Source organism: Macaca fascicularis, chromosome 19 (genome assembly GCF_037993035.2).
Source record: "Macaca fascicularis isolate 582-1 chromosome 19, T2T-MFA8v1.1".
Taxonomy (NCBI): Eukaryota; Metazoa; Chordata; class Mammalia; order Primates; family Cercopithecidae; genus Macaca; species Macaca fascicularis.
Genome location: NC_088393.1, coordinates 40,900,849 through 41,157,500, shown reverse-complemented (window position 1 = coordinate 41,157,500; position 256,652 = coordinate 40,900,849). Strand labels below are relative to the sequence as shown.

At 50.0% G+C, this 256,652-nt stretch overlaps 2 protein-coding genes and 1 long non-coding RNA gene across 12 annotated transcripts; 1 reads left to right on the top strand and 2 right to left on the bottom strand.

Moving 5' to 3' along the window:
- Positions 1 to 47,032: 47,032 nt before the first annotated feature.
- On the bottom strand, positions 47,033 to 66,607 carry KCTD15 (potassium channel tetramerization domain containing 15). 6 transcript variants are annotated; one of them, XM_045381067.3, is made up of 7 exons: positions 65,880 to 66,607; positions 64,119 to 64,217; positions 62,359 to 62,451; positions 61,558 to 61,733; positions 55,860 to 56,004; positions 51,246 to 51,551; positions 47,033 to 50,006 (listed from the first exon to the last, which is right to left on the bottom strand). In XM_045381067.3, exons 3-7 carry the CDS (start codon positions 62,422 to 62,424, stop codon positions 49,848 to 49,850), a joined length of 852 nt encoding a protein of 283 aa, XP_045237002.1. In that variant the 5' UTR covers positions 62,425 to 62,451; positions 64,119 to 64,217; positions 65,880 to 66,607; the 3' UTR covers positions 47,033 to 49,847. The 6 variants fall into 6 exon arrangements, with proteins under 6 accessions (XP_045237002.1, XP_045237003.1, XP_015296408.1 ...); XM_045381068.3 differs by having other exon boundaries at positions 64,119 to 64,214; XM_015440922.4 differs by having other exon boundaries at positions 66,341 to 66,607.
- A 437-nt stretch (positions 66,608 to 67,044) lies between these two features.
- LOC135968661 (uncharacterized) lies at positions 67,045 to 85,601 on the top strand. Of its 3 annotated transcripts, none has more exons than XR_012427421.1 (5): positions 67,045 to 67,100; positions 70,790 to 70,878; positions 80,320 to 81,165; positions 82,081 to 82,230; positions 82,499 to 85,601. It is a non-coding gene; the product is annotated as an uncharacterized lncRNA (long non-coding RNA). The 3 variants fall into 3 exon arrangements; XR_010583585.2 differs by having other exon boundaries at positions 67,045 to 67,126; XR_012427422.1 differs by lacking the exon at positions 80,320 to 81,165 and having other exon boundaries at positions 67,045 to 67,126.
- A 17,666-nt stretch (positions 85,602 to 103,267) lies between these two features.
- On the bottom strand, positions 103,268 to 256,352 carry CHST8 (carbohydrate sulfotransferase 8). 3 transcript variants are annotated; one of them, XM_065536418.2, is made up of 4 exons: positions 256,004 to 256,352; positions 189,519 to 189,734; positions 105,333 to 105,370; positions 103,268 to 104,827 (listed from the first exon to the last, which is right to left on the bottom strand). In XM_065536418.2, the coding sequence occupies exons 2-4, from the start codon at positions 189,646 to 189,648 to the stop codon at positions 103,721 to 103,723; spliced, it is 1,275 nt and encodes a 424-aa protein (XP_065392490.1). In that variant the 5' UTR covers positions 189,649 to 189,734; positions 256,004 to 256,352; the 3' UTR covers positions 103,268 to 103,720. The 3 variants fall into 3 exon arrangements, with proteins under 3 accessions (XP_065392490.1, XP_005588828.3, XP_073879184.1); XM_005588771.5 differs by lacking the exon at positions 256,004 to 256,352 and adding an exon at positions 193,715 to 194,282; XM_074023083.1 differs by lacking the exons at positions 189,519 to 189,734; positions 256,004 to 256,352 and adding an exon at positions 180,862 to 180,968.
- Between the last annotated feature and the right edge of the window lie 300 nt (positions 256,353 to 256,652).

Here is a 256,652-nt window from a genome sequence, read left to right as displayed (position 1 = left end):
AGGAGGTGTGGGATCGCAGCGCTTGCGAGCGCCTGTTCATAGCTTATTGCCACGGGGGAGGCGTGCGGGCAGCAGCAGCCCAGGCGTTCAAAAGACCTGCATCGCTGTCAGAGAGCTGGGGATTGGATCTCTGCAGAGACACCCCAGAGTCTGGGAAACTCCTTATTTGTAGGCAGTTTTCAGTTGTCCACTTGCTCCAACACTGCCCCCTTTTATGGGGCTGCAGTGGGAACCCTTTCTTAGGGTCCTGCTGAGCACCTCTCTTTCTGGGCGGTATATATCCTTCTGTAGCACATTCTCTCTCTTGCTATCTGGCTCTCTCATATATATGAGCTCACCATGTTGATACATATAGATCTAGATCTAGTTTATTCATTTTGATTCTTCAATAGTATTGCATTGTATTATCCATACTTTTTTTTTTTAACCTATTGCTCAATTATTAGAAATTCAGCATATTCCTTCCGGGCTAACAACGCAAGCGCAAGCCTGGGCAACACCGTGAAACCCCGTCTGTACAAAAAATATCCAGGCGTGGTAGATCATGCCTGTAGTCCCAGCTACTCAGGATGCTGAGGTGGGAGGATCCCTGGGCCCAGGAGGTCAAGACTGCAGTGAGCCGTGATCATGCCCCTGCACTGTAGCCCTGGGTGGCAGAGCGAGATCCCGTGTCAAAAAAAAAAAAAAAAAAAAAAAAGCGAAGCAAAAAAACCAGTGCAGTGCTCAACACATTTTGAGCACCTAACCTAGTGCACATAACCTTGAGCATTGCAGGGCAGATAGCTAAATGAAGAAATGTCAGGTGATGTGGGGAAGTGCATCTTCAAATTCCCTAGCTCTTGCCAAATTCCTCATCAATTTGTTCTCTGAAGATACACTCCCATTAGGAACACAGAACGGTTCCCATTTCCCCACATCCTTGCCAACAGTCTGTTATCTGACAATCACATTTTGCCATTCTAATTTCTATTTTCCTGGTTGAGAGTGAGTTGACATCTTCTCACATGCTTGTGGATGATTTGATGTTTTTTCACTCATGATTCGCCATTCACTAGTGATATCCCAGCCATTTTTCATTAGGTTGTGTTTTTCTGATTGCTTTATAATCGTTTATGAAATATTCTGGATACTAATCTTTTTTGTTGCTGTTGTTATATGGGTTGTAAATATCCTCTCCCAGTCTGTCGGAGTGTTGTTGTTGTTGTTGTTGTTGTTTAAGACAAAGCCTCACTCTGTCACCCAGGCTGCAGTGCAGTGGCGCGATCTGGACTCATTGCAACCTCCGCCTCCCAGGTTCAAGCAATTCTCCTGCCTCAGCCTCCGGAGTAGCTGGGATTACAGGCACCCACCACCACGCCTGGCTAATTTTTGTATTTTTAGTAGAGACAGGGTTTCACCATGTTGGCCAGGCTGGTCTTGAACTCCTGACCTGAGGTGATCCACCCTCCTCAACCTCCCAAAGTGTGGAGATTATAGGCGTGAGCCACTGTGCCCAGCCTGTCAGTTGTTTTTTAATATTGAGGTTGGTGTCTTCTGATATGTAGAAGTTGTGAATTTTAATGTAGTAGAATTCTTTTTGTCCTTTGTGGTTTATAGTTTTTATATATTATTCAAAAAGAACTTTCTCTACCCCCAATGGCATAAAAATATTTTTCTTTCTTTTTTTCTTTAATTCCAACTTATTGAGGCATAATTTTTACAAAATAAAATGCACCCATGCATTCTGACAAATGTATACAACCATGTAACCACCCTCCACTCAAAAAAGGTATAGAACATTTCCATCCCTATAGCTGCTTCCCAGCTCCTGCCTAGTAGGTAATCTTCCTTCCTAGCCCCTGCTCTAGGCAGTGGCCAATCTGCTTTTTGTCAGTATTTCTATTTCATATCAACAGAATAGTACAGCACATACTCTTTTGTATCTGGCTTCTTGTGCCTGGCAACATGCTTTTTTTTTTTTTTTTAGTTCTGGGGTACATGTGCAGGTTTGTTACATAGGTAACCTTGTACTGTGTTTACCTAGGAGGTTTGCCATGGTGGTTTGCTGCACCCAGCATCATACTTTTGAGGCATCGTTTTGTTTTGTTTTTTGTTTTTTGAGATGGAGAGATGGAGTCTTGTTCTGTTGCCCAGGCTGGAGTGCAGTGGCATGATCTCAGCTCACTGCAACCTCCGCTTCTTGGGTTCAAGCAATTCTCCTGCCTCAGCCTCCCGAGTAGCTAGGGTTATAAGCATGTGCCACCATGCCTGGCTAATGTTTTTTTTTTTTTTTTTTTTCTTTTTTTTTTTCTAGTAGAGATGGGGTTTTTGCCATGTTGGCCAGGCTGGTCTCGAACTCCTGATCTCAAGTGATCCGCCCTCCCCGGCCTCCCAAAGTGCTGGGATTACAGGCGTGAGCCACCTCTCCCTGCCGAGGCATCTTTTGAGAGATCACTTACGCTTTTGAGAATCAGCCATGCCATTGCACATACCAGCAGTTTATCCTCTTTTGTGCTGAATAGTGTTCTGTTGTATGGATGTACCGCAGTTTGTGTTTTCACTTATCTGTCGTTTGGATTGTTTCCAGTTTTTGGTTTTTATGAGTAAAGCTGCTATGAACATTTGTGTACAAGTCTCAGTACACCTAACTAATGGGTGTATGTTTTTCTTTCCCTTGGGTAAATATCTAAGTGTGGAATCTCTGGGTCATGTGATGAGCGTATTTTTTTCCCCTGTTCAACTTCGTTTTTATTTTTTTATTTCAATAGGTTTTGTGGGGAACAGGTGGTGTTTGGTTACAGGCATAAGTTCTTCAGTGGTGATTTCTAAGACTTTGGTGCACACATCACCCGAGCAATGTACACATAGATACAGTGTATATATACTATACACTGTATGTTTAGTCTTTTATCCCTCACCCCCCAACCCTTTCCTCTGAGTCCCTAAAGGCCCTTGTATCATTTTTATGCCTTTGCATCCTCATATCTTAGCTCCCACTTATGAGCGAGAACATATGATGTTTGGTTTTCCATTCCTGAGTGATTTCACTTAGAATAACCGTCTCCAATTCCATCCAGGTTGCTGCAAATGCCATTATTCATTCCTTTTTATTGCTAAGTAGCATTCCATGGTATTTCTATATCACATTTTCTTTATCGAGTGTATGTTTAATGTTATAACAACTGCTAAACTGTTTGCAAAGTAACTGAGTGATTTTACACTTCCTCCAGCCAGGGATTCGAGCTCTAGCTCCTCCACCAGAGCTCAGAATTATCTGTGTTTTTCATTTTAGCCCATTTTAGTAGGGATGCTTATTGATATCTTATTGTAGTTTTAATTAATATTTTCCTAATGACTAATAATATTGAGCATTTTTCATGTGCTGCTTAGCCTGTGAAATGTTTGTTCAAATCTTTCACCCATTTTAAAATGCAATTGTCTTCTTCTTATTGAATCTTTTGTAAGATATTATTATACAAGTCTTTCTGTAAGATCTGTGTATTGACAATATTGTCTTATACCTTTTGTCTTGACTTTATTTATTTATTGAGACAGGGCCTCTCTCTGTCACCCGGGCTGGAGTGCAGTGGTGTGATCCTGGCTCACTGCAACCTCCACCACCCCCCAAGGCTCAAGCAATTCTCCCACCTCGGCCCCCCAAGTAGCTGGGATGGCAGGCATGCACCACCAAACCTGGGTAATTTTTTGCATTTTTAGTAGAGACAGTGTCTTACCATGTTGCCCATGCTGATCTCAAACTCCTGACTTCAAGACTTTATTTTTAAAGTGCCTTTCAGAAAGCAGTTTTTTCTATTTTGATGAAGGAAAAATATTGTCAAGTTTTTCCTTTATGATTAGTGCTTTTATGTCTTGTTTAAGACATCTTTGCCAATCCCAAGCTCACAAAGATTGTCGCCTCTATTCATTTATAGAAGTTTCTTAATGTTATATTTTGCATTTTAGTCTACTACTCTATTTCAAGTTAATTTTTGTGTAAGGTGAGACATAAAGGTTTTGCCTATGGATGTCCAAGTGTCTGGGACCATTTTCTGTGAACACTGTCATTTTCCTGATGCTAAATAACCTTAGCACCACCTGTGTCAAAAATCAAGCAACCTTGCCAGGCACGGTGGCTCACGTAATCCTAGCACTTTGGGAGGCTGAGGCGGGTGGATCACTTGAGGTCAGGAGTTCGAGACCAGCTTGGTCAACATGGTGAAACCCCGTCTCTATTGAAAATTTTAAAAAATAGCTGGGCATGGTGGCACACGCCTGTAATCCCAGCTACTCAGGAGGCTGAGGCATGAGAATCTCTTGATCCCGGGAGGCGGACGTTGCAGTGAGCCAAGATCACAGCACTGCACTCCAGCCTGGGCAACAGAGTGAGACTCCGTCTCAACAAAATACAAATAAAATAAAAATCAAGTAACGAGAGAAGGGTGGGTTTATTTCTGGACCTCTATTCCGATCTATATTTCAGAATCTATATTCACTGATCTATCTGTCTACCCTGACATCAGCACCATACTGTCTTAATTGCTATTATTTTTATTGAAAGTCTTGAAGTTAACTGTAAGTCCTCCAACCTTGCTTTTCTTTTATAAAAACTGTTTTGGATATACTAGGATTTTACATTTCCACGTAAATGTTACAACTAACTTGTTAATTTTGACCCCCCCCCCCAAAAAAAGAAAGGCCTGCTGATATTTTGTTGATTGGAATTATTTTGATTCCATAGATCCACTACAAGAAAAGAGACATTTAGTAACACTGAACGTGAACATGAACTGTCTTTGCTTATTTAGGTCTTCTCTCGTTTATCTCGTTTTGTAGTTTTAAGTGCAAAGGTCTTACCTATCTTTTATTGAATGTATTTCTATATAATTTCATTGTTTTAGACACTATAGCAAATGTTTTAAAATTTCATTTTTCAGTTGTTTCGTGCTAGTATGCAGAGATAAAGCTGGATATATATATTTATGCATATTATATACATTATTTATGTATTATATACCTATACAGATACATACAACATATACATATTATATACATACATTATATACATATATTATATATAATACACATATATTATACACATAATATATTATATATACATATCTTTAGTATATAATATATACCATACATATAAAAGCTTGTATCCTGAGACTTTACCAAATTCACTTATTTCTAGCAGGCTTTCAGACATTCTTTAGGATTTTCTATGTATAGTATTACATCATCTTTGAAGAAAGAAAATTTTACCTCTTTCTATAGGGTCCGCATATTTTTTATTCCATTTTCTTGCCTTATTGCATTAGCTAGGATGTAAAGTACAATGTTGACTAGAAGTGGTGAGAGTAGATGTTTTGTTATTCCTAACTTTAGGATGAAAACATTAACTCTTTCATGACTGTGATGTTAACTGTAGATCTTTCACAGATTCCCTTCACTGGGTTGAAGAAGTTCCTTTCTAATCCAAAACCAAGTTTTTGCTGAACTTGTTTTTACATGAATGAATGATGAATTTTGTCAAATGCTTCTTCTTGAATCTATTGAGACAATCATATGAATTTTTCTTCTTTATTCTGTTAATGTAGTAAATTATGTTGATTGATTTGAAAATGTTAAGCCAGCTTTTTGTTCCTGAGATAAACCCTATTTGGTCATATGTTATTGAACTTAATTTGCTAATGTTTTGTTGACGACTTATACACCTAATTTAATAAGCATATTGGTCTGGAGTTTTTTTTTTTTTTTTTTTTTTTTTTTTTTTTTTTTTTTTTTTTTGGTAATGTCTCTGTCTGGTTTTGTTGTTAGAGTTATGCTTGCCTCATAGAATGAGTTGGGAAATGTTCTCTCCTTCTCTACTTTCTGAAATAATTTATGAATGCTTATGAATGACTTACTCTTTCAGTGTTTGATAGAAGTCCCCAGTGAAATCATCTTGGCCTAAAATTTTCTGGTTGGGCACGGTGGCTTATGCCTATAATTTCAGCACTTTGGGAGGCCAAGGCAGGCAGATCACCTAAGGTCAGGAGTTCGAGACCAGACTGGCTAACATGGTGAAACCCCGTCTCTACTAAAAATACAAAAAAATTAGCCAGGTATGGTGGTGCACACCTGTAATTCCAGCTACTCGGGAGGCTGAAGCAAGAGAATCACTTGAACCAGGGAGGTGGAGGTTGCAGTGAGCCCATATCATGCCACTGTACTCCAGCCTGGGTGACAAAGGGAGACTCTGTCTCAACAAAAGAAAATAAATTAAAATAAATACATAAAATTTGCCAGAAATTTTAGAAATTATGAATTAATTAAAATTTAAAAAACAGATGATGGATTATTAATACTTTGTATTTCTTCCTGAGCCAGTTTTTTGAGTTTTTAAAAAAAATACTACATAATATTTTACATATTTATGGGGTACATATGATATTTTATTGCATGTGTAGAACGTGTAATGATCACGTCAAGGTATTTGTGATATCCATCACCTTGAGTTTTTATCATTTCTTTGTGTTGGGAACATTTCCAGTTCTCTCTTCCAGCTACTTTGAAACATACAATACAGCCAGGTGTGGTGGCTCACACCTGTAATCCCAGCACTTTGGGAGGCCGAGATGGGCAGATCACCTGAGGTCAGGAGTTTGAGACCAGCCAGGCCAAGATGGTGAAACCCCATCTCTACTAAAAATACAAAAATTAGCTGGGCGTGGTGGCAGGTGCCTGTAATCCCAACTACTCGGGAGGCTGAGGGGGGAGAATCGCTTGAACCTGAAAGGCGCAGGTTGCAGTGAGCTGAGATTGTGCCATTGCACTCCAGCCTGGGAGACAAGAGCAAGACTTCATCTCAAAAAAAAAAAAAAAAAAGAGAAGAAAAAAGAAACATAGAATACATTGTTGTTAACTATGGTCACCCTACTTTGTTATTAGAGTATTGTTATTAGAATGTATACCTCCTATCTACCTGTATGTTTGTAGAATGGACCAACCTGTCTTCATTTCCCTCTCCTCCCTACCCTTTCCAGCCTGTGGTAACCACCACGATGGCTCATGCCTGTAATCCCAGCATTTTGGGAGGCCAAGGCAGGTAGATCACTTGAACTCAGCCTGAGCAACATGGCAAGACCCCATCGCTACCAAAAATACAAAATATTAGCCAGGCATGGTGGTGTGTGCCTGTGGTCCCAGCTACTCAGGGGTTGAGGCGGGAGGATCGCTTAAGCCTGGGGGGCGGAGGATTCAGTGAGCCAAGATTGCACCACTGCACTCAAGCCTGGGTGACAGAGCAAGACCCTGTTTATATATATATGGAAAGAGCAGCAATTTGACTTCTTATTTTCCAATTTGGATGCCTTTTGCTTCTTTCTCTTGTCTGATTACTCTGGCTAGGACTTCTGATACTATGTTGAGTAGGAGTGGTGAAAAAAGGCATCCTTGTGTTGTTTCAGTTCTTAGGGGAAAGGCTTTTACCTTTTCCCCATTCATTATGATGTTAGCTGTGGTTTTGTCATATATGGCCTTTATTATATTGAGCTATATTCCTTCTATGACTGGTTTATTCAGTGTTTTTATCAAATGCTTTTTCTGTATCTATTGAGATGATCATATGTTTTTGTCTCTCATTCTGTTGATGTGATGTATCACATTTATTGATTTGTGTGTGTTGGATGATCCTTGCATCCCTGGGATTAATTTTGATGTATTTGTATAGTTTTCAAAGTTCCACTTGATTATGGTGTTTTTTGTTTGTTTGTTTTTGTTTTTGTTTTTTTAAGGCAAAATCTCACTCTGTCACCCAGACTGGAGTGCAGTGATGCAATCTCAGCTCACTGCAACCTCCGCCTCCTGGGTTCAAGTGATTCTCCTGCCTCAGCCTGCCAAGTAGCTGGGACTACAGGTGCCCACACCATGCCCAGCTAATTTTTCATGGTGTATTTTTTTGTTTGTTTGTTTGAGATGGAGTCTCGCTCTGTCACCCAGGCTGGAGTGCAGTGGTATGATCTCAGCTTACTGCAACCCCCGCCTCCCGGATTCAAGCTATTCTGCCTCAGCCTCCCGAGTAGCTGGGATTACAGGGGCCTGCCACCACGCCCAGCTGATGTTTGTATTTTTGGTAGAGATGGAGGGTTTCACCATCTTGGCCAGGCTGGTCTTGAACTCCTGACCTCAGGTGATCCTCCTGCCTCGGCCTCCCAAAGTGCTGAGATTACAAGCATGAGTCACTTCACAGGCCCTTTTTGTTTGTTTGTTTTTATTTTTTATTTATTTTTTTTGTGTGTGTGCTGCTAGATTTGGTTTGCTAGTATTTTGTTCAGAATTTTTGCAATCGTGTTCATCAGGGATATTGGCCTGTAGTTTTCTTTTGTTGTTGTGTCTTTGTCTGGTATCAAGGTAATTTTGGTCTCATAGAATGAGTAGGGAGAATTCCTTACTCTTCAATTTTTTTTATTAGTTTGAGGAGAATTGATATTAGCCCTTCTTTGGAATCTTGGTAGAATTTGGCAGTGAAGCCATCCTGTCTTGGACTTTTAATTACCGATTCCATCTCATTACTCATTATTGGCCTGTTCAGGTTTTATATTGCTTCCTGATTCCATCTTGGTTGGTTGTATGTGTCCTTGATTTATGCATTTACTCTAGGTTTTCTAGTTTGTAAGTGTATAAATGCTCATTATAGTCTCTCATGATCTTTTGTATTTCTGTAGTATCAGTTGTAATGTCTCCTTTTTTGTTTTTGATTTTGTTTATTTGGGCCTTCTCTCTTTTTTCCCCAGTTAGTCTAGCAAGTGGTTTATCAATTTTGTTTATCTTTTCAAAAAACCAACTTTTCATTTATTTATCCCTTGTATTTTTAAAGTCTGTATTTCATTTAGTTCTGTTCTGATCTTTATTATTTATTTTCTTATACTAATTTGGGTTTGGTTTGTTCTTGATTTTCTAGTTCCTTGAAGTACATCATTAAATTATTTATTTTAAATTTCTCTACTTTTTGATGTAGGCATTTATTGCTATAAACTTCTCTCTTAGAACTGCTTTTGCTATATCTCATAGGTTTTGATATGTTCTGTTTTGATTTTCATTTATTTCAATAAATTTTTAAAATCTCCTCTTTCTTTCTTGACCCAATGGTCTTTCAAGAGTATGTCATTTAATTTCCATGTATTTGTACAGTTTTCAAGGTTTCTCTGGTTATTGATTTCTAGTTTTATTTCATTGTGGTCTGAGAAGATACTTGATATAATGTTAATTTTGAAAAATTTTTTGAGACTTGTTTTGTGTTCTAACATATGGTCTATCCTGGAGAATGTTTCATGTGCTGATGAGAAGAATGTGTATTCTGCAGCTGTTAGATGAAATGTTCTGTAAATTTCTGTTATGTCCATTTGGCCTAATGTGCAGTTTAAATCCAATGTTTCTTCTTAATTTTCTATCTAGATGATCAGTGTAATGCTGAGATTTGGGTGTTGAAGTCTCCAACTATTTCTGTGTTGAAGTCTATCTCTTCTTTTAGATCTAACAATATTTGCTTTATATATGTAGGTGCTCCAGTGTTGGGTGCATATATGTTTAGAGTTGCTATATCCTCTTGCTGAATTGATCCCTTTTTCATTATACAGTGACCTTTTTTGTCTCCTTTATACAATTTTCGACACACAGTCTGACTTATATAAGCATAGTTACTCCTGCTCACTTTTGGTTTCTATTGGCATAAAATATATTCTTCCATTCCTTTGTTTTCAGTCTTGTAGGCAGCATATTGTTAGGTCATGTTTTGTTGTTGTTGTTGTTTTTCCATTCAGTCAGTCTATATAAGTGGAAATGTAGGCCATTTTTATTTATTTATTTTTATTTTATTTTACTGTTGTTATAATTTTGGGGGAGATGAAGTCTCTCTCTGTTGCCCAGGCTGGAATGCAATGGCACTATCTTGGCTCACTGCAACCTCCGTATTCCAGGTTCAAGCAATTCTCCTGCCTCAGCTTCCCGAATAGCTGGGATTACAGGTGCAGGCCACCATACCTGGCTAATTTTTTTGTATTTTTAGTAGAGATGGGGTTTCACCATGTTGGCCAGGCTGGTCTCAAACTCCTGACCTCAGGTGATCCATCCGTCTCAGCCTCCCAAAGTGCTGGGATTACAGGTATGAGCCACCACACCTGGCTGAAATTTAATTCATTTATATTCAGGGTTATTATTGATATGTAAGGGCTTATTCTTGTCATTCTATTTCTTGATTTCTGCTTGTTTTCTATACCCTTTGTTCTTTTCTTTCTCTCTTTTTGTTTATCACTATGGTTTTGTGATATTCTATACTCATAACATTTGAGGTTTTTTTCCTCTTTCTTGTTTGTGTGTTTGCTCCTCCAGTGGTTTTTATATTTTTGTGTATTTTCATGATGCTAGTATTGATCTTTTACTTCCAGGTGTAGGATTCCCTTATGCATTTCTTGTAGGACTGGTCTAACGGTGATGAATTCTCCAGCTTTTGCTTGTCTGGGAAAGATTTTATTTCTCCTTCATTTGTGAATGAAAATTCTGCCAGGTAGAGTATCCTGGGCTGGCAGGTTTTTGTTTTTGTTTTTGTTTTCCATCACTTAAAATATATCATTCCATTCTCTGCTAGCCTGTAAGTTTTCCCCTAAGAAATCTGCTGTAAGTCTGATGGGGGTTCCTTTCTAGGTGACTAGATGCTTTCTCTTGCTGTTTTTAGAATTTTCTCTTTGTTTTTGACTTTGACAGTTTGACTGTAATGGTACGTGGAGAAGATCTTTTTGAATTGTATCTATTTGGGGATCTTTGAGCCTGTGTATCTGGATGTCTAAATCTCTTGCTAGTCTTGGGAAATATTCATCTGTTATTTCATTAAATAGGGTTTCTAACCCTTTCATTTTTCCTTCACCTTTTGATACACCAAAAATGTGAATATTTGCTCACTTTATAGTGTCCCACATGTCATGAAGGTTTGGCTCATTCTTTTTCTTCTTTATTTTTATCTGACTGGGTTATTTCAAAAGATCTGTCTTCAAATTCTAAGATTCTTTCCCTCTCTCTTTCTTTCCTCTTTTTTTTTTTTTTTTAAATTTTATTTTCTGAGACAGAGATTCACTCTTGTCACCCAGGCTGGAATGCAATGGTGCAGTCTCAGCTCACTACAACCTCTGCCTCCTGGATTCAAGTGATTCTCCTGCCTCGGCCTCCCAAGTAACTGGGATTACAGGCATGTGCCACCATACCCAGCTAATTTTGTATTTTTAGTAGAGATGGGATTTCACCATGTTGACCAGGCTGGTCTCAAACTCCTGACCTCAGATGATCTGCCCACCTTGGCCTCCCAAAGTGCTGGGATTACAGGCATGAGTCACCTCACCCAGCCAAATTTTAAGATTCTTCTTCTGCTTGGTCTAGTTTATTGTTGAAGTTTTCAAATATATCTTGTATTTCATTGAATAAATTATTCAGTTCCTGAATTTCTGCTTGGTTATTTTTTCTGCTTGGCTTTTTGGTAAATTTCTCATTCATATCCTGAATTGTTTTTCTGATTTGTGTTGTTTTACAGAATTCTCTTGTTTCTCATTGAACTTCTTTAGTATCAATATTTTCAATTCTTTTTCTGGGATTTCATTAATTTATTTTTGAGATCTGTTGCTAGAGATTTCTTGGGTTCCTTTGGCGGTGTCACATTCATTTTTCATTTTTCTTGTGTCCTTACATTGATATGTGCACATCTGGTGTAACAATTGCTTCTTCATTTTTATTTTTTTGAATTTGCTTTCATGGGGGAGGACTTTTTCCTTAAGAGGTATCTATGGTGTTGGTAAGTAGGGCACTTTGGTTTAAATTCTGGGTGTGTACAGTAGTGTAGTCTCTGTATGATTTCTTTGGCTGTAGACATTGCCAGCGGTGTCTGCAATTTCTTCAGTGGCTGAGGGTGTGGTTGTTAATGGAGGCTGTGATGAAATTTTGTTGAGGACTGGGGTGCTAAATGGGCCAGTCTTCAGTCCCCAGTGGTGACATTAATGGGCTGAACATGCCTGTCCTTGGGCCTCAGGGTGGCATACACTGGTACTTGTGTTAGCAAGCCTATTCTTGGGTCTCCTGCTGGCTTTCTTGGGTGCTAGGAATGACAGCAGTCAGACGGGTGGGCAGGCTCTTGAGCTCCTGAGCAATGGAGGTAGCAGTGGTGAGACAACCCTCTGGGACCCAAGCAGTCCACATTGGAATTGGTAATGGCTGTGACAGGTTGGGCAGGCTGGTCCCCAGACCCACAGATGGCACATGCAGATGAATACCAGCTGTGGCAGTAGTGGGAGCTTGAGTGGACATGACCTCAGACCCCAGGGGGAGGGCTCAGGTGCCACTAGTGATGGACTAGGCTGGGCAATCCCCGGGACCTTGGACCGTGTGCACAGGTGATCTCCAGGCCCCTGGATGGCATGCTTGGATACTTTAAGGTGGGTGAAGCCAGGCCAGGTGGACCTGTCCTCAGGCCCCCCCAGTGCTGCATGCAATCTCTGGCTGGTAGGCAGAGGTGGGGTGAACCCCAGGCTGCTCATAGAAAGCTCAGGTCGGGCCATCAGCTGCTGCACTGTGGCCTTGCCACTGGGGAGGACGAAGTTGGTTTCCCTGGCAGCAGCCATAGACAGGCAGCTGTGGGGCAGTGTACAGGCTTTGCTCACACTCATGCCTTGGCCCCCGGCAGCCCTCGGTGGCAGTGGTGTAAGCAGTGGAATTTGTCCTTGGGGTGCATGAAGATGTGCAACCGTCCCTCTGCTGGGGGTAAGGGGGTGGGATTGCTGCCTGTGGCTCCTGCCTCAGTACAGTGCCAGGGCAGACTTAGTCTAGTAGGGGCCTGTACTCTCAAAATGGTGCCATGTTGCAGCTGCTCAGGACCCAGGAGTTTGTGGGACCCAGCATGAATTATCTTTCTGGATTTATACCTTTGCATAGCCTCTAGGCAGCTCCCTATGCTCCTCTTGGGACTTGAGAGGGTCGACAGGCTCTCCCTTGGCTAGGATTATAGGAGTCCATGGCAGGAATGTGGATCTAGGGTCCTTCACTTACCTTTCCCTACATTAGAGGGCTACTCCAGACTTGTAGCCAATCTCAGCTGAATAGGCTGCCTCATTTCTTTCTCCTTCCTTGCTTTCAGTGCTTCTCTGTTGAATTCAGTGTTCTCTCTTAGATGATCTATTCAAAGTGTGATTACCTGTGGGCTGTTTTGGTTCATCTCCATGGAAGAGATGAATACCAGATGCATCCAGTCAACCGTCTTTCTGAGTCAGTTTTGATACTTTGTATCTTTCAAGAAGCTTGTCCAGTTCATCTGTTTATCGATTTATTGGCATACATTTGTTTATAATATTTCTTTATTATTCTTTAATGTCTATAGGATCTTTAGTGATGACTTCTCTTTCATACCTTATGTTGGTTATTCATGTCTTCATTCCTTTTTGTGATCATTTTAATTAGATATTTATAATTTTGATTGATCTTTTCAAAGAACCAGGTTTTTATTTCATTGGTTGTTCTATTATTTGTACATTTTTAATTTTATTGATTTCCACCCTGATTTATATTATTTCCTTCAATTTCTTTCTTTTTTTTTTTTTTTTTTTTTTGAGACGGAATCTCGCTCTGTTGCCAGGCTAGAGTGCAGTGGCGCAATCTCAGCTCACTGCAACTTCCGCCTCCTGGGTTCAAGCGATTCTTCTGCTTCAGCCACCCAAGTAGCTGAGGCTACAGGTATGTACCACCACGCCCAGCTAATTTTTGTATTTTTAGTAGAGATGGGGCTTCACCATGTTGGCCAGGCTGGTCTCAATCTCTTGACCTTGTGATTTCCCCTCCTCGGCCTCCCAAAGTGTTGGGATTACAGGCATGAGCCACCGCGCCCAACCGATTTTCTTCTACTTCTTTTAGGTTTAATTTGCTCTTCTTTTTCTAGCTTCTTATGATGGAAGCTTAGATCAGCTTAGATCAGGACCCAGTGGTGATAGTCACTTGAAACTTTGCTTCTTTTCTAAATGCTTTTAAGTTTTCCTTTAAGCATTGTTTTGGTGCTCTCAACTCCACTTTAACTGTGTACTAATAACTTAGTGTGTTGCAGTTCCATTTACTCAGTTCAAGATATTTTCTAATTTTCTGAGTGATTTCTTCTTGACTCATAGATTATTTGAGACGGTATTGTTTAATTTCTAAATATTTGGGGATTTAATAGCTATCTTACTGATTTTTAAGTTAACATTTTATGGTTAGAAAACATACTCTATGATTTCAATCCTTTTAAATGTATTGAGACTTGTTGATACTACAGTATACAATCTATGTAGCAAATGATTCATGTGCACTTGAAAAAAATGTGTTTTTCACCATTATTATGTGTAGTGTTCTATAAATGTCAGTTACGACAAGTTAGCTGATAATATTGTTCATGTCTTCGGTTGGGCATGGTGGCTCACACCTGTCATCCCAGCACTTTGGGAGACAGAGGCGAGTGGATCACCTGAGGTCAGGAGTTCAAGACCAGCCTGGCCAACATGCTGAAACCCTGTCTTTACTAAAAATACAAAAATGAGCCAGGTGTGGTGGCACGTGCCTGTAGTCCCAGTTATTGGAGAAGCTAAGGCAGGAGAATTGGTCAAATGTGGGAAGTGGAGGTTGCAGTGAGCCCAGATCGTGCCCCTGCACTCCAGCCTGGGTGACAGAGTAAGACTCCATCTCAAAAAAGAAATTGTTCATGTCTTCTATATTCTTACTTGATACTCTGTCTACTTATTTGATCAATTAATAAAGAGGATTCTGGAAATCTCCAACCATAATTGTAATTGTATCTGTTTCTGCTTTTTAATTATGTTATTATTTCCTTTGCACATTTTGCAACTCTGTTATTAAGTGCATGAAATTTTAGGTTTTTAATGTCTTCTTGATGAATTGAGCTTTTCATCATTATGTAATGCTCTTGTTTATTTCCAATAATACTCTATCCTGATGTCTACAGTGTAACATTTTAATATAGCTACTTCAGTTTTCTTGTATTTGCATGATATCCCATGTTTCCGTTTTTCACATTTATCTGTGTTTTTTATTTAAAATTAATTAATTAATTAATTAATTAATTTATTTATTTATTTATTTTCTTGAGAAAGGATCGTGCTCTGTGGGCTGGAGTACAGGGACACAGTCATGGCTCACTGCAGGCTCAACCTCCTGGGCTCAAGTGATCCTTCTTCCTTAGCCTCCCAAGTGGCTAGGATTACAGGTGTGTGCCACTATACCTAGCTAATTTTAAACATCTTTTTGCAAACATGGGGTCCCACTATGTTGCTCAGGCTTGTCTCAAACTGCTTGGGCTCCAGCAATCTTCCTGCCTTGGCCTCCCAAAGTGTTGGGATTACAGGCCTGAGCCATTGTGCTCTACCTTAAAGTGTTTCTTAAACAGCATATAATTTCATCTTACTTTTTTATCCAGTTTGACAATTTCCACCTTTTAGCGGTTAGACCATTTACGTTTAAATTAATTATTGGTATGGTTGAGTGTTGGTGCACTGTCTTGTTTGTTTCTTTTTGTTCCATCTTCATGGTTCTTTTGCTCCTCTTTCCTGCCTTCTTTTAGATACATATTTTTTTTCTTTATTCCACTTCTATGTTGGCTGATTAGTAATACTTTTCATTTTACTTTTAGTCATGCTGTAAGGTTTACTTTATGTAATGCCTCCAAGTAACATTATATTACTTCATGTATAGTATAATAACTGTACAATAGTATACCTCTATTTACGTCCTGCTCTCTGTACACTTGTCACCATATAGTTTACTTCCGCATATGTTATAAACCTCAAAATGAATTTTTACTGTTTTTCTTTAAATAATCAAATATATTTTTAAAGTTAAAAAGAAGAGAAAAGGAAAGGCTTAAATTTATTTACCTATCTACCATTTCCACCTCTCTTCCCTTATTTGATTTTTATTTTGGGGGAGTAGGGGTAGGGCAGCAGGGCAGAGTCTCAATTTGTTGCCCAGGCTGGAGTGCAGTGGTGTGATCTCGGCTCACTGCAAACTCCGCCTCCCAGGCTCAAGCAATTTTCCTGCCTCAGCCTCCCGAGTAGCTGGGACTACAGGGGCCCGCCACCATGCCCGGCTAATTTTTATGTTTTCAGTAGAGACGGGATTTCACCATGTTGGCCAGGCTGGTATCAAACTCTTGACCTCAGGTGATCCCCCCACCTCGGCCTCCCAAAGTGCTGGGATTATAGGCATGAGCCACTGCAGCTAGCCCTTTATTTGATTTGATCCAAGTTTCCTTATTTGATTTGATCCAAGGTGTCATATTCCTTCAGCCTGAAGAACTTTTTTTGCTATTCCTTGAGGTGAAGGTCACTAGTGATATATTTTCTCAAATGGTAAAAGGAAAAAAAAAGTCAACCAATAATTCTATATCCAGCAAAAGTGATCTTTTTTTTCCTTTTAGCACCTGAAGATGTTATTTCATTTTCTTTTTGATTGCATTGTTTCTGACAAGTCAGCATTAACTCTTATCTTTGTAAGCCCTGTATGTAATGTACCTTTAAAATATTTTAATATAACTGCTTTGAAGTTTATTTTTATTACCTGTTTTCAAGCATTTAATTACGATTTATTTGTGATTATCCTGCTTTGGGATGTCAACATTCTTTGATCTATGAGTGTAAATATTTCATCAACTCTGGGAAATCTTGGACCATTATTTCTTGAGAAAAATCTCCCCCACTTCCTTGTGTATCTCCTTTTTTACATATTTTAGACTATTTCATATTGTCTCATGTGTCACTGCGACTGTTTATTTGTTAAAGTCTTTTATCTTTCTTCTTCACTTTGCCTCTATTCTATGTTTTCTGTTGCTATGTCTTCAAGTTTGCTAATTTTGTATGTTTAAAAGTATGCTCTTTGGCCTGGAGCAGTGGCTCACGCCTGTAATCCCAGCACTTTGGGAGGCTGAGGCAGACAGATCACCTGAGGTCAGAAGTTTGAGACCAGCCTGGCCAACATGGCGAAACCCATCTCTACTAAACACACAAAAATCATGGGCATGGTGGCACGTTCCTGTAATCCCAGCTACTTGGGAGGCTGAAGCAGGAGAATCGTTTGGATCTGGGAGGTGGAGGTTGCAGTGAGCCAAAATCGTGCCACTGCACTCCAGCCTGGGCAACGGAGTGAGACTCTGTCTAAAAATAAAATAAAATCCCATCCTGGCTAACATGATGAAACCCCATCCTGGCTAACATGATGAAACCCCATCTCTACTAAAAATACAAAAAACTAGCCGGGCGTGGTGGCGGGCGCCTGTAGTCCCAGCTACTCGGAGGCTGAGGCGGGAGAATGGCGTGAACCCGGGAGGTGGAGCTTGCAGTGAGCCGATATCGCGCCACTGCACTCCAGCCTGGGCGACAGAGCGAGACTCCGTCTCAAAAAAAAATAAATAAAATAAAATAAAATAAAATAAAATAAAATAAAATAATGAAATAAAATAAAATACAAAATTACTCTCTTTTTCAAACTTGCTGGGTTTTTTTTCCTTGTAGACTCTAATTACTTTATTGTAAGTCCCAGTACTTTTATCTCTTATCATCTTACACCCTTGGAGCCCTTTCAAATTGTTCTTTTACAACACTATTTTACAGTCTCTTTTAATTTGTCCTTTTGCCTTGAATTCTCGGGGTGATACTCCTTTGTATGTTGTGTCTGCTGACTCTACTTCAAGATGAATTATTTCTTCACACATGTACATTTTAAAGCTGTGAGCTCATCTTCAGTGGAGATTGTCTTTGTCGATGGAAGAAGCTCTGTGTACTTGGAGTCATAGGAGTGTTGCCACGGAACAGAACTAGGATTTTTTTTTTTTTTTTTTTTTTTTTGAGACGGATTCTCGCTCTGTCGCCCAGGCTGGAGTGCAGTGGCGCCATCTCGGCTTACTGCAAGCTCCGCCTCTGGGTTCCCGCCATTCTCCTGCCTCAGCCTCCCGAGTAGCTGGGACTACAGGTGCCCACCACCACGCCCAGCTAAGTTTTTGTATTTTTAGTAGAGAGGGGGTTTCACTGTGTTAATGTTAGCCGGGATGATCTCTATTTCCTGATCTCGTGGTCCGCCCGCCTCGGCCTCCCAAAGTGCTAGGCTGGTCTTGAACTCCCGACCTCAAGTGGTCCTCCTGCTTCAGCCTCCTCAAGTGCTGGCATTACAGGCACGAGCCACCACACCCGGCCTGAACTATGCATTTTAATGCCAAGAAAGTCCAGAAGTTTCACTACTCTGGGCTGGGTTTTGAATTTCCTCACCTTGGGGCTTATAGAATGTGAGTAGTATGAATTTGGATCCGGTACCCACACATATATATTCTCGGTTTTTATTTTCTCATGAGAGGTTGTCGGGGGTTTGTTCTTTTGTTTGCTTTGTTTTTTTTTTGTTTGTTTGTTTGTTTGTTTGTTTTTACCATCTAGAGGTTCAGGCAAAGAGATTTTCTTGTTGCCTCCCTCCCGTGGTGTTTCTCTAGTTTCTTCTCACATTGGGGAACAGCCTTTCCAGAGCCCCAGCTTTACACACATACTGTGGTTCCAGCTCCCCCCCTGGAGTTATCTGTGTCCTCGTCCTTTATTTTCAGCAGATGTTACCCCCCAGTCCCTGGCCCCTGGCTTGGCATCTAGTCTGATAGGCTCACGGCTGCTTCAGCTTCTGCCATGAACTCACTTCTCTGGCCTTGAGTTGTTGCTCCATTTCTGGTACTCAGGGATTTAAATTTCTTTTGCTCTTTCATGATCCGCCATGCATTTTTTTTTTTTTTTTTTTTTTTTTTTTTTTTGAGACAGAGTCTCATTCTGTCTCCCAGGCTGGAGTGCAGTGGTGCAATCATAGCTCACTGCAGCCTCGACCTCCTGGGCTCAAGAAATCCTCCCACATCTGCCTCCCAACTAGCTGGGACCACAGACACATGCTACCATGCCTAGCTAACTTCTTGTATTTTTTGTAGAGATGGGGTTTTGCCATGCTGCCCAGGCTGGTCTCGAACTCCCAGGCTCCAGCAATCCACCTGCCTTGGCCTCCCAAAGTGCTGGGATTACAGGTGCGAGTCACCATGCCCAGCTGGCATGCATTTTAAAATGCTTTATTAATTATTATTAACTACAGACTGAATATCCTTAATCTAAACATCTGAAATTCAAAATGCTCCCAATTTTTTGAGCGCTGACATGACACTCAAAGGAAATACTCAATGAAGCATTCTAGACTTCAGATTTTTGGATTAGGGATGCTGAATCCATAAGTACAATGCAAACATTCCAAACTCTGAAAAAAAAAAATCTGAAATTCAAAACATTTCTGGTCCTAAGCATTTCAGATAAGGGATACTCAGTCTATATTATTACATTTCACCAAATGTTTCTGTTTGTGTGTGTTGGGCAGGGGTTTCTGTTAGCTCAGCCCACCATGGTGCTGGGATTGAAGGCTCTATATTGGTTTTTTGACGATCATTTCTCTTCCAGTGATTCTGCTTTGTCTAGCTGAGAGCTATCTTCAGTCAAACTTCATATGTATTATTTAGTCTTTTTTATGTCTTGGATTTTCCCTGGGAGAATTTTTTGATCCTGTGTTCTAATTCACTGCCTCAGTTTTCTTTTTTCATTATCTAGTCTGTTGTTCACTGCCTCCTGCCTCTTTTGCATTTTATTTTTTTATTTGACATTCAGGCTCTCTTGCATGTGAAAATTGAGTGATCAGCTTTTTCATCTCCGAGAACATTTCTGTCCCTAGATTGTTCCATTTTCGTGTTTTTTTTTTTTTACTCTTATGTTTTAGATGCAATGACCTCTGAAAATTGTGAATATGAATTAGATTCTTTACAAATTTTACTCTTTCTTGCATATCTCTGTTGGACCACTGTGGGGGTCATCCCAAATCCTAAATTTGGGGGTTCCAGAGTCCAATATACTTCTTAGAACTTTTAATAACTGCCCTATAGCTCACCCTCATCCCCAGCCCCTGAAGTTCTGAGGTCTTAGCATCGTTCTGCTAGACTCTGCTATCCATCGGCTTCTCAGATGAGATTTCCCTTTGCAGGAATTGTGGGCTAGTCTCGTGCCATTTCCTAGTTTCTCATAGCGATGGGGAGTTTTCCCTATCATGTTAAAAAGCAGATGTGATGCTGAAAATCCACATTAGGCCTGTGACAATGTGAGGATAGCTCATCCTTTTATCATCCCCACTGTCCCTACCTCCCTGCCTCCTTTCCTGCCCCGCTAACTCTGAATGTCCTCTCTTACCCACACCTCCTGACACACGTGTTTTTGCCCTCACCTGGTTTCTAATGCACTTCAACAACCAAAACAACCTCTATTCAATGTGCCCTGTAGAAAGATGGGGAATGGCCCCTCCACATCCAATATGGTGAGGACTCCGTATTGCAAGGGAGAGAAAACCCAGTTCAAACTGACATAAGCCATTAAAGGAAACGTATTTGCTCACATAAACTGAAAAAGCTCAGGCTGTTTCAGCTGTGGCTGGAGGGCCCAGTCTCCTGCCCCAGCCCTGAGCTCTGTTTGCCTCTCCTGGGCATCTGTTTCCTTCTTGGTCTTTCCCAGAGGTAAGAAAGTAGCTGTCGGCTCCAGCAGAAGCAGGAGACCCCATGCACACAGTAAAGTTCCCTCTGGAGCTGCCTGGGTAACACTTCCATCTCTGAAACAGTCATTGTGGATGGGGAGGGTGGTGACATGCTCCTAGTCACTGTCCTCAGCCAGAGACAGGCCCACATTGGGTGCCAAGAACTGAGATGAGAGCACAGGGTCCTCGGAACAGGTCCGATTTATCGTTTGGGAGGCACTGTGTGCTGGGCCCATGCAAAATGTTCACTCAGATTGACGCAGGACAGGCAAGCCACAAAGTGGAGCTTAGCCCGTTAGGGTTCTTGGCTTTGCCCAGGAAATAATTGAAAGGCAAGCCAGAGGCTGGGTGCCGTGATTTACACCTGTAATCCCAGCACTTTGGGAGGCCAAGGCAGGCGGATGGCCTGAGGTCAGGAGTTCGAGACCAGCCTGGCCAACATGGTGAAACCTCGTCTCTACTAAAAATACAAAAATTAGCCAGGTGTGGTGGCGGGCACCTGTAGTGCCAGCTACTAGGGAGGCTGAGGCAGGATAGTTGCTTGAACCTGGGAGGCAAAGGTTGCAGTGAGCCGAAATCGTGCCACTGTACTCCAGCCTGTGGGACAGAGTGAGACTCTGTCTAAATAAAAAACAAAACAAAGGCAAGCCAGAGGTAGAAGAAAACAGCTTTCCTGAAGCAGCAGTGTTGCAGCTCAAACCCTGTTGCAGCTCTGCCACTGCTCCTGCAGAGCAGGGCAACCCCTAGGCAGAGAGTAGCAGCTCAGGGCAGTTTTGCAGTCAGATTTATACCCACTCTTATCTGCAAGCAGATTAAGGGGTGTTTTATGCTGAAATTTCTAGAAAAGAGATAGTAACTTTTGGGTCACTGGTTCATTGCCATGAAAAGGCAGGGGGTATCCTCCGGGGGTTGCCGTGGCAAGATAAACCGACATGGCACACTGGTGGGTGTGTCTTATGGAAAGCTGCTTCCACCTCATCCCTGTTTTAGCTAGTCCTCAATCTGGTCCGGCATCTGAGCCCCACCTCTGGAGTTGAATCCCGCCTCCTACCTCAACACCCTCTACTCCTACCTCCTCAATACTACTCACATCCATTGTGACATAATGGAGCTTGTGTTACCCAAGTGAGAGAAGAGAGTTCAGGAGGTGATACCATCATGAGGAAGAAAGAGAACAGAGAGAAGGCAGAAAATACTTCCCTGCCACCCACAGACTGGGTGTAAACCCTAAGGCTTAGGGGATGGGGACTGGAGACACGAGGGCTGCCCCACCTGGGGCTGTGCCTGTGGCTCAGAGATGTGAACAACCACACCCGCCAGGGCTGTGACTTCTCTCGTGGCCATGCTGGGACAGACCCCACCATCCCTACCTCCCTGCCTCCTCTCCTGCCCAGCTAATTCTGAATGCCCCTCTCTTAGCCACACCTCCTCACACCCTTGTGTTTTTGCCCTCAGCTGGTTTCTAATGCACTTCAACAACCAAAACAACCTGTATTCAATGTGCCCTGCAGAAAGATGGGGAATGGGCCCTCCACATCCCCAGCACCTTAGCTGTACGGTCCTTTCACCTCCTGCCTTTACTGAAGATACTGAAGGAATAAACAAACTCTAGCTTGGTGTCATTTCATATACCCATTGCTGGAATAATGCAAGCTCTCTTCCGTACCTAGAGCTTATTCAGGTGACCCCGGTATAGATACACATTAAGGCCAACAAAGGCTGGGGAGCTGGGCATCCTGGGCCCTCACTTCTCCCTGAGGAGTCCCAGTGTCCTTATTCCTTACCATTCTCGTTGGGCAAATATTCATTGAGCACCCCACAGGAGTCAGGCACTGTGTGAGGACATAGACTAAAACTGATATCCTGTTCCAGAGGGGCAGCAGAGCACAGAGACAGGTCTCTCAGAGTCCAAAGTGAAGTCCTCCGTGGACTCAAACTCTGAAACTTTATTTACTTATTTATTTATTTGAGATGGAGTTTTGCTTTTGTTGGAGTGCAAAACAACTGGAGTTGTTGTTTTGCAGGCTGGAGTGCAATGGTGCGATCTCGGCTCACTGCAACCTCTGCCTCCCGGGTTCAAGGGATTCTCCTGCCTCAGCCTCCCGAGTAGCTGGGATTACAGGCATGCGCCACCATGCCTGGCTAATTTTGTATTTTTAGTAGACATGGGGTTTCTCCATGTTGGTCAGGCTGGTCTCGAACTCCCAACCTCAGGTGATCCGCCCATCTCAGCCTCCCAAAGTGCTGGGATTACAGGTGTGAGCCACCATGCCAGGCCTCAAGCTTTATTTTTTAAAACTGCTTATTTTGAAATAGTTATAGATTAACAGGAAATTGCAAATAAATGTATAGGGATGTCCTGTGTACACTTCACCTGATTCCCTGCTATGGTAACATCTTATATAAATCTAATACAATGTCAACACTAGGAAATGGACATTGGTGCCATGCACAGCTTATTTACATTTTACTGATTATCCATGCCTTTGTGTGTGTGCATGCATGTGTGCGTGCAGGTAGCTCTATGCAATTTTGTCACACGTGTAGCTTTGTGTGACCATCACCCCAATCGAGATATTTAATTGGGCTGGGCACGGTGGCTCACACCTGTAATCCCAGCACTTTGGGTGGCCAAGGTAGGTGAATCACTTGAAGTCAGGAGTTCGAGACCAGACTGGCCAACATGGTGAAACCCCATCTCTACTAAAATATAAAAACTAGCCAGGCGTGGTGGCAGGTGCCTGTAATCCCAGCCACTTGGGAGGCTGAGGCAGGAGAATCACTTGAACCTGGGAGGCGGATGTTGTGGTGAGCTGGGATCACGTCACTACGCTCCAGCCTGGGCAACAGAGCAAGACTCTGTCTCAAAACAAACAAACAAATGAACAAAAAAACTTAACTATGCCGTCACAAGATTCGTAGTGTTGCTCTTTTATACAAATACCCATTCCTTCTTCTCCATCCTCCCTTAACCCTAACCCCTGGCAACGACGAATCTATTCTCAATGTCTATAATTATATTATTTTACAAATGTTATACCAGCAGATTCATGCAGTATTATTCTTTTGAGACTGGCTTTTTTCAACATAATTTTCTGCAGGTTCATTCATGTTGTTGTGTGCATCAGTAGATCATTCCTTTTTATTGCCAGTAGCACTCCATGGTATGAATCTATCACAGTTTGTTTAACCATCACCCACTGAAGGATATTTGGGTAGTTTTCAAGTTGGAGCTATTATGAATAAAGCGTCTATGAACATTTATGTACATGCTTCCACATAAAAATAAGTTTTCATTTATCTGGAAAAAAAATGCCCAAGAGTATAATTGCTGGGTCATATGATAAGTTCACTTTTAGTTTTCAAAGGAACTACCAAACTATTTTCCAGAGTGGCGGAACGATTTTACGTGCTCCCATCAGCAGTGTATAAGTGATCCAGTTTTTCTACACACCCACCAGCATTTGGTGTTATCACCACTTTTTTATTTTAGCCATTCTGATAGGTGTGCTGTAGTATCTCGATAAGTTTTAATTTGCATTTCTCTACCAGCTAATGATGTTGAGCATCTTTATTTGCCATCTGTATACCCACTTCAGCAAAATGTCTGTGCAGATTTTATGCCTATTTTCTAATTTGGATTGTTGGAGAGTTTTGTTTTGTTTCATTTTTTACTATTGAATTCTGAGGGTTTTTCTTACAGTCTAGATACTAGTCCTTGGTCATATATGTGATTTGCAAATAGTATCCATTTTGCCTCTTCATCCTGAGCCTTATGCAAAGCAAAAGTTTTTCCTTTTAATGTTAATAAGGTCTGGTTTATCAGATTTTCCTTTCATGGATCATGTTTTTATAGATAATACTCAGTCTTAGATCCGGAACATCTCCATAAATATATACACACACATATACACATATATGTGTATATGTACATATGTATATGTATATATGTATACATGTTTGTATATGTGTGTATATGTATACATGTATACATATATACATATATGTATACATGTATATACATATATGTGTGTATATGTATATACATATGTGTGTATATGTGTATATACATATGTATGTATACGTGTATATGTATATGTATATATGTGTATATGTATATGTGTGTGTTTGTATATATGTATATATATGTGTGTGTGTGTATATATATATTTTTTGAGACAGAGTCTCGCTCTGTCACCCAGGCTGGAGTGCAGTGGCATGATCTCGGCTCACTGCAACCTCTGCCTCCCGGGTCCAGGCAATTCTCCTGCCTCAGCCTCCCAAGTAGCTGGGATTACAGGCACCTGCCACCACGCCTAGCTAATTTTTTGTATTTTTAGTAGAGACGGGTTTTCCATGTTGGCCAGGCTGGTCTTGAATTCCTAACCTCAAGTGATCTGCCCGCCTCAGCCTCCCAAAGTGCTGGGATTACAGGTGTGAACCACTGTGCTCTGCCTCCTCTTATATTTTCTCCTAGATGTTTGATAAGTTTACATTTTACATTTTAGTCCATGATCCATTTTTAGTTAATTTTTGTATGAGGTGTGAGACAAGTTGAAGTTCACTTTTCTGCCTATGAATGTCCAATTGCTCCAGCAAATTTAGTGAAAAGTCTCTTTCTCCTCCATTAAATTCCTTTTGCTCCTTTGTCAACTGTTAGTCAGGCATCTTTATGTGAATCTACCTCTGTATTCCCTATTCTGTTCCATTGATCCATATGTCTATCCCTAGGCAGTACCACATTGTCTTACTCACTGTAGCTATGTAGTAAAATCTTAAAATCTTAACACCAGTAGAATGTTTCCTCCCATTATATTCTTTTTTTTTTTTTCAACATTGTTTTGGTCAAGCTAGGTCTTGTGTCTTTTCCTATAAATTTTATTATTTTATTTTATTTATTTATTTATTTTTGAGACAAAGTCTCGCTGCGACGTCCAGGCTGCAGTGCAGTGGTGCGATCTTGGCTTACTGCAACCTCCACTTCCTGGGTTCAAGCAATTCTCCTGCCTCAGCCTCCCAGGGGCTACAGGCACCTGCCACCATGCCCGGCTAATTTATGTATTTTCAGTAAAGACTAAAATTAGTTTCACCATGCTGGCCAGGCTGGTCTCAAACTCCTGACTTCAAGTGATCCGCCTGCCTCGGCCTCCCAAAGTGCTGGAATTACAGGCTTGAGCCACCATGAGCAGCCTAAATTTTAGCATAAGCTTGTTTATGTCTACAAAATTCTTGCTGAGAATTTGGTAAGAATTGCATTAAACCTATAGATCATTTAGAGAGACTTGACATTTTTACTATGTTAAGTCTTTCAATCCATGAACTTAGTATGTCTCTCCAACTATTTAGGTTTTCTTTGATTTCTTTCATTACCATGTTGTAATTTTCGTCATACAGATTCTGTACATGTTTTGTTAGGTTTATAGCTAAGGATTTTGTTTTCTTTGGAGCAGTTTTACGTGGTATTGTGTTTTTTATTTTGATTTCCACTTGTTTGCTGTCAGTATATAGAAATGCAATTGATTTTGTATGTTAATCTTGTGTCCTGCAACCTTACTGAACTCACTGAACTTTTTAATTAGTTCTAGGAGTTTTTTATAGATTCCTTGGGATTTTTCTTGTAGACAACATGTCATCTGCAAATAGAGACAGTTTTATTTTTTTCCATTCCAACTTGTATCCTTCTTCTTTCTTTTCCTTGCCTTGTTACAGTGGCTAGAACTTCCAATATTATGTTCAATAGAATGATAAGAGTGAACATTCTTATCTTGTTTCTGACCATAGGGGAAACCATGCAGTCTTTTGCTATGAAGTATGATGTAAGCTTTAGACTTTTTTGTTAGATGCCCTTTATGAGGTTGAAGACATCCCCTTTAATTCCTAGCGTACCAAGAGTTGTTATCACAAATGGGTGCTGAATTTTTCAAATGCTTTGTCCAATGCATCAATTGACATAATCATATGATTTTTCTTCTTTAGCCTGTTAATCTGGTGGATGACATTAATTGATTTTTGAATAGTGAACCGACCTTGCGTACCTGTAAGAAATTCCACTTGGTTGTTGTGTATTATTCTTTTCATACATCGTTGAATTCAATTGCTAAAATTTTGTCGAGAATGTCTCTAAGTTCATAAGACATGTTAGTCTGTAGTTTTCTTTTTTTCTTTTCTTTTGAGACAGAGTCTCGCTCTGTTGCCCAGGCTGGAGTGCAGTGGTGTGATTTTGGCTCACTATAACCTCCGCCTCCTGGGCTCAAGCAATTCTCCTGCCTCAGCCTCCCGAGTAGCCGGGGTTACAGGCACAAGGCACCACGCCTGGCTGATTTTTGTATTTTTTGTAGAGACAGGGTTTCACCATGTTGGCCAGGCTGGTCTCAAACTCCCGACCTCAGGTGATCTGCCCACCTTGGCCTCCCACAGTGCAGGGATTACAGGTGTGAGCCACCGTGCCCAGCTTTGTAGTTTTCTTTTTTTATCAAAATTTGGTATCAGGGTAATACTGGCCTCAATAAAATGAGTTTGAAAGTGTTCACTCCTCTTCTGCTTTCTGAAAGACATTGTGCAAAATTGATGTTTATGAATCTTTTAAAACATTAATTTTTGAATGTTTGGCACAAGTCTCTAATGAAACATTCTGGCTGTAGAGATTCCTTTTTCAGGAGTTTTATAATTACAAATTCAATTTCTTTAACAGTTATGGAAAAATTCAGGTTATCTATTTCGTCTTGGCCCAGTTTTATGGTTTTTGAGGAATAGTCTTATTTCTTCTAAGTTGTTGAATTTATGAGTGTAAAGTTATTTATAGTATCCCATTAGTATCCATTTAATGGCTGCAGGATCGATTGCAATATCATCTGTTTCACTCTTGATATTGATGATGTGTGTCTTCTCCATTTTTCTCTTTGTCAGTCTTGCTAGAGTTTTATATATTTTGTTGATCTTTATGAAGAGCCAGATTTTGGTTTAATTTTCTCTATTGCTTTCTTTTTTTAATTTTGTTGATTTCTGCTCTTGTATTTATTATTTCCTTCCTTCTGCTTGCTTCGGGATTAATTTGCTCTTCTTTTTCTAGGTTATTGAGAAGGAAGCTTAAATGATTGATTTGAGACTTTTCCTTTTTTCTAACATAAGACTTAAATGCTCCAACCTCCTTCTGTTACCATTTTCTTTCTGTCTGGGGAGATTCCTCTAAGGATAGATCCACTAACAACAATTCTCTTAGTTTTCCTTTGTGTGCGAATGACTTTATTTTCCCTTTATTCCTGAAGGATGGTTTCATTGGATAGAGGATTTGCAGTGGGAGGTTCTTTTCCTTCAACAGTTAAAAAATGTTGGGCTGGCCAGGCACAGTGGCTCATGCCTGTAATCCCAGCACTTTGGGAGACCAAGGCAGGAGGATCGCTTGAGCCCAGGAGTTTGAGACCAGCCTGGGCAATATTGTGAGACTCTGTCTCTATAAAAACCTTAAAAAATTAGCAAAGCCTGGTGGCATGCGCCTGTAGTCCCAGCTACTTGGGAGGTTGAGGTAGGAGGATCACTTGACCCCAGAAGGCAGAGGTTGCAGTAAGCAAGATCACACAACTGCACTCCAGCCTGGGTGACAAAGTGAGACCCTGTCTCAAAAAAAAAAAAAAAAAAAAAAAAAAACAGTTGGGCCACTTCCTTCTGGCCTCCATGGTTTCCAGTGGAAAATTCATTATCATTTGAATTGGTATGCATTTATAGGGAACACATTGTTTGCCTGGCTATTTTTAAGATTTTTGTCTTTGTTTTTAGTTTTCAGAACTTGATTATGATATATCTTGGGGTGGATTTCTTTTCATATTTCTTTAAATACTTTGTTAGTCCACACTCTCTTTTCTCATTCTGGGATTCTGATTGTATATAAAAGCATTATGTCTTTTGTTACTGCCCCACAGAACACCAAAGCGCTTTCTCCTTTTTTTCAGTCTGTTTTCTTTCTGTTGTTTAGATGGAGCACATCCCATTGATCTGTTGCAAGTTTATCGTTCCTATCTTGTGTCCTCTCCTTTATACTATTGAGTCCATCTAATACATTTTTTCAAATTTCAGTTATTGTATTTTTCAGTTTTATAATATCCATTGGGTTTTTTATTTAAATTACTGCTCTTTCTTTGCTGAGAGTTTTAAACTTTTTTTTTCATTTATTTCATTTATTTCAAGAGAATTATTTCATTTATTTCAAGAGAATGTATAAGTGTTTGTTGAGGCATTTTTATGAGGCTGCTTTAAAATTCTTGTCAGGTAATTCCAACATCAGATTTATCTAGGTTTTGGAGACAGTTTGTCTTTTCTCATTCAAATGGTGGTTCTTTGGTATGATGAGTGTTTTGCAAGTGTATTCTGGACACTGGATATTATGTTAACACACTCTTGATCCTATTTAAATCTGTTTTAGGGCTGTGTATGTTGTCTCACACTTATAATCCCAGTACTTTGGGAGGCTGAGGTGGGAGGATCGCTTGAGCCCAGGAGTTTGAGACCAGCCTGGGCAACATAGCAAGACCCTGTCTCTACAAATAATAATAGGATAAAAATTAGCCAAGCATGGTGGTGTGCACCTGTGGTCTCAGCTATTTGAGAGGCTGAGGCAGGAGGATTACTTGAGCCCAGAGGATTGAGGCTGCAGTGAGCTGTGATTGCACCACTGCACTGCAGTCTAGCGACAGAACAAAAGACTGCCTCTTAAAAAAAAAATGGTTTCTTAATGTGTTTTAGCAGGCAGTCACTCTATTTAGTTTTAGTATATAGGTTCTGACATACATTTGTAGGCATTAGTTCCAGGGACAGTTTGGTCATCAGAACACTTTCTTTCTGGTTTGTTGTTGTTGTTGTTGTTGTTTTGAGATGGAGTTTCACTCTTGTTGCCCAGCCTAGAGTGCAATGGTGCAATCTCAGCTCACTATAACCTTTGCCTCCCAGGTGCAAGCGATTCTCCTGCCTCAGCCTCCCAAGTAGCTGGGATTACAGTCATGCCGCACCATGCCCGGATAATTTTGTATTTTTAGTAGAGACGGGATTTCTCCATGTTGGTTAGGCTGGTCTCGAACCCCCAACCTCAGGTGATCCACCCACCTCAGCCTCCCAAAGTGCTGGGATTACAGATGTGAGCCACCGCGCCCCGCCCATCAGAACGCTTTCAATGTGATTTGGAATTGCTTGATTCTTCTAGCACTGCTAGGGCTACTTCTAGCCCTGCCCCATCTCTGTTGATGTCATCACTTAAGGCAGAAGGCACTTCCCTGAGCTGCTTGGTGTTTGTGAGCTACATCCTTCTGCTAAATGGTTTAGAGGGCCTGGGTCTTCTTCTGCCAGTGCATGGAGGGCAAATAGACACAGGGCTGAGCTGACACTGCCCCTGCAGGTTGTGATTACAGGTGGGTCAGGTGAGGCTGCCTGCCAGTGCTTCTGTTGTGGAGGGGGCATGGGGACTCCCCACTAGGCGTCTTTTGGGTTTTCCTTAAGTTGTTCTTTGTCCATTTGTCCAGAAAGAGCAAGATTTTCTTATCTTTTTTTTTTTTTTTTTTTTTAAGTGCTTAATGGAATTTCTAGGTTGTGGGAATCTTCAGCACCTGGTCTAGGGTATATGGAAGATTAAAAAAAAGAAGACACGGACAAGGATGGTGGCTCATGCCTGTAATCTCAGTACTTTGAGAGGCCGAGGCAGGTGGATCACTTAAGGTCAGGAGTTCAAGACCAGCCTGGCCAACAAGGTGAAACCCCGTCTCTACTAAAAATAAAAAGAAATTAGCCGGGTATGGTGGTGTGCGCCTGTAATCCCAGCTACCCGGGAGGCTGAGGCAGGAGAATCACTTGAGCCCAGGAGGTGGAGGTTGCGGGGAGCCGAGATTACACCACTGCACTCCTGCCTGGGTGACAGGGTGAGACCCTGTCTCAAAAAAATAAAAAGAAAAAAAAAATTTCGGGGAACTCACTACATTATTTTTCCGTAGCTAGCTCACCTTTCTCTTTGCAGCTTTAAGTCATTTTTATGGCTGTTAAATAATTCCCAGGATATTTAGTTCTATTTAGAGGGGAGTGTTTTAATTGCCTCCTCTTCACTCCCTTGGGGCGGGGGAGGAATTCCTGCCCTGGGGTTGTGGGGATAGTCAAATATACAACTGGTGAGACTGGACAGATGACATCCACAGTTAGTTACATATACTCATGGCCTGGGGGTGGAGAGCACCACACGCCACACAGGGTCACGTGGGTGTTGGGGACAGAAGGAGCAGCCAGGGTCTGTGGGAGGCAGGCTTTGCAATATCAAGAGAATGGGGTGCTCCCTGGTTTCCAAGGGAGGTTGTGATGGTCCTTCTGGACAATTCCATGGGCTAATGGGAACCAAAAGCCAATACTCAGGGACAAACAAGAACTGCTTTTAGTGTCCCTGATGAGGAGGGCTGCTTAGCTAAAGGACCCTATCAATGAGAGCAGAGTGAGGACGGAATGTTGCAGTTAGGCCACTCGAGGCTCTCCTGGTTTTACCAGATGTAAGGTAGCATATGGGAGTGAGCCTTTATACCAAACGGAGGAGCAAGGAAAGGTACCATCTTGTTCCAGAACCAGAACTCAAGTTTTAGTTTTAAAATCCAGAAGAACTTTGTATTCTGATCCAGGTTTATTTTTATCTTTGTTTTTTTGAGACAGAGTCCTGCTCTGTCACCTAGGCTGAAGTATAGTGGCCTGATCTCGACTCACTGCAACCTCTGCCTCCCGGGTTCAGGTGATTCTCCTGCCTCAGCCTCCCAAGTAGCTGGGATTACAGGCACCCACCACCACGCCCGGCTAATTTTTGTATTTTTAGTAGAGACGGGGTTTCGCCATTTTGGCCAGACTGGTCTTGAACTCCCAACCTTAGGTGATCCACCCAAAAGTGTTGGGATTACAGGTGTGAGTCACTGCACCTGGCCACACAATGTTTTCGAAGTTTGTCCATTTTGTAGTGTGTGTTAGCACTTCATCCCTTTTCATAGCTGAATTAAATATTTCATTGTGTGGATATACCTTACGTTGTTTATCCATTCATCTTTTGATGGGGATTTGGGTTGTTCCACCTTTTGGCTATGGTGAATAACGCTGCCATAAACATTTGTGTGGAAGTATTTGAGGCCAGGTGTGGTGGCTCACACCTGTAATCCCAGCACTTTGGGAGGCTGAGATAGGCAGATCACTTGAAGTCAGGAGTTTGAGATCAGCCTGGCCAACATGGTGAAAACCCGTCTCTACTAACAATACAAAAATTAGCCAGGCGCAGTGATGTACACTTGTAATCCCAGCTACTCGGGAGGCTGAGGCAGGAGAATCGCTTGAACCTGGGAGGTGGAGGTTGCAGTAAGCTGAGATTGTGCCACTGCGCTCCAGCCTGGGAGACAGAGTGACACCTGGCCTCAAAAAGAAAAAAATTTGTTTCGGCACCTGTTTTCAGTTATTTTGTATGTATCTAAGAATGGAATTGCTGGGTCACATAATATGACTTTATCACTAGAAAATACCAGCCCAGCCCAAATTGAGGGACATTCTACAAAATAAGTGACTTGTAATAATCAAAAGTGTCAAGGTCATGAAAGTCAGGGAAAGATGGAGGAACTGAAGAGATGCGACCACTAAATGTGTTGATCCTGGGGTGGATGCTTTGCTACGAAGGATGCTACCAGGACAATTGGTAAAACCTGTGTGGGTTGGAAGAGCAGGTGTTAGTAATGCAGCTGTATGATTTCCTGGTATTGATGACTGTTTGTGGTTATGGAGGGGGAATATCCTTGTTTATAGAAAACACATGGTATTTTGGGGGTGAAGGGGCATCATGTCCGCAACAATATGAAATGGTTCATCAAAAAATAGTATTGGGCTGGGTGCAGTGGCTCATGCCTGTAGTCTTAGCACTTTAGGAGGCCAAGGCAGGTGGCTTGCTTGAGCCCAGGAGTTCAACACCAGCCTGGGTGAAAGAATGAGACTCAAAAAAAAAAAAAAAAAGTTTTGCTTCTTCCAATATCAATAATTTAAAAATCACAATTTTGGATCAACCACTCTAGAGGAAATACAAAATTGCTTTTCTGTTCTCTCAATAAAAACATATATTATTGTAGCTATTTGAAGAAGTGATCAGGGTAGATAGCTAAATTATGTAGGAAGAATGTTACATCAGCCAGTTGATTAATAATATAGGAATGAAATACTAATATGGTATTCTTCTGAATTTTGTGATGTTCATAGTATTTTATTTTTATTTTTATTTTTATTTTAGAGATAGAGTCCTACTATGTCACCCAGGCTTGAGTGCAGTGGCATGATCAACAGCTCACTGCAGCCTGGAACTTCTGGGCTCAAGGGATCTTCCCTACTCGGCCTCCAGAATAGCTGGGACTACGGGCATGCACCACCATGCCCAGCTAAATTTTGCTATGTTGCCCAGGCTGGTCTCGAACTCCTGGGCTCAAGCAATCCTCCTGCCTTGGCCTCCCAAAGTGCTGGGATTACAGGCATGAGCCACCATACCTGGCCATTTTGTGGTATCTTAAATTTGTAATATGTTTTGACTTTTCTCATTCTAAATAAATATTTTTGTTCATGGTAAAACAAAACAAAACAGTTTTGTACTGTCCTTGCAATTTTTTTTGGTAAATTTGTGATTGGTTCAAAGTACAACAAAATTAATTAAAAATAATTTATTGGCCGGGCACGGTGGCTCACACCTGTAATCCCAGCACTTTGGGAGGCCGAGGCGGGCGGATTGCGAGGTCGGGAGATCGAGATTCATCCTCCCAAAGTGCTGGGATTACAGGCGTGAGCCACCGTGCCTGGCCAGTCTCTTCTCTTCTTTTGACACTTACTGCCTTGGAGACCTTATCCAGTCTTGGCTTTGAATGCTGTCTAACATGTGAGGGGACCCTCCAACATACACCTGCAGCCTGGACTCCCTCCTGAGTTCTGGAGTACCTGCCTGTCTCCCAGCCCAGCTTTGCCAGTCCTGTACTTAACAGGCGTCTCAACAGCCCACCCCATCTGCCCAACACCGTCAATCTTCTCATCCCAGCAAAAGGCAGCTCCATCTTTCCTTTGCTTGGGCCCAAGCCCTTGTAGCCACCCTAGATACCTCACTGCCTCCCACATTTCATATCTAATCAGGCATCAAGTCGTGTTGCTCCTCCTTCCAAGTGTACCCAGGATGGAACTGCCTCTCCCTACCCCCACATCTCTCACCCTGCTCCAGGCCACCTTCAGCTCGCTCTGAAGGATCACGGTCGCATCCAACTGGTTTCCCTGCTCCTCCCCAGTCCCCTTCAGTCTATGTCCCTCCTCTGCTCACCACTGGGCAGTGGCCACTGCTCTCACACTCAGGAAAAGCCCAAGTCCCAGTCAGGCGCAGTGGCTCACACCTCTAATCCCAGCACTTTGGGAGGCCAGGAGTTCGAGACCATCCTGGCTAACATGGTGAAACCCCGTCTCTACTAAAAATACAAAAAATTAGCCAGGCATGGTGGCATATGCCTGTAGTCCCAGCTAGTTGGGAGGCTGAGGCAGGAGAATCAATTTAACCTGGGAGGCAGAGGTTGTGGTGAGCTGAGATCGCACCACTGCACTCTAGTCTGGGAGACAGAGCGAGACTGTCTCAAAATAAAAACAAAAATAGAAGCCCAAGTCCAAGTCATGGCTCATTGCAGTGTCTTAGATTGGGATGCTCTGGAAGTCGATGCCAAGACAAGACCTTGAACACAGTATTCACTGGGAGGTGATTCCTAGTATATAGGAAGAGAGAGAGGGAAGTAAGACAGGGCAAGGAAGGAAGCCAAGAAAGGGAGGGCTAATAAGGGAGCTACTTGTCTGGGCACGGCAGCTCATGCCTGTAATCCCAGCACTTTGGGAAGCTGAAGTGGAAGGATCACTTGAGGCCAGGAGTTTGAGACCAGCCTGGGCGACACAGAAAGGCCCCTCTACCTGTACAAAACTAAAAATTGGCTGGGCATAGTGGCTCACACCTGTAATTCCAGCACTTTGGGAGGCTGAGGCGGACAGATCACTTGAGGTCAGGAGTTTGAGACCAGCCTGGTCAATGAATAGAAATGGCAAAACCCCGTCTCTACTAAAAATACAAAAATTAGCTGGGTGTGGTGCTGCACATGTGTAATCCCAGCTACTTGAGAAGCTGAGACACGAGTTTGAACCCAGGAGGTGGAGGTTGCAGTGAGCTGAGATCGCGCCACTGTACTCCAGCCTGGGCAACAGAGCAAGACTAGGTCTCAATAAATAAATAAATAAATAAATAAATAAATAAATAAAATTAGCCAGGCACTGTGGCATGTGCCTGCACTTCTAGCTACTAGGGAAACTGAGGTGGGAGGATTGCTTGAGGCCAGTAGTTCAGCTTTACAGTGTGCTATGATCTACCACTGCACCCCAGCCTGGGCAACAGAGCAAGACCCTGGCTCTTAAGAAATAACAAATGAGGCCGGGAGTGGTGGCTGATGCCTCTAATCCCAGCACTTTGGAGGCTGAGGCGGATGGATCACCTGAGGTTAGGAGTTTGAGACCAGCCTGGCCAACATGGTGAAACCCCGTCTTTATTAAAAATACAAAAATCAGCCAGACATGGTGGCACATGCCTGTAATCACAGCTACCTGGGAGGCTGAGGCAGGAGAATCGTTTACACCTGGGAAGCAGGGTTTGCAGTGAGCCAAGATCGTGCCATTGCACACCAGCCCCACTGGAGAGCCCTGAGAGAGCCTAGAGCAGACCTCCCCATTGTCAGACGCAAAAGGCAAGACACCTGGGTGTTTATTCGCCATCTCCACAATAGTAGAGAGCTAAGGGGGCATTAACTTCCTGACCTGCCCCACGAGTGAGGAGCTGTTGCACTCCTGGCCAACAAAGACCCTCAGGCGGAGAGCTACAGGAGCAAGCCATAGGGTCTGTGTGCACCTGAAGGCAAGTGCTGAGGGGAAATGGGTGGAGTACTGGCAGCACCTGTTTCAAAGACCCTACACCATCTGACTTCCCTCCTACCCCAAGCACCCCTGCGACCTCACCTTCTGCAACTCCCCAGCCCCTCACACACTCCAGCCACATAACCTCCTTCTTGCTGTTTCTCAGACACATCCTGCACAATCCTACCTCAAAGCCTTTGAACTTGCAGCCCTTCTGCCCCAAATGCTCTTCTGCCAGGAATCTACATGTCTCCCACCTTACCTTCTTCTTTTTTGCCGGGGGCGGTGATAGAGTCTCACTCCAGCCTAGTCACCCAGGCTGGAGTGCAGTGACGCCATCTCGGCTCACTGCAACCTCCGCCTCCGGGGCTCAAATGATTCTCCTGCCTCAGCCTCCGGAGCAGCTGGGACTACAGGCGCAAGCCACCATGCCTGGCTAATTTTTGTATTTTTATTTTATTTTGTTTTGCGATGGACTCTCGCTCTGTCACCCAGGCTGGAGTGCAGTGGTGCCATCTCGGCTCACTGCAACCTCCGCCTCACAGGTTCAAGCAATTCTCCTGTCTGAGCCTCCCAAGTAGCTGGGACTACAGGCGCAGGCCACCACGCCCAGCTAATTTTTGTATTTTTAGTAGAGATGGGTTTTCACTATATTGGTCAGGCTGGTCTCAAACTTCTGACCTCGGGTGATTTACTTGCCTCGGCCTCCCAAAGTGCTGGATTACAGGCGTGAGTCATCCCGCCCAGTCTCCTGCCTTACCTTCTTTGGGGCTTTATTTAAATTTTGCATATGGCTTAGCGAGGCCTTCCTGGTAAAAACAGATAGCACTCGCCAATTAATAAAGTACTATCGGCTGAGCATCCCTAAACTGAACATCTGAAATCCCAAATGCTTCAAAATCTGAAACTTTTTGGGTGCCACCCTGATGTCACAAGTAGGAAATTCCACAGTTGACTTCATGTAATGGTTTGGAGCCAAAACATGAGCACACAACACACAGTTTATTCAGTGTCTCCAAGGAATAAAAGACTTCCCAGCTCCCTTTAGTGGCAATATATCTTTTCCACACTCACCCAGATCCCCACATAAGCACACCCACAAAGTGTAATAAAACAGCACGTGTTCAGGCTGGACGCGCCAACGGCAGGTTCCCCACAACGTCTCACGTGGGGCCAAGACCTACTTGCATTACTCACTGTGTTCTTTTGCTCATTCTCTGCTCTGTAGTATAAAGATATGGTTAAAAAGTTCAAAAAGCCCTGCAGACACCCCTCAGGGTAACAGCGATAAGAAAAAGAGGAGTGTTTATGTATATCTGTAGCACAGAAAGCCAAGCTGTTGGAGAAACTGGAGGGAGATCCAAGTATGAAACATTTTACAGAAGAATGTGGTGTTGGAATGACCACCATGTATAGTTGCTATATATGCATATATATATATGCACCATGCATACATATATGGCTGGGCACAGTGGTTCACATCTGTAATCCCAGCACTTTGGGAGGCTGAGGTGGGTGGATCACCTTAGGTCAGGAGTTCGAGACCAGCCTGGCCAACATGGTGAAACCCCGTCTCTACTAAAAATGTAATAATTAGCCAAGCATGGTGGTGCGTGCCTGTAATCCCAGCTACTCTGGAGGCTGAGGCAGAAGAATCACTTGAACCCAGGAGGCGGAGGTTGCAGTGAGCCGAAATTGCGCCATTGCACTCCAGCCTGGGCAACAAGAGCGAAACTCCGTCTCAAAATAATAATAATAATAATAAAGATTTAAAAAATACAATGTATAGTAACCTTTTAAAATTTACTTTTGTAAAATCAAGTTATATTTCATCTTTTTTTTTTCTTTACCCCATTCCTGCTGAATGCAAATACAGTAACCTTTGAATCAAAACAGAGCATCGGAGGTAAGAGATTGAAAGCTTTGCCATTGTTTGTCTCTGCTGTTTAACCACTGATGCAGTATTCCTGTGATGCTACCATGCTGCTTAGGTACCCTAAATACATTAGTTTTTTCAGTTTATGAATGATATACCAAAGTTTTTACTGTTAAGTACTTATGTGTAAATAGGTGCAAGAAACGGATTACTTATTGGCAGCATACAAATTCAGTCAGGAATGGCCGGGCATGGTGTCTCACACCTGTAATCCCAGCACTTTGGGAGGCCGAGGCGGGTGGATCACTTGAGACCAGGAGTTCGAGACCAACTTGGCCAACATGGTGAAACCCTGTCTCTACTAAAAATACAAAAATTAGCTGGGCGTGGTGGCACAGCCTGTAATCCCAGCTACCCGGGAGGCTGAGGCAGGAGAATCGCTTGAACCCAGGAGGTGGAGGCTGCAGTGAGCCAAGATGGCGCCACTGCACTCCAGCCTGGGTGACAGAGTGAGACTTAGTCTAAAAAAAAAAAAAAAGGAATGGTGTTGATGCCAACCCACCACAGATTGTCCACCCAAGTGGCTGAGATAGTGACACCTTTGCTTTCTGCTGCTCCGTGTGCACAAACTTTGTTTCATGCACAAAATTATTTAGACTATTCTATACAATTACCTTCCAGCTATGTGTATAAGATGTATATAAAAGAGATAAATTTTGTGTTCAGACTTGGGTCCTATTCCCAAGAAATCTCATTACATATATGCAAATATTCCAACATTTTAAAAAAGCAAAATCCAAAACATTTCTGGTCCCAAGCATTTCCAGATGAGGGATACTCAACCTGTATTTACAAAGGTGAGGGCAGGGTATAGAGAAATCAGGCGTAATGAGTCCTTCCCGGGGTAGTATAGCCAACCATCGTTACCATCCCTAGGCTGGAAGGGGAGAATGGAGAGAGGTATTCTCAGAGCCAGGTGGGCTGTGTGAGATGTGAGAAAAGCCTTTGGCAGGGGCTGAAGTCTTTGTTATTTATTTATTTTATTTAGGTTCTTTTTTTCTTTCTTTTTTTTTTTTTTTTTAGAACCAGAGTCTTGCTCTGTTGCCCAGGCAGTGGCATGATCATAGCTCACTGCAGCATCAAATTCCTGGGCTCAAGGGATCCTCCTGCCTCAGCCTTCTGAGTAGCTGGGACTACAGGTGTATGTCACCATAACCGTAAAAAAATTATTTATTTATTTTTTTATAGAGACAGGTTCTTACTGTATTGTCCATGATGGTCTCCAACTTCTAGACTCAAGCAATCCTCCCATCTTGGCCTCCCAAGGTGCTGGGATTACAGGCAATAAGCCACTGGGCCTGGCCCAGGGCTGAGCTCTTTAGTGGAGTGATGAGAGAGGCTGACTTGCCTTCTGCCCTCCAGTCTCCTGAAGATGCTTCCCATCAGCCATGCCCAACAGGAAGCCAGAGGATAAGGGAGCCCCTTCACACTGTTTACAATGTCAGCTTCCAGGCCCAGGGCAGGGGGCGGGGTAAATGGGAGATGTCCAGCACACTGTCCAAAATAGCAACACACACACTCCTATGCCCCTTCCTTGCTTTATTTTTGGCATTATTTAACCTATGACACATTTTACTTATTTTTGTTATTGGGTTTTTGTTGTTTTTGTTTTTCTTTTTTGAGACAAGGTCTTGCTCTGTCACCCAGGCTGAAGTGCAATGGTGGGTTGACTTCAACAGGCTCAAGCAATCCTCCCACCTCAGCCTCTGGATTAGCTGAGACCACAGGTGCATGCTACCACACCTGGCTAATTTTTTTTTTTTTTTTTTTGGAGAGATGAGGTTTCCCTATGTTGCCCAGGCTGGTCTCAAACTCCTGGGCTCAAGCAATCCTCCCACCTGGGCCCCCCAAAGTGTGTGTGACCCAAATAGGTGTGACCCACCGCACCCGGCCTTATTTTTGTTTCTTGTCCATCTCTCTTCACTGGAGTGTAAGCTCCACAAGACTGGGGCTGTTCTGTATTCATTCACTACTATATCCTAGTGCCCGAAAGAGGGCATGTGTTCAATAACAATTGTTTGAGTAGATAAAGTTGCTACCTAGATGTGGTAGGCAGAATAATGCCACCAAATATGTCCACATCCTAAACCTGAGTATCTTGGGTTATGTGGCAAAGGGGAATTAAGATTGCCTATGGAATTAAGGTGAATGAGTAGACCTTAAAAATAGGGAGATTATCCGCAGGGTAAGGGTGGAGGGTGAGCAATGGAATCACTAGAGTCCAGAAAAACAAGGGTGAGGGGATCTAAAGATGCTACACTGCTGGTTTTGGGGATGAAGGAAGGGACCACAACCTATGGAATGCAGGTGGCCTCTAGAACCTGGAAAGGACAAGGAAACAGATTCTCCCCTAGAGCTCCAGAAAGGAACGCAGCTCTGTTGACAGCTTGATTTTAACCTAGTGTGACCCATGTCAGACTTCTGACATTTAGAACTGTACGATGAAAATGTATCATATTAAAATCAGTGTTGGACTAGGCATGGTGGCTCACACCTATTATCCCAGCACTTTGGGAGGCCGAGGAGGGAGGATCGCTTGAGTCCAGGAGTTCAAGACCAGCCTGGGCAACACAAGAAGACCCTGTCTCTACAAAAAGAAAAAAAAAAAATAGTGTTGTTCTAAGCCACATTTGTGGTAACTTGGCATAGCCACAAGAGGAAACCAACATACTAATCTCTGTTTTTAATCCAGGAGTACAGGCTCCGGAGCCAGTTGAGGCTGCATTTTGGCTCTTCCTTAGGGAGAGAGCTTGCACCTTCTTTTTCTGTGTAAATGAAACTATTAAATATTGTTTCTTCCTGGGGGAGGTGGGAAATGGGTGGTGTTAGTTGTCAGGGTTTGGAGAGCTGGTGATGCATGGGACACTCACGACTCCAGTAACCAGGCTGATTATAGACACTCAGTAGATATTTGTGGAAGGACACATGTATTTCTTCAACTGATATTCCATAATCGATTTCATCTCTCCTGGTTTTAGGACACTAAGGGATCCCCTTCCTTTCTATGACTATTGTAAATACAATTTGAGAATCTGTGCATACAGGGGTGCTTTTCTTTTTGTTTTGAAATTAGCCTTCTGGCCGGGTGCAGTGGTTCACACCTGTAACCTCAGCACTTTGGGAAGCCAAGGAGGGTGGATCACTTGAGGTCAGGAGTTTAAGACCAGCCTGGCCAACATGGTGAAACGCCATCGCTACTAAAAACACAAAAATTCATGCTCGCTTCAGCAGCACATATACTAAAAACACAAAAATTAGCTAGGTGTGGTGGTGGGCACCTGTAATCCCAGCTACTCTGGAGGCTGAGGCAGGAGAATCACTTGAACCTGGGAGGCACAGGTTGCAGTGAGCCAAGATCACACCAATGCACTCCAGCCTGGGTGGCAGAGCCAGACTCTGTCTCTAAATAAATAAATAAATAAATAAATAAATAAATAAATGAATGAATTAGCCTTCTATTTCTTCAAAGCAAGAGCCTTGCCAGGCTGCAAGGCTGGTGCTCTCCATACATGTAATGTGTATGGTAGTCAGCTGCCTTCTCTGCAGGGCTGCTCACTCACCCGGCAGCTTGGCACTGCTTGGCACAGGAGCCCCCCCACGTGGCCAGCAAGGCTGGGGCTGGAAGGTGGGAGTGGAGAGGAGGCAAACTACAGGCTGTGTGGGAAGGTGCTTTGATGAATTCCCTTCCTGGGCTGGGCTTCTACATGGGTTCCTCCACCTGGACATGGGAACTGGGGGAGGCTAAATGGAGGGGGAAGGAGGAGTGCCAGTGGTGGTGCTGGAAGCCTCTCCGTGATGCAAGAGAAGCCTTCAGGCCAGTTCAGCAGCTCAGGGCGGTGCTGGCCAGGGCGAGAGCATCCAAACCTCCCTCCCTCATGATGCGCGTCCAGGATCTGCAGTCCAGAGGCTGCACACCACAACCTATGCAGGGCAGTGGCGGCTTCCCCAGATATCTGGGGAGGTGGGAGAGCCTGGGCCTTGAGAGGGCAGGGAACTGAGGAAGCAAGAAAGCAGCTGCAGCCTTCTGCGGGGTGAGCCCACTCTCCAGGTGGCACCCATGCCCACCTCTGTGAGCCTCGGAGCTTGGCGTACCTAAAACCCAGAGGGTTGCAACTCAGAGAGGGTTGGGAAGCAAAGCCAGCAGGAGAACAAAGGATGCTTTGCCGGAAAGGGAGGCACCTTCCACGAAGGCCTCGGGGGCCTGGGGAAGTGACTCACTGGGCCCGGGGATGGACCCACCCATGGGGGCTCTGCGGGCCCACAATAGACCCACAGGATAGGAAAGGGACTATCAGCCTCCCGCCTCCGGCGGGCGCCTCCCAGCCCAATCCCGCGGGATCTGGTCTGCGTCCAGCCCGGGGCCCCTTGGTGATAGGCCCTGTTCTCGTTAGGCTCTGCCAGTCGGGGCCGCCACCGCCGCTGCTGCCACCTGGGGCTGTGGGCGTGGCCCCTTCCGCCAGCCCTCCCTCCCCTTGGCCCTGCAGGGACCCGGGCTCCCCAGTTCTCGGCAGAGCCACACTACTCCTCTGCCAGAGCGAGGCCATCGGTGCCACCCGAAGGTGGCGTCAGGCTCTGTCCCGAGGCTCCCCGGAGGCCTGTGATGGGGACTTGGAGACAGCCCTCGCTGCGCGCCCAGGCTTCCCGGGCAGTTGCACAACCCCCCCAGTTATGCTCCGTGCAGAGTGTGGCAACCGGGCGAGAATTCCAGGACTTTGTACCTACTCGTACCAATCTGCCTTCCTGCTGTTTAGCTGCAGGGCCAGGCGTGGCTCTGTGGGCCCCGGGAAATGGGGGTGTGTCCGCGTCCAGGAGGGCGTGGCCCGCGTCAGGCCCGGGAGCAGCAGCCCGGCCCTGCCGGTGCAATCGGCTCGCCCCAAACCGCAGCTTCCTCGGGGGCCCTGAACCAAGTCCAGAACACAGAAAAGGAAGCTCTGGTGACATTCTAGACACGGGCTTCGAGCAGCAGGCCTGGCCCAGCTACCGCTGGTGGCGCACCTCGGGCCCGGTCCAGCCAGGGATGCGCGGCCTGGGTTCTCCCGCGGGCAGGGCGGGCGTCCTCCCGGGCCCTAGCGTGGCTTGGGCGTCCCCGCCCCTCCCAGGCTCTGCTTTTTAAGCCTTTGGCCTGGTTTGTGATTTCTATGTTAAGAAGGATCCTAGGAGGAGGCCCTAATGACCTAGCTCTTATTCCAGGGCCATGGCTCTGGGTCCAGGAACAGCATTGTCCTGTGGGGCCTGGGCTCTGTCGGGACTGGCTGTTCTGTGTAATGGAAAAAAAGACAAAATCCCAAATGCAGCTGACCCCTAACCCCTCTCCTTTGTGTGTCCCCGGGAGTGTGCCTGCCTCTTTCTCTGGGTCTCTCATTAGAATTTCAGAGAAGCTTCCTTTGCTATGGAGACGCTAGTCTTGAGGCCTGAGAGGTGGTTCTGTCTACATGCAGATCAATGCATTTGGGGTAATCCATGTTCCGTGTCATGACGAAGTGGAAAACTGCAATGTGGTCTCTCTTCCTGATAAATTTACAGCGCCTCAAGTACACAATTGAAAGTAAACACTTCCTGGCTGGGCACAATGGCTCACACCTGTAATCCCAGCACTTTGGGAGGCCAAGGTGGGAGGATCACTTGAGGCCAGGAGTTCAAGACCAGCCCGGCCAACATGGTAAAACCTTGCCTCTACTAAAAATACAGTAATTAGCTGGGCATGGTGGTGCACACCTGTAATCCCAGCTACTCAGGAGACTGAGGCACAAGAATCGCTTGAAGCCAGGAGGTAGAGGTTGCAGTAAGCCAAGATTGCACCATTGCACTCCAGCCTGGGCAACAGAGTGAGACCCCGTCTCACGGGAAAAAAAAAAAAAAAAAGGAGAAGAAAAAAAGTAAACAATTCCTGTGCATATAAACAAATGTCTGCTCGTAGCCTTGTGAGCTATCTTGCCCTCCCAAGCACCTGCAGTGCTTGGCACATGCTGGCCACCAATAAATGGTGCTCTTGGGTGGTTGGGAAGATAAGGATCTTTGCAGGGCAGCAGGGACCCTTTGATAATCAACATCCAAAGCCTCAATAGATACATCAGCACCCCTTTCCAAAGCATGACTTTTCCTCAAAAAGCAAAAACTCTACTCAACATATCCTTCCACTGGGGGGTGGAGATAAAAACACAGAAGGTTCTCTTTCCCTGTGGGTAAACAGTTACCAACAGGCAGTCGTGCCTGGATGCACAACCTCAGGGGTGGGCCCATCCCCAGGAACGAGCCCCCAACTCTGCCTGCAGCTTCTAGGTCTGTGGAGCTGACCGTGGGCCCGGCAGGGCTCTGCTTGTCTAGCTTTGGGGCTTGCGGAAAGAGAGCTCCTGAACCAGATCCAGGGATTAGCCTGGGATGCGGCAGGGTAGGCTTCTCTGGGGCTGGGGTTTCCCTGCCACTGAAAGCTCACAGAGAAATGTCCCTGGGCTAACAGAAGCCATGTCTGCGAGAACTCACTGGTTGTGAGATCCGGAAAGAGCAGGGACACGCTCTTCTTTTCTGACCTTCAACCTTCCCTGGGGTTGTGTTCCATTTGGGTCACCTTAGAAAACTCTGGTGCTTCTAAGAGAACATCAGCGCTAGTCTTGGTGCTGGCAGGAAGCTGTCCTTAGCTGTCACCAACACTTTTTTCTGGCCAACATGGTAAAACCCTGCCTCTACTAAAAATAGAGGAATTAGCTGGGCGTGGTGGTGCACACCTGTAATCCCAGCTACTCAGTAGCTGGGATTACAGCTACTGTAATCTTGGTCCACAAAGCATCACCTTACCTCAACCAGTCCTCCAGAGAACATCGGGGCTGCCTAGAATGTGGTGACAGGAGTAAACTCTTTTTTTTTTTTTTTTTTGAGACGGAGTCTCGCTTTGTCACCCAGGCTGGAGTGCAGTGGCGCGATCTCGGCTCACTGCAAGCTCCACCTCCTGGGTTCACGCCATTCTCCTGCCTCAGCCTCCGAGTAGCTGGGACTACAGGCGCCCGCCACCACGCCCAGCTAATTTTTTGTATTTTTAGTAGAGACAGGGTTTCACCGTGTTAGCCAGGATGGTCTCGATCTCCTGACCTTGTGATCCGCCCGCCTCGGCCTCCCAAAGTGCTGGGATTACAGGCGTGAGGCACCACGCCCGGCGTGACAGGAGTGAACTCTTAATGGAAAGGGGTTCTGGAGGGAATGTTTCAGTGCCTCTCTGCCCTAGTTAGTGAATTTAGCAGTTTAACCTAAATACCGTTGTTTCTGGATAGACTTCCTCCAAGCAGGTGCCCTAGACCATCTTTTGTCTCGGGCTTTAAGTTGGACATTAGAGCTTTATCTTTGTGATGACTTTGTAGGTTTCTCTGGATACTGACAAGAAAGTTCATTTGATCTAATGAGAAATCTCTCACTAATAAAGGCAGGAGCTGCTTTTGACACATATGCATCAACATCATCCTTCTATTCTTACCATTTTTTTCCCCTGTTTTTTGAGAAGGAGTCTCACTCTGTCACCCAGGCTGGAGTGCAGTGGTGAGATCTCGGCTCACTGCAACCTCCGCCTCCCAGGTTCAAGCAATTCTCCTGCCTCAGGCTCCCAAGTAGCTGGAACTACAGGTGCGCACCACCATGCCTGGCTAATTTTTCCATTTTTAGTAGAGACGAGGTTTCACCATGTTGGCCTGGCTGGTCTCGAACTCCTGACCTAAAATGATCCACCCACCTCGGCCTCCCAAAGTGCTGGGATTACAGGTGTGTGCCACCGCCCTGACCCTATTCTTACCATTTGTTCTAAGCATATCCATTTGTAGATAATTTTAAAATTTGTGGCAGTTAACGATGTGGGTTTTTACCTTATACAGTGACCCAGACTCTTCAGTGCAGGTAACTCCACATCAAATCTCCCATCAGAGATAAGATGGCTGCCAGCCGCTGATCTCCAGGTGAGGGCAAGCCTTCTCTCTACAATGAGTCTTCTCCTTTGGGCGGGGTTGGGGTGAGCAAAGAGAGCCACCCACATTCTCGTCACACATGTGACAAGACCAATATTACCTGACTGACTTGCGCCTCGTGGCTAAACACATTTGCCAACCCCCCTTGAGATGTCCATCAAACTGTGACATCCTACTTCCTACAACAGCTACATCAGCCCAGAGGCAAGACTCCATCCAGGCCAGCGGCCGCCTTCTCTGGCCATCAGTTGTCCCTCTAGCTCTGTCGAGACCTCCCTATTGTTTTGAACTGAGGCAGTTTTCCTGCCTCCAACTGAATATCCCCTGGCAGTTCCCATTTTTGTATTTTCCACCTGGTCATCTACTTAGGAGAAACAGTATCTTCCAGGGCCAATGCAGCCATTTTCCTGTCTCTGGAGAATCAGGAGGGAAGGCAGGGCTGAGATGGGATGGGGCTATCTTGGCAGACAGCATTCCCCCAAGAACGTGGGTTGGCCTCCAGGGAGGGGAAGAGAGCAGGCTCTGATGGGCTTAGTCAAGTTAAATATTCTCTTGGTCAGTGGCTTAATGGATACAGTTTCCCCATTTCTCACATCTGTGCTTTCCCTTTTTTTTTTTTTTTTTTTAGATGAAGCCTCGCTCTGTCACCAGGCTAGAGTACAGTGGTGAGATCTCGGCTCACTGCAATCTATGCCTCCCGGATTCAAGCGATTCTCGTGTCTCAGCCTCCCAAGTAGCTGGGACTACAGGCACATGCCACCATGTCTGGCTTTTTTTTTTTTTTCTGTAATTTTAGTAGAGACGGGGTTTCACCATGTTGGCCAAAGCTGGTCTTGAACTCATGACCTCAGGGGATCCACTCACCTCGGCCTCCCAAAGAGCTGGGATTACAGGCATGAGCCACCACACTCGGCTGTGCTTTCTCTTTTTAATTTTATTTTGAGACAGGGGCTTGCTCTGTTGCCTAGGCTGGAGTGCAGTGATGCGAACATGGCTCACCGCAGCCTCAACCTCCTGGACTCAAGTGATCCTCCCACCTCAGTCTCCTGAGTAGCTGGGACTATAGGCACAGGACACCATGCCTGGTTCATTTTTAAATTCTTTTGTAGAGATGGGGTCTCACCAAATTGCCCAGGCTTGTTTTGAACTCCTGTGCTCGAGCAATTCTCCCGCCTCGGCCTCCCAAAGTGTTGGGATTACAGGCATGAGTCACTGTGACCCGCTCACTTTCCTTTTTTCAAATGTGTTAGTGGTTTGGTTCACAGATATATACATAAGCAAAACCAACATAGTGCAACACGCTCATCACAGCCTGAACACTTGAGTCCAGGCTTGGGGGTCTGGAGAGGTGAAGGGAGGCCATGCCTGTACCACCTTCCCCACCAGATCTGCCAACAGCATATGCACCGAGCACATAGAGACCACACTGCTGCTCTCTGGTCGGTCCTCAAATCAGGAAGCTTTGGGATTTGGGACTTGGGATGTTAAGGTCCTATTCAGTAGCCACACCAGGTCCCAAGTGTGGGGAGTGGTGGTTCCCGAGGACTCATGCCGGAGTACCTGATTGTGGCTGCTTCCGTGAATTACAAACCAAGGGCTAGAGCTGTAATTTATAAAATATCCTTTATTTATTCTAAGGAACAGTCAAGCAGTAGCTTTAAAAAAAAAAAAAAAGACACATTTTTTGAAAGATATTATTAGTGTTGTGACCTGGCATTGGGCCCCCAGTGAGTGGGACAGTGGCTGGGGCCACCTGCTGTGGCTTTGGGAGTTCTCTGTACTCACTGGCAGGGGTTTGGTGGGAAACTGGGAAGCTTTGGCACGGTTCTGTCCAGTTGCTTATAATCAAGAATAATGAGTTTTGAGGTTTACAAAGAGCAGAAGTAACATTTATACTGCTGGCATTTGACAAAAGATTGCTTATAATATACTCATTCCAGGAAGTGTAAAAATGCTTTAAAGGAATGATAATTTGTACTTACTGTTTATGGGGACTAGATATATTAGAATTATAGCATCATTATGGGAACATAGTATTTCTCTATAAATTCAGAAATTCTCTGGTTGATGTAAAATCATACTTCCTGGTTTTACTTAGTTAGTAAAGAAATAAATAAATTAGAGTAACATTTAGTCAGGTAGTTACTCCTTTTTCCCCTTCTTTATTAATAAATTTTATTTTTAGCACAATGATTTACCCAAAAAGAGAGTTTGAGAATGTTCGAGAATCTCTACCACTTGGTAACCATGCTGGCTGTTATATCAGAAAAATCCATAAACACACACAGCAGCGAGCTGTTTTCACAAGACTTCCTTGCTAATAAACACAACACTTTCTCCTCCACTCAGATGGGAGCCTCAGATGCCAAAACGCAGATGTGCCAACTATAGGCTCGTTGCTAAGCAAAGAAACCTATCAAGTTTGTCCAGCAAATTCGATTGTACAATGGAATGGCGTCTGCTCTGCGGCCTTGGACAGGGAGTGGCTGGTCTGTGCGGCTGTCCCGAGGCAAGTCGAAGCTGGTGGCCCTTAGGGGGCAGGTAAAATGGTTCTCATGGGTTAGAACATAAGGGCTTTGAGAAAAAAATGCAAAAAAGTCTCATTAAAATTGGAGGCCTATGTGAATCTGTTTACATAGAGGCATACTGAGATCTCATTCTGTGCTCAGGTGAACTGCAGGTCTCACGCTGGCAGCACGACTCGGCCCCCCCCAGCTGGCCTGAGCCACCGCCTGCCACCTCCTCATACCATTACGTGGGGGTCTAAAGAGGACATCATCCCCAACCAAGGAACAGTGAGAGAGAAAATCCCAAACATTTAAGACAGGGTTCAAAAGCACCCAGACGCCTTCTGTCTCTTTCCCAGTTCCCATCTGGCTAGGGGCTGTGAATCAGGATTCAGAATCTGTGCTGCCCGGAGGGGACAGGCACCCAAATGCAATAAATAACACCAAGCTCAAGACCCAGCGACTGACCTTCCCCCACCACCGCTGCGGGTTATTCCTCGATGTGAACTGAAGATCCAAGGGAGGAATCCATTCCGCCCCCAAACCTCCCTGCACAACATCGAATGCGGGAGTCCGGCTGCTTCTTCTGCACAGGACAGAGCCTCCAGTCTTTTGCTTGAGAGCATCATTTATGGCATGGACTGGGAACGCAATGTGTTCACACAAACGCACGACAATTGTACATCAGCATCTTTACAATATTAAAGGAGCCATATACAAGTCTACAGCCATTGTACACAGGATGGTGATGGCTGGGGAGCCCCGCCCACCAGTCCTCTGTGGTTTCTCCACTGGAGAACACTCCGGGAGCTGTCACAAGGCCGGGGGGGGCAGTGTCCATCTTTGGGCCTGTCGTGGTGGGGGCAGCAGGGCTGCAAGGACTCCTCAGGGCCAGTCCTCACTGGAATCGGGGTTCAAGAGCGCCAGGTCTGCCTGTGTCCAGGTCTCGTCGGCAGGCTAGTGTAACAAGTTTAATTAAAACTCTGTGCATATTCGCATGAGAAAACTGGAGCTGGGGATGGCTCCCTGAGCTGGGGACCTAGAAGACGCTGCTGACAGATGGGCCCCTTTGTGGTGGGGCCCATTCCTGAGGTAAGGTGCAGCCCTGAGCCTGGTCCGAATGGGAGGAGACTTCTCCAGCAGCCCAGGTGCCGGTCCACACAGACAGAACCAGAAGCCCCCGGGCAGTAGGAGGTCAGGTGACCTGGGGAGTGCAGCCTGAGCCCCCAACGGCGGCAAAGGTGAAGGTCTCAGGTGGTTACAGAGTCACTCAGCCCTCAGGCCCCCACCACTCTCCTCCCAGCAGCCCTGCAGCACACATCCCTGCATCTGTCCCGAGAGCCCCAGCCCTGCAGGCATCTGGGCCTGAATGCCAGGCAGCTGGTCCACCCTGTGGCCATGCTGCACGTCCGACTGAGAACTGAGCACCAGATAAAGAAGCGTTGGTCCTTGTCAGCCTCTCTGACTTTTGCAGTTAGGGTTGCATCCATTTTAAATACTGTAGAAAAATAAGCCATCTCGGACGCTAGGAGACCCGCCAGAGTCTGCCCTGCGTGGAGAGGGATAAACAGCTCCTCTGAAGTAGCTGCAGACGACTCTTCCAAACCCACCCCAGCAGGCCCTGGGGCCTCAGAGGATGCTGCGCCAGGCTGGGAAGCTGAGGGGCTGGGAGAGCTGGCAGCCGAGTTCCCACTGCTGCATCTTTGGGTCACATCAACAGTCCTTCTGCAGGCATGCCTCCAGCATCCTACATTCTGTTGCCATGACACCTGGGGCCCTGGTGCTTGCTGGGCCAGCTTTGGACCCTCTAGCCTCACCCTCAGTCTCATGCCCATGGCAAAGCATACACAGGCAGAACTCCCCAGCACTGTTTCCAGGTTCCTGGGGGGGCCCAGGTAGGCACTGAAGCAGGGCCTAGTCCAGGGGTTCCTGCTTGATCCGAACAGCAGTGGGGGCGGGCTGCGGCCGCCGCTCTTCCCGGCAAAGCACGTACTCGCTGAACTGGGAGGAGTCCACGCCGCCCCCACAGGACGCGGCCACGCTGAAACCCCTCTGGAACAGCCGCTCCAGGACCTGCCCAGGAAGAAACAGAGGTCATCAAGGCCAAGCTGCAAGAGGACACCTGGCTTGGCCTGGCAGGCAGGTGGGTGCCTGCTGGAGCAGCCAGCCAGAGCACCTTCTGTGATGGTATCAGTCTCGCTCACCGACAAAGGTCCCTACAGAACCACGTGCTGGGTTCCACCATCAGAGGGACAGAAGTTGCCAGGCCCAGTGACCCCTCAGGTTACCAAACCCAGTTGGATGACCTCACCCAGGTCACCATTCTGCTGCCCTCAGGGCCTTGATTCCAGGAGGCAAAAAGAGCCTTTGGGTCCCTTCTTTCTTCTGTAGGGTGTAACCTGTGCCCTTTCTCCAGACACATGGCCCCAAGCATCCTGCCTAACTGAGTCCTGCCCCAATAATGGAGAGTTCCCTGTCCTTCAGCCTCTAGGCATCCAGTGGCTTCCCTGAGCTGTGCATTCCAGGTAGTTTGAGGCCTGGGGGCACATCAGCTAGTGGGAGCTCTGGAGGGAGAGAAAAAGGAGAAATCTTCTCAATATTTGAGTCTCTGCAGGCATCCACAACTATGTGGGTTTGTGTCTCTGTGAGGGTGAGGTCTGATGACTGTGTGTAACACCTGTCTCCTGCAACTAGCAAGTTCTGACCAACAGGCTGTGGAATGCATGCATGGGGGGACCTCTTCCCTGCAAAGCCCATTCTACCCTAAACCGGAAATGTGCCAAGCTCTTGGGTCTGCGAAGATCTGTTGGAAAATAGGCCCTCACTCCATCTGAGCTGTCCAATTCTTGGACCCATCCAGGAAGAGCCGGTCCAGGGATTCTCTTGGCAGCTGGTGGGTGCCTGCGGCTCCCAGGTCAGCAGGCAGAGGGAAGGGGCTCCAGGCCACCTTTCCATTCAGCCTCTGTCCTGCCTCGCCTGTTGCCTGGGTTTAATTCGAATCCAAAGTCAGAATGTGGGTGTCAAATGAAGCACACTTTGTTGAAAATACTCTGGGCCATTTTTATAGAACATCCTTTTGGAGGGAAAAAAAAAAAAGTTCAGATCGATTTTTTTAAGTCCATCCCCCAGGCACCATCATTTAATTATGAGAGGGACATAAATTATGCATCCACACATTGTTGCCTTTTTTGTAGGATGGCACGGAGGGCTTCACCATTTCAGGGATCGCGCCTCCCTCCAGCTCACTCTGCCCCTGGAGGGCTCCGCGGACACCGGGGGTGCGGCGGGGAGGGGGCAGCGCGCAGCCCTCACCTGTACCGAGTTGAGCCGGCAGTAGCCGTTGAGCGGGAAGCGGATGACGTGCGTGGGGTCCTGGTTCCAGCCGGCGTTGACCGAATTGCACATGACGTCTCCGGTCTCAGGGAAGACCTCCTCGATAAGGGCCTTCTCGCCGCTGAGTGCGATCCGCTCGCCCAAGTCGGGCGTGACGCGCACCACCAGGCAGTCACAGGCCCGGCTGCGGCGTCGCTGCTCCTGCTCCTGCTGCCAGCGCTCCAGCTCGCGCACCATGGGCTGGAGCTGATAGTAGCGCGCCTCCTCGTACAGCAGGCTGAAGTCCTGGGGACAGGCGCACAGGGTGTTGATGTAGGTGTCGGGGTAGGGGTGGGTGGGGGGAGCGGGGGAAGGGGGAGGTGGGAGGCGGCCTGCCGGTTCCAACCAATTCTGCAGGAACTGCGACTCCCAGGGCATCGTGTGGACTGGGCCGGTTGCACCCATTGTACAGATGGGGCAACTGAGTGTTTGCAAGTATAAGGAACCTAGCTTGTCCCAAGGGCAGCCGCTGATGTGCACCTGTGCCAGCCCCCCTGAACTCTTCCATCTGGCCCCAGGGACTGGGCAGTGAAGCCTCCCCATGGAAAGACCGGAAGCTCCACTAAAGGAGGAGGCTGTGCCTATGCCTGGGGACCTGCTGCTGCCTTAGAATCCCACCGAGAGAAGAGATCATGCTGGGCACAAGGCAGCCGGCCTGTGCCCATCCTGGAGAAGCTCACAGCCCACCTGGAAGCAAAAACAGTTCTTCTCCAGCCAGGCCTGCCTGGGTCAGATTTTCACCTTTATCATCAACCAGCCCTGAGACCTCTAAACCTCTATACCTCACTCACTGAACGTCTCAGTTCCTTTTTTTTTTTTTTTTTAAAGACAGACTCTCTCTGTCACCCAGGCTAGAGTGCAGTGGCTCGATCTTGGCTCAAAGCAAACTCCACGATTCTCATGCCTCAGCCTCCCAAGTAGCTGGGACCTACGGGCGCCTGCCACCACACCCAGCTAACTTTTATATTTAGTAGAGACGGGGTTTTTCCATGCTGGCCAGGCTGGTCTTGAATTCCTGCCCTCATGTGATCCACCCGCCTCGGCCTCCCAAAGTGCTGGGATTACAGGTGTGAGCCACTGCACCTGGCCTCAGTTCCCTTATGTATAAAATGGATATAAACAACCAGTTCAGGGAATTAAAGTGAGGATCAAAGGATGCAAGATGTGTCAAGTGCCTGGTCCAGCCCCTGCCCAAACAAGCAGAGTGTGATAAAGTGTCCAGGGAGGGGAAGCCTGCCCCCTGCCAGGCAGCCCCCTTCTGGGCAGAGCAGGCTCACACAGACCGTCCCTCAGGCACTGATAGTGGCCCCATGCCCCGGGTCACATATGCACACCATACACGCTCACCCATACCCACCCCACCAGGAGTGGCCAAGGTCCCATAGGTCCCATGACTCATGCCTGAGGAAGAGGCAAGGAAGCCCAGCCCCCTGACCTACAGGCCCTAAGTCCCTTCCACCTGCTGGTCCTGGCTTTTGGAACTGCCTCCAGGGAGGCCTAGATTCTAACCCTGACCCCTGAGCCTCTCATTGGTCAGTGGCCCCTCCTGCCTCTTCTGCCCCATGCAAGGGTTCCTCAGGGCTCTATCCTGGGCCTCTGCTCTCTCCACTCTCACTTGCTCCTGAGATTTTTATTTTATTTGTTAAGACAGGGTCTCATTCTGTAGCCCAGACTGTAGTGCAGTGATGTGATCATAGCTCTCTGCAGCCTTGAACTTCCAGGCTCAAAGGATCCTCCTGTCTCAGCCTCCCAAGCAGCTGAGACTACAGGCATGAGCCATCATGCCAGAATAATAATAATAATTATTATTATTTGTAGACACAAGGTCCAGGCTGGTCTGGAATTCCTGGGATCAAATGATCCTCCTGCCTTGGCCTCCCAAAGCACTGGGATTACAGGTGTGAGCTACCTCTCCTGGCCATTCTCCTGAGATTTTAAATGATAACTGCATACCAGACAATCCCATCTTTTGTCATGGCCCAGAATTTCTCCATCTGATGCCCCACCAGCTTGCCCATGCAGGGGCAGAAACCCCACTCCCACAGCCTGGTCCACCCCGGGCCTCGACTTACCAACTCAGAATTCAAGCCACAAGCCCCGGGGCACCCGCAAGAGGCCCTTTACACTGCCACAACCACATGCTTTTGCTTGCTTGCTTGCTTATTTATTTATTTACTTACTTACAGAATTTCGGAATTTCGCTCTGTTGCCCAGGCTGGAGTGCAGTGGTGCTTGCTTACTCACTCACTCACTTACTTACTTACTTAATTTCGCTCTGTCGCCCAGGCTGGAGTGCAGTGGTGCGATCTTGGCTCACTGTAACCTCCGCCTCCTGGGTTCAAGCAATTCTCCTGTCTCAGTCTCCTAAGTAGCTGGGACTACAGGTGCCCACCACTATGCTCAGCTCATTTTTGTATTTTTAGTAGAGATGGGGTTTCACCATATTGGTCAGGCTGGTTTCAAACTCCTGACCTCAGGTGATCCACCTACCTCGGCCTCCCAAAGTGCTAGGATTACAGGTGTAAGCCACTGCGCCTGGCCTTTTTGAATTAAAAAAAAAATTTTTGTATAGACAGGGTCTCGCTATGTTGCCCAGGCTGGTCTTGAACTCCAGGCCTCAAAGGATCCTCCCCACTCGGCCTCTCAAAGTGCTGGGATGACCGTAGTGAACCACTGTGCCTGTGCTAAACAGAAGTCTGATGTGCCACCTTGCGCCATCTTCTCTATCTCCATCCCGGTCCATCCAAAGCCTCCACCCAGCCTCCCTTGGCCTGGGGAAGGGGCCTCATCCATAATTGCCTCACTGCACCCACCCCCACCCCTCCCTGCCTCCTTCCCCACACAACAGTCAGAGAGATCTTCCCAATTTGCAGACTTAACTGCCCTTCCCTTGCACACACCCCTTCCACTGCATTCAGAGTTAAATGCCAGGCACTGGGCCACCCGCCAAGGTCCTAACATCAAACAGCAGCCTCCTTTCCTGCCCTTCCCCTCCCAGGCCATAAGGCTCCAGGCTTGATACCTTCTTTCCAGTTCTGGAATGCATCAAGCCATCTGCCGCCCCCATCCCCTGCACCAAGGCCGTCACACCTGTTTGGCCCCGTTCTGCCTTTACCACCCAGATGAACTTTGTGTCTTTCAAACCCACCCAGCCCAGGTCACATGGAATTCAAGTTCAGTATCTGTCTGCCTCCTAGACTGTAAGTGTTGTGGGGCAGGGCCTAATCTGTGTGTTTCACTGTTTTCAGCCTGAATTCAGTGGCTGGCACCCAGTAACTGCGTTGGATGAAAGACAAGGCCCCAGGGCTACTGGTCCTTTGAATAGAGGATGGAATGAAGGAAGGAAGGACAGATATTTGCTAGTATTAGTATATGCCAGTGTACCCTAGGTCTGAGTTTCCTTCCTCCCAGGGTCCCTGACACGTGAGAGGGGCTCACCACTGAGGCAGGACCCAGGGAACCAGGTCACCTGCCCTGACGGGCTCACCCTGAGACCTGGAGGTTACCTTGTTTAAAGGGTATCTGTTTCGGTCATCAGGGCTTTTCTCCCTGCAAATTGCCCAACACGGAACAGACTTTTTTTTTTTTTTTTTTTTTTTTTGAGAGAGAGTCTTGCTCTGTCATCCAGGCTGGAGTGCAGTGATGTGATCTCGGCTCACTGCAACCTCTGCCTCCACCTCCTGGGTTCAAAAGATTCTCCTGCCTCAGCCTCCCAAGTAGCTGGTGTTACAGGCGCCTGCCACCACACCTGGCTAATTTTCGTATTTTTTTAATACTTTATTTTTCAAAGTCTAATTACAGCTATCCTTTTATTTTTTTTCTTTTCTTTTCCTCTTTTTTTTTTTTTTTTTTTTGCGATGGAGTCTTGCTCTGTCGTCCAGACTAGAGTACTTGGCCCACTGCAACCTCTGCCTCCTGGGTTCAAGTGATTCTCCTGCCTCAGCCTTCCGAGTAGCTGGGATTACAGGCCTGCCACCACGCCTGGCTAATTTTTGTATTTTTAGTAGAGACAGGGTTTCACCATCTTGGCCAGGCTGGTCTCAAACTCCTGACCTCATGATCCACCCGCGTTGGCCTCCCAAAGTGCTGGGATTACAGGCGTGAGCCACCGTGCCCGGCCTAATTTTTGTATTTTTAGTAGAGATGGGGTTTCACCAAGTTGGCCAAGCTGGCCTCGAACTCCTGACCTTAAGTGATCCACCCACCTTGGCCTCCCAGAGTGCTGGGATTACAGGCATGAGCCACCGCGCCTGGCCGATGGAACAGATTTATGAACCTCTAACTACTATATCGCTGGCACGCGCCCATGTTTAAACACGACAAATGTTCAGCTGGGGTATGTTCCGCAGCTTAATTGTTGTTATATACCCTGATAAATAAGCTAAAAATGTGAGAAAACAAAATTAGTTTAGAAAAACTGATTTAGCCCTCGGCTTCATCGTTTAACTTTTTATGGTTACCATGACAACCAGGGGTCCATTTATTAAGTCACAGCGTCCCCTGTGTAATGCCATCGCACAGGCAGCGCAGGGGGGCCGCCAGCCATGGACTTACCTTAAAGTCATCCGGGAGCAGCAGCTTGGACGTCCGCAGGAAGCTCAGGACGTAGCGGAAAATCTCCCCATCCCGGTCAATGAAATAATGTTGCTTCAAACTGTCCAGGACGATGGGTTCAGTGCCATTGAAGAGGCGGCTTATTCTAGGAGAGACAGGTGAGGTGGGATGTCTGAAGGATGGGGCCAAGTCCACCTGTCTTCCCACGCCCTGCCCCCATTCCTTAGGGCCCACACGGCTGGAGGGGCGAGGGACCTGACGTAGGTGACTCTGGAAGTGTTCCAGGCCTGGCAACATCTGCACACACCCAGGGCAGCCAGGCTACAGTTGACAGGACACACCACACATCCTGCCTACACCCGCGAGTCACAGCCAGAGAGGGGCACACCCAGCTGTACACACCAGCCCGCCAACACATGTTATGTTACAGGCCTGGAAAGCAATGGCAAGACACAGGCACCTTATCCCCTACACACAAACCAGCTGGTCACAGGCCTGGTGCACACACCCTGCCAGACAGATCCATCCAGAAAATGCACATGAACCATCCAATACCCCTGCCAACAGCTACACACCCAGTAAACCAGCCAGGACATACATCCTCCCCACCCAACCCATGTAAACAAGTGTGAGACACAACAGGCCTGTGCAACAGGCACGGGGTCACACGGTCCCTTCCTTCCCAACACACACACATCACGCGGACCCAGACACATCCAGTAAAGGACACGCACCTGTCAATACCAGGTACCTAGAGACATGACGGCACAAATCCCCTACTGCCGCTCACTCAGGGAGCCCACAGGGAGAAAACAGAGGCAGACAGGAGGGATGGCAAGTGTGCCACGGTACACACAAGCAACAGGGCCCTTGCACACATGCCACAACACAGACATACACACACACCAGTATGTACACACACAGAAAAAATGCACATACATGCGCCACAGTGCATACATATGTGCACACATGCTGGAGTGTATGCATACCACACCTAGTGGTGGGGGATGGGGACTGGAGAGAAGGCAGGTGCCGGTACCCTGTCCTCTGAAGGGCAGTGGTTCTAACAAATGCAAGACCGGGAGAAGGGTCTTGGGGAGCCCCTGATGCCTGTCCCTGTCCACTCCAGGGAGAAGGAGCCAGGTCTCAGAGCCAGGACTGATACCACCTCCCCAGTGCCCAGAGCGGCCAGCTCTGGTTTGGAAACTGCCCTGGCAGAACCCAGGTCGAGCTATGGATAACTAGGAACCCTAAAGAGGGGTGGGGATAGCCAAGGGCTTGGCTTGGTGTTCGAACAGGAGGGAGGTTGGCATTGTTTCCCCAAAGGCAGCACCACCACATCCTTCAGCAGGCAGGGCCACACTCCTGCCCAGCTGGACCCTGCCAAGGTGGCAGCTTCTCTGCACAGCTGGGAGAACAGTAGCTCCAGCTTGGGACCCAGGCTTCCGAGCCTGGCCTGCACACAAGCTGGAGCCTAAACCCTTCACTCTCTGCCTGCACCAGCAGGGACCCCTGCAGGGATGCCCCCTGTCCCAACAGCAGCCCATTCCTCTGTCCACTCCAAGTCAGCTGCCTCCAGGGTCCTGCCCCACTGCCACCTGCACCCAGGACACACTAGCTGGGCAGGAGCTGAGGGGGTTAGAGCACCCAAGTCTGCCCTCAGGGCCTCCCGTCCACACCATCCTATGCTCTTATGGCCTGGAACACTCAATGCATCAGCCATGATGGTCTGTCCAGGTATGGAGTCTCTGGGAACACAGTGCAGATTTCTGGCCTAACAGGGTAGTATAAAGGACACGGTTTAGCTGGGCACCGTGGCTCACACCTGTAATCCCAGCACTTTGGGAAGCTGAGGTGGAGGATTGCTTGAGGCCAGGGGTTCGAGACCAGCCTGGACAACACAGCAAGACCCCATCTCTACAAACAATTTAAAAGTTAGCTGGGTATGGTGGCATGCACTTGTAGCCCGCTTGGGAGGATGAGGTGGGAGGATCACTTGAGTCCAGGAGTTTGAGGTTGCAATGAGCCAGGATCACACCACGTATTCCAGCCTGACCAAGAAAGCCAAACACTGTTGTTTAAAAGAAAGAAAGAAAAGGGCAAGGCTGTCTCATGGATGGGCATGGGGATGTCAGAGTCTGCTGTGAGCCTGAGTCTGTGGAACCAGAGCTGCAGCCACCCAGATACAATTCATCTCAGAGCTGTAAAAGCCGAAGAGCCCTGTCAACCCCCTAGGCCTGGTGACAATGGCACTGCAGGTCACAGCCCCTGCTGGAAAGGCTTGTGGGTTCCACAGCTGGCTCCAGTTACAAAGGCCCTAGGACCTGGCCTAGCAGAGCGTGGGCATCCAGATGTCAGAGTGAGGGCCACCCGGCATTCCTGGAGACAGATGGGTCTGGCCCAGGCTGCCAGATACCATGGGCAGTGGTTGGCAAGTGGCTGAGGTCCACGTGTGGCACCGGTAGGAAGTAAGAGCTACATCCACAGGGGAGTCAGCAGATCCAAACCCTCGGCCTCTCTGGGAACTCTCCCCACCATTCCCAGTGGAGCGCCAAAGTCCATGTAAGCAGGCAGCATTCTAGGCCTGGCTGAGTTCCCGACCCTTCTGACGTCAGGTCTGGCTGAGGCTCTAGCTGGTCCTGTTGGTCTAGAAGACTCCTCATGCACCCACATTCCAGGGCTGGATAGGTTCTAGGCTGTCTCATTGGTCCAAGTTTAGAAGGTTCTCCATCTGCCTTATTTCAGGACAGGCTGATTCTAGATCTTTCCATGGTTCAGTGTCGACTCCTGGATCAACCGGCAGCCATACAGCCTCTCCCAGGACAGAGGCCTTTCATGCCCTCGGCGTCCAAGGCTGCCAAGGACGTGAGCAGGTTGAGGAAAGGTGAGGATAATCACCATGGAGGAGCCCCCAGCCATTCTCAGCCCTGCAGGTGTGAGTTCCCAGCTCTGTCAGGGGCTCCACATTCCCCGTGGAAAACGGCCCAGGTCACCCCCTGAGAGAGGCTGCAGGGTTTGAGGCGCTGGCTTCCGAAGTCCTCCACGGAATTAGGTGACCAGTTCATGCTGCAACAGCTGGGACCCTCAGGGACAGAAAAGATGCCTCCAATCACCCGCCCTGTGTGCACAAGGGGGAACATCAGGACGGCCTTCGTCTTCTTGTTTATTTCCTTTTTTTTTTTTTTTTTTTTTAAGCTCTGGCTCCAATTTCCTGGCTGTTTCAGGCACGAGGCTTTAAGAGTTCTGAAGCTCTTGACCATCTTCATTTGATGCTTCCCACAGTCAGGATGGATGTCAGAGTGTGGCTGTGCTGGCGGCATCTAATGGGTGTCAAGCAGGCAGGACACCAGCAAGGGGGCCGGCCCAGGGAGTCCACTCCCAGCCCCGGCTGCACTCAGCTGTCTCAGGTGAGGACCAGTGACTGTTCCTAGGCAGACCAGACGAGGCACCCGGCACGAGGCTCTTCAGCACCCAGGCCACCCCGACCGCCGAGACCCAGAAGTCCAGGCAGAGTTCCCGGTGGGAACTGAGGGTGGAGGTCCCAGCTTTTACAGTGCTGCCTAGGGCAGGTCATCACCACCATCCAGAAACACCCTGAGGACCTTAGCACTCTTAGTCCTCCATCTCCAGGTGTCTCATAGATCAGTGACACTAGGTGAGATTGATTTTTTTCCAGAATTGGTGGCAAACAGTGCTTGTATTATAATAATTCACTACAAGAAGGACAAGAGAGATCTGAGGGGCTCTTGCCAGCACAGCTGCTTGACCCACTTCTCAGGCCCTCCGGCCCCCTGGCTCCTGATTGTCCTACAGGTCACACCATTCCTGATCTCTAGTCCAAAGCTTCAGGCCTGCAGAGCGCCCCCATGGCAGCCAGAGGCCATCCAGGCAGAACAACAGGTTCACCTTGAGCCCCAGCCATGGGGAAGAACGAACATAGACTGCCACCCCTTGGGCACACCAGGAGGGTCCCAAGTGCCAGATCACAGGGCCACAGGGGCCCTAGCTCCCCATGAGAGCACACCCTACATCGCAGAGCAGAGCAATGGGTGAGCAGCACAGTGCGGCTGGGTGAGGGGAGATGGCCCCCTGCCCTCGGCTCTCAGGCAGCAGCCAAGAGCCCAGAATGAGAAGCCCCTCCCACCCGCCTCCCCCAGGGCCTGGGCTGTGATTACTCCAGACAGGAAACTCTGATTTCAGGAAACACTCTTCAGAGAGGGTTGTGGGCAAAAGTTTTATGAATTTCACAAATGTCGTCAACCGATTAAGGGATGATCTATCTCAAACAACTCGGAAATGCCGCAGAAGGCAAAATGGAAATTAAATAAGCAGAATCCATCTCCCATCCTAGACAGGGCTCTGTGAGTGAGCACACAGGCCGATACTGCTCACCTGGCCCCGTGGCTCTTGTCCCCACCCCACAAGCCCCAAGGCCACAGGACCCCAGGCTAAGTCTCTGTCCACCTGGGGTACTGGAACACCAGTCACCATCTGCACCCTAGACTCTCTGAATTTGGAACTAGACACTGCATCCATTTCCAGTTTTTCCTCCTCAAGGGACCATGCCAGCCCCTGCACAGACTCCCCTGCAGCCCCAACAGGCTCAGAAAGCCACCGCCACGTACTACCATCCTCCCTGCTCTGAGCCACCACACCAGTGACAATGCAGCCTGCCACGTATGCTCCCCAGAGACGATCCCTCAGTGTCTGGGGGATTAATTAACGTCTCCTGTTATTTTAAATGCGTAACACAGGGGTGATGCCCGCAGTCTTGGCCATCCCACGCTCAGCCTTCAGCAGCCCCGGGGGAGCGGTGACCGCCTCTCTGTGCCAGGAGCAAACATCCTCGGCTGAGCAAGCTGCTCAGAGACCCACCCCACCTCGGGTCAGTCCTGCTGCCGTGCCAACGGGGAAAGCAGGTCCCTCACCCAGGAGAGAAACGCCCTGCAGGGAAGAGCAGGAGAGCTGGCAGCACCCAGCACCCTGTACCTCTCGCAGGCCAAGGGCCTGGGCAGCCTGTAAGTTCAGCAGCATGGAGGGTACCTGTGAGCCCCCAACCAGAGTCCTGGCCTGAGATCCTTTATCCACTGCTGAGGTATGTGGTTCATTCCTAGTTAGTCACTGCAACACCAGCTCCAAGGAAAGCCTGCTGCTAGTCTCTAGGGCCCAGCAGTGGCCACCGAAAATGACAAAGATGACACACTGCTGCTTATCGCAGCTCCTCCTCCCCCCGCTTGTGAATTTCCCAGGGGTGGAATAGGAAATAGGATTAAATACCCACCCCCATAACCCCAAGACTTACCTACTCAGTATCACTCACAAATGACCCTCTGCAGAGGCCAGGCCTAAGTCTTCCTCCAGAGGAACCTTGAAGGTACGTGAGACTACCCAGCCCGCTGCTGGCAGGCTCAGGCAGGGCTGGCTCTGAATAAGCCCTAGGCCCCTGCAGGTGGGTCAGGAGGTGCACCTTGCACTACCAATGCTGCCAAGTCAGGGTCACAAGCCTTTGTGCACAGCAGCTTTCAACAGGCAGATTCGCACTCCCCAACCCCAGCTCCCTCAGGCTGTGTCAGCTTGTGCACCCTGGAGAGCCTGGTGGGTGGAGTGACAGGGGGGAGAGACCCCATCCCCCAGGCAGCAGATTACAGCTGCTGCCCTGACCCACACATGCCTGATGTTTCAAGGGGCTTACTCTTACCTGGAGTCAGGGTACTTGGTGAGCGTGGCCAGGCTGCTGGTGTACATGTGGCCGCCCACATCGATGTGCACAGGTGCATTGGACTTGGTGAGCTGGGCTGGCAGGGGGATGCCCTGGGCCGCCAGGGGAGACACAGGCGACCGGGTGAGAGACAGCCGGGACATGTTTCCTCCCTCCTAGAGATGAAAATAAAGCGGAACACAAGAGTTTCTCCACAACATGGCCATGCACTCCCTTTATCGCGAGTGTGATCACAGATCTAATCAGATCACTTCTGCCGGTGCCTGATCACATATTCAGCTGACAAATTATGGCCACCACTGTAATTAAGTGTATTTGCATCATTTTCTTCAAAGTACCAGAGGGAAAAAGAAAGATGCTTATTAGCAATAAGAAACCAAGAAAAAAAATTTTTCAAGGTGTCAGCCTCCAGGGGCATAAAACAAACTGCAAAATTCTAATTAAAGGTCATGGGCTTATGTGTTAGATGTGAAATATCCCCTGACAAACGAATCACCAATTTGTGAATTGGGATTCAGGGGTTTTTTGCAAGTTTGTCTCAGTAACGAGACACCTCTAAATTAGTGACTTCCTCAGCACCTAAGGCGTTGAGTTTTATACATGTAGTAAATTTCACATCAAATTAAGAGCATTTTTGTTTCAAAAATACATAATCCTACAGCCAGTCAACAGCCACCTTGAGTGTCATGGCCCCAAGGAAGGGCAGCCAGTGAACAGGTGCTGGGGAAGAAGGGAAAGAGGGGACCCCTGGTGGGGACCCAGCCCACCCTGCAGGCTCACCGCGGTGCCGGTGCTGCCGTGTGTGTGAAGCGAGGACCCGCTCGGCCGCTCCTTGCGGTGAGGCATCTAGGCTTCCATCCCTGCCCAGAGTATCTGCGGGAGGCATCGACGAAACCAGAGAAGGCTTATTCCTCATAGTCATCTACCATGGAGTCAAAGACACTTAGAATCGTTCTTTCTGCATGCTCTCTGAGACCCTGCGAGGTCCATGCAGCCCTCCCTGATTGACTCCACCACCACTATCTCTCTATCTGTCTCCACACCCCGAAGCAGGCCTCCAGGCTGTAGCAGATGACACACATACACATGCACACACACACGGTCACACTCACACATGTGTTTTCTGGGCAGCTCCATGTCTGCTAATTCGGCTAATGACAGCACTGAAACATATGCTCACCATTATTGCCCCAAAATGTTTCAGAACAAATCAGATTTTCCTGGTATTTTTGTTTCAAGCCATGTTACCAAGCGTGTCTCCTCTTGCAAAAGCCTCGTGGACCAAGGCTCAGAAAGCACCCCTCACCCTCCATGGGCCGGGGAACCTAGGACCTCTCTTAGTACCATCCCCATGGTGATAAGATACAGCTTGCATCTGCCCCGACACAGGGAAGCCTTTATGCAGAAGTCCAGGCACACGGATAAGGGCAAGTCACCTGGGAAGCCACCTCTTCTCTGTGGCTCCCAATAGCAGAGAAAACCTGTCTTTGTTTGCCTAGTCTGCACCTCACAGTTTCTCCCCAGACTCCCAGAGTGGCGTTGTCTGTGCCTAATGCATTCCAGACCCCTTGCCATCACATACCCCTGAGGCATCAGGAGATGGCCAGGAGGAAGCAGAGAGCAAGCAGATCAACCAATGGACCCTTTCTACTGCTCCTCCCCAGAGGCACTCAGTGACTCTCCTCCGTGCTGTAGCCACCTGAAATAAGATTGTCCCTCAGTCCCCGGAAGCCACACCCAGGGGCGCTTTGCAGGCCCTATGCAGGAGGAACAGAATTCTGCAGCCCCGTTCACTGATTTACAGCTGTCTTAAAAGGGAGGAAGGAGGAGATTTGCACGTGAATAGTCACCCCCCTTCACACATCCACAGACACTGGCTTCCACAAACCTACCCTGGACGACTCTTGAAGGTTTAATCTTTAAGAGAGCAACCACATGACATTCTTGGGACCCATGGGATTGCTTTTGCCCATTAAAACTCTGGGATCAAAATCTGTGCCTTGAAATTCAACATCCAATTTTAATCCAATGAGAATCAAATCCTGCAAACGTAAGCAAGGTTGCTCTCCTGTGACTTAGTCTGCCCTGAGTGCCCGGGGAAGTTTCCTGACATAAAACTGGGGTGGGAGGTTGCAATGGGCAGACAGTGATGTGTAATGTATACCCTCACTGGGGCCTGTGGGCTCAGGGTCCACTGCTTTTGGCATTCCTGAGTTCCAGAAGCTTAAAAAAACAAAACCAGGTCACTTAGCTCAAGGAGTTCCGAGAACCAAAACAGACCTCAGGAATGGATTATCCTGCCCTAGGAGGCTCTGCTGGGGGAGGAGTCAGAAGGGAAGACGTGCTGAGGATAAACTGAACAGGAAGGAATTCTGGCCGAAATTCTATCAAAGCGGACTGCAAGATATTTTACCCAATACCAGGACACTATTCCAAAGTGACATGAACACCATGCCCCCATCACAGAAGTCGATCCACCGTTCTTAGCCCCTTTTACCTCCCAAGCACAACCTGATGTTTGTGGCAAACCAGAAACTTACCGTTGGAAGCCCCAGGCTTTACGCCTTGCCGTGAATCTCCAAGGCTTCCCCCAACAAGCGCATCTGTGCAGGACCACGACCCTCTTTCCGAGACCACTGCTTAAGTCAGAAGCACAAAAGTGGGTGCAGTGAGAGATACAAGTTCATTCCACCAGCACTAGCATCAAACCCACCACCCAGCCCCAGTGCGCCCTGGCCCGCCTGTTGCAGGGGCCTCAGAGATAGTGGTCGGGAGGGCCCACAGGTTTCCAAACTGGCCCGGTAGTGACCCGCTTCTCCAGCTGCGGCGGGAGACCCGGGTCCCCGCCCGCCCGCCGCCGAGCCCCGCCCGCCCGAGCAGAGAGAAGTGAGCAGAATGCCACGCTCATTTACACACAAAATGATTTTGTGTCCCATTGCGCTCGCAGTTGTTCGGCTCTCTGGGGGTGATTAAACTGGCTGAGCTGCGGCAGCTTGAGACGATTTCACTAAATCGCTTCTTCGTGAAGTCGCTTTTTTGCTAAGCTGTTATTTTAACCATGAAAGGTAAACAGAAGGCGCCTCTCGAGCTCCCTTCGGCTCCGCACTCAGGGCGCTGGCCCGGGGCGAAAGTCCCGGGGGCCTGCACAGTTGTCCCAGGGGTGGCCCCCGAGAGGCAGGCGGGCCACCTGGTGCGCGCCAGCTCCCCCCCCTCCCTCGCCCCGCCGCGGAGCCAGCCGTCCGGTGTGAACTTAGGGGCGACGGGAGACGGCTGGGCCAGAGCTGGAGGCGCCGCGGGGCGGGGTGGCCGCGGCACCCGAAGCGCCGGGCTGGGCTGGGAGGGGTTGCGGTGGAGGCGGGGCGGGGACAAAGTTAAATCAAGAGGCAGACACTTGGAGACCACAGATGGGAAGCTCGCCTAATTAAGGACGTAAAAGCGCTTTTGTTCTCAAAGTTTATTGTTGCCGGGATTAAAAAAAATTAATTGAAACTAATGCTGTTATTCACTCGTGCAGTTAAATTCCTTCATGCACATTTGAGATACGGAGCGAAAACTTGAAGCTTATCTTTCTGCAGTCGGGGGTGGGGGCCGCCAGAAGACAGAAAGGCGCTGCAGCGGCGGGGGTCCGCCCCCGGGTGTGTTTGCGAGTGTGCCCGGTGCGCGCGTCCAGGTCAGGGGGTGCGGGCGGGCAGCGGGGAACAGGATCTGCAGGCGGCGATCCCGTCTCATCGCGGCCCTCTCCCAGCCCCAAACCCTGCGCGCCCGGGACCACCACCAGCGCGACAGCCCCTCCTGCCAGGTTTCAGACTCTTGGGGTGGGCGTCAGAGGACGCACATCTGTCCCGCTGGAGACTTTCTCTGATTTTGGGCGCCAAGCCGGGCCTTGTCCACCTCGAAGCCCCAATTGCGTGAGCCCGTTTCTGACCCCGGAAACTCGCCAGCTCTGCAGGGCGCTCGGCCCAGAACAGGGGCCAGAGTGCGGGGACCTGCACGCGCGCGCGCGCGCGCATACACACACACACACACACACACACACACACCGCGCGGCAGGAAGCTCCGAGCCCGCCCGCGTGGGGAGGGTCCACCCGCGGCCAGGACCAGCCCACGTGGGCAGCCCCACTCTCGCACCAGGCCTTTGTGCTGGGCGCCCCCGCGCCGCCAGCCCCCGCCGCCCAGCAGAGGGACAAAGCGGCCGCCCCCGCCCAGGTCCGGACCCTGGCCGGGCGACTTTCTCAGTATCGCAGCCACTTCGGGGACAGGGGTGCGCGGCGCTGAGCGGTGGCCGCCCGCGCTAGGCTTACCTCGGAGCCGGAGCGGCAGATCGGGCTCGGGCGCAGCCCCCGCCCCCCGCAGCCGCCGGTCTCGGGCGCCGGGCGCAGCTTCGCCGCCTATGCTCGCTGCGCGGGTCGCTCCGGTCTCGTCCTGGAGTTACTTTCTCTCTCGCCCCCAACCCTCCCCCCACCCACCCCTCCCGCCCCGGCCCCCGCTTCGCGCGGCCCCTCGCGGCGCGGCGCGCCGGGGCCTCCCCTCCCCACCCTCCCCTCGCCTCCTCCCCTCCTCGCGGCCGCCGCCGCCGCCGCCTCCTCTTCGCGCCGCTCTCCGGCTGCCCTCCCGCCGCTCCCACCTCCTCTCCTCCCTCCTCTCTCTCCGGCGGCCTCCTTCGATTGCTGGAGAGAAAACCAGCCCCCCACTTCAGCCCGTAGCCCGCGCCTCGCCGCGGCCCAGCCCGGACGCAAAGGGCAGCAATCCGGCCCCAAATTACCCAGCGCGAGCGGGCGCGCGCGGCGACTCCTGGCTCGGGGCTCGGCTGCGCCGCGGGGCAGAGGATTAGAGTCGCAATTAGCTCCGCGCGCCCGCGCCTGCCGCGCTCGGCGACAAAAACGCGTCGTTTCCCCTCCTTTCGCCGGGCGATCCCCACCCTCCTCTCCCGGAGCCCGCGCCTTCCCGCCGGGGCCGCGGCCAGGACCCTCCAGGGAGCGGTGCGCCCAGGCCCCAGCGCCCTCCGCGGCCCAGCCCCCCGCCCCCCGCCGGCCGGCCACGCGGCGCCCGGGCCTCCTCCGGGCTCGAGGAGGGGGCGGGGGAGAGGCTGATTTTAATCATTGTCATTTCATCTGATGTAATATTTCCCCGGGCGCTTTCAGCTGGGCATAAATTTTCGGCTCCCAAATAAGTAACACAGGGCACGTTTCTCACATTTCTTGACTCCTCGGTTACAAAGGGGAGAGCAGCCGCCGCCGCGGCGCCCGGGGCTGGGGGCGGGACTTGGGAAGAAACTGGGCTGCGAGTCGGCCCGGGCTGGAGCGGAGCCGGGGGCCAGGCAGCCCCTCCCCCGCTCCCCGGCCGCCCTCCCAGGGTCCCTGCCCCTCTGCCCCTCTCCGGTGACGTCTGCGGACACGCGGTCGGCCACCGCGGGGGAGGGACGCGCGGGGGCACCGGGCCGACCGCTCGCGGCAAGACGCGCCATTTCCTTTACGCGCGCGGCGCGATGGAGACGGCGGCGGCCAAGACTCCCAGCGGCCGAGGTCCGCGCCCCGGGCGCCCCTCCCAGGTCTCCACTTCGGCCGCCCCTTCCTCCTCTTCTCCGACTCCCACTCCTCCTCCCCTTCCTCTTTCTCCGGTTTCCCTTGCGCCCCGCCCGTGCCTCCTCCTCCTCCTCCGCGATCATTTCCCCGCTCCTAGGAAACGGAGCGCGCGCCCGGCCGGCGCTGCGCCCCCGCCTGGCTCCCGGGACTCCCGGGCCGGAGACCGGCTGAGGCCGCGGGGCGGGTGCGCTCGGGCCGGAACGGCGCCTGGGCCCCGACCCCGAGCTCCGGCCGGTCCTGGGCGCCCCCTAGCGGCCGCACTCCCGGGGTGGGGGTGCGCTCGGGGTCGGCCTGGAGTTGGGGTGAGGGGAACTCGGGGTGCCAGTGGGAGGAAGGTGAAGTGGGTGGGGGGCCTTTCTCCCTCGACTAGAGGACCTCGTGCGCGTGGAGAGAGCGTCCGGACCGCACTTCCGTAACTTCTCCACACGGGAATCAGCCGAAACTTTCCTCCTAAGGGAAGGTTTTATTTATTTATTTATCTTCGAACTCGAACTACAGGAGAAAGGGGGAAATTTTCTCATTAAAGTTACATCCCTGCAGTTAGTTCAATTACTTGATATATGCAGAAGATGTTGTAAATTTATAGATTTAAATAGCTTACAAAGATGCCGCAGGCCCCATCAGTTAATTTCCTTAATTTATGGATTTTGAGCTGCTCCTGTAACAGAAAGAGGCCCTGGAAGTAGGTCAGGGATCTGTGCAGGGGTTGGGAGGGGCTCCCGCGAGGCCCAAGGGCTGCCCACTCTGCTCCCCACGCCCCGGTACCCCCGGGCTTCCAGCTCCCAGCTTCGGCTCAGCAGCGCTCTCTCTGCGCGCTCGGCACCCTGGCCAGGCCCGGCCCGAGAGGTCGGCCCAGCTCTGTGGCCGACTGTCCCAAGCACGACATAGGAACAGCAAAGCCCTCCATCAACGCACATCCCACTCAGCATTGAGGGACCAGACCCAAATAGAAAATGAAGCAAGTATTCAAATACTTTGATCTCCTGAGATCACCCTTAAATGCTGGCTAGAATCACCGTCGGAGGAGGTTGTGTGTGTGGGTACCCCCAGCTTCATGGACAGAAAAGTCCTTCCCAGCACCAGGCCTTTGAGGAGGATGGAATGAGGGAAAATGGAGCAGGCTTCTGTTGGATGATCAGGGACTCACTGAAAATCCGCTTGTCAAGGCCCCTGTGGCCCCCAGCGCCCCTCACACCTCTTTTGTCCCTCATCCTAGGTGGCTTGCGGGAACGCCTTTGTTTTGTGTTCAATATGGGTGAATATATACATATAAATTAATACTTGAAAGATGGGTATAAGCAAAACTGTTTTAGGAAGCCACATGGCAATGTGATTAGTATTGGTATTCATGATTTAGCATTTCTTTTCCCACTAGATGAAGTTTCTAAGATTTGCAAGGTACATGTCAAGGACGGGTGTATAAATGGATTTTTATTTATTCACAACTCCAAGACTAATTGCTTCTCTTTGCCTCAAGGCCATGAGATTGGTTTTAATATGACACTTCAAAAGTATTCGTGGAACTACAGAGATACTAAGTGTCATTGTTTAAGAGACAAATCTCACCATGGTACTGATGACCCTGAAAATAGGATATTCTACTTTATTTTAAATTCCTACTTTTTTTTTTTAAGTTTCACTTTATACCAACTATAATAAAAATGTACAATTTAGTGGAAACAAGAACTGACCATTTTGGACGACTTTTATTTCCTTAATATGGCTGGGGACTTTGTTTCTGTATTCCTGAATCCTTTTATTTAAGAGCTGAACTTTATACGTGTCATTAAGAACAGTAAGTTTGGGTCATAATTTATTCTCAAGTGTTTTAAAAGTTCCTAGCTAAATGTCAGCCATCTCTTCCACTGGGAGACTTGGATATGGACAGTGACAGGTATTTAATGATCTGTGGTATATAATGCAATGGTGATGCATTTTTTAATTGAAAGATGTAGAATTTGGACTGAGAACATATTGAAATATCTCATGGAGTACATCCTGTTTCATTACCGTGGTTCAAGAGATGATATCGGACGTGAGTCCAATCAGAACTTGCTCTATCATTAAGAGTTGACTGGCACTGTTGCAGCCTGTGGGGGAGCCAGCCGCCCCCTAAATTGTTCAAAACTGCATTTGAGCCTTTTCCATCAAATTCTCAAATGCTATATGGATTTGGATGCAAGTAACAAAGGCTGCAACAGAAGAGCTTCATGATAGAACACCTGATTCACAGAATGCGCCCAGAGGTGAATCAGTGGATTGTGATACTATTCAAGGACCAGGACTCCCCAACTTTCCTCTGCCATCCTCAGCACGTTGGCCTGTTCTCATGCCGGCGCTTCTGTGGTCTCAAGATAAACAGAGCTCAATGCTTCACACCTGCCTGGACGCCTACTGAGAACAAGGGAATTCTCCTAGTGGCTCCCACAGGCCTCCTTGTCACGTCCTATTGGCTAAAACTGGGTCACATGCCAAGTTGCAAGCCAATGGGACTGCTGACCTGAACCCTGGGAAGGAAGTGGGTACTGGGCAAAGTCAGACTTTCCCTGGGGGCGGGGGTCGGGGGTGGGGATGAGAGGATGGATTCTGTGTTAAGGGCTGGACCCCTGAATGTTTAAGCACGGGACCCTGAGCTGGCCTGACACTGGGGAGAGTTCAAGAGCATTCCGAGGGACCCGTAGCCCTTCAGTGCAACAGCGCTGAAACGATTGTTGAGGCCGGGCGCGGTGGCTCACGCCTGTAATCCCAGCACTTTGGGAGGCCGAGGCGGGCGGATCATGAGGTCGGGAGATCCAGACCATCCTGGCTAACACGGTGAAACCCGGTCTCTACTAAAACTACAAAAAATTAGCCGGGCGTGGGCGGGCGCCTGTAGTCCCAGCTACTCGTGAGGCTGAGGTAGGAGAATGGCGTGAACCCGGGAAGCGGAGCTTACAGTGAGCCGAGATCGGGCCACTGCACTGCAGCCTGGGCGACTGAGCCAGACTCTGTCTCAAAAAAAAAAAAAAAATTGTTGGAACATATTAGGCTGCTGCAGTCAAGGGATGCCAGGGAGGCCCTCTCCAGGGAGGTGGGGGGAGTCCTCCACTTTTCTCAATCAATATAAGCCCAGACTGGATCCTTGGGAGAATGGCTTTCCATAGAGTCCTTCCCCAAGTGACTGTGTGTGGCTGCCACTCTGGCTCCAAGTGACCACCTGAGGCTCTGCAGATACATTTGCAAGGGTCCAAGGGAGTTTTTCCCGTGAAAAAAGTTTAGATCATGAGGAGAGTGGCCTTTGTTCAGTCAGAAACCCAGGGCTCTCCTTCCTTGGACCCAAGCCCAGTACGTGGAGCCCCTTCCATGTGACAGGCAATTCCTTCTCCTTGGGCCTGCCCTGTAGTACGCAGTCTGTGCAGGGCATGAAATTGACAATCTGAGTGCAGCTGGGTGACCTTGGGCTTTGCCTCTCCAGTCTCAGTGTCGTCCTGTGTAGTGTGGGAACAGAGATAGGACCTAATGGGTGGGGTTGCTGGAAGAATTAAATGGGAGAACACAGCAAAGCAAAGCACTCAGCCCAGCCAGAGCGAGCGCTCTGTAGGTCGGAGCTGTTGTTTAGAGCTGATGGCTCGTTTCCTCTTCCAACCTAGATCCCATCAAGCCATGGTTTCAGCTCCACCCCTGCTCAGGTACTGTTGCCCAGAGCCCACCCACAAGAGGTGCACAGGAGCACGGGAAGGTGAGTACAGCAGAGTCCCCTTTCACCTTTTTTGTTTTTTAAGAGGACGGGGCTGACTCCCTTGCCCAGGCTGGAGTGCAGCAGCACGATGATAGCTCCCTGTAGCCTCAAACTCCTGGGCTCAAGCAATCCTCCCACTTCAGCCGCCTGAGTAGCTGGGACTGTAAGCGTGCACCACCACATCAGGGGCCAATTTAAAAATGTTTAGTAGGCCAGGCTCATGCCTGTAATCCCAGCATATTGGGAGGCCGAGACAGGCAGATCACCTGATACCAAAAGTTCGAGACCGCCCTGGCCAACGTGGCAAAACCCCATCTCTACTAAAAATACAAAAAATTAGCTGGACGTGGTGGCGGGTGCCTGTAATCCCAGCTACTCGGGAGGCTGAGGCAGGAGAATTGCTTGAACCCGGGAGACAGAGGCTGCAGAGAGCCGAGATTGTGCCATTGCACTCCAGCCTGGGCAACAAGAGCAAAACTCCATTTAAAAAAAAAAAAAAAAAAAAAAACCTTTAGTAGAGTTGGGGTCTTGCTATGTTGCCCAAACTGGTTTCAAACACCTGACCTCAAGCGATCCTCCTGCCTTCTCTTCCCAAAGTGCTGGGTTTACAGACACATGCCCAGTGGAGTCCATTTGAGTGCCCCCTTGACTACAGAATTGACAAACAAGTCAGCAAGACAAATGTGTACATTACAGGGGAGAACGTAAAATCTGCCTAACGTTTAAAGATAAAATACGAGACTCCAGAGAAATGACATGATTGCTTTGGGCTGTGCCCCTGGGGTTGGGCCAGGAAGTGTCCCAGGATCCTCTGTCCCCAGGGCCCTTGGGGGTGGGTGGGATGGATGATCCAGGCCTGGGAGGCAAAGCAAAGTATAGCTCAAAGGAGGAGCCCCAGAGCAGAGTGCAGAATCGGCTGGTAAATTCTTATTTTTCAAGCTGTGAAACTGTGTACTGTCTTTTATTTTATTTTTATTTTTTGAGACAGAGTCTCACTCTCCCCCCAGGCTGGAGTGCAGTGGTACAATCTCAGCTCAGTGCAGCCTCCACTTCCCGGGTTCAAGTGTTTCTCGGGCCTCAGCCTCCTGAGTAGCTAGGATTATAGGTCTGCGCCACGACGCCCAGCTAATTTTTGTATTTTTAGTAGAGACGGGGTTTCACCATGTTGGCCAGGCTGGTCTCAAACTCCTGAGCCCAAGTGACCCGCCTGCCTCAGCATCTCAAAGTGCTGGGATTTCAGGTGTGAGCCACCGCGCCCGGCCTCCGTGTACTTTTAAAAAAGTATTAAAAAATTTAAATAAAGAATAAATACATCGTCATCATCAAAAAATAATGAATCACCATGAAATGTACAAAAGGGAAACAAAAATCCTCTTTCTCCCCTTCCCAAAAGAACTGTGTCAATGATTTGATGTTTGTCCATCTAGTTTTTTTTCTATTTATATACACACAGGTGTGCAGGCACACACGGACACACAACTATGCAGACTCACACAGATACACACATACAATGACCGGGTGTGGTGGCTGATGCCTGTAATCCCAGCACTTTGGAAGGCTGAGGAGGGCAGATCACTTGAGGTCAGGAGTTCGAGACCAGCCTGGCCAACATAGCAAAACCCCGTCTCTACTAAAAATACAAAAATTAGCTGGGCATGGTGGTGGGCACCTGTAATCCTGGCTACCGGGTAGGCTGAGTCAGGAGAATTGCTTGAACCCAGGAGGTGGACGTTGCAGTGAGCCAAGATCTCTCCACTGCACTCCAGCCTGGATGACAGAGTGAGACTATGTCTCAAAAACAAACAAACAAACAAACAAAAAAACATGCAAATACAATCAAAGACACATATACAGAAACACAACTATAGACACAATTGCACAGACACAGACATGGACACACATACTAACAAATATGCAGAGACACAGACATATAGTTGCACAGATAAGCAGACACATGCACACACACACAAGCGACACAAAGGGACACACACGTACCCATACCACACCCCCACACACAGTCTACAGACACAGACGTGCACAGAACTACAGGCAAAAAGACACACGTACGTAACACCTGAGCACACAGACATGCACACATGCACTCACATGTGTGCTTTTAAAATATGGGATCAATCTGTTCATACCGATTCACAGCCTGCCTTTCCTCTATCATGCATGCATTTCAAAATGTAAAAAAATAATGTAACAGACACCCAGATGTAACAAACTGTTTTGAATATTTGCTTCAGATTCCTCTTTAAAAAACAATACGAAATGATACAGATGTGTTAAACCCCTCCCTTCTTCCCCAGCCAGTTGTATCCCTCCTGTGCACCCTTTTATACTTTTTGCAACATTGGAATGTGTTCATAAACAATGGTTATATTTGTGTAGGTTTTAAACTTGTACATGAATGGGATGGAAGTATGTATCCTTTTGTATCTTGTTTGTTGCCTCTTGCTGTTCTCACATCACTGAGCATGGGAGGCGCCCTCCCTTGTCACTCCTTTGATCCACATGGGGCCTCTGTCTCCTGCTCTGTGTCCCCTCCCTCAACCAGCTCCCTGTCACCCTTCTCTCCCTCCTCCCTTCCCTGTCCTCTCTCTCTTCTCCTCCTCCCCATTCCCTCCTCCCTCCCTCCCTCGTTCTCATCTCCCTCCCTCCATCCCCCACCACCTCCAGGCAATGCAAGCCTCTGGCTGAAAAGCTAGAAGGTCACCCAAGGAAGTGCAAAAAAGAAAAAGCATCTTGATGTATTTCATAATATTATCGCCCTCTGAATTTTTACAGTTCTGTTTTTACATCTAGGTCTCTCATCCTTTTGGAATTAACTCGTGTCTATGGCTTGAGGTCTGCATCTAAAAAAGAATTTATTTTTCAAAATGGCTAGGCAGTCTTCCAAAGAAATCAACTCGTAACAATTGTATTTATTAGGATTTTAACTGGAATTGGGGAGAATTGAGGGCTTCTGATTTTTGCTTTATTACAGAAAGAATATGGGAATACAGATACGTTGTAAAAAATTAAAACATCGATTCTTTTAGTAATTAGAACTAATTACAAATTAATCCCCCACACCCTGGCAATCTCATTTTCTTCTTCCTAGGGAACCTCTGTTTGGTATGTGTGATAGGTTAAATTATTGATTGCAATTTTTCCCTGCCCTGTGGTACCTAGAGACAACTACACCCTTGCCACAGCTTCGTGGTTGGCAGAAATAACTTCTCCACACCCTGATACTGGGCTTCACTAAGGGGGAGTTAGCAGGTAGTGACTACGCAGAGGCTTAAAGTGTGCCTCTGTGGCTGGACTTGGAGTTTCTGCAGTGGCCATAAGAATAAGCTCCAGGCAGCTGCAGACTGGAGCCACAGAGTGAGATACACAGGGTGGGGTTGCATAAGCCTCCCACAGACACAGGAGAAATTCGTGCTTATCACTGTATGCCGCTGAAATTGCGTGTGTCTTTGTCACATGGCAATAGCTGACTACTATAAACTATATCTGTGTGTGCGTGTGTGTGTATATACACATCCATACACAAATTAGACTGGGATGATATACACGTTACTCTATTATTTATAATTATATAATATATATAATATGTTATATATACTATAGATATTATATAAAATTATATATGTGTATGTATTACATGTCTTGGCCCAACCCTAACACTTCAGGGCTGAGAGGAAGAGGATAAATAGAGATCCACATATGATATGTCTAAATACCTAAAGGGTATAAATCGAGCTAGCAACTGTTTAATAACATACATTGTATTCTCCCACCTTGACAAATATACCTTCATAATGACCTGGAAGACTAGGTTCGGTCTGGAATTCTTGGGTTCCTTGGAGTGGGGTACTGGAATGTGCTGGCTTGGGAAGAGCTGGCTGTATTAGTCTGTTCTTGCATTGCTATAAAGAAATACCTGAGACTGGGTAATTTATACAGAAAAGATGTTTCATTGGCCCACAGTTCTGCAGTCTGTACAGGAAGCATGGCTGGGGAGACCTCAGGAAACTTACAATCATGGCAGAAGGTGAAGGGGAAGCAGGCACATCACATGGCTGGAGGAGCAGCAAGAGAGTGAGGGGGAAAGGTGCTATGAACTTTTAAACAACCAGATCTCCGGAGAACTCACTATCACAAGAACAGCATCAAGAAATGGTGCTAAACCATTCATGAGAAACCACCCCTGTGATCCAATTACCTCCCACCAGGCCTCACTTCCAACACTGGGGATTTTTTTTTTTTTTTTTTTTTGAGATGGAGTCTTGCTCTGTCGTCCAGGCTGGAGTGCAGTGGTGCGATCTCGGCTCACTGCAAGCTCCGCCTCTGGGGTTCATGCCATTCTCCTGCCTCAGCCTCCCGAGTAGCTGGGACTACAGGCACCCACCATCTCGCCCGGCTAATTTTTTGTATTTTTAGTAGAGATGGGGGTTTCATCATGTTAGCCAGGATGGTCTCGATCTCCTGACCTTGTGATCCGCCCGCCTCGGCCTCCCAAAGTGCTGGGATTACAGGCGTGAGCCACCGCTCCTGGCCAAACACTGGGGATTACAATTCAACATGAGTTTTGGTGGGGTCATAGATCCAGACCATATCACTGGCCGTTTCCATACATGGAGAAACCGAGGCCCAGGGAGGTGAAGCAGCTCCCCCCACAGCCCAATGGTAAGTCCAACATGCATTTCTCTTTTGACCTGCTGCATAGCCACGCTGTTTGGAGGGGTTGGTTCATGTGTATAGTTTGGCTGCTATTGAAGAGCTCTAGGAATGACTTAAGGAGGGCTAATTATTTCTTAGGACTCATTGAGCTGAGCCATTTTGTGTTAGAAGACACGCAGCCAAGGTCTGCCTTGTGAGCTATTTAACGATGTCCTTAAAACCTGGTGCCTGTCCCCACAATATGCTTTTCTGGACCTAAGTGACCACAAAGTCCCGGCCAACCAGTCCCAATTCTAGCAGGCTATCCCCCCGACCAGGCTGAACCCTCTCTAGAGAGGCAGGAAGAGAAAAGGGATCCAGCTCCCCTGAGTGCCATCATAAAGCTAGTAAGGATATATGGTAGGGCCGAGAGTGGTGGCTCACGCCTGTAATCCCAACACTTTGGGAGGCTGAGGCAGGTGGATCACTTGAGGTCAGGAGTTCGAGATCAGCCTGGCCATGATAGTGAAACCTCATCTCTACTAAAAATACAAAAATTAGCCAGGCATAGCCGGGTGTGGTGGCTCACACCTGTAATCCCAGCACTTTGGGAGGCCAAGGTCAGAAGCTTGAGACCATCCTGGCTAACACGGTGAAACCACGTCTCTACTAAAAAAAAAAAAACAGAAAAAAAATTAGCCAGGCATGGTGGCGGGCACCTGTAGTCCCAGCTACTCAGGAGGCTGAGGCAGGAGAATGGTGTGAACCTGGGAGGCGGAGCTTCCAGTGAGCCAAGAGCTAGCCACTGCACTCCAGTCTGGACAACAGAGTGAGATTCCATCTCAAAAAAAAAAAAAAAAAAAATTAGCCAGGCATAGGAGCGGGCACCTGTAATCCCAGCTACTTGGGAGACTGAGGCAAGAGAATTGCTTGAACCTGGGAGGTAGAGGTTGCAATAAGCCAAGATTATACCACTGCACTCCACCATGGGTAACAGAGCAAGACTCCATTTTAAAAATAAAATAAAATTAGTCAGATGTGATGGTTCACGCCTGTAGTCCCAGCTACTTTGGGGACTGAAAGGCAGGATTGTTTGAACCCAGGAGGTCAAGGCTTCAGTGAACTGTGATCACACCACTGCACCCCAGTCTGGGCAACAGAGTGAGACCCTGTCTCAAAAAAAAAAAAAAAGAGAGAATACATAGTGGGAAGGAAGGAGTCACAAATAGTAGTGCCATTTATTAACCCCAAGTATCCTCTCTGTCATATACACTTTATTCATCTATCTCTTATATGTTCATATGATACCTATAGTTATGTATTTTTGTATCTGTCTATATCATCCCTCTATCCCTCAGCAGCCCTGTGGGAGACAGGGGGTTTCCTCAGTTTTTTACGAATGGAAAATTGAAACTCAGAAAGGGTAATTCATTGGCCCCGGCTTCACCCCACTGTGGAGGCCTTGTGTGTACACATGTGCATGGCCCTAGCTTGCACATTCAGGCTCTTTCTACATGCCCCCAACCAGCCACCCTTGACCACCTCTCGAGCCTGGGGTGCACACACTAGTGGATGCTGTCCCCGCTCAGGCCAGTGGCCCTAAGGAAGAGATCCACAAAGGCCCTAGCTGCATACTCAGGACAGTATAGGCAGCAAATTTCAGGGTCCCAGGGATGCCAATATATACAGACCGTATGACCTCTAACCCTGTTGATCATCTTTTCTTTCTCTTGCATAATTCATCTCTCCCTTTTTTTTTTGGTTGGTTTGTTGTTTTTTGTTTTTGAGATGGAGTCTCACTCTGTCACCCAGGCTGGAATGCATTGGCGTAATCTCGGCTCACTGCAGCCTCTGCCTCCTGAGTTCAAGTGATTCTCCTACCTCAGCCTCCCAAGTAGCTGGGATTACAGGCACACACCACCACACCCAACTGATTTTTGTATTTTTAGTAGAGATGAAGTTTCACTATGTTGGCCAGGCTGGTCTCAAACTCCTGACCTCAGGTGATCCACCCGCCTTGGCCTCCCAAAGTGTTGGGATTACAGGCATGAGCCACTGCACCCGGCCTCTCTTTGTTTTTTAATTTTAAAAATATTTTGTAGAGACAGGGTCTCACTGTGTTATCCAGGCTGGTCTCCAACTCCTGGCCTCAAGCTATCCTCCTGCCTCTGCCTCCCAAAGCACTGGGATTACAGACATGAGCCACTGCACCCAGCCAGCCTCTCTCTTTCAGTGGCTCCTTTCCAGTGACCATCAAATATTTTCAAGTTACCTCCCACTAAAAACCACAAACGAAACTTTAACCTTTCGTGGCCTCTGCTTCCAGCCTCTTCCCTGTCTCCCTCCACCCCTCCCAGGGGACACTTCTCATCTTCTGTCCACCTCCCAGTTCCTCCCCAGCCAATTCCAGTCTGCCATCTGACCTTTGTTCCCTTAAGGTCTCCAAATACTGCTCTGTCAGGTCATCAGAGACCTTTATCCTTTTTTTTGAGATGGAGGTCTCGCTCTGTCACCCAGGCTGGAGTGCATTGGCGCGATCTCAGCTTGCTGCAAACTCCACCTCTCAGGTTCAAGCAATTCTTCTGCCTCAGCCTCCCGAGTAGCTGGGATTACAGGCACATGCCACCACACCTGTCTAATTTTTGTATTTTTGTATTTTTAGTAGAGATGGAGTTTTACCACGTTGACCAGGCTGGTCTCGAACTCCTGACTTCGTGATCTGCCTTGGCCTCCCAAAGTGCTGGGATTACAGGTGTGAGTCACTGTGCCTGGCCCCTTTATCCTTTAAAAAAATTATTATTTTTTTAGGGACAAGGTCTTGCTCTGTTGCCCAGGCTGGAGTGCCAGGATGCAATCATAGATCGCTGCAGCCTTGACCTCCCAGGCTTAAACAATCCTCCTGCCTCAGCCTCCTGATTAGCCAGGAGTACAGTTACATACCACAGTACCCTGCTCAATTTTAAATTTGTATTTTGCAAAGACGGGGTTTCTCTATGTTTCCCAGGCCAGTCTTCAACTCCTGATCTCAAGTGATCCTCCTGCCTTGGCCTCCCAAATTGCTGGGACTACAGGCGAGAGGCATGGTGCATGACCTAGGACCTTTGTATAGCTTAATTCAAAGGATAGCTCTCAGCCCTCAAGCTACCTGACCCCTCAGCAACATGTGGCTCAGACAGCCACCCCTTTGCCTCTAGTGCTCTTTCCTTAGCGTGTTAGTGATAAGTGCTGCCCAAGAACTCCCAGCTCTCTTCCTTTGAGGGCTGTGTGGTGGCATTGTCCTTCCCTGCCTCCTCTGAAGCTACACAAGGCCATGTAACTTGCTTTGCCGGCAAAATAGGAGACAGAAACATCAAGAACTGGTGTCAGTTCCAGGGTCCCTTCTCTGCCTTGGCTTTCAATCCCACCCTGACAGTCTGTTTCTCCCTGGAAGTCAGAGAAATCTTTTCCAAAGATCATGCAACTGCTTGCTTAAAGCCTTGCAAAGGGTCGGGTGCAGTGGCTCATGCTTGTAATCCTAGCACTTTGGGAGGCCGAAGCGGGTGGCTCACCAGAGCCCAGGAGTTCGAGACCAGCCTGGCCAACATGGCAAAACCCTGTCTCTACTAAAAATACAAAACATTGGTTGGGCATGGTGGCGCACACCTGTAATCACAGCTACTCGGGAGGCTGAAGCAATTGCTTGAGCCTAGGAGGCAGAGGTTGCAATGAGCTGAGATTGCACCACCGCACTCCAGCCTGGGTGACAGAGCGAGACTCTGCCTCAAAACAACAACAGCAACAACACCACCACCACCTTGCAAATGCTTCCCTTGTTCTCATGATAAAGTTAACACTGTCCTACATGGGATGCATGGACTGCTATACCTACTTCTCTAGCCTTGCTGCCTCTGCTTCTTCATTCTCTGTTGCAGACAGAGCTCTCTGGGAAGTAGACTTTGAGGTGGATGTTAGCGTGTAGGAGGTTGAGTAGGAATGCGTTTTGCATCAACCAATTGTAAAAGGAAGGGCAAGGAAGGAGTGGGAACAAGGAGAAGTTGAGCTCTTATGCAGCCTTTACAGAAGCCCCAACAAGGAGTTGTCCCCCGATTTGCGGTGAGTGAGCTGGGCCTCTATGTCCCCACATTGATTGTTGGATGTGTCATTGGATGTGGAGTATGATCTTGTGTGAGGCATTCCTCTTCACCTGAGGCATTCCCTGAAGGGAACTGATGGCTGAAGACTTTGCAGGCACTACTCCCAGAAGCCAGGGGGCTATGCCCTTCATCACTAAAAAGGGATCTGGCTGATGCATTGCAGTGTCCAATGCAGCCCAATTCTTGCATGCCTGGGACCCATGTTTTAATGAACTTTTCATGTGTTGATGAGCGGCTCCTCCAGGATTCTGGTGTGCCTCTCCATGGGGGAACTTAGAAGAAGATTCAATTATACAGCTGGCTGGGTGCAGTGGCTCACACCTGTAATCCCAGCACTTTGGGAGGCTGAGGTGGGTGGATCACTTGAGGTCAGGAGTTCAAGACCAGCCTGGACAACGTCTCTACTAAAAATACAAAAATTAGCCAGGCATGGTGGCACATGCCTGTAATACCAGCTGAGGCAGGAGAATTGCTTGTACCCAGGACGCAGAGATTTCACTGAACCGAGATTGTACCACTGCACTCTAGCCTGGGCAACAGAGCAAGACTCTGTCTCCAAAAAAAAAGAAAAATAAAAAGATTAACTACAGTCTCCACTATCACAGTTGGTCTTGGAGCAGTAGATACTCATCTTCTCTCCTCCTTATTATCTCTTCAGGACTCCTGCACCCTCAGTGAATAGCAACCTGGTCTCTGGGGCTTACCTGGTGGAGAAACCAGATCTTCATCCTTGAGGGGTCTGAGACTCTGGCCAACATCACTTCTCAGACCAGAGTTGCTGCACTTGCCCATTCACTGTCAAAATTGGGCAAGGGAGTACCGAAAAGCATCCAAGTGGATTAACCAGGCACCAAATAGATTTCTCCCGGCTCCACTGTATAATAAAAATGCTCCTTCTTGCTGATGATCAGGGCTTATGGTCTGGCTCAGGTCCTGTGGCAGGAAAAGCAAACCTATACTCAGAATATGTGTTTATTCCTGACAAAATGAGTCACTACTTCTTCCAGGATGAAAGGAATCCAGTGTGGTGGGCTTGCCACCAAGTGATGGATGGGTGTCCTCATGGAATTGTGCTGCATTTGGGACTTAGCATCGTTCTCTGCTGCTGGAGAATCAGAGATCTGGCAGCAGCAGCAGCAGCAGCTAGATCAGCCATGCTGAGTGGGAGCCCATGCTGTTGGACCCATGCACAGCCTCCATCCCTGTTCACCATGTCCTCCTTGCGTGTGCTTTTTGTACCAGCTATGAAGAGGCCAAGGACAAAAGCTGGCTGATGTCACTTAGTTAAGTTGCCAAGAGGGCAACTCGTCTTGCTTGCTGGTGTCTTAGCACAAGGAGCCTAAAGTGTCCAGGCAGCATCCACAGCTTACAAGTCCACAGGACTCTTGCTGTGTTCATCGACAGACGCATTGCTCATGTGGGAAGCAGGATTTCCAAATCCTCAGAGCCCAGGGTTGTGGGTATAAGAAGCACGCATTCTTCAAGTGGGCAGATGAGCATGAGGGTAAGCAGGACCTCTTGCATCTACTCTTTTTTTCCCCAGACCCATTTTACCTAGGACATAGTGCATTGGTTTCCTATTGCTGCTGTAAGAAACCACTACAGATCTGGTGAGTTGGAACAACATAAATCTATTACCTGATAGCTCAGAAAGTCAGAGTCCAACATGAGTCTCCAGGGTAGAAATTAAGGTGTAGGTAGGGCTGCATTCCCTCTGGAGGTTTCAGGGAGGAGCGATTTCCTTGTCTTTCTCAGCTTCTGGGGGCCTGTTGCTCCCGTGACTCATGGCTCCCTCCATCTTCAAAGCCAGCAAAGGCTGGTCGAGTCCGTTTCACACTGCATCACTCTCCCAGTGACTCTCCTGCCTTCCTCTTGCAGCTAGGAGAACCCTTGTGATTACATTAGCTGCCCCTCACCCCCAGGTAATCCAGGATAATTTCCCCACGTCAAGATCCTTCACTTCATCACGTCCTGTGGAGATGGTTCTCTTTGCCACGTAAGGTTACATAACCACGGGTCCTGGGAGCCAGGATGTACATCTCTTTAGGGGAAGAGGGTGATCATTCTGCCTACCACACCCAGGTAGACCCATGTCACCTGTTGTTCATTTAAGGTACATACTTTGCTCTGGAGAACAGCACCTCATCTTTGCAAAAAGTTGTGCTTTTAACAGGCCCGTCCATTGCTTATCAGATTGACAGATTTGGAGGGATGAGATGACCAGCCCACCCTCACACCTCCTTTCTGTAAAGTGAGTCCCTTTATCTGATGCAATGGCACGTGGGATGCCGTGCTGTGCATCAAACACTCTGTAAGCCCTTGGGTTTGTGGTCTGGCTCAGGCCCTGCGGGCAGGAAAGGCAAACCCATCCTCAGACTTTGTGTTTATTCCTGATGAAATGAATCACTGCTCCTTCCAGGATGAAAGGGATCCAGTGTGATGGGCTTGCCACCAAGTGACGGGCCGGTGTCCTCATGGAATGATGCTGCATTTGGGACTTAGCGTGGGTCTCTGTTGCTGGAGAATTGGAGATTTGGCAGCAGGAATAGCAGCAGCTAAATCAGCCACGGTGAGTGGGCACCCCTGTTGTTGGACCCATGCATAGCCTCCATCCCTGTCACCACGTCCTCCTTGCGTGTGCCTTTTGTACCTGCCGTGAAGAGGCCAATGACAGAAGCTGGCTGATGTTGCGTGCCCAAGTAGTTCTGCCTACTTGGTTGCTTGGTACATCTTCCAATGAGTGCTAATGTGAGAGACAGACTTTGGCCACACTTTGTGCCAAGTCCCGTCCACATGACTTCCCCTTGTCTCCTAACTTCTACTCTTTCTCCTTCTAGGCTCCTGACTATCTGGTCAAGCCATTGGCCACTGCCCATGAGTCCATGTGTATTCTGAACTGAGGCCATTTCCCTTTCCCCCAAAGTGGATGACCAGTGTCTAAAGCTCTACCCGTTGGAAGGATTTCACTTTACCACCATCTTTCCAGGCCACTCCTGGGTGGAGCTGTGGTGCACACACCATCCACTGCTGCAGTGCAGACACCATCAGCTTTTATTTTGAATTTTTATTTACCAAAAAAAAAAAAAAGATATGGGGGTCTTGCTGTGTTGCCCAGGCCTGCCTAACTCCTAGCCTCAAGCAATCCTCCTGCCTTGGCCTCTTAAAGTGCTGGGATTACAGGTGTGACCACTGCACCCTGGTCACCACCCATTTTTTTTTTTTTTTTTTTTTTTTTTTTTGAGACAGAGTCTCACTCTGTCACCCAAGCTGGAGTGCAGTGGCACGATCTCGGCTCACCGCAACCTCCGCCTCCCGGGCTCAAGTGATTCTCACGCCTCAGCCTCCGGAGTAGCTGGGATTACAGGCATGTGCCACCACGCCTGGCCAATTTTTTTTTGTATTTTAGTAGATACAGGGTTTCACCATGTTGCCCAGGGTGGTTTCAAACTCCTGAGTTCAAGCAATCCACCTGCCTCAGCCTCCCAAAGTGCTGGGATGACAGGTGTGAGCCACCATGCCAGGCCTCCGTCCACTTTTTACCTGCTTCTGCACAAGCCAACACATCTGTGAAACAAGCTCTAGCCTTTTCCTCTTTCATTAGCTGATCATACCCCTCACCATATGGCCTCAGAGGTAAACTGAGGAAGAGGTCTCAGTGCAGCAGTGGGGATCTCATGGGCCCAGGCTCCCTGCTGACATAGCTCACTTGTGTCCTCCCACCCTGCTCACACTTGATCCTGGGTGTACCACTTCTATCTTATTATTATATAGAGACAAGATCTCACTCTGTTGCCCAGGCTAGAGCACAGTGATGCAATCATAGCTCACTGCAGCCTCCAACTCCTGGGCTCAAGCAATTCTCCTGCCTTAGCCTCCCTGAGTAGCTGGGACTGCAGGTGTGCACCACCAAACCTGGCTGATTTTTGACTTTTTATTTTTAGAAATGTGGTCTCGCTATGTTGCTCACACCAATCTCAAACTCTTGGCCTTAAGCGATCCTCCTGCCTCGGCCTCCCAGACTGCTGGGATTACAGGTGTGAGTGCTGCATCTGGCCAACTTCCATCTTTTGATAGGAGGCTGCTGAGTTCACTTGGCCTTTTGACTTGGTGGTTCTGACAGGACCCAGCTCATGACGGGCAGCTATGGCTGCAATTTCACTGAGATCCCACGGTGATATGGTTTGGCTGTGTCTCCACCCAAATCTTATCTTGAATTGTAGTTCCCATAGCCCCATGTGTCACAGGAAGGTTCCACTGGGAGGTAATTGAATCAGGGGGCGGTTACCCCCAGGCTGTTCTTGTAATAATGAGTGAGTTCTCACTGGATCTGATGGTTTCATAAGAGGCTTTTTCCCCTTTGCTCGGCACTTCTCTCTCCTGCTGCCATGTGAAGAGAGGCGTGTTTGCTTCCCTTTCTGCCACGATTGTAAGTTTCCTGAAGCACCCCCAGCCATGTGGAACTGTGAGTCGATTTAACCTCTTTCCTTCATAGCAGTATAAAAATGAACTAACACAGTAAATTGGTACCAGGACTGGGGCTGTATCCTGCAAAGCCATAAGGGTGGAGCTGCCCAAGGCCACGGCAGCCCACCTCTCACATCAGCGTGACCTGGATGTGAGACATGGAATGAGAGGAGATCATTTTGGAACTTTAAGTTTAATGACTGCCCTATTGGATTTTGGACTTGCATGAGACCTATAGCCCCTTTGTTTTGGTCAATGTCTTCCATTTGCAATGGGTGTATTTACCCAATGCCTGTACCCTCATCATATCTAGGAAGTAACTAACTTGCTTTTGATTTTACAGGCTCATAGGCAGAAGGGACTTGCTTTGTCTCAGATGAGACTTTATATTTGGTCTTTTGGGTTAATGCTGGATTGAAGACTTTGGAGGACTGTTGGAAAGGCATGACTGTGTTTCGAAATGTGAGGACATGAGATTTGGGAGGGACCAGGGGCAGAGTGATATGGTTTGGCTGTATCCCCACCCAAACCTCAACCTGAATTGTGGTTCCCATAATCCCCACGTGTCGTGGGAGGGACCTAACACTGGGTAACTGAATCATAGGGTGGTTACCTCCATGCTGTTCTCGGGATACTGAGTTCTCGTAAGATCTGATGGTTTTATGAGGGGCATTTTCTTTGCTTGGCACTTCTCTCTCATACCGCCATGTGAAGAAAGACATGTTTGCCTCCCCTTCCACCATGATTGTATGTTTCCTGAGGCCCCGCCAGCCATGTGGAACTGTGAGTCACTTAAACCTCTTTCCTTTATAAATTACCCAGTCTCAGGTATTTCTTCATAGCAGTGTGAAAACAGACTAATAGACATAGACAGAAACTCTGTCTATACCAGGCCCTGGAGCATAGTAGGAGCTGCTTTTCCAAAGGTTTATAATTCTCTGCATGGAATGGCTTTGTGCCAGAACATTAAGAGTCTGCGTTGTAATTCTTCCTCTGAGGCTAGCCAAAATCTCCATGTGGTGTCTTTCCCCAGTACTGACACCTCGACCACCATATGGTCCTCTGGGCCGTATGGTCCAGGAGTTAGTACCTCTTGCACTGCAGTCCTGCTCTGGGCTGACTCCAATCTGGCAGCTTTTCCTGTATCCTCAGATGTGGTCTGGGGAGTGTTTCTGTGCGTGGACAATGCCTCCAAAACCCCAAAAGGCCTAGAAGTATCGCGCTTCCTTCTTTGAGCAGGGAGGTGCAAGATGTCGTTATTTGCCTTTTACTTGGGATGTCTTAGCATGCTGTAGACCACAAGGGCTCCAAATATTTGTACTGATGTGACAGGACCCTGAAACTTTCCTGGGCTTACCTCACACCCTCTGGGGTGGATGGGTCTCACTAAGGTCTACAATGTGCTAGCCACTTCTTGCTTATCCATTCCGATTAGCATGAGGTCATTGATATGGCAGAAAAATACAATGTTCTGCAGGATGTCTGGATAATCCGGGTGTTTTTGAACTATAATGGGACAGAGGACTGAAGAGTTAACATATTTCTGGGCCAAGACTGTAAATGTGTACTGTTATCCATTCCAACTGAATGTAAACTATTCTCTGATAAGGGTGGAAAGGAATGCATTTCTCAGATCAATAGCCAAATATCATGTACTGAGGTCCCGATAATTTGCGCTAGCAAGGATGCCCCGTGTGGCACAGCAGCTGTGCTTCCTACCACTTCACTGAATTTCCACTGTCATCTCCAGGTTCTGTCTGGTTTTTGCAGGAGTCAGATCAATTATTTCAACGGAGATATAACAAGGACCCTACTCTTGTATCCTTTAGGTCCTAAAGGGTAGCACCAATATCTGCTATCTCCACCCCCAACCCGGGATGCAATATTGTTTTTGCTTTTTATTTATTATCTTGGTATGGGGTCAAAGGGCAGTTTCGGAGGTTTCTTCTTTGCCTGTCCTACTACAAAGCTCTTACTCTATGGGTCAGAAAGTGAATATAAGAATAATAACAACCACTAATATGTCTATTTCAACTATACATTTGTGGAATGGGGAAATGACCAGTGGGTGGAACCATGGATCTAGAAGCCAGACTTGGGCTAGCATATGCCTAACTCTAGTGGAGCACCACCATGACACATGAGATCTTGCAGTGTCGATATCAACTCAGACCCTCCCCAACAGTCCTAAATTTGCCTGGGTGTTCCCTGTTCCCAGTGTACCTACTGGAGAAGGACTGGAGGGTTGATTACTATACGTACTTGTTTTGGCATTGCAGAGTTATCCTGGTGACCCGACCTCTCCTTTGGTCACTGGGTTCCTGCTCTGAAAACTGGCTCAAGTCTGGAAACTGGGAAAGGGATCCTGACTTTTTTGTTTTTAAATCAAAGTAATGCCATTTTTTATTTCTTTTGATTGCACTTACCGAGTAGCCCAAGTGCTGGCTCCCCATCCATTTTGCTACCTGGGAATGCCTTGTTCCATTAGCCATTTCCATAGCTCTCTGCAGCTCAAGTTTCCCTGACTCAAGTCTGGAAACTGAACAAGAGGTCATGACTTTTTTTTTTTTCTTTAAATCAAGGTGACTGCCATTCTTGATTTCTTTGGATTGCACAGACTGAGTACCCCAGGTGCTGGCTCCTCATCCATTTTGCCACCTGGGAATGCCTTGTTCCATTAGCCATCTCCAAAACTCCCTGCAGCTCGTCTCCCTGGCTGACCCTCTGACCTTGCCACTTATTACAATAATTGTTTCCCCCTCACTGCTGGCGGTTAAATGACAGCCCTGGACCTCTGTTGTTTTGGGGTTCGCTTGCCCTCACTGCTGCCCATGATCCAAGTCCCACAAGAACCTCTGTCACCAGCACCCTGGCCCACAGAAGCGAACCTTCAGTTAACCCCTCAGTGATGTCACTGCTCCCCTCACCAGCACGTTCCCTGTTGCCCTGGTCAGTGGCGTATCCTACAGGCCCCTGGAGAACAGGTCCTCTGCTGTTTCCTTCCTGGCCTTATAGCCTGCCCACTTGTTCGAGCCCTGTGTCCCCCATTTCCACCACTAACGCCGCAATCCTGACATTCCCACCTGCTGGTGCAGGTCGGGTTCCCCGGGAGTGCAACTTGATAGATATCGGCATGTGGGACGTTATGAGGGAGGGCTCCCAGGATCAGCATCTGTGGGACGGAGGGGGTCTGGGTAGCAGGATTAGGCAGAGGGAGGGGCTGGGCTCTGAGGCTGGATTAGTTTCCTCTTGCTGCTGTGACAAATTAGCACTGGCACAAATGTACTGGCTTAGACTCAGTATGGGTCATTACATTTTCCGTGCTTCTTTGTGTGTGTGTGCGTGTGTCTGTGTGTGTGTGTGTGTGTGTGTGTGTGTGTGATGGAGTCTTGGTCTGTCACCCAGGCTGGAGTGCAGTGGCATGATCTTGGCTCACCACAACGTCCGCCTCCCGGGTTCAAGCAATTTTCCTGCCTCAGCCTCCTGGGTAGCTGGGATTACAGGCGTGTGCCACCAAGCCCTGCTAATTTTGTATTTTTAGTAGAGATGGGGGTTTCTCCATGTTGGTCAGGCTGGTCTCGAACTCCCGACCTCAGGTGGTCTGCCTGCCTCGGCCTCCCCAAGTGCTGGGATTACAGGCATGAGCCACCGCACCCGGCCTTACATTTTCCATGCTTCTAAGGGCTAGCCTAGCAGTTTTGCACTAGGATGGCCCACCTCCTGTGGTCCTCACCAGATATTGAATCCTGTATACCAGGAAATTGTTCTCATATTGATAAACTCTACAGCCTATTCCAGCCCTATATGCCACCCCTCCTGAACCAAGCACCTTCCAAATGCAGTCCCCGTGTGCTTTCCTCGCTCCTGCTATGCATGTGGACAAGGTGTGTCCTGCAGCTCCTTTGGGTATCGCTTTTCCTCCTTTATTGAGCCTGGCACCACCCCTCTAATTACTGGCCTAGTGGCCAGAAAGGGAAGTGAGAACAGATCCTGAAGAGGGTGCACATTGTCTTGCAGGACAGAGACCTCTGCATTTCTTCAAGGAATGAGGGAACATTAACCATCAAGAAAGAAGAAGGGAGCTGGGTGCAGTGGCTCACACCTGTAATCCCAGCAGTTTGGGAGGCCGAGGCGGGTGGATCACAATGTCAGGAGTTCGAGACCAGCCTGGCCAACATGGTGAAACCCCATCTCTACTAAAAATAGAAAAATTAGCCGGGCGTGGTGGCAGGCACCTGTAATCCCAGCTACTCAGGAGGCTGAGGCAGGAGAATCATTTGAAACCGGAAGGTGGAGTTTGCAGTGAGGCAAGATCGTGCCACTGTGCTCCAGCCTGGGCGAAAAGGCAAAACTTCATCAAAAAAAGAAAGAGAAAGAAAGAAAGAAAGAGAGGGAGAGAGAGAGAGAGAGAGAGAGAGAGAGAGAGGAAGGAAGGAAGGAAGGAAGGAAGGAAGGAAGGAAGGAAGGAAGGAAGGAAGGAAGGAGAAAGAGAGAGAAAGAAAGTCACTTCTGCAGGCTCAGAGGGCTCAAGGCAATTGAGACATTTAGGATTAGGGGACATATTGACTCTGATGTCCCATCTCAAATGTCAGGGTGCCATTCTTTCCCAACCACCACCTGACCTTGGCATAGCAGGCCTGCTTAGGTTGAGAGTTTGATCTTTGGAACTTGGTCATTGTGAGGTCCTCAGCTTTCTCTGCTCTTCAACTGCAGCAGATGAGAGCCTCCTTAGATGCTACCAAGGAGGCCTTCTGGCTGCATATTTAGCTTTTTTTTTTTTTTTTAAGAGACTGAGTCTCAGTCTGTCACCCAGGCTGGAGTGCAGTGGCACAATCACGGCTGACTGCTGCTTTGAACTCCTGAGCTCAGGTGATCCTCCTGCTTCAGCCTCCTGAGTAGCTGACACTACAGGCATGAGCCACTACGCCCAGCTAATTTTTAAAAATTTTTTTTGTAGAGACAGGGTCTTGCTATGTTGCCCAGACTGGACTTGAACTCCTGGGCTCAAACGATCCTGCTGCCTCAGCCTCCCTAAGTGCTGAGGTTACAGGTGTGAGCCATGTGCATGGCCCACACTGAGTTGTTAATTGCTCTCAGCCCTTTGCTATCTTTCTCCAAGTGTCAGTCTAACTTAGCAGTAGCTACCTCATTCCACTGACTTTGCTTTTCTCAGAGAGTTTTCAAACACCGGATAGGTTGCCCCCACATTGCATTGCCTTCCAGAGGTAAACAACCTCACCTCACCAGTGGTGAAAGTTTCGCTGATTGCACTTTCATCTAATGATGGGGCTGCCTGGGCTCCACCTACAGCTGTTGCCAGGCAGACAGGATGGTGACCAAGCTCCAAAATCTCAACGTAGCCTCTGCGTTCTCAGGCTGGTGCAGGTCAGGTTCCCTGGGAGTGCAACTTGATAGATATCGGCATGTGGGACGTTATGAGGGAGGGCTCCCAGGATCAGCATCTGTGGGACGGAGGGGTCTGGGCAGCAGGATTAGGCAGAGGGAGGGGCTGGTCTCTGAGGCTGGATTAGTTTTCTCTTGCTGCTGTGACAAATTAGCACTGGCGCAAATGTACTAGCTTAGAACAACACAGATGTATTATCACACAGTTCTAGAATCCAGGGGCCTAAAATAGGTTAGCAGGGCTGTGCTCCTTCTGGATGCTCCAGGGGAGGCTCTGTTTCCTTGCCTTTTTCTTTCCCTCTTAAAGACAGGGTCTCACTCTGTTGCCCAGGTTGGAGTGCAGATGGCGAGATCTCGGCTCACTGCAACCTCTGCCTCTGCTTTCTGGGCTCAAGCAATTCTCCTGCCTCAGCCTCCTGAGTAGCTGGGATTACAGATGCCCACCACCATGCTCAGCTAATTTTTCTATTTTTTTTTTTTTCTAGAGACAGGGTTTCACCATGTTGCCCAGGCTGGGTTTTGTTTTGTTTTGTTTTGTTTTGTTTTACATAGTTTTTCTCTTGTTGCCCAGGCTGGAGTGCAGTGGTACGATCTCGGCTCACTGCAGCCTCCGCCTCCCAAGTTCAAGTGATTGTCCTGCCTCAGCCTCCCGAGTAGCTGGAATTACAGGTATGAACCACCATGCCCGACTAATTTTTGTATTTTTATGGAGACGGGGTTTATCCATGTTGGTCAGGTTGATCTTGAATTCCCGATCTCAGGTGATCCGCCCACCTTGGCCTCCCAAAGTGCTAGGATTGCAGGCATGAGCCACCGTGCCCAGCCGCCAGGCTGGTCTTGAAGTCCTGGCCTCAAGCAATCCACCCGCCTCAGTCTCCCGAAGTGCTGGGATGACAGGCATGAGTCACCACGCCAGGCCTCCTTGTGTTTTTCAACTAGGCTTCCCTCATTCCTTGGTTCCTGGACCCTTCCTTCCAAAACTCTCCATCACTCAGAGCCCTGCTTCCATTGCTCCACCTCATTCACCAACTCTACCCCTCCTCCCACCCCGTAACAAGGACCCCCGTGATCCCATGGTGTCTGCCTGAATATGCCATGGCAGTGCCCTCATCCCAATGTCCTTAATCACCTCTGAAAAGTCCCTTTAGGCCGGGCTCAGGCCTGTAATCCCAGAACTTTGGGAGGCTGAGGCAGGTGGATCACTTTGAGGTCAGGAGTTCAAGACCAGCCTGGACCACATGATGAAACCCCGTCTCTACTAAAAATACAAAAATTTGCCAGATGTGGTTGTGCACAACTGCAGTCCCAGCTACTTAGGTGGCTGAAGTGGGAGGATTGCTTGAGCCTGGGAGGTCAAGACTGCAGTGAGCCGGGCCACTGCATTCCAGCCTGGGTGACAAAGTGAGTCCCTGTCTCAAAAAATAAAAAATGAAAAAATGAAAAGTCCCTTTGCCCACATAAGGTAGCACTTTCCCAGATTCTCGGGATTGGGATGTGGACATCTTTAGGGGGCCACAGGTCTGCCCACATAGATGCAGTCTCAGCAAAGGCTTCAGCTGATTGCACATGGAACCTTGGAGCTGGGGCGCCCCTGTAGGGGTGAGAATACCTCCATGGCGATTAGTCATTGGCTGTGGGTGTCACCACAGGCGAGCAGGGGTCTTGAGTTCGGCAATCCACTAAGAGGGCTGACAGGGGCCCTCCCGGGCCTCCTGGGGGAAGTGCTTCATTCCTGTAGAGGGTCCGGGTGGCACATCAATGGCACCTACATAGCCCCTCTGCCCCAGCCCCACCACCTTCTCTGGTTTCTCATCTGGCCCCGCAGGCTTTCGCCCCAGGGCATTTGCACATGCCCCTCCCATTCCCACTTGTCCTTCTGATCTCTGCTCCATCACCACTTCCTCCAAGAAGCCTTCCCTGACTTCTCTGACAAGGTCGTCTCCATCACAGCCCTTGTGACGGCCGTGCTGCTACAGTTGCAGGTCTTACTATCCTTTCCTTATTAATTAGAGTCAGACTCCCCCAGTGGACTGAGTTCTGCAAGGCACAGATGGGGTTTGTTTTTGTTCAGCGTTTTTTTTTTTTTTTTTTTTTTTGCTTTGTTTTGTATGTGTGTGTGTGTGTGGTGTGTGTGTGTGTGTGTGTGTGTTTGAGATGGAATCTCCCTCTGTCACCCAGGCTGGAGTGCAGTGACACAATCTTGGCTCATTGCAACCTCCACCTCCCAGGTTCAAGCTATTCTGGTGCCTCAGCCTCCTGAGTAGCTGGGATTACAGGCACCTGCCACCACGCCCAGCCAATTTTTGTATTTTTAGTAGAGACGGAGTTTTGCCATTTTGACCAGGCTGGTCTTGAACTCCTGACCTCAAGTGATCCGCCCACTTCGGTCTCCCCAGGTGCTGGGATTACCTTCGCTCTGCGTTTTATGCCCTTCACTGGGCACTGTGTCTCTCACACAATAGGTGCTCAGAAAATCTTTGTTAAACAAAGGAGTGAAAGACCCTGCTTTCTCTTTAAGAGGATACATGGTATTTGGTAGCACAGGTGGATCCTAATTTGTTCATCCATTTCCCTCTTGATGAATATTTAGGCTGTTTCCAGTCCTCTGATAGTTCATATACATGATGCTGCACTGAACATTTTCCACCCCTGTTCCTGTCCTCGTGCCTGGAGTTTCCGTAGGACAGATTTCTAGAGATGGAACTCCTGGACCCACGAGTCTCCACAGAGCTGGGGCTGGGATGAGGGATGGCAGCAGGGCCTATAGCGTGTCCCCATCTATGTTTCTGCCATGGCACAGAAATGCCAGGGGAAATGGATCCTCAATTGGACAGAGGGGCATGAAACAGAAGGTGCAGAGGTGAGGATGATAGAGAGAGCCTTGGTGGCATACGAGGTCCCAGGCCTTGGTTCCTGCCACGCCACCGTGTATTTCCCCATCTTACTGGACCCCTCAATAAGGTCATCCTTCACCTAAAGTTGGTGTCAATGGGTTTTTAAAATATGTGCTGCCAAAGGGCACCAGCTATAACAAGTTCCAGTTGTTATCACTGTTGATTAAAGATGTGGCTTTCAGATTCCCTTCTTGGCAATTCACTGAGGGGGGGGGTGTGTGTGTGTGCATGTGATCTATTAAACCTTTTTTTTTTTTTTTTGAGATGGAGTCTCGCTGTATCACCCAGGCTGGAGTGCAGTGGCACAGTCTCGGCTCACTGCAAGCTCCGCCTCCTGGGTTCATGCCATTCTCCTGCCTCAGCCTCCCAAGTAGCTGGGACTACAGGCGCCCGCCACCATGCCCGGCTAATTTTTTTTTTTAATTTCTAGTAGAGACAGGGTTTCACCGTGTTAGCCAGGATGGTCTCGATCTCCTGACCTCGTGATCCGCCCGCCTCGGCCTCCCAAAGTGCTGGGATTACAGGCATGAGCCACCGCGCCCGGCCTTTTTTTTTTTTTTTTTTTGAGACAGAGTCTGTCTCATCATCCAGGCTGGCATGCAGTGGCGTGAACTCTGCTCACTGCAGCCTCTACCTCCTGGGCTCAAATGATCCTCCTGCCTTGGCCTCCCAGTAGCTGGGACCACAGATGCGTGCCACCACACCTGGCTAATTTTTGTGTTTTTTGTAGAGATGGGGTTTTGCCATGTTGCCCAGGCTGGTCTCGAACTCCTGAGCCCAAGTGATCTGCCCGCCTTGACCTCCCAAAGTGCTGGAATTACAGATGTGAGCCACCATGCCCAGCCTATATAAGCTTTTATAAGTATTCCAGAGGCCTCTTAGAAATGATTGATATGGTTTGAATGTGTGTCCCCTCCAAATCCCATGTTGAAATGTGATCCCCAATGTTGGAGGTGGGGCCTGGTGGGACCTGTTTGGGTTGTGGGGACAGATCCTTCATGAATGGCTTGGTGCCCCCTTTGTGGTAATAAGTGAGTTCTCACTCTATTAGTTCACTCAAGAGCTGGTTGTTTAAGAGTCTGGGACCTCTGACCGGGCACGGTGACTCATACCTGTAATCCCAGCACTTTGGGAGGCTGAGGCGGGCAGATCATGAGGTCAGGAGATCTGGCTAACACAGTGAAACCCTGTCTCTACTAAAAATACAAAAAACAAAAACAAAAACAAAAAACCGGGCGTGGTGGCGGGCACCTGTAGTCCCAGCTACTCAGGAGGCTGAGGCAGGAGAATGACTGGAACCTGGGAGGCGGAGCTTGCAGTGAGCCAAGATTGTGCCACTGCACCACTCCAGACTGGGTGACAGAGCAAGACTCCACCTCAAAAAAAAAAAAAAAAAAAAAAAAAAAAAAAAAGAGTCTGGGACCTCCTCCCTCTCTTTCTTGCTCCTGCTATTGCCAAGTGATCCACCTGCTCCCCCTTCACCTTCCGCCATGATTGGAAGCTTCCTGAGGCCTCACCGGAAGCAGATACTGACACCATGCTTGTACAAGCTGCAGAACTTTATAGCCAATTAAACCTCTTTTCTTTATAAATTACCCAGTCGCAGGTATTCCTTTATAACAATGCAAACAGACAAACACAATGACACATTCTCTGCGGGCTGCAAAGCTCTAATTATGTGAAAATACACATATATGAGCTTGAGCCCATTTGTTGGCCTCGGCTCTGGAACAGGCTGGGTCTCTGTGCCTGGCTCTGGTTCCAATCATGGCAGAGAGGGAGGAATGGAGAGCAGGGGAGGGGTTCACATACACCATGGAGGTTGAAGTGGGTAAGTGCATCCAGCAGCTCAGTCCTGGGCCAGACACTATGGACACAGCAGACAGAGATGTGACCCGGAGCGGGGCGGGTGCTGCACAAAGCGGCCCGCTGTGAGGCTGAGGGGTGCACGGCTTCAGAGTTTGCACAGCTTCCAGGGTTTGTGGCTGAGGCTGGCAGCAGGCTGGCGTTCCTGCAGGGGCATGGAAGCTCTAGTGACCATGTGGGTGGCAGAGGACCTTGTGGGGGAGTCCTCCCACTTCTCTGTGGTCCCAGATGCTCGATGCTCAGCCCTGTTCCAAGCTGAGGGCACGAGGGTGCCATCACCCAGGCCTAGCACAAGGCCTGACACGTGTGACCACTCTAAGCATTGGATGGAGGTGTGCTGGTAGCCTCTTCTGTGCGCTGAATGTCCCCTCACAATGTTGTGTCCTATGTTGAAATCTTCAACCCCAAAGTGATGGTGTGAGGAGGTGGGGCCTTTCAGAGGTGATTAGATCTTGAGGGTGGAGCCCTCGTGAATGGGATTAGCACCCTGATAAACGAAGCCCTGCGGAGTTCCTCACCCCTTCCACCGTGAGTTCACAGCAGGAAGAGGGCCCCCTATGAACAGGAAACCGGCCCTCCCCAGACACTGCATCTGCTGGCACCCTGATCTCAGTCTCCAGAACTGTGACAAATTGTTTGTTGTCTAAGCCACCCAGTCTATGGGATTTTTGATGTAGCAGCCCAGACAGACTAAGATGGATGAAGACAGCCCCCTAGCCTCATTCTGGATCCTCCTGGGCATGGAACTTGACCGTAGTACACCCCTCCTTCAGTGGTTCCACTGTTTCCAGCACAAAATCCAATCTCCTTATCCCTTATCCAAAATCCAGAGTTCTCCCTGACCTGGCGTCTCCCAGTTCCCCGCTTCCGCGATCCACAGGAGTCTATGTGGGGCTCACACAGTGTTTGTGCACGCTCCCCTGGGCTCAAGCCTGCTCCTCCTCCTGGTCCTGATTCACGTCCTGAGAGCCAGTACTAGGAGGTCGCATGCACTCAGCGGGGGTCCAGGCCAAGACCCCACCCCCACCCTGAGCCATGTTCCTTGGTCACTCTCCAGAGCCTTGGGTCACTCTCCGCTGACTGTTAGGCCAGCAACCCTGCTTGCAGTTCTACAGAGAGCCGAACCTTGAAAAATGATGATGAGCCCTTCTCCTCATGTCATTAATCCTCTCATGACCGAGGCATTTCCCCCAGGGTGGGCACGGGCCCAGGGTGACTGATGGCACCTGCCCACTCTCTTGAGGACTTTGGCCAGTGGGAGGTGTTGACAGCATTTCCCAAGTGAAATGCCACATGGAGATTAATGACCCCCGAGCTGTGGGCTCTGGGTGGGTAAGGCTGGAGCGTAGCGGGGTCCCCCAGCCTGCTGGGTCTGTGGACCGCCTCCCACACCCCGATCCTCCTAGCCCCTTCCAGGAGCAGTGCTGTGGGTTCGCTACCTTTGCCCGGGTTCCCAGGATCTCTCAGAAATGGTTGCCTCAGCTTCACGCCTGAAACCTCAAACACAAATAATTTTCAATTTGCCTTGGAGTTTCAATCGCACAATCCGATGTTAAATAATAGATTAGCTGCCTCAGGGAGAGAAACAGGATTTAAGAAGAAGAAATAACTAAAAGGAAAAGTAAAATTCAGCACATCGGTTTGGAGAGCAAGAATGCAGCCTTCCCTTCCAGCCCAGATTTGCCGGCCCCATCCCATCCTCCCAGATCGGGCTCTCTTCTGGGTCTTTGGGGACTGCCATCCACACAGCCTGGTCTCCCCAGGGGCAGGCTGGAGGCGTCGGCATTTCTGGGCTCATCTCCAGATGGTGCGGCCAGATTGGCAGACTCCGTCTCCCACACCCCTGCTCTCAGGCCCTGCACGAGGAGGAGAGGTCTGACCTGTAGCCCCGAAACCACCACCCACCGAGGCAGATGGGTGCAGGTGGTCACAGGCAAACTCAGGTAGTCACAGGCAGGTGACAGCAGGCAGGTGAGTGGGCAGGTAGCAAGTGTGAACTGATGGAACCAGATGCAGGCACAGGTACAGGACGACCGTGTCACCAGACCCCAGAGAAGGCTGAAGAGGGTCCCTCTGTGGGGTGTGACTTATTCACAAGCCCTGGAACCGAGGTCATCTCCACCCAGGAGATCATCATGATGGGCAGAGGTGAAGGTCATCATCACGATCCTGGCCACTGCCAACCCTGGGCACAGTTTGCCTGTCACCACAGGAAACCACACCATCTCCAAGGTCACAGGTCCCCAACTCCCGCCTCACTTCCTCCACAGACCCCAGCGCCTTCTCTCTGCCTATCACCCCTTCCTGTCTTGATGCCTTTCCTCATCCAGCTTTGTTCTGCTTGGGTGACTATTCTCTGTGCCCTTCACTCCTCTGTCACACATGCCTAGGAGGAGCCCTGCTGTGACCTTGCTAATGCTGCAGCGGGAAGGTGCATTGGTGCCCTGCACATCCATCCTAAACTGCCAATGGGCGCACAGCAATGCCTGAGACGCTCCCTCTCTTTCCCCAGAGAGCTTGTCTTTCCCTTGAGCTAGTGACCATTCAATTTCTTCTCCACTGTCGCAAAACCTCCTACCCCATTGGAACACCAGAGAGCCAGTAAGAACTGTGCACTCATGGGCACACAGAGCCAGGGCCAAACCATCAGGATCTGAATTCTGGAAGATCCCCATAATAGCTGTGTGGCCTTGGGCAGATTACTTAACCTCTCGGTGTCTCAATGTCTTTATCTGCAAAAAATGGGGAGGATGATAACCATCTTACAGTGTTGTAGTGAGGATTAAATAAGCTCATATATATGAAATGCTAGCCAGGCAAGGTGGCTCAAGCTTGTAATCCCAGCACTTTGGGAGGCCAAGGCGAGTGGATCACTTGAGGTCGGGAGTCCGAGACCAGCCTGTCCAACATGGTGAAACTCCGTCTCTATTAAAAATACAAAAATTAGCCTGGCGTGGTGGCAGGCTCCTGTAATCCCAGCTACTCGGGGGGCTGGGGCAGGAAAATTTCTTGAACCTGGGAGGTGGAGTTTGGTACAAAAAAATATGAAATACTTAGAGCAGTACCTGGTAAATCGGTAAATTCCATAGTTACTTATTACTTTAGGTGCCAAGGCAGGAGATGCTGGTGTGATAGTGGCTTGGGTTAAATGACAGCCCTGGAGAGGGAGAATGGACATGGATTCAGGATGCCCTTGGGAGGCAGGATGAAAGGGACAATCCAGGGCTTGTAGGGAAGGCTGAGCCAGGAAGCCAGGAGAGGAGGGGCTTAAGGTGTGAAAGGTGTGCGGCTCAGGTGAGACGTTTAAGTGCAGGCACCCGCTGGACATGCTGACAGCTGAGGGTGAGGCAGTTGGCTACTTGGGTCTACCGATCAGGGCTGCAAGGGCAAATCCGGGAGTCTAGCATAGGGGTGATGTGGAGGTCGTCCAGGGAGTGTGTAGGCAGAAGATCCCCTGGAACTGCCAGCATGTGGCAGTGGAAGGTGCCTTGTCAGCGGACTCTGCGGGTGGCAAGATTGGAAAGCAGGCCAGGGTGGGATCCAGAGTGAAAAGGAGGTGAAGCCATGGGGGCTGAGGGGTGGATTCTGCGGCAAGAAGAGGAGTGAAATGGGCAGGCGCTGTGCAGGAGCCATCTGGCTATGGCTTCCCCGTTTTTTAAGATGGGGCGGTGACAGTTTGTTTTCTGCTGATAGGAAAGCCTGCTGTGTGTGCAGAGAGGGCGCAGGTGCACGCGGGAGGTGCTTAAGGAGTAGGCAAAGGGACTGGGATCCGGTGTGTGTGTGTGTGTGTGTGTGTCGGGGGTGACCTCTGGTCAGTGCAGGAGGGGAGGTGGAGGACAGGGCTCAGCGTGGGAAGTGCATGCACTTGGCTGAGACAGTGAGGGACCTTCTGATTCTTCCCGTTTATTTCAATGCAGCAAGAGGCCCCGTCCTGAGCCGTGCATGTTTCTGTGTGTTTACGTGTGTGTCTGTGTGTCCGCGTGCATCTGGGTCTGTGTACATGCGTGTGTCTGCATATCTGGGTGTGTGTTTGTGAGGATGGGTGTCTGTGTGTCTGTGTGTGGTTGTGTGTGTCTGTGCGTCTGTGCCTGTGTGTGCATGATTTGTGTTTGCGCGTGTGCGTTCCTGTTGTGGTTGAGGTTGGAGAAGGCCTGACATCACCCTGATGGAGCGTGCAGGACAAGCCCCCGGGGAGGTTGTGGATGTCACTGCTTTAGGGGCGCTGCGGGTGTTTGGGTGTTTGGGGGTTTGGTGTTAGCACAGGCGGGTCCCCTGGAGCTGGTGGGTTTGAGAGTAACCTCTGGAGGCCGCCCGCAGACAATGGAGGGGCGGGAGCCCCGTGACCCCATGGTTGGGAGGGCGAGGGAACACAGGAGCCGACTGCGCGGTGGGGAGGCTGGGGACGCGGGGCGCTCCGGAGCTGGAGCCCCGCGGTCGGAGCGCTGCTGCCACCTGGCGGCCCCGCCGGGGATCCCCGGGCCGCTGCTCGGGAGCGGGGACTTAGCCCCACCTGGCGGCGGAGGACGGCTCTGCGCCTGTGGGCACAAAGGCGAGGGGGCCCTGCCGGCCGTTTGGGCGCAATCCCAGCTCCAACTCCTGCGCCGCACAGCTCTGGTCAAGCCTTTGTGTGCCTCAGTCTTCTCACCTATACATCAGAGCGAGGCATGAGTGGACGGGGCCGCTGGGAGAGGGGCATTGGGCAACGCACACGAAGCCACAGCACAGCACCCAGCACGGCAGACCCCCGACACCCGCACCCCCGACACACTCGGGGTCCCAGTCCCTCGGTTTCCTCTTTAAATACCTCGCGCACGCACCTGCTCTTCTCCACGCTCAGCACTCTCTGTCCACTTGACTCAGGCTGGCATACCCAGGTGGCGCGGCAGGGTCGCCCAGGTCCGTGACAGGAAGTGGCTTTCTCTGCCCTCTGCCCCCGCCCCCTGCTTCCTTCCCTAGCTTCCAGAGCTCTTGGCACCTCCAGCTGCTCCCCTGCCGCTCCCTTCCTGAGGCCGGCCCAGGATGAAGGAGAGGCAGGAGGATAGTCCCCCAGTAGCCCCGGCCCGGCCCAGACCCCGGGTCCCCCTCTGCTGCCATCTCCCAGCAGAGCCTCTTGTGCAAAGCGTGCCCTGGGCAGTGAGAAGGGCCAAGGAGCAGCCAGGCCAGGGTGGTGGGAAGAACCCAGCTCAGGGCTCCCACGCCCCCTCCTCGAGCCTGCACAAGGCAGCGGGACTAACACCCAGTCCTCTCCCCACACCCTGCTCCCAGGGCACCTGCCTATTCCTCATCCAGGAGTCGTGGTACCCATCAGCTGGGGGTCCCCGGAGGTAGGGGCAGTGTTACTTGAGCCCAGACTACCACACCTCCAACTTCCACCTTTGCCCATTTCTGGATCCCGTGGTTCAACACAGCCTCCTATGCCCAGCTCTGGGTCCTCTGGCCTTGTAGGGGGAGTGGAGGAGTGAGGGACGCCAGCAGAACGTCCCCTGGGTTGGCCACGGGTGCTCCCTGCAGACGAAGGGGCCGAGAGGAGATGGGGGCAGTAAGGTGAGGCCGTCTCCAGGCCTCAGAACCATGATGGGATTCCACAGGCTCCTGTCCCCCTCCCAGGGGCTTGGCCCTGAGGATGAAACTGGCAAACCCTGCCTGAGAGTGGCGGGAGGTGATGGGGGACACTCTGTCCACTGCCTGCCTGACTTTGTCCTGGGCCCCTTGGACAGGGCCTGTACAGGCCACCAAACCCCGTGGAGACAGCAGGGAGGAGGGGGAGCTGGGGGAGGCCAGAGCTGCCTGAGTTTCCCACCTGACTGTCTGCATGGACCTTGAATCCCACCTCCCCAGGAGACTCAAGGCCTTTGGGGTTCCCAGGCCACAGGAGGGACCCTAGGCTTTGGGACGTCTGTTCTCATCACCACTTGGAGAGTGGGGGGTCCCATCCGGGAGGTCTCAGCCACTCAAGGGCAGAGGCCTGGAAGGGACTTCCCTGGGGCCGCCCCGAGGGGTCCACAGGGGGACCAAGCTGGGGAGAGCCCTGGGGCTTGGGCTGTTCTCCCAACTCGATGGGCTTCCTTCGTCCCTGGGAGCTGCTGGCAGCCCTTTCTAGAGAATCTGATCAGAGAGCCCCTTCCAGGTGACATCCACAAAATGGCCAGTGGATGGGCAGGGAGAGATGGGGAGAGGGTGCACAAGATGGTCCTGGAGACAGGCAGGACTCAGACCGCACACAGCCCACCCCTGGCACGGACGTGGGCTCACACACGATGCACACCCCTCACTCCAGAAACACACACACAGGCACACATGCTCACACCCACCCTATAGCACAGGCTAGAAACACACACACACGCTTACACCCACCCACCCCACAGCACAGGCCAGACACCTCCCTCCCCCAACACACACCCACATACTCACACCCATTTACCCCACAGCACAGGCCAGGCACCCACACAGACACACACCCACGCAGACACACAGACCCACATTACCTGTTTGCTCACACCCATCCACATAGTACAGGCCAAACACACGCATACAGACATACACTTACACCCCCCCACCCCACAGACAGGCATACATACACATAGACACACACACAGACACAAACACACACATGCTCACACCCACCCCACAGCACAGGCCAGAGACACACACACACATGTTCACATCCACCCACCCCACAGCACAGGGCAGACACAGAAACACACACATGCAGACACAGACACAGACACACACACACACGCTCATACCCACCCACCCCACAGCACAGGCCAGACACGTACATCCACATGCTCATACCCATTTATCCCACAGCGCAGGCCAGACACCCACACACACACACCCACCCATAGGATCCATATGCTCACACCCACCCACAGTACAGGCCAAACACACACACAAACACACACGCATAGAGTACAGGCCAGACACACACATAGACACACACACATCCACCCACCCCGCAGCACAGGCCAGACACACACACACAGAGACACATGCACATGCACACACACACATACTTCCCTACCACTGCGCTGAGTCCACTCTTCCTTAGTCCTGTGAGGTTTGGGGCTGGGTTGGGGGTTGGAGCTGGGGTGGTCTCCAGCCTGGGCCTGCAGTTGGAGGTCACTCTCAGGGCCGTCAAATGGTGATCATGGTCACGCCTGCACCTGTCTTCTGTCATTGCCACCTGCAACAAAAGCCCCCCGCCGATGGTTGTGTTGTGTGTGTGCACGTCTGTCCAGCTTGAGCCGGCGTGTCTCTGAGAGATTTCTTCCCCCAACACACACAGGCAGATGCACACACACGCTCACACTGGGGAGGAGCAGGGCCATCCTCCCTGTCTCCAAGCCGCTCCCAGATGCTGTCTCAGTGTGGAGTCCAGGTGTTCCCTGCTGAGCAGATGCCATGGGGGCACTGCCTCTGGCTTCACCAAATGCACGCACGACCAGGGACACTTTCCTGCACATGAATATGGTCTCACGTTTGAGCGCCAGGGCCCAGGGCGCCTCTTTCTAGGTCTTCCTCAGCCAGGCACTTCCCCGCCTCCTCTCACACAGACCCTGGTCCTGGTCAAGGTGCAGGGCAGCTGCTCTGGCTTTCTGGGCCCCTCAGCATCTGCTGTCTCAGCTTCCGTGGGTCCCAGGAGTTCCCCAGGCCCTGACCGCAGCCTCTTCCCTGCCCCTCCGGGTCACTTCTGTCAGATAGTCCAAGCCGCTTCCAGCTGGAACCTGAGGGAGGTCTCCCTGCTTCTCAGGTCTCCTGGATGGATGTTACCCCAAAGGGGCAGGAGGAAGGCACAGTGCCTTGTTCCCCTTTGCAAGGTTCCAGGGTCCAAGGTGGAGGCAGAAAAGGAGATGGAGCAACTCAGGTTGGTGTGAGCCTGGGGAGATTCCAGAAGCATCTCCAGTTGGGAATACAGGAGTGCCTCCAACTGAGGATCCAGTAGCCCCTCCACCTGCGGGCCAGCAGCTCCTCCACCTGGGGATCCAGCAGTTTCTCCACCTGGGAATCAGTAGGGCCTCCATCGGGGTGATCCACCCAGGGATCCAGTGGCACCTCCACCTGGAGAATCAGCAACATCTCCCCTAGCAAGTGGGGACAGATGGAGGGCAGCCTCCTGGGAGGTCCCACAGAGCAACCCACAGAATGACCCAGGAGGGCATGAAGAGGTTCCTGCAGACAGGATGACAGAGGGCAGAGACTCCAGAGTCAGGCAGCCTTTCCCGTCACAAACCATACCCAAATGCAGCCGCACTCATGCCCGCACTCAACACTCCAACAAACACCTCCTCCCAGACCTTCCCAGAACCATCTTGGCTGCTGACACTTCTGGAGCCCTGTCTGGTGTGAATGTGTATGCTTTTGGAGAAGTTTCCTCTGCGGCTTCTCTTCTCCTCCTCCAGGGCAGGTGCCTCCTGACAGCCCTGAGGCGGTCTTGTCAGGTGAGTGGGGCCAGGGATCAGGGTGAGTGTCTGCAGATGACAGCCTCAGGCCAGAGTCCTGCTTGGCCCAGAGGTGCAGAAAGCCAGGGACAGCCTCGCTGCCTACCGAGAGCACCACACCCGCTGAGATGCATGCACCGTGCGCCCCGGCCCCAGCCTCAGCCCTGATTAGCAGCTTGCCCGGAGAGCTGGCCACTGCTCTGGCAGTCCCCAGAGGCCTCTGCAAGGTGCACTGATAAGAAGACACCCCAGGAGGCCTCCATAGGAACAGGCCTATCTTCTCCTTTCAGGATGAATGTGCCAGGACTGAGACGGAAGCACCCCAGTTGACTGCGCCCTAGCCTCAGATGCCTGCAGGCCCTGGCTGAGAGCCTCTGGGTCCTCTGTGCTCTCCTCCCACGAGGCTGCTCCTGAACTGGACTTCTCTGCAGTGGGGCCTGCAGCACCTGGCTCAGACTGCCCCAGGAAGGCAGAAAGAGCCCCAGAAAATCCAGCCCAGGGTCCACGTGCTCCCACGCCACCACAGAGTACACACTGCTGCTCTGGAAACCGTGTGCTTTATTTGGAACCTTAATCCAAGGGAACCTCCCCCCTGGCTTGTAGAAAAGCTGCAAACCATGTGGTTTGGTCCAAGGCAATGGCTAAGGGAATGCAGGATATCCCTTACCGCTGGGGCCCCTGTCCTCTGGGCCTCAGACTTCCCTGCTCATCGAAACTGCTGGCTGAGCTCCCGAGGTGTCTATCCCAGTCCTCAGCCTCTCCCTCAGTCAAGGAGTGAGGAAACATGTACAGGCCAGGGGCTGGGGTCCCCATCCAAGGCTAGGTGCCTCTGCCAACCCCCCCCCACCCAGGGCCTGCTTCCTCCCACAGCCACGGCTCCTCAAGTCCTCAGAGCCCTGTTGCTCCCAGGATGAGGCGCCACCGACAGGAGGATGCCCGGGAGCACAGGTGAGTGACCAGGGCAGGGCGGCCCGGCCAGCTGCAGCGCCCCTCAGTACAGATCTGCAAAGGGCTTGGAGTAGTTGAACATCAGGTAATCCATGTAGTAGAAGTCGTAGGTGCGCTGCCGTTGCAGGGCTGAGAGCTGGGCGAAGTACTGGTGGGCGATCCTGGCTGTGGTCCGCGCCTCCTGCGAGTGCCGGTCCTTGAACCGCGGGAAGGTCAGGTTCCGCGGCGCGCGGATGAGGCTCAGAAAGAAGTTGGCATCGTCCTCCATGCTCTCGAACTTGCCTACGAAGTCGTAGTCGATGAGGCAGGGGCTGCAGAGCCGGCTGACATGGTCCCAGTGAATGTCCATCCCCACGGGCCGGTGCACGTCCAGCAGGTACTGGACGAACTCGGGAAAGCGCACCCCAGAGCCCGTCCGCAGGGCCTCCCGAGAGGCATTGGCCCGGTACCGGGCCAGGATGGCCTTGCCGAAGACCGGGTGGTAGTAGCTGTTGGGGTGCTCGAACTTGTCGCGGAAGGCTGACACCAGCCTCTCGAAGGGCTCGCGGACAAAGAGCATCTTGGTGTAGGTGCTGAGACGGTGCAAGATACCCTGGCGGTCGAAGGTGTCCAGGCGCTTGAGGGCGCTGCCGTAGTGGACGGTGTTGTGCTGGATGTCGGCGGTGGACGAGGCCAGGCCGGCCAGCACCATGAGAACCCGCTTCCAATTGGAGCAGCCAGCCTTGGGCACCTCGCAGTAGAGCACGCGGTGGCGGTCCTCCACGAAGATACGGGACACATGGCGGGGTGTGACGGCCCGGCGGCTACTGCTCGCCCGGTACTTGGCGCAGGCCTCCTGCATTACCCGCTTGCGCTCCTGCTGGCTCCGGTGCAGGCTGACCCAGCGGCCATCCAGCGTCCCGGGTCCCCGCCGGATGAAGGGCACGTCCGAGCTGTTGGCCGGGATGGTCGCCGCAGCTGGCATTTTCTTGATGAGTAGACGGCGACGGCGCTGGCGGAGCCGCAAACGGGTCCCCCTCTGCAGCGGGGATTGAGGCTGGTCAGGCGCTGGCAGGTTGCGGCCCCGCGGGGCCCCACTGGACAAGTCCCGAGTGATCCTCTCTGTGGGTGCCTTCAAGTCACCATCCTGGGAGCCGCCTGGTGGGACATCCTGGGGCAAGAAGAGAAGTGGTTATCTGAGTGGAAAGGACAGCTGGGCACTGAGGGCCACACAGGTCAGACTCTCACCACGGCTGGGGTTCCTGTCCCTCTCAGGTGAGGGACGTAGGCTGACCCTATGGGTGAGACCCCTCCCGTCTGAGCCCTGGCCCAGCACCCGAAGGCTTCCCTCCCGCTGAGGTGCAAGTGTCATTTCGGCCACAAGATGGCGCGATCCTCCCAGGAACCTGGGCTGAGCGAGGGTGGCGGGAGTAGGTGGCCTGCAGGCGGGCTCAGATTTACTGCCTCTATTAGCACCGTGCAAAGAAGCCTTCTAACAAGGAAGGGAAATTCATGGGTCCAGAGCCCTGGGCTTTGTTCCCAAGGCTCCCGGGAAAGGCTGGACACATTTTTCTTTCCAAGAATGGATTCAACCTGAGCTCCTAATTTTCTTCCCAGCCCTCCCCAGTTTCCCTGGGGCTGCGTGCACTGAGATTTATCTGACTCTCAGAACTTACGTGGTGGGGCTGCCTTGGCCTGATGTTGAACTTTATTCCTAAAAAGCAAACAGAGGAGAGGACAGTATTAGCAGCATATGTGCCACGTGGCTCCCAGGGAACTGCTTATGGGCTGCTGGCTGTGGACATCCAGGCTGGAGGGATTTTGGGGTAAGCTCTAGGGAAAGGCAGCTTAGGGCATCGGGAGAGGGCATGGCTCAGTGCTGGAGCCCCTCCATCCCCTACCCATGCAGAAAACAGGAACGCGGCAAACACGTGGTCCCACTGGCTCGCAGCCGAGGCTCTCTTCTTTGCATCACGCCTGCCTCCTGATGTGACCTACAAGGTCTGGAAAGGCACCCTGCCCAGGTGTACCCACACACCTGCCCTGTGGAGCAGCCAGGACTCTCGCAGGCCACCTCCTCCTGCACCCCACCATGTCATTAAGTCACAGGGAAAGGACCCTTCAGAAAGCTCCACCCACCCTCTCTCCACACCCCACCAGCCATGCCCCAGTTCTGGCCACTATGGACTCTCCACGCTTGGAATATGACAGGTTCACACCCACACCTTTGCACACACCAGGCCTAGGAATGGAACGAGCTTCTTCTCCTCTTGCTCCAGGAAGTTCCCTAACCTGGGTATTTCCTTTGAGATCTTGGCCTTCTCGGCTGGCTCTGGAGTTCTGGGGTGAGCTGAGCATATCTTGGTCTCCCTCAAAGCCCTAAGCAGTGCCCAGGTGGAGGGTAATTGTCCAGCGTTAACTTACTGATGACATCAGGAAGACAGAGAGAGATCAGTGCCTCACTGGCCATGCTCTGGAAAGCCCCCTCTGCCCACCAAGGAGGCCCATGCCTGGGCTGGGCTCACCCAAGAAACAAGCTCTGGTGAGGTGAACCTTTGACCAGAGTAGAAGATTCTGAGTCATACCCTGTTTGGTCTGCTTTGGGGGAAAGTCCTGGGAGGACAAGGGGATTCCCTTTGGGGGGAATCTATTTAGAAGCTGGAGCCTCCTTCCCCAGTCCCTACCTGGCCACCAAGGAATCAGGGGATCTTTCTGTTCCAGTGCCATGTGGGTGGACGTTTTTGTCCTGAGGCTCTGCCAAAAGCCATGGTCACCATCAGAGCCAGCTATCCCTTAAGCAGAGAGCTGGATCTTCTGGCTGGCATGCCGGGGCACCGTGCCTGACCACACCTCAGCAAATCCTGGCTGCTGCTTGTGGGTGGGGGGTTCCAGTGTCCCACCACTTTCCCGGCTGTCTCTATGTCCTGGGCAGAGGTCCAGTAACAGAAGCCCAGCTGGAGAAGGGACATCCAGGTCTTCCCTGAGCCAGACAGTCTGTGGATTTCTCCATGGGGTCCAGTTTTACAGACTCAGCCAGTGCCAGGCCCCAGACAGTCTAAGGTTGAGGCTGTGCCCGCACATCTCCTTCAGTCATTAGCAAGCCAAGAAGGGGATGCAACGTCAGCCCTGGGATGGACAGCCTGAATTCCCTGAGCTTGCCAGAACCTTCCTCAAGTCCCAGGAGAGGCAGAAACACAGGCAGAACTGGGGCACACTTCATCTTTCTTCTGCTTGTCCCTGTGGGCTGGGAACAAGGGTATTCTCTCCCCTGGGCAAAGGGCAGAGCGTCCCTGTCTTCCTGGGCACTCCCAAGCTTATGTGCACATGCGTGCATGTGGGGGATCTTTGAAACAGGCCTTCTAGACTCTTCCTCGGAGGCTGAGGGGAAGCTCCAAGTAGACCTGGTTGCACCACTCAGGGTATGGGGTGTAAGCAGCAGGTGCCTGGCCTGCGAGAGGAGTCTTTAGAATCAAGCTGCTCATTGCCACCCCCTGCCATCCCCAGAGTCTATTTCCCTCCTTGACAGCCACCCCCTCCTCTTCCCTGTCCCGAATCTTTACTGCAGCTGTCCCAGCATGAGCCTCCAGAGCTCCTTCCTCTCCCGCAGCCGATGATGACAGCTCCCTTCACCAGAAGGGACCTGCCACGCCACTCGGTTTTACTCTACTCTGCCAGATTTCCTTAATTATTTTCTTCTGGTGATGGCAGCTGGCTCTGCTAAACCACCTCTCCTCCTCAGAGTCTCAGATGTAGGAAACCACTCTGCTTGTCACTCCTGTCACCTCGTCAAGGTGTGACGGTGCTTATATATTCCTTTTCTGGAGCAAATGAGTCATGCTAGATTTGGCCAAGAGTGGGGCTGAGAAGCCACTTCCAAAAGGGATCCTGCCAGTCGGGCGGAAGATGGAAGGCCATGCACTTGTTGAGATTGCAGCCCTTAAGGCCATGACCTCCCACTGGCACTGTCCCCACACCCTCGGAGGGCAGTGGGCTGTGGTCCTGTTCCATTTTACCTGTGAGGACTGGACAAGGGGACACTGTCTCCTGGACCTCTGGACTCTGAGCCTAAGCTTCTGGGGCTGTCCCACTCCAATGCAGGCTGAGCTAGAGCCCTTGGCATGAACTACAGGAAAAGTTGCTGCTAGACAAAGCCTGGGGCTGGGCGAGTCTCCTGATTTCCTGTTTACACGTGTCCATAAAGCCAACCTGCCTGCAACTTCCTCCTTTGAAAGGAAAAATTGCCTTGTGGACAATAAGAGAGATCAGTAACATCTTAAGCAGAGCGTGAGTTTGCCATAAGTTATTCCCAACCCTTAAACTTATGGCAGCTTATCAGGCAAAGATTAGCCCTATCCCCACAAGCTCACTTTAACAATTTTAAAAATTTACTGCCAGGCACGGTGGCTCATGCCTGTCATCCCAGCACTTTGGGAGGCTGAGATGGGCTGATCACTTGACTCCAGGAGTTCGAGACCAGCCTGGCCAATGTAGTGAAACCCTATCTCTACCAAAAATGCAAAAAAATTAGCTGGGTGTGGTGGTGCATGCCTGTGATCCCAGCTATTCAGTAGGCTGAGACATGAGAATTACTTGAACCCAGGAGGCAGAGATTGCAGTGAGCTGAGATCACACCCTGCATTCCAGTCTAAGCAACAGAGCGAGATTTTGTCTCAAATAAATAAATAAAATAAAGAAAAAGAAAAAATAATAATTTACATTATTTTAGAAATAGAGATGGGGTCTTGCTATGTTGCCCAGGCTGGTCTCAAACCCCAGGCCTCAAGTAATCCTCCTGCCTCGGCCTCCCAAAGGGCTGGAATTATAGGTGCGAGCCACCAAACCTGGCCACAAGTTCACTTTTGAATAAAGACAGAAACATAATGAAGGAATTCTAAAGGGACCTCCCCTTTGCCATGAGCCTAGTGTCCCCACTAGGGAGAAAGCTGCTCTTCCATGCACCACTCAGATAAAGGCTGAAGCAAAGACCACTGCCCGCTCTGGACAAGTGAAGTCCAGGAGAAATCTTAGGTATCCTGGGCTAGGGGTCTGCACATCCCTAAGTGGGCTGCATGTCAGGACCCTGGACAGCTCCATGAGGGCTCAGGGAAGGGCAGCTAAGGGCTCACGAAGATGAGGAAGGTTTGCCACCAGGGGTCAGTGGTACCAGTGCCTTGGGGGGACTTATGGGTGGGAAGGAGTTTGGCCTCAGTATAACCACCTCCAGCCCCTCTCAAGCCCCCAAATAAAACGTACAATCTAGATAACATCAGTGGCCTTGCAGAGCAACTCCAGCCAAACCCAACTCCTCTTCCATCCAACGCCACCAATGCTGCCATGCACCTTCCCTGCCTCCCCACCTCCACCCCTGCCCAGAATCCAAGACCAACCACGTACACCCCACTTTGGGTGTCTTGAGTGACCTCTTCTCTCCTCTCAATATAACGCTCACAGTCTGTAAGGGAGCTCCATACCCCTGCACAGTAAGAAATAAACAAGCACTTTCTCTTTCTGGACAGATGACATGCGTGGAGTGGCTGCAACACATGTGCTATGATAAAAGCATCGGTGAGAATAAACAAGGCGTGAGTTATGGGCACTGCCAAATATGTTCCACGGTGTGAACTCTTCATTGGCTGAAGTTCTCAGCGTTTAGCTGAAAAGCCTCCTGATTGAGGAGAGGCAGAGGCTGATGAGTGTGTGAGGCCAGTCTCTTAGTCATCAGGCCTGGGCCTGGGGCACAGCTGGGGAGGGGGCTATACCACCAGCATGTCCAAGGAGGAGGGTCTCTTGCCCATTTCTCTCTAGGCTCACAGGAGGAAGACCCACAGGGTGCCACACAAAAGCCCCAATCCCCACTGCCCAGGACCCATGGAGGGTGGTAACTGAAGAGCAGCCTTTTGGTCAGGCCCTATAGACAGCACTGACAGGTGAGGACAGGACCCAAGTGCCTCAAAGGAACCCTTGGCCTGCCCCAGCCCCATGTGGCTCACTCTTGGGAGAGTGACGGCTGCATTGGCTGCTCATGGCCCAGCCCCGGGCCCTGATGGGCGATGACGGGAGGGTCTTGCCACTCCCATCACTGCATCTGTCCTTAAGGAGTCAAATCTGCAGAGGGACAGGCATTGGAGAGAACTGGGGAAGGAGGGCAGGAGCGGCCATGCCAGTCCCAAGTCCTGTCTGTGGTTGAGTTTGAGTTGTGCTTCTTGGTCTTTTAGGATTTCCTGATGGAGCCATTTGTGTGGCCGCATTTCCACATGCCGGGGGCTTCTGGTGGCTTTGTGGCAGGCTGTCCCACACCCATTGGCGCTGTCCACTCCACGTCCGCTTCCATTGCCCAACTGGCCAGGGAGCCTCCAGGGCTTTCGACTGCTTCTCTTGGCTCAGGCTGGCCCAATCGGAGGCGGGGTTCTCTGAAGGTAAATTCCTGGTTGCATCTTGGTTCCCAGAACCTGCAGGACCCTGATTCTGAGCTTGGGCCCCACCTGGACTCCTTACAGTGGCATCTGGTGGGATGAACACTGTTGTCCTGGATAGCCCAGGCTGTCGGCCTCTGCCCTGCTGCTCCCACACCCAAGATGCGCAAGAGAAAGGCCTCCGAGCTCTGGGGCAGCCCCACGACCGGGCATGCACCTGATCTCACAGTGCAGTGCTGAGCTGCAGATGGCCTGCCCTGAGTGCAGGGTGCTGGCAAGACAGAAGGTAGGTGGGTCGGGGGAGAGAAGCCCGAGGGAAATGCCAAGCTCCGCTCCATGGGAAGTATGGAGGGTTCTGAATGCGGGGAGGGGTGCTAGTTAGGGTTCTCAGAGAGAGAGAGAGAGTCCACAGGTGATATATACGGAGCAGAGAAAGAGAGGGAGAGAAAGGGACAGGGAAGGGACAGGTAGAGGGGGAGGAGGGGAGGAGAGAGGGAAGCGAGATAGGGAGAGGACACAAGGAGGAAAGGAGAGGAGAAAGAAGAGGAGAGAGAGACAGGAGAGAGATGGGGGAGGTTGATTATAAGAAACTGGCTCATGTGATTCTGGGGGCTGGCAATGTAATATCTGCCAGTAGGCTGGAGACCTGGGGAAGACCTGGTGCTGCGGCTTGCATGGGAAGGCCGTCTGAGACTCCCTCCTACTTGGGCAACTTCACTCTTTTCTCTTCAGGCTTACAACTAATTGGATGAAGCCCACCCACATTGTGGAAGGTCATTTCCTCTACTCAAAGACTAGACATTTTACAGCAAATCACATCAAAAAAATGCTTTCCCGGCCGGGCATGGTGGCTTACACCTGTAATCCCAGCACTTTGGAGGCTAAGGCGGGTGGATCGTGAAACCGCATGAGCTCGAGGCTATCCTGGCCAACATGGTGAAACCCCATCTCTACTAAAAACACAAAAATTAGCTGGGCATGGTGGTGCATGCCTGTATTCCCAGCTACATGAAAGACTGGGGCAGGAGAATCACTTAAACCTGAGAGGCTGAGGTTGAGTGAGACTCCGTGTCTCTCTCTCTCTCTCTCTCTCTCACACACACACACACACACACTCTCTCACACACACACACACACACACACAAAGACTGGCGTTTGTCTAAACCCTGGGGAACCATGGCCTAGGCAAGATGACGTATATAATTAACCAAACAGAGGGGCTTAAAATGACAAAAATGTGTTCTCTGATAGTTCCGAAGGGTGGATGTCCAAAATGAAGGTGCCGGCAGGGCCACACTCCTTCCACTGCCTCTTGGGCAGGGATGATGCTTCCTCGACTCTTCCAGCTTGCAACAGCCCAGGTGTTCCTTGGCTTGCAACAACAGAAGATCAGTCGCTGCTCTGTCTTCACAAGGCTGTTGCACACACGTGTCTCTTCTCCTCTTCTTATATGAACATCAATCATATTAAAATAGGGCCCACTCGGCCGGGCGCAGTGGCTCACGTCTGTAATCCCAGCACTTTGGGAGGCTGAGGCGGGTGGATCACAAGGTCAGGAGATCGAGACCATCCTGGCTAAAACGGTGAAACCCCGTCTCTACTAAAAATACAAAAAATTAGCCGGGCGCGGAGGCGGGCGCCTGTGGTCCCAGCTACTCGGGAGGCTGAGGCAGGAGAATGGCGTCGGCCCGGGAGGCGGAGCTTGCAGTGAGCCGAGATCGCGCCACTGCACTCCAGCCTGGACGACAGATCGAGACTCCGTCTCAAAAAAAAATAAAATAAAATAAAATAAAATAAAATAAAATAAAATAAAATAGGGCCCACTCAACCAACCCAAATGCCCACCAATCAACGAGTGGATAAAGAAACTCTGATACATGAGATATATCTATTATATACACACACATATAGGGGTGTGTGTGTATATATATATATATGATGGAATAGTACTCAGCCATAAAAAAGAATGAATTAATGGCATTCACAGCAACCTGGAGGAGATCGGAGACTATCATTCTAAGTGAAATAATGGAATGGAAAACCAAACATCGTATGTTCTCATTCATAAGTGGGAGCTGAGCTATGTGAACGCAGATGTGATTCGAAGGCATAAGAATGATACAGTGGATTTTGGGAACTCGGGGAAAGGGTGGGAATGGGGTGAAGGATAAAAAACTACAAATTGTGTGCAGTGTACACTGCTCCAGTCATGGGTACATCAAAATCTCACCAATCACCACTGAATAATTTACTCATGTAACCAAACACCACCTGTTCCCTAAAAACCTATGGAAATAATTTTTCTTTTTTAAAAAAAGGGCCACTCTAGTGGCCTCAACTTGATTACATCTGCAAAGACCCTGTAAGGTCACAGTTTACAAGCACAGGGAGCCGGGACTGAGCATTTTTTGAGGGTGGGGCAGGCACCCAATTTGACCCAGTACAGACAGGGACTCATGTGATCTCATGGGGCCTTAAGAGTGTTTTTTGTTTGTTTGTTTGTTTGTTTTTGTTTTAAGAGATAAGGTCTTGCTCAGTCACCCAGGCTGGAGTGCAGTGGCATAATCCTGGCTCACTGCAGTCTTAAACTCCTGGACTCAAATGATTCTCCCGCTTCAGCCTCGCAAAGTGCTGGGATTACAGCCATGAGCCACCACGCCCAGCTGGATGTTCTGAAGACAGGGCAGGATAGCCTGAAGGAGGTGAGGAAATAGCTCGTCTGCTGGTTTAGGTTGCCTGCTGATCAGTAGTGAAGGGTTGTTAGTTCTCGATGTTTTTGGGGCAGGGCCTGTGTCTTGTCCGTCTGTGTCATTCTGGCACAATGCCCATCAATGCCTCTGGAAAGGCTGGTGCTTTCTGGACTGAGAGCTGGCCTTGGACATGAGGGGTATGGGGCTTCCCAGAAGCTGGGCCTAGGGTTCTGACTGGAGCCTCCCAGCTGGGAAGGCCCACGCATCTAGGCAGCAGGTGCCAGCCCCCTAGCTAGATGCAGACAGGGGCAATTCCACTGGAGGAGTCTATCCACCCCCAGCCCTGGCTCGGTGGCCATGAAGCCTGGCTCAGGAACCTCCTTTTGCTATCCACAGTACACCAGGCCAGGGCCTGCTTTGGGACCGGGCCGCACCTTCTCTGGCTCCTCTCCCACCGGCTCAGGCTCTGCCCTTGTGAGGTCTCCGCTGGTCCAGGGCTGAGGGGCACATTGTCCCCGTGGGCCTCTGACTGCCTCATTGTGAACTGCATCCTCCACCTGGGGCAGGCTGTTCATATGCAAATTAGATGCAAAACTGAACTTTCAACACACGCAGCAATGAGCTGGCAGCCTGGACTCCTGGGCACAGAATTCGCCCGGAAGAAAGCCTCACTCAAGGGCCTTCCATTCTCACCTGTGTTCATGGGAAAATCCAACTTCTTACATTCTCTGCTGGGTCCCCAGGGCACAGCCTGGAGACCAGCCTCTGTCACGGTCATGGCCACCTGCTGCCCTAGGACACAGGACAGGTACGTGGGGTTCCAGGTGGCAGGGCTGCCCCGGCACAGGTGCTGGCTGCTCCCGGGCCCTGATGACAACTCTGTGGTCAGAGTGTGGACCTTGAGGGGAGGCAGCAGTCAGGCCAGACACGCTGGACAGCTGCGTCGAGCTGGTCATGCATTGGCCTCTCTCCTCCAGCTTCGGCCTCTGGGTGGGGGGCTTCTTCCCCTAGGCGCTGAGATGATCAAACTCAGTCACAGTGACCTCTGGCTCAGACCAGAGCAAAGGCTTACTCTCTCCCTTGGTGGACCACACGGAGGACCACCCTGGAGGGTCCATGTGGAGTTGCAGCTTTTAATGCAGGCTTAGCACATCAAACATTAGAAAACAGGCCAGGTGCGGTGGCTCACGCCTGTAATTCCAGCACTTTGGTTGACTGAGGCAGGCAGATCATCTGACGTCAGGAACCTGGCCAACATGGTGAAACGCTGTCTCTACTAAAAATACAAAAATTTGCCAGGCATGGTGGTGGGCACCTGTAATCTCAGCTACTCTGGAGGCTGAGGCAGCAGAATCACTTGAACCTAGGAGGTGGAGGTTGGAGGTTGCAGTGAGCCAAGATTGTGCCACTGCACTACTCCAGCCTGGGTGACAGAGCAAGGCTCCATCTCAAAAAAAAAAAAAAAAAAGAAAGAGAAAACTAAGAGCGCACACACCCACTGCTGTGTGACCTTGGACAAGTGCCTTGACCTTGCTGAACCTGTTTCATTGGTAAAACAGGCTAAAAATTCATTGGTAAAATGTGCCAAACATATGCATCTTGCAAATCCACAAATGTGCACATGAAATGGGGCACGATGACGGGCAGGGCCGGAGCCCACTGGTTGGAAGCCAGCTGCTCCTGGCATGCCGATCATCTGGTTCCCTCTGCAGGGGCTGAATCTCCCGCAGCCCAGCTCCTGCCCCCAGCGCAGCGACGCTGGGTGCATCTGCAGAGGAGGGGAACCAGCATCTTCCTGTCTTGGGCCGATGAGCGCCTGACGGCTCTGACCGCACTTGTTTTGTTTAGTGATTCCGTTCCCTCGCCTTCGTGATTAGGATCCACGATTCAACTGGGTGGTTCCTGTCAGCTCAGCCTTGGCCGTGAATTCCCTTGGAGCTGTCAGAGAGTCGAGCATCAGAGCTGCCTGTCAGTCAGCCAGTCAGCCGGTTAGCCAGTTTGCGAACCCAACAGCTGTCCCGCCTGCGCCACATCTACCCACCTGCCCATCACTGAGTGGGTTGGGGAGGGGAGTCCTGAGCTGGTGCCCTGCCTGTCTACAGGGAGGGATCCTCAGCTACTGCTTCACAGCACTCCTCGGTCAGAGCCTGCAGTGACTCCTACAGTGTTCAGGGTGTGTGTGACCCCAGCACACCCAAGGCACCCACTGCATCACCCCTTCCACGTGTGCATGTTGCATGGGATCAGGTGTGAATGTCGAATGGTCTGTCACACCAGGCATGCCGAGGAGACGCACCACAGCACACGTTTGTGCTGCACGGGTGCCTGCTTCCTGTGTGTGCGATGTAGCACGCCCTGGGTGGGGAGTGTGTGTGTGCCTGTGCACATCCCTGTGAGGTTTCTAGGAGTCTATGGCACATGGCTTACAGCAGGTCATGCCTCTTCTTTCCTTCTTTCCTTTATGTATTCTTTCCCTCTCTCCCTCCCCGACTTCCTTCCTTCCTTTCTTTTCTGAGACAGTGAGTCTCACTCTGTTGCCCATGCTGGAGTGCAGTGGCGTGATCATGGCTCACTATAACCCTGAACTTCTGGGCTCAAGCGATCCTCCCACTTCAGCCTCCCAAGTAGCTGGACTACAGGTGTGCACCACCAAGCCCAGCTAATTTAAAAAAAAAATTATATATATATAATATTGGCCAGGCGTGCTGGCTCATGCCTGTAATCCCAGCACTTTGGGAGGCTGAGGCGGGTGTATCACCTGAGGTCAGCAGTTCAAGACCTGCCAGGCCAACAAGACGAAACCCTGTCTCCACTAAGTAAATACAAAAATTAGCCATTGTGGTGGTGGATGCCTGTAATCCCAGCTACTCAGGAGGCTGAGACAGGAGAACTGCCTGAACCTGGGAGTTGGAGGTTGCAGTGAGCTGAGCTTGTGCCACTGCACTCCAGCCTGAGCGACAGAGTCAGACTCTGTCTCAAAAAAAAAAAAAAAATTTCATAGAGGCAAGGTCTTGCTATGTTGCTCAGAAACTCGTGGCCTCAAGCAATTCTCCTGCATCAGCCTCCAAAGTGCTGGGATTATGGGCGTGAGCCACCGTGCCTGGCTGCACGTCTTCCTTCAACACGTGTGGGCCTGGAAGAACAAGCCAGAGCTAGTGGATGTTGCCGCAAATGAGAAAGAACGATCTGCGTGGCCCTAGCCCACAACCCCATGTCGCTCCCTGGCTTGCCCTGTCTCTGCTTCCCATGTGGGAAGTTGACAGCAAGACCAACTGGCTGGCCTCCACTTTGCAGCACACCACGCGGAACAGTCCTGCCATCTGCCACCATGAGTCCGTTCACTTCACATTGATGGAGCACCTGTACGGGCCAGCAGCATCTTAGGTACTGATGACAGTGTCTTAACCAGGAATGGGACAGTGTGGCCCTTGCCCTCATGGAGCTTCCAGTCTAGCAAGGAGGTGAGGCACTGGCCGGCAACTCCATGTGTGATGGCAGCCATGGAGGGCATTGCAGGCAATGTGGGACAACTGACATGTTACCTAGCTCAGTGTTGCAGGTGACAGCTCCCGAAGATCATGACAATAAATTGGCACCTGAGGGTAATGAGGACATTTCTGGCAGAGCTTGGTGGCCTTCCACCATGACGGCAAGGCTCCTGGGATGAAGGGATGGGCCTAGAGACTGAAGGGTGTCAAGAAAAGGTAGGGCCAGGTACAGTGGTTTACACCTTTAATCCAAGTGCTTAGGAGACCAAGGTGGATGGACTACTTGAGGCCAAAACTGAGACCAGCCTGGACAACATAGTGAGACCCCATCTCTAAATTTAAAAAAAAAAAATGAAAAAATTAGGCTGGGTACAGTGATGGGCACCTGTAGTCCCAGCTGCTCAGAAGGCTGAGGTGGGAGGATCAGTTGAGTCCAAGCATTAGAGGCTTCAGAGAGCTGATTGCACCACTGCACTCCAGCCTGGTGACAGAGCGAGATCCTGTCTCAAAAGAAAAGAGAAAGGAAGGAAAGGAGGGAAGAAGGAAGGGAGGGAGGGGAGGAAAGGGAAAGAAGGAAGGAAGGAAGGAAGGAAGGAAGGAAGGAAGGAAGGAAGGAAGGAAGGAAGGAAGGGAGGGAGGGAGGGAGGGAGGGAGGGAGGGAGGGAGGGGGAGGGAGGGAGGGAGGGAGGGAGGGAGGGAGGGAGGGAGGGACAACCATGATGGCTGGCCAGCAAGGAAGAGGCTTTACAGGCATGCAAAGGCACTAGACCTTATATCTCCTAAGGCCCAGGGGAGTCTCAACGAGCTTTAAGGTGTGGAGTTATTTTGAATTTAAGGACCATTCTGGGATGGAGTCAAAGACACACAAGAAAGGTTAGTCAGGGGATTGCTGCCACTATCCAGGGAGGAGACTCTTGAGGCCTGGACCCGGGCGATGATGAGACAGTGGATGGAGAGTTGAAGAACACTTCGGGAGATGGGGGTGTGCTGGGAAATGTTGAACACCTGGTTCTCTGGGTAGTGGGATGGGAGCAGGGAGCAGCCTAGTTTGCAGTGTTTGCTGATTTCCATGGTCTGAAATCCCATTATGGCAGATTTCAAACTACTGATGTCACATGGGGCTGGGCCCTTGGGGGCCAGGAGTAGTTGGCCTGAAGTTGCCACTACATCAGCAGGACCTGGGACTGGCTGAGTGCAGAGGGAGATGCTGTCTTTTGGCGTTAGCAGTGATGAATGCTGATGCTATTTCCTGCACAGGACAGATCCCTGTGGACTTTGAGGAGACCTGACTACAGGTCTCCCAAGTGCAGACATCCAGAGGGCAGTTGGAGGAGAGGGATTTAGGGGATCAGGGGTGGCTGGTCAGAGGTGCAGGGGCAGATGTGCCTGTGGGAGCTCATTCAGCCACCTGTGGCTCTTCTGGGCCAGTGGGGGCATGGTACCAGCACTTCTCAGGGAAAGATGGGTAGAGGCAGTGGGCCTGGGCATGGGTGCTGCCCTTCTCTGGGTCCATGGAGATCCCAACCTGGGCTCTGAGCAGCCATGGCCTCACAGCACCATGCCCAGTGGATCAAATGGGACGGACGTCAATGCCTCCTCTTGTCTGGCTAACAGGGCATGTAGTGACCACTCTCCAGCCAGCTCTGCAGGAAGACATCTCACTTGGTCTAAATAATGGTGAATTCCCATTGTGGGGTTACCAGCAAATAGAAGCGAGTGAGTCAGGCTGGAGCCTGAAGCTGGGGTGGCCCCATAAAGGGGCTGTCTTGATGTAGTTTGGACATTTGTCCCCGCCCAAATCTCATGTTGAAATGTGATCCCCAGTGTTGGAGGTGGAGCCTGGTGGGGGGTGTTTGGCTCATGGGGGGATCCTTCACGTCTCAGTGCCATCCTTGTAATAGTGAATGAATTCTCGTGAGATCTGGTTGTTATAAAGTGTGGCACAGCCTGCCCCCAAGTCTCACCCTTTGTTCCTGCTTTCACCAGGTGACATGCACACTCCCGCTTACCTGCCACCATGAGTAAAAGCTCTTTGAGCCCCCCACACCCCAGAAACCGAGTGGATGCTGGGGCCACACTTCCTGTCCGGCCTGCAGAGCCGTGAACCAATGAAACCTCTTTTCTATATAAATTGCCCAGTGTCAGGTGTTTATTTAGAGCAGTGCAAGAATGCGCTAACACTGCCTGCTTACAGGAAAAGTGCCCCTTACCCACTGGCCCAGCCCTGAGACAGGCCCTCCAGGGGCAGATGTGGGCAGCGGGCATCCTTATTCCCTGGAATGGAGTCAGGCAGTCAGGGGGGCAGCCTCATTACCACGGTGGCCCAACTGCAAGATAATGATCGGTCTAGCTCCAGCCGGCCTTGGGATGCATTGTTCTGGCTGCCACGTCAATTACTGAGCTGGCCTGGAGCTGTCAAGCCTGTCACAGCTGTTGCTGTGATACCCTAAAGAGCCACAAAAGTGAATCTGTCTTAAGTGATGCTTCTTTGAAGTGCCCCCCCGCTGCCGGCTGCTCTGGCCTGAGCGGGGCACTGCAGACACCCTGGAGAGAGTGGGGCTCCAGACTGAAAAGGGCTGCCTAGGGGCTCAGGGATGGGTGCTCTGATCCTTGGAAGAGCTCCCTGATGGTCACTGACTGTACCCACAGGGGTCCCGGAGTCTGGGTGGCGACCCCGACTCAAGCACAGTGAATGGGCAGCTACAGTTCCAGGCCCACCCTGTCCCCCCAACACCAGTGTCTTCTCTCCAGCATCGCAGGGAACACTGAGGGGCAGCTGCCACTGAGGGGTCACCTGTGCGCCCCCCCAGAACAGAACAGAGACCCTGGCAATTCACAGATTGCAAGGACAAGGCCAGGGACTGCCTGGAGCTCTCAGAGGCTCCAGCCGTCAGTCTGGCTCTTCCCTGCTGAGGGTCTGGATAGCTACAGTCTACATTTCAGAGCCGGGGTGAATCTCCCATGGCAGGGCCTTGAACCTGGAGTCAGGTCCAGCCAAGGGCTGGGGAAAGAGCAGCTTTGGAAGGCTCTGGCCTGAGGATTACACCAGCTTCTTTGAGGGGTCAAACTTGAGCATAATACTGGCGTGGTGGCACACACATGGAATCCCAGCTACTCAGGAGGCTGGCGCAGGAGGATTGCTTGAGCCCAGGAGTTTGAGCTCCTATGTTGAGCCTGGGCAACACAGTGAGATCCCAGCTCTTAAAAAAAGACACCAAACCCGAGTATGGATGCCAATCTTCGGCTTGTCAGTGGCTGGCTGTGGGGACATCCCCTTCCCTGGATACCTGTCCAAGAGCCCCTTTCTGCTCCCTTCTGAATGGCCAATTTCTTTTTTCTTTCTTTCTTTTCTTTCTTTCTTTCTTTCTTTCTTTTTCTTTCTTTCTTTCTTTCATTCTCTCTTTCCTTCTTTCTCCTTCCTCCCTTCCTTCCTTCCTTCCTTCCTTCCTTCCTTCCTTCCTTCCTTCCTTCCTTTCTTTTTCTTTTCTTTCTTTCTTTCTTTCTTTCGCATGGTCTTGGCTCACTACAACCTCCACCTCCTGGTTCAAGCAATTCTCATGCCTCAGCCTCCAGAGTAGCTGGGATTACAGGCACACGCCACCACGCCTGGCTAATCTTTGTGTTTTCAGTAGAGACGGGGTTTCACCATGTTGCCCAGGCTGGTCTTGAACTCCTGAGCTCAAGCAATCCACCCACCTCGGTCTCCCAAAGTGCTGGGATTACAGGCATGAGCCACTGGGCCTATCCTGAATGGCCGGCTCTTCCTCTGCCCGTAGCAGCAGGAGCCCCCACAGGGCCACGTGGGCTGACCAGGGGGCCCCAGGCCACCATAGGAGCACAGACAGCCTGTCTTCCACTGCCCCCTCACAGCCATGCCAGGCGGGGCTGGCTTCACACCCCCACACCACACTCACACCTAAACCACAGGCCCTTTGCATCTCAGTACCTGCACAGTCTCCAGAGCCCTGGGGTGCTGACTGCAGGGTTGGGGAAAGTGGGGAGGGCGGAGAGATCCCCAAGGGCTGCATGTTCAGAAGTCATTCTGGAGGTGACTGGGGAACTTGGAGAAGAGTGAGGCCCAAAAGGAAGTGGGAAAACAAATTCAGGTTCTTAACCTTATGATGGAGGTGTGAGGAGTGGGGACATCTGAACTTAGGCAGGTTGGGCGGGAGTAGGAAAAGGGGAGGTTGGATTTTGCAGAACAACAAAGCCAAGGGCTAGAGGGTTTGGTGAGTCAGGGGCATGAGGGGTGAAGGTGAGGGAAATGTCTGGGGGGACTCCCCCAATAGCATGCTCCCAGGACCCCCAGATAGGGAGGTCTCAGGGAATGGAGGAGCCCTTGGGGGAGAAGACCCGACCCTGGCTTATGGAGAACCAGAGACAGACTTGAGTAGCACCTGCAGGTAGCAGCTCTCAGCTGGAAACAGGACACAGCTTGGGTGAAACTGTCCATTAGCCAGATCTGGGCCACATACCTCTGTTTTGAAAGCAGCCCAGACACACACCACACAATCCAGCCCCGCGACTTCTAACATCCTTGAAACAGGCCCACGTCACCACCTAAAGCCAGCCTCATTAGCTCTGAGCACAAGAATATTGAGTAGATGTAAACACTGGAAATAGCTGGAATTTTCACGATCTTCATGCGTACTTGGAATTTGCCATCGTCACAGTATTCACATTATTCAATAACATAAAGGCTTCTAAGGCAATCCCGTAGCCAAGACCCAACCCCCTTCCCGTTCTTCCCTTTCCAGCATTTTGGGGGTGTCTCCTTGCTCCAAGAGAGGCGCCATTTGCAGGGAACTCGAAGCCGGTGTTTGCCTGGGTGGGGATGGAGAAGCTTACTGGGCTCCTGGAAGACAGTGCCCGAGGTCCCTGAATTCCCCTTTCAAGGCCTCAAAGTCTTGCTTAGTCTCTGCCTGCACATCTCCACCAAAAGCCCTGCAATTAGACCCGCCGGCTTTGCAAATGGAATGCGCTCCCATGTAATGGCTGTTTGTAGGGTGGCTGGGGTCACCGTGAAAGGAGAGCTAAAGACGACATCTGAGCTGTTTTCCTGCTTCCTTTGAAGTCCAACCAGCAAAGCTGCTCTCGGGAGGAAGAGAGCCCACTATGGACAAGGAGGCAGCCCCTCCAGGCTTCGTGCATTTCCGGAGGAGCTAAGGCTGGAGCCCTGGGCATGTGTCTTGGGCACCTCTTTGCGGTTGTGAAATGTGCTGTTCCAGGAAACAAAGAAGCCTGGCTTGTGCCTTCCGTCTTCCACGCCTGTGCATGGCGGGGATGAGGAGTGGGCCAGGTAGGTGTGTGGAGGGCCATTTTTTCTAGAATGAATGATTCACTAGCAGGGTGAGAGGTGATTCACAGTGAGAGGTGATTCACTGCTGCTCAGCCCACCACAGCATCTTCTGCAGGATTAAACGTCATTCCTTCTAATGACTTGATTTATGTCTGGAGGATTACAGCTCCAAACAAAATATTGTGATGATGGCAATAAATCACACAGGGGATGCTTACAACGGCTGCTAGCATGTTTTCTGTTTGTCTGGGAGTTGATTACAGCACGAGGGGCTGCTGTGTAACAGGGAGAACGGGGCGGGGTGAGCACAGCACAGCTGTGTCAGGCGGTGGGCGCTTTGACTGGGGCATCAGAAGGTTTTCAGTGCCAGAAGTTTCTGTGAAAATCCGTGGTTGCAGACAGCAGGGACTTTGGGAATGCTGAAGTCCACAGGAAAACGCCATCCTGAGCCCCTGGGGGGTGCATGGGTTGTAAGCATCCTGAGAATGTCATTTCCAGCCTTTAGCCCTGCTGCATCCGCAAGTGAGAGACACAAGGATGGGCCAGGCTAGGATGCCTCTGCAGGGCTGAGCTCCTTGGAAGAAGGAAGATCAGGCTGCAGACAGGTGCCCCTGAGCCGGCATCTCCCACTCAGGTGCTCAGCAGAAAGGGATCCTTTTCCATCAAGACCTGGCCCTGCAGAGCAGGATCTCAGAGGTTCACATCCTCTGTAATCAACCTCAAGGTTCACACCCACAACAGATGTGCATGGACCCCAGCCTGGGTTCAGGAGGAAACTGGTAGCCTTGCTCTCCCAGCTCTGTTCTTAGCTGGTCTATCTGAGAGGCTGTCGCCCCTGCCTCTGACATCTGGGACTGTTGTCCCTGTGAGACGTGGCAGAGGCTGGAGCTGGCATGTAGGTGGGCAAACACTTGAGGGGCTGCCACACACACCCTGGACTGTTCCCACCAGTCCAGCTAAAGCTCCGTCCTGGTTGGAAGTCTGGGAGAGGATGAGCCTCCTCTTTGGTAAAGTCAATCCTGTCCTTGGATCAAACCAAAAACAGAGGGAAAGGGGATGAGAGCAGGCATAGGGTTAAGATGCACAGCAAGGTCTCCTGATCCCAGCAGAACAGTTCCTTATCCTGCCTGGTGTGCTTCTTCCAGAGAGAAATCTGTCCTCAGAAGAGCCCTGCAGCCTAGAGTGCTGTAGCAAGGACGGTTTGCTCATGAGAGGTCATTGACCAGGGTGACCTGGGAATGCCAAGTGCAGGGATAAAGCAGTCCATTAGCAGGTATGAGGCCCCAGGCCCGGCTCATGGCACCTTTGACTGCCAAGTGCGAGTGAGGGGGGGTTTGTGCTGCACAAGGGTGTCTTCCATGTCAGATGTGATGCACTGATGATGGGGAGATGCACACGGGGGGCACACTGATGGCAGGTAGGATGGTACACAGAGGGTACTGGGGGGATGGTGTGAGAATGGTACATGGATGGTGGGGGATGGTGTGGGGATGGTGGGAGGTTGGTGGGGGATGGTGGATGGATAGTGAGATGGCAGATGGTGGGGGATGGAGGGGGGATGGTAGGAGGATGGTGGGTGGGTGGTGGAGGATGGCAGGTGGATGGTGAGGAGAGGGGGGATGGTGGGTGGATGGTGAGGAGATGGGGGATGGTGGGGGATGGAGGGGGGATGGTAGGATGGTGGGGGATGGTGGGAGGTTGGTGGGGGATGGTGGGGAGATGGTAGGAGGATGGTGTGGGGATGGTGGGAGGTTGGTGGGGGATGGTGGGGGATGGCGGGTGGATGGTGAGGAGATGGGGGATGGTGGGGGATGGAGGGAGGATGGTGGGGGGTGGCAGGAGGATGGTGGGTAGTAGGGGGAAGGTGGGTGGGTGGTAGGGGGAAGGTGGGAGGTTGGTGAGGAGATGGTGGGTAGATGGTAGTAAGACGGTGGGAGGATAATAGGTAGATGGTGGACAGTTGGTGGTAGTAGAGATCCTGAGGAAAGGATTGGAGATGGGACCTAGAAAGAGCTGGGGCTAGAAAGCGGTGCTGGAGGGGAGACGGAAGCGGAGATGGAGAATTTACATGCAGGCTAGATGGGTAGGCTCCTGGCCGCTCCCTCTAGTGAAGGTGCAGCCTCTGGCTGTGCTGTCCCCATGGGCAAGAGTGACCTCCCTGACCTATGTGGCCTCCGATGCCCAGGCCGTGGCACAGGTGACAGTGGTGGCTCCAATTCAAATGCAAGCGAGCCTTTCCCCAGCCCCCAGTGCGTCCCCCTGGCCGCAGGGAAGGCTGTGGCTTCTCTCTCCACCAAACGCCGAAAGCAATCTCCAATGTCAGAAGACAAAGCCTTTGCCCATCTTTGTTGAACACAAGGACAAAAAAAAATGTTGTTTGTTTTATAAAGTCTGGCAAATTTTGATAATGAAACCTTTAGAACACTAATTCTGAAACCTTTCTAATTCCAGGCAGATAAGGAATAATAGTAACGTATTTCAACTTCAGAAGCAAAAATAACCTTTTATCACCTAATTTAACAATGTTACTGGGGAAATATGTTAGGAGAATGTAAAATGCTATTTAAATGATAAAATATGCTGTCTTGGATGGCAAGGATTTTAATTGCCACAATCAGAGTCCAAACACACTTGCATGCCAGCCCTGACAGACACCGCTAATGACAGGGTGTCCATAACACGGGGCGGCAGGAAGGGTCAGATGCGACTTCTGTGACTCCCCTGGGAACTGCCTAAAACCGACAGCTGTCTGGGCTCTGCCGCGCTCCTCAGTATGGTGGCCTGTGAAATACGAATCGGTTCAGATATTAATATTAATCGGCCAACACATTAATATTAATCAGTTAATATATACTTTCCATGACAACAAGAGATAAAGGAATCTTATTATGTGGCGGATCAGGGAACACGGAATATCTAAGTGGATTTCCTCGGGATCCACAGCATAAAGAAGACTAAGCCTCTTAGACGTGTCATCTCGGCAGACAGCGAAGCCCGGCTCACGCGTGGGTCGAGTAATGAGCAGAAGAATTCCCTGTGGGAGTGAATTCCTCTCCCCGGGCAGGAGGCGGTGCTTCCCCCTAGGCGGCGGCAGGTTGGGGGGACTGTGGTTGGCATGGGCAGCCCCCACTTCATCCCAGGGCTCCCGGGCTCAGGCAGCTGGGGCGCCCAATACCCCCCAGACAGAGCCTCCCCTTTGTCCTGGGGCTCAGGCAGCTGAGGCAGCAAATCTCACTCCAACCCCTGGGCAGAAAATCTCATCCAATCCTGGGTACAGGGTTGGTGGACTCAGAATGGGGCTGGCCAAGCAGGGCCCCTCCGCTGCCCAGAAGGGGAAACACCACGATGCTACCCCGATCCCTGACCCTCCTGGCGCCGTTGGAGGGGAAACACTCATTCTGTCATTGTTCATGTGGGAGCTGGCGCTGCAGGCCCCATGCTGAGGGGTGGAAAATGGTGGATAGAGAAATGACCCAATCCTGTGGGGGCTCCAGCAGTGTGGGTTTCACTATCCCCGTTTGGCATGAGGGCACTCACTGAGTCTCAAAGAAGTTAAGTGGGTCACCCTTGTCCACACTGCTGCCCCAGTGGGCTGGCAGAGCCGGGGGTCCAGGCCCGAGCTGTCTGACTCCACGTTATTGCTGTAACCGCTCGCTGATGCTGCCTGCCAGTGCCCGGGGACGGTGGGCCAGCCAGGCAGGAGGCTGGGGGGTTCACAGAACGTCTCACTATCATTAAGCCAGTGTCCACCATCAGAAAAGGTGCCAGGGTCTTGGCCTTGGGCTGCCCACACTGGGGTCCCTGGGGAGACCAGCCTGCCTGGTGGGGGCCGGGCAGGAGGCTGGGGGGTTCACAGAACGTCTCACTATCATTAAGCCAGTGTCCACCATCAGAAAAGGTGCCAGGGTCTTGGCCTTGGGCTGCCCACACTGGGGTCCCTGGGGAGACCAGCCTGCCTGGTGGGGGCCGCTTGAGGGCAGAAGGTAACCTACCTATGCCTGCTCACTGGCAGGCTGCCGCCACAGCACAGGCATATCTGAGCACAATTAACATTTTAAGCACTAATTATTTCCCTTGGATGTCTACGTCTGAGGATCCTTCAATTTCAGTTTAATTGGAGAAAAATGGTCATCAGTTATTGAACAGCGGGAGGGCGGCTCTGCGCTTCCCAACACCGAGCCAAGCCGTGAATCCTGCGAACATATGGGTCCCCACGGCGGCAGCTGGGCAGCTGGGCCAGGCGAGGGTGCGGTGGGCAGGCTGTGGGCACCCTGCCCCGCCATCCCCGACATCTGCTGGGAAGGCTTTTTGGCCAAGTTAATGACTTGCCTTTTTATCTTTTCCATTTTGTTCCATTTTCTGCAACAGCATCTGTTGCAAGAAAACCAACTGCAAGAGGAAATGGGATTCATTATTAAAAGGAGAGCTTGTAACTTCGCCATCACTCCCCCTTGTCCTTGATGATAATCTGAACTCATAATGAAATCCTCAGGCCCTCCCTGGCTTGGCCGGGAGGGTTGTGGGGCTGGGCGGGGCGAGGGGTGCATCTGCCTGCTGCTGAGGGGTACCAGTGGTGAGCCTGGACCAAGCCTGGAGAGGCTCGGTCTGAAGGATATCGGATGCACCACCTAAGAGGCTTGGCCCACGGCCCATCGCTGCCTCTTCCCTCCCTTGGGGGTGGACGGCTGGTGCCTGGGGCCTTGGAGAACCACACTTCTGGAAAACGAAAACGAAAGGCTCATTTTGCTTTGCCTGGTTTTATTCTTTGTTTCCCTATGGGCAACCAATTAAGAGAATCAATACCTCTGGACCCTGATGGGAAAGTGAACTGCTGGTGGACGCTGGGGAGTGGCTCTCACCTCTGGCAGCTTTCAGGGATGGCTTAGCCCAAGGCTGAGGGGTGGGGGATGCAGGGGTGGGGTGTGGGATGCAGAGGCGGGGTGTGGGATGCAGAGGCGGGGTGTGGGATGCAGAGGCAGAGTGGCCCAGGACACAGGGATGTGCTAACTCTGCTGGCTTCTCCTCCCGGATGGATGGCTCTCAGATCCAGGCCCTGGGATCCTTGGGGTAGCCCCAGAGGGGACTGAGCAGGAAATCCTGAGGTCTGTCCCAGCATGTGCCTATACTGGTGACCACAGCCCCTATAGCAGACAGCTAGTTATGAGAGGCTGGAGAAGCTGAACTCAGCCAGGACCCTACTCAAGTAACAGGACCCTGCCCAAAAGTGCATCCTCCCAACCCTGATGACCCTGCTTAACTAGCCCATGATGACCCCTGTGATCTCATGCTGCCACCACCCCCCTTAGGTCACCCTCCTCTCTTGGGTTCCAGACCCCTTTGCTGTACCCCCTTGGCGAGGGACCCTGCCTTCTCAGGGTCCTTCCAGGCCTGAGCCCCTGGCCCATCTCTGGGCGTTTTGGTCTCCCAGCCATGCCAGCTTCCTGGACCACACTTAGCTGGGGCGCCAGGCCTCAGAGAGGACTCAGACCGTGCAGCCGGTGGACAGGAGAAAGGCAGGAAGCAAGGCATAATGCACCTGCAAATGGCTGCTGCACAATGCGAGCCACAACCCGGACCCTTTCATGAGCTGTGTGCTCGGTGCGCCAGCTGGACAGCATCCAGTACGTGGCATACAACCTACCCACAGCTGGGGGCACAGTCCTCCCTCCCTTTGGAGCTTGACCCTGGGTCTCCTGGCTCAGCAGCCTGGGGCCTCGGGGAGGTGCTCCCACTTGCCTCTAGCACCCACAGTGCCTGGGAGGGAGGTGGGTGAGTAGCAGAAAAACCAAGGACTGCAGGACCTGCCCAAGTCACTGGCCCCAGTGACCACCCAGGGACTAAGAGGCAGAGCCTGACCCTGCCCTGCGCCCCATCACCACTGTCTTCATCAGTGATGGGGTTCATTGAGCACCCACTGATTCCAGCCACCCACGGGTTGTGAAGAGCTCATAGCATTGGCCCCTACAGAAGGCCATGAGGTTGGTGGTTGGTTGGTGGGAGAATGGTGGGGAGACGGGGGGATGGTGAGGAGGATGGAGGGGGATGGTAGGAGGATGGTGGGTGGGTGGGTGGTGGAGAAAGATTATTATTTTGCCCCAGCTTGACACTGATGAAGCTGTGATAGACACATGTTTAGCCACTAAGGTCACACAGCTGGCAAGTGGCTGAGCCAGGGATTGAACTCAGGGATCAAACTCAGTTGTCCCTGGTTCTGGGTGTGCTCTCCTAGCCGCCTGCTGCCTTCCCTCGGAGCTTTGTTCATGGCTGCAAGGCGGGACCCGTGGTGAGCTGGGGGAGCCCTGGACACAGCTGCTCTTGCTGCCATCCCTGGGGCAGGCACAACCCTTCCGCCTGCCAGGGCCTCTCCTGCTGGGGGCCCCCCTTGCTGCTGTCCCTCTGGCAGCACCCAGGCCTCATCTCACATGGCGTCCTGAACTCCTCTGATGCCCTCAGGGGTGTGTACCTGTGGGGTGGGAGCTTCCCAGCCTCACTCCTTGAGGCTGTCCTCCGAGTGAGCCTTTGGTCTTGATGCCTGCACCTCCCTTCTCCTCCAAGGCCTGTCACACCCTTATCCATCGTGTGGCCTCTCCTTCCTCACTGCACTGGCTTCTTGATGAAGCAAGGTGGCCAAGACACTGAGGATCTGAGCTGTGAGAGTCTCCAGAGGGCCCAGGACTGGCAGCAATTTACCTGCCTTTAGCCTCAGTTTCACTATCTGTATAACGGGGAAATCAGGGCTTACTGTCCAAGGCTATGTGCATCTCCTGCAATAGAGGACAAGGTGAGCAGCCGGGCCTGTGGGCTTGCTGAAGGAGCCTGCAGGAGTGCCCCCCGCACACCATGTTGAGACAGAAACAGACCCTGGGTCCCAGGTCTGGGCCAGACCTTTCATCTCCCCCTCCCCAGCTGGGACCCCAGCAGAAGCTATGAGCAGAAGTGGAACCCCAGGCCAGGAAGGCTCAGGGGAAAGTAACCAGGGGTGACACGGCCATAAGCCTGCCCAGTGGCGCTGGCACCGACGAGCGGGTAGCATTGTGTGATGGCCAGAGCACGGGCTGCAGGTCCCATCTGTCCTGGCAGAAGCGGTCTCTCCACTTCTCACCAGATGTGGGGCCTTGGTCAGGTTCGGACCCATTGGGTCCTGCACTTCCTCCCCTGGAAAGCGGAGATGATAATGGGGGATGTGGAGGGTCCCGGAGCTCACCGCCACCAAGTGGAAGCAGAGTGCCTGGGCCTGGCGAGTGTCTGGGGCATAGCTAAATGACTATTGATTAAGGCCCTAGATGCCGTGGATCAGACAGTGGGAACAGCCTGGCTTTGGGCGAGTGGCAGGTGGCATTCTCCTGTGCCCTTGGCAGGAGGGAGCACTGGACGGGACAGCTCTGTGGACAGCCCCTCATCCACCTCCTCTTCCTGCCTGTCTTGAGGGAAAGGAAAATATCCTTCCCCAGGCCATATTCCTCCTCCACCAAAACTCATCAAAGTGTGGACTTTGTCGTCGTACCCAGCGGGCAAGTGCAGGGGAGCCAGGAGACCCGCTGAGCCGCATCCTCAGCCTCCACAAACAGCTATGAACTCCCTTATGTGTCAGTTAAAAAAAAAAAACTAAAAGCTTAAAAGGCTTCCTTAGACTTGTTTTTTGTCATGAAACATTTCATTCATGCAAAAGAAAATATATAACATCTAAAGACGAAGAAAACAAGCAGCCAGGTATTCACCACCCAGTTTCAGAAACAGAATCCTATCAATACCATTGACGCTCCATCTGCGCCCCTCCTGGACAGCCCTCTCCTGCTCCTGCTGGGGTAACCACTTTACAGAATTCTGTGTTTATCATTCCTGTCTCTTCTTAGTAGTGTGTGTGTATCTGTGTGTGTGTGTGTGTGTGTGTGTGTGTGTGTGTGTGTGTGTGGCATATGTCTATATCCCCTAAGCAACGTATTGTTTATTTTTACATGGTAGCTTAGAGCTGGATGCAGTGGGAGTATTTACACCATGGATATTGGCAAGTGCTACAAATCAGGGCTCTGTTCTCCTCCCTGGAGAAGGGGTTTACCAGCATGTGAATGGGTTGCAGGCCAACTCCAGGGAGAAGGTGTCGCCTTCCAGAAGAGAAGTCTCCTATCAGCTGAGGTCAGATCTCTAAGGACAGGTGCAGCTGTGAGCCATTAGCCGTCCCCACTCACCACAGCAGGGGAAGGGTGCACCTGCTCACTGAAGTGTGTCTGAGTGGGGCACCTACGGCTTCTACTACAACAAGTTATAGCAAGGTCCAGACCAGAAGTGACCCCACAAATCTACCCCCTCGTTTTTTATTCTCTGGCCTGTCGTATTTACAGGCCATTCCCTGGAGTCAAACATATGCTTACCAGAGCTCTCCCCAACTTGAAATTATTTATGACTTGGCATTCAGGGAGGAAAAGCAATTTTCTCAAAATGTCTGATGTCATGATATATAGTCCGTTTGACATGCATATGCCCAAACCAATTGCTTTGCAGGTCTGCCCCTCAATTACCATCACCCTGATTTAAAAAGAAGAATTCATATTGCTTGGCAGGATGCTAACTCAAGTAGCATCCTAAGAAAATGACCAGAGCATCTTATGGAAAAATAAACGCCTTGAAAAAAAAAAAAAAGAACAAAATGTACCAGTTATTTGGCCAGATCCTTGTTTTCTACGGTCTTTTGTCAGGTGACACTGGAATGGAGTGAAGTCAGGCCCCCCCTGGTTTGAAGAACTCACCTCCCACTAACTCCTGGTTGCATGGCTGTGACTAGGACACTTCTCCTGCCTGAATGTCACTAAAGACAACATGGCCTGTGTCCAGGTATGCTGTGTCAGGAAACTCAAAGAACATGCCCATCAACAGGAGAACTGATCAATGAATATGATACATCCATTCTATGGAATACTGCTTGTCTGTAAGAAGAAAAACAACTACTCATATACACGACGATCATGGATGAATTTCACAAACATTACGCTGTGCAAAATCAGCCAGACATAAAGGAACACACACCGTAGGATCTCACTTACATAAAATTCTAGAACAGGCAAAATGAATCTCTAGAGATGGAATAAGATCAGTGGTTGCCAGGGGCGGTGCAGAGAGTGAGTGAGCAGGAACACGAGGGAATGTTCTGGGGTGGGGGAAATGTTTCACGTCTCCAATTGGGGTGATGGAATACATTTGATAAACAATGCATGTGTTTTCTTGTTTATAAATTACACCTCAATTAAACTGATATTTTAGAACTCTAAAGTGCCATGTTTTTTAAAAAATGCTATTTTAGTTTTGCAGAGATCTTGCTTGTATCTCAGTAACACCAAATGGCACCACTTGGAAGGAAAAGGCTTTTATAAAACTGAAAACTGCTGTGAGTTCAATAACATCAGCTACAATTAATTTTCAATGATCTTCAAATAAGCAAAGGAATTTGGAAAATCTGTCCCCGCCCCAGTCAAGTAAGCCTCAGTCACTCCTTGTCCCATGTGGAATGGAGAAGCCAGGAAAGCAGGGGCTGGGAGCCAGAGGTGAAGGGTGCAGAGAGGCGGGGGTCAGGTGAGATTGTGCAATCAGAGCCCTGCAGCTCGGCTGGGTCTCTCTCCAGAGAGTGATCTCAGCTGGACAAAGTCCCCTCACCCAACGTTGCACCTTCCCCCTGGGACTGCCTGCATCCAGACACTGGTTGATGTGTGGTATAAAGGCACAGCCCCCTTGCATCAATTCAGGTCAATTCTGTGGGAATATCCCAGCCCCAGAGCTCCCTGTGGGTCTGGCAGACTAAATCCCCAGCTGGTGCACTCACTCCTGCTTCCTTAGTTCCCCTACAGGTGTTGATTGGAGGGCACCTCCCTCCCAGCCCCCTACAATTCACTTCCTGCACTTCTTCAGCGTCTCTTTCCCAGGAACCCGATAGTCAGTGCCAGCAGGGCAGAGAGAGCAGATGCTAAGATGAAATGTTAGGGTTGAATCACCTGCTCACCAGCCAGCAAGGAGGTCCCCAGCATTGGTGGTAGGTGGAACACAGGCAGCTGGGGCACAAGGCCAGAGGCAGTAATGCCTCCGTTAAAATGTTTACTGATGATAAACTAGGATGGCGCACCTGTGGAAGAAAATGCCCTGGCATGTAAAAAAAATGTATCTGGAGGCTAAGAAATATGGGGCAAGCCGTAATTTGGGAACAATGGCATTGGCTGGCAATGAACTCTGTGGCAGCCTATACAGAGACTCTAACCTCCAGCAAGAGGACAGGTCTCAAGACTCAAGAGTAGCAGAGGCCAGACACGGTGGCTCACATATGTAATCCCAACAATTCGGGAGGCCAAGGCAGGAGGGTCTTTAAGGCTGGAGCTCAAGATCAGCCTGGGCAACACAGCCAGACCCCATCTCTACACAAAATAAAAATAAATTAGGTGGGGCGCAGTGTCTCATGCCTGTACCCAGCACTTTGGGAGGCTGGGGTGGGTGGATCATGAGGTCAGGAGTTCGAGACCATGCTGGCCAACACAGTGAAACCCCGTATCTACTAAAAATATAAAAATTAGCCGGGCGCAGTGGCGGGCACCTGTAATCCCAGCTACTCGGGAGTCTGAGGCCAGAGAATTGCTTGAACCTGGGAGGCGGAGGTTGCAGTGGGCTGAGATCATACCACTGCACTCTAGCCTGGGCGACAGAGCAAGACTCCATCTCAAAATAAATAAATAAGTAAATAAAAAATCAATTAACTAATTAGGTGGGTGTGGTGGTGCACACGTGTAGTCGCAGCTACCCAGGAAGCTGAGGTGGAAGGATTGAGTCCAAGAGTTCATTCGAGGCTGCAGTGAGCTATGATTGCAGCACTGCACTACAACCTGGCTGACAGAATGAAACTGTCCTTAAAAAAAGAAAAAAAATGAAGGGGAGAAAGGAAGAGTATCCAGCTTCTGAGGGGTGACTCTTAGCAATGGTGGGCACCTGGCTGAGAAAGAACAGGACCCTGAGAAATGGGACGGGAACTGTAGGCTGACGCCTGTGAAAGTCTTGAATTCCCAAATTTCCTCTAATCTTCTGGGCTGTAGAAGCATGCCACCTTCTGCAATACAGGCTGGTGGTCTTCCATTAATTGAAGACACCGCAGAGGTCTCTGCCCTGCAACACAACACAGGCTTTCCTCAGAATCCGCCCCCACCTTTTCCCCACTAGACCAATAACTACGGTTAAATCACAGCGCATCCCCACTGGGGAAGTGCTAGATTTGCTAAGGGAAGAAAGGGACTATACCCCAAAAGAAAAGAAGGATCCAGAAATCAGATATTGGCAGGAACCAGGAGTGTACACATAGACCTTGACGCTGGGGCAGGGTGTGTGGGGTAGACAAGAGAGCAGACAGGCTGGGCGCGGGGGCTCATGCCTGTAATCCCAGCACTGTGGGAGACCAAGGCGGGTGGATCACTGGAGGTCAGGAGTTTGAGACCAGCCTGGTCAATGTGGCGAAACCCTGTCTCTACTAAAATACAAAAATCAGCCAGGCATGGTGGCAGGCGCCTGTAATCCCAGCTGCTCGGGAGGTTGAGGCAGGAGAATCACTTAAGCCTGGGAGGCAGAGGTTGCAGTGAGCCGAGACTGCACCACTGCACTCCAGCCTGGGCGACAGAGTGAGACTTCATCTCAAAAAAAAAAAAAAAAAAAAAAAAAAGAAGAAGAAGAAGAATACAAAGCTGGATAGAGGAGTAATTGATGGGGGTGGTGGGGAGGATTCTCTTGGGATAGAGGACCTGACAGTGCAGCAAGGACCCCAGGAGACGATGCAGACATGCTGCTAGATGGCGCTCAGAAACATGCAGAAAGCGATGCCCACACTCAATGAAGCAAGGATGATAGAATTGCTGTGGTAGATAGTGCAGGAAGAGATCAAAAGGCTCCCAAAGGTGGTTATGCTACAGTGGATGTGCTAGGGAAAGCTGGAAAACCTGTCACTGCCTAGAAGACACCCCCACCCCTTTCTAAAGCAATATAGAACACACCAGTGAGAGGGGCAGGAGGATCAAGGGGCATGTGTTGTGTTGTAGGACAGAGATCTCCATAGTGTCTTCAATGAACAGAGGACCACCAGCCTATATTGCAGAGGGCGGAATGCCTCTGCAGTCCAGAGAATTCAGGAAGCACCAGCATGAGTGAGAAGCCCAGAGTGCCTCTCCTCTGTAGGACAGGGCTGAATGTAGGCAGTACCACTACAGATCTGGACACCCCGAGACTGATAGGGGACAATAGGATTGTAAAATAACAGAAACCACATGGTGGTACTTAGCCATCATAACCAAAGTGTGCATACTTGTCCTAGTGAGTAGCAATGTCAGTGCAGCAGCCAAGAGGGGCTGATCTGCAGAGAGCTATGGAGGTGCTCACCAAATCATGGCATCCCAAAAAACAAGAAAGACAGGCGGTCGACAAGCCAATATATACAACCAAAAGAAATCAAAGAGGGGTGATCAGCTGTCCCAAGAAAATGGCACAGTTCTTTGCCCACTGTTATGGTTTGGATGTTTTGTCTCCTCCAAATCTTACGTTGAAATGAAATCCCCAATGTAGAGGTGGGGTCTGGTGGGGTGTTTGGGTCATGGAGGTGCAGCCATCATGGATGGCTTGTTGCCCTCCCCGTGGTAATGAGTGAGTTCTTGCTGTTAGCTCACATGAGAGCTGGTTGTTTAAAAGAGCCTGGCATGTCTCTTGCTCCCTCTCTCGCTATGTGACATGTCTGCTCCCCCTTCGCCTTCTGCCATGAATAAAAGCTTCCTGAGGCTGAGCAGATGTTGGTGCCATGCTTGTGCAGCCTGCAGAACAATGAGCCAAACAAGCCTCTTTTCTTTTAAATTACCCAGTCTCAGGTGTTCCTTTATAGCAACACAACACAGACTAATACACCCAATTTTCAGCTCCATAACTCAATGACCAAAGGAGAGACCACATTCCCAAGAAGAACTCCATGGCATCATGGCAAATGCACATGGGAATGTTTTCTCAGTCCTTCCCCAACAGGACACACAGCCATGGATTTAAACAGGTGTACACTTGGGGAAGGAGAACACTCAGACATTTCTAGATTTCTTTTTGACATTTACATCTAGGGTCTTAGCCCCTGAGAACTGGAAGTGTTGCCATAGCACCCCAATACAGTGAGGGCACATGGGGTACCAGGTAATAAATGACCCAAGTCTGGCTCATGTTGGGTTCACAGACTCCCAACTGGTGAGCATTTCTCCCCAGTTCCCAGATGTATAATCTGAATAGATATATATGACAGCTGGCAAAACCCCCATGTCCTTGATCTGTGGGATAAGAACCATTATCATAGGGAACGCCAGCCTTTGACAGTGACCCTCTCCCATGAATCTAGACATTAGATCAAAGGCTATATTACTTCCTGGGGCATCACAGAGATGAGCACCTTTTTTTTTTTAAATCCACAGGACTATGCTTGATAAAAGACCTCAAGAATGCAGGAGTAGTCATCACCTTCAAATCACCATGGAATTTCACCAGTCCAGTCCTACAAAAGACATGCAAGTCCTACCAGAGTCCTGTAAATTCTATCAAGTTGTAGCCCCAGTTGCAACCACCATGTTGGTGGGATGATGGTATGTTTGCTAGAGAAGATTTACGTGGCCTCAGGTATGTGGTGTGTGACCACTGGTTTGGAAAATAGGTTCTTTTCCATCTCTGCCAAAAAGGACTATCAGAAACAGTTCATGTTGACTTGCAGTGGACAGTAGACACTAATATTTTTCTCCAAAGTTATTTTAACTCTTCTGTGTCATAATATAAACCCAACAAGCTTCCTGAGTGCAAATCGCTGCCTCAGTCTGCTTTCCGGGGAACCTGACATATAACAGGCTGGAATAAAATACAGCCTTGTAGTCAGAGGCCAGTCCTCGGTCAGGGCCTGGCAGGACTGATGTTACAGGCAGAGTCAATACAAGCAAGACCGTGTAGGTACCTCAGAGCATGACTGACAGCAGCAGCAGGCCAGATTCTGGCTAGGGGCTAAGCTGGACCAAGAAGCAGAAAATTGGCAATTAGTTGATCAAAACGAGGCTGACACCACAGGCAGCTCTGACCCTGCCACAGCAGCTCAGGCAACTGGAAGGAGAGGGAGTGCCATTTTCAGGACCACGGACAGCTCCCAAGGTTCTCCCCTCTAAGGGTTTAGCCACAGGTCTTGTTCTCTGGGTTAGGAGGTCCCTGGAAATGTAAGATGTGAAATCTGTCAACACCATGGATAACCCGTGAGGTTCTGGCTATTTATATGATTAACTGAAATGACTACAATGGGGTCTCAACACCACGGACAGCCCCCCCAAGATCCCGATAACTTCAGAAACCAAGACCTGTGTGTGCACTGTCCCATATGACACCAGTTCTGGGGGCTGATGCAAAAATAAATAATTTATCTCTAGAGAGGTTTAATCTCTAGTGGGGAAGATAGGTAGGTGGCCAGGTAATGGCCTTTAGGGCTTCCTGAACCTCCTGAAATGGAGAGCTGAAACAGAGAGAAGAGGCAGAGAAATTCAGTGCTGCAGTTTCAACACAGTGGTCTGAGAGTCCGACTTATATTGCCAGTCTGGGTCTGTTTCAGGGTGATTCTCCTTTCCCTGGGAAAGCTGTTTCCACGAATTCCCTGAAGTGGCCCAGTCCAGCAAGCTATAGACCCCACCTCCCGGCAGATGCTACGCAGGCTGCATGGCCACAGGGAAACCTGAAGATCTTCTCAGTCCAGCAGTTGCTCAGACTTCAAACTTAGTATTCCATGTGGTTTCCATGACACAGTTCTGCAAACCGATGCCCACAGCCTTGAGAAAGGTCCCTGAAGGTCACTGAAGAGCCCTCTCACCCTAAGAGATTGGGGACTTCCACAAAGAAACTCCACAACCCACAACCGAGGTACCCTTGGAGGGAGCAGCATGAATTTTGCTCCTGTGTACCAGTTTGAGTTTCTCCACTTGGGGCTCCTACAGCTTGCTGAATGGCTTTAGCATAGCCTCGTATTTGCATCAAATTCCAGGACAACTTGCAGGCATCCTTGACAAATTGACTTAGAAAATATTTTGAAGTATCGACTTTCTTTTAGAAAGTAGTATGGAAACACTCACTAGGAAAATGGAAGGGCCTCCATCCTCACCTCTGTCTCTGAGAGCTGCTCTCCTCTGACCACACCAGCCTGAACCATTTGCTTTCTGTGTGAGGAGGCACCACTCGCCAGGATGGGGGCTGGTCTGGTTCTCCATGGCACCCTTCCTTTTCTGCAGAGACCTCATCAGATTCTTTGACCATCTCCGTTTGAGAGATGCCCAGAGCCTGGATGTCAGAGAAGAGCGCTCTCATTCTCCACTCTTACCTCAGCATTCAGGACTATTAGAAGAGACAAAAGGTGTTTTTGTGAAAAAACAGACAGGTACATGTGAACTCTTAGGAGTGATGTTTTGGGACTGACGGAAGGAACCTTGGATTCCATTCAACACACAAGCAGATCCAGTCACTCATCTACTCATTCACAAATATCAGTGAGATATCAGCCACTTGAATCTCACACTGTGATTTGAGGCAAAAAGTAAATGAGTGACTTAATTTCTGTTTATTAATCAGCTCTGTGCACACGACAGGCTAAAACAACAGTGTAATTTGGGATGAACAACTGCAAACACTCTCTGGGATATCTGAGGATGATGAAATCCTCAGGGGAGGGAGATAACTGGCCACTCAGCCCTGATGAAAAAGGAGGAAGGCAGGGAGGAATGGCTTCTGGCTTCCATGACTTCTGTAGGGCAGGGGAAGTTGTGCTGGGGGAGTGGAGCTAATCTTCCTCTGCTTGTTAACACTTCATCTTGTGGAGGCGGAGGAAGAGGGGTCAATGGAGGATGGTAATAGCCATGGCTGGGACAAGGATAGGAAAGGGATTCCATCCTGGCTGAAATTAATAGTTACAATGAGATTCTAAATCTCCAAGAACGTTCATTTTCCTCTTTCTCTGCAGGTGGAAATGGATCGACAGTCAAGTTAAACCCTGTAACTTTACATGGTAAACAGGTTTCAGAAGGAGGGCGGGAGAGTTTTGCCTGGTCCTTGTGGATGCAGCCCATACCAGAGAACCCTACTGGAAGGCAAAGGATGCAGGGTCCTCCCAGCTTTAGTCCTGGCAACACCCTCCCCACCCACCGTCTCCCTCTCTAGCCACAGAACAGTCTGCGCACGTGCTAAAAATCTTGGACTCCCGCCGGGCGCGGCGGCTCACGCCTGCAATCCCAGCACTTTGGGAGGCCAAGGCAGGTGGATCACCCGCGGTCAGGAGTTCAAGACCAGCCTGGCCAACATGGCAAAACCCAGTCTCTACTAAAAGTACAAAAATTAGCCGGGCATGGTGGTGGGCGCCTGTAATCCCAGCTACTCAGGAAGCTGAGGCAGGAGAATGCTTTGAACTGCGAAGGTGGAGGTTGCTGTGAGGCGAGATCACGCCACTGCACTCCAACCTGGGCGACAGAGCAAGACTCCATCTCAAAAGAAAAAAAAAACAAAAACTTGCACTCTATCTCTCCAGATGTCAAAAGAGAACTAATATTTACAGCAGAATAATAGCTGTAAGGGCTCCTTTCTGGCTTTCTGCTTCATTTAGAGTCAATGACTCTCTGCTTCTGAGAGGATGGACATTTTGAAGTAATATGGGAATGTGCTTAATTAATCCCTCTCTGCCCAGGGCCTACTGGTTTGTGGCATTTTGCCGAAAGCCCAGGGATGGGGGCTCTGAATATGTACAGATTTGATACAAAGGACAAAAGTCCCCCTGTTTCTCCAATTCTTCCATTCTCCCAATTAATGACTCAGTGAAAGGCAGAGGTCAAATGCTGCAAAATTTTTCCAGGCAAACATTTTCAGGGCCTTTTAACTCAGCCAGTCCATGACCCTGTCCTCTCACAGAGGCTGATAGTGAACAGGAGTCACAAAACCCCCAAATCTGCCCCTGGGAGGTTTTGAGCAGTCAGAGAATATGATATATTTATCTAGCAGAATGTTCTAGCTGCATGTCATATCCTCATCAAGAATGGGAAAAGGGTAATTGGATTTAAATGTCAAGATGTTCTCAGTGTAGGGTGGAAAGCACATATCTATTTTCTCAGCTACAGTTTTTTTTTTTTGGGTCTTATGATAATGAAAACTGCAATGAAAACTGCAACCACTTGTTGCTGAAGATGACAGGAGAAAATTTTCTAGGACTTGGAGATAACACTGAGTCACAGCCTGGGGGCCAGGTACATGGCTATCAAATGCAGAGACAACAGGGTTGGAGGAGAGTGAGAAGTCCAGGGTTAGGCGAGGGGCATTAGCTGGGCAGAAAACACACTGGAGAAGGCTGGGGGGAGCTCAAAGGAAGGGGTGGCCAGGACACCCATCCTAGGAGGACCTAGGAGGACAGCCTTGCTTTAGAGGAGAGCCTGGCTCAGACTGCAAACTTAGTACGGCATGTGGCTTCCATGACACACTTCTGCAAACAGATGCCCACAGCCTTGAGAAGTGTCCCCAGTAGTCCTTGGGGACAATTCTCTTCTGGGAATTCTGTCCCGTGGCTTTTTTCCAGATTTGGAAAAGCTGACAATTAGGACCCAATAGCCATTTGTCCCAGCTCTAATTATGGCCACGGTGAACCCTTAGCCCTGGTCACCAAGGCAGCCAATATCCACGGCTAGGGACAGTTCTGAATGCATGTTTCAGTGGCCCTGAACCTGGGGATGGAACTGTTGCAGGGCGAACCCCAAAACTGGGGCTCAGCCCAGAAGGCCAAGTGGGCCTTTTTGCAGGAAATAATTCAAGAATGAGCTAACAGAGTAAAGTGAAAACAAGTTTATGAAGAACATAAAAGAATAAAAAGTGGCTATTCCATAGGCAGAGAAGCCCCTAAGGCTGCTGGTTGACTATTTTTACGGTTATTTTTGACCATATGCTAAATAAGGGGTGGCTTATTAATGAGTTTTTCTGGAAAGGAGCTGGGAGTTCCTGGAACTGAGGGTCCCTCCCCTTTTTAAACCATATAGGGTAACTTCCGGGAGTTGCCATGGCATCTGTAAACTGTCATGGCGCTGGTGGGCATGTCTTTATAATAAATTATAATTAGCATTTTAGGAGCGGTAAGGGTAACAAGAGGTTGCCTCCATCACCACCTTTGGTTTTGACCAGCTTCTCTACTGAATCCTGTTTTTTCATCAGGGTCTTGGGAAACTAGGCCTGCTGAACTCCTATCTCAGAATGACAACGACACACCACGCATTCCTTCATGCATGCTGGAGACAAAGCTGTGGGCTGCATCATACATGGCTGCAGACTCCCAAATGTCTGCAGTATGGGGTAGCGAGAGAGCGGTGGTGGCCACGGTGTCTGCTGGTGCCAGAAAATCTCAGGAACAGAAACGGCATCTCAACAGAACATTTCCTGGCTGCCCCTGACACATGAGACCCCCCTCAGTGCCCCATGTCCCCAGAGCTGCTCTCACACACTTATCTGCTGGATAAGTGGTCACCCCCGTTGGCCTGGCAGGCACCAGGCTACGCATCTGGTCTGAGCTTGAGCAGACACCGCAGAGTGCCTCGGAAGGGCCTTCTGAAGGATCCCGTCTCTGCAAAAGTGAGTTCACTATTCCCTGGGGAAGGCAGTGCTAGGCTGGCAAAACAGCCTGGGGTAAATCATCCGCAGGGAGGCAGGCCTGGGAGCGGTTAGCTGGGGAGCCTTCTAAATGCCTGCAGCACGCACTCCTACCCTCCATCCTGATTAGTAGCGTCCGGGAGAGCCCAGGTAGGCTCCAGGCTGGTATAAAATCTGGCGTGATCAGTTCCTGGCTAGTCCTCCACTGCTGACCTCCAGAACAATACTTCAACTCGGAAGCACCCTCCAGTCTATCCCCCGACCTCCTTTCTCAGTCCAAGTCTCAGTTCAACAGCCTGCTGAGACTGTCCCCAGGCTGAGGGTCTATGACATTGTAGTGAGGCAAGAGGTGCTTCCAAGGGCAGGCCGGGCCTGGGATCCTCCCCCCATGTCTGTCTCTGTCACCATGGATTCTTAGCATCATTGGCCTGAGGCCATCCCTGGCCCCACAGCAGGGAGCAGTCTCTTTCATAAGGACATTGCCAGGTGGTGGGATGGTGCCTTAAAAAATACACATCCTTAATTAGAAACAGGTGGAGAGGATGCACACTCCATTTACAGATGTGAGCGAGCCTTCTGGTAAAAGGTGGAGAATGTGATTTTGGTTTGTTTTTGTTTCTGTTTTTGAGACGGAGTCTCACTCTGTCCCCCGGGCAGTGGCACGATCTTGGCTCACTGCAACCTCCACCCTCTGGGTTCAAATGATTCTCCCGCCTCAGCCTCTCAAGTAGCTGGGATTACAGGCGTGCACCAGCATGCCCGGCTAATTTTTGTATTTTTAGTAGACATAGGGTTTCACCATGTTTGTCAGGCTGGTCTTGAACTTCTGACCTCAAGTGATCTGCCCACCTTGGGTTCCCAAAGTGCTGGGATGACAGGTGTGAGCCACCACGCCAGAGTGAAGAGTGTGTGTGTGTCTGTGTGTCAGAACATAAGACCCTCTGACTGCCTTTGCAGTGGGCAGTCAGGAGAAGGGGGCAGCCTGGCTGGAGGCGGACACTGCTGCCGGTCCCATTCACATTCTCCTGCTGCTGGGGGTGCATTTGCCGGCTTTCCCCATCAACCTGTGAGTTTCCTCCTGAAACCTGATTGCTAACTCTGCCTATGAGGCATTTTAAGCCTTTTCTCCAAGTGCCCCCTCCCTCCCCATGGAGGGGCAAGTTCAGCCCTGAGGGTGGAAGGCTATGAGCCAGCTGGGGAGGGGCCAGAGCTGACCCCCCCGCCCCCCGACCCTGCCCTCTCTTCCATGTCTCCCCAGCCAGGCTGTTTCCAGGGATTGCCTTTGACTCTGCCAACAGCTAGGATGTTTTGATCAAAAGCCAGGCCTGGCACTGCTGCTTGCCAACAAACACAAGCCTTTTTTAAAGCCTCCTTCTTCCCTGGGCTGGGACTTCCCTATCTGACATTTGATGCAGCCTCTGGCCTTGCCCAGGTCATGGCACGGAGGACCCTCACACAGAGACCCCGTTTACTCTCTGTTCAGCTTGATGCTGGGGTCAGGGGATGTTTCAGGGACCAAGCTGGGCAGGAGACTTGGTTGTCAACAGAATCTCACCCCCAACTCACCCTGTAGTGTCTTTCCCTGTCCCCATGTCAGGAAGGTTGCTGGGGGAAGTCAGAGCTCCCAGGGAGGTATGCTGGGCCCAGTGGGAGCGGGCAGCCCTGGGATCAGGAAGGTGGGTCCTCACGCCCAACAGACCCCACTCGTGATGCCCCTTCTGGCCTGGGCACTGAGGAAGTGCTCTCCTTCCTTCCTCTCCTCTCCCTGAGCTCCTGCAGTTGGGATGATGGTAGCAGGGCGTTCTCCTGGGGGCTGGGAGCTGGCCCAGTGAGCTGCCACCCCATCCCTTCCTATTCACTCTACCTGGGGGACCGCACCCCTGTGTCACACAGTGTGGGTCCCCACTGCTGTTATAGGAAGGGGTCCTGATCCAGACCCCCAGAGAGGGTTTTTGGATCTTGCACAAGAAATAATTCAGGGAAAGTTCACAGAGTAAAGTGAAAGCAAGTTTATTAAGAAGTAATGGTTATTTATGGTTATTTCTTGATGATACGCTAAACAAGAGGTGGATTATTCATGCCTCCCCTTTTAGACCTTTTTAGACCATAGAGGGTAATTTCTTGATGTTGTCATGGCATGTGTAAACTGTCATGGTGCCGGTGGGCGTATAGCAGTGAGGACAACCAGAGGTCGCTCTCATGGCCATTGGTTTTGGTGGGTTTTAGCCAGCTTCCTTACTGCAACCTGTTTTATCAGCAAGGTCTTTATTACCTGTATCTTGTGCCAACCTCCTATCTCACCCTGTGACTTAGAATACCTTAACTGTCTGGGAATACAGCCCAGTAGGTCTTGGCCCCTTTTTTCCCAGGCCCTAGTCAAGATGGAGTTGCTCTGGTTCACACACCTCCGGCACTGTTGTCTGCTCAACAGAGACAGGAGGCTTGCCTCATAGATCACAGATCAGCGACAGAAATCTGTGGAGCTCTCTGCAGCAGGCTGCAGTTGTGGTGTGTAGGCCCTTGAGAAAGTGCTCCTAGAGGCTGGTTGTGGCTCCTAGAGGCTAGCGGTGGCTCCTATGTAGGAAGTTCAAGCTCTTATGTTGCACGTTCTTTTGGAGCTGAAGCAAGAGTCTGCAATAATTAATCTGTTACACCCCATCTTATGCAGAGAACGGGTTTAGAATGCCATACAAGAAATGAGGGCATAAATTAGAATGGAACTGACAGATGAAAGGAAATCTAGTAAAGAGATAATAAAATGGATCCCAAAGTAAGTTTGAAAGTTGCACTTCACAAGGCTGTATTCACCTGGTAATGGGCTGTGGTATCAAGAATATATCTGGGCCAGGCATGGTGGCTCACACCTGTAATCCCAGCACTTTGAGAGGCCAAGGCGGGTAGATTACCTGAGATCAGAAGTTCAAGACCAGCCTGGCCAACATGATGAAACCCGTCTCTACTAAAAGTACAAAAAATTAGCCTGGCCTGGTGGCAGAGGCCTGTAATCCCAGCTACTTGGGAGGCTGAGGAAGGAGAATTGCTTGAACCTGGGAGGCAAAGGTTTCAGTGAGCCAAGATCATGTCATTGTGCTCCAGCCTGGGCAACAGAGCAAGACTCCAAAAAAAAAAAAAAAAAAAAAAAAAAAGAATATATCTGTTCTTTGTCTCTTGATTCCAGACACAGCGCTTGAAAAACCCTTGGAATTTCCACAGTGATAGGCATGTCTTGTTATGCTAATGAGATGGGTCCTGGTGGGCTCCTAGAGAGCTTCAGTATAGGGGCTGGTCACCAGAAAGACCAACCACTTGAAGAGAGGAGGGGAGGGTGATTGGAGATTGAGTTATGTCATGCAGCCAATCAATCATCAATCATTGATTACTCATAATCAAACCCCAATTCATAATGCAATCCCAATAAAAACTCTAGACACTGAGGCTCAGAGGAGCTCCCAGTTGAACACACTGATCTGCTGAGAGGGTGATATGCTCTGACTCCATGAAGGAGGTACAATGGAACCTACCTTAGGGAACCTTGTGAGAATTAAATGAGATAATACAGGAATCAAGCTAAGCTCATGCTTTGTCTCTTCCTCTAAGACTCACATGCCCCACTGCCTTTCTGAGGGTCTGGTGTTGCCCTGCTGCCCACTTCAGTTCATTGGATGTGTCTTCATGTGAACAAATAATGATTGAGACAAGGTTTGGGCTCTTCACCAGGAACCCAGAGCCTGCAAAAACTGTGTTTGGGACCCTCCCAGACCCTGTTCTATCTATGGGTATCCTTTCTAATAAAAATGCAATTGTAAGTATAGCACTTGCCTGCGTTCTGCATCTTTACGACAAATTTTCAAACTGGAGGGAACCGAGCACCTGCACTGCTGGCCAACTGGCTACAGATTCATAGGAACACCTGACTCTGTAGCCAGTTCGCCAGCAGTGCAGGTGGCCTGGGGACCCCACCTGCGGCCAGTGTCTGAAGTAAGGTCATTCTCGTGCAGGGCTCTGTCCTTTACTTGTGGCGTCTGGTGCTAACTCCAGGTGGTCAGTGTCAGGACAGTATGTAGTACAGCCCAGCTGGGGGCAGAACAGAACATGGGCTTATTTATTAGGCATGAGCCTTGCAACAGCCGGTGCAGAACAATGATTCTTGGTACGAGGACCAGACAAGAGGATCTCCTGAGTGACAGCCAAATATGCTTGACCTCCTCTTTAAAGTAAGGGCAATCATGAGCCTCAGGGGGTGGCTTTTCAGAGTCCAAAAGAAAGAGGCGGCATTGCAACAGAGCATAGTCGATATGCAGCTGAACTCACATGGCCAAGCTCATGCAGGGCAGAGCTGGCTGGGTTGAAGTGGAGGCTCAGCTGTCCCAGTGTGTGCAGCGTGTAGATTAAGGGACTCCCTCCCCTTGCACCTCAATCTCTGCCCGTGTGGACTGAGCCATTGAGACAGGCTCTCTTGTTTCCCTGAGTCCATGAGCTTCTTGGGGTGGAAAAGAGGTCACCGGCAGCCAGCAAGGAGAACAGTGCATCCTCACACCTTTTCTCTGCCCGAGATCTTCTCTGGGCAAACCAGAGGATCTGGTCACAGCCTCAGGCACAGGCTCTGGACTCCTTGTGAAAAACCCAAACCTCCTCTCAATCATTGTTTGCATACACAAAAACACATCTGTCAAAGGCATTTGAACCAGAGTGACTCCATCTTGTATAGACACTGGGTAAAATAAGGCTGAGACATACTGGGCTGCATTCCCAGGAGGTTAGGCATTCTAAGTCACAGAATGACGTAGGAGGTTGGCACAAGATACAGGTCACAAAGACCTTGCTGATAAAGCAGGCTGTGGTAAAGAAGCTGGCCAAACCCCACCAAATCCAAGATGGTGATGAAAGTGACCCCTGGTTGTCCTCACTGCTCATTATATGCAAATTATAATGCATTGGCATGCTAACAGACACTCCCACCAGTGCCATGACAGTTTACAGACGCCATGGCAACACCTAGAATTTACCCTCTATGGTCTAAAAAGGGGAGAAGAGAAACCCTAAGTTCTGGGAATTGCCCACCCCTTTCTTGGGAAACTCATGATGAATCCACCCCTTGTTTAGCATATAATCAAAAAGTAACAATAAGTATCCTCAGTTCAGCAGCCCAAGCTGCTGCTCCGCCTATGGAGTAGTCATTCTCTATTCCTTTACTTTCTTAATAAACTTGCTGTGATGATTACTTTTGAGTATCAACTTGATTGGACTGAAGGATGCAAAGTATTGTTCCTGGGTGTGTCTGTGAGGGTGTTGCCAAAGGAGATTAACATTGGAGTCAGGGGACTGGGAGAGGCAGACCCACCCTCAATCTGGGTGGGCATCATTTAATCAGTTGCAAGCGCGGCTAGAATAAAGCAGGCAGAAGAAGGTGAAAGGACTTGACTGGCTGAGTCTTCCGCCCTCCATCTTTCTCTATGCTGGATGCTTCCTGCCCTCGAACATCGGACTCCAAGTTCTTCAGGTTTTGGACTCTTGAACCTATACTAGTGGTTTGCCAGGGGCTCTTGGGCCTTCAGCCACAGACTGAAGGCTGCACTGTTGGCTTCCCTACTTTTGAGGTTTTGGGACTCAGACTGGCTTCTTTGCTCCTCCGCTTGCAGATGGCCTATTGTGGGACTTCACCTTGTGATTGTGTGAGTCAATACTTCTTAATAAACTCCGCTTCATATACACATCTATCTTATTAGTTCTGCCCCTTTAGAAAACCCTGACTAATACATTTGCTTTCAGTTTATGAATTCGCCTTGAATTCTTTCTTGTGTGAGGTCCAAGAACCCTCTCTTGGGGTCTGGTTTGGGACCCCCTTTCCAGTAACACATCTGATGAACTCCAGTAGGGCAGCAGCATACACCAGACTCTTAAAAAGACAGTGGGGCATGTGCATCTTAGGGGAAAAGACCAAAGAATGAGCTTAGCGTGGTCCCTGTATTATCTCATTTAATTCTTACAATGTCGCCTGAGATAGCTTCTATGATTAACCTTACAACCACCGTACAGAGAGGGAAACTAGTTTTAGTGAAGTGTTGTTTCTCCCAAGAGGTCTTCCTGCTTCATCCTTGCCTCCTCTGGTTGTTTCTTCACAGCATCCAGAGTGACCCTTTTACAGTGTAATGCAGAACATGTCATTTTGAAACCATCCCCATGGAGTTGGGAAGAACTGCATGCCGGGTTCTCGACAGGAATATAGTTATAATTAAGCATCAATCAGGCTGCACTTTGGCCCACTTCCTTGTAGTGGAAAGTCACGTGGCACTAGGTCTTGACGACGCACATCCCCAGTGCTCCTATAGGTAGGATTTCTGACATGAGGGTCCTAAGACTGTTTGAGAATTGATTGGCATCCCTGTTGCTCCTATAGACAGGATCTCCAACCTTAGAATCACAGGCTTTTGTTTAAGGATCATATAAGATGTTTTTCTTTCAGACTGTGAATTCCAGCAAAACTAGTTTGAAGACCCCACAGAAGATGGGGATCAGCCTGAGAGGTTCTTCCTCTCCCTGCCCCTGGCACTTCACCCTGCACTCTTCCACCAATCAACAATCTCTATACTTCAGCCCACTCCAAAACCCTTAAAACCCTAGCCCCAAACTCCTTGAGGAGCTGGATTTGAGGTTTTTTCCCATTTCCTTGTTCAGTGACCCTACAATTAAATCTCTTTCTCCGTTGCAACCAGGTTTGGGTGTATTGACTTGCTGTATGCACTGGCCAGTGCACCTATGATGGTTATAATTTCCCTATGAAAGCACCTCAACCATACCTCACCTGGTGCCGGCAATCCTCACCACCTGGCAACATGCTCTTGCAATACCTCCCCAGGTGGGCTGGACTTGGAGACTAGCATCTAACATATAGACTGCAGCTACAATGATGGGCTGTCACTTCTGAGGTTAAGTTACACACAGGCTGTGACTTCTGTCTCATTTCTCTCTCTGGCTTACTCACACTGAAATAAGTCAGCTCCTATGCCAAGAACTGTGCTATGGAGAGGCCCACATGGCAAGGAACTGAAGCAGTTCTACGACCAACAGCCTGAGACAGACTCAATCCTGCCAGCAGCCACTTGGCTGAGCTTGGAAACAGATCCTCCCTCAGTTGTTGAGCCTTCGGATGAAACTGCAGCCCCAGCTGCACTTTAATGATAGCCTGTTTCCCTTTGGGCTTTCCCCGGATTTCCCTCTAAGTTCTACTGGAAACTGGGGCCTGGGGGTGTTGGGATTACTAAATTGCAGGGCATCCTGTTGCACAGCGGGGAAGTGCCCATCTCCTCTCTGCCCATGCCTGCTAGAAGCCAGCAGAGCAGCTCCCCGTGTCAGGGTCTTTCTCAACATGCCCTAGATGGCTCTTCTTGGACTTACTCCAAGCCCATCCCACAAGACTCAGATGTGGTCCACAGAGGGCAGGGCCAGAAGTTAGACTAATGCAGCAGCACCCTGTGGTGTGGGAGCTTACCTCTGTCCTCATGACTGAGTCTCCCTCACTGGGCAAGCTTGCCTTGTGTTGCATCCTCTCCCTGGATGATCCTAGCTCCTCCTGAGCTGGGCTCACAAGCCTCCCAGGGAGCTTGAAGAAGTAGGGTCTGCCTCCCTCCCTCCCTTCCCTGGTGTGGGCTCCCCTGCACCTCTCCCTCCTAAGCACCTGTACTTAAGCACCTGTACTTTGAGCATGTGTGGCTCCCTTCCCAGTGGTCTGGGAGCGTGTTGAGGGCAGGTGCATGTCTGGGTGCCTGTGGCTGGCTCAGGGACGCTCATTGAACCACACCCAAATATCAGGGTCCATGCCAGGAGTTCTCTTCCGGGACTGTGTGAGGCCTGCAGGGCATGGTTACTTGAGGCTCGGCTGAATGTGCCTCTTTTCCTTTGCCTGGCATTGCTGGCACTGTGTTCCCCCACCTCTTCCTTTGATCTGGCAGCAACCCTGAAAGATATCTGTTGAGGGCTGTGACACGTAGTCCTAGGTCAAGCCTAGCAGAGACACAGATGCTACCCAGGAAGCAGAGGGCACCACCCTGGCCACAGGGGCTGCGCCAAAAGCAGCATCTGCATACAACCACATCAAGGACACGGATGCCACCACTCACCCAGGCCAGAGCCTGCAGAGAACTGTGAACTCAACGGGGATGTGGGAATGATGCTAAATTTGTGCAAGAAAACATGATTGGATGAAATGTACATGAAAGAGTAACTGAGTAGTCTGACATGGGGCTGGCTGGGGTAGGGGATTTAAAAACTAACGTGCTCTGGAAATAGAGTTCTATCTGCTCTGATGGCATGTGTGTGGACAGTCACAGGTGTGGCCGTGAACCTGCCATGGGAGCAATGGCACTTGCTGGAGCCCCCAGGCTCTGCTTACCAAAGTCCCACATTGGTGCCTCAGCTGCCTGCAGTCTGCTCTTTGGGGGTGTGGGCCGGGGCTGGGCCAGAGGAGAGCACCCACCCACAGAGGGCACAGCCCAGCCAAGTGAAGGACCCAGCAACCAGTGGAGTCCGAAAAAGAGAGGCGCCGGAAGGCAAGGCACATAGGTTTGTGCAAACGAAACAGAGGCTGGCCTAGAACGCAGCCACCAGCCCGCTACGGCAGGAGCCTTCCCCAGGGAGCAGATCCACTTGGCACCTGGTCACGGTAATTACTGCTGAACTTTAAAACCTAACACAGCAAAACCACAAATATTTAACAAGTGTTCCTCCTCCTGGGGGGCCTGGAGGAAACGGGAGCAAATGGCCAGATTCCCAGCGTGAACTCCCAAGTCTATTCACAAAACGGATTAATAAAGAAGCCAGGCGCGACAAGATGCACAGCCCCATCCAGCCCTGAGGCCCCAGCCCCAAGCACGGCCTGACCACGGCAGACTCTCGGCTCCACTACAGCCCACTCTGGGACTCCAGGGCACACACATGTGCATGGACACTCATGTGCAAGGATGCAGGTGGCCACAGGCTTTCAGGGGCCGGGAGCACACACTCTAGACACACAGACACAGGTTCACACGTACAGGGACTCCTTGAACAGTGCTGCAGCAACCAGGGGAGGCCGGTCCAGCCTCCTGGGTCAGTACAAGTTGTGGTCCTACGCTGCCTGTCCGTCCTAAGCCTGACAGATGGAAGATTTCCAGAAGGGGATGCACAAGGTACCAAGTTTTTCCCGTGGCAGGAACACAGGGTCAGCCAGGGAGCCTCATCTGAAGAAAGGGAGGTGGTGGGAGAGGATCCCAACCACAGGATGCACCTGGGGAGCAGGACGCGAGGCCAGAAGTGGCTCCCGGTGACTCTGGATGAAGTGCATCTTTGGCACAGAAAGGGCCTGGGAAGGGGAGGAGAGGGCTCAGGATCAGGCATCAGGGAAGGTGGCACTGAAGGGCTGGGCTTGGAAAAGTGGGTGGGACTGAGATACAAGCAGAGGAGGGGAAGGTGCAGGAACTGGGGGGGAAGCACGGCCGGCAGAGGTGCAGGTGGGGGTTGGAGGGCGGGAGCAGCTGCACTGAGGCTGAGCACTCAGGATGGCCCCGAGGGCCAGGTTGCCAGTATGCATTGTCCCCTCAACCCCTTTACTTGCAGACCCTGGCCCACATCTCCTAGCCCCTTGCCAGGGAGCCCCCTTCTACATGGCGGTCAGGATGAAGAATCAAATCTAAACCTGTCCTCGCCATGTCTGAAGCTCAGCATTGTCGAGAGGCGGGATATTTAGCTGGCCTTCCTTTCTCCTGGGACACCGATCCAGCCCCATCCTGTGAGCCGCCCAGAGGGAGCTCTAGTGCCCACAGCCTTCACTCCCCACCTCCCAGCTGATGCTGACACTTATTATTATTATTATTGTTATTGAGACAGGGTCTTGCTCTGTCACCCAGGCTGGAGGGCAGTGGTACAACCAGGACTTCCAGCAGCCTCCATCTCCTGAGCTTAAGCCATTTTCCAACCTCAGCCCCTGAGTAGCTGGGACTACAGGCATGCGCCACCATGCTAATTTTTGTATTTTTGGTACAAACGGGGTCTCGCTATATTGCCCAGGCTGGTCTCGAACTCCTGAGATAAAGTGATCCTCCCACCTCAGCCTCCCACAGTGCGGGGATTACAGGTATGAGCCAATGTGCCCAGCTGATACTCACCTTTAGACATCAATACCAGGTCCCAGCATGGCAAGGCCTTTAGGACCTGGTGTGTGACTGGCTGGCCCTTTCCCCTTCCCCACCTACCACCACACCTTCCACTCCAGGCCACAAAGTACAGTCAACTCAAGAGGTCAGTGGCCTGAGGGCCCTCTGCCCGGTTCCTGAAGGCCTCGGGATAGCACTGGGTCAACTCAGACCCCAGCTCTTCCAGGAGGAAGGGGGAGGGTGCAAGAAGCCTCTGCTGCAGCAGCCAATGACCTTCATGCCCCATCCTGAAAACTCTCTAGCCAAGGGGAACCAGACCACTTTCAGGCGAGAACCCTGAGTGGCCCATTCCCAGTGTCCCCAGTGGGCAAGTCCAGCTCTGCCCAAAATACCAGCCACCTAGACCCTGTGGCTAGGCTCTGGCCCAGGCCACTCTGCCCTGATCCTTCCCAAAGCACCCCCCACCACCAGACGAGAGAACATAGAAGATGGGGCCAGAGAGAAGCGGCTGCCCGAGGCTGAAGCTTCCAGTTCTGTTCTCTGGGCTCACCCTGGCAGCCCCTAACCCTTCTCTCATCACACCTCTGTGCCAAGACCCCCAGAGTTCCAGTGGTGAGGACCAGGGAGGCCAGACGGGGTGGGAGAGCCAAGGGAGAAATAGTATCTTCCGCTTGCATCGAATTTGGGGCAGAGGAAGGTGAAGGCAGGAGAAGCACCCTTCTTGCTAATGAGGGAGTGAAGGCTCACTGAGCTCAGGGCAGGGAAGTGGGGAAAGGGCTGGTACTGCTGCCTCGAGGCCCCAGACGGGGCTCAGCAGGGACCCCGGGCCACTGCAGGGACCAGGAGATTGTGGCCATGGGTTTTTAATTTTCACCTTTCACAGATTTCATTACCAGGAATTTCAGGTTTAAAGGATTAGGACTTGAGGCTCAGCTGTCAGAATGAGTCGAGGAGGGGCCCACAACAGCAGGTACAGGATGCCCCTGCGGGGTGAGTGTGTGGGGAGGGGCGTCAGTCTGCAGCCAAGGAGAAATGCCCTTCCCCACTGGGACCTCAGCCTGATCAAGGGTTTGTGACGTGCAGACATAGAGCCACAGACACAGAGACTCGGTTGGGTCCCCACAATCACACGCAGCCACGCAGCTCTGGAGACACCCTCACACTCTGTGCACACACACTCATGTCCCTCATAACAGCGCCCCGATACACATGCTTGCACTTGCACACACAGCAGGGCTGGTCTCCTGATGACAGCTGGACGCTGCCGATGGCTCCTGGGGGCTCTGTGACCTCACTCCCTCCCCAATCCCCAGCATCTGCTGGGTCTGCTGGTGAGCAGCTGCAGCCTGGCCCTTGGCTGGGGTGTACCCAGGTGTGGCCCCTCCCTCTGGGCCACAGTCCACCCTTGGAGCAGGCTCTGTCAGTGCCCAAGGAGAGGTGGAGCGGCTGGGGACCTCCCCAGGCCCAACAGTGGCCCACCCAGAGTGGGCCTCTCTGTGCCACCTGGCTGGGGAGCTCCAAGGCTAGGTCTCCATGCCTGCCACCTGCTAGGATGGGGAGAAAATGGAAGGTGGGGAAGGAGAGGGGGCAGTGGCAGGGCTCAGGAGTGGCAGGTCTGGACGTGGTCTTTGTGCCCCTCCAGGGCCTTCCGAGACAGATGTGGCCCCGGGCAATACTGTCCAGGCTTGCGCCTGCACATGGTGAGGTAGGGCGGTGTCCTCCAGGCTGCAGATGCACATTTTAAGGGAGCTTCAATTATTCATGGAGCCTGGGAAGAGCAGCCCACCTGCCGCCAGCAGCCCTGCAGCCACACTTTATAGAACTGCTTACGGCTCCTTGGCTGAGCCCGGACGGGGGCCGGGGTAGCCTCATCTAAAAGTTGAGGGAGCACTGGTGAAGGTGAGGCCCCCAATGCAGCACCTGACCCCTGGGTGCAGATTCGCCCAGCACCTTCCCCTTCTGCACAGTGAGAGGACAGTGGAGGTCCCAGGCCCCACACCAAGGGCATAGATGCTGCCTGTGGGGCAAGGTGTGTCAGGCGGGGGCTGGGCCTGGGTGTGGGGTAACCGGTGTAGCCTGCTCAGGAGGCTAGGCGCATCTAAAGCTTGAGGCCAGAGCAGCTGCCTGTGGCTGCACGCAAGTGACTGCACAGCACCCATGTGAGGCCAGGGGCACCGAGGAGCCAGGCCCAGTGCCTGCAGGCTGAGCCCCTTAGTGCCTGAGACACAAGACCTCACCCCAGGAGGAAAGTACCCACACTCAGCTTCTGTCCACCTAACCTCCCCCTTCACAACCACACCAGCACCCCTTCGCCACAGGAAGCCACTTCTCCCTACTCTCAGCCCCTGTGGTTTGGATGAGGTGGCACCACCCACATCAGGAGGGGCATGGGATCCTCCTGCCAAAGGAATTGGCTCAAGGATGATCAGGTAACACAAAGGGGTGACAATAGAGGCCTAGAGATGCCAGGGCCACCCCTAGGCAAAAGGCTATCTGGGACTGAAGCCCACAAGGGGTGAAGCAGAGGCAAGGAATGGAGAAGCTGAGTTCTGACTGCACTGAGGCAGAACCTAGATACAGCCCTACCTGATGCTGTCCCTTGCAATTGAAATGTTCCTGTCCAATCCAGTATCCTTCACCCTCAGACTGCCTTCCTCCTACAGGCACCTGCTTTCTCCAGCAGGAAGGCGGATGGCAGGTGAGCACAGGATTCCAGCCATCACTCCTCTCTTCTAGGCACCACCTGAGCAGGGAGTAGCAGTGAGATGGCCCAGGGATGGACAGCCTGCAGGGAATCCCATCTCCTAAAGAGAGGACTCAAGGGTAACCAAGGGAGATGCAGATGCTGGCGTATACAGCAACACCTTGATGACGAAACAGGCCCTGCACACACCTTTGCGTAGACACACACATGCACACAAATGGTCAAACACATGCTCCTAGGTGCCTGTGCATGCACACACTCACATGGGTACTGACATCTGCATGGATGTGCACACAGACATCTACACATATACAGTCATGCGCATTCTCAAACAAATACTCAGATATGCACACACTCACAGGTATTCAGCCTCCAGGCATGCACGCACACACACAGATCCAATTCTACCTACAGACACATGTGCTCATAAACCCAGGGTGTGCACACATTCCCATTGAGCCCCACACTCAACACGGGATCACGCATAGGGAGTGGAAATGTGAGCCAGGCTACTGCCCTGGGCTCTGCAGGAAGTGGGGCAGGGGAGCCTCTGACGTTGCCTTCTTGTTCCCAGCAGAGCTGTGCTTATATTCGGAAGGGTGAATGCCAGGTGAAAAATGATTAGCTGTCAGTCAGCACTTGATAGATGCAGACCCCCTCTTCCCCTTGCTCCTGGCAAAGGACTGACATGTTATTGATCCACTTAGTGTATTCATATCAGCAGCTGTAGAGGCTGAGCCAGGACTAACTCGAGAACATCAAAGCAGGGAGAAAAGAGAGGTGGGGGTGGAGGATCTAGGGGTGGTTGTCAGGCTGTTCCAGCTTCCCAAGGCCCATGATGGGCCAGGAGTTATGCTCGGGGTGGGAAACAGTTGTTTCTCCCCAGAAACCTCATCTCCATTCACATCCCCTCCAGGTTCGTGTTACCAATTGAGAATTCCCAGCCCCAGGGAAGATGGGAAGGGGTGCAACCAAGGAACAAAGAGGTAACAAAAGCAGGGCCAAAGGCAGCCTGATGACAAGACCACAGGAATGCTGGGTGTGAGAACTGCAAGAAAATAGCTTCTGGAGATGATGTTAAGCTTTCAACCTGTTTCCTGAGAGAATTTAGTCCACAGCAGGGGCTATGGTTCAGTCTACTAACAAATCTTTGCCTCCCCTCATGTATTTCCTTCTTTTACTACATATACCTACCCATCCATCTGTCCATCCGTCCGTCCGTCCATCCATCCATCCATCCATCCATCCATCTCATCCATCAGTCTGTCCACCCATCCATCCATCCATCTGCCCATGCACCCTCCCATCTGTCCGTCTTTCCATCCATCTGTTCATTAATCTATCATTCTCCCTCCCACCTTCCATACACCTATTCATTCAGCTCATCAAGTCTGTCTACCCACCCATCCATCCATCTGCCCACCCACCCACCTACCTGTCCATCTTCCCATCTATCTGTCCATCCAATCCATTCATCTATCAATTCATCCCTTCATCCATCCATCCATCCATCCATCCATCAGTCTGGATGAGTGGGCCATCCATCTGCCCACTCACTACCTCTCTGTCCATCTTTCCATCTATCCATCCATCCATCCATCTGCCCACTCACCCACCCACCCATCTATCTGTCCATCCATCCATCCATCCCTCTATACAAACATCTATCCTTCCATCACCTACCTGCCCACACATGTATTCATTTGCCCACTCACCTACCCATCTGTCCAACTTTCCATCCATCTGTCCATCCTTCCATTAGTCTATCCATCTACCCTTCCCTCCTTTCATTCATACATCCCTCCATCCATCTACCCACCTGCCCACACATCCATCTATCTGCCTACTCATCCATCCATCCATCCATCCATCCATCCATCCATCCATCCATCTATATGCCCACTCACCTACCCACCCATCCATCTTTCCATCAATCTGTCCATCCACCTATCTACCCATCCATCCACCCACCAACCCACCCATCATCCATCCATCCATCTTCCCACTCACCATCCACGCATCCATCTGTCCATCCATCCAACCACACAACAGACATGTGTTAAGAACGTAGCATAGCAGTGTTAGGCCCTGCACACACTGTGGTGATGCAGTGCAGGAAGGTGACTGTGGGTGTTCAGAGACAGGAAGATACCTGGGCTCTGTCCTGGAGGAAGCCTGATCTCAGAGGACAGAAGATGGAGAAGGACTGGGGACTGGAGGGTTGTGAGCTGGCTCAGGGCTCCATCTGCTGGTGTCAAGGCAAACACATGCTGCTGGAGCCAATGCTGACTCCAAGGACCCTGAAATAGGGCTTCCGGGCATGGCCATGGGCCCCCAGAGAGGGTCGCCAAGAGCACTACCTTTCTGGTTGGGTCCAGTTGTCTCCCACAAATGATTCCCTTGTGATTACATGGACTTTGATTTCCTATTTCCACAGACCAGACAGAGCTGAGATGAGTGGCCCTGAACCTGAGATGGCCAGAGGGGCAGGCTTAGGACAGACAGGGTGTCTCTGGTCAGACCAAACTGTAGCCACCCTGGCTTGGGCCAGGTCTGAGCACCACTCCTCCCTGCGTCTAGGTCGGGCCAGTGCTGGTGGCCACTCTGCTTTCAGCTGTTATGGACATGGCTATCACTGATGTGGAAGCCCCTGAACCAGCCCCAGCTCCCAGGCTAAGCTGACCCCTGCAGGGGGAAGGAACTGTATGGTGGAAGGAGGATAGGGGAGTGGGGGCCTGCCCTGGAGGCTCCCGACGCTGCATACCACTGCCTGCCCAGCTCCCTGCCTCCTGTGTCCCCACGGCCTTGAAGGGAGAAGTTCCAGCTCTCAGCAGTGTGCTCTGCTCAGCTTACTGTGGGAGTCCCAGGAAGAAAAGGGCTGCCCCTCCACAGTAAGCAGATGCCAGGGCTGGCAGAGGAGCTTTGGCTGGTGGACAGAGGCCAATGGGCAGAGTGTGTATGCTGCATGCATTCCGTGTGTGGGTGGCAAGCATATGTGATGTGTCTGTGGTGTGCAGTGTGTATGTGTGGCACATGTGTGTGCAGTGTGGGTATGTGTGGTGCATATGTATGGTGTGTGTATATCTGTGTGGTGTCTGTGTATGTGTGGTGCATATGTGTGCTGTATGCATGTGCGTGGTGTGGGTACATACGTGTGGTGCATGTGTGTGGTGCATGTGTGTGGGATGTGTGGTGCATGTGTGGTGTATGTGGGGTATGTGTATATGCATGTGTGATGCACGTGCGGTATGTATGTATGTATGGTGCATGTGTGCAGTGTGTATATGTGATGTGTGTGTGGCCCCTGTGTTTATGTGTGGTGTACGTGTGGAATGTGTATAGGGTATGGGGTGTTGGGGTGTGTATGTGTGGTATGTGCATGGGGTATGGGGTGTGTATGTGTGTATGTGTGGTACATGTATGGGTGTATGTCATGTGTCCATGTCACCACCAGGCCCACACAGTCCCTCCTGTCCCTCCCCATGGTATGGAGAACCACCCATGCCCTTCTTCCGTGGGAATTTCTGGGCACAGAGGGTGACTCCAGCCTGGCGGAGGAGCTGCGTGCACAGACCACAAGGCTGCCGCCACCACAGCGCTGCCTGGAAGAGAACATGTGGTGCAGAAGCTCTCCCAGAGGGGAAGCTGGAGCCCCAGGGCCTAATGTGCGGCCTGAAGCCTTTCCATTTCCATCTAGTGCCACAGCGACCGCTGCAGTCACAGAGGTCAGGACGAGCTGCCTTCCCTGGCCTTCCAGAGAGTTGCTGGAGGAGACAGTGGGTACCACGGACATGCTCGAGTGTAAAGCCTGGCTCGCTGTGCATGGTTCAGGTCCGATTGCATGTGATTTTTTTTTTTTTTTTTTTGTAACTCACAGTAAATTGCTCCAGGTCCCCATCCTCCTCTCTAGGGCCCTGTGAAGCTCCCTGGACCCAGACAGCCTGGAGTGTCTGGGGGATCTCTGCCTTCCATCCCCTCTGGTCAGGCGGCTGGGAAGTCAGCCCTGGGGCTGCAGTCCAGTCTCCCCAGGTGTCCCCCCGAGTCCTGTTTCTCAGCACCTGCCACCTCCAGGGACGGTTGCCACTCCCCAGGGAACACTCATCTTGGGCAATTCCCCATCCCCTCGGCTTTGGACTTCGTGTCTGCCTCACCTGCTTCAAAGACACTTCCCCTAGAACAATTCCTCAGTGAGCTTAGGCTTCCTAAAACAGAAGTGTCTGAGGACCCAGTCCCCATCTCCCCAACAAGGACAGAGAGACCTTGAGAGGAAAATTCCACCGGGAGTGAACACCCATGGCCGTCACCAATGACACCAGAGCCACTCGATCCTGCCTCCCCAGCCAGGGCTCCCCGACCTGGCCCACCCCCGGCTGACAGAAGGTATTTGCCTTATATGAAGGGAAGTGTAAACGTTTTACAAAACATTTTAGCAGCTTCAGCAACAGTTTGGAAAACACGTTTTATTTTGGAGGTGGTGGACGCCCGCCTGGGTTCGCCTGGTCTTTGGCTGCAGAGTGTCACACCTATGACATCACTGGCAGCGGGGTGGGGGAGAGGAGGCTGGGCACATCCGGTCCTGGGAGCCCAGGTCTGGGGTGGAAGCTCTGGAGGGAAGGGACACCTCTCCAACAAGTCTAGAGCCCCCGAAAGTGCAGAGCAAGACCTGGAGGCCTCCTTCCCTCTCAGTAGCAACAGAGATTCAAGACTTCAGGACTCCAAGGACAGATGCACAGGCCCCGCCCACAGCTCTGTCTCTCTCCCTCCTCAGCCCTAGGGGACCGTGACCTCTCCCCACTGGATCCTTCAGGGTCAGCCCCATGCTGGCTGAGCTGCCTCAACGCCCTCCTCCGCAGACTGCGGCTCTGACTTCTTCTTGGGGAGAAGCCAGGAGGATTCTGGGTAAACACAGGGACTGAACGTGTGTGTTGAGCTCATCTTGTTCCTGAGATCCCAGCATAATGACAGTGAAGGAATGAAACAGAGGGATTCATGGTAACGAAGAGAGCTAGAAAGGAACAGCGGCAGATGCCAGATTGCAATACGATTTTGGAAGATGGGAACGGGACGGAGGGTGGGAGCAGATTCTACAGGGTGAAGGGGACACGCTAGCTGAGCCTGCAGAGGAGTCGGGGGAAGACTGCCTTGTCCCACAGAATGCAGCAAGTTTTGAGACTTGGAAGTACCAGGACAGGCAGATTGCTGGGGTGAAATGAGGGCTTAAAAATCTAGTGGCAGTTGGGCACAGCGGCTTACGCCTGTAATCTCAGCACTTTGGAAGACCAAGATGGGAGGATCACTTAAGGTCAGGAGTTCAAAGCAGCAGTGAGCTATGATTGGGCCACTGCAGTCCAGCCTGGGCAACACAGCAAGAGTCTGGTGAAAAAAAAGAAGGAAGGAAGGAAGGAAGGAAGGAAGGAAGGAAGGAAGGAAGGAAAGAAGGAAAGAAGGAAAGAAGGAAAGAAGGAAAGAAGGAAAGAAGGAAAGAAGGAAAGAAGGAAAGAAGGAGGAAAGAAGGAAAGAAGGAAAGAAGGAAAGAAGGAAAGAAAAAGAGAGAAAGAGAGAGAGAGAGAGAGAGAAAGAAAGAGAAAGAGAAAAAGAAAATCCAGTGACCAGGCAACTATCCCCTAGTGCACCCCTGGTGGGAGATGGAAGATATATCTGCTGAGGAAACTACAAATAACCTATGGACTCCAAGCTGGGAGGAGAAGCAGGGAGCACTGCCATCGGAGGACTAACTAGGAGGCTTCAGACGGAATGATCGAAGCCCTGGCTGCCTTCCTGTCCTGCACACACTGGAGACAGCAAGTCCGCTTGGTATAGAGTGAACTGCATTCCCCTGCAAATCCACCTTGAAGTCCTAACCCCCAGTACCTCTGAATGTAACTGCAGATAGAGTCTTTGCAGAGGTAATTAAGTTAAAATGAGACAGGAATAATACAGGGTGGCCACAGGAGAATAAAAATTCCAGGCAGTAGTTTCACATGACTCCAGGCTATGGGCTGATGAGACTGAAAAACAGGGTGTGGACCAAGCTGGCGAAGAGCAACTGGGCCCAACATGGCACTAGATATGACCTCGGTTTCTCCTAGGACCTCACTGTATGCTCATTAACATCCTAACTCACTCACCCACCAGCACCGTGACAATTCCAAGACCACCCATGTTAGGTGTAAAAATGTGTGGCACTACAGTTCTAAGAAATCTCTACATTTTCCCCAGGAATTTTCATGAATATTCCACCCCTGGATTAAAGAAACCCATAAATGTAGCAACCCCACAGCCCACCACGCAACTCTTGAGTCTGCCGGCACTCCTTTCTTAAGCATGTACTTTTTTTTCTTTTTTGAGACAGAATCTCGCTCTGTTGCCCAGGCTGGAGTGCAGTGGTGCAATCATGGCTCACTGCAACCTCCGCCTCCTGGGTTCAAGCAATTCTTCTGACTCAGTCTCCTGAGAAGCTGGGACTACAGGCGCGCACCACCACGCCTGGCTAATTTTTTTATTTCTAGCAGAGACAAGGTCTCACCATATTGGTCAGGCTGGTCTCGAACTCCCAACCTCAGGTGATCTGCCTGCTTAGGCCTCCCAAAGTGCTGGGATTATAAGTGTGAGCCACCTCACCCAGCCAGAGCATGTACTTTTCACTTCGTAATAAATCCCCATATTTGCACTATTTTTTGAATTCCTTCTTGCAAGGGTGTCAAAAGCCTGGACACTGGCTGGGGTGGAGGCCCCACTGGCATTCGAGGACCTCCCCCAGCCCCACCGGTATCAAAAATGGAGTCATTAGAGTGGACCCTAATGATCCCTATAATGGGTATCCTTATAAAGAGGAAATTCTGATGCAGACGGGGCAGAGGAAAATCCATGGGAGGACACAGGCAGAAGATGGCCATCTAGAAACCCAGGAGAAAGGTCCCAGAAGAAACCAACCCTGCTCAATGCCTTGATCTCAGACTTCTTGCCTCCAGGACTGTGAGAACACACATTTCTGTTGTTTAAGCCACTTAGTCCATGATACTTTGCTGCGGCAACCCTAGCCGACTGATGACTCTCCCTTGGAACCAAGAGAGGGTTTCAGGGTATTTGGCTGACTCTTCACTCAAATACCCCGAAGAAAGCTCTTCCTCCTCCTTCTGATTACAAAATCAGGTGGCTGGGTGTGGTGGCTCACATCTGTAATTGCAGCACCTTGAGAGGCCAAGGCGGGAGGATCACTTCAGCCAGGAGTTCAAGATCAGCCTGGGCAACAGAGTAAGACCTTGTTGCTACAAAAATGAAACAAAATTAGCCAGGCATGGTGGCACAGACCCGTAGTCCCAGCAACTGAAAAGGCTGGGGTGGGAGGATTGCTTGAGCCTAGGAAGTGGACGCTGCAGTGAGTCGTGATTGGGCCACTGTACTTCAGACTGGGTGACTGAGCCACACCCTGTCTCAAAAACAAAATAAAACCAATCAGATGTTTAGTGCTCCACTCTCAACTACCAATGGGTAACTGGGGCTCACCGAGCATCTGAGGACAGCCTCCACCACAAGAGACATCAAATGAAGCAAACAGAAAAAGATGACATCAGAGGAAACAGAATTAATTCAGGAATAGCCGTAAAACTAGAAACAGTTTAAATATGAACCAGAAAGGAGCCGGCTAAATAAACCAATGGTGCATCTTTACAATGAACACCTTAAAGCCACTGAAATGGGTGAAAAAAATCCGTCTCGACATGGAAAGAGGTTAAGAGGTCCACCCTGCAGTGTTAAGTGAAGGAAAACAGACTGTTTTTGTTTTTGCAAATGATGCATCTATGAGAAGGGTCTGGGAGACATTGGGCGACAGGCTTGCAACACTGCATGTGTTGAGAGTATCTTTCTAAATGTGCCCACACATGTGCCAGGAGCAAAACTTCTATGGACTTCCTGACCTCCCAGCTTATTCCTGTTTGACCTGAAGAGAGGGCCAGGAACTCATGTACCTGCCTGGAGAAGCTAGCATGAGGCCAGGCACACAGCAGGTGCTCAATGACTGCTTACTGGATAAACAGATGGATGAATGGATGGATGGATAGGAGGGATAGGAGGCAGGGGCAGCTGGTTGGACATGATCATAAGCTCATGCAGGCAGCCAGGGACAACCCAAGGCCAGCTAGCCCAGCAAGGTGAAGGTCAGCCTGAGCTCCAAGTCATCTGCCTGCTGTAGATCTGCACACCTCCAGGGGTCCTGTCACCTCCTGCCTGAGCAGACACTGATGCCCAGAAAAGAAGTTTAACCTGTTGAGTTGTCAAGGCAACCAGAAGCATGCTGGGATGCAGAGCTGATAGGCCCAAGGAAATTCTGCCTTTCATTTCCTAAATCACTGTCCTACCAAGTTGTCTCTCAAGGTCTGATCTATCTATCTGTTCAGAAACAGGCCCTCTGTGTCACTGCTTTCTCTCCCTGACCCCAGTTTCCAGGAGAAACTGCTACCACCCAGCCAAGAGCCCCATGTTACCCACATGGGTCTGAGCCCCAGCAAGGGCTGAGATCATGCTGGAGACAGCAGGACAAAGCAGGTGATACCACAGCCAGAGAGGGGATTAGGAGCTTCTGGCATTCACACATGTCCATGGCCTTGACCAAACAGCAAGTGGGGGAGTGGGCCTGGGTGAGTGGGGAAAGGGAGAACCAGGGCACAGGGTGAGAAAGTGACTTGATCAAGGGCAGGGCCAAAGTTCTTTCCTGACTGGAGAAGCTTGGAGGGCAACAGGGCAAATATGAACAGAGCAATTGTGTGGGAGGAGTGATCTTGAGGAGCAGGATGGTGGGAGAAGTGACAGCCACCATGGTGCTGGGACCGAGCCTGTGGAGGGAGGGGCTGGCTGGATCTCTCAAGGTAGGCTGCAGAGGTGTATCTGTCCATTTTCATGCTGCTGACAAAGACATACTTGAGACTGGGCAATTTAAAAAAGAAAGAGGTTTATTGGACTCACAGTTCCATGTGGCTGGGGAGGCCTCACAATCATGGCGGAAGATGACAGGCCTGGCTCACATGGCAGCAGACAAGAGAAGAAAGAGCCTGTGAGGGAAATTCCCCTTTTCAAAACCATCAGATCTCATGAGACTCATTCACTATCACGAGAACAGCACAGGAAAGACCCGCCCCCATAATTCAATCACCTCCCACCGGATTCCTCCCATGACATGTGGGAATTGTGGGAGTTACAATCCAAGATGAGATTTGGGTGGGGACAGTCAAACCATATCAAGGAGGAGGATGCTGTGTTTGGAAAGGCTACTATGTAGTCAGTAGGCTGTACTATCCTCCAGGTGGGCGGGGCCACTTAGTGCCTGAGCTCAAGGTCAGAGGACTTGGGGTGGTGCTGGGACCCTGGACTTCAGGAACCCACATCAGGGTGGGATGGGGACGGAGAAGATTGGGGGAGGGGCAAAGGGAGGTCCACACCCAGCTAGGCTATCTCCCCAGAACAGACAACCCAGCCAGAGGACAGAAGACAGTGAGAGGAGGAAGGAGCTGTCAGAAGCTGCAAGGACCCAAGCCCAGGCTTTGTCATCTGTTGACCAAGAGATGTTCATCTGGGACCCCAGATGGGCACCAGAAAGCATTCGCCATCTCTCAGGCTTGCTGGGGCATTGAAGTCTTCTAAAACCAGCATTTCTAAAACTTTAACATGCATTCAAAGCACCAGAAAATCTTGATCAATTGCAGACTCTAATTGAGTACATCTAGGGGCAGGCCTGACAGCCTGCATTTTTAAGAAGCTCCTGGGTATTGCTGATCCTACTGGTCTACAGACCACACTTGAAGTCGTAGGATTCTGAATAGAAACCCTTCCTGATTAGAAATGCGCGTTCCTGGGTCCCATCGGATCTACTGATCAGAATCTGCATTTCAACAGGCAAGTCATGTGTAGTCATGTAAAAGCCTGAGAAACTGAATTCGGAACCAATGGCTTTCAAGCCTACTTGCATCATGGGGTCACCTGGGGAGTTTCGCAAACTTCCGATGCTTGGGGCCCTCTCTGAGACTGGTCTGGGGTGGAGCCTAGACACTGAGCTTTAATTTTTTTTTTTTTTTGAGTCAGGATCTCGCTCTGTTGCTCAGTGGTGTGATCGTAGCTCACTGCAACCTCAACCTCCTGGTTCAAGCAATCCTCCCGACTCAGCCTCTGGAGTAGCCGGGACTACAAGCATGTGCCACCACATCCAGCTAACTTATACATTTTTTTTTTTTTTTTTTTTTTTTTTTTTTTTTTTTTTTGAGACGGAGTCTGGCTCTGTCACCCAGGCTGGAGTGCAGTGGCACAATCTCGGCTCACTGCAAGCTCCGCCTCCCGGGTTTACGCCATTCTCCTGCCTCAGCCTCCTGAGTAGCTGGGACTACAGGCGCCCGCCACCTCGCCCGGGTAGTTTTTTGTATTTTTTAGTAGAGACGGGGTTTCACCGTGTTAGCCAGGATGGTCTCGATCTCCTGACCTCGTGATCCGCCCGTCTCGGCCTCCCAAAGTGCTGGGATTACAGGCTTGAGCCACCGCGCCCGGCCTACATTTTTTAATTTTTAGAGATGAAGTCTCACTTTGTTACCCAGGCTTGTCTCAAACTCCTAGGCTCAAGTGATCCTCTTGCCTTGGCCTCCTAAAGGGCTGGGATCACAGGTGTGAGCCACTGTGCCTGGCCTTAATTTTTTTGATATATATTTAGGGGGTACAAGAGCACTTCTGTTACATGGCTGTATTGCATAGTAGTTGTATTAGTCTGTTCTCACACTGCTGATAAAGACATACCCAAGACTGGGTAATTTACAAAGGAAAAGAGGTTTAATGGACTCAGTTCCATGTGGCTGGGGAGGCCTCACAATCAGGGCAGAAGGTGAAAGACACATCTTACATGGCAGCAGACAAGACAGAATGAGAGCCAAGCAAAAGGGGAAACCCTTTATCAAACTATCAGACCTCTTGAGACTTACCATGAGAACAGTATGGGGGAAACCGACCCCATGATTCAATTATCTCCCACTGGGTCCCTCCCACAACACGTGGGAATTATGGGAGCTACAATTCAAGATGAGATTTGGATGGGGACATAGCCAAACCATATCAGTGATGAAGTCCAGGCTTTTAGTGTACCCATCACCGAAACAGTGTGCTTTGTACCCAATAGGTATTTTTCTTCCCTCGTGCCCCTCCTATCTTCCCATTTTTGAGTCTCCAATGTCTATCATTCCATTCTGTATGTCCATGGGTACCCATTGTTTAGCTCCCACTTAGTGAGAACATGTGGTATTTGACTATTTCTGAGTTATTTCACTTAGGATAATGGCCTCCAGTTCCATCCATGTTGCAGCAAAAGACATGATTTCATTCTTTTTTATGGTTGCATAGTATTTCATGGTGTATATGTACCACATTTTGTTTATCTCATTCTCTCTTGGTGGACATTTAGGTTGATTCCAAGGCTTAGCTATTGTGAATAGTACTGCTACAAGAAACATATGAGGCAGGTGTCTTTTTTATAGGGTGACTTCTTTTCCTTTGGGTAGATAGCCCAGTAGTGGAACTGCGGGATCAAATGGTAGTTCTATTTTTAGTTGTTTGAGAAATCTCCATACTGTTTTCCATAGAGGACGCTGGGGTTTGTAACACCTCCACAGGTGGTTCTAACTAGCAGTCAAGGTTGAGAACTGTTGTTCTAAGCAATGCCTGCTCCTCCTGGTGCAGGTAGATTGAAAGAAGCCATGGTGTTCAGGCTGTTCTTGCCCCCAGTCCCGCATTCCTCAGCCAGGCCCTGTCAGGGATTCTGCAGCTCAAAAGAATGGCAGGTTCAAAGCCCCCACTGGCCTGGTGTGGTAGCTCACGCCTGTAATTCCAACACTGGGAGGCCAAGGCGGGTGCCCATTTGAAGTCAGGAGTTTGAGACCAGTCTGGCCAAGATGGTGAAACCCCGTCTCTACTAAAAATACAAAAATTAGCCAGACATGCTGGCAGGTGCCTGTAATCCCAGCTACTTAGGAGGCAGACAGAGGCACTTGAACTTGGGAGGTGGAGGTTGCAGTGAGCCCAGATGGCGCCACCACACTCCACATCCAGCCAGGGCGACAGAGCAAGACTCTGTCACAAAAAAACAAAAACAAAAACAAAAAAACCCCCAGTGCCAGCCTCCCCAGTGGCCATAACTCAGAATACTCAGGTTTTGCCTGAGAGCTATATGCTCCCAGGAGAAATGGAGACCCTGGAGGAAAAGGGGGAAGTGGGCAGCTGCTTGGCCAAGTGCCCAGGCTGCAGTGGTATTCATGAGAATGTCACTCACCAAGCATGCCACTGCATGAGAATTGGCTCCCCTGAGAGGACACCATTGCATCTCACATTGCATCTCCCATGCCATGGTGCCCTACCAGGGGAGCCAATCCTCATTCCTCCATTAGGAGAGCTCAGATCTTGAAAGGAAGATGTGGCATCTCCACAGACCGCTGTGGGTGGGAAGAAGCAGCAGGTGAACTTCACCTTCGCTCCCCCATAGAATCACACTAGGTCTTGGGATGACAGTGAGCACTGCTAGGCTACGAACCCCCTCATGTGTGTCAGGGATGGAGGGGCCTATGTCAGAGGCTGGGGTTGCCTATGGCTGGTGTTGAGTATGAGTGCCAGCCACCCGATGCTGGGCTCAGTACCTCATCAGTGATGCCCGGCTGCTCTCCAAGGGGTGAAGGCCACACGGGTTGGCCAGCCTCCATACACATCATTGAAGGAGGAGCCACAGATGAGCCCCAGGGCTATAGATTTTGACAGCATGTCCCTGAAAGTGACGATGGACAGATGGTAGAGACTAACATACAGACAGGCAGAGTGGGAGGGCAGAGGGTGATCAGGGCAGACACTGAGCGGAGGATCCCAGCACCAAAGTTGGGGATGAGGGTCTTGAGACCCCCAAGGAGCCTCCTCCTCAACTCACTTGGCTTGGGGCAGCCCCCACTCAGGATAGAGAAAGTGCTCCCACCCTTAGGTTCCTGTGAGACAGTCTGCCACTGTGGTGCAAGGCCTAAAGTTAAGACCCTTAAAATTGTGTGCTACCTTGACACCTGGAGCAAGTGTGGGCAGGGGGGCGTTGCAAATGCACTAATGGCATGTTCCCCTTCCCACTGTTCCCTTGGATAAGTCCCCCAGCCAAATGACCTCCTTATCAAGGGACTAGGCACAGTGCCCGCTGATCCACAAGTAGCATGTTTCATTCCCTATCTGCCCGTGGAATTATTCAAACAAGCCCATGACATCCTCCTGCAGCAACCAGGGGTCACCTCACTTTCTTGATACTACAAAGCCTGCCTCCCACAGCCCGGCTTGTCCACCCTGTTTCCGAGTGCAACCCCTGCAATCCTCCTCCCCCAGGCTTGGGCATAATAAAGAATAAACTACTGTTGATCTCTTCTGTCCAGTGTTGAGTGTTGGCCACCCCCATAACCATGGGTGGGAATTCCCCCTCACCAGTAGGGTGAATGGGAAGTGATTAAACAGCCACCCAGCTCTAGGAGTGGGCTGTACAGGGAGGGGTCAATGCAGAGGCCAGAAAATAAACATCACAATTCCAGTGACTAGCCTTGTTTTAAATAAAGTCCAAAGTTGTTTTGTTTTGTTTTTTACTATCCTTTTTGTCTTCCCTAACAACATAAAGATCTTAGACCTTTTCACTCCAATTACGGTTTCCCATCTAAACTTCCACATTATGGCTGTTCTTACACACTGGCAAAATTAGTGTTTATTATTTTTTAAGTAAATATTGGCCAGGCGTGGTGGCTCACACCTGTAATCCCAGCACTTTGGGAGGCCAAGGCGGGCTGATCACTTGGGATCAGGAGTTCGAGACCAACCTGGCCAACATGGTGAAACCTCATCTCTACTAAAAAATACAAAAATTAGCTGGGTGCGGTGGCGTGCACCTATAATCCCAGGTACTCAGGAGGCTGAGGCACAAGAATTGCCTGAACCTGGGAGACGGAGGTTGCAGTGATCCAAGATCATGCCACTGCACTCCAGCCTGGGTGACAGAGAGTCTGTCTCAAAATGAATAAATAAATAAATAAATACTTATTTCACTTAATGACGTTCCTACAATTTATTTCCTTACTACTATTTCTTGTATCCATTCTTTCTGGTTGCATTTTCTTCTTACAGAAGTACACAATAATTTATACTACACAATGACCATATCATTTATCATCAAATAAACCCACTTCTGAGAGCGAAGGGGCACTGATAGTAATTACACCAGGCCACAGGTATAAACTAGGATTGTCCCACCATACTCCACCAATGGCCAGAAGTTCTGATACCTTCTGAGGGCTCTATTTATGGAGCAGTTGCACTTCCAGCTCAGCACTGTGGTTGAGTCAGAGACCTCATGTCCTTCTGTGTAGATATCAAGATCCCAGTCCCAGACTTATTGCTTCTGGAAGAGCTGAGTGAGAAGCCTGGTAGATTCTTTCCCAAAATGAAATGACGGAACAGGTGTGAGCCGCCGTGCCTGGCCCAAACTTTTTAAATGGTGGTGGTTGCTAAACAAATGAGACAACTTGAATGATATGAACAAAGCTCTAGAAAGACATAAATTACTAAAGCTGACTCAAGAAGAAATAGAAAACCTGAGTAGACCTATGGTGAAGACAGTGAACTAGAAATTTAAAATTTTAATGTCTGGAACCAGGTGTAGTGGCATGTACCTGCAGTCCCAGCTACTTAGGAGGGTGAGGCAGGAGATTCTCTTGAGCCCAGGAGTTGGAGGCCAGCCTGGGCAACACAGCAAAACTCCATCTTTAAAAAAAAGTAATGTCTCACAAAGAAAAGTCTAGTCTCAGATATCTTCACTGATAAATTCTAACAAACATTTTAAAAGAAATAATGCCAATCCTCCCTAAACTATTCCAGAGAAATAGGGTAGGAGGAGGAAAAAACACTTTCCAACTCATTTTAAAACCTGTATTAATCTGATAGCAAAGCCAGACAAAGACATCACAAGAAAACTACAACTATCTCTCAAAAACAAAACAAAACAAAAAACTCACAACATAATTTGAGCAAACTTAATTCAGCAACATATAAAAAGGATTATACACCATGACCAAGTGAGATTTATCACAAGAATGTGAGGCTAATGTAGCAATATAATACACCATTTTGAGAGAATAAAGGATGAAACAACATAATCATCTCAATAGATGTAGAACAAGTATTTGACAAAATCCAACACCAATTCATGGTTAAAATTTTTTTTCTAATAAGCTAGTAGTAGAAGGGAATTTCCTCAAAGTCATAAAAGTCATCTATAAAAATCCTAGAGCAACCATTATACTTATTGGTGAAAGATGGGATATTTTTCCCCGAAGATCCGGAATAAAGCATGAATGTCTACTCTCACCACTTCAGTTTCCTACTATACTAGAGGTTCTAGTCAGTTCAATCAGGCAGGAAAAAGAAATAAAAGGCATTCAAGTTGGAAATGAAGATGTAAACATCTCATTATTTGCAGACAGCATAATCCTGTATGTAGTAAATCCTAGGGAATTTACATAAACTATTAGGATTAACTAACAAATTACAGGTTCCAAGATAAATATACAAAAGTCAACTGTATTTCTATATATTAGCAATGAATGATCCCAAAATTAAATTAGAAAAACAATTCCATTCACTATAGCATCAAAAAGAGTAAAATACTTAGGAATAAATTTAACTAAAGAAAGATGAGACTCGTATACCAAAAGCTACAATATACTGCTAAGAAGAATTAAAGATGATTTAAATAAGTGGAGAGACATTCCATGTTCATGGATTGGAAGACTCTACATTGTTAAGAAGACAATTCTCTCAAGTTTATTATTAAAATCAGTACCGTTCCTATCAAGTCCCAGCAGGTATTGTTCTTTTTGGTAGAAATTGACAAGCTGATCCTAAAATTTACATGGAAATGCAAAAGACTCAGAATACCCAAAATGATTTTGAAAAAGAACAAAGCTGAAGGATTTACACTTCCTGATTTTACAACTTTTAATTATAAATCTATACTAATCAAGACATTGCACTATTGGCAAAAGAATACACATACAGATCAATGAAATAAATTGAGATTCCAAAAACAAACTCTTAAATTTATGATCAATTTATTTTTGACCAAAGTGTGAAGGCAATTGGATAGGGAACAGATAGTCTTTAGCATGTGCTGGGAACTGGGATAACTGGATATTCACATGCAAATAGAAGAAGTCAGACCTCACACAATACACAAAACATGGCTCAAAATGGACCACAGACACAGATGTAACAGCCAAAACTAAAAAACTTAGAAGAAAACATAAGAGAAAATCTTCATGACTAAGATTAGGAAAAAATTTCTTAGATACAACACAAAAAGCATGATCGATCAAGGAAAAAAAATGATGAATTGCACTTTTTCAAATTTAAAAACTTTTCCACTCCAAAAGACACTTTTCATTTAAGAAAATGAAAAGACAAGCCACAGATGGGATAAGTTATTTGCAAATTGAATAATACTTATATCTAGAAAACATTACAATACAATAAAAAGACAAATAACCCAATTTTTAAAATGGGCCAAGCCTTAAATAGACATTTCCCTAAAGAATATATCCAAATGGCTAATAAGCACATGAAAATATGCTCAATAGTAGTCATTAGAGAGACGCAAATCAAAACTACAATGAGACACCACTTTACACCCACTAGAATAGCTATAATTAAAAAGACAGATAATAACAAGTCTTGATGAGAATGTGGAGCAATTGGAACCTTCATACCCTGCTGGTGAGAATGTAAAATGGTACAGCAATTTTAGCTAACAGTTTGTCAGTATCCCTTAAATTTAACGTAAATTTACTATTACAACCTAGCCATTCTACTCCTAAATATCTACCCGAGAAAAATGAAAACATAGGTTTGCACAAAAACTTTCACATGAATGTTCATAGCAGCACTAGTCATAATAGCCAAAAGTATAAAAAATCCAATATCCATCAGCTGGTGAACAGATCAACCACAGTTCCATGTAATAGAATAATATTATTTGGCAATAAAAAGAAGCAAACTGATATGAGTAAATATCAAAAAATATGAGTCTCGAAAACGTTACGCAGAGTGAAAGAAATCAGATATAATAGACCACACAGTGTATCATTACATTGATACAAAATGTTCAGAAAGGGTAACGCTAGAGGCTAGAGCGATAAAAAGGAGATGTGTGGTTGCCTGGGACTGAGGGTGGAAATGGGGAGTGATTGAAATGGGCATAAAAGATTTGGTGGCGGGGGCAATGGAAATATCCTAAAATTAGTCCAGGCAAGGTGGCTCACACATGTAATCCCAGCACTTTGGCAGGCCAAGGCAGGAGAATCACTTGAGGCCAGGAGTTCGAGACTAGCCTGGGCAACACAGCAAGACCCTGTCTCCACAGAAAAATTAAAAAGTTAGCCAGGCTTAGTGGCACATGCCTGTGGTCCCAGTTACTGGGGAAGTTGAGGTGGGAGGATCGCTTGAGCCCAGGAGTTTAAAGCTGCAGTGAACTCTGACCTTCACTTTAGTTTGGGCAACAGAGCACCCCACCCCTGCAACGCTGCTAAAATGCCTGTTTGGGAGGAGTCAGGGTGGACCCCAGAAAGTCCCTATCACCTTACTCAGCGTGAAGCCCCATTGGAGCAGGGATCTTTCAGTAAATGCCTCTAAAACAAATGAGTGAAAGTGGCAATTTTCCCCAGCAGGAAGAACCCACCTCCTCCCGGCCTGTGGTCCTCCCACAATCTCGACCTGTCCTTTTCACTCCCCAGTGAAGGGATGAGGCCTGCACACATTTTGCAAGCCCTGTGTGTTGTACACGCTTGATGTGCACAGTTGATTTAAGCCCAGAAAATCCTTTAATTACTGCCGCTACTTCTGGCTGGCTTCTGGGAAGGAACTAATTCAAGCAGCGATCACTCGACCTGAAATATTATGAATGTAATTTCATTATTTGGTCTGTGCGGGTCGTGGGCAAGGGGTTACAATAATTGGCTTTGCTGAGTGCCTGCTGGAATGGCAATTTGTCACCCAATTCCGTGGCTGACAACCGATAGACAACTCACCCTGTGGGACCCAAGTCATTTGCCCCTGCCTGGCCCATGACCTGGCAGGTGACATTGTCAGGGTTTGCTCACAGCAGCCAGCCCAGACTTCAAGGTGAAGTGCTTTCCACATGAGCCATAAGGTACCTGTCCACCCATAGGTGTACAGTAATACCGGGGTGAGCACACATACTTGTACACAGCCAGGATTATGGGTGAGGGCCAGATGCACACACACATGCACACACAGGGACACCTGACCCTTCACCAGGACACATGCACGTGTGCACAAGAAACAGAACGTATCTGCTGTGAGCAGGAATGAAGCACACCCCAATAGTCTGCAGGGCAGTGCCGTGCAGCCCCCCAACCTCTAACCCAGGCTGGCCCTCCAATGCCATGCATCTCATAGCGTGGTGCTTGCTCCCAGCCCTGAGTGGTTGTCAGGTCACCAAGAAGACTTCAGACCTTTGGGATCTGAGGACCAGAATTTTAGTTCAAGCACTGACATTTCCTGGCTGTGTGACCTTGCGCAAGTGACTTTGCCTCTCTGTGCTTCAGTTTTCCCATCTGTAAAATACAGACGGGTGCAGCGAGGCTCCGGCATGAGGATATCGGTAAAGCATGTAAAACACAGTGCCTGGTACACAGTAGGTGCTGAATGCTTACACCATCATCAGTGCCCACACCCACACCCCAGATGCCACCTCCTTGAATGCACTCGGGACTCTCGGGTCCCTCTCCCAGCCCCGGGGACATCGCCGTGACACAGAGGCCGTAGGGAAGGCAAATCTGCAAAGTGTCCCTTGCTGGGTCGTGCCAGGCCCTTCCCCAAAGGGACTCTTGCTGGGTATGGCTGCCACGGTGCCGGAGGCAGGGCAGAAAGGGAGCCAGGATGGCCATGCCTGCCACACCCCATCACTGTGGGAAGCAGGCTGCCAAGTCAGAAATTCTCCTCCATTTACACCCATGGGCACCCACAGCCCCATCCCCAGGTGGATACTGGAGAGAGTGTTCACTCGCAGGAAGGCTTTGCTCAAAATGATTCTTCCTTTGCTACAGCAACAGAAGCTTGCCAGTGGGTGCAAATATTTGCATGTGGGTAACTGTGCATAAATGAAGGAGGTTTTCATTAGGTGTGCTCCCCAGAACCCCACTCCCTGGCCCTTGCCTCCCCTTTATCTCTGCTGACCAGTCACCTCTGGGACCCCCCATGTCCCCTACCTGACCCGAACGGTGAACAGGTATCTGGCAGGGCTCCCGGCTGCTGAACCAAACAGCGCCACCGAGGGGCTCTGTGCAGCCACTATTGGTCAGCGGGGCCCAGGAGACGCTCTGCTCACGGACCGCTTGGGGTCTGGCTTCATGGGGGTCCTATGGGGCTGGAAGTAATTCTTAGAGTCCCCTTCCCACCAGGAGACCCACTGCCTCTGTGTCCTCCCAGGAGGCACAGGGAGAGCAGGTATGGAGCCAAATAGGGCCTAGGGGGCAGGTCTCGGCCCCACGGGGGTTTAGGGTATTGGAAAAGTCCAGTCCTCCCAGCCCACCCAACCAACAGGAGGTGCTAAACATCACCTATTATCTAACATTAAAAAACTGCATTCCAAATTAGAGTTGCCCCTTAAAATCAGGAGAATCCACATAAACGTATGTTACAGATTCTTAGCTTTTTTTTTTCTTTCTTTCTTTCTTTTTTAAGACAGGGTCTCGCTCATCGCCTAGGCTGGAGTGTAGTGCATGATTTCGGCTCACTGCAACCTCCGCCTCCTGGGTTCAAGCGATTCTCCTGTCTCAGCCTCCCAAGTACCTGTGATTACAGGTGCCTGCCACGAACTCCAGCTAAATTTTGTAATTTTAGTAGAGATGGGTTTCACCACATTGGCCAGGCTAGTCTCAAACTCCTGACCTCAAGTGATCCGCCTGCCTCAGCCTCCCAAAGCGCTGGGATTACAGGCGCGAGCCACCGCACCTGGCCAGATTCTTAACTTTAAAAAAAAAAAAAAACAAAAACAAAAAGGACGACCTGGCCACTCTGGATCTACACTCCTGCACAGAGCTCTGGGCTGGAGAGGAGCAGCGTGGCCCATGGCCCTGGGGCCTGCCTGTCCACTTTCCCCTCACACCATCCTCTTACCCCATCCTGTGGTCTCTCGCTCCCTGTGGCTCGTCAGACCTACTGTCTGATGGGTCCCAGTGACCCCGCACAGTTTCCATGGACATCCCCTCATTCCCTCCCTCCAGTGCAGACCCAGACCCTGAGGGCAAAGGTCAAATGCACTCACGAATGGCTATAGCCTTTGGAGGAGGTGGGATGGGGTCTTGGTACTCCATCCAGGACCTGAGGAACACCGAGAGCAGCCTTCCCATGGTGAAGCACCTTTGGACACAACCAGAATGTAGTGAGGGGCTCAAAGATCACCATCCCTGCAGTCCCACCCTGGTGGAGAACCATGACCAGGCACACAGCTTGGTGGGAAGCTGGGATGGGGCCAGCCCACCCAACTCAGAAGTCTTCAGGCCTTCTGGGGAGGGCTGAAAATTGCCTCAACCAGGCCTCAGGGCAAGATGACAGGCAGCCCCTGACTTCCCTCTGGGACTCCAGATGCGAACAGGAGAAGCCCCCAGGAGCTCCTCCACTACCCACTAGGAGCCTGCGCTGTGCAGGGACTCCCCAGTGGCAGCTGTCAGAGGGCACAACCGAACCGATTTAAGCTCAGCTATTTTCCCCACGTAAAATAAAATTTCAAAATGAGCGAATCTTCCACTGACTTCTACTATGATTCAAGTCAAAACTGCAGAGCCACAAATCCCGGAAAATAAGCTTCATAATGAAAACATCAGCAGGCATATAATGGCGAAGCTTTTTTGGCTTAAATGAGATCTGCCCAGCAGCTCCCAACTTCTGCAAATATTGTGAGAAGGAGAGGGGGACCTGCAGTGACCCTAAAGGCACCACAAATGGTGGCGACTTCAATGCAAGAGCGGGATAACCCCACCGGCAGGCAGTTGGAGCCCAGCAGAAGGTGTGTCTAGCCCCAGGGCGTGTGGGCCCCCGCCCGTCCCTACGGACCCACCACTTTGGCCTCCAGAACCAGACTTCCAGGCTCCTGTTGTCATAACTACCATCATTACCTTTTCAGGGTTTTAAAAAACCAAGACCCACGCAGTGGCCATGGAGAAGGACAACAATCGTAGCAACAGCCCTGTCCTTGGCGCGTGGGTGGACTCCTCACCACTTCCCTGCTGCCTGTGTTAGGAACAGGGACTCGAGGACATCAAAGAGGGTTGGCACACGGTGGGACCCCACTGGGCCCTTCTTTGTGGTGGCAGTGGGTGTGCCCCATTTCAACCCACTGGATGTCCATAGGCCCTCCCCCTGAGCTCTGAGACTCCAGGCCAAGTGAGGCTGGGGGAAGGGGTCAGACCCGGGCAAAGGGCCCCCCACCTCGGGCCCCTCTGGAGCCTGGTGCCACTTGGGGAATACAGTCTCCTCTGCCCTCCGCCTCTCCATGGCAGCTGCCCAGGGCTGTGCAGGAGGCTTGGCTCTGATGCCAGGTGACTCGCACTGAAAATGCTCAGGCAGTGAATGGGGACGGAGGTGGGGGAGGCGTAGGCACAGGCAGAGGGAAAAGAAGTCCAGCCATGTGGTATCCCTCCCCAACCCCCAGCCTTCAGTCCTCCTTGGGCTCAATGCCTGGCCCTCAGAGCAGTCCCAGCACTCCAGACCTGAGGTAATCCTACGGCATCTCATGCACAGATTGTGACCTCTGCTTCCTCCTCCCCCAGTCCCTCCAATGCATTCTGAGCCAGACAGAGTAGGAAGGGGGTCACCCCACACCTGAGACCTGCTCTGGGCCCTCTGGGCTTTGACTCACACTGCAGGTGAACAGAGCCAGATTCGCCCCCCTCCAGGGTCCTCCGGGGAACAACTGGCCACTGTGGAGACACAACCCAACACCGGGGCTACCTGGGGATGCAGGACAAGCATCAGAACCGCCTGCTCCTCCTGGACCCTGCCCAGGCCCCCACATAATGGGAGACCCAGTTTTCCAGTTGGACTGAAATTTCAGACAGTGTCTTTGGTACGGGTTTTATCAATCCAACCAATGGAAGAGCCTTGGGGCTTCAGTTTGGGGAGTTGACAGTTGCCACAATCTGCTGGGTGTTGGCAAGAAATATCCTTCAGGAAAAATGGTAGAATAACATCAGAAAATAAAAGAAATATCCCTTTGGGAGGCCGAGACAGGCGGATCACTAGGTCAGGAGATCGAGACCATCCTGGCTAACATGGTGAAACCCCGTCTCTACTAAAAAATACAAAAAACTAGCCGGGCGAGGTGGCGGGCGCCTGTAGTCCCAGCTACTCAGGAGGCTGAGACAGGAGAATGGCCCGAACCCGGGAGGCGGAGCTTGCAGTGAGCTGAGATCCGGCCACTGCACTCCAGCCTGGGCGACAGAGCGAGACTCCGTCTCAAAAAAAAAAAAAAAAAGAAATATCCAGGAGTTTGAGGCTGCAGAGAGCTATGATCATGCCACTGCACTGCAACCTGGGTGACAGAGCAGACCCCTTCTCTTAAAACATATAGGCCGGGCATGGTGGCTCATGCCTATAATCCCAGCACTTTGGGAGGCCAAGGTGGGTGGATTACTGAGGTGGATCACTGAGGTCAGGAGTTTGAGACTGGCCTGGCCAACATGGTGAAACTCTGTCTTTACGAAAAATACAAAATAAACTGGACGTGGTGGTGCACACCTGTAATCCCTATTACTAGGGAGGCTGAGACTCGCTTGAACTTGGAGAATCGCTTGAACTTGGGAGGCGGAGGTTGCAGTGAGCTGAGATCCAGCCTGGGCGACAGAGCGAGATTCCATCTCAAAAAAACAAAAACAAAAAACAAACAACAAACATATAGACCGTGACATTAACTTGCAGCAAAAGGAAAGGAGGACAGAGAAGGGGGAGCACAGGCTTTGGAATCAGGCAGGTCTGGGATCAAATCTTGGCTGAGCCATGCAGGCTTCAGGGCTTTGGGTAAATGACTGAACCTCCCTAAGTTTCAGTGGAGGATAAAGATGCCTGCCGAGGAGGGCGAGGGAAGACAGAACAAGTACCACGTGCTAGGCACCCAATAAACAATAACCCTGAAGCTTGATTACATTGTCTCATTTTATAAATTACCAAAACACACGTGCATGGAGCTCTGCAGTTTTCAAAGTCACTTTTGTCCATTACTTCATTAGATCGCCTCTTCTATTTTTAGCATGTTACTGTAGTTCTTTTAAAATAGAAGTCTCACTCTTATTGGACATGATCGTCCCAATTTTCTATTCTGCTCTCCTTTTTAATTTCCCCACCCCTAGGAACCTTTAGAAAAACAATTCTGGGACTGTTTCTATTAATATCAATTTTCAGATTACAGCGATGTGATGTCTGTTTCCTAATTTAATTAGGTGATTCCTGTTATTACTTCCTACATGCTCATTATTTTTCATTTAGCATATTTTAAGGCACCACAGGAAAGTAAGGCTCTGGCTAGAGACCCCAGGGTGTCTTCTTGCAGGAAGAGGCGAATATTTACTCCAATTGCAGGGGGTGGAGGAACCCAGGAAACCGTGGCCACGAACAAGACTGGGAAGACACAGGATGGGGCTGCTACGGGGAACAGCCCAGGCTCAGGTGAGAGAGGCTTGAGACTGAGAAACTTTCACGGCAAAGATGGGGCCCACCATGGGTACCCCCTCCAAATCAGGGCCTCCCAGGGAGGGTGGCAGTGAGGGTCATTCATGACCCCCACCCTCAAACAGCAGAATCCAATGATGGTCCCACAGCCAGCACCACCCGGACCCATCAAACCCACTGGGCTTGGGGTATCCAGACCTGAAGTTTCCATGTTCAGACCCTGCCTATTTCTGGCACTTGGGCAATCACCATGCGGGGAGCACTCCATGTCCACCCCTCCGTCAGTACTGGTCTTTGCACAACTCCAGGGGGCACCCTTCACACTGCAACCTATGTGAACCATACCCCAGAATTAGCATAAAGCACAGTGTGGGTGTGTCCCTGCCGGGTGCAAAACAGCAACTGGGGCTTGGCTTTCTGGGCCCCTGGGCTCTGGCCACCCTCTCTGCCCCTCCCCACCTCCAATTGTGCATAATGATGGCTGGCCTGGCCTAGAAGGAACCTCCACAAAGACATTCTGGAGTTTACGAGAAAAAAGGAGGGCAGGACTCCCAGAGCCACGCTTGGAAGGAGCACCGTTATAAGCACCCCACCCACAGCCCTGACGCAGAGAGCCTGGTGCATTAGGTGACAAGGAGGGGGCACTCCAGGAGCACTGAAAACCCAGCGGGTGGCTTTCCCTGGAGTGAAATTGTCTCCACTGTGGCCCAAGAAAAGTGAGGCACGGGAGGGTGAGGTGGCCCTTGTCAGCCTTGGGCGCTGTTCAGGAAGATAGTTTGAAGCTGCAGGTGCATTGTTTAGAAACACTGGGTTCTGAGAGTCCCAGCCCTGCTGATTTTGCGATAATGTATTGCCAGCTACTTAACAGGATGGATCACTGCAATTACATGTCACTTCTGATATTCACAGTCACAACAAGGATGTGTCAGCGTCGCAAGGTTTGTAGGAAATATATATGATGTTCCACAATGCCGTTAGAGAATGGTTTCAGGAAACAGACTCGAGAGTTCCAATAAAACCCACCTGCCCAGGGAAAGCAGCCAGCTAGCTCCATGGAAACTGGAGGGGCTGATACCGGCCCCAGACGGAGTATGGGCTTAGCCGCCCAGCTGCGCAAGTACCGGACTCGCTCTGAGAGGCCAGTAGGCTTAATTCCCCTGCAGCCAACCTGGCCCAGCTGCTCAGAGAGGGCAGGCAGGGGCGGCCACTGCACTTCTGTTGCCTCTGTCACCCTCGTTTGGGCGAGCTGTTGAGAGCCTCTTAGCAGGCGCCCCTGTGGTCCTGGCATTTGTCTCAGAGCTCCAGGGGGACACACTCAGAACATGACAGTCACTACAGGATCTGGACAGACCTTCTGATGTTGCAGTTTAGTCCTCCGCACAGGCACAGGCAGGGCAATCTGTCCCTGGTAACCCTGGGACCCAAAGTGTGTGAGGGCCACACTTTCTCCAATCAACACAGCGCTGCCTGCAGGCGATCAAAACAAGAGCCCTGGCATCAGGCAGAACCGCGGGCATTGGACTTCTGGATCTGTCCATTTCTAGCTGTGAGATATTAGACATGACGCATAGTAGCACGTGCTCTGGAGGGGGACCCCTGGTTCCACTGGAATCTCACTCAAGCCCGCTTCACTACTTCCACTGCAGGTCAGTACCTCCTATGCACTAGAGAGGACAAACAAATAGCCCACAGTTCCCCTCCTCCAGGAAGTCCTCCTGACTCCTCCAGCACTCACCTCTCAAGAAAGGTTTACAACCTGCCTTAAGTGTCCCCCAGGCCCCACTGAGCCAGGGCCAGGCCTCGCCTCCACTGCCCCCAGATTGGAATCCTCTAGGGAAGGGCCTGGATAACTTCTTTCCTTGACCCCACAGATTGTGAGCTCCCGAGAGCAGAGCCCGAGCTTCCTCCTCCCGCATCTCCATCTCCCTGTGCACCCCTCCCCTGCCTCGGTACAGCTAAGCGGCTGGGCTTGCAGGGCCCTCACACAGATGGGCATGTACAGATCTCTCCCTGCGGCTGGCAAGCCCAGGGACCCAGGCGTGGAGGTCCCATCCCAGGACAATGTGAGGTTTGGGCAGAAAAGCATGAATTTCCATGCTGGCATCCAGCCCAATAGGGAACATGGACAGCTTCCAGAACACTGGTTTCCTGGCCTGGAAATGTGGAGTAGATGTGAGTCCAGAGCTGCCAGCCCCTATCCCAGGGCAAGGCTCTCCCACAGCCCTCTCTGCCCTGCATGGCACCAGCGCCCAGGCCTGGGGTGTATGAGGGCGAAGGAGTGAGCGTGTTGACCTGTGAGTGGAGACACAGGTGCAGAGGGGCTAGGGCGTGGTGGGGGCTTCCTGCCTGTCTTGCCTGGTCCTTCATTCTGTGGGGCTGGATACCCCTTGGTGGAGAAGCTACCGGGAGACGCCATGCACCCTGGCAAGCATTTCAGACGCCGTAAGCCCCAAATGGAACCGTAAGCCCCAAATGGAACCGGTGATCTCCTGCCCCCTCCCCCCAACCTCTCCCCATCTGGTACATCTGCCCCAGTGAATGGCACCCCCAACCCCCCTCCTCTAGAGCCAGAAACCCGAGTCCCCCTGAATCAAGACCATGGCCCTCCCCACCTCCTTGTCCTCTCACTCAAAAGGCCTCCAATGCTGCATGTGACATCCTTGGTTGCCCGAATCTCCTTGCATTTGCCGCATCTCCCTCTCTGCTCCCTGCCCACGGCCACACAACAGGCAGCCACCAGAATGAGCTTCCTTCCTTCCTTCCTTCCTTCCTTCCTTCCTTCCTTCCTTCCTTCCTCCCTCCCTCCCTCCCTTCCTTTTTCTTTTCTTTCTCTTTCTCGCTCTCTTTCCTTCCTTCCTTCCTCCCTCCCTCCCTCCCTTCCTTTTTCTTTTCTTTCTCTCTCTCTTTCTCTCTCTCTCTTTCCTTCCTTCCTCCCTCCCTCCCTCTCCTTCCTTCCTCCCTCCCTCCCTCCCTTCTTTTTCTTTCCTTCTTTCTTTCTTTCCTTCTTTATTTCTCCCTTTCTTTCTTTCTTTCCTTCTTTCTTTCTCCCTTTCTCTCTCTCTCTCTCTCTCGCTCTCGCTCTTTCTCTCTTTCTTTCTTTCTTGATGGAGTCTCGCTTTGTCACCCAGGCTGGAGTGCCATGGCGTGATCTCAGCTCACTGGATAAAGGACTGTAGTTCTTTTTAAAAGAACTACGACCTCTGCCTTATGGGTTCAAGCGATTCTCCTGCCCCAGCCTCCCAAGTAGCTGGGATTACAGGCCCATGCCACCACGCCAGGCTAATTTTTGTATTTTTAGTAGAGACGGGGTTTTGCCATGTTGCCCAGGCTGGTTTTGAACTCCTGACCTCAGGTGATCCACTGACCTCAGCCTCCCAAAGTGTTGGAATTACAGGCGTGAGCCACCATGCCCGGCCTGGAATGAGCTTTCTGATGAACCACTCCCTACTCCGGGGTCCCCAGAGCTCCTTGTTGCCAGGGGCCAAGGCTGGCTCCTCTACCACACTGCAAGGGCCTGCTGGGCCCAGGGCCGGCCGTGTGTCTAGATTCACACGAATCCAGGAGTCTAGATTCACAGGTCATGCTGCAGCCCCTAAACCACTTAGAGTTCTCCACATGCCGCATTCTGTCAGGACTCCAAACCTTTATCCACACTGTTCTCTCTGCCCAGGCTCTGCTCCAGGCCCTGAACACAACAATACCAGGTGCCCCAAGTTCTGGGGAGACAGTGTGGTTCACTGAACAATAGGCAGCCACCCAGGCCACATGCCAGCTCTGAAGCCCAGAAGCTGCATGGCCTTGGGTACGGCTCTTAGCCTCTCTTATCTCAGTAGTCTCATCTTTCAAAAGGTGTAATAATAATTCACTCATGGGGGTTTTAAAGTATTAAATGAGGCCAGGCACAGTGGCTCACACTGTAATCTCAGCACTTCGGGAGCCTGAGGTGGGTGGATCACTTGGGGCCAGGAATTCGAGACCGGCCTGGGCAACATGACAAAACCCCATCTCTACCAAAAATACAAAAGTTAGATGGGCGTGGTGGTGCGTACCTGTGGTCCCAGCCACTCAGGAGGCTGAGGTGGGAGGATCACTGGAGTCCAGGAAATCAAGGCTGAGATCGCGCCACTGCACTCTAGCCTGGGTGACAGAGTGAGACTCTATCTCAAAAAATAAATAAATAAAAATAAAGCATTAAGTAAAGAGAAAAACAAATAATCCCATCAAAAAGTGGGCACAGGACATGAATAGACATTTCTCAAAAGACTCACAGGTTGGGTACGGTGGTTCCCATCTGTAATCCCAGCACTTTGGGAGGCTGAGGAATGTGGGTCACAAGGTCAGGAGTTTAAGACCAGCCTGGTCAACATAATTAAACCCCATCTCTACTGAAAATACAAAAAATTTAGCCAGGCATGGTGGCAGGCGCCTGTAATCCCAGCCACTTGGGAGGCTGGGGCAAGAGAATTGCTTGAACCTGGGAGGCGGAGGTTATGGTGAGCCAAGATCGTGCCATTGGACTCTAGCCTTGGCAACAAGAGCAAAACTCCGTATCAAAAAAAAAAAAAAGTTAAAAAACAATAATGTTGGCATGGATGTGGTGAAAAGGGAGTGCTTTTACACTGCTGGTGGGAATGTAAATTAGTACAACCACTACGGGAAACAGTGTGGAGATTCCTTAAAGCAGCAGTCCCCAACCTTTTTGGCACCAGGAATCAGTTTCATGGAAGACAATTTTTCCACGGTCTGGGGAAGGGGGAGGGGGGATGGGGGTGGGGAGGTGGTGGTTTCGGGATGGTTCAAGCATGTTACATTTATTGTGCACTTTATTTCTATTATTATTACATTGTAATATATAATGTATATACGTGGATATGTTATTACATGTAATATATCCAGTGACAGATCATCAGGCATTAGATTTTCATAAGGAGCACACAACCTAGATCCCTTGCATGTGCAGCTCACAGGAAGGTTCAAGCTCTTCTGAGACTCTGATGTGGCCGCCAATCTGACAGTAGACAGAGCTCAGCTTCGATAGCTCATGCACCACTCACCTCTTACTGTGCGGCCTGGGTCCTAACCCAGGGGTTGGAGACGCCTGCCTTAAAAAACTAAAAGTAGAACTACCATTCAATCCCTGAATCCCACTCCTGGGTATCTACTCAGAGTCATCATATGAAAAAGACACACGCTTATGCATATTTACTGCTGCACAATTCACAATTGCAAAGCTATGGAACCAACCTAAGTGCCCATCAACGAATGAGCAGATAAAGAAAATGTAGTGGCCAGGTGCAGTGGCTCATGCCTGTAATCCCAGCACTGTGGGAGGCTGAGGCGGGTGGATCACCTGAGGTTAGGAATCTGAGACCAGCGTGGCCAACATGGTGAAACACTGTCTCTACTAAAAATACACAAATTAGCCAGGTGTGGTGGTGGGCACAGGTAATCCCAGCTACTAAGGAGGCTAAGGCAGGGGAATCGCTCCAACCCAGGAGGCAGAGGTTGCAGTAAGCTGAGATTACACCACTGCGCTGCAGCCTGGGAGACAAAAGCAAAACTCTGTCTCAAAAAAAAAAAAGAAAGAAAAAAGAAAATGTGGTATATATACACCGTGGAATACTACTCAACCATAAAAAGGAACAAAATAATGTCTTTTGCAGCAACTTGGGTAGAGGGGGAGGCCATTATTCTAAGCGAAGTAACTCAGGAATGGAAAACCAAATACCACATGTTTTCACTTGTAGGTGGGAGCTAAGCTGTGGGGATGTAAAGTCATGAAAGTGACACAATAGACTATGGGACTTGGGGGAGAAGGCTGGGGAGCAGGTGAGGAATAAAAGACTACATATTGGGTACGGTGTACACTGCTTGGGTGACAGATGGGTGCACTAAAATCTCCTAATTTACCACTAAAGAACTTATCCATATAACCAAAAACCACCTATACCCCCAAAACTATTGAAATTTTAAAAGTAGTAAATGAGTATTAAATATATGTAAAGTGCTTGTGATTGTGCCTGGCTCAACTCGAGGACCTGAGAGCATTAGCTAGTATTAGTATTGTTGCTGCTTCTGTGTCTGCCCCAGTGAATGCTGGCACATTGTCTCAAACTAGACATAATTTATTTGTAAGAATTATATGTAGCCAGTTGTGGTGGCTCACACCTGTAATCTCAGCACTTTGGGAGGCTGAGGTGGGAGATCACTTGAGCCCAAGAGTTTGAGACCAGTCTGGGCAACATAGTGAGATCCTGTCTATATAAAAAATAAAATAGGCTGGGCGTGATGCTTCACGCCTGTAATCCTAGCACTTCGGGAGGCCGAGGCAGATCACGAGGTCAGGAGATCGAGACCATCCTGGCTAACACAGGCGAAACCCTGTCTACCAAAAACGTAAAAAAATTAGCCGGGCGTAGTGGTGGGCACCTGTAGTCCCAGCTACTCGGGAGGCTGAGGCAGGAGATGGCGTGAACCCAGGAGGCAGAGCTTGTAGTGAGCCAAGATCACACCACTGCACTCCAGCCTGGGTGACAGGGCAAGACTGTCTCATAAGTAAATAAATAAATAAATAAATAAAATAGCTGGGTGTAGTGACATCTGCCTGGCATCTCAGCTACACAGGAGGCTCAGGTGGGAGGATCACTTGAGCCCAGGAGGTCAAAGCTGCAGTGAGCTAAGCTGCAGTGATCTATCATGGCAAGACTACACACCAGCTCGGGCAACAAAGCAAGACCCTGCCTCTTGAAGGAAAAGAAAAGGGAAGGGAAGGGAAGGGGAGGGGAGGGGAGCGGTGGAGAGGAGAGGGGAGGGAAGGGAAGGGAAGGGAAAATTTTATGCATTAGATCATATAAAGCCGGGCATGGTGGCTCACGCCTGTAATCCCAACACTTTGGGAGGCCAAGGCGGGTAGATCACCTAAAGCTCAGGAGTTGAAGACCAGCCTGGCCAACATGGTGAAACCCTGTCTCTACTAAAAAGACAAAAATTAGCTAGGTGTGGTGGTGGACAGCTGTAATCCCAGCTACTTGGGAGGTTGAGACATGAGAATTGCTTGAACCTGGGAGGCAGAGCTTGCAGTGAGCTGAGATCACGCCACTGCACTCCAGCCTGGGCTACAGAGAGAGACTCTGTCTCAAAAAAGTAAAGTTCTTAGTACAAGGCCTGGCCCATGGTAAATGTTCAGTCAATATTCATTATTATCTTCAGCGTTAAATTTCCCTGTGCCCTGCAGGAATGCCCTGAGACAGGTCACAAACCTAGGAGTCATCAGGGGGCTGTCCAGTCCCAGTGTCTGTGCTAGGGGTCCCTGAGGGGGATCTTGCTGTCCACCACAGCTGCCTCCCCACTGGGCACCCCAGAACCACCATCCACAACTCCTTGACTCCAGGAAAAGGCAAAGGGCTCTGAAGCATGGGGTGACCCCACTTAAAGAAAACTCACTCTTTTTTTTTTTTTTTTTTTTTTTTTTTTGAGACAGAGTCTTGCTCTGTCGCCCAGGCTGGAGTGCAGTGGCCGGATCTCAGCTCACTGCAAGCTCCGCCTCCCGGATTCACGCCATTCTCCTGCCTCAGCCTCCCAAGTAGCTGGGACTACAGGTGCCTGCCACCTCGCCCGGCTAGTTTTTTGTATTTTTTAGTAGAGACGGGGTTTCATTGTGTTAGCCAGGATGGTCTCGATCTCCTGACCTCATGATCCACCCGTCTCAAAACTCACACTTAAAAGAAGGAACTATTTACAGTGTGCCAGCAACAGAATCTGTATGGTAACATTATATATGTGTATATATATATGAATAAACTGCAACAGAATCTGTATGGTAACATTATATATATGAATAAACTACAACAGAATCTGTACGGTAACATTATATATATGAGTAAACTACAACAGAATCTGTATGGTAACATTGTAGTTTTATATACATATCTATGAATAAACCAATCAATCCACACCACTCACTTTGGCTTCATGGGTCACTGACAATGACTCACCTTGCCCCATTAAAACAAAATCCATTCCACTTTAAAGAATTAAGGAGGAATGATAAAATCAGAACATTGCCACTGTGTAACCCCTAATGAATGGCCGGATCTAGGTACGATCGCTGGCAGCTGATAACAGAAGACAGCCAGGCAGACAGGAGCCTCCTGATGGAATAATACAGAACCACCCATGAATTCCCGCCCCCCAAAACTCCCCTAGAACAAAACAAAAACGAATCCAAACCTGTATCTGATCAAGCTTCAAGATTCACCTAATTTATTGGGACAACAAAGAACAGAGAACAATGTGAATCCATATCAGACAGGCCCAATCAGCCAAATCCCAACTTACAAAAAGTTCTATAGGAACCGTGACCTGGTTTCCTCAAATAAATAGAGGGAGGAGAATACAGATGGAGAAGGAAACTTACAGATTACAGACTTAAAAGACTTATCCGCCAACTGCCACGTGAGGGCCTTTTCTGGATATTGGATGGAACAAATTGGAAATAAAGGTAATTACATTTGTGAGATAGCTAGACATTTGCACACTGTCTGACTATTTGATGCGATTGAGGAATCGTTAAATTTGATGTTATTAAGGAATGAGTTTAGTGGTAAGGTCAACAAAACAGTTCTTATCTTTTAAACTGAAAAATATATTGAAACATTTATGGCTGAGGCTGGGAGTGGTGGCTCACGCCTGTAATCTCAGCACTTTGGGAGGCCGAGGTGGGCAGATGACCTGAGGTCAGGGGTTCGAGACCAGCCTGACCAACATGGAGAAACCCCATCTCTACTAAAAATACAAAATTAGCCAGGCATGGTGGCACATGCCTGAAATCCCAGCTACTCGAGAGGCTGAGGCAGGAGAATCGCTTGAACAGGAGGCGGAGTTTGTGGTGAGCTGAGATTGCACCATTGCACTCCAGCCTGGGAAGCAAGAACAAAACTCTTCGAAAGAAAGGAAGGAAGGAAGGAAGTGGGGGAGGGAGGGAGAGAAGGAGGGAAAGAAAGAGAGAAAGGAGGGAGGGAGGGAGGGAGGCAGGGAAGGAAGGAAGGAAGGAAGGAAGGAAGGAAGGAAGGAAGGAAGGAAGGAAGGAAGGAAGGAAGGAAGGAAGGAAAGAAGGAGAAATATTTACAGCTGAATTGATAGGCTATCTGGTATAGACTTCAAAAATCACATGGAGGAAGGGAAGTGGATGGTGCTGTGGATGGGGCCAGCCTGGTGTGGGTGGAGGGTGCTGGGTGCCGGGTACGTGATGTTCATGGCACTATCCTACTCCACTACTGCGTGTGTTTCAAACTCTGTATGATAAAACATTCACAAAGAAAGCAGCTCTTAAAATTCAGTTTGCTCAACCAAATGTGGAGTCAGCCTTCTGCAGCCCCCAGAGCCAGTACACGGGGAGTTCTTTGTTGTTTGAGACAAAGTCTGGCCCTGTCGCCCAGGCTGGAGCCAGTGGCACAATCTCAGCTCACTGCAGCCTCGACCTCCTGGGCTCCAAGGATCCTCCCACCTCAGCTTCCCAAGTAGCTGAGACTACAGGGGTGTACCGCTATACCCAGCTAACTTTGTTTATTTTTTTCTAGAGACAGGTTCTTGCTATGCTGCCCAGGCTGGTCTAGAACTCCTAGGCTCAAGTGATTCTCCCCTCCGAAGGCCTCCCAAAGTGCTGAGATTACAGGCATGCGCCAGCACACCTGGCCATTGGTGTTTGTTATTCTTGATTCTGGCCTGGTCTCCAAGTCTTTCTCTTGGAGAAGAGGTGAGTCTTGTCTACTGGGTCAAAAAGTGGATTTCCTGAAAGCAGAAGCTCTGGCCTCAGGGCCTGGCAATCCTGGAGACTGGAAAAGAACTCTAACTCGAGAGGCGAATTCTCTGATACACAAAACTTCATCTTCGAACGTGGGTAACTTACTGGGTAGCTCTTCCTGTTTCCAAAGATTTGATTTGGACTAGAGCAACAAAAATGTTTAAAATGTGGTTTGATTTACAAAAGTTTGGCAACCCCCTACCATTCCATCTACTGCCTGAGCCAGGTGAGCTTGGCTGGCTGATCCATGTAAAGTTCAGGTGCTGTTAACACCTGGTGGCTGCGTGGGAGAGACACGAATGAGGCCAGGCCCCAAGCGACCTCAAGCAACTCAGAACTCCCGCCACTCCTTGTCCCCTTTCTACACTTGTAGTGCCACAAACTGCAGCTCCCAGAGAACTCCGTCCCCAGAACAGTTCATGCCACGGTGTGGAATTTCCTCCGTAGATCTGCTCATCTCTACTCCCAACCCGCCGCCCCAACACCTGCCTGTTTGCCTGATCGGAATGGCAGGGTAGCTCCCAGAATCTGTTCCTCCCACCAACAGAAATGCACAGGGAGAAGGCTTGTCAGGGGCCCTTGGGGCCACCTAGCCATGCAACTGGACACATACATTTTGTAAGCACTGGTTTCCAACAGATAAATGTAATCAAGGTTTATATGCTCAGAGAAGCCAACAGGATGGGATTGTTTCACTTGAAAGATCAGAAGAAAATTGTAACTAATGTTGTGGAAAATTACTTTGATATTGCTTTCTTGGTACCGAATCACAATTAGGCTGCCGTGAGAAGTACAGGGAAGGAATAAATGAATAGTAACAAATCAACACAAACAGCCTGTGTCAGAGGCACTTTGCTCAGGGAAAGTAACGTAAGCATTACTTAAAGTTTTATGACTGTGTTTGGTGTGATTTACCCAGACCGTCAAGTCTGCCCATCACCTGGCACGTGGTGAGGCTGGTCTGACTGCATGGACCATCAGAAGACCCACGTGTGCTCCTTGCCAGGTCTGCCAGCTGCAGAGGGATGATGGCCTTGGCTCTGTGCCATCTGACACCCCCTGCCAGCCTGAGGCTCCGATCTTCCCAGAAATCCCAGCCGTCCCGTGGGTGCCCAGCCCACCTGTAATCCACACATGTGTGTACTCGGGCAGCTGGGTAGGGCAACAGGGACCCGCACAGCAAGCGCTGCAGCTGCGGCAGGGCAGGGCACTAGCTGAAGCCACCAAACCACAGTCAGATCCACGAGTGTCCCACCGATGGGTCTAGGCCCCAGTCCCAGGTGGGCATCACAGGCACACTCATGCCTCTTCTCCCAGGCTCCTTCAGTAGAATGTGAGCACTGGCTGTCTGGACCCTCTGCCTACATGCACCCCCAACCACGCACACACCAAGGACACACCCAGGCAGTGTTTGCTTGCCCTTCTTCCTGAGTTTGCTTCTAGGCAGGTAACACGTGACCATAGGTACCAGCTCGCCGTCTTCCCTGATGGCGCTGTCCCAAGGGGCCCTGTTCTGCCAACGCAGTGTCATGAGCTGTTCTGGGGCTCATGTGAGGCTGCAAAGCTCCCACAGGAGAGCTGGCTCTGCTGTGCACCTACTGCTCCAGAAGCCTGGGAGTGGCCAGACCCACTTCTGACAGCCACCACCTGTGGGGGTCTGGCCTAGGCATGAGTCAGCACCCATGACTCGCCCACCATCTCCTGGAGGCCACTGCCTTGGCTGCCTCCCTCTGACTCTCAACTCATCCACCTGCCCATGGGAAGCCTCTGGCAGCTGCCAGACCCAGGGCCCCGGCACTGGCCTCCCTGTGCTCTTTTCACCTTCCTTCCTGGTGTCCACGGGCCCTCAATCTGCACTAAGGGCCACACATCATGGGTGCTCATCCACAATGGGGGTGGGGGTGGAGGGGTTGCAGAGTAAGACCCCTTCCTGTGTTCTGGGCTTCCGGCAGGGGTTTGTGCAGGAACCCCTCTGCCCACGCCTCCGGCCCCCTTCTCTTTCATCTTGTCTCTGGCTCATAGCACAGAGCAACCAAGAGAGAGTGAGTGGGTTTCCCTGGGGAGGAGTGGTGTCTCTGGGGGTGCACCAGCCTGTCCATGCCCTACAGCATGTGGACTGTGAGTGTGTGGCTTCTGCTGAGACACCTCCCCTCCTCTCCCTCCAAAGCAGAGAGCTCCCAGGTCTTGGCACCCTGCCAGCTGACCTTCTGTCCTGCCATATCTCTGGGATGGGGACCGTGTCCCAGCAGCAGAGACCTTGCCTGAACTCCCCTCTCCACACTCTGTCTGCCCTGAGACGCCAGAATCACCCTTCCTGCTCTGGCCTCCCTGCCATCCCACCTGTCCCCAGCAGCCCTCTGTGACTCCAGCGGGCCACCAGGCAGGGGTGGAATGGAAGTGGCAGTGGGGGACCTTCGGAGGGGGTCTTGGCCTCACAAAACCAGGAGGTACCCTGACCCCCTTTGTCCAGACCAGAGGGGCTAGATTCTCCAGGGCCGGGCAGGGAGACCGAGTCTCACCTGTGGGGCAAGGGTTCAGGGAGAAGTTGTCCACTTTCTGATATCCCCGACAATGTGGAAGAGACCTGAGAGGTGGCGCAATCCTGTTTAAATCTGAGTTGCATCAAAGGCAACAACTGGCTCCATAGACAGCAGCCTTGCCATGACCCCCAAGAGAGGCCACCCTGCTGCTAGGCACTGGCTGGAGGTCTTGCATCAGACATAGCACTCCCACATTGAGACTGATGCCTTCCCGGGGAAGCCAGGACTCTGCCTGCTCCCCGGGGGTCTTGGCACAGACTTGCTCCTTTCCCCAGAGACCAGCACACCAGGGCAGCCGTGGAGGCCTGAGCTTCAGGCTGGAAAGCTGGGGGTGGTGATGGCAGGACACAGCACAAGGACTCACCTGGCGCCTGCTGAGGGGCGAGCTCCGTGGGGTCCTGCAGGCTGATGAAGAGGAGGAGGCCTGCAGCTCCGAACAGCAGGATGGATGAGAACATACAGGCCAGCCGCATCGTTCCAGGTCGCGGGGTCATCCGGGACTCGCTCAGGGGTCACCTCTCGGGTGTGGGAGGCACGTTCTTCCCTCATCGTCCACACCAGGCGTCCATCAGGCCGAGGTCTATGGGGCAGAGTGGGGACAGTCATCACCGAGGTGCAAGGCACCCGGGCAGGTGGAGGCCCCGCTCGCTGCAGCAACCCAAGTGTAATTCCCGGATGCCTCTGCCCTCTACAAGTTACCCAGGGGTGCCCTTTCCACCCTTTCATGCCCGGGAGGCTGAGGGCAGCCTGTTCCCACCTGTGGCTGGAATGCTAGCTTTCCGCCAGGGTCTCCTGTATCTGCACCTCCAGAAAAATCATGGAATGAGACACCGTCTGGCCCTGCCTGGGGGAGCCGAAGTGGGAACCCCCAGGCCCCCAGTCAGTAGCCAGCAGCCATCCCCTGCACTGTCCAGACCTCCAAATAAGCATGTGTGCCCCCAGGGTGGGGGCCTAGGTACCGGCGGGAACCTGGGTCCTTGTCCCTGGCACCCGGCCCGGTGGGCAGAGAAGATCTTGAATGTGCCTCCACCCTGCTCCTCTCTGTAGGGCACTGGGGACAAGGTCTCCACAGAGCAGGCAGCTCTGAGAAGGGGCCTGCTAGGCTCAAAGGATATTCAGGCACAGACGGACTCCCCCACACCAGCCAGGGCTGTCCTCACTGATGGACTGACAGATGGGTTGGCGGATGGCAGTCCCTCTGGACAGTCACACCGGAGGGAGCTGAGGCTCTGGCCAGACCACAGGAGTCCCTGAGCTCGAGGCCCTTGGCCTGGAGCGGAGGTGGGGCAGTTACACCTGTGTCCAACAGACTCCAAGCTCAGAGGTGCAGAGGCTGGGTGCGAACACCCCCTTGTGTTCCTGGGGGTGGGCACTAACTGCTCCGGCCACTGCAGACCCAGAGTATATCCATGTGACCTACCCCTTACCCCGCTTCCTCCTAAAGGGCAGGGAGAGAAATTCCCCATCCCCCACATAGCAGCCAGTCCCGCCAACAGGGCCAGGCTGTGAATCGAGATGGGGGCACCCCAAGGCCATTTGCCCAGAGGAAGAATATAAGTTCCCGCAGTGGAGGGTAGAGAGAGCATGGGCAGAGTACAGGGGGAGGAAGGCACAGGCGGCAGGCACCCCAGGGAGCCCCCCTCCTTTGAAGGTCGGTCACTCTGTCCCCTTACTTTCCAGCGGGCCCTGCTGGCCAGGCCCGGGGGACCACCCTTTTTCCACCCAAGGAGCCCTGGGGGGAACTTCCCCACGCTGGCACAGGTCAGTGCCTGAAAGAGGTGAGGCCAGGTCGGCAGCTCCCAGTAGCCTCTGAGGCCACAGCTAGGTAGCTGGTCAAGCCCCAGGCCAAATGTGCTGCTCGGCCCAAGGACATTTCCCTGCCCAGGGACAATACTTCAGCCAGGCGACTCCTCCCCAACATGGACCCAAGTGCTGGGGGAAGAAGCCCCCACGTCCAGCCCATGGAGCATGAGGGACGAGAAGAGGCGCTCTCCCTGCTCCCCGCCCACGACTCCCCATGACCAGATTGTTCTTCTGAAAAGCTCAAGGGCTGGGGAGGGTAAATTGCAGGTTTGGGTTTCTCCCCTCTGCAGTCTCTGTAATTATTTTTTCACTCAGTTAACTTTAATTAACCTGCCCCAGGCCTCTCCGCACCGGGAAGGCACCTGATGCTGGGCTCTCTGGACTGTGCCGAGCAGGTGGTTCCTGCGGCCTTCCAGCTTTTTACAGAAGCACTGAGCTGGGCCTGTTTTGTCTCTGGAGCTGGCTCTGGGGTGTCAGGCCGGCCCCGACCTCACTGTAATGGCCTCTGCCCCAAAGACAAACTGCTACTTCCTGTCACCCACCAAGGCCACCCCTGCCCTGCCTGCAGAGGGTAGAAATGGACAGTCACGTGTCCCCAAGGGCTCAGACTCAAAGCCCCTTGTGTGGGGTTGGGGCCTTTCCCTCCATGGCTGCCCTGGATGAGGCCATCCTGAGGACCTGGGGTTCACTGCCTTGCAAAGACACAGATGCAGCAGTGCAAGCCCCACAGCAGGCTGCGACACCGTACCATTCCCCAAGCCCTTCCCTCTGTGAGGACAGCGCTGCACTGCAGAGTCCGAGGCCCACAGGGCCCAACCCCAAAGCCTCAGGAGAGAGTGAGCGGCTGACGAGGGAGGCAGAGCTGTTCTCTCCAGCCTCACTCGGGGGAGCCCCAGGCAGTCATAGAAAGGAAAAGACGTCACACACCAACACAGCGGAGCCATGGCTCTCAGATGGGGACCAGGAAGAGCATGCAGGGTCTCTCGGGAGCAGCCACTGTTGCAGGGTCATGGGGACAGCGTTCACATGTGCACCGCACCCACGGACCTAAGCAGATGTGGGTTCGCTAACACGCATATGCACACATGCCCGGGTGCATGCCGGCCAGCGCCTGCACACACACCATCGATGGTCCCCAGCAAGGCCCCAGCTGGAAAGCAACCGTCACGAGCCCCTGAGTAAGCTGACCACACTTCGGGCGCACTTCCAGCAGCCTCCTGAGTCAGACACCAGGAAGCCAGTTTGACCTAGGGTAGCCTCCAACATCAAGACATTTTGGGAGGAGGGAGGGAGGAAGGAGAACAAGTTCATGGCTAGCGCCCAGCACTACCTGGTAAAACAGCTAATAAGGGGTCAATATCAGGCTCTACCTGATGAACAAAGGGGACTCAGGAGCATGTGTGATCATCATCTCATTTGTTCAGTAGCTGGCGCTGCAGAATGGTTACAAGAGAGCTGGCCGGTGCTCTCTTCTCCCCCAGTCTGTCTCCATTCAAGCCAGTACAGACATCCACTGTCAAGGATTAAATGGGTCCTGCAGCCGAGACCTGTCCTCACTTGTTTCTGAACCTGCCCAAACCAAACCCATCCCATGATGCCTGGTTCCAGCCACCCATGTGCCTGGGAGCCAGAGCAAGGACCACATCCGTGCCCCCAAATCCAGGAAAGGGAAGAGGACACAGACCCAGGACCACACCTCCATGGTGGTAGAGCTTCATCCGTTCGAGTTCCCCCTTTCAAAGACCCTGCCTTTGCTGGCCCCCCAGAGAGAACACGAACATCTTCTTTATACCAGGGAAGCTGGCATTGGAGCCGCCTGTGGCTTCAGGGTCCAACCCCTAAGCCCCAGACCCCAGCTTTTCCCTCTGGGACCCTCGGCTCTGTGTTTGTTCTCACTGGGGACCAGCTGACCAGCTAACTCCCTGCTCCGTGCAAACAGGAATCAAAAGGTCAGCGTGCCTCCCCTCCTGGGTAACTGGCCAGCAGTACAGCTGGGCCTTCAGTGCCCCACAAGGAAGCCAACTGGACTCTATAGAACCCTCCTTTCCCCTAAGGTGTGGGAAGGAAGGGTGGTCACTGACAGACCCCTGGGCATTCCAGGGGGTGTGGAATCCTCTATTGTTCCTCGAGGACCCCAGGCTTCAAAGTCGCAAGTTGTTTTCAAGGCAACAAGAGCTGCTGGTCTAACAGCTGTCTGTCTGCCTCTCCTGGGAGTCCAGCTGCTGCCTGGGGAGTGGACACCACCATCTGTCACAGACTGGGGCCTGGAAGGCTGGGGGGTTGGGGCAAAAACCCAGTCACAGGCCTCAGCCTCCACCTGGGACTGTCCCATCCTCACCACAGACTACATCACTCTCAGCTCTGATGACAAGGGCAAAACCTGCCTTCACCTCCCTATACCCATCCCAAGACCATCAGACAATAAGAAAATCCAGCCTGCCAGGGGCACAGAAGAGGGAGGGCTCAGGCAAGAAAAATAAACAGCCCCAGAGAGTTTCCAGCAGCTCCTGCCCAGCCTCACAATTCCCAGTCCTCCTGGTGGCTTTTCTCCCTGAGGCCTGAATGGCGTCACCAATTTTTACTTCAAGAAAAAAAAAAAAAAGATCCAATTAATCTCATAAACACCTCCTGGGACACAGGGCAGGGCAAAGGATTCCTCCCATTTCCTTATTTATTTGATTTAAAAATGTGTCTCTTTGAAGAAATTCACTTCAGGGCACAAGCAAGGACTTGGGAATTCAGCCAAAACACACGCACCTCCAGTGGCGACCGGCAGCAGGCGGACAGACGCATGGACGGCTCCAAGGACACGCTTGGCTGCGGCTGCTTCTGGGCCTGGACGCTCCCCCTAGCCGCCCAGAGGATCCCCTGTGGCCGTGGGGACCTGTCCCCGTGCCTGGCTCCAGACAGCATGGGTGCACCCACGTGGGCAGTGGACCCTGGGCTCCGGAAAGTTCTCTGTCCGGTGGGTCTCCTTGCACCACACGGGCAGGAGAGAACAATGACGTCCCTCCCGGCTGAGGGCTCCCGGAGAAGCTGCTTGTTGGGAGAGAGGCTGCTATGGCAACTTGAGGAGAATGGAGCCAGGCACTGCCGTCACCTTGAATCCGGCACCGTGCCTTCTGCCGCGGTGGCAGCAGCGGGGACTCTGCACCGGTCGCTGGTCCCTGAGCCCCGGCTTCCCTTCTCAGCCTCCTGGCCTCAGGAACTCATCTGCTCCTCGCCGATCGATCGGTCGGAGCCCACAGCCCGGTCCCCCGAGAGCACCACCTCCTTCTGTTTTGTCAGACTAGTTCTTCCCTGTGCGCGGCTCTCGCTTACTTCTGAGATGGGGCTCTTCTTGATTTGAGCTCATTAAAAATCCTGCAGCTAATTAAAACCGCTTTAATGGCAGCGGCGGCGGCAGCAGCAAACTCTGGGACGAGTCCCTCCAGTTTTTATGCGTAGGCATAAAGTTGCGATGCTCTGCAAGGATGACGGATGGGCGCGAGTGCTCAGACTCCAAGGCGGGGCTGCAGACTCTCAGGCTGGCTCCTGCCGTGCTGCTGGGGAGCGCTGGCCTGGGTCCTGAAATCCCCAGAGCCTGGCCTTGGCACACCCAGGCCCCCGCCGGGCTGCACGCTACTCCCGGGGAATGCAATTTACCTGCTGTCCGCTCCCCTGCTACAAGGCAGGCTTCTCTCCACTCCCCCCAGCCCCATGCTCTGCAGCGGGGAGAAAGGGCTTTCTGGGGTGGAGGTTACCCGGTGAATCAGGCTCATGAGGTCCTAAAGCTTGCCGCCACAGCCCTACTAGGAGCACCACAGCCCAGCCTCCCACCATCGCCGACACATGGCCAGGTGGAGTCTGAGGGGCGCCTGCAAACACACAGCCACAGCGAGGGGAGCCTGAGAGCGTGGCCAAAGACTGACAGGCCACGTCAACTGACTGCACCGTGGACACTATCTCTGCCCAGGGCTTCTTACATATTGAGTACATTTTACGCCACTGGGGCAGGGCAAGGGACAGTCATTCTGCATGTAGAGAAACTGAGTCCCCTCATCCTGCAGAGTCCGGAATGCTGACATAATGCCCAGAATTCCCTGAATGTGTGAACTTTGGTCCCCTGAGAGCACCATCACGGTGACAGCCCTTCTCCCACTATGGGAAGAGCATTTGCCGCCTGCCTCTGACTCGGCACCTCGGGATCGGGAACCGCATGGAGGCCTCTCCCGGTCTTTGTATTCCCAGCACCTAGCACAGTCCCCGGCACAGGGAAGGTGATCAATAGCCTCTGCTGCATGTTGAATGAGCACGAGTTAATAGATGGAAGTGTTTGGGGCCATCTGGAGAGAGGCACTCCATGAACCTGGAATTTTAAAAAGGTCATTTATGTTTCAGGGAGCTGAGGGTTTGTTTTCATCAGAGCTGAGTTGGAATCAGGTCCAAAGAGTAGCCCATCCTATGACAGGAGGCAAGGAAGAGGCAAGGAAGAAAAGGTCCCCAGGGAGCCTGATGGAGCCTTAAAACTTGAAATACCCAAGGCACGCTCGCCACCAGGACCTCACTTTTGCCTCCTCATGTCGGTAAGACAGATTTCAGATCACAGAGCTTGAAGATGAATATATTTTTAGAGACAAATGTTGATTCTCTCTCTACATATATATGTATATTAACAGGTGCAATGTTTACACAAAAGACACACACCACTGAGATGCCACGAAATTGACTGATTGTCCCCTCCAAATCTCATGGTGAAACGTGATTCCCCAGTGTTGGAGGTGGGGCCTGGTGGGAGGAGACTGAATCATGGGGCGGATCCCTCATGAATGGCATGGTGCCATCCCCTTGGTGATGAGTTGGTTCTCACTCAGTTCATGTGAAATCTGACCATTTAAAAGAATCTAGGACCTCCCCCTTCATCTCTCTCTTGCCGTTTCTCTTGCCATGTGACCTGCCTCCTCCCACTTTGCCTTCTCCCATGATTGTGGGTTTCCTGAAGCCCTCCCCAGAAGCTGAGCAGATGCCAACACCATGCTTCTTGTACAGCCTGCAGAACCGCGAGCGAATTAAACTTCTTTTCCTTATAAATTACTCAACCTCGGGTATTTCTTTATAGCAATACAAAAGTGGACTAATGCATCCCCAAACCTTTAAAATATACTGTGATGCTAGGAAGCCCCCCAAAAAACTACAGCTTGCATGTGTCGATCAAAAAGTCAATGATAGCAACACACGCTATGACATGGGAGACCCCTGAAGACGTCATGTTAAGTGAAACAAGCCAGACACAAAAGGACAAATACTGTATAATTCCACTTGTGTGGAGTGCCAGGAGTAGTCCAATTCATAGAGACAGAAAGTACAATGCAGGTTACCAGGGACTGGAAGGAGGAACAGGGTGTTGTTTAATGGGTACAGAGTCTCTGTTTAGGATGATGAAAAGGTTCTGGAGATGGATGGTGGTGATGGCTGCCCAACAATGTGAATGTATTTAATGCCACTGAACTGTACACTTAAATATGACTATGAAGTGGGTGGATCACTAGAGGTCAGGAGCTTGAGACTAGTCTGGCCAACATGATGAAACCCCATTTCTACTAAAATTACAAAAATTAGCTGGGTGTGGTAGTGCATACCTGTTATCCCAGCTACTTGGGAGGCTGAGGCAGGAGAATTGCTTGAACCTGGGAGGCAGAGGTTGCAGTGAGCCGAGATTGCGCCACTGCACTCCAGTCAGGGCAACAGAGTGAGACTCTGTCTCACAAAAAACAAAAAAACAAAAAAAAAAAACAAAAAAAAACACCAGGCACGGTGGCTCAGCCTGTAATCCCAGCACTTTGGGAGGCCAAGGCGGGTAGATCACCTGAGGTCAGGAGTTCGAGACCAGCCTGGCAAACATGATGAAACCCATCTCTACTAAAACTACAAACATTAGCCAGGCATGGTGGCAGCCATCTGTAATCCCAGCTACTTGGGAGGCTGAGGCAGAAGAATGGGAGGCAGAGGTTGCAGTGAGGCGAGGTCGCGACATTGCACTCCAGCCTGGGTAACAAGAGCGAAACTCCGTCTCAAAAACAAACAAAACAAAACAAAAACCCAAAACCCTCAGTGGAAGCAGCTTGAACAAGGCATGTGGATGTTACAGGGTGGCCATCAGGCTCAGAGCGGGGCGCTCCAGGTTCTCTGGCCTGACTTCCCCTCCACTCAAGTCTGATCTTCAGGACTTGAGTTTCCCTATCTCAGAATCAGTCCTCATCCAAAATATCTGCTATAGATGAGTTCCCAAGTTCCCTGCAGCTCTGGTGTGAGACAAATATCTTGAAACAGGGAGGCACCTTGTGAATTTCATTTACATAGGGTTACTTTCAAGCATGCCAGGTGGGTTTTAGTCAAGGGCACCCCTCACCCACACCTGCCACCTGTCCCTCACCAGGGATCTGGGTCCGTCCCATGGCATGGCCTCAGGGAGGCTGCCAGGGCTGTGCCCAGAGTTCTACACTCTGGGAAGGCCTGTTTCAGGGATAACTGGGCTCCTATGGCCCACATGAGCCCAGCCAAGCTGTTTCCCTTCTTGACAACCCTGTCCTTGTTTGAGAGATCAAAGGCCACACTGCAAGTGTCAAACTGAAAACTGTTCTCAGGCTCTTTCTGATGTGCAAAGCTGTGCTCCCGTGAGGTCTCCCTGGCTGAGGTGAGTTCCACCTGGGCTACTCCTTACCTAGGGGACCGTTCCTCTGCGTGAACTCCACTGAGCCCAGCTGGGAGAGTGCCTCATTTAGTGATAGCTATCGTTTCAAGGCAGAAATCTAACAGGGTCCTTTTTCCTTCAAAAATCTTTAATTTTTAAAGATCTGAAGAAAGCAACACAAGGATCCTTGTAGGGAAGGAAATGTTCTCTATCTCAACCGTATCAATGTCAATATCCTGGTTTTAATACTGTTCTACGGTTTTGCAAGATGTTACAGTCGGGGGAAGGGTGTAAAGGATACATGGGATTTCTCTGCATTATTTCTTACAACTGTGTAGGAATATATAATTATTTCAAAATTAAAAATTTAATTAAAGAAATCAAAAACTTAAAAATAAAAGTGACTGGCCTTTCAGCTCATGCAGAATGGAAGCAAATTCTAATGTTGTGCACGTAAATAATAGATAGTCATTTCCATGGATCAGCTCCAGCCCCTGTTGTATAAGAAACATTTTAAAGTTAAGGGACTATGCCTTTAATAGGAAAATTTGATGTGTTAGCAACTACTGGTTGATCTTTGTGCACTTTTCAATTGCAAATTGCACTTTAAAAATGCAAACAATTATTAATATTGATTTGGACTAAAACAATATTGAATTTCAATATATTTCCAGCTCTTTTATGAATTACCCTGTGGATACATGGTGATTATGATAAAAGAGTATTTGCATGCTCAATTTCTTTTCAGTGAGGAACCTTGAAAAGGGCTGACGTGATCCATGGATAATGAACTTCACAGGGACAAGAATGGCTCGGAAACCATCAGCCAGGATCTCAGATTTAGCGGCAGCACAGATTCTCAGGGCCACTTGCCTCGCTGAGCTTTTTCCAAACCAGTTATTACAGAGCACAGGTTAGGAACACCTGCTCAAGGCCCAGAATGGGATTTTGAGTCACTGTTTTTAGGGGAAGAAAAGAAAAAGGAACAGATATTTATCATGATTTGTTAATGTTCCAGGCACGATGCTGGATACTACATAAACATCCCATTTAGCTTTCACACAATAACCTTTTTAAGTAAAAATCATTATCCTTATTTGCCACAGGTCTGGTTCCCTGTAAGGAGATACTGAGATGGAATTTGGGGTGTAAGATGTTTATTAAGGATCAATACCTGCGAAGGAAAAAGGGAGGAAGCTGGAGTGGGAAGAAGTGGAATAGGGATGTAGGCCTTGATGGTGGGCTCTGGAGTGGATTCAGCCTGTCGGAGTGTCCTGCAGAAGGAAGATAGGGCTGGACCATTGCACCTCCCCCTTACTCAGTAGCTGGATGTCGGTTGCCCAGAGAAGGGTGTGATATCAGATGAGGCAGTTTGCTGCAGATGAAGCAGCCCCTCGTGGAGCTGAGGACTGGAGGCTGGCTGCTGACCACACAATCCCCAGGTGGTCAGCAAATCCTTCTTGGAAGGAAGACCTGGGCAGCAGATCTCCAAGGCCACCACTTTGTTTTGCAGATGATGAAATGAAGACCCAGAGTGACTAAATATGGCCAAGGTTACACACAGGAAATAAGCGCCACCCCAGATTGGACTCAAATCCTCTCTCTCTCCACCCCAGCCATGCTTTTCCAAAACAAAAGCTTAGATCAGACTGTCCTGACCTTCAGTTACTGAGACACGAAGGTCTGAGTGTCTCCAGAGGAACACGCAGAAAGTTTGGCTGTGTAAGCAAATACACTCACCTCGCCTCCTCTGCTAACGTCCCTGCAACAGACACGCATGCGTGTGCACACTCTCACGGATACACACTTATTTCTTGGCAATTATCTCATTGCTAATGGAAGAAGGTGGGAACATGAATTATTTGGGTTAAAACTTCCCTCGACAGTACAGCCTGGAGAGCATCTCTCCCCAGCTAAGCTGCCGGATCCTGCCAAGAGCACCTGGGGATGTAGGATGCGGCGTGGCCAGCCTCCTTTTACTTCTAGAAAGCACTGAGCTATTCACATTTTCCAGTGGCTCTGACATCCGCAGCCACAGCAGGGAAAATTACAGGGAGGAAAAAAATTGCATATTTACTTCTCAAAATCAAAAGTTGGGGTATAATATGGACAGAGAGGAGTCTGTGAGTAAACCCGGAATGCCCCGGCCCCTGGCAGGGTGCAGAGACACAAGGCAGTCCGTAGACTTCCGAGGAGGACAGAATGGCAAGAAGGCTTGGCTGCCTTCCAGGGAATCTCTCTCCCTGTGGCTGGCACAAGGAGGCCCCAGAGGACTTGTCTTTACGTTTCCAGCTGCCAACAGTGCCTGGCACAGAGCAGGTGCTTGGGCAATGTGTGGTGAATGAAGAGAAGCTAGTAAGAGGATGACGAAGGTGAAAGGAAGCTCCTGCACTGGAGTCAGCTGGGTCCTCTGGGCTGGGGTCACACAGAGTCTGGTGGTTGTGCTCTGTGGGTCCACTCAGCACACATGCATGGCCATACCTTTTGGAAGCAAGCTGGCTTCCAAAGGGTAACCTCCAAGATCTTTTTTTATTTTTATTTTTTTAGAGACAGGGTCTCACTCTATCACCCAGGATGGAGTGCAGAGATGCAATCATGGTTCACTGCAGCCTCGAACTTCTGGGCTCAAGCAATCCTCCCGCTTCAGCCTCTTGAGTAGCTTGGACTACTCAATTTAACAGTGCCTGGTTAAATGTTTAATTTGTTGTAGAAGTGGGGTCTCACTATGTTGCCCAGGCTGGTCTCAAACTCCTGGCCTCCAGTAATCCTCCTACCTTGGCCTTCCAAAGCACTGGGTTTACAGGTGAGCCCCCACAGTCCTGATCTCTACCAGTCCAGCATGATTTTCCCTGGAGCTCATCTCAAAACAGGCTGGTCTCTTCCAATGTGAAGGCTCAAGACTAAGAATATGGCAGAACAAAAGTCTCTTGGCCCTAACCTGGATGCTCTGTGGAAAAACAGGTCTCCTTCAGGTCCCTAGGAAGGGACCAGTGCTTCAAATGACCTGGAAGCACTAATGAGTGACTGTGCATGGGACAGGAACCTGCCTTTTCCATTAGTCTCTGCCTAAGGTCTCCTTCCAGCTAATATCCTGTGTTCCAAGTCTCCTCCATCCTAGTGACCCCTTGGTGCCCTTCTTTTTCCCCACAGGGTGTTGCAAAGCCAGAAATGTGGGTCCAGCCTAACATTTCCTCCCTCTCTCCTGACACTCAAGTGCAGATCTGGCCTTCTGAACATGTGTCCTGTCTTTCTTTCCCAGTCCCTCAGTGCGGCTCTGATTCAGAACCTGTGGCCTGGACAGCTCCCCATCTCAACACCTGCCTTGCAACACATCTGTGGTCACTCCCGAGCCCCCCAGGTGCCCAGTGACCCAAGTTAAAATATCTCAGCATGGTCCACCAGATCTGTGAATATCCTGCCTCTGCCAACCTCCCGTGCCCAGTCTCATCTCTCACCATTCCTTGATGGTCCCCGGGCCAAGTGAGGCACCCTCCTGTGTGTTCCCAGAGACTAATGGCTTTTCTCCAACAGAGGGGACTGTGAGAGGGTAGCACAGGGAGACAGCACTCAGCATTCAATGCTGTCACTGGGAGATTTTGGTCATCCTCATGTTATATATCTGAGCTTCTGTTTTCCTAGCCACTAAGTAGGTCCCTGGTGGACTGGTACCATGGAACTGAGAAGATGCCTGCAGGGGTGGGATGCTGCCCTGGGGTGGAGGAAGAGGCTTGGGTCAGGTGGAATAGGCTGCTGGATCCCAGTCCTCTCTGCAGGGTGCCTGCTCCTCCACGGCAGGTCTCACCATCTTTCCACATGGCTCTGCTGAATTATTCCCTTATCTTGAACAACATCCAAGGGAGTCTGGTTTCTCTGGTTTCTCTCCCTAAGCCTGCAGCCTCTTTTCTACCATCCTGGGTTTCACATGCCCTCATCACTCAGCCTCAAGGACACAGGCAGAAGAGCTGTAAACCATTATGATCCCTGTACATGGGGCTCTGTGGCATCTGTCCCAGGCGGGGGCAGGTGGGGCAGGGATGTGGGCAGCACTCGGCTAACTGGGACCATCTCAAAGCAAAAGAGCATCCACACAGACCCCACACTCATGCCCCGGTGCCCCCCTGCAGGCTGATCACACAAGGGGTTGCTTGAGCCCTGACTTCTTATGTGATTGCTCTAAAGAGGAATGAAGACAGGCATTTTTATAGTGGGACTCAAAATGTCAGTCATTGGTCTTTAGTGAACAGTTGTTTGAAGCAGCTCATTTCATATACATGACACTTTCATAATAAAAATTACGTTTCAAATGATACATCCAATGACCCTTGGTAGCAGATTGAGACCTTCAGATCTTCCCATTTGGGGAAGAAAAAAACCTGGATTTTTTTTTTTCTTTTTTAAGAGTCTGGGTCTCGCTCTGTCACCCGGGTTGGAGTGCAGTAGTGTGATCATGGCTCACTGCAGCCTCAAACTCCTGGGCTCAAGTGGTCCTCCTGCCTCAGTCTCCTGTGTAGCTGGGACCACAGGTACATGCTATAACCTCCAGCTAATTTTCAAAAATTTTTTATAGAGATGGGGTCTCACTATGTTGCTCAGGCTGGTCTTAAACTCCTGGCCTTATGCAATCCTTCCACCTCAGCATCCTAAAGTGCTGGAATGACAGGCATAAGCCATCACACTAGGGCAAAAATTATTATTATTATTATTATTACTACTATATTGAGATGGAGTCTCTTATTATTATTATATTGAGATAGAGTCTCTCTCTGTTGCCCAGGCTGGAATGCAGTGGCATAACCTTGGCTCACTGCAACCTCTGCCTCCCGGGTTCAAGCGATTCTCCTGCCTCAGCCTCCTGAGTAGCTGGGACTACAGGCGTGCACCATCACACCCGGCTAATTTTTGTATTTTTAGTAGAGACGGGGTTTTGCTGTATTGGCCAGGCTGGTCTCAAACTCCTGACCTCAAATGATCTGCCTGCCTCAGCTTCACAAAGTGCTGGGATTACAGGCATAAGCCACCACACTGGACCCAAAATTATTTTTTAAGTGACACATCTGATGACCCTTGTAGCAATGCAGACCTTTAGACCTTCCAATTTGGAAACCTGGATTTTTAACTTGAAATTTCCTGATTCTGAAATTGGCAAGCAATGCACATTTTTAAAAACTTACTTGAGCCTATGTCTATGCTGGTTTTGGCCTGAGGTCTACCACCCATTGCCCCCTCCATGATGAAAGCGGACTCAAGTGATCCTCCTGCTTCAGCCTCCTACGATGAAAGAGGGGGCAATGGGTGGACCTCAGGCCAAATCCAGCATGGACATGAGGCTCCAATAGGAGCCTGGATTGGGGAAAGGCAGATGATCCTGCTGGACTGCCACTCTGGAGTTCCCCCAACCCAGGAACCTGGATTGGGGAAAGGCACGTGATCCCTGAATAAGAACAATGCTTCCCAGTTCAAGGACTTTTGTGCAAAATCAGCTGAGGGAGAAAAATCCTCTGGGAAGAGAGGCTGCTGCAGCCTCGCTGGTCAGAAGCTGGTTCCTACAGCTCTGTGACCAGATGGCCCTTAAACATGGCTGTTCAAGCCACCCAGTCTGTGGCCTTTGTTATGGCGGCCCCGGCTGATGACTTCAGTCCCCGTGCCAGGAAGGCTCAGCCCTGACCTACAGGGCAGCCTCCCCAGTGGGGCAGGAAGGAGGCTGGGGTGTTGCCAGGAAACCAGCTCTTGCGTGGTTCCGTGGTTGCCATCAACCGTGTGCAGGGTGAGACCACGCACTGGACACAGACCCTGCCTAGACCAGGATGTTTTTGGAGGCGAGACACAGAAAAACCAGCTCATCAGGAGAATCGAGGCTCCACAGTGTAACTGGGGACCAAGGCTCTGCTAATGGCTCTGCTGCTCTGTCCTTGGGGTGGGTTTTATCCTCAGAGAGCTCCCTTCATGGTTCAATGGCTACAGCCATAGTCCAAGCTACAGGCATCCTCATTATGTCCAGTAGAAGGGAGGGAGTCCCATCTGTAACCAGGGAACAAGTCCCTGGATCCTGAGCCAATAGAATCTCCTGACCCAGAGTGCCTGGGGCTGAGGGGATGCTCTGTGCTGGGGGTGGTGCAGGCCTGGCTACTGGAAACAGTGGGATGAAACTGCTCTGGGGTCAGCCCCTCCCAGCTCTGTGAGTAGGAGACAAGAGGGATGGGGACACAGGGATGGCCACAGGGCCCACTACACATTCACTCCTTTGCTCCTGAGTGGACATATGTACACACACATGTGTGAGCATGCAGGTGTGTCTCTATGGCTCCATCCTGTGTATCTGTGTGTCTGGGTGTGCACATGCTGTAGACATGTGTGCACACACGTGTACTCATTTCAGAAACTCCCACTCCTCTGCCTGTGGCCACCAGCCCGGAGCAGTCCAGCCACAGCCAGAACACACCCAGCTCCTGGCCAGCGGGAGAATGACCCTGGCAACCTTCACTGGGCCTCGCTCTGTCTGGGTCTCGCTCTGCAGGGCTTCCTCCTAGTTGCTGCCCAAGGTCAGGTCTGCTTCCTGGAAGAGGGAAGTGGGGCTCCCTTGTCCAGGCAGCCTGGAGGGAAGGCAGTGGGAGGGTGGCCTGGGGTTGGGGGTACTCCGGAGTGGCAGCCCAGCAGGACCATCTGCCATCTGTGCCTCCCACTCCTCTCCCTACTCCATCCCCTCTCCACCCGCTCTCCGCCTCAGGGTGCATCACTCTGGAGACCCCTGGGAATTGGAAGCTAATTTTCCACGATCATTAGTGATGGAAAGACCTCAGGTTCTGCCTTTAATTAAAGTCAAACGTGGGGCTGAGGAGAAGCACTGCGCGGCATGCAATCGTCCTCTTCCCACTTGTAAAAGCCATATGCAAATAATTAAGCCAGGCAAGGGAGCCGTAATTAAAAATTTCACAGACCCCCTCATTAGCTGAGCAGTCTGCACAGAGGAGCGGGACCCAGCCCCTCCCCCATGCCGACGGCAGCTCCTGCAGATGGTTAATTGGGGCTGGGGGAAGTAGCAGGCCACACCTAGGTGACAGTGCGCCTGGCAATAAGCTGACAGGGCTCCTGGCCTCCCAGGCCAGCAGCGATGTCTTCCCACCTCTGTCCAGGAGGCCTCCAGCCAGGGCCAGAGCTCCTGGGGTGAAGTGGCTGAATCCCTCCATCCCTCCATCCTAGTGCAAGGAGACCCTAACCAAAATCTCCTAGCCTCCCCTGGCCCCAACCCTGACTTGTGCACAGCTGGGATCTACTGACAGAAGTGGGGAGAAGAGGCTGGGTGCGGTGGCTCATGCCTGTAATCTAAACACTTCGGGAGGCCGAGACCGGCAGATCACGTGAGGTCAGGAGTCCAAGACCAGCCTGGCCAACATGGCAAAACCCCACATCTACTAAAAATACAAAAATTAGGCCGGGCACGGTGGCTCAAGCCTGTAATCCCAGCACTTTGGGAGGCCGAGACGGGCAGATCACGAGGTCGGGAGATCGAGACCATCCTGGCTAACACGGTGAAACCCTGTCTCTACCAAAAAATACAAAAAACTAGCCGGGCGAGGTGGCGGGCGCCTGTAGTCCCAGCTACTTGGGAGGCTGAGGCAGGAGAATGGTGTAAACCCCGGAGGCAGAGCTTGCAGTGAGCCGAGATCCGGCCACTGCACTCCAGCCTGGGCGACAGAGCGAGACTCCGTCTCAAAAAAAAAAAAAAAAGTACAAAAATTAGCCAGATGTGGTGGCGCGAGCCTGTATTCCCAGTTACCCGGGAGGCTGAGGCAGGAGAATCGCTGGAACCCAGGAGGTGGAGGTGGCAGTGAGACAAGATCATGCCGCTGCACTTTAGTCTGGGCGGCAGAGGGAGACTCTGTCTCAAAACCAAAAAAAAAAAAAAAGTGGGAGAAGGGTCTCAGCTAGAGTCCAGAGACCCCTCCGGCTTGACATTTTTGCATCCCCTTCTCCCAGCATGCCCAGGAAGAAGGCAGGTTCAGCAGACCTATTTCAACCCCTTCCACACACACAGATGTCCTCAGGCCTGGTGGCCACTATGCAGGGAGTGCCACACTTGAAGACAAAAGCTCCAGACAGACAGGAGAGCCACAGAACTGGGGGTGGGGAGGCAGGGAAATGTGTCTGACCTCACTGTCCTACACATTCTCTGGCCTCCACCACTCCCCCTGCCCCACCCAGGGTCCCTGGCTCCCGCCTTCAGTCCCTGCCAACGTCTGGTTCACCTCATGTCTGGAATCGATCCTGCCAGACAAGTCACTGCAGGCATCATCTCCAGTTACTCATTGACATTTCCAAATGAATATTCACTCGTCCCAATCACAGCTACTAGTTTTCCATCTGGCCTGATCAATGGGACTCCTCAGGAGGAGTCATGCTCACCAGAGGCACTGATCGATGTCTGGGAAGCTGCTCGGCGGACGCAAGGAACAGCTGTGTCCTCCCAGCCACGACACCCGGACATTGGCCAGTTCACCTCGCCCATGGACCACATGGCCCTGGGCTGGGCCAGAGCTTCCACACGGCCTGGACTCCTACTCCTTCTGGTTACATACATAAACCGGAGGTGACTGCCAACCCAGGAAGTGGCTCTCCTTCTGAGGATTTGGGGGATCTCATGGGGTCACAGGGAGTGGTGGAGCTGGGTGCCTCCTGCCTGGGTCCATCCTGAGTCACAGCATCACCCCACGTGATGTCTTCATCCAGGTCCCTAAACTCAGCCCTTCCCCATTCAGGCCTCTTCCTTCTTGGTGGCTCAGAAAATGCTATTTCTCTTTCTTTCTCTCCTCTGTCAAACAGAGATGCAGGCTCCCCTGCCAAGGGTGGTCAGACATCCACACCAAGCATCCTGCTCTCAGAAGCTGGCCCAGGGCTATCTCATCCTGGCTGACTCTCCACCTCGTTTCTCATCATTCCTCAACACTCTTGCTTTGACAGTCAGCTCCTCCGGTCATGTGGGCCCCGACTGCCCGGCCGATCAGAGCCCCTGCCCAGCTTCTCTTCCTGTTTCTCCACATCTTCCCCATTGCAAACACATCTGCCAAAGAACTTGCACTTTCTGTCGCTGACATGAGATGGTACACAAAGATGAAAAAATACTTTTGATGGGAGGCCAGGCACAGGGGCTCACGTCTGTAATTCCAGCACTATGGGAGGCCGAGGCAGTTGGATCACTTTGAGGTCAGGAGTTTGAGACCAGCCTGGCCAACACGGTGAAACCCCATCTCTACAAAAACATACAAAAATCAGCTGGGAGTGGTGGTGTGTGCCTGTAATCCTAGCTTCTGGGGAGGCTGAGGCAGGAGGATTGCTTGAACCCAGGAGGCAGAGGTTGCTGTGAGCTGAGATTGCGCTACTGTACTCCAGCCTGGGCAACAGAGTGAGACTCTTTATCCCACCAAACACACACACACACACACAAAGAAATACTTTCAATGGAGAAGAGGATTCCACCACTTACATAAAGCATACATCACTTTTACTTTTTGACCCTGTTTGATTTTTTAAAATTTAATATGAAACATTTCAGATATACAGAATATACATATGTATATATATATGCACACACATATATATACATACACACACATACATATAGGTAAATAATATAAAGAAGAACCAGCACATTCATCACCCAAGCTTAAAGAATAAAATAATTACTAATACTTGGGGTTCCCTTTGCACCCCTCCTCCCCTCTGGCAGTAAACCACACATGTGGTGAATATTTAATGAGCACCTACTACATGCCTGGCACTATTCTAGGCAACTGCGATCCATTCATGAACAAAACAAAGATCCTGCCCTCATAGAATTCCACTCCAACCAGGAGAGAGACAGATTATATATAACCTTAGAGGGTGAGAAATACTAAGGACAGAAGAAAAACAGAGTAGGGGGAGAAGGACTGGGAGGGCTTGAGGCCAAAGGCGAGTATGTGGGAGGAGTCCTGCCTGAGAAGATAACATGTGAACCAAGGGTTATAGAGGGAATCGGCTGTGCAAGGGCCCTGGGGTGACAGCATTCTTGATATCCAGCGTGTCTGGAGAAACATAAAGAAGCATGAGAGAAGATACGGTCAGAGAAGCAATTGGGGGCAGTGATGTGGGCCACTCCAATGATTTTGGCTTTGACTCTGAATGAGACAGGAGCAGAGGAAGGACACTCTCTGACCTGGGCTTCGGCAGGACCCCTCTTGGCCTTGAGGAAGAGGCCAGGCAGAAACAGGGTGACCTGGGAAGAGACAACGGCAACAGGATTGGTGAGAAATCTTGGGCCAGGATGTGGAAATCTGTCCACTATTCTCATGTGAAAATTGGTGCTTTGAAGAGAAGTCTTTATTTGGATATTGAAAATTACATAGCTTTTACTTTGATGCTGTGATATCAACGTGTGTTGATATCACACTTGCCGGCCATGAGCTTTTCTGATGTGGATATTCTGGATCTTGTAAAAATTGTAATTCACTCTTTTCGGCAAGCTGGGCCCCCACTGCTATCCAGAGACTCAGGAAACTTAGCTGCTCATTATATGTGAGTGAAATGGAAACAGAACAACGGAACACATAGTGATGACTGGGAGAAGGAGGCCGGAGCTGCCAGGATGCCTGGGTTCAGACTCTGGTTCCGCCACTTACCAGCTACATAAGCTACTTAACCTCTTCATGCCTCAGTTTCCTCATCTGCAAAATGGGAGTAATAATCTCTTGTGGCTACCTTGCAAGGTTATCATGAAGACAAAATGGGCAATAAGGGAGCAGTGCCTGGCATACAAGAGTGTCACTCATGTCAGTGACTACTTTGGGGAGATGAACAGAGCCCCCCGACATGCTCTCTCAGACAATTCCATCAACCTAATGTTGGCAAAGACTGAACGCCTGCAAGTAAGGGAAGCAGTGGAAGCTTCTAATGGAGGTCTTTAGGAAATATCTCGGGAGCTCAGGCTGCAGGCAGGCCCACAGAAAAATGTGATGCTCCTGGAAAGGGCTTCCAGAAACTGGCCTGTAAGCACTTCATCAAGAAAGGGAAACGAGCAGCCGATCTTGGCACCGTGCCTCTGCAGCCAGCGCTGGCCCTGGGCTACCACTGCTAGTGTGTGTCAGGACAGGCGATCGGGTCGGTATTTTACGTTTACGCTCTGTGTCTGCAAAACTATTTCAATCATGTCCGCTGAGTATGCCAAGCACTATTCAGAATGATCAATTTTGAAAGTTTGGTGCAGTTGGTCTTTTCTCAGATGATTAAAAATATGGTAACCTTCAGCCCATAGACTCACCCAACATCTTTGACAATTTCAGTTCAGATCAGAAGAACCCAGTGTGCAATTTAATTCACTGACATTCAACTTCACAGCATCAGGAAAACAGCAAAGCATTCAATGCATTGGGGTTTTGTTTTCGTTTTTTTGTGCATTTTTTCTTTCTTTCTTTCTGCTTAATTAGTTTGCTAACAAGGTTGAAGTCTTCTAAAAAACTTAGCGAAATACTAGAAGCTGACGCTTGGCAGGAAATGATGGAGTATATTCTGCAAATATCTAAAAGGTTTCCCCGTGTATTCACACACATAGAAACGGACACAATCCTTGTCTTGAATTTGGCATTTCTGGAACACCCCTGATGGAAGTTTAATATTATTTTCCAATTTGGCTCACTTAGAAGAAATTTGACTCCGTTCAAAGACATAATCAATTCTATAGTTAGTCACCAAAGCTTAAGAAAACAGCATTTCCTCGATGATAGCATCTTCGGCCATGCCTCATGCATATCTGCGTTGGTTCCCTTCATCATCCATTCATTGCAACTAATAGTCAAATAATAGATTTGGGCTTTTGCAAAACTCGAAGCCTGCCACTCTCACTAAGTTAATAGTTTGGCGCTCCAGGCTGCCTTCACAGTTTCTTTGCCAAGTTAAGGTCTGGCTGCCCTCACTGCAGGTTTCATGGAAGTTCTCCAGGAAGGTGAGGATTTGTCTCCTCGAGGACTGCCAGGGTTTTGCACAGATGGGTGGCAGGCGTTTTGGATCCTGACGAGGTGTTTCATTGCTAATTTCTCTCATGTGAAGCAGAGAATGGAGCTTTGCAGGAAGAAATAAAAACCACAGGTTTTAGAATAAATTTCACATGATCTCGATCCAACATTATTTAAGGCACGAGAGTGGTTTGGCATCACCGCCTGGAATTTGCCAGCACCTCCAGGAAGGTGCACACCGCCATCTTTGCAATAGACATAAATCCATCATCTTTAGCTACCCCCAAACGGGATGAAGAAAATGAAAACGAGAGTCCTAACGCTCACGTTTGGTTTGCAGACGGCAATGTGAACTCTGTGGTCAGCAGCCAAAGGGTGATGGAGCAGGTCAGGCATCCATCCACACCTGGGCTCCAAGAAGCAGGAATGCATCTGTGTGTCTGTGGGTTTGTTTAGCACAAAAGGTCATGAGCACCGTGCACTGATGCCTGTGGCTGATGGGAACGACTCTGCTTGGTGGGAGGGCCCTTTGATTTCGCTCTCATAGTATTAGAACCAACTTCAACTCTAGGAAAGGATAAAACTAAGGATGCAACACAAATACGTTTCCTGAGGCTCATGGACCCATTTTTGTGCTACTCTGTTATAAATACAAAAATCAAACTTTCCTCCTCTAAGCATATCCTCATGTTCAAACAGAAAATGCTTGTTTCTGACCCGTGATGGGAACCACAGTATAAATGGCAACATACACACACGACAGTCTGTATGTCCTAACACGAGTGTCACCGAGCAAAATTTCAGAATCTCCAAATCTCTTTTATTCAAAATTCTGCAGAGCTCTACCCACCAGGAAAAAGATGAAAAGCCTTAATTTTTATCATTTGATTACACAAATATAACTTTGTATTTTGAAGTACCCCACAAAAAAAGCCTCTCAAATTATTCAATATTCAAGTCTTACAAATTTTCCTTTCCCTCCCCAGAGATTCTCATATACTTGCCAGAGGGTCACGTGATCTGTTCTTCCTCCCTTCCACCTCCCTGGAGAACTTCTGCTCTCCACAACCACTTCTGCTGTAGGTGGTAAGATGATTCCACTATTTTTCTGAACCCTAATTGCTCAGAGGCTATCTTTCCCCGCTCACAAAGCCCGGACACCTCTTCCCATTTGAGACATCTCTGGACAAGCCCAATATCCAATATGGCGGAGGCTGTACGTTCCCCCAGCTCCACGACCAAGGCCAACGAAGGCTCTCCCAAGGAGGGCAGAGTGTTAGGCAGTGTGCATGGCATGGAAAACCCAGGGTCCCCAAGCTATACAAGCCTCCACCCCCTGGCAACAATCACATAGATGCAATTTAGTTAATTCCCTTCCACACCATCTCAACATTCCTGGCAGCCTCTCATATAAATACAATAGCAGAAGGGGCAGAGTCATGGGGATGAAAGGACCTTGGGACCATTCTTTCTCCGGCAGAGACAATCGAAACCCGAGTGTCAGATGTGCTGTCTGACTCATTCATTCGGGGTTAGGCCCACTCTCATTCTTTTCCTCAGGCCCTGTTGTTTTAGGATAGGAAGTGACTGTAAAAACGGCTGATATTTTTCCCCCGACACAAGGGCATAAATCACTACGTCTTTGGCGCTTTCTTTGTGGTATCGATTCTTCTGAGAATGAAGGCAGAGGGTTCCGATATGGCATCATCTAATATTCCCTCAGCTTGATTTATAGATTTCTTTGTGCATTACCTGAACATAAACGAGTCTTGCATTATTTCTTGTGTACTTGTCAAATTAAGGTAAGATATTCTTGTTGACCTTTAAACCTAAAAAAAAATAAATAAATGTGTCTGAGACGTTTTCCAGCAAGCATTAAAATGAGCTGGGCTCTCAAATGCCCATTAAGAGGATGTAATTATGAGGGGGTGCGTCGTCTGTGCTGCGGGTAATGATTTAATTTTAGTTTTAATGCATTCGCTCAATGGAGGAAAAGAAAACAAGCCAGTTACGAATCATCTCGCAAAACAGACAAGAACAATTTGGCACCGTTTGTTCCTTAATTTACCAAAATGGGAAGGAGCTGGGGGAGCTTGCCACCCCAGCCTTCCAGAAGGAAGGAACACTTCTTGAAAGGTGCAGAGAGAAGTGGCAAAGCAAGAACCAAAATAGAGACAAGGTGGCCGTTTGCTGCGATGTTATCAAACAGAACCAGTGCCAGCCGTCGGGCTGCGCGAGGGTGTGAATTGGATCTGACTTCAAGCAGGGGAGGAAATTCCGTTTGGGGCTGCAGGAAGGCTTTCTCCTACGTTATTTCTCCCACTTCCCTTCCCACAGCCGGACCTAGACCCAAGGAAAGGGTCTCTGGGCAACATCCACTTGTGGCTGACCACCGTTGGCCAGGACACAGGCAAAGGGGATGAATGCACCCTTCGCCCTCTGTCTACAAACCCCGTTTTTCAAGGTGGGGTGATGCTGGCTGCAGCCTCACTATGTGCAAACCTAGGTGCCTTCTCATGGGTACCAGATGCATACACACACCTGTGATCACACAGGAGCTGGCCCCCAGGCTGGCTTTGGCATCCCTGGGGTCCCTTTCAGAAAAATACCACCTAACTGTAATCCTAGCACTTTGGGAGGCAGAGGCAGGAGTTCAAGATCAGCCTGGGCAACATAATGAAACCTGTCTCTACTAAAAATACAAAAACTAGCCGGGCGTGGTGGTGAGTGCCTGTAGTCCCAGCTACGCAGGAGACTGAGACAGGAGAATCGCTTGAACTCGGAAGGCGGATGTTGCAGTGAGCGGAGATCACACCACTGCACTCCAGCCTGGGTGACACAGCAAGACTCCATCTCAAAAAAGAAAGAAAGAAAAACAAAAATACCACCTAACCACCACTCTCTAATTAAGTCTTTCTTCAAATACCACTAAGATAACAAGAGAAATTCCACTGGTCATGCCACCTATTCCCCTCTCCTCCCACTCTCCAACCTCTCCCGGCACCCTCTTCCCTGATGCCCAGCCTCTGGGCTCCATCAGCCACCTTCCCCAGACCCTCCCACCTTCTGGTCCCTTCTCTTCTCTGCAGTGTAACTCTGCTGGTCTCTGCGTTACCCCATCCCCTCTTCCTGGACCCGTGAGCTCTGCCTCCTTTTTGTCATCACTCTGATTCTAGAAAGGCGACGCAGACAGAATTCTCGCCGTGAGGCTGGGAGGAGGAGACAGCAGAGTCCTCATCTGCTAGTGACTGTTTCTCTGCCACATCTATTTGCAGGATCCACACACGTGTACACACACACACACACACACACACACACACACACACACTCTCAGCCTGGAGGGCTTCCATGGGCATGGAGGGGAGGAGAAAATGCATCTTCCCTATGGGTACCCCCTGACTTTCACAGTCCTGTGGGGCATGAAGAGCTAAGTTCCAGATATGACTGCTCCATCTCCAGCCACGTGACTAATTAGCGTGGTCTACATCGACGGGCACTAATGGGCCCTTCCTGTTGTGCAGCCAACGTTGCTTCTTTCTCAGGCCCCAAGGCACCTGCGCAGACATGATCCACGAGAAAGCTATGTGGGGCACAGCAGTTTCTGACACCCCGTCCCGGAGCCAGAGGCCTGCCTTTTGGCCTCCAGCTGCAGGGATGCCACCTGTCCCCTCCCAAACCTGAGGATGTCATTTTGTCATTTGTCCACCCCAGTCTGACCTTGTCTGCTGCCTGCCCAGAGCTGGGTGGGCCACTGGGGCCCTGATCACTTTCCCAGATGCCCACTGAGTGTGGACCATGTGCCAGCTCAGGCTTGAGGGAGGCCTGCCCATCCCATCCACCCTCCACCCATCAGGAGTCACAGAGGAAGTGGTCCTTGGGGGACCCTGCTCCTGGGTTCTGTGGCCCCAGCCTCACCCTGGTCCAGCGGGAAGAGGCTACAGGATTGTACTTGAGAAAAGCTTTTTTTTTTCAGTTTTGAAGATACTCAAACAATCCTTTCAACATGCTAATTCTGATTAAATGTCCAACACATTTCCATTTGCCATCTTCCTCCATTTCCATACCCATCTGTGTCTTACAATCCATTAAACCAGTGTTCGGCAAACTGTAACCCGTGGACCAAACCCGCCAGCCACCTGTTCCTGGAAATAAAGTTTTATTGGAACACAGCCACGCCTGTTCTGTGTCATCTGTGGGTGCCTTCACGTTATGATGGCAATTGAGTGATTTCCACAGTGACCTTTTGGTCCATGAAGCCTAGAATATTTACTCCGTGGTCGTTTACGAGAAAATCTGCTGACCTCTGGCCTAAACTACAAATATAATTCACTTATAAATAGTCTGTCTGGCATAACAGATGCTAGTAAGGATATGGAGAAAGGGGAACTCTTGTACACTGTTGGTGAGGATGTAAATTAGTACAGCCACTATGAAGAACAGTATGGAGATTCCACAAAAAACTAAAAATAGAACTACCATATGATCCGCTCCTGGGTGTATATCCAAAAGAAAGGAAACCAGCGTATCACAAAGATATCTACACTCCCACGTTTATTGCGGCACTAGTCACAATAGCCAAGATGTGAATCAACCTAAGTGCCCATCAGTGGATAAATGAATAAAGAAAATATGGTACATACACACAACGGAATAGTATTCAGCCATTAAAAAGCATGAAATCTTGTTATTTACAGCAACATGGATGGAACTGGAGACCGTTATGTCCAGTGAAATAAGCCAAGCATAGAAAGATAAATATCGTATGTTCTCACTCATATGTGGAAACCATAAAATTGGATCTCATGAAGACAGAGACAAGATTGGTGGTAACCGGAAGCTGGGAAGGGGATGGGGCAAGATAAAGGGGAAAAAAAGCCAATATATTCCCAACCAATTTTAGAAAACAATTTGAGATATTTAAGTACATGCATAAAAAGGGCAGTATAATTTTTAAAAAATCATCTGTCAAATAACCTTTTGAGATGTCCAGCGAACTTTTTTGGGTAAGTCACTCAACATAATCACTCAAAGAAATAAAAAATGAAAATCCCAGAAGCTCAGGGTAAACCACATAGATTCCCAATTCTAAATCTATATATCTCTTTAAATTACACAGGAATGCATTCTCACAGGAAAAAACTTCAAACAATACAGTGGAAGTGAAGATTCCTTTGAAAGTCACCCCAATCCAGTCCACTCTGAACTGCAATCATTGGCGTAATTCCCTTCAGACTTCTAGATATGAACTTACAAATATGTACAGGACCGACAGTGTGGCTTTGTGTGTGCGTGTGTGTTTTAGCCATAAATGGTGTATGTATGTACATATTGTGCTACAGTTTGCTTTTTTTCACTTAATAACACTGTTCAGACATCTTTCCCAGCAGTGCATATGAACCTACCTCATGCTTTTTATTTTATTTATTTATTTATTTATTTATTTTTGAGATGGAGTCTCACTCTCTCACCCAGGCTGGAGTGTGGTGGCGGGATCTCGGCTCACTGCAAACTCCACCTCCTGAGTTCAAGAGATTCTCCTACCTCAGCCTCCCAAGTAGCTGGGATTACAGGCACCTGCCACCATGTCCTGCTAATTTTTGTATTTTTATAGTGACATAGTTTCACCATGTTGGCCAGGATGGTCTCGAACTCCTGGCCTCAAGTGATCCGCCTGCCTCTGCCTCCCAAAGTGCTGGGATTACAGGCATGAGCCACTGCACCTGGTCCCTCGTGCTTTTTAAACATTTTTGGGGTACAGGGTCTCACTATGTCATCCAGGCTGGAGGCAGTGGTGCCATCACAGCTCACTCCAGCCTTGACCTCCTGGGCTCAGGTGATGCTCCCACCTCAGCCCCCTGAGTAGCTGGGACCACAGGCACGAGTCACCAGGCCCAAATAATTTTTAAGTTTTTTGTAGAGACAGGGTCTTGCTATGTCGCCTGGGCTCGTCTCGAACTCCTGGGCTCAAGTGATCCTCCTGCCTTGGCCTACCAAAGTGCTGGGATTATAGGTGTGAGCCACCTGATGGTTTTTAACGTCCAGAATATTCCAAAGTGTGGGTGCTGCAAAGTCCAATCTCCACGCACATAAACATCTGAAGCATCCATAACCAGCTGTTCTTCCCAGGAAGAAGGATCCTTTGTCCACGGGTCACTTCAGAAAGTGACTTTTCAGTGGATGGACGGCGGGCTCCAGCCACACATCCCATCCGTTTGAAGACACCTCCACTCTGGTATATAGGAGAGTCCCTTGGTCTTCCTCTACAACAAAGGCACCATCACGGGGTCTTTGTGTGACCCTGAGCCTTTCCTGGCAGAGTCCCTAAGATCCATGACTCCATACGCCCCATGCAAAGAAGTCTTTGAAAGGAGAATCACTGTGAATATAAACGACTGTCTCAGAAGCTTGACTTTTAAAAAAGGAATGTGGATCTGGCCCTTGCAAATATAAAACAGATTGAGAAGCTGAGCTTTGTGAAGTGACTTAAACAGGCATTCTGATTTGGCACCCGCTGGGAGCAGTGCAGCAAAGGTTGGCGTTCGGGAACAGGCAGAACCCAGAGCTGGGCTCAGGAACAATCCTCCCTGTCACCTTCTCCTCTCCTCCTCTTCCCCTCCTCCCTTCACTACCTCCTCCCTCCTGCCCCTCCACCTTTACCTCCTGTTCCTGTTCCAGTAACCCTCACTGAGCACCCGCTATGCACTGGTCAATGGGTAACGCTGGGACTCCAGGCTCCCCCCCACAGCATTCCCAGTGGGGCAAAGACAGTCCCTGAGCCAGGGACCACAGCATTGCCCTGGTCTGTGCCGTGGAAGGCCCCGTGCTAGGACAAGTAAAGATGAGACCTAGAGTGGAAAGGCAGTAGGTAGGGGAGGGCACTTCCAGGCAAGGATGTAGCTGGGTGGGGGGTGATGTATGAAATTGTCCTTTCAAGCTGGGTGCAGTGGCTCACACCTGTAATCTCAGCACTTTGGGAGGCCAAGACTGCCAGATCGCTTGAGTCCAGGAGCTTGAGACCAGCCTAGGCAACATAGTGAAACACCATCTCTACTGAAAATACAAAAAGCAGCCAGGCATGGTGGTACGCATCTTAGCCCCAGTTACTGGGGGCTGATTCGAGAGAACTGCCTGAGACCAGGAGGTTGAGGCTGCAGTGAGCCGAGGTCATCCCACTGTACTCCAGCCTGGGTGACACGGTGAGACTCTGTCTCAAAAATAAATAAATAAATGAGAGGAAAAAATAAATTGTCTTTTTATTTATTTATTTTTGAGACAGGGTCTCACTCTGTTGTCCAGGCTGGAGGGCAGTGGTACAATCCTATCTCACTATAGCCTCAAACACCTGGGCTCAAGTGATCCTCCTGCCTCAGTCTCCTGAGGAACTTGGACTACAGGCACACACCACCATAACCACCTATTTCTCTTTTTTTTTTTTTTTTTCTTTTTTGTTTTTTGTAGAGATGAAATCTTCCTATGTTGCCCAGGGTGGTCTTGAACTCCTGGCCTCAAGTGATCCGCCCACCCCAGCCTCCCAAAATGCTGGGATTAAAGGCATGAGCCACCGTGTGTGGCTGAAATTGTCCTTTTAAAAAGACCTCTTGGGCTGCTGGTGAAGAACAGGTGAGAGGCAGCTCCTCTGCCCATCCGCTCTGCCCATTCAGGGGAAGCCAAAGGAGCAAGGCTCCCCCGTGCGGTGGGGGCAGGAACTGAGCAGCCTACAGGGCAGAATGTGGTGAGGCATGGGCATCATCTCTTTCCTGATGGCCCAGCCATGGGGGGCTGGACCACCCACTGTGCAGAGGGCTCCATGGACCCTCCCGGGGGAAAGACAGAGGGGCTCTGTGGGTGGGGAGCTTTGCTTCCAGAAGTTACCTCCATAAAGGTGACCTCCACAAGGGACCAGGGACAGAGGACTCAGGTGAAAATCCCACTGGGTTGCACACATGAGCTGAACCTCAGTTCAGGGCTTTGTTGTGAGAACTGAATGAGATAACATACTGATGTTTAACTGCCCAGAATATTCCAAGGCGCAGGTGTTGCCAAGTCCAGTCTCAATGCACACAAACATCTGAGCATTCGTAACCTGCTCTCCTTCTTCCCAGGCAAGGGGATCCCTTGTCCACAGGTCACTTTGGAAAGTAAGACTACAGGTGCACACCACCACATCCAGCTCATTTATTTTGTTTTATTTTTGTAGAGACAGGGTCTCCTGGGCTCAACCCAATCCAGTGCTGGGCATGTTAACCAGCCAGCCAGACAGCAGACCAAGTCCCTGTGCCTTGCAGACAAGAGGGGGCGTAAGAAGTCTCCCTCCAGAACCCAAGCCCCAACTCCAGGCCACCAAACACACAGGCCAGGCTGCTAGTGATGCAGGACAGGTGGGCCCCAAAACTGGGGCTTAGCCTGGGAGGGTCTTTGGCTTCACACACCCTTGAAAAGAATTTAAAGGTAAGCAGCTGGTGTTAGACAGCAATCTTTTATTGAACAGTATGGCTCCTTGTGAAGCAGGGCTAACTCACAGGCAGTGCACCCAAGGCATTGGCTGTTGGCAACCGTATTTATATGCATTTATACCCACTTTTAATTGCATGCAAACTGAAATTGAAAGGAGGCAGGTTAATGCAAATCAAAGGGTGGGTTATTTAGAACTTTGCAGGAAAGGGGCAGTAACCTCCGGGTTGCCGACGTGAAAGGGGCAGCAACTTCCGGGTCACTGCCATGGTATTCATAAACTCTCATGGCACTGGCAAGTGTGTCTTATGCTAATGAGCAATGAGGGCAGCCAGGGACTGCTTTTGTCACCATATGCTGGTTTCTACCAGTTGCTTCACTTCATCCTGTCTGGACCAGATCTTGTTTTGGTCAGCAGGGTTGTGACCAGAAGCGAGTCCTGCCCATCTCCTACCTCACGAGCACCACCCAGCTCTCTGCCCCCTACGAAGGGCATCAAGGGGGCTGGAAGCATTCCTTCCTTCCAAGAGTGGCGTAGGAACGGCCAGCATTCACCTCCAGTAAGCGTGAGGCTGGAGCTAAGGAAGGAGGTTAAGCTGAGTCGTCAGGAAAAGAACTTCCAGGCCTAAAAAAGCAGCTGCAGAGGGGATCTAAGAAACGGTACAAATGGCAACTAGCATCGTTGGTTGAATTGCTTTCCCTCCCCAGTTTCCACCAAAAAGAGCAGAGATATGAAAACAGGGTGAGGGATGGGGCCCGTATCCACAGAGGAAAGCTGGTCAGACACAGCAAGGCGCCCTGCAGGCCACCACAGACAGCATGTGAGGAAGGCCGGGCAGCCCCTTAGGGGCCAGGAAGCCTGGCGGAGCCCAGGGCCCGACTCTGAGGTCCCCAAAAGCTTTAGGACGATGCCAGGGATCAGCCCCGTGGAGTAACTGCCACGAACAGGCACCTGTACGTCTCACAACATAGCTCCCAAGTCTACAAAACAAATGATTAGGGCAAAAGAAGGGGACTTGATAAATCCCAACACATACTGTTTTTAACACTCTTTATTTTTATTTTTAAACAGAGTCTTGCTCTGTCACTCAGGCTAGAGTGCAGGGGTGCGATCATGGCTCACTGCAGCCTCCACCTCCTCGGGCTCAGTGATCCTCCCACCTTAGCCTCTTGAGTAGCTGGGATTTCAGGCACATGACACCTTTCCTGGCTATTTTCTTTTATTTTTTGTAGAGACAAGATCTCTCCAACTCCTGGACTCAAGCAGTCCTCCCACCGCAGCCTCCCAAAGGGATTACAGGTGTGAGCCACTGTGCCTGGCCTTAACACTTTTTAAATGAACAAATTGTGCAAACAAAATTGAGATTATTAAGGCTTCAACAGATACAATCTGGCACTCCCTCTCCCATTTTTGTGCTCAGCAAACCGAATATAGTTTACTTACAGATTATTTAGCAAAATGGGCTTATACTGGACTACAGGATAAAAATCTCAATAGAAGTCATTACCTGGCTGGTCACGGTGGCTCACACCTGTAATCCTAGCACTTTGGGAGGCTAAGGGGGGGGTGGATCACCTGAGGTTAGGAGTTCGAGATCAGCCTGGCCAACATGGTGAAACCCCATCTCTACTAAAAACACAAAAATTAGCCAGGCATGGTGGTGTGCGCCTGTAACTCCAGCTACTTGGGAGGCTGAGGCAGGAGAATCACTTGAACGTGAGGTGGAGGCTGCAGTGAGTCGAGACTGTGCCACTGCACTCCAGCCTGGGCAACAGGAGCGAGACTCTCGAAAAAAAAAAAAGAAAAGAAAAGAAAAGAAAAGAAAAAGAAGTCATTACCTAACCATGATGCAATAAAAACAGAATCTAGCAAAAAGAGAGAAATAAAAATGTTGGCTACAGCATTGTTTTTAGTAGAAAAGTATAAATTTTCATTAGAAGAAGAATAGTTAAACTATTAAAAATAATAAATGCTTAAATGAATAAATCCACACTCTGGAATCCGAGGCAGTTGTTAAAAAGAAGCACCCCATTCATCTAATATGGAGTCCTAGAGGAAGAGAACAGGGTTCTGGTAGAAAAAGTAATAAACTGACAGGATAATGGCTGAGAACATTCCAGAAAAATGTACACAAAGTACTAAGTGGTAAAAATAAATTCAAAATCTTGGTAAAACTCCAGAATATCAAAGAGAAAAACCTCAAAGTTTACAGGAAGAAAAGAGACACCAACCAACAGTTAGAACAACTATAAACATTTTGGCATCAAGAGATGCCCAGGAGACAATGCAGTAATATAATATTTTTATAAAGTGCTACGGGAAAGTAAAGGTCATCCTACTCAATTATTCAGGAATGAGGGCAAAATAAAGACATTTTCAGACATCCAAAACTAAGAGGGCTTGCCCTGAAATTGAATTTTAAAGGATACATTTTGGCAAGAAGAAAAATGAACTCACAGAGAAGGAGTGAGATTTAAAATACATGCACATTGGTATAATTTATAAGTAAATTTAATTAACTATCTACTGTAAATGTGGGTTTTTTGGGGACGGCATTTCACTCTGTCACCCAGGCTGGAGTGCAGTGGCGTGATCTTGGCTCACTGAAACCTCCGCCTCCCTAGTTCAAGTGATTCTCCTGCCTTGGCTTCCCAAGTAGCTGTGATCACAGGTGCACACCACCACACCTGGTTAAATTTTGTATTTGTGGTCCCAGCTATTTGGGAGGCTGAGGTGGGAGGATCACCTGAGCCCTGGATTTCAAGGCTGCAGTGAGCCATAATTGCGCCACTGCATTCCAGCCTGGGTGACAGAGCAAAGCCCTGTCCCAAAAACCAAAACAAAAATCAAAAAAATGAAACTGACCACATATCAAATACCAGGTTACAATGTATTTCAAGGAACTATTACAATACAGATCACATTCTCTGAGCAGGATGCTCTCAGACTGATGGACAACTAATCTCCCTATTTCACACATTCTAAGATGTACTTTATTTTTTCACATCATCTCTGAAACCAGAATGCTTCTTATAACTGATGGGATGTTACAGTTTAATGAGCAATGGGGTTTTTTTTTTCCGCCTTCTTTGGTGGTATAAAAAATAATGGAGTCCATTACAATCAACAGCATTTTAGATTTTATGAAAATACGGTAGTTTTTAAAAAATGTATGGGCTACATTACTACCTAACTAGAAATTAATAACAAAAGAAAAAATAAAAAGCTATAAAGTACCCTCCTGAATACCTCTCTTGTATCAAGGAGGAAATAAAATTAGCAATTTTAGACTATGAAAAATTATGCTAATGACAATTTACGCATACCAAAACTTACGGAATGTGGCCAGAGCTGTACTCAGAGGAAGCATCATCAGTTTAAATATTTTATTCGTGGCCGGGCGCGGTGGCTCAAGCCTGTAATCCCAGCACTTTGGGAGGCCGAGACCAGCGGATCACGAGGTCAGGAGATCGAGACCATCCTGGCTAACACGGTGAAACCCCGTCTCTAGTAAAAAATACAAAAAAATAGCCGGGCGAGGTGGCGGGTGCCTGTAGTCCCAGCTACTCGGGAGGCTGAGGCAGGAGAATGGCGGGAACCCGGGAGGCGGAGCTTGCAGTGAGCCGAGATCCGGCCACTGCACTCCAGTCTCGGCGACAGAGCAAGACTCCGTCTCAAAAAAAAAAAAAAAATATATATATATATATATATATATATATTTTATTCGTAAAGAAGAAAGATAATACATGACCTGCACAGACGTTCAACTTAAAAAATTAGACAAAGAACAAGAAAATAAGCCTTAACAAGTCATTAAAGATAATAGGAGGAAGTCCTGATTTTTAAAAGAGTTTAACATTTAACAGCAGGATGAATAAATAAATTCGACAGCTGTTTCTTAGAAAAGGCCAATGAAATCAACGAATCTCTGGTAAAGTCTAACCAGGAAAAGAGAAAAAAACAACATTAATGAGAGAGAGAGATAAGTAGAGATGCAAAAAAATTTATTAAAATACAAGAATACCACACAGAATTCTCTGCTAATAAATTTTAAAATCTTGATTAAATGTATGATAGTCTAGGGAAGCAAAGTGATACAAACTGATTTAAGAAGTAGAGAAGTTGAATGGAAAATACGTGTGGAAAACAGTCCTCCCCCCCACCAAAGGCACTGTCCTCAGACAGTTTGAAACCTTCAAGGAACAGACATTTTCTAAGCTATTTAAAATGTTCCAGAGGATAAAGAAAAGAGAAAAACTTCCTAATTAATTTTATGAATAACGCATAACCCTGGTACCAAAACCTGCCAAAGATGAAACAAAAATAAAATCACAGACTAAATCTTGCTTGTCACTATAGATGCAAAAATCCTAAATAAAACAACATGGACGGCTGGGCGCAGTGGCTCATGTCTGTAATCCTAGCACTTTGGGAGGCTGAGGCAGGCGGATCTCTTGAGATTAGGAGTTCGAGACCAGCCTGGTCAACATGGCAAAATCCTGTCTCTACAAAAAATGCAAAAATTAGCCAGGCATGGTGACAAGCACCTGTAGTCCTAGCTATTTAGGAGGCTGAGGCATGAGAATTGCTTGTAGCCAGGAGGCGGAGGCTGCAGTGAGCTGAGATCACACCACTGCATTCTAGCCTGGGCAACAGAGCCAGACCCTGTCTCAAAAAAATAAAAAAGAACATGGAAGACTCACATGGCCCCTACCATCACTACCCTCAACTCCAAATGTATAGCAATGCTAAATAAAATATAAGATAAAATCTTTTTTTTTTTTCTTTTTGAGAGATAGGGTATTGCTCTGTTGCCCAGTCTGAAGAGCAGAGGTGCAGTCATAGCTCACTGCGGCCTGGAACTGTTGGAGTCAAGGAATCCTCCTCCCTCAGCCTCCCGAGTAGCTTGGACTATAGGTGCACACTACCATGCCTGGCTAGTTTTTAAATATTTTCAGTGACAGGGGTTTTGCTGCATTGTCCAGGCTAGTCTCAAACTCCTGGGCTCAAGCCATCCTCCCACCTCAGCCTCAAAAAGCACTGGGGTTACAGAAGTGACCCACCATGTCTGACCTGATAAAAATAATTAGATACAAAGCTAAGCTTAAGGAAAGAAAAGGAAATATTCCGACGCATGAGCCGGAACAATGAACTGTCAGCAGGTGCCCCAGAAGTCCTGAACACAGATGGCAGACCCTAGAGGTCAGGGCCTGGGGCATTGGTGCCCACAGGAGATTCAGTCGGGGCCCTCATAAGATGAGGAACTGGAACTGAGTTATTGCACAAAGCTAGGGCCCTAGAAGGGCTCACACCTCACTGAAATGGAAGCCTAGAAAACTCAACCCCTGTCTAAAAGAAAATATAAAAAATCCTGGGGCAGAGGGAAGCCTCCCGGAATGAAAAGAATCCCAAGCCTGAACCGTGGCTGTGGAGTTCAAATTTACATGACCAATATGGAGCTAGAAATAGTAAGAAAAATAGGTCCCAAACTGATGCATCCATGGGGGCTCCCAGCAGAAACAATTTTTGAAATGTTCTGAAGCAACACCTCCACAATCCAGGAAGCATAGGGCTACCATTGTCTAAAAATCAACAGTCTTAAATTAGTTTGGATAATTTTTGCTTCCCTAGAATATTGCACAGAAATTATAATCTACCAAAGGAAATGACTCGCCATGAGGAAACACAAGCTGACAGACAAGCAGAAAGAATAGACCCCAAGATATGGGAGAAACCTGATTTATGCTCATTTATCTATTGTTTATGGTAACATTTATATTTTAAATTATAAAATGAGAAAAATAATAATACAGGCATAAAAGAACAGGAAACTACAGGAAACAAGCATGTAGATTTCAACACTCTCCATAGAATTCCAAGAGATGAAAATATAGTGATTGAAATTAAAAACTAATTGCTAGGATTTCAGAACAGATTAGTAAACTAGGAGATATGGTGATCCAGGGGGTGAATCTAACATAATCACCCAGAATGCAAACATGGACAAATATGAATCTGAATTCCAAGGAAGAGAACAGAATGAGAGGGTCCAAAATAAAACTGATAATCATAGACTCTGGCCGAAATGCATCCCCAGGGACTAAAACAAAGGCAGGGTCCTTCTGGATCACTTACACTAATGACTTTTAGGCAACTGTGTCAGTGTCAGTACAGAGTCTCTAGGGCACTCAAGACAACATTAATCACCAAGGCTTACATAGAGCTGACTATGTGCCAGGATCCATTTTAAACACCTTAACTCATTTAAACACCTTAACATCCATTTAAATACATTAACTCATTTAATTCTCACAATGATCTAAGAGTTTGGTAATATCATTATCTCTATTATATAGATGTGTAAACTGGGGAACAGAATTTAAGTAATTTTCCCCAGCTATTAAGTGTTGGAGTAGAAGTCAGTCCAAGAAACTATCTCCAGAGTCTGTGTTCTTAACCACCATGCTATACTGTCCTTCAAATATGTGACTTGCATTTCAAACGCTAATATTGAGAACAGGGTCAAGGAACTATTTGAAGAGAGATGCGACTTAAAAAATTTGCAGAACTTAAGAAAGCCATGAGTCCTAACAGTGAATAAGTGCCTCAACTTCCATGTAGAAAAAATAAAACTATACACCTAGATATACCTCAGTAAAGCTGAAGAATATGAAACAGAGAAAAGTCACAAAAATAACCAGAGAAAGACATTATACACAAAGGACTGACACACTAACTCTCATCTTCTTTGAGGAACAAGGGGGACCAGAAAACAATGAATAAGGCTTCAGAGAGCTAAAGGAAAATAACTATCATCCCAGAATTCTATACCCAGCTCAACTATGCAGGGAAAAATAATACTGAAATGAACAAAGTCCAAGAGAGTTTACATAGGCCTTCCCTGAAAGAACTACTAAGGGGTTATATGAGGCAGTTGAAAACAGAACTCACATACACACACAAAAAAGAGTAGAATGCAATAAGCAAGAGTGAGAAAAGAAAATGATAAACAGCTGTAAGCTGAAATAATCAACAGTAATAATTATTTTTTTTAATTGGGGAGTTTATAAATAATATGGTACTATAATTAGACAACAAAAGATATAGGATGGGAGTATGATCAGAATTAAAGTGTTCCAAGATCATTATGTTGTTTTGGAGGAAGGTAGACATTTTTGTTTAAATCATACTGTGTTAAATCAAATCACGTGTGCATATTAGCAACATAAAGGTAAACACTGGGAGAATAAAAAATAGAATGTGTAACTTCCAAACCAGTAGAGGGACTAAAAAAAGAATAAAGTGCATACAATCAATCCAGGATAGATTTTTAAAAGACACAATGAAAAAGCAAGTTAAATAGGAAACACAAAATAAAACAGAAAAAAGAAAAAATATACTCTGGGCTCGGTGGCTCATGCCTGTAATCCCAGCACTCTGGGAAGCCAAGGTGGGCAGATCCCCTGAGGTCAGGAGTTCGAGACCAGCCTGGCCAACATGGTGAAACCTCCTCTCTACTAAAAATACAAAAATTAGCCGGGGGTGGTGGTGGGCGCCTATACCCAGCTACTTGGTTGCAGTGAGCCAAGATCGTGCCACTGCACACCAGCCTGGGTGACAGAGTGAGAATCCATCTCAAAAAAAAAAAAAAAAAAGAAAGAAAAAATATAAATAAACCAGTAACCGTGAAAAAAAAAAAAAAGAAACCAATTAAACTTACTAGAGAGATACTTTCAAAACATGATGGCACAGAAATGTTGAAAGTGAAGTGATATACCAAAGACAAACCAGACAAAATAACAAAGACAGTGTTGTTTTGTAATATTAATATATGGTAAAATAGAATGTAAGGGCAAAACAAAGCACTGATGGGATTTAAAAGAGTTATTAAACAAAGAAAAAGAAAATAATTCACTAGGAAGGTATAATCATCTTGAACCTATATGCACCTAATAACATTGCTTTCCAAAAAAAATACAGTGAAAGTTGATAAGATTACAAAGAAAATGAACAAATTCATAACCATATTGAGAGATCTTAACACATCTCACTCTGATGTTGATAAATTAAGCAACCAAAAAAAAATAAGAATATAGAAGATACAAACAACATACAAGACTGAGCTAAAGAATGTACATAGGTACAGATCTACATAGAATTCTGAATGCAACCATTAGAGGAGACGTATTATTCCAATATAATGGGCCAAAAAAATTATCATATACTAACCAGGACACAAAGGAATTCTCCACTAAAATTAAATGATCAATAGCATGCACACCACAATCTCTGCAATTTTATTGCATTGCACCACAATGCAATAAAATTAGAAACTCATTTTTTCAAAAACAGAAAAGAAAAAAATGCTTTTGAAGTGTTTGCATCCAAATAATTCATGAGTCAAAGAATCATAAGGAAATGATAAAACCTATTGGCTATTGAACAAGCAATATGATAAAATAATTATGTACAACAACAAATTAAGATTTAATTCAGAAATGCATTACAGAATGGCTCAATATTAACCATATTATAAATATTAATATGGTTTGCTGCATAAACAGATCAAAAGAGAAAAAACCACGTTTATGTCTATAGATTAAATACATTTGAGGGTAAAAAGAGTCCTCAATTATTTATAAACACTAGTAATATAGGAGGCTTTTTTTTTTAAGTTTAAAATATCTCATCCCACAGATACAGTCATGATTAATGGTGAAATATTAAAGTCAGGAATAGAACAAGGGAAGCCCACTGTTATTTAACATTGTCCGGAAAATACTTGCCAATTCATCTAGAAATGAAAATTAAATAGAAAGCATAAATCAGTAGAAAACAGAAAAGAGAAAATCTTCATGACCTTAGGTGGGTCTAGACTTTCTTAGACACAATACCAAAAGCATAAGCAATAGAAACAAAAATAAGATAAACTGGATTTTATCAAAATTGAAAACTTTTGTACTGCAAATGATACCATCAAGAAAATATGGCAACCCACAGAACAAGATAAAATATTTGCAAATCATATATAGTACTAGCTACTTGGGAGGCTGAGGCAGGAGAATAGCTTGAACCAGGGAGGCGAAGGTTGCAGTGAGCCAAAGTCACACCACTGCACTCCAGCCTGGGTGACAGAGCAAGACTCTGTCTCAAAAAAAAAAGAAAAAGAAAAAGAAAAGGAAAAAGAAAAAAATTAACCAGGTGTGGTGGTGGGTGCCTGTAATCCCAATTACTTGGGAGGCTGAGGCACAAGGATCGGTTGAACCTGGGAGGAGAAAGTACCAGTGAGCCAAGGTCACATCACTACACTCCAGCCTGGGCTACAGAGTGAGAAACTGTGTCTCCAAAAAAAAAGAAAAAAAAGAAAAAGAAAAGAAAAGAAAAAAAGAAACGTATCCAGAATACGTTAAAAAAAAATCTTTCCAACTTGATAATTTGAAAAATTTAACAACTCAATTAAGTTATGGGCAAAGGATCTGAAGAGATCATCTCTGAGGACTAAAATGAAAATCCTAAGCTCCCCAACTGAATAAATAGTCCCCCTCTTGGCCAAGAGGAACCCAGAGAAACCTTAAAAACTGGGTTCCTGGCCATGCCGGGACGGGAGGTTGGGCACACACCTCTCCCTTGCTGACCGCCATTAGACTTCCTCTCCTGAGTTACTACAGCGGGACTCCCATCCCTTTTGTGGTTTAGACACAACAACTGACCAACATGAACGTTAACACAGAGATCATAAGACTCACAGAACAGACTCTTTGTGGCACTAAGACACCAAGTTATAAACATTACCTAAGGCCATGCCAGGCAAGGATAAAGTCACACACCCCTACACTTTATAAAAAATAGACTATGCTCTAACTGCCACAGGACTTTCTTTTTCTCTAGCAGCTAAACAAGCACTGGTTTGGAGATAAACAATACTGAAACAATTGCAGCTCACCCACGGCCAGGCACTAACTGACCCCCTGGCCCTCTGATTTACCAGCCATAACTACAGCTTTGATTGGACAACAGATTGATTTCAGTAACTTTCTCCTGATAAGAGACCACCCACCATGGCCTGGTTCTGGCTGGTTTACAGAGGCTGCTGTGCACTGAATACTTTCATGTCCTGGCTTTGCTTTTTGACATATAGGGTCTAATTGTAATGCATTTAAATGCAAAGTCTGCAACCCAAGGTAAACATGGGATGCATGTAACATGCATGTTTGTTCAGTATGTATGTGTCCAGCCCCCCCAACCATGAATGTTGATAGCTCTTCCTGTAACTTGCTGAATATGTGTACTTGGCCAGCCCGTTCAGCATAAATTCCTGTTCCACCCTGCCCTCCCTTTAAGTGTTGCCTTTCGGTTTTCAGGTGGAGGCTGCGCTTCCCGCTTGTAGGTTGTGAACCCCATCTTAAGAAATAAAGTTCTCCTTTCTAAGTCTATAAATTATATGTTTTTTCAGCTGACATCTCCAAAGACATCCAAGTAGCAAATAAGCATGTGAAAAGATGCATCCCCAATGAGATACATCATTACTCATTGGGGAAATGCAAACCCAAACCACAGTGAGATTCTAGCACACAAACACTAGGATGGCTGTGATCAGAAGAATAGACAGGCCAGGCGCAGTGGCTCCTGCCTGTAATCCCAGCACTTTGGGAGGTCGAGGCAGGCACATCAATTGAGCTCAGAAGTTTGAGACCAGCCTGGCCAACATGGTGAAACCCTGCCTCTACTAAAAATACAAAAATTAGCCAGGCGTAGTGGCAGAAGAATCCTTTGAACCTAGGAGGCGGAGGTTGCAGTGAGCCGAGATCACGCCACTGCACTCCAGCCTGGGCGACAGAGCGACACTCCGTCTCAAAAGAAAAAAAAAAAAAAAAAGAATAGACAGTAACAACTATTACCAAGGAGGTGAAGAAATTAGAATCCTCGCACATTGCTGGTGGGAATGGAAAATAGTGCAGTCACTTTGGAAAACAGTCTGGCAGTTCCTCAAGAGGTTAAGCATAGATTTACCAAATGGCCCAGCAATTCCACTCCTGGGTATATACCCAAGAGAAATGAAAATATATGTCCCCAAAGACTTTGTACACGAATGTGTACACAGCAGCTTTATTAATAATCTCCGAGAGGTAGAAACAACCCAAATATCCATCAATAGATGAATGGATAAAATATAATAATAAATGTGTATATCTGTACAATGCAATATTATTCAGGCATAAAAAGGAATGAAGTGCTATTAATACAATCTGGCTGCATCCTGAAACCATTATTATGCTAAGTGGAAAAAAAGACCACACATTGTAGGATTCAATTGACATGAAATGTCCAGAATGGGCAAATGTATAGAGACAGAAAACAGATTAGTGTTTGCCTAGGACTGGGCAGGAAGGAATGGGGAGTGACTGTGAACAGCACAGGGTTTCTTTCTGGAGTGATGAAAATGTTGTGGAATTGACTGTGGTGATGGGCGCACAACACTGGGAACATACCAAAAACCATGGAATTGCGCACTTTAGGTGGGTGAATGGTGAGGTATGTGATTATGTCTCAACAAAGCTGTTAACAGAGAGAGAAGCACAGAGGAGAGAGGGAAAGAGGACTTCCAGACCCTAGAGACCATACTTGCACCCGCTGTTCTGCCCTCCCGGCTTTGACCCTAGGAGGACTGTCTGTGCTTCTACCTGTGGCCAATCCCCGACGTCCACCAGCTCCAATACTCTCTAAGCTTCTCAAGGACTGAACTCAAGCAATTCTCCCCTCTGAACCACCTCAGTTTTTCACGTTCTATTCTACCAGTCTCATCAGCATACAGATATGCTGTGATTTCTCCAATCCTAAAAAAAATAAAAACCCCAAAAACAAAAACCTTTCAACCCCTCTTCCCTCAGCAGCTATCTCTTCATTTCTATTTATTTTATTTTATTTTTTAGACAGACCATTGCCCAGGCTTGGAGTGCAGTAGTGTGATCTTGGCTCACGGCAACCTCCACCTCCCGAGTTCAAGTGATTCTCCTGCCTCAGCCTCCCAAGTAGAAGGGATCACAGGTGCACATCACCACGCCTGGCTAATTTTTGTGTTTTTAGCAGAGACAGGGTTTCATCATGTTGGCCAGGCTGGTCTCGAACTCCTGTCCTCAGGTGATCTACTCGCTTCCGCCTCCCAAAGTGCTGGGATTATAGGTGTGAGCCACCGCACCCAGCCTATCTCCCCATTTCTTTGCCCTCATTTGCAGCAAAACACTTTGAGTTATCCCTATGCACAATCTCCAGTGTCTCTCTTCCCATTCTATCATATACTCCCCAAAATCAGACGTTTGCTCCCCTCATTCCACCAAAGCCATTCTTGCCTGGAGCACATTGCAGAACCCACTGGTCAGCCCTTGGTCCTCACCCACCTGGCCTGCCACCTGCATTGGGCACAAGGGACCATGCATTCCTCCGGGGTGTACTTTCCTCACTTGGCTCCCAGGACGTGACAGTCTCCTGCTTTCTTCCTGTCTCACTGGTCACTTCTTGCCTTGTTTTGTGTCTTCCTCATCTCCCTGAAGTCTTCATGTTGGAATATTCCAGTTCTCAGTTATTGGTCCTCTTTGCGTCTCTATTTGCACTAACTCCTTCGCTGACCTCGATCAGTCTTCAGGCTTTAGAAACTATCTATATGTTGATGACTCCCAAATGTATTATCTCTGAAACCACCTTTGCAAAAATTACGACTGCAAGAGAAATCTGATAGCTGACTCCACTTTGCTTTTAACCTCACAAGCTGTCTTTGTTCATTCCTGGGCGTAGGCCAAGCTAACTGTGGGAGGAATTTAGTTCACAGTTTAACTTTATTTTATTTATTTTTATTTATTTATTTTGAGACAGAGTCTCACTCTGTCGCCCAGGCTGGAGTGCAGTGGCACGATCTTGGTTCACTGCAACCTCTGCCTCCCGGGTTCAAGCAATTCTCCTGCCTCAGCCTCCCGAGTAGCTGGCACTACAGGTGTGTGTCACCATGTCAGGCTAATTTCTGTATTTTTAGTAGAGACAGGGGTTCACCATGTTGGCCAGGCTGGTCTTGAACTCCTGGCCTGAAGCAATCTGCTGGCCTCAGCCTCCCAAAGTGCTGGGATTACAGGCGTGACCCACCGCGCCCGGCCCATAGTTTAACTTGAAAATAAATATGACAATAGTTCCTTCCTGAAACTAACCCCCTCCTTGCTCAGGGACCAAAGCCACCTTTGTGAAACTAACAAATTAGCCACAAGGTCAAAAGATTTTACACCATCCCCAACTGCTCCTATAGATAACATCACTATTGTGAAACCTAAGATTAGCGTTTGAGGTATCTTTCAGACCTTGCTTTCCGATGGACCAGCTGCTGCCACCTGGACCAGTAACCCACACCAAGGAACTGGCTCAAATGGTCTTGTGACTCCCACGCAGAAACTGACATAGCAAAATAAGACAACTTCGACCCCCTATAATTTCATCCTCAACCCAGTCGGCCAGCATTCTCCATTCCTCAGTCCCCTGTCCACCAAACTGTCCTTGAAAAACTCTAGCCTCCAAAGTTTTGGGGAGGCAGATTTAAGAATTTATCTCCTGGCCGGGGGTGGTGCCTCGTGCCTGTAATCCTTGCACTTTGGGAGGCTGAGGAGGGCGACTCACCTGAGGTCAGGAGTTCATAGCCAGCCTGGCCAACATGGTAAAACCCCATCTCTACTAAAAACACAATAAAAATTAGCCGGGTGTGGTGGCGGGCGCCCGTAATCCCACCTACTCGGGAGGCTGAGGCAGGAGAATCGCTTGAACCCGGGAGGCAGAGGTCACAGTGAGCCAAGGTCGCGCCACTGCACTCCAGCCTGCGTGACAGAGCTAGACTCTGTCTCAAAAAAAAAAAGAAAAAAAAAAAGAATTTTATCTTCCAACTACTGACGGGCTGGCCTTGCAATTATTAAACGTTTTTTTTTGTTTTTTGTTTTTTTTTTTTGAGACAAAGTCTCACTCTGTCTCCCAGGCTGGAGTGCCATGTTGCCATCTCAGTTCACTGCAGCCTCAAACTCCTGGGCTCAAGTAATACTCCCACCTCAGCCTCCCAAGTAGTTGAGACCACAGGCACGTACTAGCACGCCCAGCTAATTTTTTGTATTTTCTGTAAAGATGGAGTTTCGCCATGTTGTCCAGGCAGCTCTTGAACTCCTGGCCTCAAGCAATTCACCCACCACGGCCTCCCAAAGTGCTGGGATTAGAGGCATGAGCCACCACACCTGGCCCTCACTAAACTCTTTCTCTGACGTAATACTCCTGCTATTCTCTGTGTATTGGCCAAGAAGAAGAATCCACTGGGCTATAACATCTCCAGCGCTAACCTCTCTCCATTAACTCCAGACTTGAATATCCAACCAAATATTCAACATCTGCCATTGCATGTGTACTGGACATCCTAAATCCTATATGTCCTTGGCTGAATGTTTAGCCTAAGCCCCTCCAACAGCTGTTCCACCCACTCTCCCACCTCAGCTGTGGGTCACTCCATCCTTCCAGCCGCTCAGACCAAAAGCTGTCTCCTCCTCACACCCCATCTAACCCATCAGGAAATCTTGTTGGCTCTGCCTTCAAATATATCTAGAATTCAACCCATCTGCTCACGTCCACTGCCAACATCTTGGCTGGATCATCCTCTCCCACTGCCAGGCCTCTTTGCCCCTTATCATGGCAGCAACAGGGAACATGTTTTAAAATATAATTTCAATCATGGCAAAACTCTGCTGTTGTTCCCCATGCACGCAGAGTAAAGTCAAATTCCCTACTCTGTACTCTGCTCTGCAGGGCCCACATCCTCTGTTCCCTGCCTCCATACGGCCTCATCTCCAGCGGCCCTATCCCCCAACTCCCGACTTCCTCGCCGTTCCTCTCACTGGGTGCCCTCTCTGCCCACAGCGATCTTTACCCAGGTCAGAATTTCTCAACCTCCACACTGTGGACGTTTGGGGCCAGATGGGCCTCTGTCGTGGGGGCTGTCCTATACACTGTAGAGTGTTTAGCAGTGTCCCCGGGCTGTAGCCACCAGATGCCAGGAGCATCCCTGAATCATGACCATCAAAAATGTCACCAGCTGTTGCCAAATTCCCCCAGGAATACAATTGCCCAGGCTGAGAACCACTGGCCTAGACCACCTGTAGGGTACACATCTTCCCAACCTCAAATCTCATCTCACCTTCTCAGGGAGGCCCACCTTGACCCTTTCCCTCCTCCCTCACCCCACACTTCCAATCCTTCTTAGCCTACTTGGTTTTTCAAAGCAAGTGCCACATTCTAACACTACATAATTCATTTTTTTTTATTTTTTTTAGAGACAGGGTCTCGCTCCATTGCCCAGGCTAGAGTGCAGTGGCACAATCATGGCTCACTGCAGCCTCCACCTCCTGGACTCGAATGATCCTCCCGCCTCAGCCTCTCAAGTAGCTGGGACTACAAGTGCACACCACCACGCCTGGCTAATTAAAAAAAAAAAAATTTTTTTTAGAGACGAGGTCTTGCTATGTTGCCCAGGCTGGTCTCAAACTCCTGGCCTCAAGAGATCCTCCCACCTCAGCTTCCCAAAGTGCTGGAATTACAGGCATGAGCCACCACACCCAGCCATGCTTTACTTAAGTATATTAGTGTTTGCTGTCTGCTGCCCTTACTAGAATGTTGGCTCCGCGGGGGCTGGGATTCACCTCTGCTTCACTTCCTGCTGTATCCCCCAGTGCCTAGAACAGTACCTGACATGTACCGGGCACACACTTGGTTCTCCATAAATATTTTGGAGTACATGGATCAGCTCAGAAGACCCAGTATAATAATAATAAATACAGTAAAGCTGGGCACAGTGGCTCACGCCTGTAATCCCAGCACTTTGGGAGGCTGAGGTGGATGGATCACCTGAGGTCAGGAGTTCTAGACCAGCCTGGCCAACATGGTGAAACCGCATCTCTACTAAAAATGCAAAAATTAGCCAGGCGTGGTGGCAGGTGCCTGTAGCTTCAGCTACTCGGGAAGCTGAGACAGGAGAATCGCTTGAACCCAGGAGGCAGAGGTTGCAGTGGGCTGAGATCGAGCCACTGCACTCCAGCCTGGGTGACAGAGCAAGACTCCATCTCAAAAAATTAAAAATAAATAAAGTAAAGGAGTCAATTTATCCTTATTTGTAAGGATACATTGTAAACTTATCCTAAATTTATGTGTAAGTGAAACACTATCCCAACATTAATCTTCGCTAGATTTTATTTGAAATATGATGCCCTATATCCAAAAGAATAAAAATGTGATATCACACAAGAATCATAATAGAGGGGATGTGCCCCCTAAGATACTAGAAATGCGCTCCTAAGCTACGATAATTAAAATTGTGGGTGCTGGGACTAGAAGAGTCAGGCTAGGACAGAAGAGTACAGAAGAGGCCCTAGTTAACACAGGAATTAAGCAAATGGTCAAGGTGGCATTTAAAAATCAGCAAGCAAAGAGTGAATGTTCCATAAATGATGCTGGTACAACCGGCTGGCCATTTTGCACCTGCGGCGTATGTGTGTTATTTAGAAATATGGAGGCAGAACTGCAGCGCCTGCTGGGGAAATGGCTAGAAGAGTCACAGGTGGCTGCCTCCAGGACACAGGATTAGGAGAGCTGGGGAGGGAGGGAGCAGAGAACTCGCAGATTTGTTAAAAGCCTTTTTTATTATTTATGCCTTCTTAAGCTATGTGCATGCATAACTTTGGTAAAAATAAAATATATGTTAAAAAAGCAATAATCACGCCCCTCTTTAACCTATCTAATTGACACAGATTTAAAAAATAAAAAACGAAGATTCCCAGTGCGGTTGTGAGTATGAGAAAAAACAGGCCCGCTCACGCACCGCTGAATCTTTCTGGAAGGTGATTTGTTGGGAAGTACTAAAAGTCTTAAAGCCGTGCATACCCTTTGAGGCAACGATTCCACTTCTAGGAATTTATGCTGGGATGGCACAGAGGTATACCGCGAGAAGGTTCATGTCAACATTCTTTAAAATTGAAAAACAAAAACGAAAACCCCCAAAATGTCCAACAGGGAACCGGTTCTATAAATTATGATAAACTCACGGGAAGGGATGCCGTGCAGGTGTCAAAAGCAAGACGGAAACAGATTCATCACCATGGAAAAGAATTCATGATAGACAAAGTGATTAGGCAGGTTATGTGCGGTAGGCATAAAGATTATTGCATTTTGATAAAATGAATATGATTTACGAGTTTACATATATAAAGCGATAGAGACGTAAGATAGCCCCTTCTCTGGGACAATGGATGCCAACACTAGAGCCAGAAGGATTCAAAGGACGGTAAGACTTTAATCTTTTTGCTCTTGCAAAGGCATTTCCGCAGGAAATCTTTAAGACTTCTGGCCGGGCGCAGTGGCTCACACCTGTAATCCCAGCACTTTGGGAGGCCAAGGCAGGCAGATCACTTGAGGTCAGGAGTTCAAGACCAGCCTGGCCAACATGGTGAAACCCCATCTCCACTAAAAATACAAAAATTAGCCGGGTGTGGTGGTGTGTGTCTGTAATCCCAGCTACTAGGGTGGCTGAGGCACAAGAATCGCTTGAATCCGGGAGGCAGAGGTTGCAGTGAGCTGAGATCACGCCACTGCGCTCCAGCCTAAGTGACAAAGACCCTGTCTCAAAAAAAAAAAAAAAAAAAAGACTTATGAAGCTGGAAGCTAGAATGCTGAGGACAGGTTCCTTGGAAGTGGGGGGTGTGTGGGGTCCTCCATAGGCCCCCTCTGCTGCCCACTCATCCACAGGGTCCTGGGGGAGTGGGCCAGGCTCCAGAGGCACACAGTACCAGAGGCGAGGGCTTTGACCCCTTCCCAGCAGACAGAGGCGTCCCAGAACAAAGGCCACAGTCAGTGGATGCTGAGCCACACAGCCATGCAGCCATGGCCTGTGGTCTTGGTGGTTCCTGTCCCTTTCCAGGGCTCTGGGGAGACACTAGGCCTCAGGCCCTCATCCTCCAGGCAGAAATCATCCACCTTGCCAGTGAAGTTCTGGATTCCAAATTCTTCAGGCCCAGAGGCCAAAGTAATATACAGACATATGGTTTGGTCAGCATAGGACTTTGGTTTTAAATTCTGAATTAGTCTCCAGACTTCAGAGGGAAAGCGACTTCACAGAAAAATCGACCTCTGTTCTTGAATATTTGAATACCTGACCACCCTGGAAATCCTCATCCCCTCCTGTGATGACAGCTGGAGTCCCACTGGCCCCTTCCAAAGCAGCAGGTCCCCCACTCCCCTACACCATCCCCGGCATCCCAGACCATACCCCTCCCTTGCCCTGAGGCCTGACCCCAAGGGTAGCTAAATTTTCCACTCTGAACTGTCCAGAACCCCCCTCATTTCTGGATTGTCTGAGGCTCCTTCTCCCTATTTTACCAGCCCTCCTCTTCCCTTCCACCTTCAGCTATGGGAACCAGTTCCAATACACCAACAATCCTTAGCCAGTGTTCCACCTTGCCCCTTGGGGACATATAAGTTTCCTTGCAGAAAATCCCTCACCCAGGGCCAGAAGCCTGGCCCACCACATGCCGAGGGGTGGCAGCTCAGATCTGGGGGAGCCCTTAACCCTGCTGCTCCTTGAACCCTGCCCGAGGGTATGGGGGGCAGAGATCTAGGCTGAGGCTGAGAACCTGGTCAGGGTCTCACCCCCAGTCCTGACCTCAAGAAGGGGTCCCAGGGCAGAAACAGCAATCCTGTTCCCCAAGGACTCTGATCCTAGCATAAGGACTCACCCGGCCGACCACAGGTTTAGGAACAGGTAAGTCCCTAAGAGCCAGGATCTTGGGCTGAGTTCCCTGGATGCTCTGGGGTAGACGGTGCAGACAGGTTTGTAGGGGAGGGCTCTCGGCACATTCCCCTGCGAGGAGCTGAGGAGGGAAGGAGCGGGCAGAGAGAGAAACTGACAGCAGCACCTCTCAGCTGAGGCCTCAACCCATCCCATAGGTGCTCTGGTGCTGGGAGGGACCTTCAGGGCAGTCCCAAATGGAGACAAGGAGCTGGGCCTTTGTGATCCCACAGCAGCAGCAGTCTCTGGGGGTGGGATGGGGTGTGACTTTGGGCAAGGAGCTCCCTGGGGCCCAGGGCAGTTCCCATCCTGGGGCGCCCCTGGGAGCATCAGCAGCAGATATTCCCGGCAGCCCCCGTGCCTGGGCAGAGCAGCACCTTGGCCATCACCCAGGAGCCAGCAGAGAGCCGTCCTGGAGCACCCCACCTCACTGGAAGGAGGAGGGAGGTGCCTTCTTGGGCAAGACCACCCAGGAAGGGCCAGAGATGCAAGAGGAGAGTGCGTTGAAGATTCAGTCACATCCCCGGCATTTATTGGCAACAGAACATTAATTCCGACTGTCATTAGAGTCCATTTCAATTTTGTAATAACATAAAAAAGTTAAGAGTCTAATTTATTCATACAAATCTTGTTAGCATCCAACTTCCACATAATGTAACATATTCCTTAAAAAGCTGACAAAGCAGGAGAAATTAAAAAACATAAAAGACATTCACGAGCTCTCAAGGCTACAGAGCCAAAGGTGAGTGAGAGGTCGGGGAGACGAGGGCAGTCCCAGAAAGGGCTGGAGGCTTCGAACAGGAACGGACAGACCTGAAGAGGTGGGCTGAGCCACCCAAAGGAACCACGGTTTTCACCACATCCCAGACTGAAACCATCCCCACAGCGTTGGCAAGAATTGCACGCCAGGTTCTGGACAGAAATACAGTTATAATTAAGCATTAATCAGGCTGTACTCTGGCCCAGTTCCTTGTGGCAGAAAGTCACGTGGTGCTAGATCCTACCCCATTGCCCCTATAGGTAGGATTTCTGACATTAGGGTCATAAAATGGTTTAAGAATTTATCTGCTTTGCCGGGCGCAGTGGCTCACGCCTGTAATCCCAGCACTTTGCGAGGCCAAGGTGGGCGGATCACGAGGTCAGGAGTTTGAGATCAGCCTGGCCAGCATGGGGAAACCCTGTCTCTACTGAAAATACAAAAAAAAAAAAAAATTAGCCAGGCATGGTGGTGCATGCCTGTAGTCCCAGCTACTTGGGAGGCTGAGGCCGGAGAAGCGCTTGAACCTGGGAGGTAGAGGTTGCAGTGAGCCGAGATTGCGCCACTGCACCCCAGCCTGGGCGACAGAGTGAGAATCCAACTCAAAAAAAAGAAAGAATTGATTTACTTCTCCATTGTCTCTATAGACAGGATCTCTGATTTTAGAACCATAAGGTTTTTGTTCACTTAAGATGTTGAAAATACCCCAAATTGCAGCGAACGGTTTGAGGACCCCCTACAGAGGATGGGGATCAGCCTGAGAACACAGCTTCTTCCTCTCCCGGTCCCAAGACTTCACCCTGCACTCTTCCACCCATCAACGATCTCCGTACTTCACCGACTCCAAAACTTACAAATCCTAACCCCACATTCCCCAGGGAGATAGATTTGAGGTTCCCTGCCATCTCCTCGTTCCATGACCTTACGATTAATCCTCTTTCTCTGCCGCAACCTGGCATCTTAGCACATTGACCTGCTGCGTGCATCAGACAATGGACCTGTTATGGTTACAAGGCTGCCTCGATGCTGAGGGGCTCCTCCTTGACACCTCTGGAGCCCCCACACCATCCCAGAGGCGTGCCCCTGCCCCTGGGCTCCAGACAGCACCCTAGCGCTTCCCTCAGCAAATTCATCCTCAAGCGCTGTAACTCCTCTTAATTACACGTCTGCGGTGTTTGCATTAGATAGCTGTCACCCTGTAATTTACCCGTACATGGGTTTTAATTGTACATTAATCTTTTCTACATGCCACTCCCCTGCTAGAATCTCGAACGGCAGCAGTTTGGGCCATTTTGTTTATTCCTCAGCCAAAAATAGCTGATGAATGTAATCGCATATTGTACCTCCTCCTTTTTTTTTTTTTTGTCAGGATCACCTGCTGTGTGCTGGGGCTGGAGAGAGGATCCTGTCACCTGCAAGTCACCTTTAAGCACAATATTTGACTGTTTCCTGGCTGACAGCAATTTTAGAAGAAAGGTCAGCAGCAACAAGACATCTTCTGATCGCCAGCCACGCGTTCTCTGGGAACCCCCCGCACCCCCACATCCACACTCTCTCCCTCAAGCTCTTGCCTGATGAATCAGGGAGCGCTCACTTGGGGAGCAATCTCACCAGGGGATGGAGGACAATGCGTGAACCTAAAAAATGCACCAGCCTGCAGGTTCCAAGGTCACTTGGAGAACCACGAAGGTGAACTATAAATTACAAAGCCCTGGCTGGCTGCCAGGGCCCCAGGAAGCTACATTTAGCATATCATTCTCCCAGCAGCAGGATGAAGCCTTAACTCCCTTCCTGACGGAATTTGAATGGAATTGGTTACAAGAACATTGTGATTGAAATATCACCCATTGGCTTTTCATGACAACTCAGCGATAGATTGCAATTGCTATGGAGAGCCTGTGTGTGTGGAGGGGTGGCTGTTGTGCACTCCGGCCGGCCAAGGTGGCAATGAGGGAGTCCCATACAATATTTATGAAATCCAGATGAAGTCCTACACTGACAATGAGCTGATATCATAACACAGATTTCAAAAACGCCTTGACATTTGCCCGAGATCAAATTTCCCCTTGCGAAAACCCACGAGGCTTTGTGCTGACAGCGGTCTGCGCGCTTCGCCCCCACCTGCAACCTTCCTCGTTTGAGCTTGGGTAATTAACGCTGCCATGGGAGGAGGCCGGAGGGGCTGGCGCCACAGATACAGTAGAATAACGCCACACAAGTCCACTTCTCCTTTGAGGAAAACATCAGCGGTGGTGTTCAGTGGTGAAAGACAGGAGTTTTGATAATTTTTATTGTTAAACACTTTCCCACCAGCAAAAACAAAGCTCGAGTGATCTCCTGAAATTGGTAAGGTTCTGACAGCATATTTGGATGGAGAGAGCTATGCAGGGAAGATCCATCACACAGTCGCCCAGGAAACAAACATGAGAGCAAGAAATCTATCTCCTTGGGGCCAAAGATCTCATTTGGGTGCAGCCTTTATTTCCTTTTAGGGCAGGCTTGGAGAATCTGTTAGGAAGGGGATGTTTGAGCCCTCCTGGAAGAGAGGGCATGCTGCTTCAGATCCTACACTTTGGGACCTTTCTTTTCTTTTTTTTTTCTTTTTTTTTTTTGTTAAGAGACAAGGTCTTGCTCAGGCTGGAGTCCAGTGGTGCTGTCATAGCTCACTGCAGCCTCGAACTTCTGGGCTCAAGTGATCCTCCTGCCTGGGCCTCCCAAAGTGCTGGGATTACAGGCATGAGCCACCGGGCCCTGTGAAAGGTTCACTTTCAACTGGGTATGGTGGCTCACGCCTGTAATCTCAGCTCTTTGGGAGGCCGAGGCAGGCGGATCATGAGGTCAGGAGATCGAGACCATCCTGGCTAACACGGTGAAACCCCGTCTCTACTAAAAATACAAAACATTGACCGGGCGTGGCAGCGTGCCCCTATAGTCCCAGCTGCTGGGGAGGCTGAGGCAGGAGAATGGCATGAACCTGGGAGGTGGAGCTTGCAGTGAGCCAAGATCGCACCACTGCACTCCATCCTGGGCAACAAAGTGAGACTCCGTCTCAAAAATAAAAAAGAAAAGAGAAAAGAAAGTGAACCTCTCTTTAGGCATCTCACATCCCACCCATCTTAAATAGGGGCTGGGTAAAATGAGGCTGAAACCTACTGGGCTGCATTCCCAGACGGTTAAGACATTCTGGCCGGGCGCGGTGGCTCAAGCCTGTAATCCCAGCACTTTGGGAGGCCGAGATGGGCGGATCACGAGGTCAGGAGATCGAGACCATCTTGGCTAACACGGTGAAACCCCGTCTCTACTAAAAAATACAAAAAACTAGCCGGGCGAGGTGGCGGGCGCCTGTAGTCCCAGCTACTCGGGAGGCTGAGGCAGGAGAATGGCGTGAACCCGGGAGGCGGAGCTTGCAGTGAGCTGAGATCTGGCCACTGCACTCCAGCCTGGGCGACAGAGCGGGACTCCGTCTCAAAAAAAAAAAAAAAAAAAAAAAAAAGACATTCTAAGTCATAGGACGAGATAGGAGGTGGGCAGAAAATACAGGTCATAAAGACCTTGCTGATAAAACAGTTTGCAGTAAAGAAGCCAGCCAAAAGCCACCAAAACCAAGATGGTGATGAGAGTGATCTCTGGTCGTCCTCACAGCTACAATCCCACAAGCACTATGACAGTTTACAAATGCCATGACAACATCAGGAAGTTACTCTATATGGTCTAAAAAGGGGAGGCATGAATAATCCGCCCCCTGTTTTGCATATCATCAAGAAATAATCATAAAAATGGGCAACCATGTCTATGGAGTGGCTGTTCTTTATTCCTTTACTTTCTTTGTGTGTGTTTTTTTTTTTTTTTTTTTTTTTTTGAGACTGAGTTTCACTCTTGTTGCCCAGGCTGGAGTGCAAAAGGCACGATCTCGGCTCACTGCAACCTTTGCCTCCCCAGTTCAAGCGATTCTTCTGCCTCAGCCTCCTGAGTAGCTGGGATTATAGGCACCAGCCACCATGCCCGGCTAATTTTTGTATTTTCAGTAGAGATGTGGTTTCACCATGTTAGCCAGGCTCGTCTCAAACTCCTGAGCTCAGGTGATCCACCCACCTTGGCCTCCCAAAGTGCTGGGATTACAGGCATGAGCCACTGCGCCCAGACTACTTTCTTAATAAACTTGCTTTCACTTTACCGTACGTCCTAGTCCGAATTCTTCCTTGTGCGAGATCCAAGAACCCTCTCTTGGGGTCTGGATCGGGGCCCCTTTCCTGTAACACTTCTGCCTCTAAATGTGGCTTCTGGAGACAAAGACTCACTCACTCACACACATACCAGGACCCAGAGTGGTGAGACGTGAAATACCGCACAGGACCCAAGCCTGAAGCCGCCAGATTGTTTACGAGTCAAGGCAAGGGCGATTTAGGTGGTTTTTGATAAACACTTCATATTCCACATCCTAAGAGAAGCAGAATACTTGTCAAGCATGCATCTTTATGAGCTGTCTGCCTATAAACCTTGCGCGAGAGGTCCGTGCTTAATGTTGGTTTGGCAGTAAATTGGCGCGATGCACAGGTCTGCTGCATCAAATTAGCATCGACCCGTAAAACGTTACTGAATGATTCCTCAAATCTGCCAAGTCTTCAAATCAATTTTGGAGAAAGCATCAAGAGGTTTTTTTTTTTTTTTTTAACTTTGATAAACCTTTCATATTAGTTATCACAGAAAAGCGTATACCTCTCTAATCTGTCTTCCTACCAAAAAAAAAAAAAAAAGGTGTTGTTTTTCCCAAACTGCTTTTAGTTCTTCTGTCTTTGCATGCCCGCCTCCACATCGCGTAAACAATGTGTGTGCCATGGATTCATTTCTGCCCTATTTTAAAACAAATGGTAGTTGGTTCACGCTGTCCATGCCCTGTGGTCCCAAAGCTTGGTGAGAATTTCCCCTGTACCAGGATAAAAAGTTCTCACCCCTGGCCTTTGAGATAAGCAATCCCCAGCTCACCTCCTCCAAGAAGCCCTCCATAGCTCTCCAATGAACCCTGACCATCGCCTTATGCCCTCATGTGTTGGGTCAACTGGACCGCGATATCTCCCAGGGACTAAGCCCACATTTTTTCCACTGCTGGCCCTCAGGGACAGAGCTCGCGTTTAGTGGTCCGTGAGGTGTTGTCACCCCCCGCCCACTCATCTTTGAGGCCTAGCCTGGGCCTCCCTCCTCTGTGGAGGAGATGCCATCATAACTCACTGCAGCCTCCAACTTCTGGGCTCAAGAGATCCTCCTGCCTGGGCCTCCCGAAGAGCTGGCATTACAGGAGTAATCCCAGCCAGAATCCTTTGCCCTCCCTCCCCACTGGCTAAGTCAGGGTTGTGTATATGAAACTGCCTCCCTCCTCTGGGGGCAATGACTGGGTCTCAAAACCACCCAAAGGGTCTGACCCAGAGGTCTCCTCCCCCAGACCATCCTGCTTTCCCAGTAGCTCTGCTAGACTTGAGGAGGGAGGGGCAAGCCACACCCAAAGAAAGGAGGCTTCACCATGGTCTTCATGAAAACATCGAGGGGCAGGAGTGGAGCAGCTGATGACAGGCATGGCCCTTCTGCCTTAGTTTGACCAAGGGCACATCATCTATGAAAAGATGGTGTTGGAAAAGCTCAGGAGGCCGCATGGTGCAGGGATGGAGTGCTGTTCTAATAGGGGGATCAGGGGGCTCCTAGGCTTCTCCAGAGTGTCCCAGTAACAGATGCGTTATCGGGGAGGAGGTTGCCCAAGGATGCCCTCAAATGGCCAGTGCCTAGAGGACTGGGGGTGAGCAAGGCCACTGCAGCTCTGTCAGAAGTTGGCTTTGGAGAAGGACACGGGACACCCCCCAGGGAGCGAGAAACCAACTTCCAGAGCCCTCACCACGGCAGCCCAGTTGACTAACGAGTCCCCGCCAAGTCAGCTGGGGTGGGAGAGGATGGAGACACCGATGGGAAACACTTCACCCCAGCAGGCCTGGGCCTTGTGCAGGACTATTCTGGGCATGTGACAGAGCCGTGGCCACGACAGACCGGGCAGTATCCATGCTTTTTTTTTTTTTTTTTTTTCATCTCAAGAAAAAAAAAAAAACAGCCCTAAAGGGATGAATTGGTCAAGAGCTGTCTGATGAGTCTGAGGCTGGGTCAGAGCCCAGCATCTGCATCTCTGACCAGCAACCCACGTGATTCTGGGGCAAGTGGCCAGTTCCCCAGACTCATCCAGAGAAGCTCCTGTCTACTCCACCCCTTGGCTTCCAGCCTGGGAGATTCAAACCCGCCCAGCAGAAGAAACGAGAAGCACCGCCAGACGTTTCCACAATGTGGGGATGGAAGTGAGTTCTACAATTTGGGGAGGAAAGGAAATTTTCAAATTTGTTGAATAATGTTTCCAGGTCTAAAATATCCTCGGTAAAAAAATAAACTGCATTCGTCATCTGAGAAATAAAATTAAAACTACGGTGTGATACCTCTGCATACACATAGAATGGCTAAAATGGGAAAGACCCACAACGCCAAGTGTTGGACAGGACGTGGAGTGGGAGAGTTACGTATGGAACACTCATGCATAACTGGTGAGGAGGTGGAAACATCAGTACGACCCCTTTAGAAAACAGTCCAGCGTGGAGCCAGGAGTGGTGGCTCACGCCTGTAATCCCAGAACTTTGGGAGGCCAAGGTGGGAGGATCGCTTAAGCCCAGGAGTTCGAGACCAGCCTGGGCAACACGGGGAAACCCTGTCTCTACAAAAAATACCAAGAAAAAAAAAAAAGCTAGGAGTGGTGGTGGTACACACCTGTGGTCCCAGTTACTTGGGAGGCTGAAGCAGGAGGACCACCTGAATGTGGGAGGTCGAGGTTGCAGTGAGCCATGATCACGTCACTGCCCTCCAGCCTGGGCGACAGAGTGAGACCTTGTCTTAAAACACACACACACACACACACACACACACACACACACGAAAAAGAAAACTGTTTGACAGTACCTGTACCCTGGGGTCCAGCAATTCTCTTCTAAGTACATCAGGAATGTGCAGGAACTGGACATGGTGACACACACCTGTAAGCCCAACACTTTGGGAGGCCAAGGCAGGAGGATCACTTGATCTCAGGAGTTCAGAACCAGCCTGGGCAACAAAGTGAGACCCCCAACTCTACAAAAAATAAAAAATTAGCCAGGCATGGTGGTACACACCTGTGGTCCCAGCTACTTGGGAGGCCGAGGCGGGAGGCTGGCTTGAGCCCAGGAGTTCAAGGCTGCAGTGAGCTGTGATTGCGCCCCTGAGCTCCAAACTAGATGACAGAGCAAGACCTTGTCTCTAAAAAAGGAAAAAATGTGTACGTATCACCAAGAGACACAAGAATATCCATAGCAATGCTGTCCATAAAAGCCAAAAACTCTAACCCAAATGCCAATCAACAAGAGACTGGATAAATAAATTAGGGTCTATCCACACAATGGAATCCTGTACAAAGAGGAAGGAACAAATAACAACTCAAAACAATGTGGATGAATCTCAGAAACCAGATGCTGACCCAAACACGGGAGCATACATACTGCATGATTCCATTTCTATTAAGTTTAAAAACAAGGGGCCGGGTGCAGTGGCTCATGCCTGTAATCCCAGCACTTTGGGAGACCAAGACAGGTGGATCACCTGAGGTCAGGAGTTCAAGACCAGCCTGGCCAACACAGTGAAACCCCGTGTCTACTAAAAATACAAAAATTAGCAGGGTGTGGTGGTGCATGCCTGTAGTCCCAGCTACTCGGGAGGCTGAGGCAGGAGGATCACTTTAACCCAGGAGGCAGAGGTTGCAGTGAGCCGAGATTACGCCACTACACTTCAGCCTAGGCGACACAGTGAGACTCTATCTCAAAACACACACACACACACACACACACACACACACACAGACACACACACACACACACGGAAAACCAATCCATGTTGTTAGAAGTAAGGGGAGCAGTTTTCTGTAGTGGAGGGGAATGACTGGAAGAGGTCATGGGGCGGTTTGGGGTCCTGGTCATGTTCTGATCCCTGCTCCAGTGCTGCGTACACAGCACGCTCTGTTTGCAGGCATTCACTGCATTGTATACGTAGGATCTGTTCGCTTTTCTGTGTGCGTACTACACTTGGAATAAAAGGCTTAAGTATGTACAATGGTGCATGCAGGACAAGAAGAAGACATGATTAGCAAACTGCTTAGAAAAAAACAGAATTTGGCTGAGTGCGGCAGCTCATGCCTGTAATCCCAGCACTTTGGGAGGCTGAAGCGGGTGGATGGCTTGAGCTCAGGAGTCCAAGACTAGACTAGGCAACATGACAAAACCCTTTCTCTACTAAAAATACAAAAAAAAAAAAAAATAGCCGGGCATGGTGATGGGAGCTTGTGGTTCCAGCCACTCGGGAGGCTGAGGTGGGAGGATTACTTGAGCCCGGGAGATGGAGGTTGCTGTGAGCTGAGATCGCACCACTGCACTCCAGCCTGGGTGACAGAGGGAGATCCTGTCTGGGGGGGGAAAAAAGGGAGAGAGAGAGAAAGACAAGAAAAGAAAAGGCAGAACTTGAGGGGACACTGGCCAGTGGGGCTACCTGCCCCCTAAGCCTCTGTCACATCACCAGGCAAGGCCCTTGACCAGTGTGCTTCCTGACACCCAAGATAAAACAGGACTGAGTGAGCAGACACTGTGAATAATAGTAATAATAGCAGTAGCAGCTGCCACTGATTGTGAGCTGTTAGGCACAACAGCTCTAGGAGGTGGATTCTCTTGTTAACCCCGTTTCATGGATGAGGAAACTGAGTCCCTAGCCCACACAGTGACCGAGCTAGGACTGAACCCAGGCGGTCTGACTCCAGGTCCCGGTTTCAGCCGCAACCTAGAGGTGGCTGCCTGGGGTGGAGGGCGGGCGGGGAGTGGTTGCCATGGCTGTGGGCTGACACATTAACTTGTGGAAGAGGGAATCAAGAAGAGTGAAATAATAGGCATAGATTGCGCTTTCACAGGGATGAATGGTCATGAAATTAAATTTGCAGATGAGGCCAAACCTCATGAGGCCCCAAATCTAAGCAGGAAACAGCAAGATGGCCCCAACCAGGAGAAATGCAATTTACCATGCACACCAAGACGGTAATCCTCGCTAAATGACTTTTGTGAGAAAGAGGCGTGTGAGTGGCTGTCGCGAGGGATGGCGAGGTAGCGATGACCACTGACGGCAGATAGTCTCTGCACCAGCAGCAGGCCCGGCCCCAGGCACAGCAACAGGGAGGGGACATCCAAGGTGCGATCCCGGTGCCACTCCCAGCCCATGTCAACCTCTGCCAAGGAGATTCAGACAGACACATGAAAGCTGAGTCCTTGGAAGTCAGAATCAAATCAGACCCAGATGTCTATAGGAGGAGTAAGGAAGAGTAGTCCTGGGAGAAAGAATCACATACAAAAAAGGGAAGATGTCAGAAGGAACCAAGAGCACTGGCCTCAGCAAGCCAGAGAGACGCTGGCCGCATCACCCCCCGGCTCAACCTGTGCGGGCAGATTGCCGAATCACACGCTGAGCCCAACCAGCGTAGACGGTGCCGGCTTTGTGCACTGGCTCAATCAGTGTAGACGGCCGGCCCACATCACATACTGATTCCAACCAGCGTAGACAAACTGCATTGCACACTGGGCTCAACCACCCCAACTCTGGGAGACAGAGCCTGATGGACCTGGCCAACATCTGAGAGGAAGCCTAGACCTAGGCTGAGCTCGGCCACAGGAAAAGCCACTGAATCTAGAGACTTTGAGAGCTCTGAACCTTGTGCAAAGACCCCACAGAGAGAGGGGCAAGCACAGACTCCATGGAAGGTTCTAGTGCTCATGCCCTAGACTTAACCAAGTGTAGACAGACTGCCTGCCCCACACACTGGCTTAGCCAGTGTAGACAGACCATGTGCTGGCTCTGTCCGTGTAGACAGCCTGCCTGCCCCACCAGTGTAGACAGACTGCCTGCCCTATGCACTGGCCCTTGACCAGGCAAGTAATAATAGTAATAATAGTATTATTACTCTTGTACAGTGTACACAGACTGCCTGACCCATGCGCTGGCTCTGTCACTGTAGACAGACTGCCTGCACCATGCACTGGCCCCACCAGTGTAGACAGACTGCCTGCACCACACACTGGCCCTGCCAGTGTAGACAGACTGCCTTCCCCACGCACTGGCTATGCTAATGTAGACAGACTGCGCAATTTAATGCACTCCACCGGCCCACAAGCAATCGCTGAGTACCTTCTCCATGCCGAGCTCCTCCTGGCCAACACAGCCAGAAAGAGCAGCATCTGCACCAACACTGTGACCTGCTTGTGTTTGCTCAACTTCCCCAGGGCCAGGTGTGCGAGGCTCTGCAAATGGCAGGTCAGGGTCGGTGTTTGCTGGGTGCCCGAATGCGGCACAGGAAGCAAAGCTCCTGCAGCTCAAGGCTGGAGGAGGGTCTCAATGCTGCAAGCCTGGGCTGATGATTCTTGTCCCAAGAGATGAGTCAGCCCCCAAAAGAGGCAGCCTCGAAGGTGGGGACGACTTCTCTGCCAAGCACAAGTCAGTCTGTGCCCAGGCTAGGGGCTGCTGGCAGAGGGGCTCTCCTGTGTCAGTTTCCCACTGATAAGCATCTGGGCATGTCCAGGGGTCCATGGTGGTGAAGGCAGCAGACAGAATGGAGTGGCCAGGCCAGCCCCGGAAGTCTCATCTGGAGACGACGCCCTCTGAGCAAGGAATCAGCCCTGGGAGGGTGCCTAGGGGACCAAGGAGTAATGTGTAGCTCCTAGCATCCTCTACTTGGCTCTCTTCCCTCCTGTCCCCGAGTCTGGCCCAGCCAGGAGGAGCTGGCTCAGGCCCAGGCAGTGAGGACAAGGTGACAGCGACCTGGGCTGTTGCCTGCAGCTCGGCGGCCACTCAGCTCAGGGCCTGCAGCCAGCAGTGTGGGCACAACGGGAAACAGGGTGACTCACAGACCTGCTTCCCTGCTCCCCAGCTCTGGAGAACAGAGCCTGGTAGATCGGGCCGATGTCTGCAGAGAACCCAGGGTCCGAGCTGTGCTGCAGACAACCATAGGAAATTCACCAACATCAGAGGGCACTGTGGAGCTCCCAGCCTTGGGCAGAGCCCCTCGCCGAGGATGCAGCAGGTAGAGACTGGCTCCCTTGAGGAGGAGGAAAAGGAAAGAGGGCTGCAAGCAAGAAAAAGGTGTAAGAGAGGATTCTTTCTGGGGCAGGTGCCAGCCAACTGCCGGGTTACATCAAGCAGGCGGCAGGTGAAGGACCTCTGGGGGTCCAGGAAGCTAAGTGGATGAAACACACATGGAGACCACCATTGGCCAGCACTCAGCTCCAGAGGAAAGTGAGCATCTGAGCCACAGTGGGTGGTCAGCTCCATTCCCCCAGTGAAGGCCCATCCTCAATGAGTCTGGAGGCAAAAGTTGGGCCAGGACCATGGGTATGGACGTCGAGCAGCTTGTCCCCACCATGGAGTCATGGGCACTGGGCTGTCACTTGCCGAGTGCCTTGGACGTGCTAGGGCTGAATGGTGAGCAGACAGGAGAGGAAGGCAGTGGAAGAACCAAGGTCTCAGAGCACAGTGGGGCCACACAACCAGCAGCCTGGCCACCCAGTCCTAGGAGGATGTGACCCAGCCAGAGTGGACAGGCGCTTAGCACTCCAGGGGGTGGCGCTGTCTCAGGGAGTAGACAACTCCCAACAGTGTCCCACGGGTAACCATCCTGACCACTCCTTACCACGTCCCCTCCCACACCTAATTCAGCTGGGTACCAGTTTAGACAGAATGACCTGCAGAATGCACTGGTTCGACCAGTGTAGACAGATGGCGTGAATGGTGTGCTGAGAGCCCCCAGTATAAACAAATGGTCTGCATCATGAACTAGGGGCTCAACCAATGTTAGAGTGCCTGCTTTGTGCACTAGCTCAACCAATATAGACGCACCGCCTACATTGCACGCTAGTTTCAACCGGCGTAGACGCGCTGCCTACATCACACACTGGTTTCAACCACTGTAGATGCACTGCCTATATCACACACTGGTTTCAACCAGTGTAGACAGACTCCAATGCACATTAGGCTCAACCACCCCAGCTCCGGGAGACAGAGCCTGATGGACCAGACCAATCTCTGAGGGGAAGCCCATTCACTCCTATTTAAGGCCACAGTGGTCTTTCTTTCTCCAAGATTCCTGCAGCTCCGTCCTCGCTGGCCTTCCTACTCCGCAGCAGTTCATAGAATAAAGTCCCAAGTCCCCCCCTGGTTGTGAAGACCCTACACAGATGGGTCTCCAGCCACATGTCACCTGCTCCTTCACTCTGCTGGCCACATGGGCCTTCCCACAGCTCCGGTGCTCCTCATGCCCTCTCACACATTCCCTCCACAGGGAAGCCCTGTGCATGCTCTTGTCTGTGCCTGCCTGGCATGCTGGACTCTCTCTCTCCCTCCCTTCCTCCCACACTCCCTTCCAACCCTACTTAGTTCCCACTCCTCCTTCAGACGTCAGCTGAAGGGCCACCTCCTCCGAGAAGTCCTCCTGACCTCTCAGTGCAGGTCAGATTCTCTTTGGTAGGTCTCATAGCACTTGGGTGTTTATTTCCTTATATTCTTTATATCCTTGTCACAGCCTAGAATCACATATTAGTCATTCTTTTTATTAATGTCTTTGTCTGGCAGAAAATGAATTAGTGAATGAGGAATAAATGAGGACGGTCTCCATTCCACCATCTATAAACTCACAAGGGCAGGGACCACCCTCCGCTTTGCTCACCTCATGTTCCCAGGGCCTGGTACCATGTAAGACACCTTATACCTGCTCCATAAACATTCAGGGGCAGGGTGAGGGACAGGGACAACGGGCCTGGCACCAGGATTGTGGGACTGAGAATCATTTGGTTCCAGGTTTCAATGTTGATGATTCTAATTTAGTTCAAATAAATGTCACTCACCAGGGCCAACACTGGCCATGGCTTGGCAAGGAAAGGGCATCTTGCCCTCGGTCACCAGCACCGAGAAATACTGATTTCCCAGAAATGTATGGTGTTCTATGTGGGGAGTGCGGATGTGAGACCCAGGCCACCAACCTGGGAGGACAGCTATGTCTGCCGCCCCCAGCCCCAGGCCTGCATACGGACTGTCTTAGTCCATTTCTGTTGCTGTAAAGGAATCCCTAAGGCTGGGTAATATATAAAGAAAAAGGGTCAGGCACGCTGGCTCACACCTATGATCCCAGTACTTTGGGAGCCCGAGATGGGCAGATCACTTGAGGTCAGGAGCTCGAGACCAGCCAGGCCAAAATGGTGAAACCCCGTCTCCACTAAAAATACAAAAAAAAAAAAAAAAAAATTAACTAGGCGTGGTGGTGCACGCCTGTAATCCTAGCTACTTGGGAGGCTGAGGTGGGAGGATTGCTTGAACCTGGGAGGCAGAGGTTGCAGTGAGCCGAGACCACGCCACTGCACACTCCAGCCTGGGTAACAGAGTGAGACTCTGTCCGCCCCCCAACCACCAAGAAAAAAAAAGAGGACAGGTGTGCTGACTCACACCTGTAATCCCAGCACTTTAGGAGACTGAGGCGGAAGGATTGCTTGAGGTAAGAAGTTCAAGATAAGCTTGGACAACATAGGGAGACCCCATCTCTACACAAAAATGTTAAAAATTAACGGACATGGCGGTGTGCATCTGTAGTCCCAGCTACTCAAGAGGCTGAGGCAGGAGGATTGTTCGAGCCTGGAAGTTCAAGTCTGCAGTGAGTTATGATAGCACCACTGTATCCAGCGTGGGCAATAGAGCGAGACTCTGTCTCTAAAAAGAAAAAAAAAAAAAGAGGCTTATTTGGCTCACAATTCTGCAGGTTGTACAAGAAGCATGGCACCCGCATTTGCATCTGGTGAGGGACTCATGCCCTTCCACTTAAAATGGAAGGGAAAGAGAAGCCGGTGTATGCAGAGATCACAGAGGTGGGGGTTAGGTGCTAGGCTCTTTTAACAACCAGCTCTTGTGGGAACTAATAGAGCAAGAACTCACTTCCTGCCTCACAATAGCATTAATCTATTCATACAGGGTCTGGCCTCATGACCCACCTCCCACTAGGCCTCACCTCTAACACTGGGGGTCACATTTCAAGGTAAGATTCACAGGGGATCAACATCCAAACTATTGCACAGATACTCTCTGACTTCCTGAAAGGTGGCTTTGGCAATGGGCCCAGGGCTGCTTCTTGGTGTCAAGCCACCTACACAGAGGCTTCCCCAGTCTCTCCGTGGCCGAGGCTGCATTGCTGAGTTTCTAAGGGCCCAGGAACGAATCCAGCCCGTGCAGGCTAGAACGCCACATCACAAATGACAGGTAGTTTTGTACAGGGTAAAAGTCACAACTTTTTCCATGACCAATGTGGAAGCCTCATGACCTGCCACGCTGATTTACTGACCACAGGGTCACACATCCTCCAGCTGATAAGAAATGAGATGGCGTCTGCCGCATCCTCTGGCACCTGAGCTAATGCAGCTCGGTCCCCGGTTTGTCTGGGTCCATGGGTTTCCTCCGGAGGGAACACAGCCGCTCTGGAGTCAGATGAGCCCTGAATGTGGCGCCAAAGACAGCACCAAACAGCCTACTGTCACCATGCTGTCACCATGCAGACTGCTCATGCCCAGCCAACTTTCTGAGGTTGCAGGACACTGATGCCATATCTACATCCAGGCACCAACCTCAATTTAAAAAAAATTTTTTTTTTTTTTTTTGAGACAGTCTCGCTCTGTCGCCTAGGCTGGAGTGCAGGGTCATGATCTCGGCTCACTGCCACCTCTGCCTCCCGGGTCCAAGTGATTCTCCTGCCTCAGCCTCCCGAGTAGCTGAGATTACAGGTGTATAATCCCGCCACCACGCCTAGCTAATTTTTTTCTTTTTAGTAGAGACTGGGTTTCACCATGTAGGTCAGGCTGGTCTCAAACTACTGACCTCAAGTGATCTGCCCACCTTGGCCTCCCAAAGTGCTGGGATTACAGGCATGAGCCACCGTGCCTGGCCAATTTTTTTAAAAAACTTATTTACTTATTTATTTAATTTTTTGCTGTGCCACTGCTGGGTCACATTGATCTCCTTGGGCCAGCACTATATAAATCTCCTGTTTTATAACTCATCACTTTCTGGTTAGCTAAAAGGCTGGCCACTCATTCCACGTGGTGTTTATCAGCTCTAATTGCCACGGCTGCTCATTAAAGAGCAGCCGTGCTGGGTGCGGTGGCTCACACCTGTAATCCCAACACTCTGGGAGGCCAAGGTGGGTGAATCACGAGGTCAGGAGATCGAGACCATCCTGGCCAACATGGTGAAACCCCATCTCTACTAAAATGCAAAATTAGCCGGGCGTGGTGGCGCATGCCTGTGGTCCCAGCTACTCAGGAGGCTGAGGCAGGAGAATCACTTGAACACAGGAGGCAGAGGTTGCAGTGAACCAAGATCGCACTATTGCACTCCAGCCTCGGCAACAAGAGCGAAACTTTATCTCAAAAAAAAAAAAAAAAATAGAGCTGCCATAATCCTATGTCCTCTTTCCTGCTCACAGGTTCCCCACTGCCCCACGTTTCTCCAATGTGGCCGCCACGCACCAGTAAATTGGGGAGGTGAGGTTTTTCCAAGCTGCAAAGCAGCAGATGTGGCTAAGACAGGGATCTCAGACTCCAGGCCAGGCAGTAGGCAGGAGATGGGGATGTCTGCCAGGGACATCAGCTCGGGCCACACCTTCCCCATCATCCCCTACAAGCACAGCCACACTCACTGAAAATTTCTCGAGCCAGATGCATCAGCAATGATCAAAGCTCCCCTTCCTCTCTTCCATCAGCAAAACCACAAAAAGCCTATCAGGCCGCCTCTGGCAGGAACTCGGAGCTTAGAGCAGGGGAGCAGCCTGCGCGAGGTTTCCAATCAGGCAAATCTGACTCTCCCCCTTTTAAGAGAATTGAAGGTGAATTCTGAGACGAGCCCACCAGGCACACTTTCTCAACAACCATACGGCAAAAAAGTAGTTTCTGAACTTTCCCAGACTTATTAGCTTACATAAACAGAGATTTGAATAAATGTTTAAAAAATGAAATTCCCTGGATACCCTGTAATCAGTAAATGTTCATTATGGAAACACAGCAAATATGCATGAAATTTCCCAAGTGATATTCTGGCTACGAGATTAAAAAGGCATCTCTAACAGCAGGCTGAGTTACAAAGCATCCTCTGTCGTCGGTTACAGTCCAAGGGGGACGTCGTTCTGCCAAACCCAGGAGGTCAGACGAGCCTGCTCTCCTCTCCCAACTGGAGCCAAGGAAAATCAAAAGATGCTCATTTTGCCTGCTCAGGCAATTTATAAATGAGCCCCGACGCTGCCTGACTGATGCCTCTCGATAAATAATTAATCCTTGACCTTGCTTTAAGAAAGCCTTGACTTTTTAATTTGGGGTCTTTTTAAAAATCAATACCCGGGAAACATAATTCACTCTTGCTGAGTCTGATTCCAGGTTAATAAATAAATAAGTAAATAAATAAGCTGCACTGTTTGTGTGGTCCCAGGGCGACTGGGCTAGGCGATGGGTCAGCTTCCGGCTTTGAGGTTTTCTGTGTTCAAATGCTAATGGATAATTGATCAGCCAATCCCCCTGGAACCAACATTCAGACCCTCAAGAGGTCCCTCTCTTCAGGATTCCAATGTTATTCCTCCCGTGGGTCACTTCACAGAGGCCAGTCTGCTGAAGGCTCCTGAATGAACTTCCACGATGCCTTCTGTGCTTGGGGTGTCCTGATTAAAATTAAAAGAGGATCTCCTGCTGGGATGCGTGTCCTTCCTGTGGCCTGTCTGCCTTGCCTTTGGGACAGGGGCACAGGGTGGGCAGGAAAGGTCATGGCAGCTGGAAAATGTTAAGGGCTCTGCCACACCTGCTCCAGCGGTTGCCCTGTCCTAGGGCAGGACTTAGGAAAAGACTTCCCCACAGATAGGCAAGGGTCAAGGTGAACTTAGAAGAGAAAGGTTACCCAGGAAAGTGGGCTTCATATTGTAGCTCCTGAGCCCCTTTGTGGGGGAGGGGAAAAAGGGGGTTGATCTGCCTCTTACCTCTCTGTCCCCCGCCCCGCTCCACCATCCACTCCAGAGCAGCTACTACCTCCCTGCACCCAACGCCTCTCCCACGTGCTCTGCTGCTGCGCCAGATAGCGCCAAGCAGATGGAGAGGGGCCGGGACGCCCGTTCCCCTTAACGGAGCTGATCACGGCTCAGGAGCCAGCGGGGGTGGCCCAGGGACGCAGAGTCCTCTGGGACGCCTGAGACCACTGCGGGACAGAGAGCCCCAGGATCGGCGCCTACTTCTCGGGTAAAACAACCAGCCGGGCAGCAGCGCCCACAGCCGAGGGCGCCGCAGTCTCTTCAACTCCGGGTCGGGGTCGCGGGCCTGGAGACAAGACGTACGCGAAAGTTAGGGCGGCGGGAGTCCCGCACCGGAGAAGGAATCCGGGTCACCTCAGACCCAAGCCCCAGCATCGGCACTGCCAAAACCCGCGATCGCCCTCCTGGCCCGGCCGGCCTACAGCGAGGCCAGAGCGGGTCTGCAGAGGCGGCAGCCGGTAGCCGGAGTTACAGCCACCGCCAGACCTCGGCTTGGTCCAGAAGCCAAACGGATCCTTTCCCCGCCCCCTGGAGCCGCCCGAGGCTCCGACTCCCGCACTCCCGACACACGCACGCACACACCTTCACACCATCGCTGACGCACGCACACTCGCCTCCAGCACTCACAGGCCGGTGCCCTGGAGAGTAGCGGGGTGGGGACGCGCGCGACGGAGCCGCTTGGTAGGAAGCCAAGGCCACTTAAACTTCCCCCATAGTCCCTGCCCGCCGCAACCCGTCCCGAGTCCCGGCCCCGAGCGCGCGAGGAAGCCCCAGCGCCCCGAGCGCTCCTGCCTGGCCCTCGGCGCTCGCTGCTCCGCGCCCGACGCCGCCTCCTCGCGCGCAGCACCCAGGGCCGGGAGGAGGACCGGGGGTCCGCAGGGACCAAGAGGGCCCGAGGGACGGCAGTTCACAGAAGCGCGACAGTGAGTGGGATCCAAGGAGCGAAAGTCTAATTAAAGTTGCCGCTACCCGGGCCGGTCCCCAAAGTGCAACCAGACCCGAGCCCCGCGCGCCCCACCTCCGCCCGCAGCTTCGGACTCCCATCCGCGTGCGGTGGCGGGGATGGCGCGCGGTGCAGTCCGGGGCCCGCTCGGGACCCCTCTGGGAGTCCCTGCAGGCCAGGAGCCTGCGCAGGGCGGGAACAGGGGTGGGGCAAGGGCGCAGCCACTTACCTGGCGCAGCGAACGCTCCCGAGGCCTCGGGCGCCTCCAGTCCGGGCGCGGTTCTCCGCGGTGGATCCTCCGCTCGGGGCGCGCAGGCGGCGGAGAGGACCTCCGCCCCAGCTCGGGCCCGGTGTCTCCTCCCGCTCCGAGCGGAACCCGGTGCGATTTGTGGGCGAGAAGCGTGGGGCCGGCGGCCGGAGCGCGCGGGTAGCGAGAGGGCGCGGTGCGGCGTTCCTCTTCGGCCCCCGGCGCGTTCGGTCCCCCACCTCCCGCCGCCGCCGCCGCCGCCTCGTCCTCTCTTCTCCCCGCAGCACTGCCGGATCCGGCTTGCGCGCCGGGAAGGCTCCCAGCGAAGTGCGAGCGAAGCCTCCGGCGAGGCTGGAAATAGCGCCGCGCCCGCCCGGCGCCCCGCCCCCGGCCCGTGCCCCGCCCCGCCGTGGTGGCGGCTACGGCGGTGGCCGGGCCGGGCGGTGATCGCTCCCGCGATGCGCTCGGCCCTCCCGGGGGCTCGCGGGCGCCGCGCCCACGCGCGCTCTGCGGCTCCTGCGGCCCCGCTGGCCGCGCGCTCAGACGGAGTCGCTGCTGGGCGCGGTCCGGCGGCCGCGGGGGTGGGAGCGGTCGGGGCGGTCTCCCCGCGGGGGTGGGGGCTGAGCCGGTC

Excerpts from the sequence above, each read along its gene's own strand:
- KCTD15 (XM_045381067.3), bottom strand. The coding sequence starts at position 62,424 with ATGCCTCACCGCAAGGAGCGGCCGAGCGGGTCCTCGCTTCACACACAC. Across the intron at positions 56,005-61,557 it reads ACCAAGTACCCTGACTCCAG|AATAAGCCGCCTCTTCAATG; the intron begins GTAAGAGTAAGC and ends TGTCTCTCCTAG. Across the intron at positions 50,007-51,245 it reads GCCGGCTCAACTCGGTACAG|GTCCTGGAGCGGCTGTTCCA; the intron begins GTGAGGGCTGCG and ends CTTCCTGGGCAG.
- CHST8 (XM_065536418.2), bottom strand. The coding sequence starts at position 189,648 with ATGACCCCGCGACCTGGAACGATGCGGCTGGCCTGTATGTTCTCATCC. Across the intron at positions 105,371-189,518 it reads CGCCCCTCAGCAGGCGCCAG|GAATAAAGTTCAACATCAGG; the intron begins GTGAGTCCTTGT and ends TTTGCTTTTTAG. Across the intron at positions 104,828-105,332 it reads GGCCAAGGCAGCCCCACCAC|GATGTCCCACCAGGCGGCTC; the intron begins GTAAGTTCTGAG and ends TTCTTGCCCCAG.